The sequence below is a fragment of the Pogoniulus pusillus genome, chromosome 2 (assembly GCF_015220805.1).
Source record: "Pogoniulus pusillus isolate bPogPus1 chromosome 2, bPogPus1.pri, whole genome shotgun sequence".
NCBI lineage: Eukaryota > Metazoa > Chordata > Aves > Piciformes > Lybiidae > Pogoniulus > Pogoniulus pusillus.
The window spans coordinates 49,870,585-50,156,582 of record NC_087265.1 but is presented as its reverse complement, the minus strand read 5'-3'; the positions used below and the strand labels follow the sequence as shown (position 1 = coordinate 50,156,582).

General features: G+C 46.5%; 5 protein-coding genes and 1 long non-coding RNA gene across 8 annotated transcripts in view; 3 read left to right on the top strand and 3 right to left on the bottom strand.

Annotated features, from left to right (window-relative positions):
- The window catches only part of PECR (peroxisomal trans-2-enoyl-CoA reductase), a 25,883-nt gene extending 18,869 nt beyond the window's left edge, over nucleotides 1-7,014 (bottom strand). The window contains exon 1 of the mRNA XM_064165686.1: nucleotides 6,894-7,014. Within this exon, the coding sequence (XP_064021756.1) occupies nucleotides 6,894-7,008 (115 nt within the window). The 5' untranslated portion in view covers nucleotides 7,009-7,014. The remainder of the gene's footprint in view (nucleotides 1-6,893) is intronic.
- A 53-nt stretch (nucleotides 7,015-7,067) lies between these two features.
- On the top strand, nucleotides 7,068-26,914 carry TMEM169 (transmembrane protein 169). The gene is made up of 3 exons (XM_064165641.1): nucleotides 7,068-7,189; nucleotides 21,198-21,631; nucleotides 23,031-26,914. The coding sequence occupies exons 2-3, from the start codon at nucleotides 21,328-21,330 to the stop codon at nucleotides 23,651-23,653; spliced, it is 927 nt and encodes a 308-aa protein (XP_064021711.1). The 5' UTR covers nucleotides 7,068-7,189; nucleotides 21,198-21,327; the 3' UTR covers nucleotides 23,654-26,914.
- A 12,075-nt stretch (nucleotides 26,915-38,989) lies between these two features.
- On the top strand, nucleotides 38,990-89,803 carry XRCC5 (X-ray repair cross complementing 5). Its single transcript, XM_064166187.1, is given in 23 exon segments — nucleotides 38,990-39,092; nucleotides 43,446-43,559; nucleotides 44,105-44,288; nucleotides 45,369-45,417; nucleotides 47,532-47,654; nucleotides 50,445-50,627; nucleotides 53,396-53,510; nucleotides 54,899-55,037; nucleotides 56,607-56,719; nucleotides 59,291-59,353; nucleotides 59,973-60,110; nucleotides 61,457-61,547; nucleotides 62,665-62,798; nucleotides 64,652-64,727; nucleotides 67,491-67,686; nucleotides 72,422-72,515; nucleotides 73,763-73,832; nucleotides 81,165-81,176; nucleotides 81,179-81,273; nucleotides 81,751-81,847; nucleotides 84,059-84,126; nucleotides 87,466-87,537; nucleotides 88,295-89,803. Coding segments are annotated over 23 exon segments (2,253 nt in total). The 5' UTR covers nucleotides 38,990-39,080; the 3' UTR covers nucleotides 88,310-89,803.
- Nucleotides 89,804-120,788: 30,985 nt separating this feature from the next.
- Nucleotides 120,789-226,127, bottom strand: MARCHF4 (membrane associated ring-CH-type finger 4). Of its 2 annotated transcripts, none has more exons than XM_064165593.1 (5): nucleotides 225,229-226,127; nucleotides 223,831-225,105; nucleotides 151,251-151,412; nucleotides 142,264-142,456; nucleotides 120,789-124,267 (listed from the first exon to the last, which is right to left on the bottom strand). In XM_064165593.1, the coding sequence occupies exons 2-5, from the start codon at nucleotides 224,299-224,301 to the stop codon at nucleotides 123,906-123,908; spliced, it is 1,188 nt and encodes a 395-aa protein (XP_064021663.1). In that variant the 5' UTR covers nucleotides 224,302-225,105; nucleotides 225,229-226,127; the 3' UTR covers nucleotides 120,789-123,905. The 2 variants fall into 2 exon arrangements, with proteins under 2 accessions (XP_064021663.1, XP_064021672.1); XM_064165602.1 differs by having other exon boundaries at nucleotides 151,257-151,412.
- Nucleotides 226,128-241,841: 15,714 nt separating this feature from the next.
- On the bottom strand, nucleotides 241,842-246,125 carry LOC135187152 (uncharacterized). Its single transcript, XR_010307213.1, has 3 exons — nucleotides 245,775-246,125; nucleotides 245,232-245,341; nucleotides 241,842-242,438 (listed from the first exon to the last, which is right to left on the bottom strand). It is a non-coding gene; the product is annotated as an uncharacterized LOC135187152 (long non-coding RNA).
- SMARCAL1 (SWI/SNF related, matrix associated, actin dependent regulator of chromatin, subfamily a like 1) lies at nucleotides 246,121-282,622 on the top strand. 2 transcript variants are annotated; one of them, XM_064165578.1, is made up of 17 exons: nucleotides 246,121-246,170; nucleotides 246,957-247,914; nucleotides 248,585-248,635; nucleotides 251,297-251,557; nucleotides 252,731-252,781; nucleotides 255,978-256,158; nucleotides 256,991-257,141; nucleotides 259,894-260,052; nucleotides 261,780-261,845; nucleotides 269,652-269,792; nucleotides 274,949-275,167; nucleotides 275,938-276,008; nucleotides 278,265-278,367; nucleotides 279,462-279,644; nucleotides 280,147-280,247; nucleotides 281,792-281,888; nucleotides 282,294-282,622. In XM_064165578.1, exons 2-17 carry the CDS (start codon nucleotides 247,047-247,049, stop codon nucleotides 282,501-282,503), a joined length of 2,913 nt encoding a protein of 970 aa, XP_064021648.1. In that variant the 5' UTR covers nucleotides 246,121-246,170; nucleotides 246,957-247,046; the 3' UTR covers nucleotides 282,504-282,622. The 2 variants fall into 2 exon arrangements, with proteins under 2 accessions (XP_064021648.1, XP_064021650.1); XM_064165580.1 differs by lacking the exon at nucleotides 269,652-269,792.
- The last annotated feature ends 3,376 nt before the right edge of the window (nucleotides 282,623-285,998 follow it).

The window sequence follows — 285,998 nt, the reverse complement described above, 5'->3', positions numbered from 1 at the left end:
CCCAGAAAGGAAATCAGGCACATAAGGCAGGAGTATGCAAGGGCAAACGGACAGTCCCTTTTAGCCTGGCTTTTGAAATGCTGGGATGCAGGAGCAGAAACAGTGGACCTAGATCACAGGGAGGCGAAACAGCTGGGATCCTTGTCGAGGGATGGAGGTGTGGATAAGGAGCTGGGAAGGCTCGATGGTACCCACTCACTTTGGGCCAGGCTTCTGATAGCTGTGAGGTACAGGTACCCGACTAAGGATGACATGATTTTCCATCCCCTTAGATGGACAGATATGGAACAGGGGATCTCATACCTGAGGCAAATGGCGGTTCAAGAGATAATTTATGGAGCCGACCAGAGGCCCTCGGACCCTGATGATGTCCGCATGAAGCCAGCCCTCTTAAAGAAACTGACTCAGTGTGCCCCTTCCACATATGCCCCCACATTGGGAGCACTGCTGCTGGGCAGAGACCCCAACAACCTTCCCACAATCAGGGAGTTTGTGAATGACCTGAGACAGTTTGAAGACAGTTTGTCGAGGAAAACCTTAATTGCCACTGTAGAGACCCTCACCCAAGAAATGAACGAGCTGAAAGCCTCTTTCTCTGAAATGCAGAAGGCAGAGGATGACTGCTCTTCACCTTCAGAATGGGTGCAAGTCTCAGCTATAAGGAACACACGCCGCCGTGCTCCTCCTCCTCCCCGCAGGAGATCAGCCCAGAGCAGACAGGGTACACACAGGGGGTCACTCTGGAGAACACTGTGTGACCATGGGGAAAACATGGATAGATGGCATGGCCAGCCCACCTCAGCTCTATGGGCCAGGGTAAGGGAACTGCAGGGGACAAACACAGGGAATAACTCCTCCAGAAGAGGGGTTGCCCCAGTGTCCCGCAGGCAGCGCTCTCGCTCAAGGGGTGGTGAAGCCAGTAACTCAGGTCCATGTGCCTCATGCAGTCACACTGCTCAGAATTAGAGGTGCCCTGTCTCCAGCCAGGCGGAGGCCAGGGATAACAGAGTATATTGGGACGTGTTTGTGAAATGGCCTGGCACTTCTGAAGCCGAGAAGTACAGAGCGTTGGTAGACACCGGTGCCCAATGCACTCTGATCCCCTCCAGCCACAGGGGGACAGATACTGTTACAATTGCAGGAGTCACAGGGGGGTCTCAGGAGTTGACTGTGCTGCAGGCTGAGATAAGCCTCACCGGGAATGTGTGGGAGAAGCACTCCATAGTAACTGGCCCTGATGCACCTTGCATCCTGGGGATTGACTTTCTCCGGGAAGGGTACTTTAAAGATCCGAAGGGGAACAAGTGGGCTTTTGGCATAGCAGCTGTAGAGACTGCAGACAAAGAGCAGCTGTCTATCATGCCTGGCTTGTCAGATGACCCTTCCGTGGTTGGTACCCACAAGGTGGAAGATGTCAAGTTACCTATTGCTTCTCGTGTAGTTCATCGCAGGCAATACCGCACCAACAGAGACTCCCTGCTACCCATACAGCAGCTGATTCGCCGCCTGGAGCAGCAGCTTGTCATCAGCAAGAGCCACTCGCCCTTCAACAGCCCGATATGGCCAGTGCGAAAGGAGACGGGGGAGTGGAGACTCACGGTGGATTTCCGAGGCCTGAATGAAGTGACTCCTCCAATCAGCGCAGCCGTGCCTGACATGTTGGAGCTGCAGTATGAACTGGAAACAAAGGAGGCCAAATGGTATGCCACAATTGACATTGCTAATGCTTTCTTCTCCATCCCCATTGCAGAAGAATGTAGGCCGCAGTTTGCCTTCACCTGGAGAGGAGTCCAGTACCACTGGAACAGACTGCCTCAAGGGTGGAAGCACAGCCCTACAATCTGCCACAGCATCATCCAGACTGCACTGGAGAAGGGTGGAGCTCCGGAACATCTGCAGTACATCGATGACATCATTGTATGGGGTGAGACAGCAGAGGAGGTCTTCCAGAAGGGTGAGAAGATCATTAATATCCTGTTGGATGCTGGTTTTGCCATTAAGAGAAGCAAAGTGAAAGGGCCTGCCAGAGAGATCCAGTTCCTGGGAGTTCGATGGCAGGATGGCCGACGCCACATCCCTATGGATGTGGTGAATAAAGTGGCCACTATGGTGGAACCCACTAACCGGAAGGAGACACAATCCTTCCTGGGGTTTGTGGGCTTTTGGAAGATGCACATTCCCGGGTACAGTCAAATTGTGAAACCCCTTTTTGACGTTACAAGAAAGAGGAATAACTTTGGGTGGGGACCTGAGCAGCAGGTGGCATTTGACCAGATCAAACGAGAGGTGGTCCATGCCATGGCCTTGGGACCAGTCCGAACCGGCCCAGAGATTAAGAACATTCTCTACACAGCAGCCGGTGAGAATGGTCCTAGCTGGAGCCTATGGCAGAAAGCTCCTGATGAGACAAGAGGCCGCCCACTCGGGTTCTGGAGCAAGGCGTACAAAGGCTCAGAGACCAAGTATACCCCCACAGAGAAAGAAATCCTAGCTGCCTATGAGGGAGTCAGAGCTGCCTCTGAGGTGATTGGGACGGAGTCACCACTCCTTTTAGCTCCAAGGCTTCCAGTCCTGACTTGGATGTTTAAAGGGAAGGGTTCGACTCCGCACCATGCCACAGATGCCACTTGGAGTAAGTGGATGGCTCTGATAACTCAGAGGGCTAGGATGGGGACTCTCGAACGTCCAGGCATTGTGGAGGTCATCACCAACTGGCCAGAGGGCACTGACTTTGGAAAGCCAGCAGAAGAGAAGGCAGTGACCCGTGCCGAGGAAGCCCCCCCATACAGTGACCTTCCTGAGGAGGAAAAGGCATATGCTCTCTTCACAGATGGATCCTGCCGCCTGGTAGGCAGCAAGCGGAGATGGAAGGCTGCCGTCTGGAACCCTACACGCAGGGTTGCAGAGGCAAGAGATGGAGAAGGCGAATCCAGCCAGTATGCTGAGGTGAAAGCCATCCAGCTGGCCCTGGACATTGCAGAACGAGAGCAGTGGCCAATGCTATACATCTACACCGACTCATGGATGGTAGCAAATGCCTTATGGGGGTGGCTGAAGGAGTGGAAGAGAAATGATTGGCAGAGAAAAGGGAAGCCTATTTGGGCTGCTGATCTCTGGCAAGACATTTCTGCACGCCTGGACAAACTGCCAGTTAAAATCCGACACATCAGTGCTCACATCCCAAAGAGTAGAGCCACTGAAGAACAGCAGCATAACCACCAAGCTGACCAGGCTGCCCACATCTGCCAGATTGACCTGGACTGGAAGCACAAAGGTGAACTGTTCTTAGCTCGGTGGGCACATGACTCTTCTGGTCACCAAGGAAGAGATGCCACATACCAATGGGCCCGAGACAGGTCCGTGGACATATCCATGGAGGCCATAACTCAGGTTATCCATGAATGTGACATCTGTGCCACCATAAAGCAAGCCAAGCGCATGAAGCCTTTGTGGTACGGGGGAAGGTGGTCAAAGTACAGGTATGGGGAGGCCTGGCAGATTGATTACATCACTCTGCCTCGGTCTCGTAGTGGCAAGCAGTATGTGTTAACCATGGTGGAGGGAAGCACGGGGTGGCTGGAAACCTACCCAGTACCTCATGCTACTGCCCGTAACACCATTCTGGGCCTGCAGAGCCACATCCTGTGGAGACACGGAACCCCAGAGAGAATTGAGTCAGACAATGGGACCCATTTCAAGAACCACCTTGTGAGCCACTGGGCAAAAGAGCATGGGATAGAATGGGTTTATCACATCCCATACTACCCACAGGCTGCAGGAAAGATTGAGCGACACAATGGTCTGCTGAAAACCACCCTGAAGGCTATGGGAGGTGGAACTCTCAGAAACTGGGAGAAGCACCTTGCAGAAGCCACTTGGCTGGTGAACAGCAGGGGATCAGTTAACAGAGCTGGTCCTGCTCAGTCTGCCCTACTGCCCATAGTTGAGGGAGATGGAGTTCCTGTAGTCTGTGAAAGGAATCTACTGGGAAAGACTGTGTGGGTTGCTCCTGCCTCTGGTGGGGGAAAACCTATCAAAGGGGTGGTATCTGCAGAGGGTCCTGGTCACACATACTGGGTGATGATGGAAACTGGTGTTATCGAGTGTGTCCCTCAGAGAAACCTCTCTTTAGCTGAAAAGGTTTTGAAATCTCAGAGTTGATTCCATGTGTTCCAGATACTTTCAGGTTATCTTGTATTATAGTTGTATCATAGTTGTGCAATACTTGTATCATAGTTGTGCAATACTTGTATTATAGTTCATAAGGGGTTACAAGTTGTTTTTGTAGTTATACCCTCACCACTACACGGCGTCCAACAGAACCTACATCACAGCAGCAGCTATCCAGAGTCCTACAGCATCGCATCACACCACGGCGTCCAACCAGAACCCTGCATCTGATTCGTCACTGATGCCCTGCAGTGAGAGACTGTTCCTGATTTCCCTCCAGAGGATGTCTACAGCCAGCTCATCTACACCTGTTCCCCTGATGCCAGACACCAAGAGAGACTGTTCCTGATGTTTTTTTTCTTCACAGAGGAAAAAGACTTTCCTGAGTTCCAACAAGAACTGTTCCTGTTTCACTGACTTTTCTTCCGTTCCTGCCCTGCTCACATCTCAGCAACCTGCACCGGGCCAGAGGAGCACATCGCCTTGAGATACAGCCGGGGACCAAGAAGGACTTCACGAACTCTTAACCCATGGACACTTTTCCCATCTTTGGAGAAGAAGACTGTTCTTAGGAAGGTGGAAGTGGTCTAACCAAGGGGTGGAATGTATAGGGTTAACACTCCTGGGGGAGTGACCCTGAACCTGACCCTAGGGGTCTCGGCCCCTCCTCAGGGGTGGGCCACACTCCAGGTGATGGTTAGCCCACTCCCCCCACTTCCTGTGGTATAAAAGACAGGAGTTCTCCTGTCTCTTCCTCTTTTCGCCCTCTTGCTCACTACCTGCGTTCATGACCGCACACACACACTGATACTGTATACCAGCCACGAGGCAGAGACACCATCACACTACTCGGGTTGTATCCATCCCTGTTTTGTATTTTGCTGTTTTCCCTTCCTTATCCTTTGTAAACTCCCCTACCTCCAATCCCTTTTTTCTAAGTTATTGTTAAACTTTTCCTTTTTAACTTCCAAATCGAGTGAGATTGATTTATTGGGGTGTCCCTACCTTTTATCTCTCTCCCTGTCTTTTGGGGAAAGGAGGGGGAGGAGGGGAGGGCACTCTATAAACTCTATAAATTCTATAAATTGTCATTGGGTCTACCAAATTTATAAGAGTCTCTGGGAACTTGCATTTGAACCCAAGACAAGTGCTCATTAGTACAAGAGTGAAACTGAAAAAGGTCTGGTAAAAGACCACTCTTCTGCTAAACACACTGACTGGGGGATGGGGGGGGGGTTTCTAACTCCGTGAGGAACACTTGGTACCTACTGTACAAACTAACACTACTTCAGTTATTTTTCTTCACAAAGAATGACCACATAATTTCCTGACAAGGTCAGGGTGAAAGGGGTACAAGTTGCCAGATGAAAGATTTTTTAACTGCCCAGAAGGCTCCAAAGAGGGCTTGTTACAAAAACCACGTACACTGTGAAAGCCATCATGTCACTGCTGCTACAGGCATTCTCTGGCACGCCAGCCCCCTCCAGAAAAAAACAGAGCCGCAAGTGAAAGTTACACATGGGAACGGTTCCAGGCATTTTGTCAGGAGTGGCAAGGAAGTCTGCAGGTAAAGGTTACTCAGACTTGTAACGGCTCCTCAGTTTTCTCACGCGTGCCTAGAAGCGATCTGCAGCGCTGGGTTCAGCTCGTTCTATTGGTTAGGATGTCAGGCACATGTACTTTCGTTACTTACGGGTTTACTGGAAAAATAACAAGGATCAAATTAAGTACAATTTTAAGGCAACCAAGTAACATCAACCAACGTGATGATGCTTACAAGGCACACCTTTAAGGCAGCACGTAAGCACACCTTTACAAAACGCTCAGTTTCCCAGTAATACAAAGGCAGCACAACTAGCCCTCGCCTCAGCTGCACGGAGTAAGTGAAAAGCTGGGGCAACGAAGACCAGACAGGCAGAACGTCTCCCAGCAGTCTTAACAAAGAGAGCTTCTCGGCAGGCAGTGAACCGCTGTGGTGCACATTCCAGTGCGAACCACAGGGAGCGCGTAACCGCCAGAGCTAAAGCCAGTGCTGGTCTTCCCAGGTCAACGAAGGCAATCGGCCTCATAGGCGTTACCCGAAACCGGCCTGACACCGACAATCCCCGTGTTGAGACCTGCAGAAAATGCGTTGCAACACAGGTGACCCAGACGACCCCTTCGCTCCAGGTCACACTGCTTCTGTGTAGTCAGCGTGGAAAGCGACCCCCCAAAGCACAGGCTCTCAGTTCAGGACGCTTCTGTCACCAGCACTGCGAGAGAAGCACCGCTTCTCTACGGCTTACTGTGTCTGCAGCGCTTCAGCGCCATACTGCCCTGTAAGACCCACTTCAACAACCAGGTAAAACCTGCACTTAGACAAGATTAAAAGTCCCTTAGAAGGGAGTACGGAGGAAAAGGTTTGGGTTTAGTACAACCTCACTTTGACGCCTGTAGTTAAAATAGCGCATCTTCTAAGCGCTAACGGGTCAAAAGGCGCCTCACACCCACCTCACTCCGCTCTCCTCGGTATTCAGACTGAATACTCAAAACGTCCTAGCCAGGCACCCCTCACACCCGACACCTCCAGCCCTGCCTACCCCCAAAAACGCACCATAAACCCCCGAGCGCTCCCTGCGTCGCCGCCTCAAAGTCCATTCCTCGCCTCGGGCCGGGCCCTGCTCCACCGCCCCCTACCCTGCCCCATTATCCCACTGAGGTTCCTTGCAGAGCTCCACGCCCACCTAGGGCCAGCAGGTCGGCGGTGATGGCCCTGCCGATGCCGGTGCCGCCGCCGGTGACGATGGCCACCCGCCCGCGGAACAGCCCCGCCACCAACAGCCCACGCGTCGCCGCCATCTTCCCCCGCCCCACGCAGCGGCGGCGGCCACGTGACGCGAGCCCCGCCCACCCGAGCGCCGGCGAGCGGGTGGCGGCGGAGCGCTGCTGGCGGTGCCGGCCGTGCCCGGCAGCGCTGGGTCGCTTCTGCGTCCTGCGGCACGGCACAGCGCGACAGCGGGGCCCCGCGGGCGGCAGGCAGGTAAGCGGGGTGGTTATCCACGGCTCGGTAATACCCGGGCCAGTCCCTGCGGTGGAGGGACTGTTGGCCGCATAGGAGGGATCGATTCCTCAGGTCGTCTCTGCCTGCTGCAGCCTCGCAGCAACCCACCTAGCCCACATCCGTGGTCTCATCTGCTATAAAGGGAAGGGTTTTCCTATTTTCCTGTACCATCTCGGGTCACCTTCCACAGCGGCGCGGAGAGATGCCCTCGGGAGCTCGGGGCGTGGAGCCCCAGTCAGCAGAAGTCACTGTAGTGGTCTAAAGGTGCCGTAAATAGCAGAAAAAGCTGCTGGTGGTCTCCCGCCAGCGACCCGCGGATGGAGGAGCCTCTCCCTAGGCATGGACTTTGTCGGGAAGAGATCGTGAAAGCCGTGGTGATACCATTTACCGTGTCCTTGTGGTGCAGTTTTTTTCCACTTAAAATTGCCCTCAGTAAGGTCGGTATTGGCACAGGACAGCCAGAGCTATTTTCCTTTCTAGCACACAGTGAAGTCACAGAAGATCGTTGTCCATTGCAGGTGATTTTAGCCAGTGCTGATGTGCCAAGAGCCTGTGTGTGCATGTTCAGCATCTTTTCGGGCATCTCTTCTGTCTTTTTCAGTAGAAGAGATATTTGGAAGTGTATCTCAATTTAGTCCTATTAGTTTTGCCTTAGGGAAGGTGGCTAATGTGAGAAGTGAGAGAAAGACGTCTTTGAAAGACACATGCAAGCAACGTGGGAGAAACGTTGAGTCTGGTTTGGTTTTCTCATTTGTTAAATGGGTTGATTTTCTTTTCCCAAAGCATGTTCTGAGGTTTGAGACTTTAAATCAGAGACCATGGTAAGATAGCATCTTTACTCTGAAGCCGTATGTCTCAAAGGAAGTGGTATAACCATCTTGTAAGTGGAGAGAAGGAAAGCCATGGAGAAGTTAATGGTATGTCCAGACTCGTTCAGCAAAGGGTGACAGTACAGGAACGGACTTCTGCATGGTGACTTAGGCCGGTGAGGCAACCCTTAGACAAAGCTGCCTGCCAGCTGGGTAATTGTACTGCTCTCTGGAGGGAAAATGTGAAGCACGGTGGGTGACAATGAAAGAACTTCTGCAGCCCCCTTTAATTAGCTTCCACATCCACAGACTCCACAGATCCCCATCAACTGCCTTTGGCTACCCGACATATCCTAGGCAGGCCATACCAGAGTAATCATTAATTAATGCCAGGGAGAAGCACTCATCTGTGCTAATGAACTGGATCTTCCTATTCCAGCCTGCTTGCTGTCCTGACTGGGCCTGCAGACACCAAGGAAAAGCCTCTCTGTTCCTGGGACATGCTTTGTTTCAGTGTTCTTCCTACAGAGCACTGTCAAATTATTTTTCTTCCCTATCAGGATAAATTGCCTGGGTGGATTTTTTGGTGTGGTTTTGTTGTTGGGGTTCTGGAGGTTTTTTGGGGGGTGGTTTGGTTGTGTGACTTGTAAAAATGTCTTAACAGCCATAGAAAGGCCATAAATACAGGGCTAAGCACGTGAGTTAAGGTTCTGTGAGTGATGTGTGGGAGGAGAAAGGCATAAAGCTTACAAAGTAAGGAGGCAAGGAAAGGAGACATCCATTCCTTGGCATTCAGTGGGTGGCAGCCCCTACCGGCACATAATCAGTCCACAAAGAGCAGGGCTGCAGCGGCTCATGCTCGCAGATGCTTTCAGCAAGGCAATGCCTCTATTCACTGTTGTCTGTGTTGCCTTTAGAACCAAGGATTCCAAGTGTATCTCTGTGAATCAGTTTTACTCCAGTGGTTGAAATTAAATATTATTTACACTGAAAAGAAGAAAATACTGTTAACTAAAACCAGGTTTAATCTTCTCCTACGCTTGTATTTTCTTACTCACAAAGGAGTGCTCATTTTGTTCTATTGGTAGCATTAAAACATGTTGGTCTGTCACTACATGCGACCCTACTGGTAAATTCAGTGAGCAGAAGGCTCTTACATATTTACGTTATTTTGTAAGCTTAATATTCAGATTCTTAATTTGTATGTGTTAGAAAATAGTACCTGCTTAGACAGCTGATTTTGCTTTTCAGTATGTGTAAGCTTGTATTTGGAAAAAATAAATCTGTATTTAAACCCTTGGAGTCTGCATTTTCATTTCTTTTTGGAGTTAAAAGCCATCCAGTTTATTTTTTCCCCTGGTATATCTATCGCTTAAAGCATTATACATTCAAAAATCAGAATGGCACATGTAGGAAAAGGAATTCATTTATAATTGGAGTTTTGGTTGTTTTTTTTTCCTTAGTTGTCATCTCCTTCAGAGTTATGGTATTAGCATGCATCATTCTTCAACATCTACTTTTTTGTTTACAGACTGAAGAGGAGACTCTAGCTTTGCTGGTTTTGCAGCTCCCAGGATTTGTCTTGGCTTTGAACGAGCTAGTTCAGCCTGGAGAAAGCAATAGGAAACTCTGTGCTTTCAAAGGGCTGCTGATTTAGTGCTTTGCCAGCCTGTGGCTCAGCTATTCAGCTGATGACTCCTGCCAGTCCAGTCTTCTGCCATGCTTGAAAAATCCTGCCTTAACAATTCCTTATGGCCTGCTGTCCTCCAGGGGCCTCTGCCCTCCCCGAGCTTGTAATCCGTGTTGGCAAGGGGGAAAGTCTCCGGAGCTGTTAAATACCAACCTGATGTGAGAAAACAGATGGCTGCAAACAGAAACTTATGGGAGGTCCAGCCTCTGGGAGAGATAGCTCTGGGGGCAGCAGGCTCACAAGGAGCTGAGAGCAGAGGAGATTTAATGAAAAGCATCTCAGTATCAGAAATAAAACGTTACGGTCAAAGGTGATTTTTGACAGCTTTTGGCAGCTAACCTTCAGAACAACGTAGGCTTGCACTCCAGCAGTCCCTGCTTTTGCTGTCTCAGAACAGCCCCAGCCATAGATGCTCCAGCTTCCCGTCTTTCTTCTCTTGGAATACCAAATTGTATGAAGTGTAACAACAATCATTCCCTCCTCACCCTGGGTACAAGAGGTGCCTCAACTGACCCAAACCCAAATGAAAACTGGCATTGAGTTTCTCTCTCACTTCCTCTCTAGACCTTTCTGTGGTCACAAAAGGCTTCTTTGGAAATCCATTCTACTTTCACCTCCTGTCTGTGCATTCTCTCCTGTGCTGTTTCTTTATCACCATCTCCCAATGGCAAGTGAAAGTCTTTATGTTCTGTGGCTTCTGGTTTCCATGTCAGACCAGTTCCTGGTCAGTCCCAGGTGCTGGTTAGGCTCTAGGTGATTCATCTTTTTAGGGACTTGCCCTCTGTAAAAGTACTTTACTCTCAGTGGAACCTCTAAGGATTTCAGTCTTACTAGGAGATGATCAGGATTTTACTACCTTGCACCATTATCCCTAGGAATTGCATTCCAGTGATTAAAATAAATGCAGGACATACTGAAGAGAGACACCCACTCAAAGTTTGCAGTTGTGCAGGCTGTAGAATATCAGCATCCAACAGTTTCAACCTGGCACACAGGCAGATTTTCTAAATAATCACACATCCTGCTAATACACTGCTAATGATACTAGACCATTAACTTGTCTGCAATTGGGAGTGCTGCATTTTTAATATGCTGGCATCATGGATCTGCATCTGCACTTCCATCCAATCAGCAATCCCCTGAGCCAACTAATTCCTGCTGCTGGAGATCCTGTCTAAATATCTTAGGTAATGTTTACTGTGCAATGTATTAAGCAGTCCTGAATCACTCCCAGGGGAATCTTCCAGTTCTGGCTGTGCAGTTTGCCTCTTCAGCTCCTGGGCTGCAGTTGAGTGTAACTCAGAGAAAGCTCTGCTCTGAAGCCCCCACATATCTTGCCTAAGTAAGAACCACGGGATGTAATTTGGTGATTGTGTTTTTCAGATTAACCCTTTCCAGACTAAATTTACAAGTTACTGTGTTTTCCATTGGGCTGCATGCATGCAACTTTCTGCTCCCTAACTGTGGATATGTCTATGTGGTCTCTCTCATTTTGTCTGAGTAAAGCATTGGGGTGCTTGATCTTGTCAGCACAGAGCAGGGTAGGGAAGGAGAGGAGACAGATCTTCTGAGTAGGAAGAGAAGGAAAAAGAGCTTGAGATGCCAATACATGGTCCTAGTCTTCAGCTACTGTAAAGGTCAGGCTGGAGTTCAGCACGCAATAAAGCATCATGGTGAGAATGCTGCATGATTTCCAAAGGAAAGGAAATTAAGGTCTTGTAGTCCTTCACCAAAATAAGCAGCTGCCAGCTAGGTCTCTAGCTAACTAGGACTGGGCTATCTTGTGTTAGTACAGGCGCTTCACACACACCACTTCATGGCTCTGCAGCCTTTAGACAGCACTCCCAGTGATTGCTACTTGTGTGTGGGTACACAGTGGGCAATGGTTTTCCATGTCCTCTGGAAAGAGAGGTGAGTGGGCTCAAAACTTTCCATGTACTACATGATTGCCCAGTTGTTGCTGTCTCCTAGGTATCTGCTTGAATGCCTAGAGCAGGTATAACACCAGCTGGATGAGTGAAGCAAGCTCCTAGTGCGTCCTCCAATCCCATTTAAAATCAAGCATCCAAACTAAGGATTAAGGAACTACTATACCAATAAAAATAGATACTACATCTGATTCCAGCCTAAGGGCATGGCTTTGGAGGCACGTTGCTGGGCTCAAGTTGTTCAGACTGATTTTGTCTGGCTATTTGTATGGTAGAGTGTAATCCATCAGTGACATGGAGGGTAGGATAGGAATTTCCATGGCTACCTGCTGTTTCAAGGTACAAGGTGCCTTGCTTTGGCAAAAGTAGAATAGAGAGATAGAGTGGGTGGGGGGGAGCATCTCTCTATCAGGGGCATTTTTCTTCCTACAAGATTGAGGGACTGACTTAGCTTTGAAGTTTCAAAGCAGCCTGCATTGCCAAGTCATTCTTCTTTTAAAGCCTTAGTTCTCTGTAAAGGTTAGTGTGCACATGCCCTTCACTGACATTCTCACTGTAGTGTAATAAACACACAGAAGCAGATCTAATCCCTGTGGAGGCAGTGCGCAGCTTTCGAGTCCCTCGTCCGAATTCTTTCTTTTAGCAGTCTGGACAAAGAAGTTCACAGACAAGGGAGAAGCAGCACTTCAGGCTCTTGTTCTAAAAAACTGTGGACCTGTACAGTTTGAGGCATTTGGAAAGGCTGATATGCCAGGAAATTGATTAGGCACTTCATTTAATACACACTAAACATGGGCAGCTTTTCTTCTGTGCTGTTTCCCAACTTTCACTCATGCTGATCTACACAGCAGTTACTACTCTATGGCATTTGGAAACCTTATGTAACTGATTAATAAAATGGAGACTGTGTAAAATGTCCTTGCATTTTAAAAAATCCTTGGAAAATGTCATCCAGAAACAATTCAGTGATACTTAGAGGCACTTCTCTCCACTAATTGTTGTGTTGACTTGGCTGTATTTGCAGAAGACTGTCAGCAAGCATTTGGGTGTCTCAGTGAAGGACGGCAGCAAGAGCAAGGGGCCTGAGCCAGTCAGCATGGCACTGTGAGCCAGTGTACCCTAAACCCACACCTGACCAAGTCTGAACTTGCTTCAGCTGCAGCCTGGGTTACTTGCCCACTCCTCTCGTTGCTTTTAGCACCCTCTGCTCTGGAGGGCATAGGGCAGGGGAGCTCCATTAGCAAACACCCATTATGTTTTTGGTGTCACAAAGCATCTCACTGTGTTAGCTCAGGTGCTCAACGCCGTCCTGTGCTTTTGGCAGTCCAGCCTTAGGTCTGCTCAAATGCACACCTAGATCATGGTCATTTTTCTTGACTCATTCTTGAAGAAATGGAAGTGCTTAGAAGCTTGTGGATTAAGCAGAGAGAAAAAGACAGGATCTATGAGCTTTGCTGTTTGCTTTGTCCTGCCTTGCTGGGGTGGCACGGGCAGACGTTTCCCTTTGTGCCTCTTGCCATTGTCATACAGACATTTAATGCAGCCTTGCAATGGGCCACTGCCATGAGACGTAGCCTTTCCTTTTCTTAGCCTTTCCTCTAGGAGCAGCTGCCTGGTGAGCCCAATGAGGGATTCCATCTAGATGAAAAGAACATCTCATATTCTTTTAAAATGCAAAAGGGTTATTTTCAGTGAGGTAATTCTCCCTGTCAAGCTCACTGCAATCTGCACAGCCACAAGTACTGATAGGGAGGGGCTGTCCGTGCCTTTCCTTCCCTTCTAACATGTCATTTATCTAGCACAGCCTCGAGTATTTGCTAGATTCAAGTAACTGTGCAATCTCCTTCGAGCTATTTCACCATGACATAGGGACAGATGTTTCACCCTGTTTCAGCAGGGTATGGTGACGATGCCTATGTGAAAGATCGTGAGGAGTCATTTAGGTAACTAAAAGAGATGCAAAGCTGTTGAGGGAGCCCTGCTCTTCAGCCCTCTCTCAGCATAATGTCTAAAGCAAGTGTGCTTTCTTACCTCGGCCGTGCTGCATGTTTTTTAGAGTCTGAGGTCACATGTCCTGCGTCAGACCAGTGCATTGTGTCATAACATGACTGACTGGTGACTGGCTGAGTCCCTCTGACATAATCTATTTTCACATGTACAGCCTGCCAGCAGATAACCCCTTTAAAAATACTAGGGATTGGAAATAATCCTTAGGGCAGTGTACATCCTCAGAAACATGCACAAAATCTGAGGCAGGGTTGGGTGGAGAAGGGATTAGGAGTGGGGAGGCTATGGAGCAAAAGGAGCAGGCAAAGGAGAATCCATGAATGGGAAGCCCTCTTTCAAGGTGTGTCACTGGGGTGAATTTCAGCCTTATCTCTTCCCCGTGCTGGCTAACTCACAGTGCTTCTAAAGCACAGGTTGTTTTTTGTTTCTGCAGATATGACATGGATGAGGACAGTGCCAGTTCTTCTTATGTGTTGCACATTTTATGTGACCATGAAAATAAAAACCGATGTTTCTCACTGCTTAGTGTCTACATTTTGTCCTCTCTCGTCTGCTCTGCGCAGCCATAAGAATGCTACTTGTGCAGGGATGTAAGATCAAGGATTGTATTAGCTTGTGGGAAGGCTCTTCCTTCCTGTCTGCAATCAAATCAGATAATTTCTCTTCTGTTAACAGCAGAATCAAGCCCTGAAAACCAATGCAAAAAACTTCCTTTGACCTAAATGGTGCAAAGTCAAGCTCTTAGGCTCCTGTGCTGTGTGCCCAGGACTAATGCTGCCATGGGAGGTGTAAGCAGCTGTAGCTTTCCTGCACAGTAACAGAGGACTGTGCTTCTAAAAATTCCTCAACAGCGTGTTTCCACAGAGCTGCCTCCCCAGGCTCCATCTGTTTGCACACAGAGATTAACACAAAATTGTTTGGCTAATAAACTGTCCCCTGCCATCTCTGAGGTGTGGCCATTTCTTCGCTTTCCCTCCCATGGACACAGCCTCTGTGCTCCCACGTTGGAGACATCACTAATATGAGATGAGCAGCAGTTGCCATGTTTCAGCTCCACAGCAAGGTGCTGAAGGGATGAAGACGGTGCCGTATGGCTGAGAGTTGGTGCTATCGACAGGCTGGGTAATGCTGGGGAACAGCTGCCTTGACCTTACAGGACATAAAGAAAGGGGAAAATGGAAAACCAAGCATTGTTACACTTCTGTGCTTTTTGCAAGAGCCCACTTTTTTGTTCACAACCACAGAGGAAACATTCCCAGGAAAAAGGGGACTGGAGTGTGAACTTGTTTGATTCACCAGCATCCCTGCAGGATAAGAGGCTGATGGTGGTGGTTTGAGGTGCTTTCTACAGAAGGTCTGGACCAGGTGGCAGAAGGGTATCCCAGATGCTCAGCAGAAATAGACAAGAAAAGAATAAATATTTACGGTGAAAGCAGGCTCAAGACTTGAGGGATCTTTCTGATCTTTTGGTCTGACTGTTGCCCAGTCTAGAGAGCCTACCTACATTTATAACTCTGCTGGTCAAGTACTGGTGACCGAACCGCTGTCAAGATACCCAGTCCAGATTTGGAGGCTTCCAGTGATAGGGCAGCCCTCTGTGATGTCTATATGAAGTGATACCTACCCACTTTCTTAGAACACCTACCTAATGTCTACTCTAATGTCTGTCTCTCAGCTTTTTATCCTACTGCCGCTGCTGGATCACAGCTATCTCCTTCACCATGCTTTTGTTTCTGAGCTAGACAGATTCACATCAGATTTTACCTCCTTGTGCCTTAAACACAATTACCTGGGCTCTTCCACTTCCTTGTCCACAACAAAGGTGGCATGTCCCCAGCTGGCTATTTCCCCCCACACACTTCTTAGCTCAGGAGCAAGAAAAACAAGAAACTGAGTTGCCACCCCTTGATAACCCTGTGTTTTTGTCTAGTTCTGGTGATAGTTCACAGTGGCAGTAGCTGCTCTGCTGGAGTGGGAACAAATAACTTGGGGTTCATAGGCATCTTCTAGTCATTAGTCAGCATGCACTAGTGAGCACGAGAACTGGACACAGGTTACCAGTGACAGATTCCAAAGTGATGTCACCTTGTGCCTCCTAACACAGTCAGCTTTGGCATGGTGATTTGGGCTTTGACAGCACACCGAGGACTGGCATGAGCTTACTAGCTACCGTGACTTTCACCAAGGTTAACAAGGATAACCTTTAAAAAAGCAAAAAAAAAGGTCTAACCACAGACCTCTGCCTGAAGCCATTCCCTTTTCAGGGCAGTAGAGACTGGGCATGGAACAGTGAGGAACTTGGGGAATCCAATCCCAGATCATCTTCCACATCTCTGGACTTTTAGTACATCATCCCAGCAGTAATGTTTTTGGCTCCTCTGGAGCTTCAGGGGAATTTCACAGCTGTCTCGAGCTCATTAAGCTCAATTAGGTTATTTTAGGCCTTCACAGACGCCAAACATAAAGTTTTATTGATGATTCTCAGTGAAAAACATTAGAGAGTATTGTACCTCCTGAATGAATTTCCTACGGAAAGTAAATTTATTATTCCATGGAGTAAATTAATTCTATTTCACTGTAAATGCATCCCTAAAACACACTGAGTGCTATCTTACATGAATTCCAGTGGATGTGGAGAGACCTCAGAGCCCTGACAATGTTAACACATTAAGAGCTAGAGCTTGCTGTCTCTGAGGTCAGTGAGTGGTTGGCTTTGGGGTTAAAAGGAGCAAGTGGAAAGCAGTGTGCTGCCTTTCACTGTGAATGCTCTTGCATATCTCATTCGTCTTTTGTGGCATGCTGTTTCCAAGCACATATAAAGACCATGTTCCTCAGGCAGAAGTACAAATACATTGAGGAACTGTTTCTCATTAGCTCGTTTATGAGGCCTGTTTTGGGGGTGGAGGTGATGAGATGCTTTCCTGCATTCCCTGTTGATGTTGGGCTTTGGAATGGGAGGATACTACACAAGCTTGAACAACCTCTGCAGTTGCTTGGTACATCACACTGGAGTATATTCATCTTTACCGCCCTTTTTCATTCTTCTTTTCCCTGATCAACAGTGGAATATATAAATGAATTTGCTTCTAGATAGTTCTAAAGTGTTAAAACTTGGCACTGCAGTGATGGGAGAGTATTTGCTGTAAATACACTATTTTATAGAGCTGTTTCCCAGTATGTCTGCAATTTAGGCATAGCTTTTTGCAAGGCAGGTGTAAACTGAGATGGCAGTCTAAACAGTCTGTTCCCAGCCATGCTGCAGGACTAGCCAAGATATTCCCTGCCCAGTGGTTTAGAAGTGGTCCAGCCTCTGTGGTATGCCAAATCTCAATGGTTTAAATTCCAATTTATGTGTCTTCCCATCACCAGGGAAGATTTGTTCTCTGTGATGCAAAACATAACCTGAATTGCCGAGTTCTTCAAAACACATAGAGTCGACTGGCCACAGAGCTAGGTGTAAAGCTGATACAGTTAACAGGGAAGGGGGAGTGCGTGTGAATGCGTGAGGCAGAAGTAGCTGATGTGTGTGTGTGTGAATGCGTGAGGCAGAAGTAGCTGATGTGTGTGTGTGCGTGTGAATGCGTGAGGCAGAAGTAGCTGATGTGTGTGTGTGTGTGTGAATGCATGAGGCAGAAGTAGCTGATGTGGGTGTGTGTGTGTGAATGCGTGAGGCAGAAGTAGCTGATGTGTGTGTGTGTGAATGCGTGAGGCAGAAGTAGCTGATGTGTGTGTGTGCGTGTGAATGCGTGAGGCAGAAGTAGCTGATGTGTGTGTGTGCGTGTGAATGCGTGAGGCAGAAGTAGCTGATGTGTGTGAGTGCGTGTGAATGCGTGAGGCAGAAGTAGCTGATGTGTGTGTGCGTGTGAATGCGTGAGGCAGAAGTAGCTGATGTGTGTGTGTGTGTGTGTGAATGCGTGAGGCAGAAGTAGCTGATGTGTGTGTGTGTGTGTGAATGCGTGAGGCAGAAGTAGCTGATGTGTGTGTGTGTGTGTGTGAATGCGTGAGGCAGAAGTAGCTGATGTGTGTGTGTGTGTGAATGCGTGAGGCAGAAGTAGCTGATGTGTGTGTGTGTGTGTGTGTGTGAATGCGTGAGGCAGAAGTAGCTGATACATGTGTGTGTGTGTGTGAATGCGTGAGGCAGAAGTAGCTGATGTGTGTGTGTGTGTGAATGCGTGAGGCAGAAGTAGCTGATACATGTGTGTGTGTGTGAATGCGTGAGGCAGAAGTAGCTGATACATGTGTGTGTGTGTGTGTGTGAATGCGTGAGGCAGAAGTAGCTGATGTGTGTGTGTGTGTGTGAATGCGTGAGGCAGAAGTAGCTGATGTGTGTGTGTGTGTGTGTGAATGCGTGAGGCAGAAGTAGCTGATGTGTGTGTGTGTGTGTGTGAATGCGTGAGGCAGAAGTAGCTGATGTGTGTGTGTGTGTGAATGCGTGAGGCAGAAGTAGCTGATACATGTGTGTGTGTGTGTGTGTGAATGCGTGAGGCAGAAGTAGCTGATACATGTGTGTGTGTGTGTGAATGCGTGAGGCAGAAGTAGCTGATGTGTGTGTGTGTGTGAATGCGTGAGGCAGAAGTAGCTGATACATGTGTGTGTGTGTGAATGCGTGAGGCAGAAGTAGCTGATACATGTGTGTGTGTGTGTGTGTGAATGCGTGAGGCAGAAGTAGCTGATGTGTGTGTGTGTGTGTGAATGCGTGAGGCAGAAGTAGCTGATGTGTGTGTGTGAATGCGTGAGGCAGAAGTAGCTGATGTGTGTGTGTGCGTGTGAATGCGTGAGGCAGAAGTAGCTGATGTGTGTGTGTGAATGCGTGAGGCAGAAGTAGCTGATGTGTGTGTGTGTGTGTGAATGCGTGAGGCAGAAGTAGCTGATGTGTGTGTGTGCGTGTGTATGCGTGAGGCAGAAGTAGCTGATGTGTGTGTGTGCGTGTGTATGCGTGAGGCAGAAGTAGCTGATGTGTGTGTGTGTGTGTGAATGCGTGAGGCAGAAGTAGCTGATGTGTGTGTGTGTGTGTGTGTGTGAATGCGTGAGGCAGAAGTAGCTGATGTGTGTGTGTGTGTGTGAATGCGTGAGGCAGAAGTAGCTGATGTGTGTGTGTGAATGCGTGAGGCAGAAGTAGCTGATGTGTGTGTGTGCGTGTGAATGCGTGAGGCAGAAGTAGCTGATGTGTGTGTGTGAATGCGTGAGGCAGAAGTAGCTGATGTGTGTGTGTGTGTGTGAATGCGTGAGGCAGAAGTAGCTGATGTGTGTGTGTGCGTGTGTATGCGTGAGGCAGAAGTAGCTGATGTGTGTGTGCGTGTGAATGCGTGAGGCAGAAGTAGCTGATGTGTGTGTGTGTGTGTGTGAATGCGTGAGGCAGAAGTAGCTGATGTGTGTGTGTGTGTGTGAATGCGTGAGGCAGAAGTAGCTGATGTGTGTGTGTGTGTGTGTGTGTGAATGCGTGAGGCAGAAGTAGCTGATGTGTGTGTGTGTGTGTGTGAATGCGTGAGGCAGAAGTAGCTGATGTGTGTGTGTGTGTGTGAATGCGTGAGGCAGAAGTAGCTGATGTGTGTGTGTGTGTGTGTGTGAATGCGTGAGGCAGAAGTAGCTGATGTGTGTGTGTGTGTGTGAATGCGTGAGGCAGAAGTAGCTGATGTGTGTGTGTGTGTGTGTGAATGCGTGAGGCAGAAGTAGCTGATGTGTGTGTGTGTGTGCGTGTGAATGCGTGAGGCAGAAGTAGATGATGTGTGTGTGTGTGTGAATGCGTGAGGCAGAAGTAGCTGATGTGTGTGTGTGTGTGTGTGAATGCGTGAGGCAGAAGTAGCTGATGTGTGTGTGTGTGTGTGAATGCGTGAGGCAGAAGTAGCTGATGTGTGTGTGTGTGTGTGAATGCGTGAGGCAGAAGTAGCTGATGTGTGTGTGTGTGTGTGTGTGTGAATGCGTGAGGCAGAAGTAGCTGATGTGTGTGTGTGCGTGTGTATGTGTGAGGCAGAAGTAGCTGATGTGTGTGTGTGTGTGAATGCGTGAGGCAGAAGTAGCTGATGTGTGTGTGTGTGTGTGTGAATGCGTGAGGCAGAAGTAGCTGATGTGTGTGTGTGTGTGTGAATGCGTGAGGCAGAAGTAGCTGATGTGTGTGTGTGTGCGTGTGAATGCGTGAGGCAGAAGTAGCTGATGTGTGTGTGTGTGTGAATGCGTGAGGCAGAAGTAGCTGATGTGTGTGTGTGTGTGTGAATGCGTGAGGCAGAAGTAGCTGATGTGTGTGTGTGTTTGTGTGTGAATGTATGAGGTATAAATGAGGTGTGTGGGGGGGGCATAAATAGTCAGGGGTGTGAATGTATGAGGCATAAATAGTTGCCGTAAAGCTCTGGAAAAAAATTCAAAACAAACTAGCAAGATTTTACATCTGTGGGAGGGCCAGGAACATGCTGCCAAATCTCAAAATGCTCAACCCTTTCCCAGCATCTGTTCAAGCGAAACAACTGCCCCAGTGTTGTGGGGGCTATAAACTACCATAACTGTGTTCCTGAGTCTCCTGTTAAAGAGATGACACAGATACTAGGTAGAAGATTAATTACTGGCCACGTACATACTTATAAATGTTAATGCAAATGTTCAGCAGAGCTCTTTGGAGCTGCTAAAACATTCAGTGTATTCATATCAGTACCTGAACGCTTCATGAGCACTTGGCACAGTCAGTTTCTCAAATGTTGTGAAAACTGAGAGCCATTAATCCTGTGTCTTCTGTGTTCATGGAGCAGCATTCGTCTGCCTTTCTGCATGCTTAATTGTATGTTCTTTTTCACTCAGGCAGCCTTCCCACAGCTAACAGTGTGACTTGATATTGCTGGGTTTGGTTTTGGGTTTTTTTGGTGAAGAGTAAAAAAATGAGCCCTTTACAGCTGTTAAAAAGGTTTGTGAAGATTTGCGTTGTTTTCCCTGCACAATCAGAAGATTTTGCTGTGGTTTCCAGTTCCCTGCTGAAGTCATCATAATTGTAATCAAGCTGGATTTTTAAGGTTTGATGGCACTACGTAATGCATGAAACATCATTCATTCTGCCATAGTTTGATTGGTTTTTTGTAATACCCTTGCAGTGGGCATTCAACATGAGAAAGGCTGGCACAAACCTAAGTGTTGTAATGTCCTGCTGCAGTTATCTCTAACCTGAGCCAGCCCCTTAAATCAGTCAACTCCTTTTTTGCCTGTGGTTCCACTTCTGCATTCCTGTGCATGTGAGTCAAAACTATTGTCCTTTGTTTGCTTTCAGCATTGCGAAGGAATGTTCAATTCTCCCAGTAAGCTGCAGTTGTTTAATCTCTTCTTATAAATGTTAATACTCTTTTCCTTTTCCAGGAGCTTTGGTTTGTTACATTTAAAAGTAGAACCTGAGAACCAGGATTAGCTGACATTACAAAACATGTATCCATGTAATAAAATTGATGTTGGTGACAGTAATAAGGATCTTCAGATGACATTTAAACCAGGTGGAAGTAACACTTCACAGGAAAACTCTGGGAATATTTTTCTGCTTGGCAAAAAAAAAGAGAATTTTTCATCTTTGTCTCTCATTTTAGGCTGGGAATGGAGTGCATAGTTTGGATGTCAGCAGTGGGACATCTTACCAAACAAAGCATCCATGGGACCATTGTCTAATCATTGACTTCTAAGTGCAGGATCTGTTAGACTGGAAACAAGTGTTGCAAGATGCCAAGTGAAGTGCTTGAAAGCAGTAGTGAGCTAGAGGAGACAGTACAGAAGGAGAGCAAATCTGGAAGCCAGAGCCCTCACCGTGGCTCCATGAGAAGAGCTGTGGGAACCACTGTCACCTTTGACGGGGAAGCCACTGTGGACCGGAGGAAAAAGAAGAAGAAAGAGTCTCGTCCCGAGTCAATAATCGTGTATCGGTCGGAGAATGAGAATAAGGTGGAAGAGGAACAGGCAGATGAAGAAGGAGGGGAGAAGAGCTCTGAGGAAGGCTCCAAGTTCCTGGGTCAGTCCATGGCAGATGGTATGTATTCCTGGGAACATCCATTTTCTATAAACTTTATTTGATGCCAGTATACACTAAGGTCAAATGGAAGTGACTGTGGACTCGATCCTCTCCAAAGCTGTAGGAATTAAGAGCTTGAGTCCATATATGAATTCATTGCAGGCCAATTTCAAGTGTCCTCTGTAGTTCTTTGCATAGAGAGATAGGTTGTTGCCACCTTCTTAGTTTTAAATGTGTGTGATGGTTGGGGTTGATCCAGAATCTGAAGCCAGTGCTGCTGTGAGCAAGCCCCTGCCCATGCCTAGAACACTGCTTAAGTGAAAGGATAGAAGCAGATTGATTTAATAGCTGTACCTGTGAAGGGGAGTTTTACTCATTATCTAGGATTTGCTCTTGCCTTCTGTTGGCATATTCTCAGCACAGCTTCCTCTTTAACAGGGATTATTGGTCAAGTTCATCGTGGGGCATCTCGGAGCCACTTTCCCTTCTAATGTTTGTCCTGGATACCCTTACCGGGAGGAAGCGTGAGAGGCAAGACCTGAGCTCATCCTCTTGTGAGTCTGCAGTGCAGACTGAGAGGTGCTTAAACGTGAATGCGTGCTCCTGGTCCGTTAGCCACACTAGATTCCCCCCTGGTTCTAACCCCTATCCTCACACTTCATCTGCTGCCTTTGTATTTTTGTGGGCTACTCCAAACTTCTCAGCCCCCTTTTAAGAGTTTCAGAAGACCTCCTTCCAAGCTAGTTAGAAGTAAGACCAGGAATAAGCATATTTCATCCCCACAGAAGAATGTACGGCCACTGATGCAGCAACCATGCTAAACCACTTGGACACTAAGGCAGTCTGTTCATGGCTCTGATACACAACCCAATACTTTCCTGTTTGGTGCCTTTGTTGATCCCTCATTCTATGAGAGTTTGTAAGTGTTTTTCTAGACTGTGAAGATGAGTTTGGACTGAGATGCAGTGCAGGTGCAAAGTGAAGTACTAGCAGTTCAGGTGCAACTCCATGTGTGGTCATGCCTGTTCCAGAACAAGAGTCTTAGTCAGATTTGTCTAAATCAGGAGCAAGTCTGTGAGGCTGCCAGAGAAAACAGGCATCCCACGCTTGATTCCCTTGCTCTGTCTCACCTCTTCCTCGTTCGCTCCTGCAGCACTTTCCCTTCACATGCTGCCCCTAGCGCAGATGCTGTTTTCATCTCTTTTCTGACTTTTGTCTCCCAGAATTCCTGTCTTCAGCTTCATTGGCTCTTCCATTTTCCCCTGTGGTCATTCTTAATACTGCATGGCTTCTTGCAGTCCCCCCTTTATAATTCAGTATCGCTCCATATGCACTGTCTGATTGTCTGTGGGGAGTCACCCAAAATCCTCCACACAGAAAAGAAATCTAACGTGGGCGAGTTTGTTTGTGCTTGTAGGTGTCTGGAACACACCTTCAGACAGCCGATACGTCACCTTGACTGGAACAATCACCAGGGGAAAGAAGAAGGGTCAGATGGTGGATATCCATGTCACACTAACGGACAAAGAGCTGCAAGAACTGGCTAAGTCAAAGGAGCCTCCTAAAGAGGACGTACCTGAGAAGAAGAAGAAATGTAATATTGGGCTGGACAGAGGACCCCATATTGTCCTCTGGACCATCATCTGCCTCCCCATCATTTTTGTAGTGTCCTTTGTGGTTTCATTCTACTATGGAACCATTACATGGTACAACATCTTCTTGGTGTACAATGAAGAGAGGACCTTCTGGCACAAAATCACCTTTTGTCCTTTTTTGATCATCTTCTACCCATTTATAATTGTGGTGGTGTCTTTTTCCCTAGGCCTGTACTCAGCTGTGGTCCAGGTGGCGTGGTCTTTTGGGTACTGGTGGCATGCTGTCAGGGATATGGAGAAAGGCTTCTGTGGTTGGCTTTGCAGCAAGCTGGGTTTGGAAGATTGTTCTCCATACAGTATTGTTGAGCTGCTGGATTCTGACAATATCTCAGGTAGTCTCTCTGGCAAGGGCTCTGCACAGGGCATGGAGACCTCAGCAGTCTGAGCCTTCGTCCTGGCTGTTTTGGTCATATGTGAGTGGTTTTCACCTAGAAAGTAACATGCTGATTTTTTTAAATCTACATAAATATATATTTAAACACAAACTTAATGAATAAAATATTGGGCTGGGAGTGCTCTTTCAATGTCACAGAATGCAAGTGTGCTAGCTTCATGTGGTCTGGGTAGGGAGGTGCATGGCTCTCCAAAGTTTTGTCATCTGTTTTACCTAATCATAACTTCTGGGAATGGTGAGAAAATGCAAGTCTGGGGTCTCAGCCTGTTTGTGGAGTGGCAGAGACACATGCTGAAAAGTCCCCTTCTGTAACTTTGTTAGACTTTGCTTTTCAGGAGTAAGGCACAGCAGTAACCCACTGACCCAGTGAAAAGAAGTCTCTGCTCAGGGAATGCACATCAGGAGGCAGGGACCCGTTCAGAGATGAAGGCTAAATTCCAGTATGTCTGATGTTCCTTCAGTTTCCCCAGAAAGGGTCCATTTCCAAGTCTGTCTACAGTCTAAGCACTTAGACACTGTCAGAGTTTGACAGACAAGTGGAAGAGTTGTGCCCAGCCTTTCACTGGGAGAGGGCAGCATAGCCTCCAACAAAGGCAGACGAGCTCTGCGCTGAACTGAAATGCTTCTATATCACATGATAGAAGACTTAAGCCTTGCTCTGTAATGTGCTGCATGGGGACCTGACAGGCCTGTGACCAAGCACCCTCAGGTGACTGTAGGTGCACAGATAGGTGCTAGGGACAGACTTGCATAGGAAGGAACAGGCTATGGGAATTGTACCCAGTGTGAAGTGCAAACAGTTGCATTATAGGGAAGAAACACATGCTCTGAGGAAGGATGATCCTTTTGCATGTCACTGCAATGCAGGTGTAGACCAGCAGCTCTTGTATTTAGGGACATGGAGCTGAAGATGCTTGGGGTGGAAAGTCTCTTTCTGGTTTTCAAGTTGCACTCACAGAAGGGCTGCTGAACCTTCCCTTTGAGAACAGGGGCATCCCTGGCCCCGTCTGTTAGTGCCACTGCAAACTGCATTAGTGCCTCAGCTCTGGAAATCTGCATCCCACACACACTTCCTGGTTAATTATATGAAAGAGCAATGGATTATACATCCTCCTCCCCTCATGTCTCATTTTCATAATTGGTTTCCCTCCTTTTGGGATGTTGTATGGCATCTTAGTGGGCTCCCAGACCAGGCTGAGGTGGCCACCATAGGCTGGAGAGATTTTAATTGTCTCTTTTAAAACATTACTAGCAGAAAAGTTCTTTCCTGGGTTGACTGTTGGGGCTTTGGCCTAAGGAGGACATAAGGAAAATAAAAGAGAGGTATAATGAGCTCTAATGGGGGCTGAGTTATACATCTGAAACATGATGAGTTTTCTGAGTGCCCCACAATTTCAGCTGATGCTGCTAGAAAGTCTGGCTCAGCCCCAACCCGGAGGAGTCCCTTATCTGCATGCTGTGGGTAGGTAATTGGTAGCGTGCAGCCAGTTGGGCTGCGCAGTCACATGTGTCTGTAGGAGCATTGCACCTCCCCAGTCTCCCTACTGCAGGGGGAGCTGCTCTATTTTTAGGGTAGATAAGAGAAGATTTCAGAAGCTGGATTTCACAGGAACTACTGCTTTGTGCTGCATTTCAAGGATGAAATCAAGACTACCTGTTTAGGGCATCAGTTAACCAGGGACAAACAAATCCATCCTATCCTCTAGGCCTGACGATGAAAAATAAGTGAAGTCCCTACAGCATCCTTAGTCTGTCTCCTTCTTGGATGTCCAGCAAAGGCAGCCTCTGAGTGCTGACGTGAGAATTAGCAGTTTGGGTAGTGTACAAGTCAAATACCAAGAGCAGGCATGGCCTCAGACTTCACTGACAAAGCAGAGGTGTTCCCTGGGCACAGGTGCAGCCAGGCTGTGCTGTTTCCTGGTGCTCAGCTTTCAGTTTTTGCTGGCTAAAACTTTAAAGATAACAACAAGCTTCCAGGAAAACAAGCAAACAAACCCAGTAAAATACATCCCAACCGGTGAGGCAGTGGCAGGTAACAGACTGGAGTTCAAAGAGCCTGACGTACACCAGGGGCCAGTATAAGCAGTGCAATGCCTTTCGCAGGGCCGTTTCAATCAGAGCTTGATATGCTTCTGGATTCATGGGGAAGCTGAGGAAGTCAGGCCAGTGCTGGCAGTCTGTAGCTACCCAGCACAGCCGTTCTGCTGAATGCTCCTCTGCATGGAAGCTGGAGGGCAGGAAGAAGTGATGCTTAAGAAGCATTAACGGGAAAGCAGCCCTGCTGGCAAACGTGCTCACGCTTTGCCCGGAGGGACACTGCTGGCACGAAAGCAGTGCATTGTGTATCTCGGCCCCAGCACGCAGCAAACCCGTGGCTTCGGGGGAAGGATGGCTGGCCAGTGTGCACTGCTGCAGAGGGAGAAAACCCAATTCAGCAGTCACTGCTGTGCAGCAGCTGTTAAAGCTGATCGTCTGATAGGCTGGGGTCAGCCACACAATGAGCCTTCAGCTTGCAGAGGGCTCGAATGATAAATACGAGCTCCTTACAGAATACAACTGTGTGAAATGTCTGCTGAGCTGCAGGACTTGCTTTCAGGACTGCAAACAGCCTGCTAGAGTAGAGACAAAACTCAATCTGCCTCTTAGTGCTACAGAGACAGAAAGGAGCATCAGAAAAGTCAAAGTATCCTCCCCCTGCCATGGCAGCTTTGCTTCTGGGTTTGGAGGCCATCTTTTGAGGGATTTATGGGAACAATCCAATCCGTGGTTTTTACTTCTTTATATTTAACCAGGCTTGCCTCTGCTCCTACTGTCAGGCTGTTCTGCCTTGATTTTGGTGGGGGCTGGTTTAAGCTTGGGGTTAGTTCTGGTGCTACTTGTAAAAGTTCTATTCAAACTTTTCACAGAAAATTCTGGATAGTTTTCTCTCTTGTCTGTTATCCCTTGGAGCAGTTTACTGGCTGCAAAAATATGTAATCATTATCAACTGTCATAAGAGAAATAAAGCACAATGTTTTGTCTTGTTACACCCTTGCTTTCAGACACTCAAAAGTACTTTCTGCTTATGTGCCATTGTCAACCTGAGGGAACTCCAGTTATTCTGTTGAATGTGGCTTTGGCTGCTCTAGTCTGGATGTGGTTTTACTTTAAAGTAAAGACAGCATGTCTTTGGAGATTGTTATTTTGAATTGCATTCCCTTTTTCCACCCTTGCTGGCCTGTATGGAGAATAAAGATGTACATGGCTTTTGAAGAGTGTTCCTCTCAATGCTTCTGCTTGACTTTGTGTTAAAAACAGTGCTGTGAGATGGGCACAGCCATTCTACACTGCTCCTTGAGTACAAGTAATTGTTTTTAATAGCCACTTTATATGGACCTTTATGTGCCTACCCAGAGCTGTCAGATATCTGGGATTTGGGTTCTTTGGTTTTACTTTGTATTGCACAAATGAAAGCTTTTGATTTAATTCACTTACTATCTGCCTGGCCTTGGCTCTGAGGATGTGTATGGAGGGACACTCCTCCACACCAAAACAGGATGCATATTTAACTACAAAATATGGTCTGTGCGTCTGTGACATGCAGATGCTGTTTACAGCTGTGCTGGGAAGACTTCTTACAACGCCTAAGTGCTCCAGACATGTTCCTGGTAAGTCAAAGGAGAATACACCAATATCCTTTTCTGAGGTGTCTACACAGTAAATGACACCCTTGGTGTTCTCCCACACAATCTTACTGCTGTCTTAAGCTCCTGCTAGCACAGGGCAAACAGTTAATTGGCATTTTCTTTCTTCTACAATGGCAACGTGCACCTTTGGAAAACTCTTAGTCAGGGTCTAGGACTGCTTCAGTGTTACAGCTCTCTGAGTCAAAAGGCTACCTGGAGGTGACTACCTCAAAGTGGCAGTGTCATGTCCACCACAACAGCTGGAAATACCATGAAGGTACTTCTGTTGTGGTGCCTGCTGCAAAGGTTGCCACAGAACAGCATTCCCTGCATGGTGGATATATGCTGGGGATTGAAAGCACTCGGCTTCCTGCTGTGACAAGCTGAGATGAAAGTAATAGGCCCAGAAAATTAGCTCACAGGGCTTTGCAGTTCTCATCTCTGAAGTACAGGGTAATCATTTTACAAGATAGTGGTCAGCAGTGGGAGAGAGCTGTTGAAGTCTACTGCATTAGGCAAAACACACCTGTATGGCTGCACCATGTATTTCACCAGGGCAAGAGAAGGTACTAATTCTGCCTGCCATCCCCTTCGGCTTCTTTGAGAACTGAAACACTCACAGCAAGAACTGTGCTTTTAACCACAATTAGTCTCTAGAGTTGGCCCTTATAATCCCTTGGGCCAGTGCTTTGAATCCCGAGTCTGGGATCCTGCAAATTCTTCACTTTGAGACTATCAGCAAAGGCTCCTTCATGGATCCATGTGGACAACCCCACGGATAACTTTATGAAGCCGCAGCCACTAGCTATGAAAAGCCACTCCAGTCTTCTCCTGTGCCCTGAAGCAAGCAATTGCACTAGTATTAGAAAGAGACAGTAAGGATGCACAGCCATTTCCCTGCACTGACGGACACAAAACTTACTACGAGCCCTTTTTTGTTCTAGTCAGTGAATTGAGAAAAGTTCTTTCTGCTTGTTTACAAAGACTTGTAAATGTGTGTGCAGTTAGATTAACATGGACTAATTTCTGAGCAGATTAGTCCATCCAAATTCATTCCCTGCATTGAGATGTAAACTCACAAAGAAAGAGAAGGTTGAAGCAAATCTGGGGGGCTAATCCACCCGGAAACACAAGTTTTCAATTAATTTGGTGAATTAGAAGGGACATCATGTTTGCTTAACTACTAAAACATGATTTCTCTTTCAACAGGCAGCTATGATTTCTCTTCCAACAGCCAGGCTTATGATTGGGTGTTTGATCAGGGAGTTCAGAAAGCCCCCTAAGCATCCTTTCACATGAAAAGGTGAAGTGTGACTGTATGTGAACATGCAGCCCAGGGAAATGAGGCTTGTGGGACTCTCCTGGATCCCCCTTGGTCACCCAGTTCCATTAACTTTCCATTTTTCCAATTTCTTGCCACTACACAGTAAGTGAAGTCTGTCAGAACCCATTAAAATAAAGAGAATATCTGAGTGAGGCCAACTGTGTCTTTGTCCCTGTGTTTGAAAGATGCCCTTGCTTGTAGCATGCTAAAGTATAAAACCTTCCCCTACAAATGTGATTTGCATCCATTGAAAGTACTTAAACCATGGATGAATTTGTCCTGGAACCCTCTGAGATACAGTTTCTGCCCAAACATGATCTCTCTATCTTAGGGCTCCATTTCTTCCATCTGGAAATTTAACTTTACAAGATACAAAAAAGGTAACTACCCAATTTGACAGTATGCTCTGCCTGGTAAATGGGATAAAAACAACACCTCCCAGGCAACACATTACCTCAGGGCTTGGCTTATTACAAGTTCCTCTGTCAGTAATGTATGGCAAGGCCGATATATTTCAAGGCACTTTTGACTGTCTTCATATGTACACCACATTTTTTCTGCTTCTGCAGTGGTAAGTGGATCAATTGTTTCTATCACAACATAACAGCAAACTGCCTCATTGTGGTACAAGACAAACAGAGCTTAATTCACTGGTTATCTGAATCACTTGGTAGTTGCTGTCCTAACAGCCCCAAATATTAGAAGTAAAAGGAATGTCTTTTGCAGTGTCAGTGCAGGGCATGAACCCAACAGCTCCTGGGGTAGGTGGACTAAGGAGATCACAGAATCACAGAATGTCAGGGGCTGGAAGGGACCTTGAAAGATCATCCATTCAACCGCCCCACCAGAGCAGTGCCGTGGAGGCAAGGAATGAACGTGGCCGAGTCAGGAATTACAACAATAGAATTATGTTATTTCCCTGACCCCCCGCACACTGGATACAAAACCAGCTTAGGTGTATTTACAGGCTATAATTTAATTGGGAAAAGTCTTCACAGGATGCCAGGGGCAAATTCAGAGTGTCAGGCAGTCAGGCAATGGAAAAGGCTAGGCTACAAACACAGCTTTACCCCTCTGTCAACCAGGCTGAGCAGAGAATCTAAGTGAAGAGCAGGCTTTGCTCATGGAGGTGAGATGGGTATTCCACGCGGGATTTCTCTGTGTCTTGGCTGCCTTCTGACACAGTAAGCAGGTGGCAAAGCTGCCAAACTCAGACATGCCTCTGGATATGGCTGCCACAAGATGGATTCGTGGAAGCAAAGCTGCCTCAACAGCGCAGGGAGAGCCACACTGCTGGGGGTCCCCAGGTGAGAAAGCAGCCAGGAAATCAAGGCCATGGTATGGTCCGAGGGTAGCCGGGGCTGGGTGCCACCAGCAGCTCTCTCCAATAGACCCCAGGACTTGCCAAGCTTGCAAATTTGCACCGAATGGTGCAGAAGTGGAGGACCATCCAAAGCAGGGATGGTGCAAAACTGAGAGCTGTTCAAAAAGGTGGGAGCCATCCAAAAGTGAGGATGGCCCAAATGGGAATTCTGTCCTGCCAGGAACTCTCTCAAGGTGGGAACTCTTTCAAGGCAGGAACACTGCACCTTCTCCCTTGCTCTATTTATCCTTTTCTAGACAAAGTGTCCGCTTGCCATTTTAGACTGGGCACGAAGAACCCAGCCAAGCACCAGCCTGGAGGGCCAGCACACGTCTGGAAAAGGCGCTTTTACTGTTCCCCCTTCAAGGCCGAAGGGGTGGGGGGAAAGCAGTGTTCTCCCCACCTTCTCCTCCCCACTCAAACCTTCAGCGGGGGAGGGAGAAGGAAGGAGTTTGGAGTGCCCTACAAGAAGCAGGATCACACAGGAATGTGTCCAGGTGGGTTTTGACTATCTCCAGAAAAGGAGACTCCACAGCCCCCCTGGGCAGCCTGCTCCAGTGTTCACCTTCACAGGGAAAAAAATCCTCCTCATTTTTAAAACGTTCTGTGCCTCGGCCTCCACTCATTGCCCCTTGTCCTGTCATCGGGCACCACCCAGCAGAGCCTGGCTCCAGCCTCCTGGCACTCACCCTTTGTGTATTTATAAACATTGATGGGGTCCTCTCTGAGTCAGACTGCTGCAAGCTGCAGAGCTCCAGCTCCCTCAGTCTCTCCTCATCAGAGAGATGTTCCTTTCCCTTAGTCATTTTTGTGACTCTGTGCTGGACTCTCTCAAGCAGTTTTATGTCCCTCTTGAACTGGAGGCCCAGAACTGAATGCAGTACTCCAGATGGGGCCTGACCAGGTCAGAGTAGAGCAGCAGGAGAACTTCTCTTGACCTACTAACCACAGCCCTTCTAATACACCCCAGAATGGCACTGCCTTTCCTGGTGACAAGTATCAGCTGGGACCCCCAAGTCTTTTTCCCCTTTGCTGCCTTCCAAGAGGTCAGTCCCCAGCCTATGCTGATACCTGGGGTTGCTCTTTCCCAGGTGCAAGATGCCTGCATTTAGCCCATACATGGGGCTAGACTATAGCAGCTGCTTCATCACCCAATGACCCTTCCTGACCAGCGAAGCGTGATTAGGAAAATGCAAAGACCCAAAGGTTGAAATGAAAGCAGATTCAATGAAACAAGAAAACTGATGCCCAAAATAAAGTATATAAAGTTGTACTCAGCCCAGTGAAGGCACAACAGTCACACTAAACAGGAAAGCAGACCTCAAGAGCAATAGGAAGAGGAGAAGGGTCAAGAGGAACCCAAAAAGAAGGCTCTCAGCAGGAAGCTCCCCTCTCCTCATCACACTTTCCCCTTTACACTGACTGTGACATTTGTGGTGTGGGACACACCTGCAGCCAAATCGGGGCAATTGTCCTGGACGACTCAAAGATGACCAATGGCCTGAAGCTCATATTTGTCCCAACAAAACCAGGAGAGGAGAGCATGACTTTTATTCAGCCTTTCTAAAATATACTACTTGCCCTAAACTGTGCTGATGCTTTTAATGTATTTTCCTGTGATGTACTGAAATATATTTATAGCAATGGCAGGCAATTACTAAAATATCCTTCCACTGTACTGGAGATTTTCCTTATTACTTTAACCATGTAAAAGTTGCATGCAGAATTAACAAGCACAAGCAATTTTAGCCTTCATTAATTTACTGAAATGAACTACTCTGTCTCTTAAGAAATTAATAGAAACAATTCCCTAGTATCTGCATACAGTTTGAAAAAGAAAAAAGTGAACTATTTTATATAGTAAGCAGTGTCATACCAGGGCACAGTAGTGCCACTGCTAAATGACATCTCAGTTCTGACCGAATACGTGGTGGCAGAGCTACCTTTAGCGACTCAAAGTGGACAGCATTACTGATTCCTCTACAACACACACCACCGAGGCAGTGAGCTCTAACACTGAAACAGAATCTAAGGCAAAAATCATCTGGTGGTGCTGACTTTTGCCATCCCCACAGTTACAGCAGGATTGCTCTGAGGCTCTCATTCCACCCTAAAATTCAAGTGTATTGTGACAGATAAATCTGCCAACTATTTCAATACAAAGCTCTGAAAGTTTGAATGTCTGCCTTGGTTAGTGCAGAAATCCTTGAGAAATCAGTGCCTGTCGTTTTGATGACTCTCTTCCCTTGAAGGAATTCTTGCAAAACATAAGTGACTAGGAAAACTTGGAATTATCCTTCCCCTGCTTCTACGTCAGACATGCCCCATGCCCCTTATCTGCTAGTGCCATGGGCTAGCGTCAGTGTGCAGAAATAACCCCCAAACTTCATCCCTTCTTCTTGCCTCTCACAGCAGCTGTCTCACCCACAGTGCTGCGCTGTTTCCCTAACATGTACAAACTGTCAGCTCACAAAACCTGATGCTCTAAAGCATGATGCCCCATCCTCCATGTTGCAGTGCTCCATTTTTAACGTGCACTGAGGCTGATATTTCTCTAAAAAAATTTCCACCCTTTCAGTCTGATTTCAGTCTGCTACCAGGCGTAGACAAACAAATGGGGATTTAAAATGAGATGCTCTCTTCCATCTCAGAAGCAGCCCTGCCCAGGCAGCTGAACACTCTTCCTGTGGCATTCCGGAGCCGATTGGCTGGATAAGGAACAAATCCTGCGCTGCGGAGGTGAAACCGGAACATGGGGCGGTGTATGCGCGCATACTTGCATGACGCTGGGGGGAGGATGAAACAGAGAGGATACTAAAGACTTAGCCGTGTGCATCCACAAAGCAAATCCTTCGCACACTGACTTATCCCAGCTAGCTTGCCCGCAACAATCCCGCCGCTCCAAAGCGCTTCACATAGATGCTGAAAACACAGCTCGGTCGTTAATGGCTGCAAACACTTACTGCAGACAGAGAGGTGTGAAAAAGAGAAAGACTGTGAAACAAAGCATGCGAGGAACAAGACAGATGAGATTTTGCTTCTGTGATAACCCAATCTGAAATAGTAACAGCCAACATAAGACTTCTGGGCAGAATGTTGTCGTTTTGCTATACCCTGTAACACAGCCTGCATCTTCCCCCAGTTTCTAAATGCCGTTACGTTTCATTGCCATCTGCTTTGTATTTATTGACCTTTCCTAAAAACAAAACAAAACAAAACAAAAAAAAACCCCAAAAACACTGAATTATTTTATTCCCCAAACACTGTTCGATGGTTCTATTGCTGGGCTGGTGTTTCCCCCAAAGTAAGTGTATCAGATACGGACTCTCCAGTCTTCTCCAGCTGCTCTGGAGTTCAACCGAGACAAACTATTTCTATTACTTTTAAAGGCAACCAGACTCAACACCACTGATAGTCCTCTAAAATACAATATACGAATCATCTGTATGCAATGGATTTAACAGCAAACCCAGACACGTCTGCCAAAGTTATTTCGAGTGGACTCGTGTCAGTTTTCAGCTATTCAGCCGTAGGAAGGATGTCACCTCTCACGGTGCCAGCCCGAGTGGCCCTCGCATCACCTCCTTCAGGAACTCTTTGCCCAATCCACAGATCCAGAAAGCGCGAAAACATCATCCTAAGCAGGAACCCAGATGAACTGATTTTGGGTGCAAGATGGCATTTAAAAATCTACCTTCCAGAAGAGAGCAGTGTAAAAGTGTGTGCACAAACCCTCTGATTTCCCCCACGCCGTTACGCAGAAACGCCTCCGCTTGCTGGCTGCGCGGCCCGGCTCCGCGGGTGGTAGCGCTGCCGCCGCCTGGCTGACTGGGGCCGTGTTGCCCTCTAGCGGCTGAATTGAGACGCGGGGGGAGAGCCCGCCGCACTTTCTGCTTTAGAACGCTTCCAAAGAAGCCTACACGGCGTGGAAGTGTAGCGGAAAAAAGACATTACATCGTGCCGATTTGTAATGTATTAATATAAAATTAATCCCTTCTTCCCTGTTCTCTATTGCTAAGCAACATGAAGTAATTTGCCAGCACAGAACTTCATGCTCTTTTTTATTCCCTGTTGTGCCAGGTTTATATAGTGGGGCATGTGGAAGCATTTAAGGAGAAGTCAATCTAGCATTTTGTTTTGCCCTTATGTTTCAAATGTGGCCGAGATCCATTTGCACAGATTGTGCGGAGCAATCAATAGCACATCACTGTAATATGTGAGTACTTCACATACTTTCAGTTTTGCAGTAGCATGGGACATAAATGCTGACAAACTTAACCTGTGGCAATAAAGGCACCAGGACTAAAAAAGCAGGTTATGCCCATTAAGTCTCACAGCCCTTCCGAGGTGCCTTGCAGGTGACATTTAAAGAACATTTACCATAATAAGACATTTTCTGTGTTGAAGGTGAAGCTTGTTTCATGATCACTGAAGACTGGATGAGGCACTTAGAGCCATCATCTAGTTGACTGGATAGGGCTGGGTGCTAGGTCGGACTGGATGATTTTCGAGGTCTCTTCCAACTTGGTTGATTCTATGATTCTATGATCACCTGTGAGTGCTCAGCACTTACACAGATCAGGCTATATCTCAAACTAAGCCCTAAGAAAAATGTGAGTTATATAATCAGTGCCTACTGGTGAGAGACTTGAGTTCACAAGACTCTTAACTCAGAACATAGGCAACCTGATGAACAAACCCAGAGAATCTAATTCTTAAAGTGTCATTCAGTAATTGTAAGAATTTTCTCCTTCACTCTTCTCCCAATTTTTGTAACAAATGAGACAAGAGCCTTATCAGTCCTTTAGTGCATAGCCCTTAATTTATCCCAGTATGTACTGAAAGAGACAACGGCACTGCAGGACAAAAATAGCACTGACTCCTGTAGTGGAACCTGTACTGTAACACGCAGGCACAAAGTCCTTTGTTAAGGCTGCATGAGAAAATTTAATCCAATTTCCTCACATTTTGGAACTGTACTTTCGCGACTTTAACACCCTCTTCACTTCTTAAAGAAAGATATATTAAAAAATGAAATGACATTATATAGACTCTTCCTGACAGCTACATGGGTTTCAGCCCAGTTGAAACCTTTGGACCCACAGCATTTACTTCTGCCTTTTGAGCTAATTAAATAATTGACAATTGAGGAACACTGTCCATTTACAAAGGTCACCTGCCACCAGGCAGCAATACAATTAACATCAGCAGCAAAAAGTGATTTGAGATAAACCAGGAAAGATCAGTGTGTTTACACAATGCAGATGTTTTCACATCAGCCAAGCCAGGTAACCTTCTCCAAGGAAAACACAAAACTGGCTAAAGTAATCCCAGGACCACTAATGATTTTTCTTGAAAATATGGACAAGATTACAAACACAGCATCTACCTTTAATATATCCTTGCAACTCATTACCTCTCCTGACTATGGTAAGGAAGATACACTGTACTGGATGATATGGTATAATCCTTCCTATTTAGCCTTCTAATTTTTCTAGCACAGTCATTTCCTTACGTTTCCCAGCAGACTCATTTTCTTTCATTGCACAAACTAAACTGAAAATGGACAGACCAGGTAGACCAACAGATGGGAACTGTTAAATCCCCAGAAGAATCTTTTCTAAATGACTTTTCAGCTTACCAAAGGCATGGTGTTTAATGTGCCAAGTGTCCTTGGCCATCTCTGACTGCTGAGCAAGCCCTGTGGACTCGCAGCTGATCCTCAGAGTCGCAGACCACTATTGTTCTAAAGAGCAATACCAATGTTTGAGATCTTTTCCCTGCAGGTGTATTCCACAGAAGCAACTAAGCAAAGATGGTGTGTTTGGCTTGCATCTCTTGTGAAGAACCATCAGCAGTCACAAAGCAGACACACTAAAAACTGGTGTTGGTCTGCACTGCGGTTTTGGCAGGCACTTGCAAGCAGGTGTTTGGAAGCACCTCTTGGGAGAAGACAACTGTGCACACCTCATGAAGCCCAATGCAGGAAGATGCTAACAGATGTGTTTCTAAGCTCCAATTTGCTTTGGGTGCCAATTTCCTGTCTACTTCGTCTTTCAGCTTACTGCCAAGCTTCTACTGGTAGAAATACAAAGCTGATTGGTGTCACAGTGTCCTTGTCCTCCTTTGTCTATCTCTGTAGGAAATTCAGTTCAGAGTTCCTCAGTTTGCAGTTACTGCTCATTTGTATGGATGAATCTAGGCAAAGAACAGGCACTGACTGCAAAGTTACTTCTTCTGTGGGATGTTCTGCTCCATGGATCTAATATAACAGATGGCTATGGTTTTCTTCTTTCCACTATGTCTTTATCCAGTGTCTGAGGGCAACTGCTTCAAGGAAGAAAGGCCAAGTCCCTTTTCTATTTTCACATTGAAGATATTAATATTTACTCATCAGCAGCTGGGTTCTAGCTGCAACTCTCTGGATGATATACTCCTTCTTGCAACAGAACAGGGAAGCGATTTTCCTTGCTGCCGTGTAAAGGTGTTGAGGGAAGTCAAACACAAGGCTATATTTCCCAGGAGCATGCTTATTTAATCCGGTCTTGGTTTTGTTGAAGGGAAGAAGAGTAACCAAAAAAGCAGTATGCAGAGCAATGAGAACTGCGTTGAAACTGAAGTCTGACTCACTTTGCTGCAAATGAGATTACAGCTGATTGCCCTGGATACCGAGTCCTCTAAGATGTCAAATATTTATTATTTATACCCAGAAACTGACATTCTGTAAAATGGAAATGGCCAATTAATCACAAGCATCCTCTGGCAAGTGTTTACAAACAGATATTCAAGTCTTAATTGAGGCTAACAAAACCCCAGTGCCCCCAGATGGACTTGATTAGTCAGATATGATGACTACCTATGAGGGAGCTTTGTGCAGACTTGCAAAGGAAACAAAAGTGGGGATGAGTTTGTTTCAGAAACAACAACCCAGTTTTCCTTTGAACAGTAGAAATACCTTCTGAGGAAACTGGGTAGCACAAAGGTGCAAAAGGGGAATATTGGGGGTTATTGTTTATAAATGTTGTCAAGAGTATTATGAAACCCCATTTGTGCTAGACTGAGAGTTAATGTATAGGGAGATCACAGGGGTCCTTAGTTCTACTGTCTACAACCTGGGTTGGGCACACCAAACTTCCTGCAAAGCAGAGGTTCCTAATTAATACCAAAATTAGTTTTGACTCATTGGTGTTTATAATTACTGCTTTAGCTATGAGAGTTTTGACAGAAGCCTAGGATTCAGCTTTTATGTCAAATCTAGGACTCAGAGAGAACTATGAAAGTTTTTTTGTCAATATTCTGTGTCAGCAGTCAGGGATGGGGTTGTACTTCCTAACCCTGTCATAACACAAGGGAAACAAGCTCTTTGATTCTGATGCCTGGCAAAATGCCTTTCTGCTGGTGAGCGAAAAGCCTTTGCTGATGAAGTTGATCAATTCTTGTTTCTCTGCTGTTCTCATTTGTGTGTGTGCATGTGTGCACATCCCTTGTCATATGCCTATTCTGCAAGCTATGTTGGAAATCAGTCAGGATGGGAGGACTGTCTGATTGCTGTCCCGGGAGGGTTTATTTGGTCTGTGCCAAACAGTGATAGGGACTAAGATAACACCAGGAATAGTAACAGCAAGCAGATCTGATTGCCTTGGCTGGTTAATCTGAACTCTCCCTGGAGGCATTCAGGAAGATAATGCACAGCTTTCTCTTGCAGTTGATGGCTTTTTTTTTTTTTTAATCTACATGTTTCCCATAAAATATTTGTTACGTTACCAAGCTGCTCTGGTCCTTTGACATGCAAAGTGCTCTGAAGACAGAATTCCTCAATAACCAACATTCCCAAAGCGTGGTGCTGTAGGGGGAGCGGAAGGGGGTCTTTGTCTTCAGGCATCAGTCAGTATTGGAAGGGACTATTTGCGTTTGCAGGGGCAGTCTTCTAGTGCAAGGTTCTTTAAGTGTTCGTGTAAGACTTACTCTTTTGTAGCTATATTAATATCACCACTTTGCTCCCTGGGGGCAATTGCAAATAATAACGTGTGGTTTTAGGTACAGGGAGAACAGAAAGAGCACGGGCAATGACATTCTCAGAAGGCACCACCGAACATGAAGCACTCAATATATGTGATCAAACATTTAAGAGATACATCTCTGCTCATGCCAGGTTGTACACAACATAGCTTCTATTATTCTTGGACTCTGTAAAATCAGCAAGTTTCACTTTTGTCCAACAGCTTGGATGTAATTAGATTCAGAATTTCTCTCTGTTGTTAAACCTGTGAGAACACTAACGTTAACGTGATTAAGTAATCCTGTCCCTTTGCTGATCCGCGGGCAGAATGCCACTTACCGGTTGCGTCCATCCAGCCCAAAGCCCTGTCCTGGTGGCAGAGGGGAATGAATGTCTGCTCCCTTAGCACAGTCTCCTGCGGGGCTTCCAGCCGCCCTAAGGTAGAGGCTGGAGAGCCCTAAGTGGCCAAGACTTGTGGGGAGCGATACAGATGCGATGAGTCAGTTGGTGCTCAGAGGCATGAGAGGGCAGGAGGGCTTGTTGGCCCCGGAGACTTGCCACTGCCTAGCGCCAGGTATCCTCAGTCCACTCAAATCAGGCTTGTCCTAGGCTATGCACTGCTCATTCTATTGCCACAAACGCTTGCCAGAAGTGACACTTCGAAGAGGCTGGGGGCGTATGTGTGTGTGGGTGAGTGAAAGATGCGGGCGGTACCTCACACTTCTCTTCCCTCTCACCCGGACCTGGCCCGGACACTCCACGTGGAGTTCCCCGCACCAGTTTCAGTTCAACTCCGGGCTACAGCTGAGACCAGGTCACCTCACCCCAGCGCCGCAGAGGCGGCCTGGGGGCACACGCCCTCCGCAGCGCCGAAGCCTGGGGACACTGCAGCACCGGAACAGGCGCCTCCCCTCGCCTCCCTCCTTGTTCTTTGTCTCGATCCTGCCCGGGCGCCTGCCCGCCGCTGGGCGGCGCTGCCCCTGCCGCGGAACGCGAGGTGAGGCTGCTGGTTCCCGGCGGCGAATGACGCGGCGGACGCCGGCGCATCGCGCTGCGGAAACGGCGAGATGGCGCGCAAGGTGAGCGGGAAAGGAGGGCTCCGGTGTCCTGACAGCCTTTAGGCGCCCCTCGCACCTCATCCGCGGGAAGGTGCCTCAGGAATGGGGCTCCACTGAGGGTATGCTGCCTGCTTGGGCCTGCCCGCGGCTAGGCGCTTGAGCAGGGGTCCGTGCCCGTGGGTCACGACTGCGGGCCGGAGCCGCCGGTGGCCGTTTGTAACGCGAGCGCTGTCAGCTCCGGCCCGGGGCAGGCGCTGCGGTTTGCGCGGCCCCGTGCTGGCGGTGGGGAGCGTCTGGCGCTGCCTCGGGGCTCTTCCGGCAGCGCCGTCTGCTGGCCACGTGTGGCCGGTTCGCTTGGGGCATTGGCTTCGCTGCTCTCCGGCCGCTGGCCTCTACCGCGGACAGCGCAGGGCGGAACCCGCCCGCGCCCTCTTAAGAGGGCTGACTTCGGCGTGAGCAGCAACTGGCGCCACAGCCACGGCTGCTCCGATACTGAGTCACTTCTCCCTGGGACGCCCTTCGAACTGTTGCGAATTCAAAGTGTTGCTCCCTCGGGGGCCGATACCTCACGGTGCAGATACTTCACTAGTACTTGCCATTGTCTTTGATAAAGTACGGATAGAAACGGTTCTGCCATTTTAGAAATACAGTTTGTCTGCCTGGTGTGTGTAAGGAATCCTGGTGGTGAAAGCTGCCTTAAGGTCTGTCCTAGTAGAGGGCAGTTCGGCTGATCCCTTGGCCATCCTGTAGGTGCTGTGTGATGGCACTCAGGATGACCTGTTCTACGCCCTGGCCTGGCACTGAGGTCAGTCTGACAGCTCTGTAGTTTTCTGGCTCCTCCTTTCCACCCTTCTTGTGGATGGGATCCCATTGGCAGCTTCCAGTCTTCAGGGACATCTCCAGTGAGCCAGGACTGTTGACAGATGATGGAGAGTGGCTTGGCCAGCTCAGCTGCCAGCTCTCTCAGCACCCTAGGATGGATCCCATCCGGCCCCAAGGACTTGTGAGGATCCAAGTGGCCCAGCAGGTCCCTTACTTCTTCCTCCTGGATTACAGGGGGACTATACTGGTCCCTGACTCCATCTGCCAGCTCAGGAGTCCAGCTGTCCTGGAGACAGCCTGTCCCACTGTTGAAGACTGAGGCAAAGAAGGCGTTCAGCACACAGTATCACAGTATCACAGTATTATTAGGATTGGAAGAGACCTCACAGATCATCAAGTCCAACCCTTTACCACAGAGCTCAAGGCCAGACCATGGCACCAAGTGCCACGTCCAATCCTGCCTTGAACAGCTCCAGGGACGGCGACTCCACCACCTCCCCGGGCAGCCCATTCCAGTGTCCAATGACTCTCAGTGAAGAACTTTCTCCTCACCTCCAGCCTAAATCTCCCCTGGCGCAGCCTGAGGCTGTGTCCTCTTGTTCTGGTGCTGGCCACCTGAGAGAAGAGAGCAACCTCCTCCTGGCCACAACCACCCCTCAGGTAGTTGTAGAAGGCAATGAGCTCTCCCCTGAGCCTCCTCTTCTCCAGGCTAACCAATCCCAGCTCCCTCAGCCTCTTCTCGTAGCGCTGTGCTCAAGGCCTCTCCCCAGCCTCGTCGCCCTTCTCTGGACACGCTCAAGCATTTCGAGGTCCCTCCTAAACTGGGGGGCCCAGAACTGAACACAGTACTCAAGGTGTGGTCTAATCAGTTCAGAGTACAGGGGCAGAATGACCTCCCTGCTCCTGCTGACCACACCATTCCTGATGCAGGCCAGGATGCCACTGGCTCTCTTGGCCACCTGGGCACACTGCTGGCTCATGTTCAGGCGGGTATCAATCAGCACCCCCAGATCCCTCTCTGTTTGGCTGCTCTCCAGCCACTCCGACCCCAGCCTGTATCTCTGCATGGGGTTGTTGTAGCCAAAGTGCAGCACCCTGCACTTGGAGCTATTGAAGCCATCCCATTGGACTCTGCCCATCTGTCCAGGCGGTCAAGGTCCTGCTGCAGAGCCCTTCTGCCCTCCAACCCAGTCACATCTGCCCCCAGCTTGGTGTCATCTGCAAACTTGCTGATGACTGACTCCGTGTCCTCATCCAGATCATCTATGAAGATGTTAAAGAGGATGGGGCCCAGCACTGATCCCTGAGGGACACCACTAGTGACAGCCGCCAGCTGGATGTGGCACCATTCACCACCACTCTCTGGGTCCGGCCCTCCAGCCAGTTCCTAACCCAGCACAGACTGTTGCCATCCAAGCCATGTGCTGACAGCCTTTTCCTCATCCCTTGTTACTGTATTCCCCTCTGCATCCAATAAGGACTGGAGGTTGTCCCTGCCCCTTCTCTTGCCATTAATATACTTAGAGAAACATGTTTTATTCTCCTTACCAGCAGTGGCAGCCTAAGCTCCAAATGGGCTTTTGCCTCTCTAATTTTATTTTTGCTACCAGACCTAGCAACATCCTCGAACTCTTCCTGGGACACCTCCCCTCTTTTCCAAAGGTGATGCACTCTCTTTTTTATCTTTAATCCCTTCAGCAGCTCCCTGCCCATCCAGTCTGGCTGCCTCCCTCCTCGGCTCCTCTGCCGGCACAGTGGCACAGCTGCTGCTGCGCCTGCAGGAGTTCTCTCTTGAAGCAGCTCCAACCTTCCTGGACCCCTTTGTTTCTAAGGGCTCTTTCCCAGGAAACTTTCTGAGTTAGTTCCTTAAATAGGCTGAAGTCTGCCCTTGGGCAGTCCATTGTGGAGGTTCTGTGGGTGCCTCTCCTGGTTTCTCCATCTATTGAAAACTCTGTAATTTCATGGTCACTGGACCCCAGGCAGCCTCCAACCTCCACATCCCCCACCAGCCCCTCTCTGTTTGTGAGCAGCAGGTCAGGCAGGGCTGCACCCCTGGTAGGCTCACGTAACAGCTGAGGTAAGAAGTTGTCCTCCACACACTCTAGGAACCTTCTAGATTGCCTCTTCTCTGCAGTATTAAAGTCCCAGCAGATGTCTGGCAAGTTAAAGTCACCCACAAGAACAGTGGCAGGTAATTATGTGAGGAATAGCTGAGGGAACTAGGATTGTTTCGTCTGGAGAAGAGGAGGCTGAGGGGAGACTTCACTGCTCTCTACAACTACCTGAAAGGAGGTTGTAGTGAGGTGGGGGTAGATCTCTTCTCTCTGGTATCAAGTGATAGGAGGAAACAGCCTGAAATTGGATATTGGGAAAAAATTCTTTATGGACAGAGTGGTCAGGCATTGGAATAGGTTGCCCAGGGAGGTGATGGAGTCACCATCCCTGAAGGTGTTCAAGAAATGTGTGGACATGGCAGTTTGGGCTGTGGTTTCATGGCTGTGCTGATGTTAGGTTGATGGCTGGAGTCAGTGATCTCAGAGGTCTTCTCCAACCAAAACAGTTCTATGATTCTATTCTATGAAAAGAGATCTGCCCTCTTCCTGAAGGAGAGTTTGGCATACTTGAAAAGGCACCAGGCTTCAGTTTGCAGGCTACCAAAAGAGCCTGTTAGGACTTGACATGTTCGTTTTTTTCTTAAGCAAAACAGCAGATCTTCACTCATATACTTACTTGGTTTCTTTGCTGTCATCTTGCCAGCTGTGAAAAGCATTTTGCCTGTTTTGGACAGTAGGATTTATTCAGCTGTCAGCCATTGTGTGTCCTGAGGCAAGACAGCAATAAGCCAAGGATCTACACTTGCTGATCTTGGTAGAGCAATTCCTCAGGTGAGCAGGTGAGCAGTAACAAGGCTGTTGTGAGAATCTAGTACAGCCTTAGTTGCTGCTTCTATTCCACTCTAAGCTTCTGCAGATGTAGTTGGCTCAGGAACATTAATTCCTGAGTCTCAGGCAAGCAAACAGTGAAAGCCATGAGGAATAGAGTGCTGAAACTGAGTATAACTTGCTGGATGTCTTGTGGAGCTTTGTTGCTCAGCCTTCTTTCTTCTTGTCTTGGGAGGATGCTGGGAGTCAATTCAGTTCTTGTGAAAGTGATAGAGGATGTGCACAATATGTTCAGGGAAAAAGAGGAGGACGAGAAAATTGAGAGATGCTAATACAGACCATTAGACTGCTATGCTGGGCAAGTTATTCTTTTAAAATGGGTATTAAGGATTTTCTATTTGGGTGGCAAAAAAGAGTCAGATTCTTTTGGCTGATATTAAAAAAGGTACTTGGAATTATTTGCACAGCTGTATGCAGAAGAGCTTAGACCAGCATCTTCTCTTCCTGTTCATCCCCTTTGCTTTGCAAAAGCAGACTCTGCATCTCATGTCACTTGACAGTCCTCTGATTTATTGCCCATGTCCTTCTGGCAGCTTCACTTCTAAGAGAACTGGATGTATTTTGTGACAGGCTTTTTTCATTCTTGGTCAGTATTATCTTCCCTTTCTAGGTGGCTGTAGTGCTGTGCCTGGATGTAGGCTGCACAATGAGCAGTTCTGCTCCTGGTGAGGAATCTTCACTTGAACAAGCCAAGAAGATTATGACAAAGTTTGTGCAGCGACAGGTATGTGTTACTGTTAAAACTGTTAACACAGGTATGTGTTAAACTGTTAAAAGGGGAGAGGAAGCAATAACATCTGTGAAATATTTTTCTCATTTACTAGCAGCTGAAATAAATGAGGAGTGAGAGCTAGGATGTTTTCATGCAGGAGTAGCAGTACTCTGTGTTTCACCTGTACTTCTGGATGAGATGTTGGATTGGTCACTCCTCAGGGCATCGAAACTTTTAGGGAAAACAAATACTCTTCGCTTTCTCTAAACTGTTTCAGCATTCTTCAGATTTGTCACACAGAAGACTCATTTCCTGGACCGAGTCAGCTGGTTTTGTTTTATCCCAGATATCCTCATGTCTGTCTGTTACTGTAACTATATCTAAATTGGTGAAGTCTGCAAGATTACTTTTTGGTAGGGTAGTGCTGCACAAATGGGTTTACTATACCCGATGCAGCAGAGTTGGTTGCCCTTGCTAGACTCTGCCTGACGTGGTGGGTGTGAATTTTACACCTGTCCTGTATTCTTACACCTGTCCTGTATTTTTTCTATTTCCAGGTTTTTGCTGAGAGTAAAGATGAGGTTGCTGTGGTTTTGTTTGGTACTGATGGTACTAGGAATGACCTTGCCAGTGGAAATCAATACCAAAACATTACTGTACATAGATCACTAATGCTACCAGGTTTTGATTTGCTGGAAGACATTCAAGATGTGATTAAACCAGGCTCTGAAGAAGCAGACTGTATCCTTCTGTCGTAGAGCGCTTCTTCATCTGATTCAGTTGAATGCTAACAAGGAGTTAGCATTGTGAAATGGGCTCAGATTTGCTTCCAGAGTTGTAAATACTGTCAGAGTTGAGCTAATTCGTGGTGGGAAGTTTGTTCAAAAGTGTATTAGCTGCTTTTTGACATTGGTTTAGGCCAGCGGGTGGAATCTTGGACATGGGGAGTCATTGCTTTCGTGAAGTGTTCTGTTAAGTAAAGAAAACAAAGAGCAGTAATACAAGTTTAGGCCTCAAATAAGGTGTGTGCTTTTAAAAATAGTGTTCCAGGATTTGGTTTATGCTTTTTCATCGAATTGAAGTAGTTCCAAAATATGTCAGCAGAAGTACTGGAAGTCAGATAAAGCAGAACAGAGGTTTTTCAGATTGATTTCTCTATAAAAGTATTTCTAACATTGTCAGATGTCACTTTCTGTTTGAGTGCTATTCATGTTTGAATGTGTTCTCATAGCTGCATAATGTGAAGAGATTTAAACGTGGCAATCTATCTAGTCTCCCCTTGTGTGTTTCATTTATATAGCATTCAACTTGCTGTGTTGTCTTCCCTTTTTTTGGCCATAAAATGGTGAGCTCTATTCAGACTGTCAAGAGCTCCTTCAGAGAAGTGTGCAGCCAGTCAGCTGCATCTCAGCAGAAGCAGTCACATTCCTACTTTGTAAGAGATTGGCAAATGCAGACATTTTGAAAGGAAATTTTAATTGGAAAAAATCTATCTGGTTTTGAAAATACAAGTAAGTTTTATTTGTGGGTTCAAAGTAATGTTGTAAACACTAAGACTGCTCTTTCATTGGGTTTGAAACTCCTTGTTGATAGTTAAAAGATAGGACCCTGAAGCTGTCTTTTTACTGTTCCATCAGATAAATGAGGAAGGGGAAAGATCACAAACCAGACAAGTTATGTAGGAGCCTCTTGCATAGTAGATACTTGAAGATTACTTGTCTCAGAAATCTGTTTGCTTGTTAACTACAGCGGAGAATATTGTTTCATAGGAAAGAGACAAGATTTGCTTTCTAAATGAGATTTTTTCTTAAATGTGCTTAGTTCTGGATGCAATTATTGTGTGTATGGACTTGCTTCAGAAGGAAACAATGTAAGTATATAACCCAAAGCCTTTTACAGACTTCTGATCTTGCATTTTGGAGCTGATGTGATTTCTTCTCAGTATTGCATTTCCAGAATTGTATAAATATAGATTTAAACAACAACAACAAAAGAAACAAAACAACAAACCAAATCCCCAACAAAACCCTGACAAACCAAACAGAAACAAGCATTGAGAACAAATGCACTGCTGCAGTTTGTCCCTGTGAAGGAGGCACCTAGCTTCTTCAGACAATCTCAGAGCTTTCTGATGCAACTTGAACTTTGCAGTAGATTCCTGGGTATATTGATGACATTATACAAGGCACAAAGACTTCACTTAGTGTTGTGTTTCTTGTGATCCATTTTCAAAAGATACGAGCTTGGGTGCTCATGTTGTGTTTTAACCCCAGACAGCAATTAAGCACCAGACAGCTACCTCCGTGCTCCCAGTGGGATGGGGAGGAGAATTGAAAAACAACTGCAAACACTAAGTAGCTCAGGAGCTGAGGTAACAGTTTGATAACTAAAATAAAGCAGAGTAACAGTAGTAACAAAAGATATTGTAGCAGTAATTGTAGTGAAAAGGAATGCAATAAAAAGAGAGAGAAGTAAAACTTGACGAAAGATCAAGTGATGCCCAATGCATATGCTCACCACCTAGACCTGAGCAGCAAGCTGCCCTTCCTAGCCAGCTCTCCCCATGACATCCAAGCGCATGGAACATCCACTTGGCTAGTTCAGGTCAGCCACCCTCTTCGTGCTTCTACTCTAGTCTCTTGTGCTCCTGCACGGTAGCAAAACATGGAAAGCTGGAAAGTCCTTGGCTCACCAGCACCAACTGAAAACATCAGTATATTATCAGCTTTCTTGTACCGAGTCCAAAACATTGTAGTATTCTAACACTAAGAAACAAGCTACTGGGAAGAAAGTTAGCTCTGTCCCAGCTGAAACCAAGACAGTTAAAATGCACGGAAAAGAGCTACCCAATTTATAAGGGATAATGTTATGTCTTACAAATTGAAAAGAAAACAGAACAGGAAAGGTGAGTTTGTTCAGCCTAGCAAATGAAAGGCTGTTGGAGGTGAGCCGACTGTAAATACACAGGCTGTGAGAGATAAACATGCAGTAGAGGAAAAAATGTGTTTAAGCTGAAAGAAAGTGTTGGCACAACTGTTAGGAGGGTGTTGATGAATCTACTTAGACTGGAAGTGTGACCGTTTGTAACTCTTAGGGACCCAGAGGGAGATAACTTTTCCTGCAAAACAGAGATTGAACATGTTGCTAAAAGGGTGATGTGATCTAATTGTGAATGCAGAAGACGAGACTTAGTGATGCAGTTTGTGGTTTTGTGAGTAAAGGCTAATCGACAAGGAAAGCTGTATCAATTGGACAGTTAAAACCTGAGTTTTCAGCTAAAATCACAGTATCTATGGCCATGTAACCTTGAATACCTTTAGAGCAACTGCTGTTGTTATCTTGTTGGGCAAGTTGCTTGTATTTATCAAATCCTTTGATGCAGATTTTGTCTTCAGTGAAAAAACAACTCAAATAACAATCCAAGAAAATCTCCCTTATGTTTGAATATCCAGATTAAAACAAAGCCAGTTTAACTGAACTTTGTTTTGTAGCTGGCAATGCTTTCCGTTGTTCATTTTCACTACTTCTTAGTGGTTTAGGTAGGCTTTAAAGTCTATTTTGTGCAGCGAATCACCTGATTTAGCATACTCAAGTCCACCAGCAACAGCAGTTTGAAATCCATTTTCACAAGGACAGACTTAGAGCTGCAAAGAAAATAACCAGTGTGACATAGTTTATTAGCATTTTCTTTGCGTTGGTGAAAATTGGCAGAATTCTTTCCTTTAGATGTAGTTTTATGCAGTCACAGGGCTAAAGTCCTCAGTTTCAGGGGGTAAGATTGAGTAGAAGGAATATGTAAAGATAAAAATGTGTCATGAGTAATATGAGCAGTGACAGAACAGTTTCAACTAAGAAGGTCTGTTTGCCTTTTTATTTTTTTCACATACTTTGTTAAAGCCTCAATTTTGTGAGGAAAGAATTTTCTTTGTATCTCTTTATAGGAAATACTTCCTGTATATGTACATGTTCTTTTTGTGTTTTAAGAGGAAAGAAATATGAGAAGAGACACATTGAACTGTTTACAGACCTTAAGAGTCCTGCCAGTGAGGATCAGCTGGAAATTATTATTGCTAACTTGAAGAAAACAGGAATTTCACTTCAGGTCTTGTAAGTATGGAAGTGGTTGTTATACACTATGTCAGTTTTAACAGAGGGAAATTACTGGTTTTTTTCTTAATAATAATCCTGAAGGAGCTGATGAATGTTTCTGTAGAGGTGTACCAATATGTAGTGTGATTGCTGTAAGTGCTTCTGTCAAATATACGTGCCATGAATTCCAGATAGGAGCCAAGTTTCTTTGATTGAGTAATATGAAATACACGTTAAGATGATGGCTTCTCCAGTTGAGTTTATCGCTTAGAGCCAGAGTCTAAAATGGGAGATGAGGTCTGTGTAAGCAGAGAATTGGGAAACAATGAGCCAGAAATAGCCTCAGAAACAGTGGTCTTGTCACAGCAGCAGCCTAGATCCTTTTAGGTATGGTAGTCACTGGGAAGAAGTAATGAGGTAGTGCTGCAGATGTGTGCAGCCTGACTCTGGTGTCAGTAGGAAAGCAAATCTGAAGAGAAGGGTTCTTTTCACAGTGACGAGGTTGGTTAATGGAAGCAGAAGGTGGAAGCATGCCTTAAGCATTGTGACAGGAGTCCATTCATCGTCGCAGTGCAGGTGTCGACATTGATCTGAAGGATCAGTCTGTGTTCGTTGTTGCACATGATGGTAACACAGGAATCTGTAGGCCTTCTAGTAGCTTTTTTAAAAGCAGAACTTTGGGTAAAAGGTAGTTTGCTGTTTATACCAAATAATTTCCCAGGAGAAAGTTACAGGTGCAGCTAGCTGTGCTTCTGGCCCCTTTTATTTTTCCTTTCACTTTTATGTAGATACAACATTGTGTAAGAAAGAACATGGTGAACTTGATTAAAAGCCGTTTGTGGACACAGCTGCAAGGTAACAGAGGGGTGAGGTAGGAGGGCATGCCTGAAAGACATGAAGTGATCCTCCAGGAGAAAAACTCCTTTTTATGTCTGTGCTTGAGAGGCTAAAGGTAGAAATGCCAAGACTGTCTCAGGCTGCGCTTGCACAGGCATGCTTCCGGCGTGCCTCGACGTGCCCCTTCTAGCTTAGTTCAGCTGTTGTTGGTGCTGGAGGCAGCGGAGATACAGCACCATCAGCCCAACTATGTGCTGCCAGCCAGCGTATTTCTTTCAGAGACCTGCTATTTACCCCTGCTACCTTGTCTGCATACCTGTAGTTTGCTCTGCCACCAGCACAAGTTAACATTGCAGCTTTGTTCTGTGAGATTTCTGACACGTCTTTACAATTTCTTCTGCGAGGTGGCAAAGGAAAAGAGCCATGGCTAATAGCAGCACTAGGGCAATGCTGCTGTTTCTCACTGTCTCCCAGTCACATGAGCAGAAGTGATACTTTGAGAAATACATGTACAGATGTAAAACACTCAGAATATGCCATTAAAAATAATTTCTTGCTAAACCTTCTCCTTGCATCCATCTTGTATGCCCTGTTTATTGATGAGGTTGTAACCTTTGGCAGATAGTTGGTTTCCCTCGCTGTTACTGAGTCCCAGGCACATGCTGAGCACTGTGTGGCTTTGGGTATTACACAGTTCTCACCACAGGCGTTTCTAAGCCCTGTATAATGAAAGTAATCTTTCATTTATCAGAGGTTTGAAGCTGGTTTTTACTCTGGCAGTAATTGCACTCTAAAGCTGCTGTATTTGTCAGTGGATGCTGCTTCCTAGAAATCTGAAGTATGATCTTTAATTCTGCTGTATGTGAGGTTGTTGTGCATATTGTTAACTCTGCTTGTGTTGCTGCACAGATAAGTTTAGTGAGGCGTAATGAGGTGCAAGTAAGGTGGAAATCTGTAGGCTGCTTTTTGAAAACATAGTAAGTGCTGAAGCTCTTTTTCTTTGTGGAAATGTGGTAAAAGGTGTCCTGTGGTTCATTCAGAATTGTATCAGATGAAAGAACTGTGAAATGTGCAGGCATTGTCGGGGGCATGGAGTAGAGAATCTTAACACATCTCTCTTTTCTGTAGTTATGTGTAGTTAACTGTTCTATTTTTGAGAAGCAGCAAATCAGTTTATCTCTAACCCCTGGGTAACTTCTTAAATCTAGCTCTTGAAGTGCAGGAAAATGTGTCATTTTCAGTCAGAAATTCACCTAGTGTAGTAAGCTGTTAAAATCTGAAGAGTAGCATTTATTCCAGAAATACCTAACAGCCCCACTGCAGAGGAAGTTCAGTTTGCTGGTGTGTGGAGCCAAGGCAGAGTCATGGGCCTGAAATGGCCTTCAGTGAGTCATCTCGAGCAGTCCTCTGCTTCAGAGTGGGCTGGTTGTATGTCATTGTGGAGCAGTGCTTGTCTAATCTTCCTATAAAGATTGCCAGTGATGGAAAGTCTTCCGTCTCCTCAGGCAGTTGGTTTTAGAGGTTATGGCTTAAAATGCCTTTATCAGCTTTTCAGGTGTCTGACCTGACTGCACAATGTGATTTGAGTGCAGGATGAGTGCAAAGAACTGGTTCTTTCCTTCTTCTCCGAAACAGCCTTTTGCATTTAAGACTGTCTTGGTTCTGACTCCATTCTCGACAGGCTTTAATTTGTTCAAACTTCTTTTGATACATTCCAGTTTTCCCATGGGTGTTGTGTTTACTCCTTCGTCCCTTCTTGTATGTGGACACATTCTTTTATTGACATGGTACTCGACTCTGATCAAGGTGTTGCCAATGCCAAGCAGGTACAAGATAATGCTTCATATGTTTCACAAGGCATTTGGGTCTCCATACATCTGACTGCAGCTAAAGAGAATATTCATTTTGGTTTTGGTTGGCTATTTCAATAAGGAAGAAGGTAAAATTAACTGCTTCTGCTTGTGTGTTTAGTCTGCCGTTTCCAGTGGAAGTTGGTGATGGAGATACAAGTGCCAGCAGGCATTCTCATATGCACAGGAACTCTTTTCCGAGAAAGGGTTTAACTAAGGAACAGATGGCAGGCATTGGCGTGGTGAGGAAACTGATGCATGCTTTGGATGAAGAAGGAGGGCTGGAAGAAATTTATACTTTCAGGTAAACTTGGCTAATCCTCTCTGTCATACTGTATATTTACTGTCTAATTTCTTTCCCAAAAGATGAAGTGAATTCAGTAACCAGTTGCTTAGCTTCTGTTTTGCTGAAATCGGTGAACTTTTTGACTTACTGAACACTCAGTGCCTTTCAAACAACTTCTTCAGTGGCTTTAGAGTAGGTAGAAAAATCTTACATTTTTCAGTAGAAATTTGATTTTTAAATTTGCGTTAAAGAAAAAAACCATTTTCTTTATCCTTAGTAGATCTTGGGGGGAATGTTTCTAAGAATAAGATTTCAAAAGCATGTTTGGAGAAGAGAAGAGTTTGGTATAGTGCAGGTAGAGCACATTTAGTGGTAGCCTTTTTCCTTGGTCCCAGATCTCTTTCAGTTTGCTTGTTTATCAACGTTTATTTATTGAATCCTGCCCCTTAAGTGCAGACTACTGTGCTATTATGCCAAACCATAAAGATTTTTTTAGTAGTATTCCTTCCTTAATCATCTTTGTTTATCCAAGACTTTTCCACATAGGTGGTGTCTCAATTGGGAAACAAGCAAAATGCATCTATGTGCCTTACAGAATTCTGATTTTTATTTTCCTAGTAGGTGCCTTCTACACTTACAAAGTGTGATCTTTTTGACAAGGTGTCTTTCAGGAAGCTTAGTAGACCATAGCTGTAATGTAATTATCAAGTGTAATTTTTGGATGAGGGTACTTGTAGATTTCCACGCTGTTATTCCTAATTTTATTTGTGAGGTTTCTTTCCCTCATCCTCTCATCTCATATGCCCAACTCATCTGCGTTGTACCTCAGCAGCCAATAAAACTACTCCTTGAGCATTATTGTGGACTGGTGAAGCAGCATGAACCTCTGTGTATGTATTCCATAGGAGTCACCAGAGCAATCTGTGTCTCTAGAAAAAAGGCAGCCTTTGTCGTTCCATCAAAAGAGTGCACAGAAAAAGCAGTGTCTTTCTGGGCCCATTTTGCCTTTAGCATAATCTGCATTCATGAAGCTAAAGAAGGGGCCAAGCCGCATGGTATAGAACTTCTTTTTTTTGTAGGCTCTTAGTACTGTCTAAGCTGCCTGTGCCATGCTTCCAGGGGAAATCCAAAAATCTTTGGATAAATAGGCATTTGGCTAATAGCTTCAAGCTTCGAAGTTATTTAAGAAGATGTGAGGTTTTATACACAGTTAAGTTGCTTATCTCGCTTTAAGAAAAGCCTTGCAAATCTGTCATGATAATTTACCAACGCAGATGCTCTCTCGGCTTTGTTATATTCAGTATCCTTGATGGCAAAAATATTTCAGCTCTGGTGAAGATTAATTATTCATGCCAGAAAAGTGAGAAGATTTTGTTGGGTGTTTTTTTTGGAGTCTCATAGGCTGACTATCAGACAAAGGTATTTCTGCTGCCTCTGGATTTTGGGGAAAGGGTTTAGAGAGCAGAGGTGAAGAGAGATATTTTTGAAACACGAGTCGAAATGTGCATTTACTGGAGTTTCATTGACTGAGTCTGCTCAGATAACAGGAGGCATATTTCTTCTGCAAATAATGTGCAATTAAAGGGCAGAGTTGATAAAAGAAGTTGAAATGTGATTTTTAGGCATTTGATGCTTAGGTATTTGATTTTTCATCTTCATCCTTGAATGGATGAGTTGCAGTACTTTTAATGATGTAATAAGCAGCAATTTTTAAAAATCCTGCATTGATGTTCCTATTGCCAGAAAAAAAAAGTTTTTTCTCCCATCTTTTCCCCAAGGAAGGAAAAAAGAAATGTAGACTTTCTCAAAAACTCCAGTGCGTTTCAGTAGACTGCTGGTAGATTTGTTTTCTTTTTAACTCTTACTCACCCTAAGAAACTTGAGAAGTTGAATACCAAGTAGACTTCTGTACTGAGGTGTATAGGAGTTGATCTCAGTTTTTGCCAGGGAAGTGCTTGAATTGAGAGAAGTAGATATGGGGGTTTATCATCACGTGAGAAAGGTGAGGTCAACACTGGCTTATTTTTACTTCATCACACAAGAAAAAGAGTCTGAATGCTTTCCCAGCATTGGAGCTTTACAGGAAGATAGGCATACAGATGGCATGGCTGCTGTATGCTGCAAGCCTATTATACATTATTTCTACTGTAAATGTGTGAGTTTCAGACTCCATTCCTTGAAGTCGTGCAATCAACATTTTTTTAGTGTAAACTCAGTACAGTTCTTCTGTGCTTCATGAACTTGTGTGTATGCTGTTTTGGCTGCAAATATTCAAGGTAACTTGCTTCAGTCTAACAGAGTGCCCCAAAATGTCTTTGAAAAGTGTCAGAAGTTAATTGCCACTCAAACAAACCCCTGTTAATTGAAACCAAATCCTTCGTTTCTTCACCTCCGCTGCAGAAAACATTTTGCCACTTGGAGAGCCTCTTCTAATTCAGGTTGTGCAACTAACTACACACTTTAATTGGATGAGCATAGATAAATGTAAACTGCTTAGTAAGCAGTCGTGTAGTTTCATAAGAAGACCTAACAAACTGTCTCTGAGCTCTAATGTTACCCCATCGTCAGGGCCTGAGGTGGGACGGACTTACTGTGCTGCCTCTTTTTCTTTCATACTCTTCATTTCAATCTGATGAGATTATTCATACAGTTTATTTTATAGTTCTTTGTATAGCCTAAGCTGAAACAGTTGGACTCTTGCTTCTCTTTGAAGAGGGTGTATTGTCTGTAATATTGTATTACAGTTCACTGGAGCTCATTTCTGTTTTCCCAATTTCTTCATTTAGAGAGAGCCTAGAGCGTCTTTCAGTGTTCAAGAAAATAGAAAGAAGACCTATGCCTTGGCCCTGCCAGCTCACTATTGGTTCTAATTTGTCTATAAGGATTGTGGCCTACAAATCAGTGAGTATTTTGGCAGCAAGCTAGGTGCAGCTGCATGTTTTTCCCTTAAAGCTGAGAAAATAAGATATAATAATTTTGGATGTTGGTTTTGTAGAGATTTTTGTGTGCACAGAAGCCAGTACATCTGAAACTGCAGTTCCCACAGCAACTCTGTCTTCACCGTACTGTACACATATGTGGAAGAACTAAAATTCACAGTGTACAAAAATAGAAATAATTGCTATCTACCCTGTGACACTTAATGATATTGAAGTTGACAAATCTGATTAAGAGTGCTGTAGTTGTGCAAAGCTTTCCATCTGCAGCTCAGTGAAACTTAATATATACTTCTTAAGCTCCAAGTGTGAGAAGAATTATGGAAATGTGTATGTAAAATGGGTGTGTTTTACCAGCTATGGTTTTGAAATGCATCTGTTGTTATTTCAGATGTGGGAAAAGGTTGTATTTTTTCAGCTTGTTTGCTTTATAATGTTTGTAGAGTGCAGTTTGTTTCCCATACAGTTTATATGGGTCCTTTACACAGTGGTAGGAAGGAGTCATTGTATTTAAAACACAGAAAATGTGCAGAATTCCAGTTGTTGAACTGATCTAGCATGGCAGCATTGATGGATCTGATGAAACACAGGCCAATTACTTTATTTGAATCCAAGACTGAGAGTCTGGCTGGCATTCTAAGGTTTCAGTAAGATGTGTTAGGAAGTTGAAGTACGTCTGATTTGTGAAAAGTAGGCATAGTAGCCTTCTCTGCTGCCAGCATTCTGTAAATGTGTGTATATATATGTTTTGGTTTGTTTGTTTTTAATTAGGATGTTGTGCCAGTCCTGTACAAATATGCAGTAACAGTCCCTTTGCAAAAGTGCTTGCACACAAAATAAATTAAGCTTGGGAGAGTAAGCAGCATGAACCTAGTGACTGGCCCTAGGTCATACAGCAGTTAGATCAGAGTTAGGAATAGATTTGTGGTATCTGATGAAGTCATCTGTTGTGCCATTTCTATTTCCTGTCTGGCTCTCCCTTGTAATTCTGATTCACCAAGCATACCATCAGTTTTACTCAGAGAGAAAAGAAAGCACTTTTCTTTGCCCGTAGCTGGGAAACGTTCAGTCACTTTTTTCCTTCTTGCCCCTTCCAGTCCCATGAGTTAGCCCATGATATTAATGAAGACCCAAGACAAGTATGCAGCCAATGTGATGTACTTTTAGGGGCTAGGTCTCGTGCAGGTGAAACAATGTGTTGAAAGCACTGTGGCAGCAAAGGTGCGTATTTGGGGCTGTCATTATTAAGTGTTTTGTTGGCAAAATGATGCAGGAATTTTTGCATGTTCTGGTAAGCACTCAGGATCCTGCTGAAATATTGAATGCTCCTTTGCTTTGAATTCTGATATCAAGGTCACAGAAGAGAAGTTGAAAAAGATTTGGACAGTTGTGGATGCTAAAACCCACAGAAAAGATGATGTGCAAAAAGAAACTGTTTACTGCTTGAACGATGATGATGAGACAGAGGTTCAGAAAGATGATACTATTCAAGGTATGACTTTTTTTGTGCACCCTGAAGACAAGCCAAAGCCTAGTGCTTGTACTGTTGAAATCACCTAAAGGCCTTCTAGTTTTATACTTTGAAGCCTAGCTGTGATCTTAGAACATAAGCCCTTTAAGCTGGTGGAACATAGAAACTCTTAAGTGAGACTTCTTGTCTGCACTTATTTTAAATATTCTTGCTTTTGGCAGTAATACTCCTACTAATAATACCACCAGGTGGAACTTAGGAGTCACTGCAGCTTCCTAAACTGTGTTTTGTGGAAGACTTCACCTCAGTTCTGTAGTTAATAGTGCTGCTATCTCCATTCTGATTTCAACTTCTCACCTGTTCTGGTAACATGAATACTTTCACAACACTGCTTTTTTTCTGGATGGTGTTCTAGACATTCTGCAGCTGCAAAGATGAAACAGTCCCAATGACAGTGTGATTTATTTTTTTGTTGTTTTTTTCTTGAAGCAAAACTGAGAGCTAAAAGCTAGTAGTCTGGTTATGTTTTGTAACTTCAAAACTTTCAGTTAAAAATCAGCTTTTAATAGTAAATATATTTTAAGACATTTATGCCCATTCTTATTGGATATCCTAACTGCCTAAGTACCTGAGTGGATGTGAAATACTTAAAAAAAAGAAGCGCTGAACTGTTCAGTGTGAACAAAAAATTCTCCATCAGCGATGTGGTATTTCTGACTGCTAAATAGGTGCTGGTGCCTCGTGGACTTCTGTAGACCTTAAGAGAAGTGTTGTAAGTAGACAACATTTTGCATTCGAAGCACCTCTGTTTAGTTTCTTCCATTCTGCCTGTTTCCAGGAAAATTTGTCTGCAGGCAGTAGGTTTTTTCGTACAGAGATCTACCTCTGTTCTTTCATCTTGCTTTGCACCTGAAGATATCACCCATAGTCTGTGACAGTATAATAAAGTGGTGATGTTGCAGAGAGAATATTAGACTTTGAAGTGGGAGAATAAGCAGTTGGAACAGATAAGTCTGAGAAGGAAGCAGCTTCCTGTTTTGTTGAGATATCCCTGTAGTGTCAGGCACAGGAAGTAAAAGCACAAATATATGGAAAGACCACTTCTGCATACAAGAGTGTTTTGGTTTCACATAGTGTCTGAGGGGGTATCTTGCTTCCAGTGGTAACAGACTTTTGTTCTCTGGATCTCTTCTGGTGTCATTTCCCTGATTTGTGATATATTTGGGGTTTTTAAATTATATTTGCAGGGAGTGTTGCAATTTATTTGCTGAGATTTAGTATGATATGCTTAAATCTGTTCTATGAGGATAACTTTCTTGGGCAAGATGTTTGGTTCCTTTATTTTCTTTTCTGCTGTCTACAAGACTATCTGTGTTACAAAAATCAGTATACGAGGAGTGCAGCTGCTGTTCCTGAAGTACAAAGTGTGCCTATGAAGTATGGGATTTTTGTTAACAGGGAAAGAATTTGATGAACGTGTGGAGTGTAGCTGTGGGGCATGCAGGGATTGTTAAAATATTCAGAGAGCTAATTTCAGTGTCAGAATTGTAGGCCCGTATGCTTACCAGATGCTCTTCTCTTGTTCTTCAGGGTTTCGCTATGGGAGTGATATAGTTCCTTTTTCCAAGGAAGATGAAGAGCAAATGAAATACAAAACAGAAGCCAAATGTTTTTCTGTTTTGGGATTCAGCAGATCCTCTCAGGTAGTTACGAAACCTTTTGCCGTTTGTCTTTCTGTTTTCATGACAATTGAGCTAATCTGGAATTCACTAGAGCTGTGGTGGTGTACTAGGTGCCAGTACTGGGAGGGGGGCATCTGTTGTCAGGTAATCAGGACAAATTACTGATTCTAGTACATACAAGCAGTACGTTGGCCTATTTAAGGAACTAACTTGGATAGTTCTTGGGAATCAGCCCTTAAAAACAAAGGAGTCCAGGAAGGCAGGACATGCTCCAAGAAAACTCTTGAAGGCGCAGGAGCAGCTGTCCCAATGTGCTGGAAGATGAGCCGAGGAGGGAGGCAGCCAGACTGGATGGGCAAGGAACCCCTACAGGAACCAAGGGCAAAAAGGAGGGTGTATCACCTTTGGAAAAAACACCAGGCAAGCAGCAACAGAACAAAGGGACAGAGTCTCAAGTTGTGCCAGGGGAGGCCTAGGCTGGATGTTAGGAGGAAGTTCTTCACAGAGAACCACTGGAATGGCTGCCACTGGAATGGGCTGCCCAGGGAGGTGGTGGAGTCACTGTCCCTGGAGGTGTTCAAGATTAAGACTAAATGAGGCACTTAGTGCCATGGTCTATTTGGTTGGATAGGGCTGGGTGAGAGGTTGGACTGGATGAGCTTGGAGGTCTCTTCCAACCTGGTTGATTCTGTGATTGACTTTTACTTTATAGTAAAGGTGGCACAGAGCCTCTTTCATGTTGCTAGATATGCCCTTAGACTAGTGCAGTGCAGTGGTCCAAAACATCTTATTAACTGAGAAGCCAGGAAGTTATGTTGATTTATTGAAATGAGAAGCCAGTCTAAATGGGAACTGTAACCTGGTTGCTCCTTGAGGACATTCGGACCTTAAAGTTGTTAAATAGCACAGGAGCTTGTGCGCTGAAAGTGATTGATTGAGGAAATACTGTGCTTGAGGTTGTAGCACTGATTGGCTAGGGCAGGGTAGTACCTTCAGATACACAGTTAATGATTGTAGAAATATAATGACTTGTATGAATATTTTTGATTCACATAAATATGCCTCAAAGAATTAACAAATTGGGTTTATATTTTTTTCAATACACAAAACATTTATTGCTTTTGATAGTTTTTGTCAGGTGTCCCTGTCTGAATTTCTTAACAGATAGGAATTATATCTTAAAGTATGTTCTGATCCTGTAATCAGGAGTGTGAGTAATTATGCTCAATAGTAGTTGCGTAGACCTCAGAGGAATAAAATTACTCAGGTGTGATTGCAAGATTTAAATGCCACTGCACAGATCATGACATCGCAGTCTTCACCTGCGACTAGAATGTTCGAGACCCACACTTCCCTTATTCCTGTCTTCTGAATTTCATTGTTTAGAATCATAATACTGACATTATTCAAATGTATGTTTTATAGTAAATTGCTTCTTTCTAGAACTCTGGAGAAAAGATAATTTATTATTAACTAGAGAAACTGGATCAGCTCCAAATACATAATTAAGGAAGGAACAGAACCACCTTCTATTATTTTTCTGAGTTATTCACATCCCTCAGGAAAGAAGATCAGAGGCCGCTTAAACTTTGATTTTTAATTTATAAGCAATGCCATGTAAATCAAGAAATAATACTTGAAAATACTGCAAAAGGACTTTTTTTTTCTCCAAACAAAAAAAGGTGTAGTGATACATGTCTAGTTATTTAAGCTGTACTGGAGATAAAATTTCCTGAGCCTTTCAAGACAGGATGTCAAAGAATCCCTGTCGGCAGAGTAATCTGAGTTGTCGAATTGTGCTAGAATACATTAAACAGATCTGCTCTGGTGGAAGCTGTCACTGACTTGAATCTGATGTCATGATGACACTGACATCATGGTGATTTGCTAAATAATGAACCTCCAGGTTAGTTTGGAGGCACTGTAATTTGAAGAGATTTTTTTTTCTTGACCAAAGAAAGGTAGTTTTAAGCAGTGTCCATGGTAGTGTGCAGCCTTTGTGACCGATTTTCCTCTACTGCAGTGTTTCTCAGGGTGTGTCTTGCAGCCTCTCTATCTCCAGTTGTTCTGGCACTGCCCTTTTGTGGTGTTTTTTTAAGCTCATCCATGTTCATAAAGAGCAGATTTTCTAATGGAAGTGCTTCTTCGCCGGCACATCTGCATATGCTCTGGGCTGCTACTGAGTTAGTTAAGAATGTGACTTTTTTCAGCTCTATTTTGCTGTGTCTGCTAGGAAAATTTAATGGCATAGATGTGATGTCAGTTAAGTTGAGGTCTTGTGTTAACTACTGTGGTTTTCCACACTGACTTTTGAATTAGTACAGCATTATTCAGACTAATAACAGCCGCAAGTCTTTTAGTTTCTGCACATGACTAGGAAGGTTTGAGAATGTCCTGCTGAATGTCTGAACATCCATACTGAGTGATAAATGGAGATAAAAGACATATGCAGGACTTTAACTCCTACGCACAGTAATAAGTTTTTGTGGCTTCTCACTTGAGCGAGTTATTTGTTTCATAATTTAGTTGGTCCAGTTGCATTAGTGATATTTTCTTCAGATCAGGCTAACTCTTGACTGTTTGTCTCTGTAGATACAGAGACACTACTACATGGGCAACCAGGTTCTGAAGGTCTTTGCAGCGAAAGATGATGAGGTAATGTAAACTGAGGTTTAATGCTGAAAGTCTTCTGCTGCGGGAATAGAAAATAATAGTAGGGTGTTAGAGATTGTCCTGTCTTTCTGTGTCAATAAAACAAGTATTTTTAATGGGGCTTACTGCATTGCCCATTAGGATGAAAAGAAGTTGGATTTGTGATCTCATGAATAAATGAGAGACTGTTAAATACTGGGTTTGTGCAAGGACAGGGGGAGTTGATGCTTTAGTCCATTCTCATGCAGAGCAGCAGTGTCCCCTGCCACTGTGTTACTTAGAACAGACCTCAACGGTTAAAAAAAAATCTAGAGAGTTTCTTTAAGGGTCTGACTTCCCTCCCTCTTTCTGCTGTAGTACTTCTGAGAGCTCCTCACACCTAGTTGAAAAGGTGGGACGTGCTAGACTTCAAGTTTGCTCGGCTTTCAGTGGATACACTGTCATGATGAGATTTGACCTTTCTGCTGTTTCATTTATTGAACATGAAAAGTGCTCATGTAGAAGTTATAGCTGAAGTGGGAACTAGTCTTGACTGAGTCAGTGCTGTTGAATTCAGTGTGAAAGATGTATTTCAGCAGGCTAATAAGAACTTGCATGACTCTGTAGACTTCTTCTTTTTCAGAATGCAGCAGTTGCTTTTTCTGCCCTTGTTCATGCGTTGGATGAGTTGAATATGGTAGCTATAGTGCGTTACGCTTATGATAGAAGATGCAACCCGCAAGTTGGAGTCGCTTTTCCATATATTAAGGATGCATACGAGGTAAAATTTGTGCTTCTGCCTTTCTGCAGAGAGCCTCCATATTCCCTCAATTAGTAATTAACAAATTGTATTTGAACCATAAAAATTTTCAGTATTGTGTGGCACCAAAAGAAACCAATGTGACTTTTCAGAGTGCTCTTGGGAAATAGTAGCAGGTCTTGGGACATGACAGTAATAAATAGTTTAAAGAAAATTCCCTAAATAATGCCATATGTTTCTATTAGTATTACAGATTGAAATAGTACTGATTTTTATTCCAATAACATAGAAGTAACATTTTGTTATCTTGGAAATCACTGTGTTTCTGGTGGCTATAAACAGTGTATTCCCATAGACTGACCACTGCTTCCTTGCCGTGTAACTACCTGTGTCTCTGCAAACCACCCAAAGCTGCTCTAGGCTCTTTCACCTTTTGAAAGAGGAGACTTACCTGCAGGTAGCCTGGCAACACAAAGTCTGAATTTGATTGTTGGCTTGGCATTTCAAGCATGTCCAGCTATACCGTGGCCATTGGGTTTCCAGATCAGCTGGAACTGAGGGGAGGACCTTGGAGCATTTAAAGCTGCTGTTCAAATTCAGATGGTTATTTACTTGAAAAGGTTATTTTAAAGAATAGGAGAAGAAAATGAAGTCTCTTTCTGTGATGGGGGGAGGGGGGGACGGAAATCCAAGAAAAGAGGAAGTTCTGTACACAGCCAGAATCATATTTGAGTAACTTCTTTAAAAATTCTGAGACCCCGAAGCGACAGAGTTGGACTTTTTGCAGTATATGTTTGCCTTGATCTTACTTAGGAGAGACTATTGAAATAGCTAAATATTGTGTAGCATGACAAAGCAGTGACAAAGGTGAAGGGGGACGTAACAATCTTCAGACTTCTGCAGGACATAAACATGAAGGATTGGGAGGAATTATTTGTGTTGGTATAGACTGGAGGAGATATTTGAATAAGGAAAATACTTGGGCTGGAACGTTGGAAAAACAAACACAGACTTTGACTTTGGAACAAAGCAGGCTATGATAAAGCTTACCAAAGCACCAACGTTTGGATTATTTAAAGCTTCTCTGGTTGGAACTCTACACAGCAAAAAGGCATCTTGTGACCTGGGAGATCTTTCTTCCACCCACATGAAAATGGGAGTGTCTCCATCACTGTATCATATAATGGTGCTGTGTTTTATCCTGCTTAAAACTGTGTGCTCTGTAAATACTTCATCAGAGTGTTTCGATACACACAGATGTTCCAAATTTGGCTTTTTCTTACATTTATATTGCCCCAGTAGGACACTCTGGGGTGCTTCAGATTTTTTTATTCAGTCTCAGCTGTTTCTTCCTTCATTTTGCTCAGTGTCTCATCTACGTGCAACTACCCTACATGGAAGACTTAAGGCAGTATATATTTTCATCCTTGAAAAACAGTAAAAAGTACGTTCCTACAGGTAAGATAGTCTTTTGCTGGGCAACTGGACAAAGTAATGCACCTGTCTGCCTTTTAGACACTCAGAGTTAACCTGTTTTCATTGGAAGTCAAACATTCTGTTATTTTGGTTTAGGGAGAAAACCCCAGCCCTCTGGGATTACGTTATGGTGATGTCATCTTAAAGTGTGAAGCCTTTATTGAAACTTGCCAGTTTAGCAGCCCTGAAGTTTACATGTAGCCTTTTTAAACTGTCCTGTTAAATGCCATCTGCCTTGGGTTGTGCCATTAATAGTCTCACAGGATCTGTGTGATAGAGATCTGAGATTTACACAGATCTACAGGTCCTGTAGCCTGTTGCAGTACAGCCTGTTAATAGGATGTACAAATGCAAAGACTGTTCTTTTTGGTGTGTTGTTTTTTTTGAAGCATGCTCTTACTGGTATCAGGATTCAGATGGAGAGCATCTTTGGAGAGCTGTAAAACATGCAGCCATACAAAGCTTGACTCGCTGTCCTGAGAATCTTGCAGAGCAGTAAGAGCAACCAGATGTAGTTCAAAATCCGCTCCCACATCTTTAATTTGTTGTGCGATCCATTGAATGGGCCTCCACATGGCAGGGTATGTAAAGATAGTGGGTTGTTCCTATTTTCTTGTCTGTACCAGCAGATTGAGAACAAATCTAAACCCTGTCTTACCAAAGCAACAGCTGACTATTGTGCACTGTTGCTCATTTGCAGTTCTAACTTAAAAAATTTATATTATGCCATTTAGTTTTTCAAGCTAACTGTTCTTCTTATTTTCTAAGTGGCCAATAAACAGTCTGTTGCACATAAAAACATCTGGAAAAAGAAGAAAAATGGAAGCAGAAAGGCAGCAGTAGTTGAGGTCTTGGGGAAGAAAGGAAAAAGGCTTTGTATTTACACTCTAGTCCTTAAATAAAGCAGGGGGTTTTACTGCTGTGTCCATTATCCATGCTCGTTATTGGCATGTCTATGTCTGCAGTGTGTTCTGTGGCATGTAATGACTCGGTCAGAAGTCTTGCAGTGTGAAGTGGCTCTTTGTTTACAAACTGTTCTGAGAAATACAGCCATCTGCAAGCAGATTTCATTCCTCTTGGTGTGTGCTTGCTGCCTTAGCTGATCAGCTGTCTGCCGTGGACTCTTTGATCGATTCTATGAATTTGGTTTGTGAAGATGAGGATGGAGGAACTTACGAGGACCTATTTAAGCCCAGCAAAATCCCAAACCCCCATTTTCAGAGGTTGTATCAGGTGAGGTGAACTATATGGCATTTTCACAACCTTCTGTTATGAAGACTATTCACCTTTTTGTCTCTCCCAGATTCACGTTGGAATGATCTACATAGTGAAGATGGGAATACAAACTCTTTTACATGTATGCAGTGATGTCTATCTATGTTGTGTCTGACAGATTTAAATGTGCAGTTTCCAGGAATCAAGGGAAATTACACCTGTGCTGAAATGCCTGCACCAGCACCGGTGGTATTTATAGGCACCTAGCCTAGACAAGTTAAGACTTGCTTGGGAATCTCAACGCTGTATTGCAGCGGTCATGGGACATAAATGCAGCCTTCAGTTTCTGGGTGAAGAGAGAAATTGACTGAAAAATAAGGGTCCCTTCAGCCTCTTGCTCCGTGGCCCTTTGAATCTGGAGCAGAGTCATATTTCTGTGCATCATTGCATCTTGCAGTGGTTCCACAACAGATCAGTCTGAGGTGAACTTCATCAGTAATAAATGCTGACATTTAGAATATTCCATTTGGGTATCTGAGCTGATGTATTTTATGGGCGAGCAGAGCAGTTCACACTTCCTGCAGTTATTGTCTCAAGCTGTCTACGTTTTGATTTACATTCCTTTTATATCATGAAGATTTTCATTGCAACTGTGAGGATGAGGGATTTAATTATATATTGGAATTCAGATGTTAAAAAATGGCATGGCAAATTCAAAAATAAGGAAAATCACGTCTCAGTATGTGCAGCTGTGTAAATTATGTTTGCTGTATACAGAACCATGGAGATAAATTGAGTGCATGACTCCCCTCTGAAATTGACAGAAAAATGGTATTATAGCAACCGTGCTCATCCTATCTCAGCAATTCCAAGGTAATTTCAGATTACAAGTCAGAATAAGATGGGGTTTTTTAATTAAGAAAACTTAGCCCAGCTTGCAAAAGCCGTGCTACCTCGGTGCTGTCTAAAGAGCCACAGGACCTGAGGGTTATATGTATGTTTCAGGGATACATGTAAGCCCTCTGTCTCCAAATCCTGCTCTCACTGATACCCAGAGAACTCAACGTTCCCTTCAAATTCTGCCAGTCATATTGACTAGACAGTGTGTAACTCAGTGCAAAATTTGGTCAGTAGAGGCTTATTTCTGGATAAGAACTTGAAGTGATTGACGGCTGCATTGCTGTATTTTAGGAAGGATTGTAAAGCTTGAGTATTACAAATATGGCTTTGCTTGTAAACACCAGGGGATAGAATTTCCTCTGTTATATTGTGGGACACCAGTTTGCACTCTTGGTTCAGCCTATCAATGAAAGATGTTTTTTAGGTGTGCCATTTGTCTTTTGAAACAGTATGATGGTGTTATCCCAGCAATTCACTCAAGTGCTGCTAGAAGAGAGTAACTTTGTAGTTCACCAATTTCCTTAGAGAACAATAAGGGTGAACACAACTAGTGGAAAAAGTGTTTATCGAGTGTTTCAATGTGGTAGGCAGTTTGCTGTTCCTGTCCACAGTGCTTGTGGCTTTATAAGCCCTAAATTACCTTTTAGTGCTTTCTTTTGGCCATGCACAGCTTTTTGTTTGCTTTTTTTAACCTCTCCGTGCTGGTTTCAATACAGCAATTAATCTGTGTAAGATGAAGAAAGATCATTCTCTCCTTTGCTGCCAGCATGTTCCAGATTCTTAATATTTTACTCTCAAACCAGATGCCGTTGGTAGTCCCTTAAGAACTACAAAGATAAATTATGCTTTATCTTTTGAATGTAGTAAGCAAATTGATTGGGCTGAACAGGACGTGTAAAATGGTTTGAAGAAATAACTCTGAAGGAAGGATGAACTCCTCCGTCAGTTCCTTGCTCTGTTGCCTCATGAAGATATTTGGAATGATAAGTGACAAGAGCCAGAATTTAAACAGAAACATCAAGCTAAATTATATCTCTGGAAGTAGTGGTAGGCATCAGGAAATGACAGAGTGGGTGGAAAGGAATTGCTAATGCTTGCTGGAGTGGAAGATGAGGAATGTCCTTTATCTAAAGTTTGAACTTTTATATCTAGCTTCCAGAAAAGCCAGTGAACTTCCATAGGTTTTGTGGTAGCAAACTTCCAGTGCCATTGCTTTTAAGTTGTTCTTAAATGCAGAGATTTGAAGCACATAAGACATTTGGGGAATGCAGTGCATTTTATTTCACAGCCTGATAGAGAACTGGTTTAACAATTGCTCTGTACTGAGGCAGACCTGAGAGGAAGGTTCCTGGGGGTGGTGACCTGTGGCATTGCACAGTTCGTGGGATCCAGCAACAGAGTCTGTGTGTGAATATGTTGTAATGGTTCTTCTTAGACCATTTGTAAGCAACCTTAGAACTGAGATCATTTATAAGTGGTTGGACTGCCTAATTATGTTCTTTCAAAAAGCATAATAGAGTGGGACAGGTCACTCACAGGTGTGTGTGAGAGCTTTCAGCAACAAATCATCCATCTTCTCTTTCATTGAATGTAAGGGATCTGTTGGAAGGTCATTTTGAAGTTATCAAAGACTAGGTGTAAAGTCAGCTCACATGATCCTTGTGTTGGCTTTCAGTTCACAAAGATTTTACCACCCTAAAGCTTGCTAACTCCTGCAGATTGAGTTGTCCGAGTCTGGTCTGTAATCCACGAAATAAAAACCTTGGGAAAGTAGTTCGTCCTTTTGTGGTTTGGAGACCATAAGGACATGACAGTTGTGGCTGTGCAGAGTGAGTAGGTGACTGGCATAGACTAGATGCTTATCTTTTAGATAGCTGTATTTGTCTCCCATGGTCGAAGCCTTCAAATGCTATCACATTTCTTGGAGGATATATACGTTTGCTAAAATATGTCCTCACGAAAGTGTGTGCCGAGATACTTTGTGGAAGGGAAGAAGGCAAGATGCTTTCTTGGCACATTTTTCTGTCCATTCATGTATTTATGCCATTGCTTGTGGAATTAATAACGTGAAAAGCCACCTAATTACATCCATTGGACCAGTATCTTAGCATGACCTCTGTTCTGGGGAAAGCTGGCTACATCTCTAGGCCTAGTTTCGTTACGTTTCTGATAACATGCAAGAACAGAATGGGGAGTCTGGAAGCCACTGGCCACGTAGGCTGTGTTCTAGCCATGAAGGTAGGAGTAGTTTCTTGGTGGGGCACAGAAGAAGGAGATGAAGCAAGTCTAAAAGGGGGCTATTTGGGATTAAAAACTCCAGGTTAAAGCTGCTTAGCAGTGGAGTTTTGGTGGTACCTGCCATCTCGGGTTTCAGACATATTGATATCTGCTCTGAAAACAGGGACAAGTGCAGTATGTGGCTGTTTGGTCTGCTCAGCTCTTGGAGCTTGAACACATAGAGAATTGAGATGCAAAAGCCTGAAAAGCACATTTAGAACAGGGGACATAGTTTTTTTTCACTTTGGGAGTTTTAATTCAGTTCCCTAATGTTGTTATAACATTGCTTGGGATTTTTTTTTTTGGTCACACAAGAGCCATTACTGCAGCTTCCAGCTACATTTTTATTCTCTTTCAAAATAATTATGCCATAATCATTACAAGTGTTTCCCAAAACCATAGCCTTGTATGGCTGCCTCCTTTTGAAAGTATTCTCTAGTATGGATTGGAATTAATGGCAGCATGAAAGCACATCCGGATTGATGTGTAGGCACTGGTCTGCATTTTCACTATTGACGTCTTCTGGAGGCGAACAGAGGGCTGTGTTGCCTTCATTTTGGCCTGCTTTGTTTTGTCAACTGATGTTATGTCTGACAGCTAACGAGGGGGCAAATCTCTGCTGTATTCCTAGTTTACCGAAGTAGTTACCTTGGTACTCATGTCTGGTTGGTGCAGTACCGTGGAGATGGGTACATGTACTGGTACCTATGTGTATGTATGCACATATGTGTATCTTCACTACTGTCTCTCACTTCACCGCATTTAAAGAAATACTTACCTTGTCAAAATTCCAATGAAATTTCCATAGCCTGCCTCATTAACCTCATCTCTCACCCTCTCCTTGGCTCCCTGACTGTGTGAGCTGTCTTTACACTTTGGGAAAGAGCTTTTTCCTCTATCTTCTGCCATCTGTTCCAGCTTTGCTGTACGTATGTCAGGGCTCTTCATTCCCCTCACTCTTTTCAAAACTAATTTGCAGACACACCTGTATTCGTGCCTCACTTGTACACATTCAACTTCTCTTTTTCCCAATTGCTCTTAAACCTGGGTAAAAAAGTATTTTGTGTGCATACTGAGTTTTATTGCTCAAGAAGAAAATATTCTCCTTAGAGGGAATTAACTGGAATACATGGGCATACACAGTATGTGTCTCATTACCTCATACTGGAATGTGTAGAAATCCATCCCGTGTGAGTTCATTGGTAAAGGTAAAGTGAAGTTAAAAGGCTGACTATGTGCAGATGACTGTTTCATTCCTGTGGTTTTCCTGATGGAGCTCGCTCCCAGTGACCTGTGGGAACACTCATCTGCATGAGTATTCTTCCTTAGTGTAGTTGTTTATCTCCTTAAACAGCTGATCATATGCATATGATCGTACCCACTTGTGAGCAGGACTATTTGTCAGCAATACAAAGGGCAGTTTCTTTAATGTGGAAGATGCAGTGACAATGTACCTATGGTGTCAGAGATGCAGACATTATATTGAAAGCATGTGAACTCAAAGTTTTGCTTTGCTGGAATTGCTTCTTGCAGTGTTGCAGCATAAGGCTTTTCACCCCAATGAGCCGCTGCCACCAGTGGACCAGCGGCTTTTAGAGATGCTGGAGATGCCCTGTGTGGTAAAAGAAAGGTGTCAGGCTCCTCTTGAAAAAAATAAAAGCACTTATCCCCTAAAGAAGTTGCAAGGAAAAAAGAAGGAAGAAGACTGCTCAAGACATCTTCAAGACAAGTAAGTTGTGCTGCATTATGAATTATTTCTGAAAACTTTTTTTTACACTTTAAAATTGTTTTTGCTGGGCTAAGCAGGCTGAGTCTTCTGAACATAAGATCAGTGAGTTACATAGTGGAAAATAATGCTGGTGGGTGGAGAGTATTGTGGTCCTACAGTATGTGTGGAGTATTGTGAATAGTGGTGATCTTGCTGGTTGTGTGGTTATTGACGTATGAGGAACTAGTCTTCCTCATGTCTATCTGTTGCCACAGAATATCATAATCCATCAGGTTGGAATGGATCCGAGGAGGATTTTTGTTCTATTTGCTGCTCAAAGCAGGGACATGTATGAGATCTGAACAGGTAGCTCAGGGCTTCATCCAGAGGTGGAGACTGCACGTCCTCTCTGGGCAACTTGTAGCATTGCTCACTGTCTCCTGGTTTAACAAACTGTCCTACAGGTAGTTAAAAAATAGCTGAGGTAAGAATAGCAGGGGATCTAATTGAGCTTAGAATAAATGCTGCAGAGCTTTAAGTTATCTGTGAATATGAGTCTTCCTTCTCAGCAAGCTTGATTCTGTAGCTTTTATTTTCAGTACCAAATAAAAGCAAAGCAGCTTCATTATTATCTGCTGTGCAATAAATTTGGATGTCTTGTAAAATCAAACTGTTCTGAACTCTTCCAAGAATATCTATTGTCTGAAGAAATTATAAGACTGTTTTGTGTTGCTTTGCTCTTGCATATGCTGTTTGCTTTATTTGTGCTGCAGATAAGAAAAACAAATGCTTAACTGCTACTGCATTGGTACTGTCACCCCAGCCAAATCAATTCGCTCAAACAAAACCTGCTTCTGGGAGCTTAACTTATGGAATGTCTATAATAAAACTGGTGGCCCCCTGGGATGTTGAAGAGTTCTCGGTTAGCTCCTTCTAGCCCTCCTTTCTTTTTCTGTTGTTTTTTTTTAGCAAGACCTTTCAGTGCTAGGAATGAGACTTCTGAGCCATTTGGAGGCTTTGCTTAGCTGAGCTGTCATGTATCCTTTACTTTTGGTTGTCTAGAGTGTCTTCAACGTTTCACCTTCGGGATGACACGACAAAGGACTTGTGAAAGTGAAAGTATTCTTTGCTTCTTTGTACGGACTGGAAAACACCTTCCTTTTCATTCTGTCCATTGTTGTGCCTGCCTAGCTTGCCTTGGTGTGTCTGTGCATTCATCCTAAATTCTCTTGTCCTTGCTCTGTGCCCCAGTTCCTTTGTCTCTGTGTGTATAACACACATTTTTATGTGCATTTCTAAAAGTGCTAGAACCAGTTTAAATAAAAAGGGAAAAATTTGGTTCCGACAAGCTAGAGGGCAAGAATTTAAACAAACCCAGTGACCCATTACTGGTAGTTGCTTAAAAACCTAACCAGCCCAATGGCATCAGTTTGAAAAGCCAGAAGGAGAGATGCTTTGTTTAAAAACCAGCTTCTTTTAAAGGAGCCATGAAAGCAGCTATAAAAATAATTGTGATAGAAATTGATGTAGGGCAGTAAAGTGACATAAAAAAATCAGTCTGTAAGGGAAGATGAAGGATGCAGACAACTATGCAGAGAAGAGGGGGAATGGTAACAGGATTTTTAAAAATGGTAAAAAACATTATAAATGGTATTGCTGTAATAAAGAATGGGAACAATAATATTGTCATTGCCACAATAGAAGTGTTAACTACGGTTTTGTTCTGTGCTGGGGGAAGAGCTGCATGCCACAGTTAAATCACTTCATCAAATGCCCTAAAGCTGGCTGGAGGCTCTCTTGACCATTATTTCTGTTCTCTAAAACTGATTTGTGTCTCTTATCATTATATTGACCAGATTAATCTGTGCTTAACTTTTAAGGTCTAATGGGATTAAGGGACCATAAATGTAGGCATAATATCTTCATACAGATTTCAATATGCAGCCTTCATTTGTTTCACTTTTGCTAAGCTCTCTGCAGTTTAAGAAAGTCTGGTAATGTAGAACGCGCTTAGCTTTTTCCTCCTTCGGCGCAGCTTTGCAGCACCAGAGAGGCCTCTATATAAATGCAGAAGTGGGTGTTTTAAATTAATCCTGTATTTTATTAATTCTTCTCAAACAGTAGTTGCATGTTTCACAGTTCAGAAGTACTGCTAATCAGTGCCTTACCAGTAACAGATTCTAAATGTCAGATATTGGGCTGGCGTAAATGGGTGTGGATTCATTAGTTTCTGCTGTACCGCACTGGTTAATGACAGCTATAGATTTGATGCCAGGCAGTTAAATGCAGCAGCATCATTCATGTTCTCCTCCATCCTCCAATCTCAAAGCATTTTCAATCAGTAGAAACAATGCAGGAGGAGGAAGATGACAAGACATTGCAGTTGATTGCAAAACACCCTTGGAAAAAAAAACTCAGAGGATTGTCATTGTACCTTTCATCAAACGATGTCAGCGTGCAAGAAGTTGGCTTAAGTAGAAGTTCTGAACTGACTGGTGGTAGCTAGCAATCAGTTTCTGCATTTTACAGACAGGCATATTGGTTGTCCAAAACAATCAAGCAGCATGTTCAGGGTCAGCCAGAAAATCAACAAAAGCTGAAAATGAAGCAAGGTATCCTGCCTTGTCCTGAGGCATAACCAGAGTCATGATTTCTTTTAGAGTGATCAGTAAGGTTATGTTGGATGACAGGAGCTGCTGAGGAGAAGAGAGTTCATTTTAATAGTGTCAAAATTAAGTAAAGGACAGAGACGACTCCTGAAACAAAGTGGGATAGACACTTGATTGTACAGTGGGGTGAGACTGTGCTATACAAAGTCTGTGCAGTTCTTTTCTAGTAGTTAATTGCTTTAGTATGGTGAAATGCAAGTTTCAAAATCAATTCTAACCTAGTAGAATGCAAAGTGGCAGCTATTCTAGGATCTTTGGAAGGTTGCAGATGACAGCAAGCTAGGATCAGGTGTGGATCTGCTGAAGGGTAGGAGAGCCCTGCAGAGGGACCTTGCCAGGCTGGGTGGGAGGGCAGAGGCCAAGGGGATGAGATTGAACAAGGCTAAGGCAGGATTCTACACTTTGGTCACAACAGCCCCAAGCAGCACTACAGGCTGGGGACAGAGTGGCTGGAGAACATCCAGGCAGAGAGGGAGCTGGGGGTGCTGGGAGAGAGGAGCTGAAAATGAGGCAGCAGTGTGCCCAGGTGGGCAGCAGAGCCAATGGCATCCTGGGCTGGCTCAGGAATAGCGTGGCTAGTAGAAGGAGGGAGGTTATTCTTCCCATGTGCTCAGCACTGCTCAGGCCACATCTTGAGTGCTGTGTCCAGTTCTGGGCCTCTCAATTCAAGAGAGATGTTGAGGTGCTGGAAGGTGTCCATAGAAGGGCAATGAAGCTGGTGAGGGGCCTGGAACACAAACCCTATGAGGAGAGGCTGAGGGAGCTGGGGGTGTGCAGCCTGGAGAAGAGGAGGCTCAGGGCAGAGCTCATTGCTCTCTACAACTACCTGAAGGGAGGTTGTAGCCAGGTAGGGTTGGGCTCTGCTGCCAGGCACCCAGCAACAGAACAAGGGGACACAGTCTCCAGTTGTGCCAGGGAATGTCTAGGCTGGATGTTAGGAGGAAGTTCTTCACAGAGAGAGTGATTGGCATTGGAATGGGCTGCCCAGGGAGGTGGTGGAGTCACTGTCCCTGGAGGTGTTCAAGAAAAGCCTGGCTGGGGCACTTAGTGCCATGGTCTGGTTGATTGGCCAGGGCTGGGTGCTAGGTTGAGCTGTATGATCTTGGAGGTCTCTTCCAACCTGGTTAATTCTGTGATTCTTCCTTTCACTGCAGTAGTAAAGAAAAGTAGAAAAACTGAGCTCATGTTGGGATTCCTTGAACACAAATACTGCCATTTAGATCACTGAGCAGCTTTCAGTCATTCTTAAACTGAAATCAATTCTTCAGTGTCAACAGCCTGCCACATTTAGTGACGCAGAACACTGCATCTGATTTTCTCCTGTTTTCGTGGTTACCTGCATTTTCTTCTGTTGCCAAGATGTGCATTAAAGCTGGCACATTAAAGGCTCCTACTTTGAGTGTCCACCTTGGTATGTGTTATGTGTGAGAACAAAGCAGCAAAGTAGCCTAAAATCACAATTAGCATTTTAGAAATAACAAATAGGCTTCTCCTAAGAGAGTTCTTTCCTGCTTAGCTGGGGTTTGCCTAGCAGGTTTTGAAGCTCTTGTATGCTGCTGGGAAATGTAGGTCATTAGACTCAAAAGCCAATGTGTAAACAGGCTTGTAGTAGCTATGAGTTCTGAGAGAGGAGCTAGTAGGTTATTGTTGAAGAGTAAATGAATTTCTTACCTAACAGTTAAGTTCTGATTGCCTTCTCATCTTCAGAACAAATTTGGTGAGAATACCAAATGTTATGTGATACATTGTGAGTTGTATACTGTAAATTGTCATGGTTAACTCAGTATACAGGTTCCAAATAAAATGACTGGAGATACTCTGTACTGAGAAGGGTAGAAAAAATCACACCTGAAATAAGCATGAATAATCGTCTGTGGTCACTGAGTGATGCCTTTACTTTGTACTAAGATAAAGTTTGATCTCTGTGTCTGCTGTCTGCTGTGGGCAGCTTTGGTTTAGTGGTGATTTTGGAACAGTTACATACTGAATTTTTGTTGAGCGTACAGTTCATTAATTTACTGACTCCCTGCTTCGTAGGCAGGGCAGTTTAATGTGTTTACATCCATTTTTGTCCTTCTTATTTGCAGCAGTGAAGATGAACCTAACCCCAAGAAACCAAAAATTGACGATGAGGATGGTAGCTTTAGTATCATAAAACTTGCTGAAGGCAACGTCACCTCTGTAAGCATGTGTTTACAAATCTGGTTATTAAGGGAGAATATTCCTTTCTTTTAAGTGTAGTATAGTGGACATTCAGAATTCCTGATTAAAGGACAGTTTCTAGCTAGAACATGGCTGCAACGCTTTTTGCTTGTAGATGTGAGACTCTGAGATAGTAAAGACGCCTCTCTCTGCCCTGAGGCCTGCGTTAGCATGAGTTTCCATCAGCCTTGTAAGTCTCAGCACAAAATTCTCCACTGCTGTCTAGAACTTTGAAGGGCAAGTCTGAGGATCCAAGGAAAACAGAATCTCAGACTTGGGGTTCAGTGGTTGAATTTTTATTCTTGCCTGCCTACATGTCATCTGCTATGTCCCTCTGTATTGACAGTACTGCTCTAAGTTTAGAGGTGTTCTCTGCGTTGATCCTAAATCACAGATTTGGCTAACTTCATTCCAGGTGCTGTGAACGTGGGTAGATGAAACCTTTCTCGTAACTCTGCACTTTCCTTGATTTGATTTTCCATGTTACAGAAAAAAACAGTTTTCAAATGTGCTGTGCTTTAGGGCTGATTTTTAAAATCCTGTTGGAAGATCTATGAATTACTTTGGCAACAAAACATACAAAAATCAAATTAGGAGGAAATCCAACCTGGTTGATTGTACGATTCTGTGATTAAGCAATGTAACTTTTTTTTCTGAAGTTGTTCCATATATTTTTAACTAAGTATTTATATCTGGGTTTGATTTCTTTGTAAGTTTTCTGCACTTGTGTGCCAATTTAGAGCTTAGGATTTAAGATGTCAAACTGGCACAGAAAGGGTAGAATGAATTGAGTGAAAACTTTTAATTCTGAGCTTCCTATTTGAGGTACAAACCAATGATTCTGTACCCACATGCCTGGGTGCTCCCATTCCTTATTAAGCGTTCACCAAGATTAGTGAGAGGTCTGTGCTACAGACAGTCTCAAAGCTGAACTAGCAGATGACCTGAATTACTGTGCTTCTGACCTCTGCACCCCAGAGAACGTGATTGCCTTAACAGTGCAGCGTGGTAACTGTATGTCTGTCTTGCTCTTCTCATGAGTAACCTTTACTAGGAGTACTGCATGTTAGCATGTGTGCTAAGGCTTGCATGTTATTAGGCTGCAGGCAAAGAAGTGTAGAGCTTCTATTTCTGTATTAAACAGAATTGGAAGGATTCTTGTTGCCTTGCAAAAAGGAGGAGATGGATATTGGCAGAGATTTGTATCATTTCTGGCCCTTTTGTAGGTTGGCAGTGTTAACCCAGCAGAAGATTTCCGAATTCTGGTGAGGCAGAAAAACGCTGACTTCAAAGATGGTAAATTACTTTTATCTTTATTATTTATCTTTATTAGCACCTTCAGCATTCAATACACACAATCCATTTCTGTAAGCAAAAGTTTCTAATGCTATCTGACGTGCTCTGGCATTCACTTCTTGGTGTCAAGTGTCACTTGGCAAAGAAAGGTGTCACTCGTTGTTCCCAGGTCAATACTTGCCTTTGCCATTGGAAAGTTCCAGTTACCCATGTTTGTATAGGAAGGCACTAGGCAGCTATATTGAGGCATCAAAACAACTCAGGTGTTTCTGACAAGATCCCTTGGTACTTAACTTTGACTGAGACAGCCTTTCCACTTCTTGGATTCCTGGCATCTTTCTGGCTTGGAGTGGAGGGATGTGGGTCACGCATGTAAAGATGATTTCCTACTGCCTGTTGTGAGCAAAAGAATGTGCAGGTGAGTTTAGGAGTGTGTTGAACAGGTAACATGCAACCTAAAGATGAGAGCAGCTTCTGTATGTGTTTGCATATATGCACTGAATATATTATCAGGGTACATCGAGACAGGGTTTGGATGCAGAAATGACAAAACACAAAGCACAGATCCACCACTGTCTCGCATTCCCTGTCTGAAAATGCAGTGGAGTTATCATTGTGTTTGAATGGTATTTCCCTACTGGAATAGCTGCACAGAGATATATGTAATCCAAAGGTATATTAAAAAGACTGCACAAGATGGATGGGGTCCTTTCCTTCTTTTAAGGGGTGATTTAAGGTTGCTGACTAGCCACTAATGTAGCATTTCTTTCTAGAGAAAAAGATTTGCAGAGGTGCTGAAGTGAGCGGCTAGATGTTTCAACAAAGCCTATGGTCCTTTTGGACATAGCTTGAGCAGTATATTGATTTGTCATGCAGGCTGTTAAATCCTACAGAGCTAATTCTCTCAAGAATTTCCAGATTTATAAAGCATCCAGCCAGCTTTTTACATGGATTTTCCATTAGTTCCAGAAGAGAATTGTTCCTTGAAAAAGTATTTCTAATTGTGTTCTCAAATCTCAGATATATGAAGATGCAGTTTAAAAAAGGCATTGTACAATATCTTAGAATCAGAAACTGAAACAGTTGACTGCTTTGTTGCAGCAATTAATTTTATCATGCAGAAAAGCTTTAAGGCACAAATAAGTGCAGCGATTACCCTTGTGTGGTGGAGGGTGGTTTAGCTAAAGAGCAATTAAGTATGTCCACTGGTTAGCTGTGCTGGAGATAACTGCAGTGCATGTTTGGATGGCTTGTGACATTTTGAGCACTCTGCCTTTGTTTTGTGTGCGACCTGCTCTGTAATTGTAAGATGTAAAGGAGAGACAGAAGCCACTATAAATAAAAATACATTCTGCTTTATGTTTCTTTTGGTCCTTCTGCATAGTCCTTTTTCTGCTTTGGAGTCTTTTAAGTAGCTTAATGTATAAAACATGACAGGCATGTTTTTAATGGTTTGCTTACTGCATTGCATTCTGGCTATGTAAATAGTAAGTTCTACCTTAAAACTATGCAGTGGTTCTAAGGGCATCTTTGTTGGCATAATTTTATATCCTGTTTAATGCTGAAACTTCTTACTTTCTCTCTGCTGGAACACATGAAATGTGAAATCCCTTAGCAAGAAAGGATAATCTGTGACATTCAAACAGTGTATTGGGGGAAAAAAATAAACACAAACATTTTGTGCATCAGGATGCAGACAGGAGAACTACTAGGTTGTGTCATGCTTTGCTTCCTTTTTGCATACAAAGAGTATCCAGTGTCCTAAATGAGACCTGCGTTCTCAGTTGAAAAAAAACAGCCACAAAGTCCTTCCACAGGAGGAGAAAGCCTTTCAACTGTTAGGTTTGGGCTCTTTCAGCAGTTGCAGCAGAAGTCGCACTTCACGCGCTGGCAGTAGGTTGGTGTTTTAAGGGAGCTACAGGGCAGCGGCACACACGTTCCTCACTCTGCAGCCAGGCTCTCGCCCAAACGATGAGGTTATCAGAACCCAAACAGGGCAGGGGCAGTCTTTGAGTTCTAAAGTACCCATGGTATAGTTATCGTTGACATTTAGTACCAGTGCATCTCTTGCAGTGGCCTGACTGGGTTCTGATGATCAGGGCTTCTGCCATTCATGGAAATCTAAGTGCAACTTAGCCTGCGTCTGATGCTGCGTCCCACAGAAGGTCAGAGCAGAAGAAATGCTGCTGGCGAGAACTGAGTCACTAATGCGTAACTGCATCTTTTTAGTAAAGCTAAGAGTTTCAAGTTGCTGAGAGTCATAGGGATAGTTTTTCTGGGACTGGCAGCTCGCCTCCAAAAACATTAATTAACTTTGCTTTTAATTGACATCAGCATAGTTTATTACAGTAGGGACCCATTTATGGTTTATATGCTGAGTTGTGTGTGATGGTGTCAGCTTACTGGTTAATGTTAATTGCTCAAGTAACTAGTGGTGTGCTACCACCCTTCAGCTAACTTTACTTTCTTATTTGCATTCCTGCCCCAGGAGGTGTCATTTTATGCAAGTCTTATTTTGAGGAGGTTGCAAGTGCACAGTCATCACAAAGAGCAATCTTCTGATAACAGCTACTGACACTTTTGTCAATGAATGCAAATAACATAGATTAGTTTGCCTGAGCAGAATCTAATCGTTACTCCCAAGGGTGTACAATGAGTTTCTTCATTTCTGTGGCTGCAGAGAAGAATCCCAAATGCAGCAAGTGCTTGCTGTCATTGTGTCAAAGGAGTAGCCACATGACTACCAGTTTATCCTGTTGGACTGTTAACAGGTTTACATCTACATCTGCATTTCTGGAGAGCAGACAGTGTCTAATATGTTGTGTTGTATTTTCACAGCCTTCTGTAATTGATAAGATGTCGTAGTGGGTGGCCCAAAAAACCCCAGACCAATGTTGACCCATGCATAGGGTTGTGGGTTTTTGTTTTTTGTTTTGGTGAGGTTTTCTTTGTTTATACACGTTCTGGTTTGTTGCATTGCACAGCACTTCTGTCTGAGAACATGACTCGAGTCCTGCAGTCAATGGTGCTTTTTTTCACTGGTTGTCAGTGAAGAGAGAGATCTATAGTGGCAGTTGTACAGTTTATGGACTTCAGAAAAAAATACACAGAGACAAATTGTACCAAACTCTCTTTTTAATATTTAAAGCAAGTTTGTTTATATTTTTATTCCTTGGCATTTCTAGGAAAATAAAGTTAGAAGCCAGTGTTTACAGGTGTAGATTTCAGCCAATGTTCTGCTGTGCCTGAGGCGTCACCCTTTTGCCATGGCTTGTAGATAGCTTCTTCAGTAGAGTGTAAAACACAGGGTTTGCACTGGATGCTTTGTATGCATAAAAGAGTTGTCATAAAAGAGTTGTCTAAGAGATTTTTGGTGGAAATGTATTAAATCAGTGCAACAAAGATGATATTTTATCACAGGTTTTGTTGGCATATGTCTTTGAACTTCATCGGCATTTTTATCTTACTAGAAGTTTTTATGCATTTCAGACACTATTCATGCTCTACTGCTAGGTAGGCCAAATGCAGTGACTGATTTGATGAAAATTATTCAATCGTTAGAAGAGTATTTGCAAACCAAATACTTGAGTATATAAAATCACTTTGAAGTTTTCTGTATGTCTGCTTCACAGAGAAGATGAATCCAGTTTCATCTTTGAAGGGCGTAGCAGTCAGGTGAGATGCAAAGCTCTGAGTTGCAGCAAACAGAATTTGAATTAGGTATTATGAGTATAACAATAATAGAAATCACAATGAGGGTAGTCAAGCACAGAAAGAGAAGGCCAGAGCACTTGGAGGCTCTCCAGCTTTGGAGCTCCTCAAAACTCAAGTCTGCGAAGCACTGAGAAACCTGATCAACAGAAACCTTGACTTAAGCCAGGCTCTGGGCCCTGTGTCCTTCACACATAATGATCCATGTGCACAGACCACTTAGAGACATGGTTCCAGTTCTGAACAACACCTCACAGGGCACTGGAGTAGTTCAATGGCTCTTGATCTTAAAATTCGTGTTTCTTGGCGTAAGGAAAGTCTTTTAAAAATGAGGACAGTTTTCAGTTTGGAATCTCTTCAGTTACAGAAAGAGGGTACTTACAAAGCAGTAGTTTAAAATTCATTATCAGGTGGTTTAACTGATTGGATAGTGACTCTTACCTCAAGCAAATCCTTACCACCACCAGTGGATAAATCAAATGATTGGCAGTAACAGGAGTCTTTGGTCTACAGAAAGACCTGGGCTTTTTAACCTGACTGGTATTTTTAGGGAGGGAAAACATCCCCAAGGAACTGAACTTACTGACTGTAATACAGCCTTATCTGCTACTGTTCTGCAGTGTGGTAGGCATAGTAATCAAGACCAAGGACTGAAGTGAGCAAACGTGGAAATGTAACTACACTGTGGTACTGTAACTATTCAGACGTAACAAGTGAATATAATTGTTCATGGCATACTTCACATGAAATTACAGTGAGTGTATTTTTGAGTAGGGAATGTGTCCGAATGCTAGCAGGGAAGGAATTAAATTCTGTGTGAATGGAAAAGGTCTTCTGTTCAAAGATCTGTTTGTTTGTAGATCTTCTGCCTTTAATCAGTGTATTTTCTATCTAACCAATCAGATACGGTGTAAGGAGAAGCAGAGGATTGAAATTTCTTGGGGTGTTCTGTAGGTCATGTTGGCCATGACTGCTGAAATTCCAGTTTATGCATAATGCAGAAGTTCAGTAGTTTACTTCCATAAATGCACATATGAGGGAATCTGGGAGAGAAGAAATAGAAGTTATTGCACAGTAGTGGCCTGAACAGGCTGTCAGTTTGCAACAAGGACCTGCTCTTCAAAACCCCAGTGCATGAGATTTGTCTGGAGCACATCAAAGTTGACACTAATACAGCCTTAGTTTAAAAAGACAGCTTTATGCAGAACATGCCTTTCTCAAATAAAAAGATCTGTCTATTTTCTGCAGCACCCAAACCCAAAGATTCACACTAATTAAAAGGCAGATAATAGGCTGCAGGAAATCAAGAAAGTTTTGGACCTAGATGTGTAAAGGAACAGAGTCCACTTCCAAGAACTTCTGCTTATAGCCCTTATTTTTCATGTCTGTTATTAACTTCAGTCCTCTGAAAGAGTTTGGTTGTCTAATCAGAATAATTTTATCTATTTTTAGATTGATCATTCATTGGCCTGTCATTTAAGGGAGACCCAGTGGAAAGACTCCACTTTAGCCAAGCTGTTTGAAGATACTAGAAGAATTTGACTTACACCAGTATTGTCCTGTAACCTGTTTCCTGTGTATATTGTGGTCTTTCGTTGCTCAGTCAGGGTTGGGTTTTTCTGTTCCTAACAACAGACTTAAGAAGGAGGCAGCTCACAGTCAGTCTTTTCTTCTGATTCCAGCTAGTGCAGTCAAATGGAAAGGAACTTTAAACAAATCAAATGCAAAAGAAGTACTAGGGTCCTATAATTTCACACAATATGCCGAAACTGTTCTAACAGTAAAGACTTCTGTTGCACCCTCATAATGCCTGGGGTTTTAATTTAACACATCAATGCAAAGGCAGCTTTTTGAAAAGCCACCACCACCGCTGAAAGCACCAACAGGGCTTGCTTTTATTAGTGCAGTTTGTAAGAAATTAGAACATTTAATGAGAAAATTGTTAGCCCTGAAACAAAATGGACTGACTTAATTTGGGGAGCTTAAGTAGTAAGACTCGAGTTTAGTTTATCAGCTACTGGTAAAATAGGCTGAACTGATCACCTGGGGAAGTATTCACTTTAGCACACTGTTGGATGTTACCTTTATCTGCCTCCTTTTCTAGAAACTCTGTGGAGTCAAAAACCAGTGGGAGAATACCAAACATGTCTGGTTTCATTCTTCCCAAAGATACTTTCCTCCAGATTCAGCTTGCTTAGGCATTTCATAGAATATAAAAACGTAACAGTCAGCACTGTGTATGCTTACAGTGAGCAGAATACAGTATTTAAACAATCTCTGCTTCTCACTGTCTTTACTTATTCTTGTCTCTTCCATCAGTAGCAGATTATTTTCTTAGTTGGTGTTTCCATGACTGAAACACTTCCATTGATGTGTGTGTGAATAATACCTGAACATAAGAAGGGCTATAGGTTAGGCTAAAGGTCCTGTAATTCACTAACCTGTCTTTAACAGTACAAAACCAGATACTCTGACTTGTCCAGAATGCTTTCCTGCATTCTTTTTCAACATCAGCATCATCCTGATAGAGTTCCTCAATGTCAGCATTCCCTTGATAGAGTTCCTCTTTACATGTTTTAAATTTGTTCAAGCTTCTTTATTTTAAAGGTGTTAAAACCTCTACCATCTCACAGCAGCCTATGTTAAAACCTCTACCATCTTACAGCAGCCTGTGTTAGAGAGGTTAACTGGTTTTGTTTGAAGAGGTGCCTTCACTTGTTCTTAACCCAACTCTTTGATCTTATTTTGAGAGAGGCAGTGACTTGTCACTCCCTATTCATACTTCTCACAGCACTTCTGAGTTTATAGATCACTGTTCCACACTTCTCACACTTGTCTTTTCCCAGGCTGAGATGTCTGCCAGAGGGTAAAATTGCACAGTTTTTCACCTGTAGTTAAAGAAAAGAAGACCTAAAATCCAGCAGAATGTAGTTAGGCTTGCAGAGCTCTAACCCTCTCTCTTGTCACCTTTGCAGTGTTTTACAGCTACCTACTTTTAGGAGCTCAACAGTGAAGATGAAACCTATGTTTGTCTTTTTATTGATGCAGGTCTCATTGTTTGCCTCTGTTATAATGCTTTTGTCCATGACCATAAACAGCACTGCCCCAAATAAAACTCCTCAAACTACCTGCAAAGATAACACAAGTTCTAGTGTCAGTGACAAGAAGGTAGGCTCTTAGCTGCAGTCACCCTGCAGAGGTAGTTTTGACATTATTACACCTTCGTTGTGAATTTAAAACTTTAATTGAAGTATGCATGTTTCAGAGAACGTTTAGGGGATGTGCCTGCATTGTAAAGCATAATGTCCCTCAACTCGAAGATCTCGAGTTTTCTCATTTTACTTTCTATCAAGCAGGCTGTACCAGTGCTTTTTTCCCCTTGTCTTTCATGGGAAAAAGTTTTTTGCCTTGGCCATGGTTGCGTTTCTTGCTAGTATGTCTGGTTTCTCCAGAGAGCCTGCAGTAATTGCCAGTAGCCTGGATATCAGTTATAAACTTGAGTAGTTTGAGGTGGTATGGATGTGATTAACTCTTTAGATGCCTGTGGAATGGTAAGAGAGAGGGAAAGTGTCTTTTGCCTCAAAAGTGACATTCTTTGCCTCGTTTCTGCTTGCCTTTCAGTGAGTCAGCAGCTAAAAACCGCATTGATCAGTTCCTAGAAAATAAAGGTTCACAATACTACATGAAAGCTATCAACTGTATCAGAGTTTTCAGAGAGGAGACTATGAAGGTAACAGTAATATGTGAAAACTCATCTCTTCCAGACTAGAGATATGATGGCCCTGTTAGCTGTACTAGAAACTTTATAATTAGTTGCTACAGGAAAAAATGGATTAACATATGAAAACCTCTTCTGCTATTTGTGTAGAAGCACATTTGCATTTTTTATTTCTTTATCCCTAGTGGGATAGAAATTAGCTGCTTCTGTATTGCTCAACTCTGGGTTTTTTAAAACATGAAAACAGAGGGTCTATGAAAGAAATGTAAGCAATCCTAAATATTTCTTCAATAAATCTAGTTACAAAAAGGTCTTTCAAAGGCAGGGTTTATAGCTCACCTCTCTTTAGAAATCCTGGGTTTAGCAGGGATAAACCCTAAAATCTGTAGTGACTTGTCCATATTAGATGACTTAGTGAAGAATTAAGTTTGCAGAGGCTTTTAGTATTTGTAATATTTGTTTTTTTATCATTGATGTTATTTTTTTCAGCTCTCCAAGGTGCAGTGCTTTAATGATTTTCTGCAGGCCCTGAAATCCAAGGTGGAAGATAAAGCCTTAGCTGATTTCTGGGAGATCATGGTACAAGGTAGGATGGCATTAAAAACAAAACAAAAACTATGAAAAATTCTAATTGTATTATGTTAGCGAGAACTTTGTTAGTAATGGGATGCTTCAAGTAACCCCAGACAAGCATATGGATAGTTCATTCCTTCTGCCTGTTGACAAACATCTTTCAGATTGCAGCTTCTGTTTTTGCACTAATAGCTACATATCACCAATATTTAATAATGCATTGCCAAGTCGTACTGAAATGGTAAACTAATTGTGGAGGAAGAGAGACAAATGAAATGTTAGCGAGTAAGGAGAAAAACAGGATTTCAGCTGAATTTCAGAGTAAGTGGAAAAACTTCATGCAGTAAAGATATGAAAAGTTTATTCCAAATGAAGCTGAGAAAAAGGTGTGGATAGCATTGAAAGATCTCAGTGGTCATTTTGTATTTAAGCAAGCTGAAAGACAGAGTATGTGGTGATGTGGCACCGCAGATTAAACTGGGAGGTACAAGGCAGTGCAGCTCTAAAAGGCGTTTGGAGGCTGTGCAAGTGCTAAAGGAACATAGCCACAAATACAAGACATGGGGGATAAGAGCAGCCTCTGATGTCATAGTCTTGCCTTCAGCTGGAAGCAGTGCTACGAAAATCTGTTAAATGCCCAGCTGTTTCTCTTAAAGGTGCATACTGAGTAGTGCAATCATAAGCTCTTGTGTAGTCCCTTTCAAAGTGATGAACTGTGTCCCACTTCTACAAAAGACAAGATGGGAATTGTATTAGCAACTCCAAACGCAACAGCACAAGGCAACGTGGCAAACATATTCTATCCAACACTGTTGTAGGGTATCTTCTCTGAAGGCATATGAGAAAAGAAGCCAGCAACCTGAAATTTGCAAAGCTGTGCTGCAGTACTTTACAGTTGATACAAACCAGAGTTTTTGACAAACTGGAGCATATTATTGAGGGGGGAAAAAGCATGAGTACAGGGGTGATATTTTCATACAAACCAGATGATCTTGTTGGGAGAAGATGATAAAACTGTGGTGGTGTATGTGCAATCTAGCTGCTTGCACTAGATAGCTGGAACGGCTTTTTGCCTCTTGCTACCAAACCCAGAGCCTCTGTTTTCTCTGCTTCATGCCACATGACCCATCTCCGCTTTTCCATCAACTGTGGCATGCACTGGACATGGACAAGTTCACTTTTCTCATGGAACTCTGATGTGCAGCTCTATGGGCACATTGAGGTGGTGTTGCAACTACCTGTTAGCTGCCGCGGGAGACGTGGTCAAGGCCCTGACAGATCAGTGTGTTCAAGAGCAATGCCACATGGAGTCCAGACCAATTCAATGTGAATTATGCCAGAGACTCTTTATTGATTGTTCTGATTCTCATTATATAGTCTTTGAGCATAGAGCACACACCTGCACATTATCATAATTAGGCAAGGACAACCCAGTCCTCTGCATAAGCTCTGCCTTGTTTTCCTCATTAACGAGATGTCCACTGTCCTTTCTGAGATAAGGTGGCCAGCAGCTGCTGGCAGCCAAGGTCAGCATCCACTGTCGTTATCCTTCTTCACTTTGCATTCCCACAAGGTGGCATCACACTTGTGCAGCTGCTTTATGAATCTGCTTTCTTTGCTCTTACCCACAGCTTCTTTCTCCAGGCCCAAGTGTGTGTGTAGCCAAGTGATGAGTTAGACTGCAAAAACTATTAAGGTAGAAAGAAACAGTTTTGGGTTTTTTTTACAATCCTTTTGAAGGGGTCGTTGCACAGGGTGGTAGTACTAGCACAACCAAGCAGCAGGTAGTAGCACGGTGGCAGTCAGACTGGAAGTAATCACAGTATAAATGTTTGTCTGTTAGGAGTTAATGTTTCTAAGGACCTAAGAGCATGCTGCAAATGGCTAAAAGTGCAATTTCTGATAGATTTTCAGCATTTCATCTGTGAGCTATGATTTCAATGTCTCATTAGTTTGATTGTTACAATATTAGCAGTTTCCTAAATGGATACTTCCACAATGTTATGAATATGCTCATTAATTTATTTTTGTACCATAGTTTGTACCATAGTTGACTCATTTCTGCAAGGCACATTTTGCCTTTGAGCTATATCTTTTTGTTTGGTTTTGCTGTTGATGATGACACATTCAAAAGTTGGAATTTGGAAGACTTTTCATCTGTAACATTAAATGCAGTTTTGGGAAGCCTTCTAGTGATATTTTTATGTCTGTGGGTTTTTTTTAGACAGAATTTCTTTGATCACTAAAGATGAAGCAGAGGAAAGTTTGGTGACTAGTCAAGAGGCTGCTAAGGTATGATTTTTTTAATGAGCATCTATTTGTGTAGAACCCTTGCTGTGGAACAGGAGATTCTTTCTAACGTGGATAAATCCTCAGGTGAATGAAATCAGGATCCATTTGAAGAAGAGTGCCCCGTTTCAGAGCAGAAACAATTCTCCAGCATTTTGCTTTAATAACTTTGTAGAGTAGTTATGTGTCCACATCATCAGAAAATATCCTCTCCGAAGAATAGGAACCTCATCTGTCGCTCTTCCACTACGTTATTTGCAAGATCATAGTTTGAGCTTCACAGAAAGAGCTGTGATCTCACTGTTAGCACAGGAGTTAAATATCAGAGTACCTTTTTCCCTCAAGTTGTGAACTCTAGCAGTGTGAAGTTACCATGTCAAGTTTTCACCATACATTCAGCAAAATCAGTTTTCCATTTGATGCAGCTCTTGTGGATTGATGGACATCAGAGATGCTATTGGTGTTATTGGTAAACCTATTACACCACTTTGCAAAACAAACGTTTTGAGGTATTTGGCAAGTATTATTTCTCCAGGAATACAGTGCTTTGGCAAGAGCATTGATGAATGGAGGATGTCACATTTCCAGAGGAGCACATTCTAACAGGCAGAAGAGTGTCTTCTCTTTGAAAGACATCAGAGTTCAGAGGAGCTGTCAACAATTTTTTTATGTGGCGAGGGTAAAACAAGCATTCATGTGTCAGGCTGCTAGCCGCCATTTAAAGTAGTTTAGGAGAAAGAAGGTCATTGTATTGCAGGCCACGCCCTTGCCTGGCACTGAGGTCAGGCTGACAGCTCTGTAGTTTTCTGGCTCCTTCTTCCCACCCTTGTGGATGGGATCCCACTGGCCATTAAGGGACCATCTGCCAACGTGCTCCTGAGTCTGACACAAAAGCCTCTTCTCTTACGTGCAGGTTGCTAGCTGGTAGCAGTTTTCAGCACTGTGTGGGAAGACTTCACTTTCATAGGGTTGTTTTTGGAAGAAGAGAGGACAACTTACAAGGCCACTTAGTAGAAAGCTAACACAGAAAAATTATTTCATTTTTATTGAGCTAGGTTATGCATTCTCTGTCTCTGAGAAAAATGGTTTTCAGCAGAGTTTTTCCTGTGATAGTGGCAATGCTCTTTTTAGAGCACGAGGCAGACAGGTTAAAAGCAGAAATGTCAGGTGCTTCTCTGGGGGCTTTTGGGAAGACAGTGGGTTTCAGCACAACTATTAAATGCCATTTTCTTTTGCATAAATGTAAAACAGATTTTGGAGAACAACAGAGCACCTTTGGATGTTCAGCATTTGATGGAAACTTAAGGTTTCAATTTGTTACAAATCTTCTTCATTCATTTCTTTGACTTTTAGCTTTCTTAATTTAGTGTGGGAAAGATAATGTTGAAAACTGAAAAATGTGCTTCTCTCAGACAGGCCTTTTGACTCTTAATTAACTGTGTCAGATGAAATTTGATCTGACACAAAAAGCTCTCAGAGCTGACGTTGCCGCTAGCTTTAGTTTCAGACTATGTTGTTTGTATTACTACTAGACTGGGAAATCTTTCCAGTAATACAGATAGAGAGATACTGACATCCTGAAATTTAAATTCCTTCTGGTCCTGTCTCCCCACTCCTCCCTTTTTCTTTTTTTGTTCTTTTTCTTTCTCCTTTTTTTGATGTGTACAATAAGTTGAACTCAGCATGTTAAAAGGTTCTTATTGTCTGTGGAGTAAGCTGTCTGTGTTCACTTGCATGTTGCTGTTCAGGAAGCAAGAAATGTTCAACCTTTAGATAGTGAGATGAGTAGGTAGAGGTGGTGTACATCTGCTGTCCTTGGTGTTAACCAAAAGCTGATACTTGCTTTTCCTCTTAAAGGATTTGGTAGCTGGCACCTTCCCACTAATGAGATCCAGCAACTAACTTCCCAGTGCCTTACCCCTTGTCTAAAGCTGTCATCATTGCTCTAGAGAAGGGTCAGAACATTTTGTTTATGCAAAATAATATTTAAGCTTTTTATTACAGTACAGATATATTGTCTCAGAGGCTGGTAGTGCTCTGGTAATGGTTCCATGACCTTGTACACAGCCTCGTTGGCTGCTAGAGTTTTAGTCCTCAGTTAAAGAGTAGGAGCCAGCTGTTGGCACAAAAGTGACATAAACTCTGAGCAGGTATTTATAGCCTGCTTAATGTGGTTATCTTCTAAGCAGTTGTTCTCTTCATTGTCTGGAGTTGCAGCAGAGTTGTTTCTGAGTTAAGGATGCATCTCAGTCATGGAATGTGGCTTTTCTCTCAGCTTCTCACAGCCCTCTGGAGCAAGGTTGTTCCTGGCTCTCTGTTACTTGTCTGGTGCATTCTAGTAAGAAAAAGAAAATTTTCAGTAAAGATATTGGTAAAGAGACAGTAACAAAAACTTTTATATGACTGGAGAATTTTTAAGCTAGTCAAGTGTTTATATTCTTCATTTTCTTTTCTCAGAATGTTAGACTGAGAGTGAAATAATTCAGAGGCAGTTGTACTCCCGTGTATTTGATTTCAGCTGTTGTAGTAGCCGAGGAACTTACCTGTATCTTCTGTTTACGGATGCATGCTTAAGTGGAGGGCATGTGGGTGAGGTTGTATCAGCAGCTGCAACAACAGGTTTTGCATATTGGATTTTCTCTTTTTTAAGATGTCACTGTAATCACATTGCACATTTAGTGCTTTCTGAATTCACATCTTCATTCATTTGTTAAATATTCCATGAAATTAAGTGGGGAACTTCTAAGTTCCACACAGAACTAGAATGTCATCTGCCTAAGCAAGCATTGATCATCTGCCAGTGGGGGGGGGGGTGGTGTGGTGGTTGCTGTCATTCAGCGTGTTGTAACTACAAAAAAACTACTTTAAAGTTCTCCCTCTTACTGTCATGGACAGCATTTTCGTCTAGCCCAGAATCCATGTTTGGTGGCGGACTACAGCAGATGGGGTAGGGAAAAGTGCCTGGGCTACAGCCACTAATGTCTGAAGTACTTCCTGTGCACTAGGTTGTTTCTAGAGACTTAGTAATTTTATAAGCTTCCTCTTCTATGAACCATCTCCTCGTGAGACTAGGGAACTGATACTTGCAGGATCCTTCTTGGCAGGATCTTCCACAGCTTAGCCATGTCTTCTCTCCAGAGAATCCTCTCCTTTTATCTGCTTGTCAATGCGGTTCACCATAAAGTCCTATGAAAGCAAGTGCTAGAGCATAGCCTGTCATTTAGGGTGCTGTTTGAATGTGGAAACCAGAAGAGACTCCCATCACAGCTTTTAATTATAGCTGGACTTGTTTCTGTTAATTTGAGTTGTGTCAGGATTACATAAATGCATTTGTATTTTCAGTTCTTGGCTCCAAAAGAAAAGAAAGATGAAACCCTTCCTCCCCCAGACGAAGGTGGTGATGTTGATGATTTGGTGAGTGCTGCGCAGGAGTGACGCGGCTGTAGAACTGGGCTCTAAGGGGAAGGTGCAGAGAGGGAGCGCGGGTGCTTGGTGAAGCACGGCTCTGGGCCAGAGCAGAGCCACAGGAGTGACTGGTTTGCTCTTGTGAAGCCTGAGCTGGTGAGCTGCCTCATGATGGTAGATACACTGTTGCATGGTAGCACGGTGTTTGCAGAGGTTAAATGTGTCCTCCGGCGTGTTCCAGAAGCCCGCTGGGGCTGCTCCCTGGGTAGCAAATGTTAGAGTTTGCACCAGTAGCATTTAACAAAGCTTGCAGATGTAGAACAGCTCTTTGTATGGGTTTGGAACAGAAAACGATTTGAAAGAGGTGTCTCAGTCTTCCTCACCTTCCTCGTACAGGCTTGCTGAAACTCAAGGATTTAAAGAGGTGTTTTAATAACTATTTTAGCCACTTCTTCTGGGATGATTCATTGCAAGTGTGTCTCCAAGGCTTAAGCTGATGGCATAGGCAGTTTTAGAGATGCTTCAGTTGCTGGCAGATTTCTGCTTTTGAACTGCACTTTTAAAATCTATAAATTGCACACGTGGTGGTATGAAGCTGAGATTTTAGGCTTGGTTTTGTACTTGAGAGCAGCTTAGTATGAAGTTCCAAGTATCTGCACTACATGATAAGGATTTCTGAATTTAGTTTTTATCTAAGCAACATGTAAGAAATAACAAATACATGTAAGAAATAACTTGAACTCAATGCTGTTTCTTCTGTTTGCAGCTGGACATGATGTGACCAGGCAATATATGGTGTCTGTACAAGCAAAGGTCTGGAGGAGACCTCCCTGTGAGATGTGGCGCAAAACAGAAGACTAATGAGAAGACAGTGTATCCATCTTTATTCTCTCAAGTGAGAAATCCAAGAGACATTTCCAGTTGGTTTAAATCTCATCTGGCTTTTCAAACTGGAATAACTTGAAGTATTTGTGGAATAATGGTACCTTTAAGGCATTTCTCTGGCTTTTGTTTTTCTTTTGTTCCCCTTTTTTTTCCTTTAGCACACTGAATCTAGCTTATCCTTGGTATTGCTTTCAGCTAAACACTACCAAGTTTAATGAGAATCTGTGCTGGCACCTAAAATTCTTCTTGCATCACTTGGGAAGGAAGACAGAATTGTCAAGTTGAGGTTACCAGGTGGTGCTGAATCTTTAGTGAAGGTAGCTCCATAGCATTACTCTTATAGAAGGGAACAGGTCTCTATTTTCAAAGATTTGCCCTATTAAAAACAAACAACCAAATGACAACCCTCACAAAAAAAAACAAACCCAAAAATGAGTCACAAAGCAATACCTTGAACTCCACAACAGCAAAGCCAAGTCTGCTGGTTTTGTCACCAAAATGGCTGCTTTTGTCACCAAATCCATAATTATGGTAGTTTCTGTACTACAGGGTCTCTGTCCTTTTAGCTCAGTAGCAGCTCAGTAGGCTCTATCCCTTTCTGTTGCACATTTTCCTGTTTCATATGCTGAGATTTCCAACTTCTTTAGACTTTTAACTCCAGTGTGGTTACTGTAGGTGCTGCTCGTGCTAAAAGTACAGATGACTCGGTTACGTCTGCGTGTACATTGCTATGTTAGCAGTCTGTCTGCAGAGGAATCCAGGAGAGCCATATGCTGACACCTGTGATAGATAACTAGCAGTAGTTAGTGTTGGTAACCAAAATGGAGTACTATCAGCACAGAGCTATCCAAAGTAGTCAAATACCGCTTAGAAAGAGATACTCCAAATACAGATCTGGAGAGACATTAATGACACCTTCACAGGTACTTTTTTGTGACAAGGATTAATTCCTTTAGAGGCTCTTGCTTCATTACTGCAAATGTATAATGTGCAAAGTGGCATTAAGATCATCAAAGAGAAAAAAATCATGAGCTGTGTCAAATAATGCTTTGAAATATCTGTATTTTATACTCAACAACAGTGTGGGGGTTTTGCCCCTACCTGCCTACACAGTGGCTTGCTCCTTCCTCTCATGATTTGTGCTGACTGACTTCATGCAGACTTTGATCTGGTGTCTCAGATGCCTATGGCAGGTAGTAGGTGACCTTTCCAGACCTTCAGAGCATTCATGTCTCAGGAAGATGTTTTTCTGAACAGTTCGTAAGAAATACTTGGTCAGTCCATTGTTTTGTATGCCTCTTAAGGCAAATTTACAGAGTGAGCACTGACTGGGTTGGAGTTCTCTACATGTTATTAATGTGTCTCACTAATAAAATGTTCTTTAAGATTTGCTTTTGTGTCTGCAGAAATATATTTGCCAAAATCAGACGATTAACTCCCTGTGTGGTAGCAGAGAGAGACTATGAGAAGCCCCTTTCTGGGCATACATATGAAAACACTGACCATCAAAATCCCTCCACAGAAACTGCCTTACTGTTTGCTCTGTTCTGTACAAACTCTGAACTCACAACAATAAAGTAACTTCTACCATGTTGCAGAGGTGAGAATCTTGGCCATGACCAGACAGGATATAAAATTACCTTGCAAAAAGATAAGGATTAGGGCTTTCTGTTCCTTTTGAACCAGCTGGCCACATCTGTATTGTTCCTGTGAAGCAATAAACATGTACTTCATGGAGTATTATTTCATAGATCTTATCAAGGTCTTGTAATGACAGGATGAGGGTTCATGGGTTTAAACTGGCAGAGGAGAGGTTCAGGCTAGATGTTAGGAAAGGGTTCTTTGCAGTGAGGGTGGTGAGCCAATGGCACAGGTTGCCCCAGGGAGGTTGTGGATGCTCCCTCCCTGGAGGTGTTCAAGGCCAGGTTGGATGAGTCCTTGAGTGACCTGTTTCCAGTGGGAGGCGTCCCTGTCTATGGCAGGAGGTTGGAACTGGATGAGCTTTGAGGTCCTTCCACCTAAACCCTTCTGTGATTACCTATGCAGCACATTTAGGCTCAGTACTGTAACTGCTGCATGGTGCTGAAGAGGGGGATGTGTTACAGAAGCACTAGAGCAGTTAAGTTGTCCACTTCAAAAGCAGACCATGCAGGAAATGCCATGCACATTATGTTTTCTTGCAAGCAGCAGAACATCTCTTGTCCTGTGCTTCATTGCCAGAGAGATTACTGAAGTGTCTAGAAAAAGAACAGATAATGTCTGTGATTTTGTTACATCATTATTATTAATATTAACATTATTGCTACTGTTTCTGGAAGAATTGTCTCTCTGGAAAGCTCTTTAGATGCAATAAGTATGGGACAGTAACATTGGTTCACCCTGTGTTGGGGTTTGAGCAGAACTGAATAGTCTGAGAAAATAAGGAGAGTAAGCAGGATTGAGTAACTGACACTGATGAGGAGCACAGCTGCAGAAAAGTGGCCCTGGGAGGGCTGGCAGAGAAGCTGAGGGAGTTCTGAGCTGTGCGAGAAGGTAGGCTGCTCAGCCCTGTTGTGGCCAAGTTCTTGCAAAGTGGGTGGTTGGTCAGGTCTGCCTCTGTGCCTGCGGACAGCCCCCTCTGCTGAGCCCCACCATGTAGGTCCAGGCTGTGGTGCAGTGAACTGACCATTAGGCATCACATTGGTGTAAGTCTGCGGCTCTCCCCTCTCGCAGCGGCCCAGGAGAGAGGCCAACTCAACAAGCCTTTTTTGCTGGGAGATCAAAGCTTGTGCTCCTGTCTGCATCTTTCTGCTGGCACCACTCATCAGGTGGTATCAGCCAGCTTTGATGGAGGGGCAGTGCTTCAGTATCCTGTTTTAAAGCTTTTTATAAAGTTAATGCTGGAAGGAAGTGAAAGGAAAGAGCTCAGCACTTTTTCCCTCTTTGGCTGGCCTGGCGAGCTGAGAGTACCAACCAGCAGGCTCACCGTGTCACATCAGCAGTATCACACACAGCATCACTGAATGCATTGGGTTGGCTAAGGACCTCAAATGTCTTATTATCCAACATCACTGCAGCCAGCAGGGTCAGCTCCCAATAGATCAGGTTGCTCAGGTCACATGAGGTTTGACTTAAAATGTCTCTGGGGTGAAGCCTCAACCACATCTCTGGGCAAGCTGTTTCCAGTCTTTCACCACATCTCATTGCAAAGAACTTTTTTTCTACCCTGCTCTGGTTTATCATGTGTTACCTAGTCATGTAGGTCCTTGTTCTTCTTTCCTTCAGAAGATGCATGTAGACTAGAAAAGATGTTTTGCAGACATGGGTTTTGGGAGGTGGAAAGTATCCAGAGGTATTATACCAGGAAACATAATTAATATGGGAGGAAGCTGGGGCTGTGGCCATGAAGCTGCAAGTACTGCACAGAAAGGACAAAGGCTGGTTTATGGAACCAGGAGGAAGAGTGAGGGCCCTTCCAGTAACAGTGTGCTAGGAGTCTGTAAGTAACCAGGACTGTATCAGTGCAGGTAATGAAGTTGGTTTACTCCTGTCGTGGAGCAGTGGGTTCTGCCAACTCTACTACAGTTCTTGATCTTGTCTCATTTTTCTATCAGAAACCCAGGTTGTGCTCTCAGTTGTGAAAATGTCACAGAAGTAGTGGAAGTTAACTTCCAAAATGTTCACCCTAGTTAAAGACTTGTCACCTCTGTGGTGCTAGATTGCCTTCTATCAGAACAGAGACCTGATGTGAAAGTACGACACACCGCACCAAACCAGCGCAAGAGCTGCTCTGCTGCACTGCGGTCTCCTAGTTGCCAGGGTAGATTATTGGTTTCTTCTTGCTGTGTTCCTGATCCTGTGGTGTTTCACAGAATTTTCTCCTTGATGTTGGGCTACGGTCTTAGGAATTATAAGATGACAAAGGAAATTCACAGCCACCTGTGGAAGACTGGAGAAGTTATGCAGGCTACAAATTCTGCAGACTGGCCCATCTTTGTATTCTGTATTTGCATGTTGCTTAACAGAAGCAGATCCTGCTCTTAGAGTTAAGTTGCTGGCCCACTGCCACAAGGCAGATGATACAGGAAAGTGAGCAGTTCTCCTCTGATCTCCAGTTGGGTTGAGGTAGTCTGTGAAGAGGAAAGTTTTGGCTTTGCATTTACTAGCTGGCAAATACTCCTTGTGCTTATAAGAATAGTGTTGGTTTTGTTTGTTTCACACCCCCTTCTCCACCCCCCAGTGAAATAAGCAGTTAGGTTGAACTGTTGCTTTATGACAGCAACAACTTATTGCCACAAACTTTCAGCTTTTCCCTTCTGTCTTCGTTCCTCTGGTACTAGAGATGCATAATGGAGCACAGTGTGTGGCAGCATTACAAGATCAGATGTGGAAAACCTCTAAGTTTTCTTATCCCTCTTTGGAGGTGCAGGTTACAAAGGTTATTTAACATAAAGTTCCCCAGCACTAGCAGGAGACTGGAAGCCCAACCCAGGCCTCTGCTTCTGAATTCCTCAAACAGCTGCTGAACAGAGGAGAACAGCACTGACATTCTGCAAGAGGTTGTTATTTCTACAGGTGCTGGAGTTTATGTATATAACACTTTAGTGCACTGATTTAGGGCAGCTTTGGGAGAAGCTCTGCACCAACTTGGACTTTTCTTTTCTTGCATTACTGGGCCTGAAAACTTTAAAGGAATAAACTAGCACACACTAAGGGAAATAAAGGAAACCAGAATAGGTGAAGTTTCCTTTTGTAATACTATCATGGTCTGATATTGAAGAACTAAAATAGAATTTTACCACTATCTTACTCTTTTCCAAAGGAAGAAAAACGCATTGAACTCTGCATCAAGATTTGGGCACAGAGGCAGAGATATTACTTTACTGTGCAGGAAAATCACCCTGAAAAACATTTGAACATAGCTTAGCTTAACTTAAAGTTTGAGCATATTTTTCCCACTGCAGAAGGTTGTGGTAAATGAGGTATTAGTGTGCCTCTCTAATGTGCACCCTCCTCTTTTACTGTTTTGGATAGTATTTATGAAAAGCTCTAAACAAAGAACAAGTCTCTTCCTCTAGTTCTAACAGACCCAGGCATAACTTTAGTGCATCTTGGGAGATGAGTGCCTTAAATTAGGCCCTTCACTCATCTGGCTTTCTCTCTGCACATACTTAGTATACCTTCAGTGATTTGAGCTGGACAGAAGTTAATCTGCCTGCACTCTTCCTGATAACTTTGTCAAGCCAGCATGACCAAGATAGTGAATGTATCCCTGTTCCCTCTTATGCCTTCACCATTACAGCCTCTTCTCTTTGGTAGCAAGTGAAGGGACTAGAGGAAATGGTTAGAAGCTGCACTAGGGGAGATTTAGACTGGATATTAGGGAATGTGTTCACTGAGAGGGTTATCAAACATTGGAATGGTCTGCCCAGGGCAGTGGTGGCGTTGCCATTCCTGGAGGTATCACAGTATCACAGTATTATCAGGATTGGAAGAGACCTCACAGATCATCAAGTCCAACCTGTTCAAACAGTTGTTGACCTGGCACTTCACTGAGGTGAAGGTCAGGCTAGATGATCTTGAAGGTCTCTTCCAACCAAATGTAAGATGTGATTCTTAGCTACTGACCATCAGAAGCACCTCTTTTACCATCGGCCTGGAAGTACTCACAGTACTCTTTGCTGTCACCAAATAATTAATTCTTTCTTAGCACTCTGAGTTACTTCAGTTGGATAGGGACATCCAGGTACTGGTGTACTGATTCCCTGCTGGGTGTGCCTATGCTAGGTCAGCTTTTCGGACTCCCATCGCAGGCTTTAAATCATGGAACGGGTAGGTTGACTGCAGAAGAATGTGCTTAGCGTTGTTTCCAATGTATCAAAGCAAAGGATTGTTCTTCCTCGTTTTTACTGAGTTCCAACCCTGTCTCATCCTTTCTTCCTATTTTGATGTGCAATAATAGGCAGTAATAACTGTAATTTCCTTCTCCTCCAGAAGGGACTGAGTCTTGCAGCTTTCAAGATATTAGCAGAAAACAGAAATACCTCCAATGTAGAGTACAGCTGCAAACATTTTCTCTCTGCTGTCTGAGACAATGCATATAGGGAGCACAAACCTCTGAGGAGACCAACTGCAGGCGCAGATATTTTTGCCTGAAGCACCTGGATCAGACATAAGGACAGGCAGAGTAGGGTAAAGTAGCTGGAGTACCTGACTGTTGGGGTTTTGTACGGCTTGGCTACACCAGGATTCCGTCTCCAGCCTGCTAATGCGAGCAGTCAAACGACACGTGTGAAGAAATTCTCTGCAGCCCCTGTGCCACACTGACTTTTCACAAGACTTAGAGCAGCTACAATGGAATGCTTAGGGACTCATTACTTGCTAAAAGAGAGGAGGACATTTTCCTTTGCTTTGGTCCAGTACAGGCCAGCATGGAAAGCTCCAATCCGAATGGGGGAGAAAGCTGATGAACAGCTTTTCCCTGTGGTCCCCTAGCACTGAATCCCACGTGAACTTCATTTTCTAGCCCTCAGCCTTCCTGCATGTTGAAGGAGTGTCACTTTTCAGCCTACAGAGGACAAAAAGTGCCTCAGCAAAGGTGTGATAAGTAATGGCTGTCATTTAGCAGCTTGTAATGTAGGTTTGTGACCCTTACTCCTTGGAAACTCTCAGCAGTTACCAGCCATGCTACCTCCATAGCTTGGACTCGATGATCTGAGCTTGGACTGGATGATCTCGGAGGTCTCTTCCAACCAGATATATTCTCAGATTCTGTGGTTGTCTCAGTTTGGCCCTGAGGTTTGGAAAGTTGTAAACTCTCCAGGAAGAGCACAGTGTAACTGGTATCAATCTACCTTTCCACAAACCTCAGCTGAGTATTAGCCCCCTTTGACTAACGTTCTGGACGTCTAGAAGCTAAGCTTGTGGATTCATTCCCTTCTCTTCTGGGGGAATTTATCAAAGATAACATCAGCCAGCAGCTATATTCTTTTTCTTCTCTGATGAAGAAAGAGACAAAGGGGCTTGGGCTGGAAAGCAGCTCTGGTGATGTGGAAATTGTGTATGTTTAATGAACTTCAGCCATGTGCCTACCACTTGAATCGCCAGAACTCTCAGTGTGTTCCATAGCTTATTAAGCCATTGTTCATCTGGTAGTGGTTGTGCTTTGTGGACAGCAGCATTACCTTCAGAGGCTTGCGCTGACTGCAGAGGTGTCTGGAAGGGACGGAGCTAGGAAAGCGAGCTATGCCATGCTAGCTTCACCGAGGATTTTTCCTTGTCTCACTTCACTAGAAAGTAAGAGAACTCATCGTCTGGCTTAGCTTGTGGACGGCAGCAACTGTGGGGCTCTATTCCTAGCTCTGCTGAAGACTCACTCGGGGCCACTCATGCAGCCCTCTGCCTCTTGGTTATCCTCCCTTTGCAACTAGGAAAAGCTGTTTACCTCGTGATGTCTCGCAGAGGAAGGCAATTGGAAGACTTTTTGAGGGACTCTGGATGGACAAGAGTTTTTACAGAGAGGGTATATAAATGCAGAAGTTTTATGACAAAAGATTTGGGGGGGAGGGCAGTAAATGAAGACAAAAAGCAAGTTATTGTGATGCTGTCTGGGATGCAGGGAGAACGTGATCGTTAGTCTTGAGGAGGAGTGGAGCAGTGGCGTGCCATTAAGTGCCTCACAGGCGGCAGGAATATGTGAGAGACAGACATTAAACAGACAAAAGACCAAGGCATTCTGGAGAAATGGACAATCCGTTGTTCCACTTAATGCCTTTGAAAATCAAAGAGATGAAGCATGAGCTTTGAAAGCTTATTATTGGAAAGAACAGCCTTTCTTATCTCTTTCGCAATCCAGGGTGGGAAAAAAGCTGCTTTCCATAATGAGCAGTTACTTAGTGTTCTCCCAGACGCACACACACCGACCTGTTTAAAAACACAAATGGTTACGAAGTTCCCTTCGGGCGGCAGTGACAAAAGCGGTGCAGAAGCAATAGGGTTAGTCCAGCAAGACAATATGTATTTGGGTAGTAGCATGTCCGGGAGAGATTCCTCTGCAGCCCTCAGGAGACAGAAGCAACAGAGGCATTTGAGTGACTCAGAGCTCCAGGTTTACACATGAGATTCTGTATAATCCCCATTAACGCAAAGCTGATGATGACTCAGATGTAGGAGCTGCAGTGAGACAGAGGACGTGAAAAAGAACAAACATGAAGCCAGAAAAACATGCAGAAATGACCTTTTCCTACACCAGGACACCAACTTGAAACACAACAAGAGCAATACCAGGGGACCACTGGAAATCAAAGGAACCAAATCGTCGTGTATGTGTTGTAGAGTGAGAATGTACCGTAAGGATTCACCCTCTGGCCAGCTGTGCACTCTCCAAGAGAAGACTGCTGTGCAGAGTAGGAGCTGCAGCAGCTTTCAGTGATTTGCTGTAGGTGAGAGAGGACTGAAAGGCAGGTCATGGAGAAGTGTGTGTTGAGTACCCTAGGCAAGCTGTCTCCTTTGCTCAGGTTTAACTGCTGACATTTTTAGGCAGGAATTTCCATACGATGGGATTCGGACTAGAGGTTGCTAGTATCTGGTCTTGAAATTTGCTGCAGGCCAGGCTGCAAATGGTTTGAGACTGGTACAGGAACTTAGCATGAGTGAAGCTGAAGAAAAGAAGCTCCTATGATTTCCCCTGATGGCTGCAAACTGACCGGAACTGCTGGGGTGCAATTCTGTGTTTAGTTTGGCCTTAAAGACTCAACTCCACGTTCCAAATCTCAGAAAAGCAAACACATCTGAAGCTAATTTACCCATGTCTGTAGTCTTCCTTGAACAAAGAGTTCCTGAAGTCTCTGAAGACTGTGTTCTTTCAGAGATGGTCTGACACAGGCGGCTGGGGTAGCAGCTGATGTCTTTAGGGCACCAGGGTTACCTTGGTCAGCATCAGTTTTATTCTGGTGAGTGATGACTTGCACAGAATTACCAGGTATGCCCGGAGTTGGCAGCCCAGTTGCTCAGGTTCAAAGTCATCTGGCAGTAGGGCAAAGGGAAGGTTGTGTGACAGCAGGGAATGCTATCCCTCTACACTCATTTAGGGATTTTAGGATACTTCACAAGTCAGCTGTGTCTGTGGGGCACAAATTGCTCCCTGCATGAACTAAAAGCATCAAGGGAACTGAGAGAGGAGGAGAAGGGGAAAAGTAGCTCAAAACAGGTACACATAGTTTGGGATCAGAGATTAGCTGAAAAAATACTGCTTCAAGACAAGGAGGGAGGAAATTGAAGAGACTGGGGCAAAATATTTGCTATGAGAAGTGGACATTCCCTTAGGGCACATTTAAGTGGACACACAGGCCCGAAGGAGCACAGTACTGTAGAAAAGAAATAGGCTCTTCCTCAGGCTTTGCATGGCTTGCAGTATTTAGCTGTGTCATCAGCTCAAGCTGCTGCTTGGCAGTAGTGAGTTCTTGTAGCTGCTATGCACTGAGCTTGTCGGTGTTTGTCATGTATAAACTAGCCTGTGTTGCTGCACCTCAGCTGCTTGATGACACCCATGTGTCCTAGAGCTGCAGCCCCTGAATGGGATGCTTTAAACAATGGTTACCCAGGCTTGCAGCACCTACTGAGAGCCTTCTGCCAAATAAGCAAGTCACAACACAGAGCTAGCCAGTGTCTCTGGTACAGCAGGCCTGCAGGAGAAGCCATGCTTTCCGACCAGACCCTCTTGCACTTAGCTAATTGAAGGCAAGTTTATCACCTCTGCTCACGTTGCTACAGGACCCAGAAAAGGTGCACCTGGCCTGCCTGTGTCAGGGCTGCAGGTGTGAGGATCCATGATGGGGCACTGGGGCTAAGGAGCCCTGCAGCTCGGTGCACGGTGTTGATGGCCACTAGCGTGGCTGGCCCTCCTGCTTGCCCACCTTTGCAGTCATCCTGGGAAGCTGCACCTACTGCAGAACCCCTTCACATGCTGAAAAAGGAGGATCAGAATGCTGATACAAACAGCCTTCTCTCCCTCTCAGGTTGAGTTTTTTCCTCGTTCAGTAGGGAGGGAACCTTCTGGTGATTCAGAGTCAGATTCTCAGTTCTGCCATTTCCTTAGGGAAAGGTTGTCTTTGTGGTGGTTAAGGTCTGTGGACATGTGAAAGCATGTGGTAGATGTTCCCATACAAGCACATGGTCCCTTAGCAGCACAGAACAGAAACAATGATGTCCCCAAAATGAATTCTAAAGCCACGCAGTATCTGGGTTGTACCCTTCTCCCTGTCTTTGCAGGTTCTCTGCACAAGAAGGACATGGACCTGGTGGAGCAAGTCTAGAGGAGTGCCTCAAAAATGATCAGGGGGCCGGAACACCTCTCCTGTGAGGACAGGCCAAGTGAGCTGGGGTTGTTCCACCTGGAGAAGAGAAGGCTCCAGGGAGACCTAATAGCAGCATTCCAGTACCTGAAGTGGCCTACAAGAAGGCTGGGGGGGACTGTTTACAAAGGTCTGCAGTGACAGGACAAGGGGCAGGGGTTTCAAACTAGAGAAAAGCAGATTTAGATTGATTGTTAGGAGCAGGTAGTGCAACACTAGAACAGGTTGCCCAGGGAGGCAGCTAATGCCCCATCCCTGGAGATACTCAATGTCAGGCTCACCAAGGCTCTGGGCAACCTGATGTCCCTGCTCACTGCAGGGGGCTTGGACTAGACAACCTTTGGAGGTCCCTTCCAACCCAAACCATTCTATGATGGAAGCAATGAGTTCATGGGGTGCCATAGGCTGGGTGGATGATCCTTTCTTCACTGGAGCCCTGGCACTGCTATCAGGCTCCTTTGCTGACCAGCTGACTGTCAGTTCTGTGGGAGGACATGCATCCTTTGTGTTTGCTCTGCGGGCTGGGCCATACAGCCTCGCTTACCTCAAGCCCTCTGGGCACAAAGGGTGCTCACTTCTTTGCACTTGTGCACGTAAGAGACAAACCAGCAACCCCTTCGACTGCGAGGTCTTCCTCTGTGAGGTTTTGAAGGAGACAGTCTGGAGTAAGAGTGGCTTTGCCAGCTCGTGTTTAAGCAGCTCCAGGCTGTAGTGCTGTCGTGTGAAAAGACAAGGAAATGCCATCCCACGTTTGGAAGAGACGTGGCCTGGCTCTGTCTGTTGAGTTTCTAATGTCTTCCTCCTCTCTTGCCATTGCCCTGGGTCTGCAGTGTCGTGGTCAGCACCTTGTACAACTTGCTCTCACACAGCTTTTCCATGTGTGTTTGGCAGTGCAGACATCCACTGGCTGTAATCTGGGAGAGGAAGCCATGGCTGGTTTATGAACTGCTGTAGCTGAGACTCACACTGTTACTATCACCCCCTTGCTGGTTGGCAGGAGGCAAAGATGATGGTTTCTGGGGAGGCACCCCCACATCCATGGGCTGTAATGTGTTCTATCTCTTTCTGTGAACTGTGCCCTCTAAGCGTGTGCCCTGCCTCCTTCTCGTGCAATGTACACTGCCTTCAAAGCATTCTGAGCTTGGCTACCGGGCTTGGGGGTGTCTCCAGCTTTGCTCATTTGCCTCTATTGCTGTTTGATTTCAATCGTATGACTGCTCCCTCCAGTCTATTCTGCGGCTGTGCTTCATCCTCAGCTCCTACCTTCAGTGCTGCCTGCCACACTTTCAGATTTGGGAGACAAAACCATTGGCTGCAGGAATTTGCCATTCAATTCCAGCTCCTGGGGACTCAAACCCTTCAGACAATGGCAAAATCCAGCTCTCCAGAAGGGCACTGAGTGGCTTCAAACTACCATTCTTTGGAGTGGTACCTATTTGTCCAGTGCTGTAGGTAGACCTCTTGCCATTTTGGCTCCTTTAGTGCCAAGGTGCACCATTACAGTTTTTAGTCCTGCTCCTGCTGTACAACTAATCTCTGCTTTCCATGGCCAGTATCAAACTGGTGACCTGTAATTGTGTGTCTCTGAATTGTCATGGGACCACAAGGTCCAGAGCATCCTTCTGGCCAGGAATGTCAGAACTTGCATTTTGGTGCTGCTGGGTGAGCAGTGCTGGTGTTAAGCACATGTGTTTCATTTCCAGAAATTTCTATGGAAGATGAGGGAAGGATCCAGTTTTTCCTCTGCTGCTGAATTTCTAACATGTGCAGATTTATTTTTTTCAGTAAGAATCTGCTGAAAAGATTTCAGGACTCCAGGAGTTTATTAATAACTCAGTGGCACAGAAAGTGCTGTAATAGCTTGCTTTCATCCTGAGATTTTCAAAAGAACATTAAGTGTTGCTCCTGTTTTCCAGGTGAGTGAATTACAGCATAGAGAGGCAATATCCACACAGATGGGGCAGTGCTGGTAGAATATAGATGTTGACAAGGTAAGATCCTTTCTCTGGAGGATTCTGAAGATGTCCGCTTCGGACTGGGACACAGCAGCAAAGGCTGTGCCCTGCCTGCACGTTCTCTGTGTCCCTTCAAAAGTCCCAGGGCTGCCTTGCTTTCCTTGAAGAATTAACAAAGAAAGTGTTTTTCACTCACAGGCCTGAGGGCAGGTGTCCTCAGATGATGTCTGCAAAAATAGACCTGAAAAAAACCTAGTGGAGACAGGTTGGTAGTGCTGTTCCCTTATTGTCTGTCCTACGCGAGAGGCTAAAGTGTTTTCTAGCAATATTGGAGTCTTAAATTCAAGTCCTTCCTCTACACAGTTCCTTATGGCTGTTCATCTTGAATCTCAGTCTTTACTGCTGAAGATGTGCTCTTTTGTTGAAGAGTAACATTTACTGAGCGACCACCTTGAAGCCACCTCTGGCAGGCAACTACGAAGCACAACCTAGAGCTGCATTTTCAGGGATATGCTCAGCCTCCTCTGCAGACAGCGTCCCCCTAGGTGGTGGAGTCACCACCTAGAAAGATGCTTTTCTCTGAGTGTCTGTCTGTCTGTCTGCATTATAACTAAACAGACAAACCCTGCATTTTGCATTTCAGGAGGGGTATGTAGCAGGAAGGTGAACTAAAAGGGTATAATGTCACAGTACAGAAGAGCTGAATGCTGTTCTGGGTTCTGCCACAGGTGCTCTGCACTTTACAGTTGGTGCACTCCTCTTTTCTCTCCCATGCCTGACTGCAGAGTGTCCTTTCAGAGGGTGACTCCTGTAGAGCAGAAGTGATTGTCCTTCCAGAAGTCAGCTGAGGTTGCTGAAGTTCGGTGGTATAAAGAGTGTAGGAGGTGCAACCGCGCTCAGTGCTTTGCAAAGCCAGCTCAGCCAGTTCAGTCACCACTGCTGACTGTCTTTGAAGGATGCTTACATTCCTGTCCCACCAGCTCAAGGAAAGGTAGGCAGCAGCGTCCCAGGCAGGGGGTTGAATAGTGCCCACATACTGGCTGACCTGGGGCCTTTCGCAGAAAGCTAACCGGGGCTTGGAGTGCAGCACCCTTAGCTCCATCTCGAGTGGTGGTGGAAGCGCTGCGTTTACTTGGTGACAGCTCCTCTTCAGCTGTCTTTGGAGCTGAACTCTGCTCCCTGGACCAAAGTGAGTCACCCAGCTTTGCACTTTTCACCATACAGTTTGTGTGACAAAGGAGTGTTTTTTATAGCTCAAAGATGATCAAGCATAGATGATCTTCTAATGAAGTGATATTTGTGCCTAATTGTATAAACATCAAAGGGAGACAAATGTATCTGAGCCACAATGAGCCCCCTGCAGCTGTAATTAGATGAATAAAGAGGTTCATATTGATCTGTAGATCAGCAGGAGGAAGCAAAGAGCATCACTCATCTCAATCCTAAAGCAAAAAGTCTCCACCCATCTCATCCGATGCTGGCTCTACCTAATCTACAAAAGAGACAGTGCTGAGCTGAGCCCATGGCACCGAGGCTTTGGGGGTCACTGCACTGCCTGGAAGCAGCTGGGTCCAGATTTGTGTCGTGCAGCTCAGAGAGCACCTGCGCTTGGGTGACCAAGCAATGACAGAGGTGGTGGCCTGGTATCCTAAGAAAACATTAGTTGGGTTGTGCATAGCTCAGTGGTACATGCAACAGCTAGGGATCTAGAAATTCAGGTCTGGACACCAGCAGTGACACGCTCTGCAACTGTTACTCAGCTGTGCCTATTAGGGGAAGGAAGGTGCAGCCTTCAGGTAGGGCCCTTAAGCTAGCAAAGAGAAGTCACATCCCAGCTGCAGACCTTTGTGGACTGGCTCTGCGCGCTGAGCTGGGTGAGTCAAAGCCAGTGAGGAAATAACATTGGTGGCACCTTCCTGTAAGCCACTAGTACAGTGTCATGCCTGGCCTAACATGGAATGTGGTAACAGAAGCCAACATATGGGTGGCCCTTTTATGCCAGGAAAGATGCAGCAACTAAGAAGCAAGAGTTACAGGAAGCCCATACTGCTTTCTGCTCAGGGCATTTAGCTCAGCAGCTGCTCCCTGATGACTGCTGTAGCCCAGTGTGTAGGGGTCTGCTGTCTCTCGCAGCTGCCTGTGCTCCGTGCTCCAAAGGATACAAACTGAACTCCCTTTCAGCTAGGACTGTGTGCCCTTGGTTGCTTTTTACAGATCTAAAATAGCATTTCCAAAGCAATCAAAATAATCTGATCATCTGTTTATGCCTAGTTCTGTGGCAGCTTGAAAGAGACATCAGTACTTCGATCTAAGAGGCTGTTCTGTGCTCTGCTGTCTTCTGCAGCTTAGCTGCATAATGGAGGCAATGTGTCTCTGGAGCTGGGATCTGCCTATCAAGTCAGAGCAGAGTGGGGATCTGTGTGCTAGCAGCTGTATTTTATGTGAAGGTAGTTAATTGTTGGTATTTGCGATTAGGGCTTCTAGGATCTGTTTTGCTGCAAGGTCTCCCTCAGCCTCCAAGAGAAGTGTCTCAGGTATATTGTCTGAGCAGAGCTTTGAGCAGAGCTTTGAGCAGGTCTTTAACTGCAGTTTTCAGCCCTGCTCAGCATGGGAGCTATTCTCTTGTTGAGGAGTCACCCTTCACTGCTCAGTTTTTGTGCAAGGGGCCCGTTGAGTCTACGCAGTTTCCCCCCTCCTTTCAGGGCTCCTCTGTTTGAGGACAGCTTCCCGGTTAGTTCTGGAGCCCTGTGATACATTCAGCGTATCTTTTATGCTTTCCTGAACAGCCATCCTTCCCCTTTCTGTGCCTCAGAGGGGGTATTTGGCTCAGAGGTGGAAGAGCTGTGAAAACGCAGTGTTAAGTAGGTGAGATGGAGAGGCATGAGAAAAGTGTAATAACTCTGTTGGAGAGAAGGGTATTAAAAGATGTGCCATATAGATGGGTGAGGAGAAAGTCAGCTCAAGTCAGAGCTGAGCCCCATCAAACATACTGGCTCTCAGTCCTTCAAACCTAGGTGGTGGTTTTGTCTTTTAAAGTGAGTTCTCAAGAACCAGCTGTGCTGGACCGAGCTGAATGCTCAAATCCAGATGCATGACTACTTTGAACCACCATCTGTGCATCAAACCTGTGGGAGTGGTGTGCTGCATTTTGACTTCAGTGTTGCTGGTCTGCATACTGCACAGCTTCATTTTCTTCAGCAGAGAGGAGTTCGTTCAGCGTATTTTTGCGGCTAAAGCCAGCTCATGTCGATGTCCACACGCACTGGCCTGCGCAGTAGCCAGGCAGCTGCACTCGATGACTCCAGAAGATCAGGGAAGAGCTGGTTTTGCTTTCGCACGGCTTCTAAAGGTACCAAGAGGAGATTGTCCTGACTTTGGGAACTGAGAACGTGCCAGCCTTGCTAATGCTTCACTTGCTTGCCCATGACAGTAATGCCATGTAAGTGGAAGTATTAGTTGTTTTGTAAAGCAGGAGTTAAAAAGTGCTATGGGGTATTTTTGGATTCCACTTCTACTACATGCCTGTTTGTGGTGGAACAGGGCAGAAGTGTGGCAGAGAACTGCTAATTCAACGTGACACTTGTTTTGCAGTGTGGCAGGTTACATCAAGCACTTCTCTGGCACCTGATCCATACAGTGGACAAATATAACGTTGAAGCTTGCCTTGAACTGAGAGTGTTAAGAAAGAAATTTGAAGCTGAAGTAATGTCCACATCCCTGCCTTGCCTTGCAATGACCAAATACTGCAAGGAACTCTTGCTGCAGTACACTGCAAGGTTTTAATGATGTGTTAAAAAGTTGTTTCTTCCAACCTGATCTTTTGGAGGGAGCTACGGCTTTAAAAGTGAATACGTGAAATGGGTTTAAACCTGAAACTGGGACAAAAGCCTGTGCCTTTGGAGAGTGGAGTCTTTGGGGCTGGGCAGCAGGAAGAGGACTTTAGGAGAGTAAGGTGAGTTGTGTGATACTTGGAAAGGACAGAAAGGAAAAACATGAAAAAAACCTAACCCCCCACCCTCGTCCCCCTGTTTGAGTTGCCTTTAGTTGAGCTGCAGGTGGAGTCAGAAAATCTGACCCAAATCTTAGGTTGAGTGATGGCTTCACTCCACAGTGGATGCACATGTCTGCACATATCTGTCACATCAACTGATCTGCAGAGACGTTCTGCACTGTCTGCTTCCTGAAGATGGCTTAAAATGCACTGGGAGAACATTAGCTTCCTCTTGGCCTTTGGGCTTGGGGAAGCACAGCGCTCTGAAGAGGTACTTGCATGACTCTGACCTAACTGGCTGGTTTTGAGACGCCGTGGGCACATCTGCATGCTTCTGTACTGTGTGATGTAGGTACACCTCGAGGCAGCTGGAGCTCACCTGAGCAGTAACAGCTCCTGGTGTGTTTCCCTTACTCTTCAAACATTTAAATTCTGGAACATCTGGTCTGTCCTAATTTCTCCTCTGTTCTTATCCTGGGAAATCTAGGTATGTGCGTGGCATCTGTCTCTCACCCTCCTTTGTTTAGATGGAGACAAAGAGTTCTTGACGTTTCCAAATGGGCACATCATTTGCTGGAAAAGTGCCTTCTTTTTACCATCTCTCTTTCAGGTCCATTTCCTTCCTTGTTTCCTCTTTTGTAACTGCAAAGAGGTCTATTGTTTTATTATGCTTGCCTGGGGAGAGTTCCCTTTACAACGCTTGTAGAGCTAGCCCCTGTAATTTGAAGCAGATGCCCTTTAAGTAAACACTTTTGTCCTCTACCTCCTTACTCCTGCCTAACCCTTTCGTTCACGGTCCCTTTTCAATTGAACTAAAGTCCCAGCACCAAGCAAGAGCCACGCACCCAGGAAAGAAGTGGCTCCCCTCTCTAGTGTGATTATAGAGCAGTGATCTCAGTACTGACATCGCCTTGCCTAAATTCGCTGTTTCCTTCCCCATTCCAGCATGGGAAGCTGCAGCCTGCGTCACACGCAGCCGAAGCTGCCACTGCAAAGAGGATTCTCCTCTTACCCTCAAGATCCTGGCAGTGTTTAATGAGAGCAGCTGTCATGCTTCAAGGCACTGATGCCTGCAACTGACTGGCAGGCAGTGGGACTGCTGCATTATGGTCGTATTAACTAATCACCGCTGATAATTGTTATTAATCATTGTCTTGGATCTGTAGTGTGAAGAAGCTTTAGTTCCTCCATTGTAACTGTTCAAGGTGAAATGCAAGAGCTGCTTAACAATGCATAGATAGGATAAAAATGGAAGGAAAGGCTTTTTTTTACCCCCAGCTCTCTGAAAAAGCAGCACACTGTTGCGCAAGGTCTCCAGACTCTGTGTGTGAGCTGTACTGGCTTTGAAGATGGTCTGGTGTCCTCTAGTGCTGTTTTCTGCAGAAGAGAGTGGTCTTTTCATGATGTTCCCTCAAAATCCCATGGTGTCTCTGCCGGGCTTAGTTTGCAAGCCTGATGGTCAATGCAGACAGAGGGCAGAAGGTGAGATTCCTCCCATCTCTGCTGGCGGTGGCCGTTTCTCCCTGCACTACACTGACAAGTTCTTTTGCTCTTACATGGTCTTGCACTAGGATTTCCCCCTTTTGCTTACCTTGCTTCTGGCCCTCATGGTCTCATGTTTCTCAGTCTTTCCTTGAACTACCCATAGCAGGGAAAGCCCTGGAAAAGTTCAGCTTCCCATTGCTTTTTCTGAAATCTCATTTTGTCAAGTCTAGTTATGAGTGGTCCAAAGAGAAAAGACATTCAAGAACAAATAAATTAACCCATTTGTTACAGGTCAGAGAGTTTGGACAAAGGACAAAAAGGGACAATCTCCTCAGCAATTTGTATTCTTTCCTCAGACTGTCCCTTCCTCTGGGCAGTGGAAACAAAGGGGAGATGGAAGGAGGTTAAACGAGCAGTTAAATTTGCTAGGTCCCAGCTCCCAGTGTGATATCAAAAGATGAATGCATCGTGTTGGGGGTGCTTCAAACTCTGGGGCTGTTTGAAGTGGTCTCTTTTGCCAGCTGAGTCAGCGATGCTGCTAAGTTTATTGAGGACTTTGGCAATTAATTGCTTCCAGACCTGAGAAGGGCCTTCTTGTTGTCCATCAGGGTTTTAACTAATCAAAGCAGCAGATGGGTACCATCCGCCTCAAGTGCTGGTGTAATTAACTCATTCATTATCAGGTTCTCTTGGTCTGTGGTGGTTTATAAAGGACGTATTTAATCTAGCTACCCTCATGCTGTGCCCAAAGCAGGAGTTAAATGATTTTCATCAGCCTTTGCCATAATTACCCTGTGTCCAGGATCCCATTAGGGAAAGTGTTGCTGGTTTTTTTTCCAGTAAATATGAATGCCCTCCTGGGCTTTAGACAGGTGAGTAGAGTTTGACCTCCAAGGATGAGCAGGGCTGGTGAGACTAAAGTTTCCTTTGAAGGTCTTTGGAATTTCCTTGTTACCGATCCGGTGCCTCCAGAAGCATTCTGTCCCGAACTGTCTGGTCTCCCAGCTCCTGAGTCAAGACAGAAATGTGATCGACTGTCACACGTTTCACAGACCAAAGCAGTCTTCTCATCTTGGGAGAATAAAGAGAACCACACTTTATGGGGCTCTCAAAACTGGATGTGCAAATTGCTGCGGGAGGCTTTTGCTTGCAGCTGACCAAGTACTCGCTGGTAAATAGCGCCACTTTGTTGGGCGTTTCATGTGTCCTTCTGGATATGCCCTACCAAAGTGGCCGGAGGCAGTGTCCTCCATCAGCAACGGCTGCCCAGGAGACACTCTTGCAGGTACTGCAGTTGTCTTGGCAATTTGTTAACATAGCTTTTGACATGTTTTTGGCCCAGGCTGTCTGCATGAGAGTACCCAGAATGGTTCAGGAGTTTGCACAGGTCAGAAGCAATAATTTGGACGTGGCCACCCTTTAGCCTTTTTTTGCCTTGAGTAACAGGAGTTTGAACTGGGCAGTCTGTACTGGTCAGAATCATCACCACAGAGGTCCTGAGCACACTGAGCATACTAGGATAGGTGTTGCCATAGATATTTAATCATGCATGAAGTGAGGGGTTTGAAGTAGAACCAGAAGCAAAAGAAGAACTTAGATCCCATGTCTCTGAAATAAACCCAATACTCTTTCCAAATCTTGATGTGGTGCCTAGGAGGACTCAATGGCTGCCCTGTCACAGCAGATTCTTCAGGAACTTTGGAGTGTCCTGTGCAAGTGTTCATATCCAAATGGCTGCTGGCAGCCTAATGTGAGAGCTGGCAAGTTGCCTTTGCTGCCAAATGATACTTTCTGCATCACCGAAAGGGATACGGAGGTAAAAGCTTTGGTCTTCCGAGGAAACCGTTTGTCTTGGTTGCTTTTCTTGAGCAGGGGAGGAGGACACCAGGCTTACTTCACTTGCAGGCTCTTTACATGAAGATGTAGGCTGTGGTACTGTCCCTCCAAGCCATGAAGCCAGTGCTTCTCCCCAGCACAGAAGCCACCCTAAACGATGAGATCAGTCACCTTTTATGTGGAGTGAAGAAGGCAAAGAGAAGAGTTTGCAGCTCTGACTTTTGCTTGAAGACTACTACTGCCTGCATGGCTGCTTTCAAAACACCTGATGGGAACACGAAATGCATTAAAATTTAAACCAAAACCCTCAGCCAGACTGTGATAAATATATAGAATCATATGTTTGATCCGATCAATTCGTGGCAAGAGGTCACAGACAAGGAGGAAGGGGGGGGGGGTTGAATGGAACTGCATTCCTGCTTGCACCACCATCTCAATAAGCTTAAAGATAAGAGTAATTAGATTGACAAAGGAGGGAGGCATGTGGAAGAGAGAGTCTTTTGCATATTTAAATGGAAATGCATTCCTCCTGGTGCCACCTTTCCTGTATGAGCAAATAGAAGAACCAGGACTTTGAAGTTCATGAGGAAGACACTTAAGCAAGACCCCTTACTTCATCAAACATTACCGGAGGGACCACCGGATAAAAGGAGGCCTGTGTGGAAGAGACATCTCACATTCCTAAGAACTGATAAAGAAAACCCAACCTTTTCTTAGAACTTAGTAAATATGTAATAGAATAGGGTATAAAAAGAGAAAGCTGAAGGCAAAGGGTGTGCGTTGGGGTAGATCAGAGTCTCTCCTCGCACCCAGGCCTGTACATTGCTTGATTCCTGCAACTTTATTAGAGCCTTAACTTGCATGAACACCAGTTTGTGCCTGTTATTTATGACAAGACCAATACTGGAGCTTTATTAATCAGGTCTGGGGAAAGAACAGCCTGGCTTTTCTTAATTAAGATTGTCTTTTCCTAGCAGATTCATTACCCAGAATTGGCTGTAAATCTCTGGCTCCATGGATGTTATTGATCCAGTCAGGTTGGGAGTTCATGCTTGCAGGGATCTGTCTGTGATCCTCCTTCTGTGGGAATTTGGGGAGGGAGGGAAGGAGGGAGCTGACTGCCAGATATTAATAGAATTTGGAACATTTTCCCCTAGCTGATTAAATCAAAATGCTAGACAGCTGCATAATCTCATGCATCTCAGTAACAGCAGAAAATGCCATCATGACCATAGGCCCAGAGAAAGGCGTGGAAGAAGTGTGGAGACAGCTGCCAAACGCAGCAGTGTTGTGTTTTCTCTGGAGAGCCAAAGTAATGGGACTCTAACACATGTTCAGAACCAGTGTGCTGGCAGATGTGCTGTGGATGTTTCAAATGCTTCCTGGGCTATAGTTTTGGTGTGATATGATTCACTCAAACCAAGCCCAGGACAAGGAGCAAGGTGATGGCCTCTGCCATCATCTTTGGTGACGTCCACATGAAGTATAGGTGTGATCCCACCAGACCTACCAGCGCTTGTGACCTCAGGCCCAGTGGCCCTCTTGCTGGTGGGGATGGAGTGTTGGTAGGAAGCCGGTGAAATGTTCCTCTTCTCTGCAGAAGAGGAGCAAGTCTTGGCTTTCCAGAAGGGAAGACTGAGACCAGCTGCAAGTTAAGTGCTAGGACTGGCATGTCTGTTGGGTAGATGAGAAAGGCAGTCCAGGTTGTATCTCCTGTAAAACATCAGTTGCTTGTTTTGTGAGGTCATGCATGATTCCTAGATCTGCTACTTTGGAAAATACGAGGGGCACTGACAGCCTTGGCTCCTGTAGTGCCTGACCCCGTTCAGCCTTGCAGAGGGGGCTTTAAAGCCTCAGTACACTCCTGCGTGCTGCTGCTGCTTTGCTTTGCCTTAGTTAAGCATTTTGGGGGATGATTTCTAATCCAGGGGCTGTCCTTTAGCATAGGGCTGTGCTTTCCAGCTGGCCTGCTTGCTGGCTGTGGTAGCTGTACTGCATCTTGCCTGCTACTCAGCCACTCTCTGCCTTCCCTTTTCTGTTTTCTCAGGTTTTTTTTGCTGCTCCTGCAGTCTTTACAAGAAAACAAACAAGTCCCCAAAGCTCTGAAAGATGCTTCTGATGAAAGATGTGCTGTGCTGATGAGAGCTCTCTGCAGTATCACGAGTCACAAATGGTGACAGTCACAGGACTAGCTGCCTTGCCATTTCAGAAGCAGCTTTGGCAGGCTTCACTGCAAGTCCCGCAGAGTTTGCTGATCAAAAATGCTGGGCTTGCCCTTAGACTTTAGAAATTCCAGCTTGACTTCTCAAGAGGTAGCAGTAGTTTGGAGGGCCCTAAGTTTGCCTAGAAAGCTGTTTTTGTGGGTTTTGGGTGCGTGTCCCCCCTTTAAGAGAAGTTTAGCAGTAGTCTTTTGTACTTCCACTTGGCTAAAAAAAAGGAATCTGCTGAGCTGAGCACCCTGAACGGCTTCCCCTGCCGGCCAGCCCAGGGCAAAACTGACAACAGGAGGCAGGGGTGCTAGTTCGAGAGTTCCCCTAAGGAAACTGCAGCGACCAAGACCTGTCCCCAGGGACAGAGCTGAGTGTCCCGGGCTGTTGTGGTGTAGTTATTCCAGCGCAGTGTTCAGTCCCACAGCTTGTTACGGCAGCGCCTGGCCCACAGCGCTCTCTGTGCGGGAAGAGTGAGCGGTGCTGGCGCTTGGCATGGGCCAGATGGCTTCTGGCTGGCAGGCAATTCTGAGCTGTGTCATGCCTCCTGCTGAGACCTCATAGGCCTAAGATTGGGGTGTGGGGACACTTCTGGCCTACTCTCAGGCCTGCCGAGGGTGGAACGAGTGGAGGATTCTGGATGGGTTTAGTCCGATAGACTTGGCTTAGCTTGTGGATGTGTCCATTCTACCCGATTGCCTTTTGCTTGTGTGCAGCCAGAATCTCTCTTTGAGCTTCCAAGCAGCATGCAGTGTTTTCATCCTTACTCTCTAAAAGGAGTAAGAGTCACTCCTGTCATCCAGGCCTGAGGAGCTCCTGGCCTCAAACTACAGCAGGGCATAATCAACAGGGGCAACAAGCTGTAGACCATTAGGACAATTAACTGCAGGGTTAATATGTTTGGTGATTGGAGTCTCATTCTGACTGTGGATGGTAGGAGAACCTCACAAGTCCCTTAGATTCCTTCTCCCTTGTCCAGTGAGATGAGTGAAGAAGCCAGCATTTCAGAACCACCCCTTGTGTTTCGCCTGGGCAGCCTGACCTCCTCTGATTAATAGGGCCAGATTTGACTGCTGGCCACCCAGTCTGTGCAGAAGAGCAGGGGATGCTTTTCTCTAGCTTTAGAAATGGGTGTCAGTTTAAAACTGAGACACTGGAGGCCAGTTAAGCGTTTCAAATCATACTAGACAACTGCGTAGGCAGTTTGGTGCTGAATACAATTGGGATGAATAATTCCGAGGAGGTACCTATTTTTCTCTGATGATTACTAAGGCAGCTTAGAATTTGACAAGTGGCCTTTGAATGTATGAAGCTGGGTGAGCTGTAGATGCCTGCATTAAATGCATACAAAGGCAGACTGAAATATATGTCCTTAAGAGTTGCTTAACTCATAGAGGTTGTTACTGGAGATGGAGGAGAGATGTAGCTTCCAGGGTCATTCCATGTGCTGTGATCAGAAACAACTCCAGATCTGCCATCTTTCACCACCAGGAAACCTTATCTGAATGAAAAGAATCATAGAATCAGCCAGATTGGAAGAGACCTCCAAGCTCATTCAGGCCAACCTAGCACTCAGCCCTGTCCAATCAAGCAGACCATGGCACTAAGTGCCCCATCCAGGCTTTGCTTGAACACATCAGGGATGGCAACTCCACCACCTCCCTGGGCAGCCCATTCCAATGCCAGTCACTCTCTCTGTGAAGAACTTCCACATGGCATGTAAGTGAAAGTGGGAATCTAGTGAAATGGTTTAGCCTCTCTACTCTGCTTATAGCTTGAATGTGATCCCTTATGCTTCTGACCGGATACAGTGCCAAAATTCAATCAGGCTTTAGTGACATCATAAACTTCACAGCATTCACCAACTAGAGAAGGCTGCAGGCATTGAAAAACTATATAAACCCAGGGAATTTATGGTTGTCTGTTGCTGTTTAGTGCAATAAATAGCTGGGCACGCTGCATTAAGCAGTCGGCGCTTGCTGCTCCTAGCTACGTTCAGAATGAGCGGGAGGGGACACTATTACTTGGAAGATGCGCGGTTCTGACTATGCCTCGTGAGGCTGTTGGCTGGTTTGGGGGATGTTAGGCCTTGTTTACAGAGATGTAACTTACCTTGGTGATGAACCTGTTTCAGCTACTCTGCCATAACCACCTGTGAACGGGCTCTTTTTGCCTGCTGATGCAAGGTAGCCAACTACGTTTCCCCTTTGGCTGATGGCAGGCTGTTGGGCAGCAAGACTGCATGCCAGGAGTCATCACAGCAGAGCTGCTGCACACCCCTGGGCTTGCCTTGCACTAACTTTGTGTGTGCCTTAGCAGCTTGAGTGCTGTCTTACACTGTTGTACAATTACACTCGTAAGCATGACGGGACATAGGTCTGCAGATTGCCACAAACTTTGTTCCAGAGATTTAAGCTTGAAGGTCCAGCTTTAAGAATAATGGCTGTGAATTCACTGGGTGAAGTTTTCTTAGTGATGAATGGTAAAAACGGTAATTTTTGGAAATCCTGTCGTAAGACTGACTCTGTTGGCCTTGCAGAGATGATCCACTCACTGCAGTCATGTGCTTTTGCTTCTGGATTGTAAAAGCAGGAGGTGTGAGTACTGAGCAACTGGCAGCATGGAACGCCCCAAAGAGCACAGTCCTGATCACAGGATCACAGAATATTAGGGCTGGAAGGGACATCAAAAGTTCACCCAGTCCAACCGCCCCTGCCAGAGCAGGACCCCCTTTAGCAGATTGCACTGGATCACATCCAGACGTGTCTCAAATATCTCCATAGAGGCTCCACAGCACCCCCAGCAGCCTGTTCCAGTGCTCTGTCATCCTCACAGTGCAGAATATTTTCCTCACATTAACATGGGTAACTTCCTATATCTTAACTTCCATCCATTGCTGCTTGTCCTGTCATTGGGCATCACCAAGAAGAGCCTGGCTCAATCCTCTTGGCACTCACTCAGGCTCCTCCTCTCCAGACTAAAGAGCCCCAGTTCCCTCAGCCTTTCCTCATCTCTGCATCCCCTTGAGCCTGAGGAAAAGCCTTGCTGAAAAGTGCTAAGTCAGATTTACCTCAGGTTTTTATGTGGCCCCATTCAAAGTTCATGAACTGGTTGTCTGCTAGTCTGACACTGCGTCAGGAGTTGTGTCACTGGAGTGGAGACAGCTGTTAGCCATCCTCTTCAGGGACAGCTGCTGTGCTGCTTCTGGAAATGCCTGGTACTTCTAGGTGGGAGACACTTGTTCTCTGCTGGAAATTCTCAAACCAGTTTTTGGGGTTTTTTGGGTTGGTTTGTTTGTTTTTAATATTTAAAATAAAAGTAAATATCCTCCCCATGCAGATACATTTATTGTAGGTTAGGTTTTGAAATTCTCAGCCATTTCTAAATCAGAATCATTTCCTATTCCCAGTGCTTAAAACTTCCTGCCTCCACCTTGCCTGAAAGGCTTTTTTAGTCTCAAGACTGTGATTTTTTTTGCAATTCTGCTGTGAATTTTGCAGCTTGAGCTCAAATCCCAGCCTTTTGACAACACTCTTGTCTGTGCGTGAGGGAATCCAGGGTGCACTGTCACTCAAACCTGCTTGTTTTACAGGCAAACACCTTTCCTTCCAGGGCAATCCAGCATTTCAGCACCCTCGTTCTCCTGGAATCCACTGAGCTGGCAAAAGCCGCACTGTATTAAAGCTGCTGCAGCTCAGCGGTGCCCTGGCTGGCTGGTGTAGGAAATTACTTTGTCTGTGCAGGTGCAGGGCACGTTTTGCTTTTTAGCAATGTAACTGAGTGCACAGACTCAATCAAGCCCTGGGAGGCTGCCTCGAATTAGGAGTAATGTGTTTTGGCAAGAGTAATTGAGTTACAAGATGATGTGTGCAGTCGTTTGTATTCACCTTGACTGGATGATGCAGCTTTTTATCAGTTGAGGGACATTAGCTAACAAAAGGGCTGTTTGCCAGGCTGTGGTCCCTGAAAGACCCACTTCTGGTCCTGGACTCTGAAGTCCATTTGCCAGCGCTTCATGATTCCTTCATCCTTCCTGTCAGCATTCTCTAGGGCTTGTATTGCCCTCTCTTCTCCAAACTATCGATGTTGTCACAGCAGCAATCCATAGTTGCCACTAGTCTCTTGCACATCACACCTCCCTTTCCTCTCTGCCAGGCCTGTCCCTGCTGCCTGTCTCTTTCCCCCAACCCTTGCTTCCACTGTAGTATCCATCCCCTTGTTTCTTTGTTCTCCATTTCTGATTACTACAGTACCTTCTTGTCCTGCCCATTTCTTTTTCCCTTTGTCCTCTTCTTCCTTTCTGTCTCTCTGTGCAGAAAGAGACTTATTGGAATGGACCTAGACTAAAAAAGAGAGAGAGAATAAAAGGACTTCTCTGGTTTCCAGGGGAAGGACGAAGAACAGATTCTTTCCATCTCTTCAGGGCAGGATCTTCATATGTTGAAGTATGGAGATATGGGAAGGCTCTGTGAGCCTTTGGCAGAAGAACAGTTTCCAGAGCTCCTTGTGATAATCTTGGATGGACACTGTTTGGTTGGTGAGACACTGCCCCTGCTTTGCTCCCGGACAGGAAGGCTGTGCAGCTGGTTAAACTGGACTTACAGGCACCTTCAAAAGTGATACCCTGTGCATTCAGTGGGCACTACAGAAACAGGAGGCAGCCTCAAAAGATGTCCTGGAATACAGCTTGCTGTCATGTGCATAGCATTCAGGAGAGGAGCTGTGGATCTAGCCTAGCTCTTTACCAACCCCTTCCTACCACGGCACTGGTGATTGCTTCCAGCATCCTCACTTTGTGCATGCTTGCTCTGACCCTTCCGTGTCTTGAATTTCACCCGGTGATTTGTAGAAGATAAAGCACTGGACTGAGGCCTGACTTCAGTACTGCTTGAATGGAAGCTGCCCATAGCCAAAGTCTGTGCTGTGCATTTTCTGGGCAAGGCCTGGCACACTAGAGTGGGTAGTATGAGACTAGCAGCATATTTCAGTATCTGCCTGTGCTTGCCGTGGTTTCCTGTTCTTGCAGACAGGGAAGGCAGTACCCATGAACTTTACAGTGGTGTTGGGTACATGATTTCTGCTGTTTAATGCCATAAACAAATGACAAGTCAAAGTGCTAAGGCATTGTGCTGTGCATACTAAGCCATGGCATTTGTTCAAATCCCTTGTGTGTAGTCTTGATCTCTGATGTGTAGGCAGAAGAAGAAAGCTTTGTGTGGACTGCGACCAAAAAGATTTTATTAACTGGGAATGGCAGTCAGCAAAGAAGGAAGGAGGTAAGTTTCAGTGTGGGGTGTGTGTGCTACAGGTTGAAGAGAGGAAAAGATTAACAAGAGTCATTCATTTTCTTTTTTTATTATGTATATTTTCATTAGAAAACAACCTTGAACACCCAGGAATAGTTTTCTAATAAAAGTAAGCTCATGAAGAGCACTTGGAAGTTTCCATTCTGGGTTCAGGAGAATGATGGGACAGTAACACAGTTGACATGGTCATTCCTTTTACTCAACCCCTCCCTTGTGGCTGCTTTTTACATTACAGCCTTCCCTTCCCTGTGCTTCCTGACCTGAACAAACCCAACCTCCTCCCAGCCCCACAGGCGTCTCTGTAGAAGTTCCAAAGAGAGTATTTCTGCATGGACACATCATTGACCCACCACATCCCTCAGTGAATGGTGAATTCTTCCAGGCCGAACTTGGGACCCTACCGACAGACCTTGGGGATCCATGCAGAAACACAGCTTGCTGTCCTGGCCACACCTTGCAGTAGCAAAGGATCAGACCATACTCCTTGTTTGTGATTTCAAAGGGTACTTGCGTTAGGAGATGCAGAATTAGCCTGCTGGGTGCTCTGCCTGCTGGGGATGAAGATCCGGGGAGGTGTTCTTGCCATCCCCACTAGCTGCCTCCCTTCTTACTTGCAGCCTCTCTAGGGCAAAGTCCTGAAGGGGTTGATGCATAGCTATGGGCTGGTTGTGCTTCTGCAATGAGGAAGATTTCCTCCCCAAGCCTGGGCCTGCATTGCCTACAGAGGGTTTGTTTATAACGGAGAGGTGATGTGCATGAGCTAAACACACAGAGGGTAAGGCCATTTCGCTTCCCTGCTGTATAAATCTGACAATGATTCTTGCTCCTCTGTCATCCAGGCAGACCTTACTCAGTTTGCCACCATCTGAAACGCACATGCTTTGTCCTCGCTGTGGTTTTGGCTTAGGTACATCATCCTCTCTATTTACCCTGAGGCCAAGGGAAAAAAAGATCCCCCATGCCATTATCCCACAGCTTGACAGCAGTGAAGGAGATGCTTGAAAGCATTTGCTCTGCTGGATCAAGAAGCTAAACTCCATGAAAAAGGGCTCTGCTGGCTGCACCAGTCTAGAGGGATGGGCGGAAGGTTTGTGTGCCAGTTAGCAAAGAGCAGAAGGGCTGCCCATGCTCCCATCTCAGGAGATGCTCTACCATTTAGTAGCAATGAATAACCTCTTTCCAAAGGAAAGCAAAGGTTACGGAGTAGTGAGTGAAAGGGGAGGGGGAATATGAGACTGTTCTCTTGTGAGATTATGCTCACAAGAACATAGGTACTGAGATCAGCTCTTCTGAGAACATCAATTTTTATCTCTCTAGCTGGGACAGCTCAAGTGGGTTAGATATTGATCCTTCTAAGAAAAAGGAATATAATGAACTGCTATAATGTGCAGTGGAAGTGTGGCAGGGTGGACACTGGAATGGGCTGCCCGGGGAGGTGGTGGAGTCGCCGTCCCTGGGGCTGTTCAAGGCAGGATTGGATGTGGCACTTGGTGCCATGGTCTGGCCTTGAGCTCTGTGGTAAAGGGTTGGACTTGATAATCTGTGAGGTCTCTTCCAATCCTAATAATACTGTGATACTGTGATACTTTAAAGCAAAGCTGTCTTGTAGTGAAGAACCAAGACCAGAGTAGCTCTGTCACAAACTTGAACTGCAAAAGAATAAGGCAGTCACTTATGGAGGCACACTGCACATGTGTTATTCTTGTGATCGCTGATATAAAGAATGATAGAAACCTACAGATGCTCCTGCTGCCCAATAGTGACATGCTAACAGCTTCTGAACACCAAGTTGTCATCCTGCCATAAAGAGGTGTAAATAGAGGTAAAATAGCTCTGCCTGATGCTGGCTATCCCAAGCAGGGGCAAGCTGTGTTCCTCTGTAGAAGGCTCCTTGGTTATAGAATCATAGAATGGTTTGGGTCAGAAGGGACCTCCAAAGGTCATCTGGTCCAAACCCCCTGCAGTTAGCAGGGGCATCCTCAACCTTGAGCGAGCAGGGAATTGAATGTGATGTCCTAATTGTGTTTGGTAAAACACACCTTGATGCATAACATATAAAGTACCATCTTCCCTTAGTATCTCTTCTCTGCTGTTACTTAATTGTTTAAGTCTGGGGTATCACAAACCTTATTTTATTTTGAGTTTTGGGCTTTTTTGGTTGCTTTGTTTGCTCCCTAAGGTGCTTGGGAAATAAAAGGGTTAACAATTAGAAGTACAGAAACTGAGGAAAATAGTGTCAATGTGTCTTGGACAAGAATTTCTCTGAGTCATTGTCCCTGTTCAGAAATCCACCTCCTCTCAAACAGCTGTGATGGCAGGTGTTTGTGCTTTTGCATCCTTGTGCTTGTTTGGGTATCACTCAGGTAAATTTAAGGGGTCTTCAGTCTGCTTCCCACTGCTGGAGCTGAGCACCTCTTCTCCACATATTTCTGCATTAATTCAACACTACACAACAATGAGCATAAGCCAGAGACAGGCCAGAGGTCACAAAGAAGTGCTTTCCAGTTCTGTCCTCTCTTTGCCTGAAGTTGTACTTGCCACACAGCATCTCCTTAGCTGCTGTGAAGACCTATTCAACACAGTTAATATTCTTTCAGGTTTATTTAAGGGGTTGGGGGGTCTTTGTTTTTATTTTTTCCTTTATGTTTTCAGGATAACATTTAAAAATGTGTGTGTGTGTGTCTACATGTAGTTTATCTCACAACTCCAGTTCTGCATAAGAAAGCATCATTCTTTCATCAAAGAAGAAATTTACCCAGTGACCTGGAGGTAATGTGAATAATGTACTAAGATAGTTTTTGATGTTTGTGTAAACAGCACGGAAGTGTCAGGTTCTGTTCTCCCTGTAACCAACGTGATAGATGTAGGATCAAAGCCTGTCCTCAGTAACTGCACCATGTCAGACATCCATTACTCAGGGAATTATTTTAGAGCCATCAGCTTAGTGCTGTTGTATGGAAACCAGTTGATGTTTTCACTCTGTCTCCTTCAACAAGGAAGAAGGCAGCGAAGGGCAATGCAATAAGCTCCTACACTTGTTTCTTCTCTCAGGATTCAAATATGTCATTGTCTATCAATGAGATTAATTTGCCTGTCTGGATACATGAAAGATGTAGAAGACTCTAAAACTACTTTGTGAGAGACTCTGTGTCTATCTGCTCAGAATATTTTCAGGGCTGGACTCTAGCAACATCTGTTACCTCAGGGTGAAGTAGTCACAGGTAAGGTGATAGTGGAGGGGATGTTAGGATACTCAGGCAGCAGTCACTAAGGCAATTGGACTGTTACTTATTTCCCTTTAAGTGCTTGATTTGACATGTAATAGTAAGAGGAAGGACTAAATCTCTGGCCATTCGTTCTTAGAGGACATGTGCAAGAATGCTGGTGGACGACACAGTTTGGAAGTGCTAATGGTGCAGCAGGCCCCTATGCCGAAGAGTGGCAGTACTTTGTTTAGTCAAAGTAGTCTTTTTTTCTCTTGAGGAAAACAAAGAGAGGATACTTGAATGATTGACCACCACACTTGGGCAGGGGATGGTCTTCAGTATCGGAAAATCTTCAGACCTGTCCTCTGTCTGCAGGCACTAGCTTAGATGTTTTACTGTTGCCAGATATAATGGCTTTGAGAAAAAGTCTGGAACCAGGCAGACATGAGTGGTATTTTCCTGTCCCCCCAGCTAAAACCACAGTGGACACCCATCACCTCTCCTAACTCCAGCCTATGCTGCTGACTTGCTCTTCCCTTGGGTTGTCCATCACGGTCAGGTAAGACATGGACCTCTTCAGCTTCTCGCTTGGGAAACCAGAAGAGGAAACACAACTGATTTACTTGAAGAGTGGTCCATCACTTGTGACATTTGAAATCGGAAACTAAGTGCTTGACGGTGCATGGGTTTTGCTAGCATCAGGGGGAGCCATGGCAACCAGCTAGCTGCAGGCACTGAGACTGGCAAAGTGTGTACATATCAAAGAGGACTGACTGATAGGTGTGGAGTCCAACTACTGGTAGTCTCTTAATGGTTCCTGTGTTCTCTGATGACCCTTGGATTAGTGCATGTGCTTGGGCCACTGCAGACACAGAGGAAGAGGATCTGAACTTGGCAGTGGGTATTTACCAAGAGACTGGATGGCAAGAATGGAAGAGCTGTGGAAGCTGGAGGCCAGCACTGATATTTCAGTAGGCAACAACAGCATTGGCAACTGATACAGAACAAAAGGTGTCTGAAAAGCATAACCAGAAGAGCATCACCAGAAAGACCTGTCAAACTGGACAGAAAATCAGAGGACTGGCAGGAATCACAAGAATGAGCAGGAACACGCAGACACGGTTCCTAATGGCTGACCGCGGTCCTCCACGCTGACCACCCTCAAATGGCGTTGGGGGACCATAAAGCCCAAGAACTCAGGAATCTCCACAGTGACAGGACCTGTAATTTTCTCCAGGGGAGAAAGAGCTGCCAAACTCTGCAAGGTTTCTTCATCACTGGAAGCTGATCTGACGGCTTTGTGAAAAACCACAGAGAATGTCTCTCCAGGAACCCAGCAGACAAGACCAGAGAAGAGACGGGAAGAAGAGATGCATTCTCTAGCATGGCTCTGCCCCATCTTTTCTGTTTGCTAGAACCTTCCAGTACACAACGTATTTTACATGTCTCCAGAGCACACTGACTCCATTCATACCTATTAAAGTCCTGCATAGTAGCACAAAGGGGATGGCACGAGAGAGATGAGAGAACTATGCTGTGGAAGCAAGAGACCTTCATCACTATTTGTGCCATTGATACTCTGGGGAGGAAAGAAAAAGAGAATCTAAAACTCCACTCTCCACACAAAATTTGCACTTGTTCTCTCAGGCTGGCAGCCTAGAAGTTCATCAACTCAGAAGTACCTTGTCCTGGAGTAAACTGTTCTGAAAACAGTTTCCAGTGGCTTCCCCGAGTTTGCTTTGCTGGTGGCAGCCCTTCGGCTCCATGCTGGCACACAGATTAAGCTCTTCGAACAAGTTTTGTCCTTCCTTTAATCCCTCTTCCCATCAAGCCAGCCAATGACATGCTTTGTATTGCACAGAACACATACAATTGACAAGTTCATAGTGTTGTTTAAATATTAAACAGTCTAGACAGGCTGTGGAGCCTAACGCCGCTGCGGGAAGGCTCAGACCGTGCCCATCTCTGAGACGGGGCTGCGGGATCGTTTGCACAGTAAGACAGACAGTAAGACTCATATACATTGCCATGCAACAGAAGAGACCCCGAACCGCCAGCCCTAAGTGGAAAGTTTATTTCTAAGCACAATATATGGAAAAACCAAACCAACAAACCCCACAGATATAGAAAACATTGTAGCAAATCCCTGGTCAAGTAGGACTTCAGGTCTGTCACTACCCTGCACCTCACAGCCGCTTAAAATGTCATGCAACGGAGGAGAGGGCACTTGGATGACAGCCTCTGCTTCAGATCAAGGAGGATCTCCAAGCAGGAGTGGGCTGACAGGACTCCCGCTGAGTGGTTCAGACTGTAGCCAGCAAAAGGCCAGCGCTGCTCACCCCCACCACACGCTTCGGGACTACCGATGGCAGACTTAGCACTTCAACAAGCTTTACCAACGTGGATTCTCACAACACCCCTGTGAGGTAGGTACGTATTGTTATTTCCCCCTTTGCGTGGAGGGGGCACTGAGCCGAACAGCCCAAGGCTACAGAGTCGGTGGCAGAGCTGGAGTGAGAGTATGCAGAGTCCTGTGTGCTCAGAGTACTAGATCACACCACTCTTTCAGTTGTGCTTCTGACCCCATAAACTTTCAGCTGCTAGCCAAACTAAAGGAATTTGACTTCTTCATACGAAATAAGCAGAGGGCAGAGAGGGAAACAACACCATGTCTGACAGCGGTCCCTTCATCTGTGTATGCTTTCTCCCTCCCCAAACCACCACACTTCCTCATCTCTTGGAATGAGGACTGCTTCTAGGACAGGCATGGGGCTGAGAGGCTCCTGTATTTGTTTGTTTTGGCCTGGCTGCTTCCTACTGTGGATCAGAAGCAGCTCTTCCAAGACCATTCATTGCAACACCTTCATGCTGGGGCAGCTGCTTTTAGAGATGACCAGAATTGCCACATCCCTCTCCCCCCACCCACCAATATCCCTTCTCTCCCTTCTGCCAAAAGCACTCTTTGGTAAGTAAGACTGGTCAGACAAAGGTACAGTGGCCTCAGACACACCATGCTGTTTCACATCAGCTTTTTTGGCTGGTATTTCACCTCTCTTGTTCTCTGCCAGAGAATTACCTGTTCTGTTGCATTCTGATATTCAAAGGGACACTGTCAAGTAATTGAGGTGGAAAATACAACCTGTCTTAAGATGCTAGCCTCTGTCTCCAACACTGCAGAATAGCTGGTGTGTTCAAACCCAGGGGCTGAAGTTTCACACCTTCTCCTGTCCAGAAACACCTGACCTGTGATAACCTAGCTGCCAAGGGAGCTCTTTGCCATGTCTCCAGCAGAAGCTGCAAAAAGTGCTGGTAGGAGGATGGAGGGCAGCTGGACACAGCCACTGTGCACTGTTGCTCAGCACTGCTCCTAGATGGATGCAGTTTGGCTGAAGTCCTTATCTTAATTTTGGTGGGGAATGGGGTTCAGCCTTGATCACTTACAGGCTCACTGGTTTGGGATTTCTGAGCAGTTCCTCCTCAGTTAGCTAATCCCCATATTTTTAGGATTCCTGCTCTTAACCCTTCCTTGATGCAGTTGTACTGGCAAAATAGCTCAACCCTGCAGAGCTGGGACTACCCTCCATAGGGTAGTTAGCAGGAAATCAGTAACATGGATTTCCTCCTGTCACTGAAGAAAGATGGGGAGCAGAAGGATGAGGAGAGGACAGTGAAAAGATTGGGGTAAGTGGAGAGAACGATAGGTGCCCAAATGGAAAAGGACAAAATTGGTAGGGAAAGAAATTTTATTTTCAAGCTTGTAAGAGAATATTACAAACAATGGAGAGTAAAAAAAGCCCAAACCCTAAAAACTATTTAAAAAGTACTTGACAGTGTCCCTTTAATATCCACAAATGATTCAGCCATTGTGCACTGAAAGAGAATAATGTTCCTGAAGAGCAACCGGTACCTTCGAGGATGTATCCCAGAGAAGGAGGCTTATTACAAGTGTCACATATTCGGTCAGCAACTGTGCTCCCTCTTCAGACTAACTCCCTCTTGAATGATTGAATGGAATAGTCTCTGTAATAAACTAACAGACTGGATGTGAAAGGCTCAGCCTACCGACTGAGAGAGACTGTTGTGAATTGAGCAGCAGGGATACAGACACTGAAAAATAAAGGACGTACACCTCCCAGTGCATGAGTGCCTGAATCATCAAGGCAGCGGAAACCCACCACTATGGGTCAGCTCCTTGTGATGAGAGTTAAATGGAGCGAAATTCACCTGGAATGTCTGCATGGAAAACGGTGTGTGTGAGTGGTGAGATCTGGGTTTGGAGTCATGAAGGTACAAACCACACCAATACTTGTGCTTCAAATACCTGCGGGGCACTTGTACAAAGTTTGCCAAAACTGCCTATACGTCAAACAAAGGTCATGGAGCACCCTCCCCCCACCCAGTTCCACCCTCACAAACCCCTCGTCGAGAACGTCATGAAACAGCCCAGGATTTCTGGTGCCATCTGGGTATGCCTGGATTTTGTTAGCTTTCCTTAGTGGGATGAATCCATCTCTCTTTCTGTAAACCGGTACTGAAAGAGCCTCAGCCATTTCACTTCAGGTGGCCTACAGTAAATGGAACAAGGCTGCAGAGTGACTCGTGAAACCAAACAACTCCTAGCCCTGGTTAACCACAGTCTGGAAAACAAAATACCCCCAGAACTTCATTCCATTCCTTGCTTTCATACATCTCACACTGCGCGTGTGTTTGTGTGCGTGTGTGTACAGGGGTGTGTACAGAGCGCTACCTGTTCCAGGTAACCGGATTTGTAAGCCGTGCTAAACCCTCTGTTCCTCTGCTTCCCCAGAGCTCTGCCTACTCAGTTTGTAGTCTGTATTGCACTTGTTTTGTTGGTAGTTTTGTGATTTGTGTTGTTGGTTTTTTATAATTTTTCTTCTTTTTTTTTTTCCTTTTTCTCCTTTTTTTTTAAACTGGCTGGAAAACATTAACCTCTTTAGCATGAGTGTGCAGCTCTCCCTCCACCTGCTTTTCTCCTCAGCTGGCCAGGTGCCGCCTCTTATATCTTGTGCAGTTACCGAAAAGGAAAAGGAGAGGAGGGGGAAAAACAATGAAAAAATGAAAAGGAAAGAGAAAGAAAAAGGCACACCATGCTCCTCTGCTTTATGAGTTCTTTGTCTCCTCTTCTTTGTGTTAAGGCCTCCTGAATTCCTCGGCTCAGACCGTGGTGACCCTCATGACGAGCTCTCTGTTACTACTAGACTGACTCCTCTGTTCGTGAGGCCTCAGGTGGCTGAGTATATGCAGGATGGTATAAGCACAGTGGTGGTCAGAGAGGGTGCCTGCGGCATGGCCAGCAGCCCGTGCTCCGCTGTCGGCTGGAGCGGAGTTAGTGGCTGTACCACCAGTGGAGGATGAATGTGTGGTTTGGGAGGATGGGCGCTGATTTGTCCTGGTCCCTGTTTTTTGTTCCTCCATGTCCTTTGTTTTGTCATAGTTCAGCACTTTCCACTGCTGATTGACTGCCTGCCACCGTTTAAAAATCCGGTAAACCGAAGGCCCTTCATGTATTATTAGACCTGCAGGGAAGGGGGAAAGAAAGAAACATAAAACAGAAGCAAAACTTCAGAAAGAACCATAAAGCTACCCCAGCATCCCGCCCCCAGCGTGCTGGTTAGCCTAACGATACACGGTGCATGCCAGTTACCGAGCGGCGGAGCAGCGGTGCCCCTGCTCCGACGGATCCTTCTCCCCCGAACTAAAAGCAGTACAGCTCTATCTCGGCGACAGATACACGCATCACAAATGCAGCAGGATGAGTGATGCTCTTACAGCTAACCGCCACCTGCTTACCAAGAACCGCCCGAGGTTTACCTGCGGCTGGACTGGTTCTCCGTGCTGCTCAGGCACGGTTCACCCCGCTAACGGCATGCCTTTGCGGCGGCTCTAACCGGAGCTGACACCTGCGCCATGTGTGTGCGCAGCCCGAGCCTCTCCCCGCACACGCAGCGGCGGAGCAGACACACGCGTGGAGCCAGAGGTCACGACTGAGGGAAATAAGGGCCTGCCTACACCCGTAAATGGTTTGTCAGCCCAGGCAAAGTTATGCTCATCTGCAGAGCTGGTACCTCACAGTACCTCAGTGCTGCCTTCCAAGTGGGAAAACAGCATGCTTGAAAGAGAGGGCAGATGGGCTTGCACTGTGCATGTGTGGAGCACGCAGTAGTGCACATGTCCTGCTATGCATCTGCACATACCACAGCTGATGTCTAGGGGATGGGCTGTAGGGCACCTGACTTGTAATGGTTTCTACATTTCAAAGAGATGGAGGAGCTCAGGCCCATCCACCCAGCTGTTAGCTCACCTCCCAGTGGTCTCTCTCATCCTCCCCACACTTGCAAGAGGATTGAAGGGTTACATAATGTTAAGAGTTATATAGGTGATGGCAATGCCTGAGTATTAAGCTCTGTTATTATTCAAGCTGCCAAGCTGGGTGAGGCTCTTTGACTGCACTAGGTCCAGCAGTGGCTGCAACACTGAATTACTGTTCTCCACTGAGGCTGGAAGACTCGGCAACATCTCATGTAGACTGCCTTAGCTAACACGCTGCAATATAACCAAAAAGCTTTGCTAGGGACTGGGACTTATGCAGAGTGAGTGGGCTCTGAGCCTTCTTGTTTTGCAGCAGTCTGTCTGTTAGGGAAGTGCCTTTATGATCCACGTAACTGATGCCAGACCAGCAGGTAGGACTGAGTGAGTTAGCACTGTTCTTAGCCAGGATAAAGACTATCAGAAACATTTCTAGGAACAGCCACTCTCTTGCCTGCATGTTACAAGCACATAGATATAAGAACAAAGAACTAAGAAGCAGTTTTTATGCCTAGATGAGGAGATCACCTCAAACAGCAATGTGTGGACAGCTGATAGTCACCATAGAATAAAGTGATGTATGGCTGTCCCTGATTAATCCAATGCTATAGCTTTACTCTCCACCCACCTTTTCCAGACTGTTCTAGTTTCTGATGGCAGATAATTACTGGAGTTAAACCTGTGCTATATTAAACCCCTAAATATCTCAAGGTCATCCTACCCACACACAGGGTTGATCTCCCCATTACTCACTGAAGGGACGCAGCCACCTAGACTCTTAGAATGTGCATCTGATATTACAGAGTTTAAGCCCTTAGCTTCAGTACAGACTGAGTTTCTGTCCTCTCTGGTTGTAAGCATAGATAAAGCCCTGCTGACTTGATTAGCTTTGAGGGGACTCTCATATTCACTGCAGTGGGGTGCTGAGCCTGCTTACTGGCTCAGCAGAAGTAATGATACTGGATAGTTCATGGATGCAGAAATGGCTGCTGTCAGAACAGGCTGCCCAGGGGGGTTGTGGAGGCTCCCTCTCTGGAGATATTCAAGATCCACCTTGGTGTGCTCCTGTGTGATCTGGTAGAGGTGATCCTGCTCTGGCAGAGGGAGGTGGACTGGATGATCTTCCAAGGTCCCTTCCAGCACCTGACATGCTGTGATTGTGTGAACGGTACTGGGCATTACAGATCTGGCTCTCAGGGACATGGTTTACTGTTAACCCTTCAATGCTGGGTCAAGAGTTGGAGTGGATGATCTCTGAGGTCTCTTCAACCAGGTGCATTCTGTGATTCTCTCATTCCCTTAGACCACTATGCACAGCTGTGATTCTGCAGTGCTGCCAGCTTTTCATAACCAAACACTGTCATTCAAAGTAGAAAAATGGGTTTTTTTCTCCCTGCTCTGGGACACAATTGAGAATTCTGACATCTTCTGATCGAAGAATCAAGCACAAAAAACAGGACTTAGGGAAACCCTACAGATACAGCCTAGGATGCAGAGCTTTGAAGCAGGCCTGAAGTGGATCAGTCCATGACAAGGGACATTAGACATATATTTAAATGAGCTCTGTGGTCTGTAATGAATGAAATTCTGCTCTGATCAGTGACAGAGCCAATGTTTCTCTGAGACCACTTTAAGCCTCAGATAAAGGAGCTGAAATCAAATGTTTTCTCTTTGGCTGAGAAACATTCTCCACAGTATCAAATCTATTCTCCAAAGTATTAAACACTAAGCCAGGCTTGTAAATCTATTCTTAATTACCTTATCACAAATATTTAATGTGCAGCCTGATTCAAGAGGGCTGTTTACGAAATTCTTGTTTGTTTGCCTTCTAATTATAAATGTTTATGATCTTATGCAATTAACTGTGATGCTGATGGATGGGTTGCTGAGTCGACTGAGCACCTGTTTTCTTAGATAATTTTGGTTTCCAAATATTTATAAAAGTACAAAATAGCTTGTTTCCATCTGTATTTACTGGGCTCCAAATTACTTATCGATTTCCCAGCATCAGGCTCAGGAAGCTGTAAAATTAAAAGGGAACCAAGTAGAGGGGTGGGCAGGGAGGCAGAAGTAACAGTGATTCATTTGCAAGAGTAAATGCCAAGAGTAAGCAAGAGTCCATCAGTTTACATCAAGCAGTAGGATGCTTAATGCTCCCATCGAAACAAATTTTGTCTGCCTGAGATAAATTAGGATTGGAATTCCTACATCCAGCTCTGTGTATCCCCTTCCAGAAACACCTCTCCCCTGAGGATCATTCTTGTTTACAGAGGTGAAACTTCCCAATTAAAGGCCAGACTTCAGTGGAAAATCCTTCAAGGAGAGCTGTATTCAACTAGAAATGTCCAGCACTTATTCCATGAACCAAATGGTGTGCACGTGGTGAAGACAGCAGGTTGGTGTGAACTCCTTCCAACACAGAAATACCTGTATCAGAGTTTTAGATGGATTCTGGTAGCAGCCTGGTCCTTTGCCATCCTCCCAAGTTTAGCTCACCCTCTTCTGCTTCACAAAATCTATTCTCAAGAGTTCCTCTGTGAAAGCCATCCTCTTCAGAATGAAAATCTCTGTGAGCATCACACAGAACATGTGGGTCCAGACTATTGCCTGGTCCATGAAATCCCTTGTTTGTGTTGTTGGTGAAATGGAACTCCTGTGGAATGTGGGCTGTTCTCATTCCCATTTTTTCAGTAATCACAAAAAAACCTCCTTGACCTGAAAGTTGTTGAAAGCTGGAAGAAGTGTTCAGGGCAGTGACAATATAAATTTGTCTTGCTCATATTTCAGTCTTACGCTTGTTTGTGGCCACTGAGGGAAGCAGTGCAGCTGTCTAGATGGAGCTTTGGCCACCCTTACGTTCTTGCACACTTCTGCTGTAAGAATGTTGTTCACTCTCTCCACGTATTTGCCTTTTTTGCTCTTTCTCTTGTGGCTTTTTCATTGAATCCATGCAGAGAGTCAGGTCACAGTCAGCCCTGTGGAGCTCTTTAGAGTCCAGGCAGAAAGGACCAGAGACTATCCTGGGTGCAGGGATTACTTCCCAGAGCTGAGAAGCTACTTTGTGTTTCACAGCACATGCAAACATAGCAGTGCCTTGGCAATAGTTTATACCAAAGCTGTACCCATTGCTTATGCTGGTTTCTTATGCTTCCTTTAATTTATGGTACATGAGAGAGTACCCAGCACCTAACCACTGCTCTTGAGCAAAACTATCACAGTAAATGACCCGGCCCAAAAGAGCACAGAATCTGGATCTAGACTGGATCTAAAGCAACAGATGAGAAACATCAACACAGGTTAGCTATTACAAGAGTTGTGTTAGCGTAGCTGTCTACCAGCACATGCCCACAGCATCTCGGAAAGCAAGATGAGAACTGTTGACTTAGCTCTTCCCTTTACCCCCACCCTCACTCTCACTTTCATCCCAGAGCAAGAACTGGCTTGTTTCTTTTCTAGATGATGGAGATGCAGTCTGCAGCAGAGATAGTGCTGCTGAAAACAGTTCCGTTTCCATCTCCTACTGATTGCAATAGCTAGTCCTGGCCTTTGGGACTCTCAAAATGCAAGAACTAGACTGCAAAGCATGACCAAGGCTGAGTACCATGGTCTAGAGGTAAGGGTCATGTCCTTGTGGTATTCCTCTGAGCCTTGGAATACCTGCCCACATCACATCACAATCCATGTTGGCAGTCTCTGTGCAAGGCAATGTCCCTGGTGCCTCTCTGTCTCCTGGGATTAGCTGGGACAGAAGTGCATGGCCAAGAGCGGCCTCAGGCAAGACTGGTAAGTAGAGTGATTCTCAGGGGAATGGCTAGACTGGCTTTTGGAAGAACATGAACCAGCCCCAGGTGTAACACGGGCTTTTCATCAGGACTCTCAGCGACTGATTAACTTCCTTCTAATTCCAACATTCCATGAATTTTCTCGAAAGAGACAGGTAAATTTGGGGGGAAGGAACTGTTTCTCTTGCCTGCCGGTAAGGAAGCCACCACAGCAAGGCTTCTGCTGACAGCAAGCGGTGTATCACCTTTGCGCTGACACTAACAGCATCTACAGGAGATAAAAATCGCAGCCCATTCCAAACATTTACTCTGTCCTGCTTCTCATAAAGCCCTGCCTGTCCTGCCATCTGACCTGCATGCTTTGTTTCCAGCTTCAGCAGCAGTTTCCCACTTTGGTTTCCTTTCCAAATGCATTTTCACCTCAGCCAGCCAGCTGCCATGCCTTAGCCTGTTTCTGCTGCTTTCATTGCTGGGTGTCAGGGGAAGGTTATGGCAGCTGTGATCAAAGTTTAATGTTTGCATGTACAGCAGAGGTGGCTCAGGCCAAGGTAAACCGATCCTCCTGGGAGCTAACTCTTTCACTGCTGGGCTTTCTACCTGCTGACATCACTGCACACACAAACCTTAACTCCCTTTCTGTGAATGCTTTAATTTTTTTTTTTGATGTGTGTGTCAATCTCAATTTCCCTCACTTGTGTTTCTAAAGCTCCTGCAGCTCAGCCTTCACTTATCTCTTTGCCTTAATCCCATCCTATACACTCCATCCTCAGCTGCCTTTTATCTCAACCTGAGAGCAGAAAAGTGGTTCAGACAAGGGGCCTGTCTCTTTTAACATCTGTCTGTAGCAGTGGCCAACACGACGAGGAAGAGTACACAAAGCCAGGAGAGTGAGGTTTCCCTGATGAGCTCTGCACACTGCAGGAGCGGTACGGAGCCACAGATGGTCCCTTCTGGCTCATTTACGTTCCCTAGCCATAGGTCTCTCGTGTAACACAGCAGAATGCACTGACCCTTGCTCTGCATTCTGCATTCACTCACTAGGCTGCCTTGCCACTGCCCAAATTCTCACAGTCCTCCTGAGATCATTCTGTTCCAAAAAGCAGTTTAGAGATAAGCATGGATCTCTGCCTCACACCAGCTTTGCATGGATCTCACAGTACACGGGAGATGAGTCACTGAGCTCCCTCTGAACCCTGCCAACCCATACTGCTTCTCACTGCAGCTGCTGTACTTTCTACCTCATCCATGACACAATATAGTCCCTGATGATAAACTGGGGAAAGAGACCCAGAGGGACATCTCCCCACAAATGCAGTCTTTTCCTGCAGGCAATGGGGAAGAGATTGAACCAGGAAGTGGGGAGAGGTAGATTCACAATTGAAAGTTGTGCTGTGGCACCACTGGGACTCTGCACTTCGGCTCATTTGGGGAAAGAGACTTGAACCCTGGAGTTGACCAAGTGGGGCACCAGGTAATGCTCTCCCTCTCCTCACTCCCATCCATTATCTCCAGAGCATCTTCATTTCATCCCCCGTTTTCCACCCAGGAGAGTGCAGTCTCCAGAGCAAAGAGGTGCAGAATCAGCACTGTACACCTCACTTTGCTTTTGATACCCTGATGAAATAAACCAGTATGTCACAGAATTGCTGACTTCAAAGGTGTGACTGCCTGCTCTAGTTTGTGTTTTGAGATTTTGATTTCTTCTTCCAAAGGGCAGCACTCTGCGCTTCACTTTATTCGATTCCACCTTGTTGATTGCCCCAATTTGCCAAGATCATTGCAAATGAGAACAGATCCTCCAGAGTGTTTGCAGCCTTTCCAAGCCTGGTGTCATCTGTGAATTTTATAACAGCACTTCCTGTGTCATTAGCTAAGCCATTAATGAAAATATTGAAGACAGCAGAGCCCCAAACAGTCCTACTTGAAATGTGTTTCCAGATTACTGAGATAGCAGTTTCTCAGGTGTACCCCTGAGTTACAGCTGTTGAATTCAGACCACGTTTGTCTGGCTTGTTAGGAGAATCTTAAGGCAAAGCATCAAAAGCACTGCCCAAGTCATGGCATATCCAAGTGACTGCTTTCTCCTTAGCCTCTAGGACAATTATCCTCCCCACTTAGATATGGTTATATTCTCCTGCTCATCACCTGGTTAAACAAAAAGTCTAATATCTTTCCATGAATGACTTAAGCTGATCTGCCCCTCATTTTCTCAGTCCTGAGTTCCTACCTTCTTTAATGACAGAGATATTAAAAGCTAGGCAATCTGCTTATATTTCCCCAGCTGCCTGGCACCTCCTGCATCCTCCCCAAGCTGCTGCTGATGAAATGTTCGCGGGTCAGAGACTGCTCCTGCAGCTTCCTCTGAAGTTCATTAGGACATGCTGACAAGGACAGAGATAACTCGTTTGAGTCTGTTCTTTTCTGATTCTGCCCTGGGCTTCTTCCTCCTCATTAAAATTATTTCAGTTAAGTTTTGAGGACTGAAATGAAGGCAACATTTAATTCTTTGGCCCTTTTTGTATCAGATGTTATTTGAGCTCTTAGACATGCCTTGTTCTTCTTACTTTAAATATGTTTTTGGACCCATTTCTTGTGGCCTTTTTTTATCTCTGTGTGGTCATGCTGGAGTTCAGCTCTGACAGCTCCCCAAGCCTATGTGATTTCTAGAGAATTTTCATTATTTGCAGGCTCTTCTTTCTGCCTCTTCTGTGATTGCAGCTTCTGATTTTGGATCCTCAAAAAGCTCCCCATACAGACTCAGTGTTCTCTTCCCACGCTTCTGAGTCTTCCCCTGCACAGGCACAGTTTGCTGTTGTGCCTTTAGTATCATCCCTTTTGGCAGCCGGGAGCTGTTCACAGCTCTTTTATCCTTCAGATTCCCTTCCCAAGAGACACCCCCTGCTCTGGTCCCCCGAGGCTGCTGCTGCAGCAGCATTTCGGGAGTCCATTATCCTCACATCACACTCTTCTTCAACTCGGGAACGCTTTCATTGCGCAGTCACTTCTCATACGAACCACTGCTACGTACAGATTCCCAGGGACCCTTTGCCTTCAGATGGAATGAAGCAGGAAGCACAGCCTCCCTCCTAATCGCTACCTCTGCTTTTCAAAGCGTACACTTTGTCCCCAAAAGGTTTCAAGAGCCTGAGGGACAGTCTCTCCCGCACACACAAGTCCTGGTAATGGATAAGCTGAGACCTCTGCTACTGTCTTTTAGACATTTCTAGTAGCTGCAAGACACTGGACCAGTGAGCAGGATGTTTCCAGTCCACAAGACATGCAGCAAAGGTCTCTTCTGAATACGCTGGAGGTTGTGCAGCGAATGACAATGCAGCACAGATCCACCGGCAATCACTAGAGCTCCGGTGAATGGCCAGCAGATGGAGGTATAATTAGCTGCTTATCATCAGGCATCTTCTTATAAATTGCTCTCCATGCCTTTTTCTTTCTTTGCCCAAAGAACTGATCCAGTAGGTAAAAGTCTGGGCAGTGCTTTGGCTCGGCAGAACTGGCTCGGCTGCGTGGCTGAACCCTGTTGTGCGCTGTCGGTCACTGGATGATATATGCCGTCGTGAAGCCCGTGGGTCTGGGGAACACAAAGGACTCCTTCTGCCCAGCACCCTGTAAGTGCATCTGCTTTAACGAGGCTCCACTGGCAGGCAGCTCTCGCAGCTACGTATGTGCCATGCTCAGACCTCCTCAGGTCACAGCGGCTGTGAGACTGTGATGCAGCAAAACTGAAAGTGAGTTCCTCAGAGGGTGAGACCCCCATGGCCTGGGCAGACCCCTCACCAGCATACACAGAAAAGCTGCTGTCTTGGGAGGTATTATATGGAGATACAGACTCTTCCACTTTGGGTCATTAACAGCTCAAACAGGCTGGCCCCCAAGCCTTCAAATGCTGGCTAACCAGTAAACTTTGTGTTTATAGGGCTTGCCTTCTCTTGTGCAAGCTGGGGTTCAAGGACAGCTCTGCCTTCAAGCTTCCTCAGCCTCAGGTGGGCCAGGACTCTCCACAAAGGCAATGAGAGCCCTTCTACTTTCCTGCCTCCTCTGCTCCATCTAGCAGAGCAACAGGAACAGGAGGTCCCACCTGGATGGCTGGTTAAGATACACCCCAAGCTCTCTGCAGCCATTAACACCCTCCCCCAGATTCAGCAAGAGCTCTGCTGGGTGGGAGATAGATCCAGTGCAACAGCATCTTAGAGGGTCCTCATAGCTCCTATTCCACTAGGTGAGTGATCACAGCAGATCTCACTTGCTGCTAGGCTGAGGCTGAGCGTGGGGAGCCAGGCAAAAAAGGCAGCTCCTTTATTACTGTTGGGAGGGCTTGACATGACAGCTGGCAGTGTCTCCTCCAGGCAGCACTCTGATTCTACAGGGTGCTGCTGAGCTACATGGTGAGAGCCTATTTTCAGGTTGTGACACTGCAGCACGTCACAGGCTCATGTAACACAAGTAAGTCACAGTGACTCCTTTGTGCACAGGATGCTATGGACTCCTGCAGAAGCCTCCTGGAGCAGGCCACTCCACACACATGGTGTCTACAGCTGAGGAATTAATAGCACTTTATCCAGCGGGGTGAACTGAGAGGACAGGCAGAACTTCTGCTGCTAGGTTTGGAGAGCTGGCAGGGATCTTGGGGCACCATGTTGTAGGAGCACTGAGGGAGCTTTTATGGTTGCCAGGAAGATGCCAGCTTCTCTGCAAGGTGCTACCTTCACCTCAGGCCAGCCATCCTCGTTCATGTTCCTCTGCCCACTCTCATGTTCCTCTATAACATGGACTGGGCCCCACAGGCTAAGCTAATAAAGGAGCTGATTGGAGGTGTCCAAGAGAGAGGAAATTCCATGTCACCCAGCACTCTGACGTGGCTTGTTTGCAATGGGAAATCACATCAGCTGTCTGTAGGGCGCCACCTGTGATACAATAGATGAGCAGACCCTGGGAGCCACACACAGCCACACCATTGCTCTGGAAATGCCACAGCTGTAAGCACAGGAGCTACCAACCACTACAGCTTTAACCTGCCCTGCTCTTTAATGCTCTGTCTCAAAACCAGGGCAAAAAAAAAAACCAAACAACAAAACAAACCAAGAAATTACAGCAAAACCAGGTAAAATAAACCCCAGAGAAACTCTCACCCAGGAAACAGATAACCATGAACAACCCCCCTCCTGTAAAACTCAGCTGGCTTTGGACAGCTACAGCAGAATGGATGTCATGCCCTTAAGGGCTCTTGTACTCCTGTGGTATTTAATTCACAGTGCATGATAAAGCAGAGGATTAAAGGGCAGTCTCTAGCCACGCAGGCAGCAATAAATGAGACCCTGGAAAATGCAAATAAACAAAGGCTGGAGCTCCAGCAGCAGAACAGCCTGCCTCTGAATCATGCATCTCCAGCACCATTCCCCACCTGTCAGTCTACCCATCACTGTGACACGATGGGCAGAGCAGGGCTTGAAGGCATTAACCATGTACCCCCTTGCTGTCTTCAAGTTTCAACTCCTTGGTTTGTGGCTAGGCCTGTACTCATACTTCCTCTCCCAGTTTAAAACAGACCTAAGAACAGCACCTCTTATCCTGAAAGAACTCTGGGCATGAGAGATCAAAGTCACTCAGAGTGTGTGTGGCAGATGCTCCTCGGTTTTTAAAAGAGGGAGAAGAAAATAACTTCAGACTAGCTCGGACAGAGCACTGGACAAGTGCACACCCTGGTCTCTGGGCCCCTGTTTCCAGACGGTCCCCGACAGAAGCCCACAGAAGTGGATGCTCGTGGCAAGGAGCAAAGACACATGGCTTCCATTTCACTGCACTGGCACCACGGCAGGCAGCCCTCCAGCCCGGCTCCTGAGGCTTTCTATCCTATAGCTAATGATACTTTGGGCAAAGCATCCTCAGCCACTCCTGGGCCTTCTTTAAAGGCAAAGCCAGGCACCAACTCTGCTCACGCAGGGCTTGGGTATCTGGAGCGAGACTTGAAAAAGTCACACTCCCCGAGACTGGGAGAGGACACCCTTCAGACAGGTGAGAATGCTCCACTTGGACTGGGAGTTTGGAAAACCTTGTGCCAGCTCTGACACTGAATTTTAAACACTCAGCGTGAGCAGTCATCTCCAAATGCTAAACCAAAGTGCTTTGTTGAGTAACGATCAAAACATGAGACCTGCTCATTGAAGGCAGAGCTAGTGCCTCCCCCTCTGCTTTTATTAGCAAATGAAATGCTGTAAGAAAAAAGGGAACAGTTCTTGGTTTTTCATTTTCTGGGGGATGCAGATCCTGTCTGAGCCTGATCCCTCCAGACTGCTTCAGGCCCTTCCACAAGGAAAAATGGGTACCAATTAGGAGAGATACAGAGGTGAGTACAGACTGCCCTAAGCAGTGTCTTCCACTGTTGGGCACACAGGCTAAATTCGTGTGCCTGGGAGTGTCTCTGAGCTTGCAAGTCAGTGTGTGACTGCTTTTGCTTCCTGGTTGGCACATGAAGTGGGCATCTTTCCCCTCTGCCATATAGGAGGGCATCCCATGGTTGTGATGCAGAAAGTGCTCATGCTGATCTCTGGTCAGCCTTTTGTCAGGACAACTGTGTCCCTGGGACACACCATGGTGCAGCCTGTGTTTGACTGCCTTGTCCTCCACAGCCGTGGACAGAACTTTCACTGCAGACCCCAGGATTTCTGTGAGATTCCCAGGAGCATTCCATCTCAGGTGCTGCAGCCTCTGCTCTGCTCCACCCCACCTTCATCTCTGCAAAGGTCCTTCCCTCTCACACAGAGGCTCTATTTGAGTTTAAAGAAGGCAGGTGGAGCCAAGTGGACAAGCATCCACCATTCCTCACCTGTTACTAGCTAGGATCTCTGGGAGGTAAAAAACTTTTGTCTTCCTGCTCTGGCTATGCCATTTTCTTCCACCAGAGCTGAAGACCTTTAGGGATTGTGAAACCCATCTGAAGAAATACTGACACAAGCTGAAAGGGACAGTAACAGTTCATACATACCTATGGGATCCATCATTGCTGAACTGGCAAGAACAAAAGCAGTGAAAGGAAATGAGAGTGGCTAGGCCTGTAGCAAAGGTCTGGAGAAAAGGTCTGCAGGACACTGAGTGGTCTATCATGTGGCCATGGCCGAACAGAGTGATGTGTCCCACTTGGCACAGTAAATGCCTGCACCGTTGGCTTTTAGGCTCTCTCTGCATCTAGCAGAGGACAATGACTGCATCTAGCAGGTTGCAATGACCACACTCTCCACGCTGTCAGTGCTGTGAAAGTCACTGCTGTGGGTTTATTTGCTGTCTGGACCTCTTCTGAGAAGGTCAAGTGTTGGCTGGACTACTTGGCACAGGATTCCTGGGTGTTATTTAATCCTACTGAACAACTTCTGCTAAACACTGTGTGCTTGTGTGGGTATTATGGAAACGGCTGTGCCATGAGGCAGAGGAAGTCACGCTGTGATTGCTATCAGTGGGTCTTGGTTCAGGAAGAAAAGTGCTGCCCTGGGAAGTAATTTCCAAGCAGAATAAGTAACTTCAGTTCAGCAACGTAGCCCATGGGCCTGCTTGCAGCACTCTTGCTTACAGACTCTTGCATCTGAGGCTGAAGATGGCTCTGTTGGTAGGTATCCATCCTTCCAGCAGAAGAACTGAGCGGGCACTACTTTAAGAAGCTGTCCCAGAGCTGGATTCATGTTAATCATAGAATGGCTAAGGTTGGGAGGGACCTTATAGATCATCTACTCCAACCACCCTGCTGCCTCTCTTCTCACTGCTGTTCTGTCTGGGAACACAGTGAAAGCAGCCCCATCCACTCTGCATGGGGATTGACACCCTGCAGCCTGTCTTTGACTAGGAAGTTGACTTCTCTTGCTACAGTCACAGCAACATGCCACAGACCACAACCTCTCACCTCCAGGAGTAATGCCTCTGCAAGGATGGAGCCTGTAGTGGGAGGAGTGATAGCACATAAGTCAGTTGGAAAAACACAGCCTGGCACAGAACTGAGGACTTTTCCCATCCTTTACTAGATAGCACAATTTGTGCAGCTGGTGCGGGAGATCCTACCAGCTGCCTGCAAGGGAATCTCCTGCCATAGTGTGGAAGCATTGACAGGTAGGTGAGTGCTTCTGCCTCTGCACATGGCTGAGAACTTAATCTAGGGACACCAGGCACTGACTGCAACATGAGGTTTAGTGACAGGGAAGCATCAGCCTGAAAATAATGTATCACCCTCAAAATCTCAAGATGCAGTTCACAAGGCAAAAGGATTTCTTCTCTCCCCCCGACAATGTTAATCACGCTGCCCTCATTAAATGCTGAGCACATTGATCCACCGGAGCAGAGCGCTCCATATGCTGATTCCTGACAAAACACATCGCCGGAGCACTGCTGCAACGGCAGAGATGGATGTGGTGTTGAAAGGACACGTGTGAAAGGCTGGGTGCTGCTCTGACTGCTGGAAGCCAAGCTGCCTCCCTGCAGAAAGGGTGGAGGTTCAGAGCCAGTTCCAGACCCCGTGGCTCTTTGCTCAGCAGTGATGTACTTGTTCTGCGGAGAGCTGCCAGAGCCGCACTGGAGTTCAGTAGGTGCACGTTGAGCCTCTGCAGAAGCGCCTGCTGGTGAAAGCAGCACGCGTGCACACGCAGCCACTGGCCCACTCTGCTCTCTTATTGAATAATCAATGCAGCAGCAGACAAAAATAGGCCCTGTCTTTCAGGAATGGAGAGGTGGCATGTCTTGGCTCTGCCAAGCATCCGCTGTTCCTGGATAGTGGCCAAGGACTTAGTCGGCAGATCAGCTGTGCAGTGTCGCTTCTTGTGCTGCTGGACCAGCTGCAGGGCCCTCGGTGACTGCTCTCAGGGATGGTCCCTGCCCAGATGGATGAGGAGCTCCATGAAATTCCCTGTGGGGAAGGTTCCTGTCTCCACATCTCTCTTTACAGATGATGAATCAATTATTTGCTCAGGGATCTTTCAAGCATGCACACCGTGGCTGAACATATGCAAACCAGGATTCAACGTGCAAAAAAGTGAACTGCCTGACTTTATCCCAGCTGCCTGCTCTGATGATAGGGCCTGGATCTATTCACTTCTCCTGGGTAGCTCCAGTTTTCAGGCAAACTGGGCAAGAAGTGCATGAACAGCATGGCAAGGACTGCATTAAGCTGAAGAGCATGGAAGACTTCTGCATACTCTAATGGGTCTCTTCCACATATGTTAAAGCCATGCTTGGCTTCCATCTGAGCTGGTCTTGGGCCTCTCCTCTGATAACATCTGCTGAACTTCTTTGCCTTGTGCTCTGCTTTTAGGATGTAATCCAGCCAAGGCATGGGTTTGGTGCTTCCTCAGAATTGATTCCCTACTGCTGTAGCAATTCTTCCTGCTTTGTACCTTTGTAGAATGGAAACATCTGCTTTCCTTTTGAGGATCAGATCGATACTGAAGAATACCCTGAAGACACTTCATTTCTCAGTTTCTCTTGATTGTACTGGGACTCCTAAAGCCTTTGAATGCTGAGGACCCAAATGACCTGGCTAGAAAACACCCTGAGACTACCTCAGCCTGGCATTTCCTCTAGGAAGCAAAGCTCTCTTAAAACAAAACCACATTAGTCTTGGCAGGAAGTTTGAATTGCGACTGTCTCGAGGAAGCTCCATTAATTACTGCTCCCACTGCACTATGAAAGATCAAATGCTGTGGATTAGTTTTAATTGGCTATTGATTTCTTAGGGTATTACCTACGGTTATGCTGAGATGCCATCAGACATACTGGATGCTTTTGACTACTCTTGCTGGCAGCTGGGATTAAAACCAGTGGGCACACGCTTCCTGATCTGTAACGGACTGCCACTGTTGGCAGGATGAATGGTCCTGCTTTGCCTGTCTCTTGTGCTATTGTGCTGCAGTGCAGCTACTGTTTCGAAGGCAAATACCCTCCAGGACTGGCTGCCAAGGAAAGCTTCAAAGATCATGAGGATTTAGTGCTTGTGAAAGAGTGTGGTTGTTCAGCACCAAGGCAGCGTGAGTCAGAGAGCAACGACTGTGTGGGCATGAACAAAGCAACAGTCCCCACCAGACACTGGTCCCACAGGACAGGAGAGGTACTTTGGATTGCCTTTGCATTACTGAGAATAACTCCCCCAGCATGCCAATCCCAGGGATGCTGCTGTGTGAGCAGAAGCAGAACAGCACACACAAACCATAACAGTGACAGCCCTGCACACACAGCCTGCTAATGGCATTCCTGAGATGTGCTTTCCCCTTGGAGCTGATCTGGTGATGCCTGAGCCTAGAATGTGACGTGCTCTCATTATCTGGCAGGATTTCTCCTTGTTTAACAGGACATGGTTTCCTGTCCTCCTGACCCCGAGTGACTCCTTGATCTACAAACACTGACTTTGCCTAATTGCACCTTGACAGAGAGAGAGGCAAACCTCTCCCTCCCCCTCTGAGGACTGTCACTTAATTAACAGGCAGGGATCTCTCAGGATTTACAGCCCAGTTCTAAGCTGCTACTCTCCCTGCTCAGTAACTCAGGCCTATGAAAGCTTGCTCCATTTATCTCTGTAGCTCGATATCCACAGTTCTGCTAATCCCTCTCTATGCCAGCTTTCTGGATTTACCTCTCACTGACCCACAGAGAGAGCAGTTCATCAAATGAACAATCCCCATCTCACTTCTCTTCCTAGTTGCTGATCTCAAGTGTCTTTGTTGCAGATGGCTTCACAGCAGAGCAATACCTATGCTGGCACCATTACCAGTTCCTAGTTTAATTCAACTCTTGTATCTCTCCTACAGACATGACCAGAGACAGCACACATGAAAGAGGGAGAGATCAGAATCAGAGTCGTTGAGGCTGGCTGGATATCAAGAAGCACTTAGTCTGTTCCTCCTTCACGAACTGGGATCATCTCTGCAACCTGTTCTTGACATATGTTTTCTACAAGGTTCTTTTGAAAAGTCCCAGTATTGGAGACTCCCACAAATTCCAAGCAACCCTTTTCAGTGCTTCCTGCTCTCCTGTTAGATGTCTGAGAGCAAGGGGGAAAACAATGTGGAGGGACCATCTTGCACATCTTTCCCAGATGGACATAGCTTCTGGCACTTGGGGCCATACCATCTGTCCTACTGGGCGGCAAGAGCAGACTCATTTCACTTGGTTATGGGTTTGGTTCCACAGTGGGCGAAGGGGCAGCAAATAGTGTCTGTTGGGTTTTTTTGTGGGTGGAGCAGGCTAGGATATAGCCAAGTCCAAAGAAAACCAGTGAGTGAATGTGAGTGTGAATGAGTGTCTGAATGTACATGGCTGAAGGTCAAACCCAAGACCTCTGGATTTCGATGGTCTCTGGATTAACAGCTGCATTTCGAGAGCTCAGCTTGAAGGTGATTTCACTATTTCAGCTCAAATACAGCTCAAGTGAAGATAACAGCAACCAAATGATTTGTGCTTAGGGAGCTATATGTGCAAGTGAGCACTCACGCCCTCACCTCTGACTCCAAACTGAAAAGACCAGTGCTGCCACGGGGTTGCCCATGAAAATTGTCTTGGTCAATTGATACCTAAATCCCGTAGTGACTTAATGAGAGGAGACCACACGAAACACCTGGGCAACAGCCTGACTAGGTGTGTACTCCCTGTTTGACAGCAGTCAGGACCTCTGCAGATCTGGTGTCTTCTTCAGCTTTGAGACTCTACAGTGCTTGCCCAGTGACAAGTTGTGTAAACTGGCCTCCTGGACAAACGGCTGCTCAATGAATTTGAGACATCCATGGACAACCAAATAGGAGCTGAAAGAAACCACAGAGGAGCTCTGTTTCAGCACCTCTGCTTTTGAGTTTATACCTTGTCTTTCAAACGTCTGCTCCTCTGCCAGGAAAGGCAAAACCTGGGGTCAAACTGGGAAAAGGAACAACTGGAATCATACAATTAGTGCAGCACCTACAGCTAAGGCTGCCCAAAAAGAACACAAGAAAAAGCAGACAATCTGTGTGTGACATTAGCTGCAAAGAACAAGTGTACTAGAACTAGGTGCACTTAATGCCCTGCTCTTTCCCCATCTCTGAGCCTAAATCTTTTCTACCCACCTACAGGCTGCAAAGCAAAAGGGACTGCAGATGACCAAAATGCACAGATAGGCCCCTGGTATTTCCAGAACTGTTGTCACTGTAGTTATCCATGAGAGGTTTTATTCTGGACTTAGAGAAGTGGAATTAAAGCCCAGGGGGGAGTCGCAAGAACTTTGGGCCATGCTGTCAGTCAGAAGCAGAACGAATTCGCTGTGAGTCTTCTATGCAGCTGGCATCACTGCATCCATCACAGCAGAACAAAGCTACAGTGCTAAAACCAGTTGCACAGTTCCCTTTGATCAGCCCCTGCTGCTGGTCTGAACTGACCTGATCTCTCCACAGGCCAGATGAGCCTTTTGGCTAGCAACAGTGCAGCCCCCTGAAATGAGCTGTGCTGGAGAGAGGTCACTTAGAGGAGAGACCTGAGTGCACAGACAGACAGGGAGTCACAGACCTTGTTTGTCACTTGGTTCTACCCAGGCAGAGGATGAAGAGGAGGAGGCTGGGAGGAGAGTGAATAGCACATAGCAATTAGCACTGGTGAGAGTTTTTCCCTCCACAGCAGACAGGGAAGGAGCAGCAGCTGGGATTGCAGAGGGTACTGATGCACAACACAAGCAAGCTTCACACTGGAGTGTGGCTGGCTGCAGGCACATATGAGCTTTTCTAGGCAAGTGTACACTAAAGCTCATGTGGCCCAGAACATCATCTCTCCTGGTTGGGCATGGGTGGGCTGCCTGGTAGCACAAGCAGACACGCTCCACACAGCACGAGTGGAGCCATCTCCAAGCAGTCTCAGGTGCTGGGCTGGAGAAGCACACACGACATGTTCATTGCCTGCACCTGTAATGCCTGCACCTACTTCTGAATGTGGGGGAAAGCAGCAGGCCTGGCCCCCGGACTGCCAGCTCTGCAGGGAGGGCCAGGAGAGGCAAAGAAAGGGCAGCCACCCCTGCCCAGCAGAGTCACCAGGACAGAGAGCCAAGGAGTTGCATGTGGAGAGACTCTGCCACACCCCATCACAGGCAGTGCCTAAATTAGCCACATCAGAAAGGATGGACTCTCTCAAAAGCCTCACGCCCCAGCATCTCCCAGCCCTCCCCACCCCTCTTGCTCTGAAGAAAGATTTGTCTCTTGCTTGGGCTGCTGCAGGTTCTCCTGCCAGCCCAGCTGAGGAAACACTCTGTGGCTGCCCAAATGAGCACAGGCCTATGACAAAGGAGGCAAAAAGCAAAGAGGAGGGAAAGGCAGGGAGGTTCTCTGTGAGCTGAGCTATACCAGCCAGCTCCCCGTGCTGACTCCCACTCCTCTCCACAGGTGAGGGTGCAAGTGCCCTCTGCAGAGCCATAAGATACAATCACCCACCTATACAGACTATGTCCATGAAGCCATACATTCCATAGCAGATCTGGAAGAGCAGGTCCTGGCGCTGCCATTTGGCTGAAGGACTGAAGGTCGACCAGATGAGCCACGAGATACTGGCGATGAGGAAGAGGGAACCCAGGATTGCTGCTGCTATCTGAACCTTCTCAATGACTGTCAGAGAGATGGCCTGCCACTGCAAGGGGAGGCAACGACGAGAGGAGAGGGGACAAGGGAGAGGGAGGAAGCAAGAAGAGAGAGATTAGTTACTTGGGGCACATTGCTATCTTACATCATTGTGGTGGTTTTGGAGACTCAAAGAGCACCTGTGAGCATAGGTGCTCTTACCTGGTCGACACCTGAGGTGCAGCACGACAGTTGTTCAACAGGGCAGAGCCCCATGTTTCCTGGAGAGGCAATGGAGGGGAATCCTGCATCTCACCAGGAAAGTACAAAGACCTCAGAGAGGCAGGACTGGGGGCGAGACACCAGAAGTAACATCCTCATGGCAGCAGATCTGTGATAGCCATCACAAACCAGGACACTCAGTTGCTACTTCCAGTAGAAGCTAGGTAGCATCCTCAGCCAGGGCACCCTACTACCATGAGACAAAGTGTCTCGGAGCCAAGCTTTCCTTTGGAGGCCTCCCATTAGCTGGCTCTGTGCCACTTTTTGAGGTCTGACAGGACCACAGCACTTGGTAGGATCTCTCAGTGATGATGTACATCCCACAAAACTTGTTACAAACAACACAAGTTGCTGTGGTCAGGACATCCTGCTTTTAGCCGGTGACACACTCGGGCTGTGTTCCAAGGCAAACGTCAATGCTGCTTCCTCAGAAGGAAAAAATAGAAGTAACTCCCCCAAATCCATTCACTGTGTCAAACAGCTTTGTATAAGCTACGGTATAAATATCCCCAACTCGGGCTCCTTTCTGTCACCCAGCATCAAACCTCCTCGCTCCGATCTACACTGCGAGAGCTGCTCCATAAAAACCAAGAACAGAAGCTGCCATCTTTAACAGCACCTGGGGACAGCAGCCGCAGCCCTTCCTGCAAGCAGAAATCAGACAGGAGAAACCAGACTGGGAAGAGACATTGTCTCCTGGCATCCAAGTATCTAGGCCACCTTTAGCTGTGAGATACATGCCCCTGAAATCTCAGTGGGAATGGCAGAAGAATAAATAAAGGTGGAGTTCCACCTCCTGCAGGTAGAGAGGATTCAGAGGAGGTGAAAATATTTAGCTTGGATTCATCCCAGCTCAGTGTCCCTGTGACATATCATCTCTGGTGAGCCCTCAGCAGCCTGCCCTGGAACAGCAGGGTCATCCCTCCAGCGCTGTCTCATCCTTCTGCACGACAAGAAGGCACTTCAGGTTCTGCACACTTGTTTGATACCCAGAGCAGCCAGAAGTTACCAGTTTCTGAGAGCTAGAGAGGACTGTGAGCCCCGGCCAAAGGGCAAGAATGGTACAGGTGACTCAAGCTGGTACAGGCGTGCGTGGCATTAGTACCAGCCCAGTAATCAAACCCTGACTGATCCCTGCCGAGGGCTGACTTTGGAGAGCAACAGACAAGAGCTTCAGCCTGAGGCTGAGGTCTGTGGATTGCAGCTGGAAGGAGATTGCTTGGCTGAGCTCAGAGGTGAGTTGAAGTGCCTGCCTCTGCCATCTCTGCTTCTTAGCTTACACCCTGCAAGGGCAGAGAGCCCTCAAATTATATGTAAGGAATGTGCAGCATGGGTGAGGTAAGTAGTGCCAGTTCATTTCATGGTTGGGCACAGAGCAGAGAGCCATAAAGCTGCTGAGCAGAGAGAAGTATGTTGCCTGCTGGAGATGGACTGAGGTCAGCTAACCCGAGTCTTCTCCCTGGGCTCAGCCTACCTAGACTCCTTCCCACCATCCACTCCAGCAGCTGTCCCACCCAAAGGCAAACACTGGGCACTAGGGACCCGCAGTGACCTCTTCAACAGCCTGTTCCCACTCTGCCATAGCCCAACCTGCTCCATGCCTCCACCAAACTGGGTGGCAGAGATGGTCTCTGTGCCATGCAGAAGCTGAGGTAGTGACCAGGCCTCCTCTCAGGTTTGAAGGCTTGGTGGTGGCAGTCGCAATGTGGCAAGGCTGATGCAGGGGTGGTAGAGTCCACAGGAGATGCACAGCTGTGCAAATCCCCTTGTGATGTAAGACAAAGCAAAGGCTACCCAGCACCTATTGAACCCAGATTCTGAGAGTGAGATCAGCAGCTATGCTGTCCTCTTGTCAGCTCTTCAGCTTCATTCTCAACAGCACCAGAAGCAGATGCAGGACAAATTACCAGCTGGTACCATCAGCTCAGTGCTCCAAGACTAGAGGCATGTGGTAGGGAGGGGTTTGGGTACGTGCATGGGGTTGCACTCTCACCCTTGCAGCTTTGCCCAGACCTTATCTGCCCTTCCAGTGACTGTCAAACCCCGAGGGGAGGCTGAGTGCAGGGAGCCCAGCGCACAGCCTGCTGCTGCACACGAAGGTTTCACTGCAGGTCCCTCGCTCTGACCCGCCTGTGCCAGCCAAACCATTCGGCACCATTTCTTCCTCCAGACGAGGTAAGGGGCTGGCTCCTCACCATCTGCCTGGCACGCTGCAAGGCCTGTGATGGCAACAGGTTGTTCCAAGGTGGCAACTAGAGACACCAAATGGAGACGGGGCTGTTTTCTACAACTAGCCGCCACGTAGCACCAGCACCACCGCGCTGCAGAGACAGGGGGGCCTAGGCGCAGCACTGAAGAGACTGTCAAAGGAGACAGGGCTCGGGGCGCAGCCAAGGTACACCTGGGTGCAAACTTCAGCTGGGAACAGAGAGGCAACACGGGCAGGGACGCTGTGGCTGCCAGGAATGTCACTGCAGTGATAATGAAGAGGCAGGAGTCTGTCGGCTGTGCTAGGGGGTAGGAGACTCTCCCCTGGCATCTGCCACTAAGTGACAGTGACACACGCAGCAGCAGTCGGGACTGCGTTCAGGAGGTGGCACTGGGGTGTGCTTACCCTCTGGCAAGGAGGTAAGTGGGTCAGAGCTGAACGCTGGGGAAAACAACCAGCTTGCAGAAAAATGTAATATTTGTCAGGAAAAAAGCAGCCAGTAATAAATGCTGCATTTCCTCTCTGGCAACCCCGAGAGCTGCAATTTAGCATCCCATGTGCAGCCTGAGCCACCAATAATTGGAACCATTATTTTTCATCTTTTAATTTCATTTTGCTACTTGGGGTATGAGGTTTGCACAGAGCAGAAAAGAGGTGAGACAGAGGATAGAGTGTGCCATCCAGTGAGAGCACAGGCAGAAGGGCCCAGGAGCTGTTCAGAGGTGGACACGCTGATGGATTTCAGCTGCAAGAGCTGGGCCTGATGCATGCCTGCACTGCAGCCCACCTCAGTCACAGCAGTGTGCCTCACAGATTTCATAACAGCCCTCAGAAAATCACTCATTTCCTATCCCCTCTCCACCACCATTATGACCAGCAGACCAGGGGTTTGGTGTGTGACCCTATCGTCCTCGGGTCACCACTGGAGTTGCAAAGAAAGGTCTCAGCAGTGCTGCAGAGTCCCTTTACCAGCATGTCTAAAACACCCGAGGCTCCTGGTGTGAAGACCTGGCTGCAGATGCTGCCCTCCTCCTCTGTATCTCCCCCTCAAACGTTCAAGCTCTAGCAAGGTCATGGTGTCAAGCAACCCCACTTTGAAGGGGGAAGACCTAAAGCTGAGCCCTTTTTTTCTCACCTGATAATGACTGTAGAGTTGCAGATAACTGCTGAGCTGTACTGTACTTCAACAGCCACCACCTCACCCGGGTTGTCCAGCCAGGAATGTGACCTTTAAGCAACTAGAAAGCTCTACAGATATTCTGCCAGCGCTGAACAGGGCAGAACTAAGGCCCTGGCAGTACCAGAAAGCTTTAAAGGCTCCTTTTGTGTGCTCCAGGCTTACAGTGGCTTCAGATGGTGTGTAAGCAGCTCTCTGTGATGGCTTTTCACTTGTGCTGGAGTGAAATATGCTCTGGCCCTCCAGACGGTTCCAAAGGAACGTCCCCCTTCACTCAGGAGCTGTCTGCTCTCTGCTACCATGCCTCTAGGCTGAGCTCTTTGGCACACCACCCAGATGCTCTCTTGGAGTGACTTTTCTCCAAGTGTCCCTGTTTTCCCCAGATAGCAAAGCTCTGCAGCCCAGATGCCTCAGACAGAGATTCTTTGGAGCTGAAACCTGACATTTGTAATGACCTTAGCCAGGGACCAAGCTGGGACCAGTGCCTGCCAGTCATGTCACTCTTATTGTCTTGCACTGTTTCACTGTGAGCTGTACTTGGCATAAACCCGTGTCCATGTCTGCTTCAGTGCCTCTGCTCAGAGGCTGGTTGGTGAGAGCTCCTGCTGCTAATGCAGCACAACGAGTAACCTCATTACTACAGTATTTAAGGCCTGATCTGCATCTCCCTTTCTTTGACACCAGCAGTCTCCAAAGGTTCCCAAGCACCAGCAATGAGCAGATCCAAGGCAGATATTTGCCTGCAAGAGAGATCTATGCTTTAGTGCAGCAGCTGGCAAAGAAGACTGGCTTGCTGTTAAAGCCTTCCTACACTCCTGAGAGCTCTGTCACACCTGCCTCAGACAGCTCAGTTTGTTTTTCTTGCTGTATCTGACATGTGCCCTTAGCAGGCACCATGAACATCCTCAGCCTTGCTAGTCAGCAATTTCATTTTCAGACCCAGCATCATAAGCAACCAGAGCTTCCTTCTAGAAGGCTGGAGTGGACCATTCCCAGCATGGCCTAAGCCTGGCTCTTCCTGCACTGTTACCCCCAGGCCCTGGGCATCCTCCACAATCACCCTGTGCAGGGTGGCTTTTCTTTCTGTGGATTTTACCACCGCTGGGACAGCTTCCCTGCAGCATCTGCAGATGCTGTGGCTTATTCGGATACTGCAAAGGCATCAGGTAGGAAGAATGGTCCACCAGGGCCATGTAATGGGACTAGGCAGTGGTGAAATCTCCTCGCCTCCACGTGCCAGAGCATCTGGAAGTTTCAGACCACAGTATGGGTATCCTGGAAAGTCCCCACGATAAGGCAGAGGCCATGAAGTTTCTCTTGCTGTGACTATAGCCATTGCTTGCAGGTTTCAGGCTGCAGCTGGAGCTCAGCAGGGATCAGAAATGCTCATACTCAACATAAGTGATTCAGTAAGTTGGGTCTGGGAGACACCAGTGAACCTCCCTCGAGGTTTTTAGCTCAGGAACTGACCCTGGGACCTTGCCCACTTTTCTTGCAGATGTGGGTGTCCTGAGGATGAGGCTATGTAAACAAACATTCATCAGCTCTCAATAATACATCACAGTAAAATAGAGCCAGAGGAGAATGAGGACCAGATCCAGACTCTAGCACTGGATAACTGAGGCTATTTGGAACTGAAACAACCCACGGACACAGAACCACTGAGGCTGGAAAAGACCTCTGAGATCATCAAGTCCAAGTAATACAGGAGGAGTCAAGAATAACAACTGTAAAGCAGAGCTGAACTCCCTCAGACTGCACACAGTTGTTGGTCTGGGAAAGCTGGTTCAAACAGATTTCTATTAGCTAAAACCAGAGCATCAGAGTGGATGTGGATGGCTCAGGAGCAGCTACAAAGGAGCTCTAGAGATGAAATTCAGTGCAGAGTCCCACCACGACAGATACCTACTCCACTCAGTTCCAGCACCAGGGTGCCTGCAGCACTATCATACTTCTAAAACCCTGTGTCTTCATGACTTCTTTAAAAACCATGGGCTCTGCACAAACACTGCAAGGCAGAGGGTCACCTAGAGCCTCGTGCCCATGACTCTTGTCTCAGTGACCAGCAGGCTGGAGAGCAGCAGGATGGGTAGATGGGTGGACGGACAGACAGGCAAAAACTCTTGCTCTTCTGCTGCCTGCCTGTGGCTTGGCAAGATGCTTGCCATGTTGTGCAACAACTGTAATCTCCCAGCCTGTGGGTCTGCAGTGCTGCTGCTTTAAGACCTTTGCTCTGAAATGTCTGCAGCCCAGGGACAAGTGGGTTAACTGATGGAGATTCATTCTGCCAGGATACCAGACTGAAGGTCTCTCTCTGCTATGAGACAGCATAACAGCCTGGAGGCTGGAAGGAGTCTGTGTTAACTATGCATGAACCATGTTCCCCTGGCTATAACTTCTCTGCCCATGCCACAAGTCTCCACACACAGCTGGCCCATGCCATTGCTCCTAGGCACTCCAAAAAGCATGCATCAGATGTTGAAATGGGCAGAGATATGGAGGCCTAGGGAATATGTGGGTGTTGGAGGGGCTGCTCTGTCTCTGGACATATTTCAGGGAGCCCAAAACCTGTCAGATGCCTGGAGTTAGCTTTCCAGTGGTCTGTCACATGAGAGGATGAAGAGGATAGGTAGGCCACATTGCTGGCTAAATTGTAGCCAGGTCCAGCGCATCACTCAAACAAGTTTCATTTGGCAAGCAGATGAGGCTTGTGTGGTCCTTGCCTGTACTACAGTTGATCTGAAACAGAGGACCATGACTTTCTACAGCATTTGCTCTTCAAAACCTATGCTTGAGAAATTCAGAGCTTTCTAGTAAAAGCCATGGTGGGCAGAAGCTCCAGCAGACCCTGAGAAGAAAGGCTAGGGATTATTGCATTACTTGAAGTTCTATTTGTATGTCCAGGTGGCCCCTGTTAACTGCATGTAGGGAGAAAAGCAAGCACAAAGGACACTCCTCCCATCTGCGCCAGCTGTGAGATGTGGTTATGGGATATAGTGTCAGGGTACTGCAGCTCCTGCCTCCCTTTCCCAGCTCCAGAAGGTGGTGAGAGCCACTGAGGAGCAAGGCACACTTGGTGATGGGTTACACAAGCCCAAGCCCTTAGTCCTCATGGGAATTTCAGGCCTGATACCTCAGACACTTCCCATGGGATTTCAGATACTAGAGGTAGTGTTGGGTCTGATTCCCAGAAATGTCTTTGTGGTGCCTGGGCACACAGCTCTAACTCCACACATGCTGCATTTATTCCAGACCAAAAGGCTTTTAACTCCAGTTGCTTCTTCCTCCCCTCCAACTCTCCCAGTGATTCTGTGAGAATCTAAGCTGTGACACCTAAGCCAGCAATGTGAAGCCCCTGAGCCCAGCATCTGCATGGTCCACTGGGACCCTCACTCCCAGAGCTGAGCTCTGTAACTGAACTGCTGCTGCCACTCAGTTTTTGTGCTCATGATACAGGCCACTGTGTAACGAGGGAGCCCAGAAAGATCAATGCTTTGCAAAGGCTTCTGAGACATAAGTATGAGAGGGAAGCTGTTTGGGAGCAGCTCCAACAAGTTTTAGCTCAGTGAGAGGCAGAAGGAGAGTCACTGATCCATTGTCCTGAGCCACCTGAAGGTATAGACCATTTGGATGTCACTCATTAAAGGCTACAAACAAGCTCCTAAACCTGCACCCACAAACCTTCAGTGCTGTGCAGCATCACACACCTGATCTAAGACACATTAGGGCACTCATGGACCATCTTTCCAGAAATAAACAAGTGCTGCTCTGTCCACATCTCCCCTCCTGTGCTCCAGTCTGTTCTGAGTTACTACAGCCAAGAAATTAGAAAACCTTGGGTCTCATACTTAGGATGAAACTACAGATCTCTCCAGCCCGTGGCACATGGGAAACTGCAGAAAGCAGGCAATCTTCTTCTGTCCCTAGTGCCCCTTGTCAAAATTGCCCCATAATGTCCCACTAATTTAATTACTTAAGTCTGGAATCCTAAAGAGCTGTCCCTGATTCCCTCACTGTGGTTAGTGACATCAGGCCTGGACAAAGACACAGACTGAAGTTTAGAGGAGAGAGAAGTTTGCATTTCTCACCACCACCGCAGAACTGGGCACCATCACTTGCCAAGCCCTTGCCTCCTATTAGAGAGCAGAACAATTAGCAGAGAGCCAAATCCCTCCACCGGGTGCTGAACAAGCCAACATCCTTACAGACACCACCCCAGCCTCTAAAAGACAGCATACTGCTCTACTATCTCCCCGCTCCAGATGATGCCAATTAAGCAGTAGTGCCTAGGTGTAATGTGCTCCCTTACAGGCAAAGCCCTAATGATGCTCAGCAAAGGTAAGCAGCGATTAGCCCACCTTCAGGTGTTACCCCCACAATAAACCAATACCTATTAAGAATAATTGATCCCATTTTAAACAGTCATGCAGTTTTCCCCATTCTGAATCTATTTGAAATTACCAGCCTGCAGTGGAGCTTATTAAATCACAGTGCTTTGGAATGCAGAGAAGAAAGATGGGTCCTCCGATGCCTTTCACAGCCACTTACATCAGGATGTGCTTAACCTGTAGCGTGCACATCTGCAAATGTCCACCACGAGTCAGGCTTGGTGAAGCTAGAGCATCAGAGCCAACACCCTTGTGCTGTTCCAGCCTGTACCTGATCATCGGGAAGCAGTCAAGCAAGAAGCATCATCAAGAAAGGAGAGCTGCAAGAGCCCTCCATTCGCCTTGTTCATGCCAACAGAGGACACTCAGCAGGAGGAACTCAACATGAATGGCACAAGTACAGGCATTACAGCCACAAGACACAGCTCTGTTGTAGCAAACGCCATGGCTGCTCTGTGGCTGTCTGCCCCAGGGACAGTGGCATACCTGTGGTCTCGAGCAGATGAATGCATTTGAAGGGTTGAGAGCTGTTACAGAACTACTGTGGCCCAGCAGACATTTTTAACAGAAGGCAAGTGAACGTGGGAACTGCCAAAGGACAGGAAGAGCAGACTCCCAAAAGGGATGTCCCTGGTACCACCGAGCAGAACACAGGTCTGCTTTGGACCACTCCCACCAACTGCTTTCAAGTGTCTCAGATATGCAGATCGCTGTGCACAGGGAAGGAAACCCACACAGGTAAAATTCGCTTGACCCCAGAAACAAAAACTGAAAGAAGAATAAATAGGCTTTGAAATGTCTCTAGTACCTTTACCTGCAGAGGGTTCTTTGTGCTTATGGCAATGACGTGGTACTTGTAGTAACACAGCTCACAGCTCCAGCAGCCTCTCTCGCTAATCCATTTGATCAGACATGGCTGGTGTGTGCACTTCACCGACCCATCGCATCGGCACGGGCTCAGCAACTCCCCCTGAAAGAGAGAGACAGCATCAGTAGCCTCCTAGCCTCCTCTTCTGTTCCTTGCTTGCTGCTTCAGCTTAGGCATCCGTGCTGCCTCCATCTCCCCCTCCAATAATTCATGCCTGATGTGAGCAGAGCTTGACTGGGATGTAGCAGTCTCAAATACTCAGGTCCTACATCTGTAGAAGGAGACAAATGAGTAAGTACAAGGTGCCCAACTTCACCGCTGAGCTCTTACTAGAGGACCCACACTAGACCATATTCAGTGAACACAGCTCTGTCAGCAACCAGATGCCACTGTTCTGCCTATTTCAGAAAGCAAGGCTGGTGGCAGAGGTACCTTCAAGACAGCCCCCACTGCAGGCTGATGTCCTGCTCGGGGCAGAGTGGCTCCCTCCAGGCCAGCAAGGCAGGAAGGGGAGCGCAGATGTGGTGACCCTTGAATTCTCTGCACACACTAACTCATGCCAGCCATGGAGGTGCTGCTCCTCACTGGGAGCTGGACTGAGCCTAGAACCATGCAGTGCCAGCAGACAGTGGGCATCTGCAGCGCTGGACACAGATCTCTCCTTCCTAGTGCTCCTGGACTGGGAAGGATGACTCTGACCCGGCCACAGGCATGTGCATTGGGTCTCTGGGTACTCATAGCCCAGCAGGGGAAAGGGCCTCAAATGTCACACACATACAGCTTCCCCTGGAGCTGTGCTGAAAGTGAGTCATACTGGTGCATAACCTCTGCAGCTGGCTATCTCCACTCCAGGAGCAGGCAAGATGGAGAATAGACTGTGTCCTGGCTTGTGGCACAGAGGCATTTATGAGTGGTGGCCAGGGCACTGAACCTTCTGGATCACCCCCTCCTTTTCCAGTGTAGTTTCAAGCAGGGTATACAGGAATATTTAGTATTATTCTGATCTGTCTGCTGTCACCCTGTTCACCATGAGAATAAATTCCTCTCTGCAGACACAAGCTCAGGAGCTCATTTTACAGTTATTTACTATCATTTAGGAAGAACAGAGCTATTACATTTTACTCCCCACCTCTTGGTGTTTAAAAACCATAGTATAGACCCCAATAGTGTATTTAGCTGTGTTCTAAGATTTAAAAGCTTTTAAAGGCAGAATGAGAATATCTGCAGGATGGAGAAAGCTGGCATCACACTTCCAGTGTTGGGGAGAGGTTATTTCCTCTTACATCCCTAGATCGGCCTCACCCTTACCAGTGATGGAGCACCAGGATAACAGACCCTGGTGTCTGAGGCTGCTGGATACAGCAAGAGCTGTCCATGCCAGCTGACTTTGTGCAGAAAGCCAGATCTTGCTTTTGCTAATCTTAGTGGGAAGCTGCCTGAGCTTTCAGGGTACCACATCAGGTCTTGGTGCCTGAGGAAGTGAGCATCATGCTGGGCAAGAGGGATACTTCTTGTCACAAAACCTAACCATTTCATTTGCTTCAGCCAGGTGACCTAAAAGCATCATTGTCCACGAACTCTTAGCAGAGCTGCAAGTAAGTGTTTATGTTACAAAACCAGGCTTGGCTCTGCATGGCACTGGTTTGCATGGCACACTGGTGCAGATGCAAAGGGAGAGGGGGAGCAAGGACACCTGTAGGATCCACAAGCCTTTTTCACCACAAAAGGTGCAACAGGACAAGCCAGAAGGAGGGAAGCAGCAGAGGAAGGGGTGTGTGGGAAAGAGCACAGACATTTGGCATTCAAGCTGCCCAGGTGAGGTGCACTTTGAAGCGCTCAGAGCTGTGCACGTTCATGCCCTTGCTAGGACCAGGGTGGGAAAATGCAAGTGCAATAAAGAATTTGCATGAGGATGTACTGCCAACCAGGATGCAAAATGAAAGGGATAAGGGCTGAGCACACCTCCTCTGCTCTCTGGCTTGCTGAATCTCTTCCCCAGTAACAGCTAACTTGGTACAAGGACCACTGTTCTGTGCTTCTGCCTCTGGTCTAGCCTCCTCATCTCAGTCCCTGGTACTTTCTCAACAGCCTGACTTCCCAGTGCCAAACAGGTAACAGAAACCTCCCAGCTCTACAGCACCCTGCTTTTCCACCTGACTGCATACCAGTGTCTTCTGCAGGGTTCAAAATGGTGAATGAGGTTCCTAGGTTTCGTCTGATGAGCAGCTGAAGGCACCCATGCTGAGGGATCAGGAGAGAGGGAGAACTAAGAATGACAACCTCTAGGCAAAGGCAAGAGGAGAAAAGCTGAGGCTGCAGCCTGGATTCACACTGGCTTCTTGGGCTTTGTAATCAACTAGTCTGCAAAACCTAAGCTGGTCTCTTCAGAGCCTAGAGATGTTGGCAGGCATCCTACGCTGCCATGGGGACGCAGTCTCCGTTTCCTAATGGGAGCTCCTCCAACCCTGTCTAGTCCTGCCAGCTCCTGCAAAAGCCCAGGACTCAACTGTGCAGGTGAACCCCCAAACTTCCTGATGTTTGCCAATCTAGCATCACATTTCCTCCAGCCATGTGAGATACTCTGTGCGTGTGCTGCACTGCTGGCTCTGCATACTGCAAAGCCCAATTTTGTCCTCAGCAGGCATCTGTAAAACACTGCCACATGCACACAGGCACACACGTGCTCCTGCACCAGCAGAAAACCAAACACACTAAAGGAGTAAATCCTTTGTACATCAGTGGGAAGGAGCCTCACTGCTGACTGTACAGTGAGCTCAGGAGCAGTCTACCAGGCTGATGTATACATGAAGCATTTGCTGTGCAGAGGTCTCTGCTGAAAGCTACACGCACACAAAAATGCACCAAAATGAGGTGTGGATCCCAGCAATCACAGACAGAAATTAAACTCCCACACCTATATCTGTAGGCTTATAGAAGATGGCTTTGCACAACATATCCTCCATTCCTTCAAGCAACAGTGTTCCCACCAATTCCTGCCAGGGACCACTCTCCAAAGACCTTGCAAAGGGTTTACTTCCCAGCACTTCTTTTTGCAGCTTTCCTTTGTAGAGTTACCACCCCGCTGCTCGGATCAGCCTGAGCAGCACTGCTGCTTTGTCAGTAGCTAGTGGAGAAATGCTCTCTGGCTGCAAGCTTCATCCTTAGGTTGCTTAGGATCATCTTGTTCCCCTGAAGCAACCAAGCGTGCTTTGAACCCAGGGCACCTGCCCCTCCTTCAATTGTTATCCAAGTCTAAGTTAGGGTTCACATCAAAGGTAGAAAACCACACAAAAAAGGCTGAGAGGGTGCTTCAGCCACAACTCTCTCCACATACGGGTGAAGTATTCTCCCCTGTATATTGCTCTTTCCTACTTTTGGGAAGACTAATATATATTAGGCAGGTATATATATTATTCCTCCTTATTTCTGGCTGTGATGGGAGTTTGTCTCTAGATGCAACAAGGACAAGGCCAGGCTGATTGGCTTTACCCTGAGGATGCTGCTACAGCTGGAGACAAACTGGGAGTGTGGGTCTGTTCCAGCTCTGTCCCCTCCTTGTGATTCCCATTCTGTGCCTGCTGCAATATGTCAAAGTAGTTAATGATTATCTGGGCCCTGCTATTTCAAGCCTGCTGGGAGGAGTTCTGAGAAAGGATGGGAAAAAAATGATTGCTTCTGATGCTGAGTATATCTAGGGAGAAAATAAGGACGTCAGGAGCAGCGTCACCCCCGTAGTGAGTTGGTGTCAGTGTTTCGCCTGGCTGTTTGATCTGTCACTTATCAACGCTCAGAGCCCATCCACACACTGCTGCCAGAGCTGCAGCTGCTCACCCACCAGCAGGCAGTCACAGGAAGTGTTTCTCAGGCCTGTTCTTATAGCTATAAACGAAGTACAGCAAACATGCCCACCCAGTCTCCTCTGAACACAGCAGGGCTGGGGATGATGGTGTTATTGGGCTGGGACATGGTCCTCTGGGCTCTCCAAGCTCCAGCTGTGCTGACCTTTATTGGCTGCCTAGTCTGCTCCAGAGCACCAGGTCAGCTGGAAAGAGCCATAGTAACAACATCCTGCTACCACAGCTACTAAAGCAGTCTGAAAAGCAGTGCAAGCTGTACAGCAAGCAGGGGTGGCTGCTGGTGGTACTAACACCTGCACTTTTGTTCTCATGTCTGTTCTCCCTGCTCAGGACTACAAGGCAGCTTCAGTCATCAGCATTATAGATATGAACAGGGCTCTGGACCAGAGCAGGGCAGTGAGGAGTACAAAAAGCTGTGCACATCACAAGGGCTATCCTCTCCCTGGGCATGCACATGCAGCTGCCACCACTCACAGGAGTGGCTGCATGCATGAATCTGACTGCTAGCATTTATCTGAGTTTGTCTTGTTTGGAAAAGGAAAGCAGGAATATTTAATTTCAGGGCTTCAACTGAGTCTCCTAAATGCACTTAAATCTTCACATTGAATTTAAATGCAGCAGGAAGCTTTATTATGGCAAATAAATGCCAAATTATTTCTAGTTTAGGAACATAATTACAGAGGATGGCGAAAAGAACCCCATTGTTACAGAGCTGCCACAGAACTTCAATAAATGTGCACTGGTGATCACTCTGCCTTCACAGACACTCAGAAGAACTGCCCCTCCACCCTTTTAAACTGAACACACATTACTGTCAGCATCCCAGCTACTTCCCATGAGTGCCCTCCTTCACAGAAGCACTGTGCCAGCAAGCAACAGACAACGAGGGCCAGGAAATAAGTATCTGAGAACAAATGTATATGCACTGTATATGAAATGACAGAGCATTGTGGGAGATTGATTCAGAGTGTGGACCCAGAGGAGTGGGCCTGCATTTCCTGTGGTGCTGGGACAGCACAGGACATGGTTATGTACAGGGGTCTGTGCTGGGTTGCCATCTCCTTCCGGTGTGCTGGCAGTGCTGGGTGCTGACTTGCATCTCTGTCTCAGCAGCAATGTGCTAAGAGACTTGGCTTGGGAGGGGGAGGGAATCCTCTCATTAGTCAGCTCCCCAGAACCTGGGGAACTTAGAGGATAAGCTCCGCAAGTGATCAATAGCCAATACCACCCAGACTCCTTGCGGCTCCCTTCGGGCTCCCAGGTGCCACCACTGCTGCCGCATCACCTCTGTGATCAGGACTGGCTCATCCCACAACTCCTGCAAGACCTGGCATCCCTGTGGCAGGCAGAGCCAGTGTTGCCCCATATTAGGGTGCTTCAGAAGGCTCAGCTACGCTGGAGGCAGACAGCAGGTAAAACCCCTGTGGCCCCCATGTCCAACAATTGTGCAGGCATTTAAGGGACAGGCATGTGACCAGTCCCCATCCCATCACTATGCCCTAGTGAGCAGAGCACAGGAGAGCCCCAAAAGGGCCCTGAAGTGCACTGCAGCATCTTTACAAAATTGCCCTGCTCCTCCTCTGCCACCTCTGAGGCCCCACAGGGCTGCCCCCGTGTCCCTGTGGGATCGCCACTGTCCGTTAACAGGGATGGGTGCCATGCTGAAAACCCCGGAGGCAGCCTCTGTGCTCTGCAGCATACACAACGCCCTCAGCCGGGAGCAGCCGCAGGCTTCCTCTGCACACAGAGCAGCTCTTGGTCCCACCAGGCAGCAGAAGAAAGGGTGTGGGGTTTTCCCCCTTTAATTGCTAAACCCCTAAATATCTCTGCAGGGCAGGAGCATGGTCTAGGAACAAGTGAAGGTAGGCAATAAGAGCTCTGGAAGAAAAGAAAGAAGGGGGAAGAGGCTGGAGAGGTCCTCGGTGCAGAAATCCCAGCACATTAGCAAGTGATGCTCTGCTTCCCCCAGACAGCAACCCTCGCTGCAGTGACTCATCCTTACAGCAGTCCGGAGTGGTAGCTCAGGGGCATGGCTCTGCCCCCGTTCCCTCACTGACCTCCAGGGAAAGGTGATGGAAAGCAGTTCTGCTGCCAGGGAGCTGGGGCACGTTCAGAAACAGAAAAGGAGGGAAGCTGTGGAGTTTAATGTAAAATATTTGGATGTGGCCCTATCCTTCCCTACTAAACCAAAAGGGCTCAGTGGAGGCTAGGGATGTTTCACTATCTAGCTGGCAGTAGCCTGCACACAGGCAGCCACAATTCACCACCTCTGTGAGTATCCCAGCCAAGGCAGAGTGGTGAAGGCCAAAGGGTGCTGGTACATTTAGGACCAAGTGTCCAGTGGCTCAGCATCAGTTGCCTTCAAGAGCAAGAACTGTAAAGTACTTTGAAGAAGCAGAAAGCACACATTTCTGGAGGAAAGAATCACAAAGGAGTTTTGTGCACTGGGCCATGGAGGACCTGGTTTCAGGCAGGTGAGAGGTGAAGGCCAGGGAGCTCTCAGCTATCAAGGGGGGACAGCATGGGAAGGGATGCTGGGGGCTGGTTCTCACACGCGTCAACCACTGCTGGGGACGTGAGAGGGAAGGACAGTCCCTAAGGGTCCCTTTAACTGAAAGTTGAGCTCCATCTCTATATGCAGGTCTTACCAGGAGATTGGTCCTTCTGGGATGAGGTTCCTCTGAACAGAAATCCTGAGTTGTCCTCAGATCAAATAACACAAGGAGAGGAGTCTGCAGGTACTTCTGTCATGGTGTTGCTGCCACTGAACCCAAAAAGACACTGGGACTGATCCTGCCCTGCGCCCAGCAAGCTGGCCCGTTCTGTACAGCAGGAGGGCTCTACTGACTTCAGGTAGCAGAAAATACATGCCCTGACTGTCTGCAGATGACTTTCTCCTGACGTGTTCCAGCCGTTTGTGCCAGTGGCATCTCTGCTTTGCTCCTCACCTAAATGGAAGCCCTGTTAGCTGAGAATGGGCAGTTAGGTTTGCCTTGCAGACACCAAGCTGTCCTGGCTGTGTGCCAGTGTGTCCAGAGCCTAGCTACAGCTCAGCTGCACTGCTGTGTGCTCTTCATCTAGCAACTACCAGAGGTAGTCTCACCTACACCACCAAAGCATGTGTAGAAAATGTTCATGGAAACCTACTCCAACAGAACCAATTGAACCTTGCCTGAAACATGGAATAACAAAGGATTTTCAGGAATTACTTATCAAGAGCAGAGAACTTACATAGAATGCACTGGGAGTTATTTCTCTTCTCTCTACAGGAGGATTTCCACATGAAAAATAACTTTACTGATGCGTTCTAGAGTCCTCTTCATCCTAATGTCACTGAAAACGTTTTTGATTAGCTGATTTGAGTAATTCTTACTAAAGGTTGCTCAGTTGCAAGGAATCAAAAAGCATCTCAGGTGCCACCTGCTGTGCCTCATCAGGTGTGATAATAGTAACAATTAAATGAAAAGCCTTGGGTGCATAGAAATCAAGATCCCTGAACACCCCTGAGCACGTGGGTGTTAGATCCAGTTTGGCTCCAGACTTGTCCTGAATACACAGCAGAGCTGGCCCAGTATCCCAGAAAAGAAGTGTCCCAGCCTGTAACTCCTGGGCTTTCACCCCAAGTACTGAGGCTTTAAACCTCTGGAGATTTAGTGTGGACCACCTAGAGAGCTAGAACAATCTGGTCTCTCTGAAAGAGACACTCACTCTGGTTCCTCTTAATTAAAAGCTGAAAGTATTTCTGAGAATACTTAGATTCATTCTGTGTGAGATACAAAACTGAGCTCAGTTCTGCTCCCTAAGATGCTGTGGTAAGTATGATGTGACTCCATGAAGCCTAAAAAGCTCTTCAGTGCAAATCAAGTGCCCTTAAGTTATGGCTTCTTGTAGTAAGTTTTCAACCAATTAGAGAGGTTCTCCTTTTTCTGTTGTTTGCTTGGCACAAACAGCTCTGTGTCGTGAGAAAGCCTCAGCCATGCAGAATTCTAAATACACCACTCCTTTTTCATGGAGAAAAAAACCCACAGCAATTATTTGCTATTATCTCTAACCTTTGGGGACTTTCACCTTTCCACTTCTTCAGTCCTCATCAGATCCATCAATAGGTATTTTAGAAGTTCAGTCTAAAGCTAATGCTTTCAGCATGCAACTACCATGTAATGCAATTCTTATCAGGGATGAGCTCCTAATTCAGCAAATTGAACTTTGCAGCTACTTCCCTGGGAAGCTCTTCATAAAGATCCTCTGCTAATGGCCATCTCAGAAAACATTATGCCAGCAGCTGCTGAGGAGCAGCCACAGAAAATGCACACAAGTGGATACTGGCTTGACTGTCCAGATGATAGATCCCCAAACAAAGCAACACACTTCTCTTTTGCCTTTGTCTTCCCCTCACTGATGAAAGCTGAAAAATCCTTTGACATAATACCAAGAAAATCTTTATTTTGTAGTATTTGCCTCACACTCTCTTTTCTTTCATGAATGAGGAAATGGCCAGGTGTTGTTGGCAGCCTTACAGCAGTGAGGTGTTCCTTCCAGAAGTGCAGCAACTGCTCAGGAGCTGCTTTGTGCAGGCACACACAGCTCATTGATGGAGAGGAGTGAAAAATGATGGCACTGCAGGACGTGGGGGTTCCCATTTTTCACCTCAAGTGACCTTCAGCCAGGACTGAGGGCAGCAGGGTGTGGACCTGGGGAAGCTGTGCTCACATTCAGTAAGTGAAAGCCAATACTAAGCTGCAGAGAGCAGTGCAGAGCACGTCTCCAGTACTCAAAGGCAGTATTTCCCAGCTGGGAGTAAAGATGGGGCTCTGGCAAGAGAGGCAGCCCCAACATGTTTGGATGGGGATGGTTATATAGGAGCTCTTCCTGCTCCATCTTGGCGGTGGCTCAGGGCTGGCAGCTCCAGAATGGAAAACCTCCAAAGCTATGTCTGTGTCTCCTGCTGTGTGGGGCTGTGCTGAGACTGGAGCAGATATTGGCCGCAGGTGCACCAGGGGTGAAGGCTGCCACTGGGGCCAAGAGCAGGCTGGTGTTGGGTTGAAAGCAGAAGCAGCAGAGGGATAGTGAAGAGGGAAAGAGCACATCACACACAGGGCTACTGCAGCAGTCAGGGAGCTGCAACATAAAATAATGAGCGCAATTTGTTTACTTTTAGCCTCAGAAGCACTGCAGGACTGAGCTGTTTCATTAAGACGTGGCCTGATCCGCTCCTCCTTTCTGCCTCCCGGACTCAAGGAGAAGAATATGCAATTACAAAGTTCACTCATGTAGAGCACTTCAATTACTGGGTAACTCTGTCACATTAGTACACGACATCTGAAGCAATTCATTTTTCATCTGCCGATTAGCAGAAATTAAAATGGTTCTCAGAACATCCCAATTTGTGTGAGATCAGGTTCCTTACTACTACAGGCTGTCTTGGTGGGGAAGGCATTTTGTTTTAACAGGGAACCCTGTGAGCAGAGATGCTGAACAAAAATGTATGAAGGAGGCCAGAGAGGGGAGAACAAAGGCCCTCGGAGACTGCGGATAGCAGAGCTCCAGAGCCTTGCTTTCCAATCCTTCCATAAGGTCACTTAAATGTTTAGCAGAAAGTCAAAATGCTGGCTGGCACAAACGTGTGCTTGAGGCAGAGGCACCTCCTTTGGAAATGATGCAGTCCCAGAGTGAGGCTGAACCGCCTTCACTGGCAGAGAGCTGAGAACCAGCCATAAATATCAAGTGTTTCTTCAGCACATATTTGCTGAGCCTGCGGGTGGAGTGGAGCAGTGCAGAGCAGCTGCCTGTAGGATGCACTTGCGCAGCCACTCCAGAGCCCCAACAGGCCAAAGCTGCTACTCCTGATAATACCTCTCTAATGGGATCCAGGGAAAAACCAAGGGGCCTGGCAGCTCAGGGTCATGCCTCGGGGAGTCAGGGGGCTGCATATCAGATGTGAGACCAGCAGCAGTGCAGAGCAGCCAGAGCAACTGATGGGATAATGCAGGGATAAAAACAGGGAGTTGTGAATCACTTGGTCACGTCAAGAGCTGTCACGTTGCCCCTTCACTTGCTCTCTACTTTAAAGGCATTCTGGGTGCTGGAAAAGTAGGTGAAATTCCCTGGGGAAAGGCTGGGATTAGGAGGCAGGGAGGCATGCTCTTGCTGACTCTCAGCACCATCCTCTGCCCCCACTGCAGGAGTGTGGTCCAGAGCTCATAAACCCACAGGCCCACTTAGTTGAAGTGCAGCAAAAATAAACCATGGGAAAGGAGAACAGGCAGATTAATCCCCAAATCCCTTTGCCTTGCGTGACAGCTTTCCAGACAAGAGCAGCTCAAGAGGATAGAGCTGAAGGTACCGACGGTGCTGGCTGCACTGTCCCCCGGGGAAGCTGCACAACAATGATTCTGATGTTTTCAATGCTGCCCTGGCCAAAGGGCTCCTGTGTAAGGAACTGTGTGAATCCATGTGCTGCAGCCTTTGCCTGCACATACCTCCTGGTGGAAAGCCTTGTTGTGTCTTCCTACTCCATCTGGAGAACTCAGCTTTCCCTTTCACAGGCAGAATATAAAACAGAGAGGGGGAAAGGTAGAAATAGATGTAAGAAGAGCCATACAGAGGCCATTTTCTATTACCTCTGCCAGCCTTCCTTGTGCAGAAGAGGATCAGGTGTAGCCGGTGCATGCGAGTGAAACACACACCCAGCTGTGCACACACGAACAGGGCCGGGGAGCTTCCGGCGCTGCTCGCGTGCGGGTACCAACACTGCACGTGGCGCACTCCTTATCGACCCTGCAACAGCATCTGAAGATACGCTGAGGGGCAATCTGCAAAGCAACAAACACATCAACACAGAAGCAACGCCAAGCCTTATGCACAGCCACGCTCCAATCCAGAGGCAGCTGCATCCCAAAGAGGCCAAATAATTTGTATCTTTCAGCACGAAAGGGAACTGCTGAGATGCTTCTTGGAGAGGTGCAGTGCTGCAACAGTAGGTAGGTTCTGCTGCTGCATGCTCCTTGTGGAGGATGTCTGAGCTGCAGGAGCCTTAGGTTCTCACGGGCAGATGCTAGGAAGTTGGGCTCCTGGAGATGTTTTCTTAAGCCAGGATGCATTTAGTTGATCTCTTCTCTCTAGTATCAGGTGATAGAATGAGGAAAAAATGGCCTGAAGTTGTGCCATTTAGGTTGGACAGGAGAAACAATTCCTTTGCTGCAAAAGTGGTCAGGCATTGGAATGGGCTGCCCAGGGAGGTGGTGGAGTCCAACCCACAACACTACTCCCTCATGACCTGATCTTGGAGGTCTCTTCCAACCTGCTTGATTCAATGACAAGCTTACTGTAAGTGAGCAGCAAGCAGCAGCTAAACAGAGAGGAGCTCAGTCTAGGTAAGGCCAGCCAGCACCCGTGAGTGATAGTAGCAGCAGTAGCAGTAGCATCATCATCATCATCATGTAGTCCCTAGCCTAGCGAGCCGGGGGGCCAACCAGGCCCCCCGGCCTTTCGATCCCCTCCACCAGTCACCCAGTGGGCACCACAAGCACTCACCAGTGACGATCCGAGGAGGATCTTCTGCCCAAATGGGCAAGCTTGGGGCTTGCTTCTCCTGGCTCTCATTAAATAGGGGAGTGGGCAGGGAGGGCAAAGTGGTCACACCTGGGGTGGGAGGAGACTCCAACAGAACCCAGGTGCTGTGGGTTTGGGGGATTAAAGAGGGAAAATGCAGTGTGGGCTGGGAAAGGGGCAGAGGTGGTGGGAAAAGGGAGGTGGTGCTGAAAGGAGGGAGATGGAGATCAAAAGAGGAAGATAGGGGAAAAGAGATGGAGAGGAAAGGAGGAAGATGGGGGAAAAGGAAAGAGATGGAGAGGAAAGGAGGGAGATGGGGAAGCTGTGGGGCAAAGAAAAAAATTAGTGCTGCTCTGGCAAGGGGCTTGGACTGGATGATCTCTTGAGGTCCCTTCCAGCCCCGGACACTCTGTGTTTCAACATGAATGCTTGAAAAGAAAGGCTGTGCTCAACTGTGCCGTGTTCCAGGGCACCTGGGATTTTCCCTCCCCTGCCCAGGAGGCCGGTGGAAGCTTTCCTGTGTGTGACAGTCTCCATGTGTGAGTGTGGGTGTGCAGAGAGCCTGGGTACACTAGCACCAGTGACAGGCAGTGTCCCTGCTAGGGCCTGTGTCTGTCCCCAGCTGCTGCCCCTCATCCTTCGCAGCTCAGCCTGCTCTCGCGCACTGTTCCGAAGCAAAGGCTGGCATGTGCTGGCCACCACCTTTGGCCACTCGAGCTGCACAGGGACAGCTCCTCATCATCTGCAGCCCCATTTTGGGATGGGATTGTCCTTTACATCCACCCAGATGCTCGAGTGCATTTGTTGGTGCATCGAACACGGAAATGTGATGCTTGGCCAGCCCACTTCCCCCATCGCCCCCTGCTGTCACCCTGGGGGAGTAATTGCTCCCTCACCATTGTACGTGCTGCAAGCAGCTGGAGTGCAAGAGAGTCATCAGCTGGTCCACCAGAGGCAGAAGAGGAAAGGGGGATGTTATTCTCACTGTATGTATTGTTTCCCTATAAAGCAGTTAATGTAAGCAGAGAACGAGCTGGTCAGGAGTGACCTGGCTGCCCTGCTCTCTGCTTGTGCCCCAGCCAGCCCTGAAACAGGGCAGTGCAGCACAGCCTGCCCCAAGACTGCCTTCTCTGTGCTCAGAGCTCTTCAATGGTGTTACCAGGCAGACTCTCATCCTGGACATCTCCCAAGAAATTAAAGAATATAAATCACATTACAAATTCAAAACCTGTGGCTCTCCTTCCAGCAGCAGGAAAGAAAAACTGCTGAAGATCCTGAGCAGGGAAGCACAGGATGCAGGTCCCACATAGAGCTGCTTCCTCAGCTGCTTGCTGGCAGAGCCCAGGGCTGGTGGCCAAACACAAGGAGGGGAGCTGAAGGATGCAGAAGGAGCATTTCCACCTGCCAGGTCCTGGGGCTGTCAGAAACCCTCCAGCCTCTCAGGATGATTGCAAGTGCCCTTGCCAGCAGGCACTACTAGTTTCATTTCCCACTTGCTGCCCCTCAGAAACAATTTCTGAGTGATTTTATTGCCTGTGGAAATGTGTGGCTATGAGAGTTGAAGGCAGATGTGGCTTGGGCTGAAGCCATGGATTCAGGCATGCTACCCTGACCATGCTCTGCTGTCCCTGGAGCCAGGGGCCTCTCTGAACACCAGCACTTCACAGGAACTGGAGGTCCTCATTTTGGAAATGACATTAAAAATATCATTCCCATTGCCCATTCCTTTCAGCAAGGACACAGAAGTCAGGCTGAGGATTTGTGGACATAATAAGAGGTGGATCATTTCTTTTCCTTCAGAGGCTCAGGTTGCTTTCACATAATGCTGGCTCTGAGGGCACCTTCCACATAAACATCCCTGCAGGTGGACAGGGCTGTGGCAGGGATGGGACCTTCCTTCAGAGCAGACATGGGCTGCCCCAATACACAAGCCTGGCACATGGTCTGACTACAAGAGTGACCATCGGCACCCACGCAGGCTGGTGACCAGCCGTGTTTAACCATGTGCTCTTCAACAGCCTTGTTCACTCAAGGTCTTAAAACCCTTGACAAATGGAGACCAATCAAGTCTCTGGTTGGCCATCTGCAGTGGACAGGGGTCATTACCCTGGCACACAGAGCAGGGATGCTGATATGGAGGTTGCCCCACACCCTGCAGCATGTCATCAGTAGAGCTGCAGGAGGGAGTGCCAGGGATGGGGCCCACTCTACTGATGCTGATCTTGGATTGCTGAGCTTCCCAGTTCCCTGCAGCCTGTAAGGAGCATCCACAGCTCCTGCAGTATTTCTCATTCCTGGAGCATTTCAATGAAGGCAGATGCCTGGGTAATGAGTTTCTTTAGTCTTGCTTGAGTGCTCTCAGCTCTGCAGACACAACTTGTCAGTGTTCAGCAGCAAAGATCAGATGAGTAGCTGATTACACAGTACCCTGCCCTGAACACAACTCCTGACAATTAATGGGACTTCTTCCAGGTAATACACAGTGATCATTTCTGTGCTCATCTCTCTACCAAGCCCTGTTCTGCAAAAGGCAAGAGGAAAACACAGGAACTTTCAAAAACCTCTTAAAATCTTCCCGAGGTTTCAAAACCCAGGAGTGCTGCAGTAAAAGATCTCAGCTCTTGGGACTTCTAGTCCTGGATGCTTTGCAGGCATGGTGTCCATGGCAAAGCAGTGAGAATAACATCCCCCTTTCCTCTTCTGCCTCTGGTGGACCAGCTGATGACTCTCTTGCACTCCAGCTGCTTGCAGCACGTACAATGGTGAGGGAGCAATTACTCCCCCAGGGTGACAGCAGGGGGTGATGGGGGAAGTGGGCTGGCCAAGCATCACATTTCCGTGTTCGATGCACCAACAAATGCACTCGAGCATCTGGGTGGATGTAAAGGACAATCCCATCCCAAAATGGGGCTGCAGATGATGAGGAGCTGTCCCTGTGCAGCTCGAGTGGCCAAAGGTGGTGGCCAGCACATGCCAGCCTTTGCTTCGGAACAGTGCGCGAGAGCAGGCTGAGCTGCGAAGGATGAGGGGCAGCAGCTGGGGACAGACACAGGCCCTAGCAGGGACACTGCCTGTCACTGGTGCTAGTGTACCCAGGCTCTCTGCACACCCACACTCACACATGGAGACTGTCACACACAGGAAAGCTTCCACCGGCCTCCTGGGCAGGGGAGGGAAAATCCCAGGTGCCCTGGAACACGGCACAGTTGAGCACAGCCTTTCTTTTCAAGCATTCATGTTGAAACACAGAGTGTCCGGGGCTGGAAGGGACCTCAAGAGATCATCCAGTCCAAGCCCCTTGCCAGAGCAGCACTAATTTTTTTCTTTGCCCCACAGCTTCCCCATCTCCCTCCTTTCCTCTCCATCTCTTTCCTTTTCCCCCATCTTCCTCCTTTCCTCTCCATCTCTTTTCCCCTATCTTCCTCTTTTGATCTCCATCTCCCTCCTTTCAGCACCACCTCCCTTTTCCCACCACCTCTGCCCCTTTCCCAGCCCACACTGCATTTTCCCTCTTTAATCCCCCAAACCCACAGCACCTGGGTTCTGTTGGAGTCTCCTCCCACCCCAGGTGTGACCACTTTGCCCTCCCTGCCCACTCCCCTATTTAATGAGAGCCAGGAGAAGCAAGCCCCAAGCTTGCCCATTTGGGCAGAAGATCCTCCTCGGATCGTCACTGGTGAGTGCTTGTGGTGCCCACTGGGTGACTGGTGGAGGGGATCGAAAGGCCGGGGGGCCTGGTTGGCCCCCCGGCTCGCTAGGCTAGGGACTACATGATGATGATGATGATGCTACTGCTACTGCTGCTACTATCACTCACGGGTGCTGGCTGGCCTTACCTAGACTGAGCTCCTCTCTGTTTAGCTGCTGCTTGCTGCTCACTTACAGTAAGCTTGTCATTGAATCAAGCAGGTTGGAAGAGACCTCCAAGATCAGGTCATGAGGGAGTAGTGTTGTGGGTTGGACTCCACCACCTCCCTGGGCAGCCCATTCCAATGCCTGACCACTTTTGCAGCAAAGGAATTGTTTCTCCTGTCCAACCTAAATGGCACAACTTCAGGCCATTTTTTCCTCATTCTATCACCTGATACTAGAGAGAAGAGATCAACTAAATGCATCCTGGCTTAAGAAAACATCTCCAGGAGCCCAACTTCCTAGCATCTGCCCGTGAGAACCTAAGGCTCCTGCAGCTCAGACATCCTCCACAAGGAGCATGCAGCAGCAGAACCTACCTACTGTTGCAGCACTGCACCTCTCCAAGAAGCATCTCAGCAGTTCCCTTGCCCAAGTCTTTTCTTTAACTTGTTTTTCAGAGCCATGGGGCTCATCATCATAATCCTGTCCCTCACTTTCAGACACACTTGAGCACCCCACATACACCCCTTAAGAGTGGAAAGCAAGGCTGGTTTAAGGTTTGGATGAGGCCATGGAGTCTTCTCTTGGGGTGTCTCAGGCTACCTGCCCAGGCATAACCCCTGCACCTCCCGTAGCACAGCCTCCAGAGCTGTAATGCTTCTCTGAGGAGACACTTTTAATAAGCAGAGAGGTTGCTGGTTATGGGGTTGCCATGGTCGTACAGACATTGGGAAGTCCGTGCTGACTCTGATGCTCCTGCTGGCACTCCAGTGCCTGTGTGCCTGTCTGACATCCAACATGGGAAAAAAATGAAGTCTGTGGTGTGCTAGGAAGGAGAGAGAGTGGCAGGGAGGTAGCTGGCTAGGTAGAATGACAAGGTTAACCAGCATCTTCCTCGAGGACTGTCCTGCCAGTCTTGAGGTCACACGGAGAGCAGGTACTATTGATTTCTCTCAGCCTCCCCTTCCCCGGTCTCCTCTGCCTGTCTCTGAGAGGACATGCAGTGCCTGCATGTGCTCTGTGACCTCAACCCTGCCACGTAGTTAGAGTGCTTAATAACACAACAGGAATTACTTTATTCCTGAATCACAGCTATTGTCACAGGGAAATAAAAAGTCACCCAGTAGTCTGCAGTGACTAGCAGAGACCTGCCCCCGTTCTCAAGAAGGAATCGGTCTCTTCATCACTGCAGGCTGGGCAGTCCCAGGGGTCACTTTAGAACCCTTGGAGACAGATTGGTAAGTCCTGGTTAACAACACAGGCAGATGTAAATGAAAACATGAGCTCTGATCTGGCTGAGATTCCTCCTGCATCCACCTGTACTCTGCAGGCTTCTCAGGTACAAAATGTCTCAAGAGCAGGTTAGTGGCTGGATATGAATAGAGGGCTGGCATCAGATTTCTAACCTGAAGCTAAGCACATTTCATCTTTAAGCTTCTGTCATTCAGAAGCTCCTTACACTCTTCCAGTCCCTAGAGGAAACTGCATAATGCAGGACCAGCAAACTGGACTGCCACAGACAGAAAGCATGGTATTGCATGCCTAACCTACCTCACCCTTGATGGGTTTTGGGCTCCAGACTGGTCCCATGAGCATGAATGGGACCTGATCAACAGGAAGGCACTATCTGTCATTAGACCTAGTTCACAGGATGTCAGGGGTTGGGAGGGACTCAAAAGAGATGGAGTTCAGTCCCCCTGCCAGAGCAGGACCACACAGTCTAGCTCAGGGCACACAGGAACACATCCAGACAGGCCTTTAAAGGCTCCAGAGAAGGAGACTGCAACCTCTCTGGGCAGCCTGTGCCAGTGCTCTGGGACCCTTACAGTAAAGAAGTTCCCCCTTGTGCTGAGCTGGAACCTCCTGTGCTGCAGCTTACACCCATTGCTGCTTGTCCTGTCCCAGGGAGCAGTGAGCAGAGCCTGTCCCTCCCCACCTCCTGCCCTCAGATATTGATAAACATTGATTAAATCCTCTCTTAGTCTTCCCCAAACTCAACAGCCCCAGGTCCCCCAGCCTCTCCTCACCAGGCAGTGCTGCAGTCCCCTCATCAGCCTTTTAGCCCTCTGTTGGACCCCCTCCAGCAGATCCCTGTCCCTCTGCAACTGGGGAGCCCAAAACTGAATACAGTACTCAAGATGAGTTCAGCTCTGATTTTATCTTTCCCGCTGATTCTCGAGAGTTTGAGAAAATCTTGGTGCTACAAATAGTTTTCTGTCCATGAAGCACTGTTTCTCTCAAGGTTAAGGCCCCCAAGCTCACCCCTGGTTTTGGTTGGTGCTCAGCATCCTTCCATTCTCCATTTATCATTTCCTGAGGCTACTGATCCTCACCTCTTTCTGTACAACCCCGTTAAATCCAGAGCCTCTGTATCTGGCCCGTACTTGAGATGGGTTTTTCTGTGGCTCAGGCTATTTTTCAGCCCCTATCAGCCATTACTGCTCTCTGCAAACCTAGCTGGAAGCGATGGCACTGCTGGAGGAGCATGTCCCGTCCCTACCTACAGGCACTGCAAGCCAGCAGCCCTTTGGGTAGGCGTTCGCTTGTCTGTGATTTTGCTGTAACGCTGTGCATTTGTGAGTTGGTTGCAACACTGAAGCTGCTGCCTGCACGACTGCGAACCTGCGATGAGCTATCGCTCAACAATCCACCTTTAGTGGTATCTTTTGCATGCGTGACAGGATAAGATGTTGTGAAAGACCAAGATCGCTGGAAACAATTACAACAGCTCTACTCCAGAGACCATCACTGCCTCCACTTAGTTACGTGTTTCCCTTTACACTTGAAAGCTATCTTAGCCTGATTATCTGAGAGACAAGCACTGGCAGCAGCAGGCTGGAGATGCCTTTGAGTTCTCTGGGATGCTTTTCCTCCGGGCAAATACTTTTCTCTTTTTTTTCCCCTCAGTTCCCCTGAATGGCTCATTAGATCCCGTTTGGGTGGAAGCAGTACTTATTTCACGTGGGAGATACTCGGATCTGTCTGCTGGGCAACTGAGATCTACCTGGAACTCTTCTGAAGGATGCTCCTCTGCAGTTCAAGAGCCACTGTAACGAGCTCACCGGATCGATCAGCGAACAGGAGCTCTGCCGAGCGCGAATACCAAATGAGCAGGAAGCTCTTCACCGGTGTGGATCCGCTCCTTCCCCCACCACGTTTGGAGCTGGTTCCTTTCAATGGTCATAGCTGGTTTGAGGATTGCTTGTTCCGATTCAGAGTGGGAAAACCTAGAGGAGGTTTGGCACAGGAAAATGGCCCTGCTGGAAGTCAGCGAAAAGGCTGGAGCGGGACAGGGAGCCACAGTATGCATATGGTCTGCTGAAAGCTGCGAGATTAGGGAGGGAGGCTGTGCTCAGCAAGGCTCCAGGAAAGGTGAGGGAAGAGAAAGTTCTCCCACCTGGGCTTCCCCTTGTACTGACTCTGCAGCCCTCATGTGTCATGAGATACATTTCCACCATTCTGTGGATGCCTCTTCCCGATGGCTTCTGTATTAGCAGTACACCCTCATGCCTGTAGCCAGAGAATAAAAAGGCATGAAAGCACTCAAGAGGGGCTCTTCCAACAAGAGTAGAATGACTTTGACTTCAGAGGAAGATGTTTCTTTGGTGTAGAAGTTTTTGTTGCCTTTTGCTGTAGCTTGATGGTATCTCCTTAGACCAAGAACTGTGAGCCTCCAGCCCAGCCCCAGAAAAGACCATGGTGGGAAGCAGGTCTGAGCTACAGGCAGAGGCCCAGGGGCCATTGGCCAGCCACACTTCTTCCCTTGTGAACTGAGGTAAATGCCTTTACATTAAGAAATAGGAGCCTGCTTTGAATGAACAGATAGAAGATTGGAGACAGCTTCAGCAGCCAGCCCCAGCCTCCTGATATTGCACATCATGCATATTTGCTCCAGATGTGCTCTCTTCATTATAAAATCAGTTCATTTTAAAGCTCAAACACCTTCTGGAAAGCTTCTCCAAAACCACTCTCCTTGACCACTTAAACTTGCTTATGGTTTTCACCTTAAATTCATTCCAGCTCTACGTATAACAAATATTCCTGCTGTAACGTAATTTTGGGTGTTTGAACAGCTTTCATTCCCCTGAGTTCCCTCTCTTGTGTGTTTACAGGGATAAACCATGTCCCCTGTCAGCTGTTTCCTCTTCCTGGACTCTGGAGCTTCTGCTCATGAGATGACCTCGCTGTGGTGACGTCTGTAGCCTGTTCCCACCGTTTCTGAGTTGAAAGCCTTTAAGCATAGGCAATCTGCTCCTCACACAATCCTAACCCAGCCCTTCCTGCAGACAGGCACAGAGGTGTCAATACTGCATGACAGCTGGCAGGGAGACTGTTGTCTTTTTCAGCCCGGAAGCATCTTGGTCATTCACAATCACCTTACGTTCAAGATCAACACCGAGCTCCTTCTCTGCATGACCAATGCATGGTGCCAGCCTTCCTCACTGACCTCAGGTACCTTCTCTCTGTTGCTCATAGTTTTTTTCCTAGGGGTGAACACATCAGATGCAAGGAAACCTACATCCTCCTGCTTGTGACGTGTGCAGGACCTTTCAGCCTCAAGTGTTCTCAGAAACATTACTTGTATGAGACGGAGTGCACAGGAGCACTGTGAGAGCAGCCTACTAGAGGTGGAAGCCTCACAAGTTTATCAGAATTCTAATAATGTGCATTAGAGACTGAGACATGTCACGAGAGAATGCCACCCCTCCTGGCATTGCTCCAGACCTGCCCGAGCCTTGCCTGAGAGTAAGCCCTGCACTGCTCCTTCACATCCTGTCTGCTTCCACCAAGGAGTCTTTAAATGACAGAAGCCCCTGGCAGCAAAAGAACAGGAAGGAAAAACCTGAAGAGGCAGAGCAAAAAAAGCCCAGGTGAGCTGAAGACTTCCTCCAGCAAAGCAGAAGCCCTCTGTGTTACTCTTGTCTGTGCTTCCCTCTGAGACCCAGAGTACAGCAAGCACTTTCACACAGTGGTGCTGTCAATGGAGCAAAGCTGGAGGTGGGGAGATTCAGACTGCTGGACGTGAGGAGGAAGTTCTTCAGCGTGAGAGTGGTGAGAGGCTGGAATGGGTTGCCCAGGGAGGTGGTTGAGGCTCCGTGCCTGGAGGTACTGTTTAAGGCCAGGCTGGCTGAGGCTGTGTGCAGCCTGCTCTAGGGTAGGGTGTCCCTGGGCATGGCAGGGGGGTTGGGACTGTCTGATCCTTGTGTTCCCTTCCAAGCCTGACTGATTCTGTGATTCTAAGCTATGAAGCAAGGAGGAGGATTGTCCATCACTGGAACGATTTCCACCTCTCTTTAATGACAGAATTCCTTTGTTTCCAGCTCATCGGTTTCAGTGTCACCTTGTCCAAATAATCAACAGAAAAAGGGAATTAAACAAACAGCTCCTTTCATCTTCCATAATAACTGGTTTCTTCCTGGGAAAACTTTTTTGCTGCCCTGTAATTTAGCAGGTATAAGACAAGTGTACTGATTAACTGCTTCTAGATTGGCATGGTGCAACAACAGGGAGCTCAACCTTGCAATGATGGAATTTGAATGACAGGTACTTCTGAAAGGCACACCAGAATATAAAGCCTTACTTGGTCATCCTGGAGAAATCTGCTGCCCTGCTGCTCTATGCCTCTCCTACTGCCTCTGTGGGGCAGAGTAATGAACTGGAGGCAGCGGCTCAGACCTTGGTGCCGTTCAGTACAGGGCAGTCCCTCTCTCAGGTGTGCTCAGGCTGGCTGTGGCAATAGCAATGCAGTACCACAACTCCAGGTGCACAAGAAAGTCTTGCATGCATTTTCTCCTGTGATCTTCTGAAAGCTATGATTATCTTCAGACCTCATCCTGGGAAGCCACTGGAAGTTAGCAGGAGTGCTTTCTGACTGCATCACTCTGTATGAGCAGTGGTGCGCTGATACTGATGCTGTAAAAGCAACAAGGTGGTGAAAGGGTTCTCTGGCACTTGCTCTCTTTTCACAGAGCAAGGGCACAATTCCCAAGCCTATGTTTGAAGCCTCCCAGGGCATGGGTGAATTTGGCCTTTGGGTTTCAGTGCAGCACACGTGTCCCAGCCCATCAGTGTGGCAAGGGCAAAGGAAAAGCCTGAGTCAGCTGTGGTGCCTGGATTGTATGAATCACTTGGTCAGCTTCACACATTCATAAGGTGGAGAGGGCAAAATCCAACAAGCTGATACCAAAAATAGTTCATTCAAGCCTGCAGCCAATATCTCAGACATCTTCCCAGATGTGTGTCAGAAAGTGGGGGAAGGAAAAAAAAACCCACACCAAAACCTAGCTCTTTAACAGTTAATTCAAGGCATTTAAATGCTTTTTCTTATCCATGTTGCTATGGCTTGTGAGAGTATGAAAACACTCTGTGGATGCAGGTGAAGACTCAAGATGTAATCCCTTCAATTCCAGACATTGTGAAAATCTGAATGCACTGTAAGCGTAGCTGCTCTGTGAGGTCTACAAGACGTTGGCAGTATGTGAAAGGGAAGGTCAGAAAGGACAAAAGGAAGCCTCAATCCAGCTCTCCAGCAAAATCAACAGCGAAATTCCTATTGAGTCTGCTGAAATTGGGACTGTGAAGAAAGTGTCTCCTGCTGGAACACTCTGAGGATATTTTAAAACCAGATTAATAAATAATTGGGCCATCTGCATCAGAGTCCATAAGCGCAGTGACACATGGAGGGCGTCTGCAAAGGGAATAGCTGCAAATAGGCCGAGCAAAATACACAGTGGAATGGATTTTTTTCCCACAATAGACATAATTATTGCCAGTTTTGGTCTCTATTGCAAGTACTAAGAGAGGCACTGCCTGGGAGATGGGCTGATTTCTCTTAGGAACTCAACAGGCACACAGTGAAAGATTCCTTCTGCCCTACAGGGGCAAGCACCAAGACAGAGCAGGGTCAGGAGCAATACCAAGGAAATGGTTTGCCGGAGGCCATGCAGCAGATCAGCTTCTCACTTCCTAGAGTCCAGCTGGGCTCCTTTGCTCTTCTGACAGAAGATGAAACTGCCTCTAAAGCAACGGATCTCTGTTGGATTTCTGCCCATCACCACCGGGCACTGTCTGTCGCGTACTGGACAGCTGTGTGCTAATCAGTACTCCTCTTGGGTTCGCAGCAGTGGTCAGGGGTCATGTTTCACACCAGCAGCCTCCATGGCAGCATCAGACTATGAGCTCACTGGAAGAGGGCACTTCCAGACCACTCTATTTTATAACTCTAAATGCCCTTTTCAGGGGTTCCGTTCTTCCTGCAACTCTCCAAGTCCCTCAGCTGCCCAGCTGATGCTTTGTGTAGGAGCACCTTCCTTTTGCTGCCTTTTGACCCATGGTGTGATAGCTGGGTGCCCTTTGGGTCCTGGATTGGAAGCAGCAGCCAATAATTCATTGTTCCCTCCTATTGTCTTCCACTCATTCTGCGTGTTATAGACTTCTACTCTCTAATCCCCACCATCATGTCTCTGCCAAGCCAAGGTGAGCTAGCTATTTCACTTCTTCCTCCTTAGAAACATGCCAAAGGTGGTGTATTCTGGGGGGAAACCAGATTGATTTGCATAAGCTACAGACAGCAGCAGCCTTCTGTAACGCCTAGAGAGGAGCACTTGAGAAAGGCACTGACTGCAAGAGAAATGCTTGGCCTGACAGACTCTGGAGGGTGGGACTCGTCACAGTGCTCCTGTGCTGCCATGTCCATCTGAGGCTGTCTCGCTGGTCTCCTGGCCTAGGGCCCGGGAGAGAGGGCAGGGCTGGATGAGAGATGCCTGTCACGCAGCCTGCTGTCTCTAATGCAGGCCAAAGCAAAGCAGTGTGGACACTGCTTTTTGCTGTGGTAGCATCAGCTGGATAAGTAAGACTCCCATGCTGGGAGCCACAGCAGTAACCACTGACCAGCCACAAACAGTGAGCTCGTCTTGACACTCCTTGTTGTACCACCCACTCTTAACCCATGGGGATGGGGCTTGGTTTCTAGATGTTTCTGCAAGTACATGGGATGCAGTATGTTTACTTACCCCTGTGCACCTGCAAGTTTTCCTTCTCTGATGTCAATGGCAAAAACTGTCTCACGGAATCTGAGATGTGGTATTTTTAGGCTTTCCCCTGCACAATCAGGCTGACTGGAATTTAGGTTTTCTTATAAATGCAAGAATATTGTTGAGGAGTTGACATCTCATTTACAGTAATTGCCTTTGAATATAATTAACCTTAGTAAGGATAATGTTCCTCGCTGCTGGGCTATAGCTGAAGTTACGTTCTGTGTGTAGAGAGAGGGAGCCAGACTTTCTTGACTTAAAATGTATCTTCAGAGTGAATAATGCCTTTACATTTTGAGGAGAACAAAGGAAATCATCTAAATCTCTGTTCAGTTCTTCTTTTCGTGCTCTCTTGAGCCGAAGAAACAGCATTAACATGAGCCTTGCTAAACATACCAGATACAAGCCAAAGACTCAGAATAGGGTCCTCACTCGCAGCAGCAGTGGGATCTATCTCCAGTGATAAACACACAAGGGAATAGTTTCCCCTTGAAAAAAGGGATGGTCCCACCTAGATGGTAGAACAGATACAGCTTCCAGGCAGGTATAGATGTTGGGAATCAAAAAACGTGGGAGAAGATGAAGTGACAATAGCAGGCTGCCATGTGGACCACATCACCTCACTTCCCTCTGCTTTCCCTAACGTGGTTGTGAGTGTCTGAGGCAGTCTAGGGCCAGTCCCTGCTCTGTGGGTGCTCGACCACTCAGCCCTGCCAGTCCTCACCACGAACGAGGACAAGAGGACCCTCCTGTTGTAACCTGCACCCAGACCACTCTGATGTGATGGCAAAGCAGCCTTTGTGGATGTCCACTGACCAGGATGCAGACCAGTGAGCTAGTAAGGAAAAACACTTCTGATTCCAGACTGCTGAGCTCACAGATGCTGTGAATGCTCTGGGTTTTCAGAGCAGAAACAGCACCTGCTTGGTCTGGGGTTAATCTCCTGGAGAAGTCAGGCAGCACTTAATTTTCAGATCTGAAGAAAGGGAAGGGACACAACATAAATCTAGATCTTAGAAAAACCTAGTCAAGAGCCTCAGAAAAGGCCTTCTTCCCTATGATTCAGCACCAAACCCCCTCACAACTTCTAAATGCACTGAAATATGGAGAGAGAAGTGTCCTGGGCAGTGTCATTAGAAAAAGTAGAAAATTTGCCAGCTGGAACAGAAGTGGCCCAAAAGCAGCTGAGTTCAGGTCTGATTCCCTTCCAGGAGGGCTGCCCACATGAAATCTGACTGCTGGGCTTCAGCCTCTTTTAGGAACAGGAGCTGAAAGCAAAGGTCTGACCCACAGAAAACCCTCCCAGCAGTTGCTGTGGGAGGGTTGACTGAAGAGGGATGTTGCAAGCAGATGCAGGTATCCCATGCCCGCTGCCTGTCAGCTCAGTCACCGCTGCCTGTGGAGGTTGGCCCTGCACTGCTCTATGAGGAAAGTGTGAGGACACTTCATGGCTGGGGACAGGGAGAGAGAGGGGGATGCTCCCACTGCTGGATGGGACTATCTTTGGGAGTACAATCTGGTTATCCACAAGCTGCTTCAGAGAGACCACCTCATGTTTCCACAATGAGTCACTGCTTTCAAACCACCCCCATAACAGTGCTGATTCAACACTGAGGCGCCCTAAGCATCCAATCTCTGGGTACTGAGGTGCACACCTCTTGGCACTGCCTCTGGAGCTGAAGGACTCAGGAGAGCAGGCCACCCATGCTGTTCCTCTTTCCCCCCAAATCTGCATGCTGTAGTGATGGTTTCAGCTTGACTCTGAGTAATTCATCAAGATCCCACAGGAGGTCTGTGACAAGATTTGTTCTCCACTCCCATTTCCTCTTTAAATGAGAACCCTGAATGACTTCTTATTTCTCCTGAGAAACACAGATTTTGCTACAGGCAAAGCAATAGATTTTTCAGACAATTTCAGAGAAGAATAAATGTTACCATAAGACAAGCACCTCCAAAACTGACCACTGCAGAGCTCGGAGCAAGGAAAATAAGTTTAAATCAATTTCTTTGCATGCTACAAACTGGATTCAGTCTGTGATAACTGAACTAGGACGCAGAGCATGCAAATGAAATCATTAGTCCCCACATGAAGCAGGGGTTGTACAACGTTCTGGACACTGCAGTTGAGATATTGCAGACTTCTGGTCAGGGGATGGCTTTCTATCTTGGCAGGTTCTCACTGGCCCCAGTGCCACCTGGCAAGACTCACAGTAGCATCCTTCAAGTCACAAAATGGCTCACAAAGGGCCCAGGTGCAAGTGCCTTGGCCTGCAGCATCTCCTCAGTCAAATGGTGAAAAGACAACATCCACTTGATGGAAAACATGATCATAGAATCAGGCAGGTTGGAAGAGAGCTCCAAGCTCAGCCAGCCCAACCTAGCACCCAGCCCTGCCCAATCAACCAGACCATGGCACTAAGTGCCCCAGCCAGGCTTGGCTTCAACACCTCCAGGGATGGCGACTCCACCACCTCCCTGGGCAGCCCATTCCAGTGCCGAAGACTCTCTCTGGCAAGAACTCAATGAACTCCACATGGTGCACTGTGGCTGTAAACACTGTGTGAATTATTAAATTGTCGTTCACTAATTTCAGTATTTTTCTATACAGTTATTCTCTACAGCTAGAGCAAGGCACAGCTCTGACTTTTAAATAATACACAAATTATTTTCTGCCCATAGTTGCAAGAAGAACTTTTTGCACTTTTTTCCCCCCTCGAATAGATTTTGAATTATTTGTCACATATTTTATTAAAGCATCTGTTCAGTAATTGAGGGGGGTATGTAATTACATATAAGGCTACCAAAGTATCTGTATTGTGGTATTCATCAACAGTGTACTGAAAATGGAACCACTCTCAGGTGAGTTGTTTCTCAGGAGTGCATCAGAGCAGTTTATAGGTCTCCAGTTTACTGCTGGGGAAACTGAGGTACGGGAGCGGCAGAGGACTAACTGTGCAATAAAGAGCCAAACCCAAGAGTCAGGAGCAAGTGCAGAGCTGCAGCCACCAAACACTGCAGTCTCCTGGCACATTTAAAGATCTTTTCCCAGGACATTAGGAAGAAGCTCCATAAATACTTAGTATGAGGGTGACGAGACACTGCAGCAGGTCATGCAGGGAAGCTGCGGATGCCTCATCTCTGGAAGTGTTTAAGCCCAGGTTCGATGAGGCTTTGGGCACCTAGGAGTCGTTCCTGCCCAGGACAGGGCAGCCGGAACTAGACGATCTTTCAGTCCCTTACAACTCAAGCCGTTCTATGGTTTTACAATCCCCTGCAGTACTCCCAATGACACAGGAGTTCTGTGAACAAAGCAGTAATCTCCCTGGCAAAAGGAGAGTGGGCAACTAAAATGTGTATTGCTCTTGATGGCATTCAGTATGCAGTTACTGACCTCGGCATGCAAGAAGACAGGTTGTACGTCCTCTGCACAGATGCCATTGGAGCACCAATGGCCTTAAAACTGATCTGGGAAAAGTCACTGACTCAGGAAAAGGTGTTTCATGTTAAGTTGAATCCACTTGCACACACTGTGATCACAGAATCACAGAACTTCAGAGGCTGGAAGGGACTTCAGGGATCATCGAGTCCACTGCCCCTGCCACAGCAGGATCCCCTAGAGTAGTTCAGTCAGGAACGCATCCAGGCAGGTTTGAACAGCTCCAGAGAAGGAGACTCCACAACCTCTCTGGGCAGCCTGCTCCAAGGCTCTGTCACCCTCCCTGTAAAGAAGTTTCTCCTCATGTTGAGGTGTAGCCTTCTATGTTCCAGTTTGTAGCTGTTGGTCCTTGTCTTATTGCTGCTGACCGCCGAGAGCAGATTGGCCCCAGGCACTTGACCCCCACCCCTCAGATACTTGTACGCATTGCTCAGATCTCCTCTCAGTCTTCTCTTCTCCAGACTAAACACCCCAGGGTTCTCAGTCTCTCTTTGTAGGGGAGATGCTCAGGTCCCCCAGTCATCCTCATGACTCTGCTGGACTCTCTCCAGCAGGTCCCTGTCTCTCTTGAACTGGGGAGCCCCAAACTGGACACAGTATTGCAGCTGTGGTCTCAGCAGGGCAGAGCAGACAGGGAGAAGAACCTCCCTAGCCCTGCCGGCCACACTTCTCCTGATGCACCCCAGGAGGCCATCAGCTCTCTTGGCCACAAGGGCACGTTGCTGGCCCATGCAGGACTTGCTGCTCACCAGCACTCCAAGGTCTTTCTCTACAGAGCTGCTTTCCAGCAGGGCAGCCCCAGCCTGTACTGGTGCCTGTTGTTATTTTTCCCCAGATGGAGGCCCCTGCACTTGTCCTTATTGATCTTCATGCGGTTAGCACTCAGCCTGTGCAGATCTGGTTGAGTGGCAGCACAGCCTGAGGGGTGTCAGGCCCTCCCAGTTTTGTATCATCAGCAAACCTGCTGATGATGCACTCAGTGCCCTCATCCAGGTCATTGATAAAGATACTGAACAAAACCAGACCCAGCAGTGATCCTTGGGGAGCACCACTGGCCACAGGTCCCCAACTTGATTCTGTGCCACTGATGACAACCCTCTGAACTCTGTTGTGGAGCCAGTTTTCAATCCACCTCACAGACCAGCCACCTATGCTGCATCTCCTGAGCTTATCTCTGAGGATGTTGTGGCAGACAGTGCCAAAAGCCTCACTGAAGTCAAGGCTGATGGCATCCACAACCCGCCCTTCATCTGCCCGTTTGGTCATGGTATCATAGAAGGCTGCCAGGTTAGTCAAGCAAGATCTTCCCTTGGTAAATCCATGCTGGCTACTCCTGGTCACCTCTTTTCTTCCATGTGGCTAGAGATGGCCTCCAGAATGAGCTGCTCCGCTACTCTCCCAGAGATGGAGGTGAGGCTGACCACTCTGCAGCTGCCTGGGTCTTCCTTCTTGCCTTTCTCAAACATAACTTATTGTTCATAATACACAAGTCCTCTAAGGCCTGGCAGGCTGTGAAATATTTAAAGCAGCCAGAGGGTGACTTTGAATGCTGCTACTGAAACATGGAGGAAAAGCCCCAAGCAAAAGGGACAGGGAGTTTGGGGTTGTTCTGCTCCTTGCCAGCCATCAGAAAACTAGCCCAAAAGGGACTTTGTGCTTAAAGGCAGAAATCACAGCCCAGCTTCTCACTTACTTATTAATTACTTGCATCAGTAACCCCAGGCGTGGAGTAGGGCTGGACAGGAGTATCAATCTAGCTGGCATTAAAAAGCCAAATTAACATCTGATCTCATCTGAGGCAGCTTTTGCTCATGACTCCTGCTCTTCTTTACATGCAGACCCAGCTCCTCAGCCAAGAACAACGAAGTTAGGCTCTCTCAGCGCTTTGCAAACATGACATAAGTAGTCCAGGTCAAAATGGTGCAAGAGCAACAACTGCACAGGGCTAGGAGGAACCTTGGCTGTGAGCAGAGATTTTACAGACTGGCATGGCAAGAAGATGGGCACATCACAAGCTGCAGGAGGTCTGTTTCCAGCTTTCCTTGGTGACAGGGAATTAACCTCCACACTTGAGCTGCCTTTTTTTTTTTGGTACCATGAGGCCTTCATGTTGCATGAGCTTTGTTCTGTCCTTGCTATGAATTTCAAAGTCAACACAGATAAAAATGCCTTCTGAACTGGACTTGAGTAAACCTAGCCCACCTCCCGCCCTTGGCGTCCCCCAGACACTGCAGTCCCTTTGTGCAGCTCTCTCGATAGAGGCCCTGGAGCGTGACGAGTAGCGCCAGGTGCTGGGGGTCCTCCACAGAAACTATGGATACTGTGCCATCTACCCTGCTAATGGCACTTCTCTCCCTTCAGTAGCAATCTCATCTTTCTTCCTGGTGGCAGCCTAGCCTTGTGGATTATCTCATGGATTATCCACTTCCAGAGCTCTGCTGGGCCGATTCCATAGCCCTATTTCTAGCAATGTACCTTCAAGGTGTTTGTAACACCAGTAGCTAAGAGGAGCCCTAGACAGGGACCTACTGATCCAGAGGTCACAGCTCTGGTGTACCGGACAATGTAGAGATTGTCTTAACCCTATTTTCAAATGGAGATCTGGTGAGATCAAGGCCAACCTAATCCTGGCTTCTCTCCTGGAAAAGTGAGACTTTCCTGGACCATACTTATGTGGTAGCAAGGGAACCACTTATGAGAAGCTTCATTGTTTTGTGGCAAAGAAAAGTGGCAGATCCTACCTCAACGTGCTTGCTTCCACAAAGCCGACACTGGAGGTGGTTTAAATCACTGTGATGCTGCAGAGAAGAGGCTTGGCTCAGTCAGCCCAACTGAATCTGAACCTGCCACCACACAGCAGCACCACAAAACCAGCCCCAGCCCCAGGACTGCAAACTCACAGGTAGAATTCAGATTCTCTTGTTAATGGTGTGAGATTGTGTTTGTAGGCAGAGTGGTCAGACCATCTCTCAGGCTTCTTAGTTTGTCTGCTGGCTCTTCCCACATCAGCCAGGCTGAGGACAAAGCACTATTGCTCAGGATGTGTCACTGACCCAGGTAATGGTGCAGAGCTGGGGAGCAGCTGAGCCCATGGCCATGGGAGTGCAGAAGAACCAGTTCTGGGTGCAGGGGCCCAAGAAAAGTTTATGCTGAAGCCAGCTTCAGAGAGAGCCCCAACACAGAAACCATTAAAAAGGCCAGCCTTGCCTGGCACTAGCCTCTCTGTGCTGGGAAGCCCCAGATTTACGTGCTGCAGAAGGAGCGAAGTAGCAAAGTCCAATTACTGACACCTCTCGGCTCACAACTGTGCTGTTACTAATTACTCACCCCGGGCACACCCCCAAGTCCTTTCCTTTGAGACGTGGACCATGAAGCCACCATGCCTTGCAGGCAGGAGAGTGACAGAGGCAGGTAGATATCTGGAGCAGTGGCCCCAACCCTGCCCAAGGAGCCCTTTCAATTGATCACAGGGCCTCTGTGTAGAGATCCCTGTACATCATTCAGTCACATTCAACCAGATGCTCAAACCTAAGGTCATCACTGTAGAGAAACCAGCAGAGCATATACCTCTGCTGAGTCACAATGATCAAAATGTGGTTTCCCACCTCCTCTCTGATCCCTCCCTCCCTTCTTCTCAGCAAGAAGCTCAGGAAAGCCATGGTTATCACTGCTTGGGTTACCAGGACATAACTTGGAGCCCTGCAGCCCTGCTAGTGATGATGATGCTTGGTTTGAATGTGGTTTCCATTCGCCTCTTGGGACTACTCAGGTTTCCTCTGGAGACTGTATTTCAAGTCCTCCCCTAAAGCGATGCCATTCCCAAGCACTGCTGCCCAGCCCTTCCCCAGGCCACAGAGCCGCTGTGGTGTGCTGGGCAAGGCGCTCTGGCGCACCAAGCTGTGCCTTCCCTGTCAGCTGGGAGAACTTACAATTACAAGTGCCATTATTGTCAGCTGTGTACACAGTGCTGTAAAACATGACACTTTAATCCTATTAATTGCTGTGTTTCTAATTCTTGCCAGCAATTTACTCTCCCTTCCCCCACCCCCAGACACCCAACATCCAAGACCAAAATTATTCAGTCAAACCTGTGGTGTGACACCACAGCTATGAGAGAGCCCAGGATGTTGCAGCAAGGTTTGGGGCTCTCAAAGCTGCCCCAAAGAGCAGTTCACATGGGGTTGTAGGGTCCTTCTCCCAGCTGCCAGCAAGGTCTGCTCTTTACAAGGGATTAGGACCACCAAGGCTCTGGCAAAACCCAGTCTCAGAGACGCCAGCTGCTTCTCCCTCTCCTCAGTCCTGCTCACCCTGAGCTTAAACCCCGTGCAGCTCCCCAGTGGTCAGCTCTGTATTGTGGCTGACTCTCACGCTGGTCCCCACAGGCTGCCAAGGAGTGCACCAGCTTGTCAGGAAAATGGGGGTTCAGCATCCCCAGAATGATGCCCCAAGTGACCTAGAGCCTCTCTGCGTGGCCTCTGCAGGCATGTGTGGGATAGCCCCTATCTCCTGGCCAAATCTCAGCGTTCTTCCTCGGAAGAAGCCCCTGTCCTTCAGCTCACTTGTTTCCCAAGCACTTCTGGTGTTGGGCACTGTATGAGTTGAGTTTTTCCATCATCGGTGAGAGTCACCTTCTCCTCTCCCTTCACAAGTTCTGTCAGCAGTAGGAACTCAAGTCTGGCCCTTGCAAACAACTCTGGAGCCCTTTAAGCAGATGCAAAAGATCTGTATGTAGTACAGACTCGGTGGGATTTAAATCCTGATCACTCTTCTGTCTGGGGCATATGCGAGGACCCCAAAGGGTTCTGTAAACAATGCTGAGGTTCTGATCATGTCATGACATGGGAAGACAAAGAAAACAGTGTCCAGTCAGAAAAGGATGCAGAGGTCCTCTGCCTTTGGTTTCTCCCATACTTGATATATCTCACTGGGTTCACAGGGGAGGAAAATGAGTACCAGGGCCTCAGACTCACTTTTAAATGAGTCATTCTCCACCTGGACAGGAAAGAGAAGAATGGAGCACACAAAAACACCATGTGGAGCTCTTCCCCAGAGCCAGGCACTAGCACAAGAGCTCCAAGAGCTGCTTCTGACTCTTTTCTAATCCCTCACCACGTGGACTTTCATCACACTCATAATTAGGGATAATAATTTAAAGAGATAGTTGAATATCCAAATCTGCTAATCCTTTCGTGAAGTCTCTTTCCTTTAATCTCTCTCTGGTTCACTAATACATAAAAATGTAGCCAGTCACTCACTGCCTTCATTAGAGGGAAACTTCACCCTTCTCCTCTCAGATTCAGAGGCAAGCTGTGGATGAAGACAGGGCACAAAGGCAGCCTCTGACCGTTTGAGACATGCAGGAACTTTGAAAATCATCAGCCTGGGCTTGTTTTGAGACCAATGTCAGAATGGAGGCCAGTTGTCATGGCAACAGGCTAACAGCTACCCAAAAACATCCAGCAAAAAGATATCACAAGGAGAGATTGCTCCTGGGACAGCAGGAGGAAGGACAGACAGAAGTAAAGGGAGTGCCAAAGGATGCCTTTGTCCCTGCATAAGGGGAAAGGCAGAGGGAGACCTGTCCTCCATGTAGAAGAGGCTGAGAAAATCCACCACTCTCTCTCAGTTCTCGTGCAGGTTCTTTTTGTGCACAGGAGAGGGGGGATGCAGGTGTGCAGGCTCTCAGTTTGCCCCATCATGGAGGTCAGGCAAGCAGGTTCCTATAGTGCCTTTTCCTTGGCAAGGCTAGAAAACTTCATGGGGAAGGAAAAACAACCAATGACAGAGGAGATGTAAGGCAACGAAGAGCTTTAAGTCCTCCTGTCCAAATAGTGCTGAGACCTCCATCTGGAGGGGGATCAAAGCCTGCAGCCTAGTGGTCTGGATCTGGGACTATGTGGAGGATGAAGGCACTGGGGCTGTCAGGAAGATGATGACACTGCAGAGCAGTAACTCTGACTTCACCAAGCCTCCTGTTCCATCTGACCAGATGAAGATGCCCCACTCTAGTGCAATTTCTGCTGGCACAAGGAGCCACCCTTCTGATGGCAAAGGCTGGTGTGCCGGCGGTGCGGTGGTTTTGCACGTATCCTCCGGTCGTGCTGTCAGCGCCCTGCCCACCATGCTCCTGCAGTGGGCAGGGAGGAGTCCCACTGTCGGGACCAGCCACGCCAATGCCAGCTCTGCCAGGCAAGAGCTGATGCACTTGCTGGGCTAGAAGCAGTTGCAAGTGGGGAGCCATTCTTAATTAATCAGATACGCAGTGTAATAGCATTAATCACAATCAATACATCAGATAGGGATGATGAAGACGCTGCAGTCTCTGTCAGATAGCAAACACACCCACCCAGCCCAGCGCAGCCACACGCAGTCCGGGGGACGCCCATGCTCTCGGCCTCAGCCTCCCAGGGGCAACAGCACTGAGCACTGCGCTTTGCCCCTGCTTCTCAGATCCTGCCGCTCTCTTCCCCCCGCATGCTTCTGGGTCCATCCTTCCAGCTTGCCTCCCTCCCTCTTCCCTCCGCCCTGCCTGCATTCCCTGTTTTTCTCCAGTGATGTAATCTGGAGAGCTGCTCTGAGCAGCACCCATCTCATCCACACACGCCTCCAGCTCCAGGGATGGTGAAGGCTTCAGGAAAGGCTGGGACTGAGACCTCGATGTGCTGTTGTGTAGGTGGCCAGCAAGGGCTGTGCTGCTCCTCTTGGAGGCTCTCTGCTCCACCAGAACAGCATGTTAGCCTTCACCAGAGCCAAGCAATACCAGAGACTGCTTAAAAATGCAGCACACTCACACCATTCGATTGCTTTTCCCGTGTTTTCCTGAGAAGCAAACTCCACCTTATCTTCCCCTGGTGTCCCTAATCCCAGGAGCAAGAGTTGTGTGCTGGAAAGGCATCTGCACACGGGTAAAGGGTCCGTCCAGAGAAAACACCCCTTCCTTCCTTCCTTCCTTCCTTCCTTCCTGCCTTCCGTCCTTCCTTCCTTCCTTTCCTTCCTTTCCTTCCTTTCCTTCCTTTCCTTCCTTTCCTTCCTTTCCTTCCTTTCCTTCCTTTCCTTCCTTTCCTTCCTTTCCTTCCTTCCTTCCCACACACGCAGCCACAGCCTCCTTGCATAAGCTGAAAGGCTAACAGGTTTTCTCTGGCAGCTGCCACTGCAGAAGTAAGAGGCATCTTTGAGATAAAAAGACTTCATTTCCAACAGGACTGGGTTTTATGGCAGGCATGATGGGAAAATGCAGGATGTCCACACCTGCTTCAAGTCCTGGCCTCCCTCACCACACACGGGAAAGGATCCCCAGACATGACAAAACTTTGACAGAGATAATGACCAGCCCAGGTTTAATGCCTTAATCTTGGCTTAAAAAAAGGCAAATGCATTCCATTAAAAGAGGACCTGAGAAATGGGTATGGAGGGCAGATAACAATAATTTTGGTGTTCAAATCACAATAAACTGGCAGAGAAGCCTGGTGAGTCATTCAGTGCTCTCCAGGCAGCCGGCAGGACCTAGTAATTCATGCCTTTCCACAGCACGGTCTCAGGGCAGGTTGCTCAGGGAGGGTTTGTTCAAACCCACCACATTTTTAGCGGTAAAGAGCTAAAGGCACTTTCCCAGGCCCACCCGGGCTGGAGGGGGCTGTCTCTGCCTGCCTGGGGCCATGACAAAGCAGTTTGGGAACTGGTTTTTGATAGCAAACAAAACAGCCTGTGCAGCAGCTCTGCCATGCACCACCATGGCAGTGCCAGCAGTGCAGAGCCAAGACTGGGGACCCCCCAGAGGAAGCTGGGAGACTTATGAGCAGGGGTACGTAGGACCAGGGTAAAAGGTATTACAGAAGAACACTGAGTGAGGGGAGTTTGAAGAGTCTCTGTGATCTCCTATCATGTGTGAAGGCTGAATGAATAAATGCATACAGAGTTTGCTTTGGGGCTGATGAAGGCCAGCAACCTCCTCTGAGTGAAGGAGAACTGCAAAGTGGTCATTCTAGCATGCACCAGCAAGCATGTCCAGAATCATCCTTGTTCAGATGCCCTCCTGCCACTGTTTCTGGATCTTGATTTGTAAGGCTGATGGTCCTACTCAGAGATGCCTGTCACGTTGTGTGGGGCAGCAGAAGACTGCTTCCCACAGAGAGCAGCCACCCCAACCAATGACCGTCTCAGCTTGTCCCTCCCACATCTCCATGCGACCTCAGGGCAGCTGAAGCTATGTGCTGAAAGTGGAACCCGCAGTTTTTTCAGTTCAGAGAAGTCCTCTGAAAACAGCTGGAGAGCACCTGCTGTCCCTCGGCCGGGCGAGGAAGGCAGCTGGATTCTCAACTGCATTTCCTGGCAGTGTTTGCGTTTCCCCTAGCAGAGACCATTAGGTATGGTGATAACGTCAGGTGCTGGAGGCACTGCACTGCCGTGCACAAACGGCTGCGGTACAATGGGACTGTCACCAGAGGCTACCTCTGGTGATTAGCTACAGCTAATGCCAAATCGAGTTGCCTGCTGATCGTTTGAGGTTGTCCTCAGATAACATCTGAGCACCAGCTGAACAATGAGTGGAATTTAAATACTGACCCGGATGATTGGCATCTTACCTCTCTTCTCCCTACAAAGCCATGACAGCCAAGATTAATGCAAGGCAAGGTCTTGGTGGCAGTGCTTGCCATGCCCTTGTTTATGAGTAGGAGCTGGACTAAGGCAAATTTCCTTTCTGTGCCTCCTGAGAGCAAAGCTGCCTACTTAGGTGGGATGAGGAGTGTGTGTGGACCTTTCCAAACTTCATATTCTGTGTTCCAAGGAGGCTTTAATCTCACTAAGACCTAGGATAACATTTCTTTAACTAGATGTAGATTGCAAATATGAACTGCCTCATTTATAGTTCTACTTTCTGATTGTGAGGAATAAACAGAAATGATGAAATAGTCATAAGTCTGAAGATGTTTTTATTTCTGCTAGAGGATGAGTCTCAAATGACTAAAACAAACAAATCCAGCTGGGATTAACGAGCTGTACAGATGGAATTGTATAACTCAAATCTTCATCTCTCAGCTAAACTTCATACCACCTTCTTCTTATCTCTACCTGCCTTATTATTTTGGGCCAGTGGGTGCTGAGCGTGTGAAGATCAGAACAAAAGAACAAGGGGACACAGTCTCAAGTTGTGCCAGGAGAGGTCTAGACTGGATGTTAGGAGGAAGTTGTTGGCAGAGAGAGTGATTGGCATTGGAATGGGCTGTCCAGGCAGGTGGTGGAGTCACTGTCCCTGGAGGTGTTCAAGCAAAGCCTGGATGGGGCACTTGGTGCCATGGTCTGGTTGATTGGATAGGGCTGGGTGCTAGGTTGGACTGGGTGAGCTTGGAGGTCTCCTCCAACCTGGTTGATTCTGTGCTTCTACAATTCTATGAAGAACAGCAAGGCTACAGATTCTGGGACATAAAATGCAGGGTGACTGAGTCAGACTGTTCTGAACAACAGCTTGTTGTAGGGTTCACCTCAAACCTGGGTAGATGAGGTTCCATGACTCCAAGGCAAGTCTCAATGCCAAACAAGGGACTCAGGTTCCTTGTACAAGACCTTTCACTGCTGCTGTATTAACAGGACAGAAAGGGAGCCGGGTCCCTGCCATGCACACAGTGTTTGCATGATCCACCATCAACGAGCACTTGTATCTGCTAAGCTTCAAATCCCACACCACTTCTCCAGCACATGGCATGCCACACCAGAGGCATTTCCTGGGCTGTCACCCAGCTGTCACCCCATCACCTTCTGGGAAAGCTGATTCTTCCTGTGGAAAAGACTTAGTTGCTCTGGAAGTCCTGAGTATCACCTGAAGGCATCACATTAACTGCCCAGTGTCCTCAACACGTGGAAAGGAGGTGTACATACACCGCTGGGTAAGGGGCAGTGGGGCAGATAGGGCCCAAAGGGGGGAGGCAGCAGACTGCCACCAAAAGTACTACAGCAAAATGTTTACCACACAGAATCTACCTTCTTTGACTAGTGCTGGAAGACCTATCACAATTTCACAGCTGTAGTGAGAGGTGCAGGCAGACTTCAGGAGCAGCGATCTCTGTTAGTCTCACTGCACCTTCCTGTGTGTGCTCACACCGCCCCGAAGGCAATTTCTATCCTGGGCTGCACCAAGGGGAGTGTGGCCAGCAGGTCAAGAGAGGTGATTCTGCCCCTTTACTCCACTCTTGTGAGGCTCGACTTTGAATGCTGTGTCCAGTTCTGGTGTCTCCACCACAAGAAGGGCACAGAGCTGTTGGAGTGAGTCCAGAGGAGGCCTGCAAAGATGATCCAAGGGCTGGAACACCTCTGCTAGGAGGAGAGGCTGAGGGAGCTGGGGTGGTTCAGCCTAGAAAAGAGAAGTCTCCAGGGTGACCTTAGAGCTGCTTCCTGAAGGGATCCTACAGGAAGGCTGCAGAGGACTTTTCATCAGGGTGTCTAATGACAGGACAAGGTGGAGTGGTTTTAATATGAGGGAGAGTATGTTTAGGCTGGATTTTAGGAAGAAGTTCTTCAGTACAAGGGTGGTGAGATTCTGGAATAGGCTGCTCAGGGAGGTTGTGGATACCTCCTCTCTGAGGCTGCTCAAGGGCAGGCTCAATGAGGTCTTGAGTAGCCCAGTCTAGTCAAGAGGCATCCCTGCCCAGAGTGGGGAGTTTGGATTAGATGACCTCTGAGCTCCCTTCCAAGCTGGGCCATTCTGTGATTCTATGACTTCTGTGACTGAGGACACTTCAGCCCTCAGCTAGACATCCCTTTCCTGACTTGCACAGGCTAGACAGAAGAGGATGGGAAAGGCTTGGAGCACAAAAAGATCTGAATGCATTAAACCAAGCCAGCTAGTAAGAGATTAAAGTTTCACAGACAGCATCACAAACACTTTCAAACCCTAGACCAGAGGCCCATTCCACCCACTTCTCCCAAGTGGCAGCAAAGACAGCATGTTCTGTTTCTTCAAGTTGGGTACTAGGAAAAATTCCCTCACAGAAAGAGTGGTCATGCCTTGGAACAGGTTGCCCAGGCAGGTGATGAACTCACTGTCCCTGGGGGTACTCAAGAAACACGTGGACATGGCACTGTGGGACGTGGTGTAACAGCCATGGTGGTGTTAGGCTGACAGTTGGACCTGATGATCTTAGAGGTCTTTCCAACCAGAAGAATTCCATGATTCTACAGAAGCTGTGCATTTACTCTGAGGGAGGAAGATGTGACTGAGGAGTGTGGCTTGGCCAGAATTCCCAAAGCAGCTATCTTCTTAAAGACCTGGCACACCTAGGCAGGCTGGGCACGTCCTGGCCTGAGTGCAGCTCCCTGGCCCCTCTGCTAGTGAGGCAGCAGCTCATGAAAGCAGCTGTGGGAACAGCTCTATGAAGCTGCTCGCACTCACAAACTTCCAGTAAGCTTCAGGCTGAGCTATGGATCAATTCTTATTCCTTCCAGATTGCTTCATTCTTCCCTCCTGGGTACTCTTGATCAAATCATGAAAATGCTGAGCAGATTCTACAACACAGTTTCTAATAAGCCCGCTAGGAAAGAAGAGTTGACAGCACCTCACAGTTCTTCCTCCTCTCTTACAGCTAGCTCCACAGCCTCTGCCAAACACCAGGATGCCAAGCATGACCAGGCTGTGGATGGCACCTTCACCTGTGCCCTCTGTCCTCTTCAGGACAGACAAGCAGACACGACACAGGAGCCCACCATCAGCAAAGTGCATATGGGAAACAAACAGGAGATGTCTGCAAACCAGCAAACTCCCACATGCAAGATCTACCAGAGGCTGCCAGATGCAGAGAGAAACCACTATGAAGTGGGAAAGTGAAGAAACATTCTTTCACCTCCAATTCCTCTAAATACATCTTGGAAGAAGATACAGTGGACAAGAAAGGTCACCAAGGCCATACTTCATTGTACTTCATCACCATGAACCACAGTCTGACAAATCAGCATCTCAGACAGAGTGTGGTTAGCCTCTCAAACACAGCCTGCACCTTATCCACGTATCTTGAGGTCAGTCTGGTAATTCAGACCATCTGGAGTGTACCCTCACTCCCCATAATCCTCACAGGATTCCAGAGGTGAAAAGTAGAACTGTGAAGCCATGTCTGGGAAACCTGCCTCTGGTGAGCGGAGAGAGAAGCTTAATCTGCTTAGCTTAATGAGGAGAAGATGAGACATGACCTGCCTGCAGCCTGTGAAGTACTACCGTTGGGAGAAGGCCTGTAAGCATGGAGGGCTTTTAATCTGGCAGGCATGCAGAGTGAGATCCAGCGGGTGGAGGGCAAGGGCAGGCAGAGCCAGTCCAGAAACAAAGCGCACGTGGGGCAAACAATTAGCCATTTCAGATCCTGCATGCACTAGGGCCCCTAGCTCCTGAAGTCTTGAACAAAACTTGTTGGCATCTGACATAGGTGTCACTGGCTCTGAAATGAGGGCTATCCCCTAGAATTTTACCCCACAGAGAAACCAGGACAGCTGGTTTAAAACAGGCTCACCTAAAACAATCCACAAACTTACCTCTTCTTCCTAAAGGCTTCTGAATGCCTGCTCAACAGCTATTGCCTTCCAGCTGTGAGCTGTGCATCATACAGTCACACATACTCTCCACGGGAGAATGTGAATCAGGTTATTCATCACCTGCACATAGTTCTCTTCTCCTGCCTCAGTTTTCAAGGGCCCTATGGTAACTTTACCCCTAGATCTGTCCTGATGCTGCAAAGGAGTCTCAGTCCAGTCCGAACATCTGGCTCCCAGTTTGGAATGCATTTCTGCCTGTGTTCATGCTTGCTGAGGCATAAGGAAGATCTCTGTGCTGCTCAGGCTCATACCGAGCCTCAGATGACTCTCCAGCTCTCACCTGGAAGTAGCTGCTCGGGCCAAGCTGTTGCACACTGAGTGACTGAGAAAGTTCCCACAAACATCCATCTGCTGCCCAAAGGACCATTTGGGTGTTGGAGAGAATCAAAGACTTTCCGAGTTACCACAGTCATTGCACAGACAATGGCCCATTCCCACCGGCACACTGAGCACCTGTCAGTGACCTTCTTGCTCAAAGCCTTTGAGAGCTTTGGCAGTCCAGCCCTGAAGCTGCTGGGCAGGGCACAGCGCACTTGTGCACTAATGCGGGCAGAAACGTGTGCGCCAGCTCCTGCCCTGCCCCGGTTTCCCCAGCAACCACCAGTCTGACCAGTCTGACACCTGAACCACCAACCTGTGGCCAGAACTGCAGTCTTTTCATAGAGTGGTTCACCTTGGGAGGGACCTCCACAGGTCATCTCGTCCAAACCCCCTGCAGCAAGCTGGGGCACTCTCCACTACAACAGGTTGCCCAGAGCCTTGTCAAGTCTGACCTTGAGAATTTCCATGGATGGGGCCTCAACTACCTTCCTGGGTAACCCCTTCCAGCGTTCCACCACCCTCATAGCAAAGGACTTGTTCCTAACACCCAGTCTAAATCTGCTCTTCTCTGTCCTTGTTTCGTTACTGCAGGCCTTTAGAAAGAGTCTCTCTCCTTCTTGTAGACCCCTTTCAGGTATTGGAAGTCTGTCATTAAGTCTCCTTAGAGCCTTCTGTTTTCCAGGCTGAACAACCCCAGCTCCCTCAGCCTGTCCTCACAGGAGGGGTGCTCCAGCTCCCTGACCATTTTTGTGGCACTCCTCTGGACGCGCTCCCCCAGGTCCATGCCCTTCCTGAGCTAAGGGCTCCAGAGCTGGACTCAGTACTCCAGGTGAGGTCTTACCAGACCTGTGTGGGTTTTCCCAGCACATACTTTGGACAACTTACTTTAGACACATCACAGAATCATGGGAGCATTTGGGTTGAAAAGACCCTTCAGACCTCCAAGCCAAATCACTAAGGCTATACTACTATGTTACCACTAAACCATAGCCCTAAGCACCACACCTATGAACCTTTTAAATACTTCCAGGAATGGTGATCCCATCATTTCCCTGGGCATCCTGTTTCAGTGCTTCACAACCCCTCCTGTGAAGAAATTGTTCTTGATACCAAACGTCAGCCTCTCCTGGTGCAACTTGAAGCTGCTTCCTCTTGTCCTGTCACTTGCTGCTGGGGAGAAGAGACTGACCTTCACCTCACTGCAACTTCCTTTCAGCTAGCCGTAGAGAGCAAAAGGTCTCCTTTCAGACTCCTTTTCTCCAGGCTAAACAAGCCCAATTCCCTTAACTGCTCCTCATGAAACTTGCTTCGTTGCCCTGATTTGGGCCCACTCCAGCACCCTAATGTACTTCTTGGATTGAGTGTCCCAAAGATAAACACATTCCATCATTCTGGGAGCACTGCTGGATTTGATTCTTTGGCCTCTCCTGCAGTCAGGGCTCTGTCATCACTGCCATCTCTATAGTGTTGTGCCTCCCTCCGTCGTGACTTTGCTCGTCTCATCAGGTATCACAGAGCCCCACCAGATTTTGCTCTTCCCCTTTTGAGCATGGTTTATAAGGAGAGTGGGACTGAGGAGACCACACTGCTGGTCACACGTGGGTGTGGGTCTGTGCGTGCCACCAGTGAATCATTTTTAAGTCACTGGCCACGTCCAATCAGATTCGGCAAGGACTGGAGGACTCTGAGATAGTTTGCTCATGTCTCCTGAAAATATGGGAATGCCTAGAGAGAAACCTTATTAAAAATGCCAGTGTAGAAGAATTCAAGGACACAGTTATACTCCTTATTAGACTCTGGAGTGGAGTATCTAAACAAGATGGAGAGAACACAAAAGGTGTCAGATATGCCCTGGTATCCTGAAAATTGATTCAGTTTGCATAGTTAAGCACAAGAAAATCTGACTGCAAGGCACAGAGGAAAGCTGTCTTGATCAGCCTTTTCTTCAAGACCTCCACTGAATACTCATGGTCTTTTCACCCACAGAGCCAGAACCAGCGTGCCAGCACTGGGGACTGTTTTCTGTGGCTTCTGGTGGAGGCTCCTCTCATCTTGTTGACATCTAACAGGCAAGAAGGGCACACTCTCCAGGCTCCTTGGCAAAGCGACTATGTCACCCCAGGTGACTGGATGCTGTGCTGAGGAGCAGAGAAAGCAGAGACTTCACCAAAAACAGCAGCTGTGAGTTTTCACCCCACAGGGATCCTGTAGGTGTTTGGAAGTTTCACCACACGAGGAAAGCCCATCTGCCAAGAGCAGAATGAAATCCAGGGACCGGGCATTCCTGCCTTGAGCAGAGCTGCAGCAGCGGGACAGCGCTTGAGGGGCAGAGCTGGGGAGCTGATCAATGGGCCCAGCAAGACCTGCTAAAACCACTGGGACTAACAAGTCATCACAATGTGGGGCATTGCTCTGACTTGTGACTGTACCATGTCTCAGCCTGAGCAGGATGCAGGGAGCACAGTGACATGCACCTCCCACTGCATGCAAACATGCTTTGCTCGCCTTGGACAGCCCCCGGGGTCCTGTTCCCGCATAAGGACCTGGCAGTTCATGTGGCTGTGACACGGCTTCTGGCCACGCACTAGCTCCCCTTGAAGCCTACTCCTGGACGACTCCTTGGGCTTATCTGGATACCAAATAATTCCCTTTCCTTGGCTGCTTCGGGGGTGATGCTCCCTGTACTGCCTCAGGCGTTTTCAGCCACACCTGGGTTTAATTTGTGCAAAGCCAGGGTATGGCACACAGAAATGCAGACACAAAGACTCAGAAGGTGACATCTTTGGGAGAGGAAACTAAACAGGTGAGAGAGTGAGAAAATACAAGCACTGACCATTACTACACAAACCTCATTTCTCCTGCCTCCTACCTTCAGCACAGCAGTCCATCCCTGGGCTCCAGTACCAATACTGCACTTGAGTAGCCTGCTTCTGGATACTGCAATGCTGTCTTGTCCCTATCTTTCACGTGAGCTCTCCCTAGGGACCACAAAATCCGCTTGTGCTGACACTGGCATCTATGAAGAGCATAGCTAGGGACCTGATGGGACACAAATACAGCAGAGAGTGCATCAGCAGCTGAGTGGCTGTGCAGGAGAGGCTGGGGCATGGCCTGCATCAATGGGCATTTTGCTGCTCTGATCATGTAGAGAGAAGCTGAGCTCTGAATCTGCTGTGTGGGCCAGAAACCACCCAGCTGCCATTAGCTGTGCTGAAAACCTATATCCCCTGCTATTGAAGACTGCCACTATCTCCAGGTACAGCCAGCGCCTTTATCTCAGCTTGCAAGGGCGGCACCTAAACCTGAGAGAGGTAATGGTGCACAACTGCACAAGGAACCACCAGAAAGACACTCAGAGCCACTGCAGCATCAAGAAAGCAGCACTGATCCCCAGGGCCTTTGAACTCCATTGGCAGTCTCTGCTTTGCACCCTCCTGCTTGAAGAAAGAGCATCAAAAGGTGGCAATTGGTAGGTAGGCAAAGGAGGAGGGACGGCTGGCAAGCAGGGAGCGCTGAGCTCGCAGCAGCGGCGGGAGGAACGGGAGATAAACAGGAATGACCTGCAAAGGGAAACCAGCAGGGTACCGTGCATGATGTTCAGCTCTTGCTACATGCCCAGGCTCCCTGCTCACTCAGTGGCACTGCAGCCTCTTGGGGGCACATTTCTGTGCCGAGAGCTGACAACCTTTCATGTATTCCGGGGCCACCACTGCTGCAGTAGAGACAGTGGGAAGGAAAGCCACAAGCGTGCTCAGTGGCCCAGGCAGGAGCAGGGACAGGGGAGAGGGAGCTCTCGTTTAGCTCTCCTAATGCAACTCCACGTGGCCTTACTTCTCATTACACCATTATTCTGGAATGCCAAACTGCACACACAAAACTGCTACTGTGGCTTTACTCCTCCAGAAGAGGCTGCTACATAAGTCCATTTATTTAATGAGAAAACAAGTGGTATGGAAGGAGTAGTTCTGAAACACAGGGAGATACAGAGCTTGAGAAGGCAGGAGGATGAATGACTTGATCGAGTGTTAGCCATCCCCAGTTGCCACCGGGTTTAGGACCCAAATGCTGGGCTATGCCTGCTTTTTCAGACCAGGAGCAGGGTCTTTAGAGTGGGATGGTCCACCTTGGCCCCAGCTACTGTTCCTTTGGACACAACAGAGTGACCAGCAGCAAAAGAAACCGGTGCCATCAATACTCAAGCACGAACGAACTTGCGGGCACCTGTGCTTAATTCGAATAGCACAATGAAAAGTCACTTACCGACAAAGAGATTATGATCTATTGGGCAATGAGGCTCATTAAAGGGAAGGGCTGGCAAGTTACAGCGAGTGAAAAACTGCATTTCTTGAAGCTGAACTTGCCGAAGGCAGCACATTCTTCTTTGACAGCCCTTACAGGCCGCGGTGTAAATCAGGGGACAGGAGCAAGTCATTGTAATCCTGTTTTCCGCCTAGCAGAGAAGGAAACTGAGGCACAGGCAGCCAGTTAACTGGAGATCAGAAGTGCATTTCTGAGAGCTAAGGTAGAGGCACCCAAACTTCTCTTCCGGGACATAAGCATCTGTAGTTAATGACAAAATGTTAATTATTGACAATCAGCTACAGAGGGTAAAAGCTGAACTAACTCTCTGCTGCCTGAAATGCTACTCTAGATCATGTTTTGCTCATCAGCTGAACTGCTATTTAAAAAGAGGATGAAAAGGAGGGAAAAAAAGGCATTTTGGCACATCACTCTGCCTCCCCTACCAGACCAGATTAGTGAGGGAGGGTGGATGGGGGGGTGTGTGTGTGAAATTCTCTGGTGCAGAGAAACCCTGGCTCATTTTCCTGTGCCAGGCAGTGAATCCAGTGAGCCAAATAAGGGCCTCAGGTGCACTGCTGTCCCGTCGTGCCTCCTGCGTCTGAGATCACCTCACATGGCTTTATGCAGAGGTGGAAATCCTGGTTCTTACTTGTGCTCAGGAAAGACCATGAGCAACTCTGCTCTCCATAGAGGGACAGGTTGCTCAGACCCACGCAGCTACAGCATGGGGCAGGTCTAAAGCACCCCCTGGCTGCATTCTGCAGCGGCAGCTGGAGATGACAGCGAGCAGTAAGCCAGCTCGTACTGCTGATGTGCATGAGTAACCAGCAGCCATTCCGGAGGAGGCTGTGCTACCGCTGGGCACAGTGATTCATCGCTATGTCACCGACGTGGTGGCAATAGCCCTGCAGCAGCAGCAGGCAGAGCCAGGGGGTAATTTGTCATTATGGTGACTATCAGCCTCGGAGCCATGCAATAAAATGCATGCAATAAAACCTCTCCGTGGCACCGAGATGGAGTCACTAAGGATCTGGCCCTAGTGGAGACCTTGAATCCATACATTGCACAAAGTGGTTGAGGGGTTATGGAGATCTTTAATAGTCTCCCACGGTGAACTAGGGGGTGGGAGCTCAGCTCTCAGTGCTGTCTGTGGCACTGTGCTTTTACCCTGTCCAGGCAGAGTGGGTTCACAGTAGCTCCATGCTCCGGGACAACAAACACCAGGCTGGAAATCATGCCGGGCAGGGGCAGCTAAACGTCCCTTTTCCTCTGGCTGCATTGTCAGCTGCAGCTATGGTTCCTGCAAACTGCTGCCTCCACAGCTCACTCCTGTCTGGTACTTCAGCTCAACCTCCGGTTCTCACACACAGCTCATACATATCCCAGGGATTTTTCTGTGCATCCTCTCCTATGGTCACACCAAACAAGGCTTCTCATGTAGCACATCCCAGATGCTCTCCCTCCTTAATCCTACACCCCAAGCCCTCTGCACCCTCAAAGAGCTCAGGCTGGCACCCAAGCAGCTGCTATGCCTCCCCCAACCCAAATCCAAGCCAGTGCATGCCTCCAGGTACTAATATCAAGAGAGGTGTTTTCTGACCAGCTACCAGTGGAAGGAAAACCCCTCCTGACTAAGCTGATTCCCAGATTGTGGATAAAGCTCACCTCTTTAAAAAGCCTGGATGAGGCACTTAGTGCCATGGTCTAGTTGACTGGACAGGGCTGGATGATAGGTTGGACTGGATGAGCTTGGAGGTCTCTTCCAACCTGGTTGATTCTATGGTTCTGGTGCTGGTGCAATTAATTCCACCTCCCTTTGCAGCCCCAGTTCACCACGTGCAGGGAAAGCTGCCACATTTCATGCCCAAAGAGCTTAACACCCCTCTGCACACACACATCCCTGCACTCACAGAGTGGCCAAGAAGTTGTTTGGAACGAGGCTGGAGGAATGGGAAATAGCAGGTTTCCATTCTACATCACATTTAGGGTGTGAGAGGACAAGACAAACAGGAGCTGCTCCTGTGCAGAGCAGCACACACTTGCTGTAACACACATAAACCTCTTACCCAGGTCAGGGCTGCATGCACCCCCCAGCTCCTGGGGGTGAGTGTTACCTGAGATCTGCGTTTTCTGACTCAGGCCATTTGTAGCCTGTTTTCCATGCCAACAGCCACAGCAGCATTCTGTTCTCCTTCCCCAACTAAAATACACTTGCCCCCCTGGTGGCTGTGGGAGTCATGAAGCAGAGGACAGCAAATGTGTTTAGTGTTTTACTCTGTGGGAAAGCATCCCTTGCCCTACGGACCCTTGAGGGTCTGTCTGTCTCTGCTGAGCCAGGGTGCAAGGGATATGTCCCACCATGTAGCATTTCCAGGGATGGCTGAGCCAGCCACACAAGCAGGGCAAAAGGAGTGGCTGGAAACTGCAGAAATGGTAATGTTCCAGGGATCCTGGCTCTTCAGCAGCCAAACCTGCCCTACTGATCAACTCCAGAAGCTGACAAATGCCCCTTTCCAAGGAGTCTCCATGTAGCTACAGGCGTTTTAAAAGTACTTAAAGTGAGAACTGACTTAAGTGAGAACACAGGGAGCAAGAGCAGAAAAGCAGGACCAGGGCTGGCCACCGTGTGTTGGGGCCACGCATGGGATGGAGGGCAGAGAATGGGGGGACAGAGTATCCCACTCCTGTCTCCACTCACAGACAAGCTGCGTGCTGAAGAGGGAGAGCCCTCAAGAAGCATGCAGCTAGGAAGGAAGGGGGAAAATAATGTTTGATAGGAAGAAAGTAATCACTTTGTGTCACAGCAGGGATGGCTATCCCACAGGTGGAAATCACAAGTGTTTTCTTACATCCCATGAATATGCACAAAGCTCACCAAGAGAGCGGGCAATGGGTTTTACTGTACTGGGTACTGTACTGGGTACTGTACTGTACCCAGTAGTCTCCTCAGGGAGGCCTCAAAGGGGCAGACCTGTTCACTATAGAGCCTGGGAGCTAGCCCTGCCCTGACACTAAATCCCTATTCCGCTCCATCTTCTGCAGGAGTCCTCCAGTCATCTCCAAAGCTCCCCAGGTTCAGCATATTTCACAGCAAGGTCACCACGCTCTTGGCTGACACAGGGAAACATTTCTGGACTGGCTGGGGCACTCAGTGCCATGGTCTGGTTGACTGGATAGAGCTGGGCGCTAGGTTGGACTGCATGAGCTTGGAGGTTTCTTCCAACCTGTCTGATTCTGTGATTCTGTTGCTGGCAACAACTCCCCAGGTGGCTGTAGTGGGCAAATCCTTCCTGTCATTTTACTCTGTGGTATTCAATCTACATTTTACAAACATGCTCTCTCCAGTTCAGGCCAGGGAGAGCAAACAAGCTGCATGACTGGCATGCAGGGCTGCCGCACCTTTCGCTTCTCCTGCACTAGCACAACATGGCTGGTGTGATTGACACTGCAAGATCGAGTCGATAACTACTACTGTTATTACCTTTATCAATCAATAATAATATCCTTATTTCCTCTTGTGGGGCTTCCCAGCACATCCTTTCATATTTATCCTCTGTCTTATTTACGTCCTGAGCTTGCAATTAGACCTGGGCGAGTGTCTGCCAGCACTGCTCCAGCTGCCCGAACCCAGCTGCACTCCTGCAGACAAGTCCCTTTCAGGGCAAGAATGATTCGACCCACTTCGATCAGCCTGCCCACAAGCAGTGAGCCTTGCAGAGCTGGGGCCAATGCTGTCAGCTCCTCTAGGCAGCTCTGTCTGAGCTGAAAGGGCTGTAAGTACCTAACATCCCACCAGGGAGACAAGAAGACATCTGCAGCAGCTGTAAAAACATAGAGGGAGGAAAGGGTAATAGCAGCTATCTTGGGCATGTGCCTGTGGGGCTCCTTTCTTCATACTGCCTGAGGGCTATGTAACCGTCCCTGCCTTTACCCTGCTGGGTACCCCAAAGTGTCCCCAGTGCCCAATGGGAGCTGGTGTGTGGGCAAGAGACTTTCTGGAGACAGATGGGAGATCTCTGGTGGAGCAAGGATTTGTACTATGAGCTTCCAAGTGTCACACAACAGATTTCCTCTTGGCGCCATCTTTTCTTCCTTTAATCAACCTGTATGTCCCTCCCTGGCTCTGTACTCATCCTCTTTCTAATGAAACCTGCTGGTGCCACCTTCCCTCTCAACACCCCTTCAAAAACCACAGCAAATTCCTGAGCTAAGCCACGTTCTAGCAGTGAGAAGCAACCTCTCTGCACAACAGCTCTTGCGCTTGAAGTGAACGAAACTCCTTCAGCCTAATTGCTCCTGGCAGCGCGCTCTGCCACAGCGAAGGTGGGAGCACAGTGGCAGGGGAAGGCAGTGCTACTCCTTTGCAGTGAGCTCAGAATCCATTCTTTTGTGCTAAAAGCACAATGCGAGGCTGGTTTGCTTGTCAAGTCACTTGTGCTGAGGAGAGCAGTGCCTGCTTTGAGCCACAATCTACTTGGCATACATGCCCAGCTCGGAGTGCTGGGAGGAGGCTTGGATCACTTCATGTTTTACGCTATGAAAAGCCTAAAATCACGAGTGAGGATTTACCTTGTGGAAAGGCCTTCACATGGACTCCTTGGACTCTTTGTTTCATGTGCCTAGTGGGCTTTACAAAGTTAATTTTGCTTGCCAGCTCCCATGGGAGATGGAGGGATGGAGGGATGGAGGGAGGTGTTACTATTTGCGGTTTGCCAAAGACAGCTGCGAAGTGGATGGCTGAGAAACAAAGTCTGTAGCCTGACTGCTTCTCAAAAGCATTAACAGACTTTCTTCCTTTTCACCCGCCAGCAGAGTGACATTTCACACTTCTGCTTGGCTCTGGCTCTCTGGAGACCTTGTAGCCATTCCCTAATGCCTCTCATTTCCCAGCAGCTTGAGCAAGAGTCCACAACTGGGAAAACAGCTCTCCTGCAAAGCAGTGGGCTGGGAACAAACCCACTTGGAGGATGGGAAAGCTGCCCCTGCCCAGGGCCATAGGCTGGCAGTGGCACCTAACAGACAGTGCAGGAGAATTTGAGGTAAAATTCAAAAGAGGAAATGAGTAGCAATTTAAAGGAACAGAGATGAACTACTTTGCACTTTCAGAGGCTGGAGGCTTGACTTTAGTTACATAAAGGATGCAAAACGAATGGAGTCTCAGGTACCCTGGACTCGCAGGCAGCCTGAAAATCAGTCAAGATCTCCTGATCATCCCTAGCACAGGTATGCTCGGGGCCTGTCTCCTGCAAAAGCAGCAGGAAGGAAAGTCCCCATCTGCTGATGTTGGATACGCTCAGAAGACATGGCTGGACCCTTCCCAGTGAGCCCACTCTGCCCTTCCAGACCTGTCCTCTTCACTATGCCATTGGGGCCTGCTGCAACTTGGCACCACTCTCTCCCTTTGCAGAACAGAATCAGCTTGAAGACCTCTCCCCTGCTCCCTCGAGGGAGAAAATAAGCAGTACTCAAAGCATGCTTCAGGTGACCACACTGGAGTCTCCTGGTAGCAGAAATGAGCATCCACAAGCAAGCAGAGAAGGCAGCTTAAGGTGCTGCAGCGAGGCAGGGATCTAGCTCCTTGTTTCTCTCTTTGAACGTCACAAATGAACTCCATTAAGCAGTGACTGAGCAGACGGCACTGAAAACAAACACCAAATTAAGCACACCCACTCTACAGGGAGAGGTTTTTCCTGCCTTTTCCTCCCACACTCCTGCCGGGGAGGAAGGTGAAGATGAAAGGAGGGCAAATGGAAGGACCATTGCTGGAAGCTGAGTTTCGAGAGCTACTAGAAGAGGGGCAGGGATGTGCACTGTGGGTATATGCCAGAGAGGAAAGAGTGCTGTGCTGAGGACAGTCACAAGTGTGATGATCTGGCAATACTGAGCTTGGAAGGGCTCTGGGAAATGGGGCTGTAAGAGGGATGTTGATAAGTGTGGCTCTGAGGTGACGGTCGCTGGGGATGGAGTACTGGGATGCTCTAACAAAATGGGCTGAGGAATAATACTGACAGAGCTTGATGACCTGGGGAGCAAGGGTCTGATGTGACCTAGAGTGTCTTCAGTAAACCAGGATGGTCAAATAAGTGCTTTCTTGCTCCTGACTACTTTACTTTCCTTGCTCACTGAAGCAGAAAGAGCATCAGCAGTGCTGGCACAAGCATGAGCACACAGTTTGTCCATGTACCTCAGAGTCTCACAAGTCAGACAGGCTTGGAAACTATTTCCATCTCTGCTGGGAGGCACAAGACTTGAAAACAGGCACCGAACCCAGCCTCATCCTCATCAGAAGGTGGTCTCACCATGGAAGCTAAGTGGACTTCAGCATGAGGCTCCATCATCAGTCCCACTCTGCTGCCATCCCCAAGGAGGACAGAAGGGACCTGCTGTCAAAGTGCCAACTCCAAGGGAGAGAGGAGGGAAAAGGCAAGAGAGCTGTGCTTGGAAACAAGAGAAAAGTGAGTGGTGTGGAATCAGCTTTGGGGCATAGTATGTGGAAAAGCAGGATGATGTGGGAAAGTGAGGGTTATGCAGGAGATAGGACAGGAGCCATGTTACAGGTAGAGGTAAGGCAGGTGGTGGGCATACAGCAGGTCTATCCAGCCCTTTCCAGCTCCAGTTTTCACTGGTTCTACATTAATTTGATCTTGAAAGTGCAGCAGGCAAAAGATAGCAGTAGCAACCCTTCCAACATGAGTGGGAAGCTGGGCACAGGCACCTTTGGTGCACCAGTGGTGCACCGACTGCTGCCACCGGTTCAACAGGCCATGGCTTTGGAGTGCTCATTAGGGCAGGTTCTCATGCTGGGCCAGCTCAGCTGTCTCCTGGGTGAGTACGACAGAAGCTGGGACACCACTGAGGTGGCTGCAGGCACATTGGTGTCTGAAGGCATGCACTGGGTGGGTGCACATCTCTACATATGTAAAACCTTTTCCCTCTGCCTCTTCTCCAGACCAAAAAGTCTAAATCCTATGAACAGTGACACTTCATCTACTTCTCAATCCCCTTGGCCTGTGTTTTGCATAGGGACAAAGAATTTAGATTAGGAAAGGTGTCTGGATTTCTGTAGTACAACCTCCTGCTCAAATCAGGACTAGTTTCAGGGTTGCTCAGGGCTTTGCTAGCTGAACCACAAAGATCTCTAAGGACTGAGATCCTACAGTATCTCCAGGTCCTCATCTCAGCACTGCATCTCTCCCACTGCAACAGTTTGTTTCTGTATATCCCTTACTGCAATTTGTGCCACCGTACCTTGCACTTTCTGTGCCATTCTGGCTCTGTGGTTTCTATAATCTGACTTTAAGTGGCATAAGGCATCAGGTTTCCCCTTTTGTCTTTTTGTGGCCAGACTGAATGAGCCCAAGTCCCATTACTTCTCCTCACACGTGATGTTATTCTGCCCCTTCACCACTTCAGCACCTCCCACTGGACTAGCCTGCACTGTCAACCACACTTCTGTACTGGGAAATACTTGGGTACCAAGAAAGAAATCCCATACAGCCTTAATATAGCCCTTCTTGCCAGGTTGGCCAGAAGACATTGCCTCCCTGATCTCCAAAGGACTTCAGTATCACTGGGGACAAAAATGCAAAGCACATGAGAATGAAAATGGCATGGCTCTATGCCTAGCTCTTCTTCATCCTTTTAGAGAGCTAGAAAAGACTTCCTCCTGGGACAGATACCCAGATGTAAGGTCAGGCAAGAAGCTTGTTTTCTTAAAAAAGCTGAGCCCAAAGTATGCCTCATCTCACTGAGCTGAATTCAGAATAATCCCCTTGAAATTGATGCAGTATATCTTCAAATGCCTTATACTTCATTGCTGCTATAAAGGAGTTGCTGAACTGTTGGTTCAGCATCAGGATGCAATTCCAGGCACAGTTTATGCTTAAGTCTGTGCTGCCGTCTCCCCCTTACACTTGCCCTCCCAGGAGTGCTACCCTGCCCCTTCACCAGTGCTGTGTTGGTGACAAAGTGATCAGATGCATTTCCAAGCAACAAACTTGGCAGCTGTAGAAGTTAATATCCATATATAATGCTAATTCTTGTGGGAACAAGACCCTAGCTGCATGGTCACTGGTGCTAGAGCTCAAGAATGGAAATGCAGAGATGAGGCTGCTGCTCACTGCTGCTGCATGAGCTTAGAGTGGCTCAGCTTGCTCATGAATATACACAACCAAGAGACAGGAAAGTGATCCTTACACTGAGGAAAGGTCTGTAGATGAGCCTGTGCCTGCTTCAGTACTCCAGGAGAGACCCCACCTAGAGTACTGTGCCCAGCTCTGGAGCCCCCAACACAAGAAGGGCATGGATTTGTTGGAGAGGGTCAAGAGGAGGGCCACAAAGATCATCAGAGAGCTGGAGCACCTCTCCTGTGAGGACAGGCTGAGGGAATTAGGTCTGTTCAGCCTGCAGAAGAAAAGCCTCTGTGGAGACTTTAGAGCAGTCTTCCAGCACCTGAAGGCAGGGGGGCTACAGGAAAGCTGGAGAAGGATTTCTTCTAAGGGCATGTGGCGACAGGACAAGGGGCAGTGGCTTTAAACTAGAGCAGAGTAGCTTTAGATGAGACATTAGGAAGAAGATCTTTACTGCGAGGGTGGTGAGACTGAAACAGATTGGCCAGAGACACTGTGGACGCCTTGTGCCTGGAAGCGTTTAAGAGCAGGCTGGATGAGGCTTTGAGCTACCTGGTCTAGTGGGAGGTGTTCCTGCCCACGGCAGGGGATTGGAACCAGATGAACTTTATGGTCCATTCCACCTCAAGCCTTTCTACAGTTCTTTCAATAGCACTCATGTCCTTGCCCTCAACTTCAGTGACACCTTTGGTTTTCTGCCCCCTTGGCAATGTCCCTGCTGCTCCTGGCTCAGCTGCTGAGCAGGGAGATACTCTGATGGGAAGACACAGCTTCTGAATTCACTTTAGCCTGACTTTTACTCACCACAGATGTTCTGCCTTCCAGCATAGCATGTTGTGTTCCACGTAGCCTTTCTTTGCCCAGGGTAACTCACTTGTGCCAGCCCCACTCCTCATCCAGCCTAGCCCTGTCACCTTCTCAAAGCCCCTAGCACAGTGTCAGTCTTCATTAGCAGAAGTGCAGGCTGCAAGTATCATTTCCCAAGCAGTCTGTCTGAATGCACAGTGCTAGTGGAACAAAGGCACTCTAGGACTTCCCTCAGCACTGTGTGCTGGGGGTCTCGTGCGGGCATCCTTGACTTGGGCTGGGTGAGGGCTCACACAGGCCTGTCCTCCCAAGGGTCTTCTCAGGACCAAAGCACAGAGATGTCTATCCCCATAATACAACCTGGCCCATCTCTCTCTCTGAAGAGGATCTCTGACCTAGAAGTTTCAAGGTCTAACTCTTCTTTATTATAAATATCCAGACATGTCAGCGTCAGAGGGAGATGCATCCCTCTTAATCCTCCCCAGCAGTATTAACTACACAAATCAGGAAGAAATTAATTACCAAAAGAAAAACTAGGCTGGATGCTAAGGAACATGTCTTGACACCAAAGTGCTTCTTATAGTCTCTTAGGGACTTAGAGGAGGCTGTGGTATTCCTGGCATTTGAAAACACGAGTGGAAAAGCCACAGAGAAGGCAATGAGAGCAATGTGCTGGAAGGTAAGAACTAGAAAGGAAACAAGAAGCCTTCGATGTCTGTGCCTCTGCTGGAAGAAGGATAAATTCAGTCAGCTCAGAGTTTGAGAAATCCCAATAATGTAAATTCCTTCAGTAGAAGCCAGGCCTATGAATAAGATAAATCTCTTAGTCACTTTGCCAGCGATATCCTTCTAATCTCATCCTTCTTCAACGATGCTGCTCAGAGAGCAAAACATTTTGCATAAATGGGTTTGCTGCTCAGAGCTATCACTCATGCCTCCCACTCTGAGCCTAGGATTAAAGAGGTCCCCTGGATTAAGGCTGTTACTATTTTGAGGCCAGGGTGAACCAGCTAAGCAAGGGCTCAAGGGAACTTTAAAGTAATTGAAAAGAGGTGAGAGAAAAAGGGAACGGGGGTGAACAGGAGGCCACCACCATCTTAGGGAAGAGCATGTCCCACACCAGTGTTGAGCTGTACTTGAAGTGCTTTGCAAACAGAAATAGGCAAAGAATGTGGAATTTTCAGCACACCTGTGGGAAGTTAACAGTAACATAAAGGGCAACGAAGCCAACTTTTCCTCAAAAAATACATGTGTTGTTTCCAGAGACGCTGACTACCTTCTTCCCGCAGAAATCTCCATCTGCTGAGTACGTGCAGCAGCTCAAAATTCAGAGCCAAGGCCTGGGGAGCTCTCCCTCCCAAAACAGACACTGGAAACGACCTGATTAAGATTGGTGACTGAGCTGGTAGCCAGACTTCCCCCCACCTTTGATGCCCAAGAAGCCTGGTGGAACCGTTTTCACCCAAATGATGAGAGCGAGAGCGTCAACACCAGCTCAGATTTCAGACACACTTCAGAGAGGTCACTGAAGTCCCTGACAAAAAGAAGACAATTACCCAAATTACCCCTAAGGCCAGCAACAACCATTTGCCTTTTGCTTACTGTTCCCTTGTGGCACGCACAGAGAAGGAGAACTGCTCTCAGTACACTGTACTGAAGTGTGTAACCCCTCCGAGCACAAGGGCTTTCCTTACAACTCACACCACCTAAACCCCAACAAACACTTCAGACATTCTTACGACACCAACAGTTGTAATATCTCTGACAGGTATCAGGAGTTCTCAGCAGTGCCTGTCACGTATTGGCTAGATCAGTCCCCAGGAATTGCTCACTTTCACTGTTTCTGTGTGGAGTGCTCTCTGCCAGTGTTCTCCTCTCCCAACAGGAGTGTTTCCACCACTGCAAATTCCAGCTGGATACTGGAAAAGGAGAAACAGTGACTCCTCTGAAGCTGGAGGAGTCTTGCTGCTAGCAGCATCAACTGGACATTCAGTGTTTTGCCAGGAGAGCCACGTTTTGGTGCAGTTTCTGCCTGGGCTTTCAGAACAGCTTTATGCTGCCTCCCTGGAGGTGTTCAGGACCAGGCTGGATGAGGCCTTAAGTGACCTGTTTCCGTGGGAGGTGTCTCTGCCTATGGTGGGGGTTTGGAACCGGCTGAGCTTTGAGGTCCCTTCCAACCTAAACCGTTCTGTGACTCTGGGCTTCAGTTAATTAAAACAGAGTTTGGCTTTTGGACAACTTTTGAACTCAGTTTCTGTAAAAGACATGCAAGACTCCAGGCTGCCCAGCACATGCTGCGTGTCCCCTGTGCCAAGACTGTAGCCTTCTATCTGGCTGTAGATCATCCATTTTAATTAGAGGTACGACAGTCATTATTTGATTTTAGTTAATCATTTTTCTCTCAGTAACGAGCAGTTGTCAGTTCAGCTCAGCCCAGTGCCGGTGCAACCCAGTGACTTTAAGGGTATGTTTAAAATCTCTTCTCCCACACCTCGGCTCATCATAAGCAGTCCCTCTTTTCCTGCCTCGTCCACTGGAGCTGCGCTGCACCATGGCTACCCTGCGATCTGCCAGCCAGGCCAGCAAGGAGCAGCACCTGCTGCCTGCGCACGGCCGGGACTGCCCGACAGAAGGAGGCCTCTGCCAAGGAAAGGCACCTCGGCCCCCGGCCCCACCTCGCCTCTGTCTGCACCAAATCCCGCTGGCGTCTGTCTCGCTAGGGCAATGTCAGACTGCCTCCAGCACTCGCCTGTGCTCCGCGCTTCGGCGTGGCCTCGCTTGGCAGCCTCTGCCATCTGTTCACTACTCCTCGGTGCGGTGCGCGCACTTCCGAACGGCTGCAAGCGCTCAGCGTGTGCACAGCGCCCGGCTCGGAAGAGGTTTAGGTGCTCTGCAGCCAAGCAAGGATGCCTTACGACTTCCCTAGGAGGAAGCAGAGGTTTCCAGTCCTGCTTTAGAGCGGCAGGAAAAGGCCGCTCACGTCACCGCAGGTGAATCCAGGCCGAGACAGCCTACGCCCAGGAGCAGCGGCTGCATGAGCTCTGGCTACCTGTGCTCCAGCGTAATCGATGGAGGTCTAGGCAATGCTGACGGCAGAGCCCCCAGAGTGAGTCAGCTGAGCAAATGTAGGTGTCTAGCTCTCCAGCTTCACTGGCTGTATTGACTGGGGGCACGATTACCTACCTTGAGATGTTTTCCACTAAGAAATCATTGTGTGGGCATGAGTCAGGCTCTTGCTTTTCACTGCCTAGACACCCAGTCCACATGCAGACACCTACATCGCAACGCTCACATCGAGGCGTCTGCGACCCGGAGCTGCCTGCCACCTCAGCGATGCGCCCCCAGTCGCAGCCTGCTTACAAAGCTCTGGAGGGAGGCTGAGATCCTTGGATTGCTGCTGATCCTCCGGCATCCACTTGGACTGGAAGAGGAAACTCCTCTAGTCAAGCTGTCACCATCGGGATCTACTCCAAATACTCTTAGAGCCAGTAAGTAGCCCTCCCAGCCAGGGTCAGGATTTGTTACTCAGTGACTGAGCTGCCACCTTGACTCTAAAATGTAGGGTTTATAACACTGATCCATAGGGTAGCTCTCATCTGAGAGGCCTCTTTGTTGCTCAGTTCCCCACAGCCTTCAGTCTATTTCCTTTCCTCTGGCAGAAAGGCAAACCCTGGCTCTGCAGAAAGGAGAGGTGTCCTGGGAGGTTGTGGATGCCTCCTTCCTCAGGAGTGTTCAAGGCCAGGCTGGATGAGGCCTTGAGCAGCCAAGTCTAGTTGAGAGGTGTCCCTGGCCATGGCAGGGAGGTTGCCGTAGATGATCTTTAAGGTACCTTCCAACCTAATCCATCCTATGATTCTGTGATCCTTTCAGGTCAGGCTGCTTTCATGACCCAGTGTACCTCATAGCTGCCCACCCCACAGTGGGCAGACGCAGAGGTCTCAGCCCCGCCGTGAAGCACTGCGCATCAGGAGGCTGTGCTGCACATGCCATGCACACCCAACAGGAGGAACAGCCAAAGTGCTGATCTTTGAGTGCAGATGTACCAGCAACAGTAAAGAGCAGGCCAGTGTCCACACGGGAACATCCCAGGCCGGGGGAGCTCTTGGTTAGTGCGCTCTGTCTCCAACCCTGCTGTACAGCTCAGCAGAGGTCTCCAGGAAAGTGCCTTGCAGCCGCCTGAAACTTTGCTGCATCTGCCTAGCAGCCCAGATGTGCACCACGGCACCAAGCTGCCCTCTGCAGGAGACGCTGACCCACAAGTGACCATTTAATCTCCTTTATCCAATTTGGCTCAGGCACAAGGCATCTGCCTTCCCCCGCGCACAGCCAGCTCCTGCCGAGCGGCGAGCGCCGGGATGGGTGCGCGCTGCGGCGGCGCGGGGTGCTGGCTGCTGGCGAAGCATGCTGATCCTCCAAAGGCAGAGCGGCCAGGCGCGGAGCCAGCGAGAAGCCAGGGCTCTCGCCTCCGTGGTCCTCCAACCACTTCATGAAAGCCCCAGAGGGTGTGCATGCCAGAGTGGAGCACTTCACTGGAAATGCTGCTGTGCACGTTTCGAGAGGGAAGAAACGCGGCTCAGGGCAACGTAGAAGGAAACAGACTAAAGACAGACACATGAGTGCATCTCTGCCCCAGCAGTTATGCCATACACATTTACAGGTAGAGAAATACATGGCAAAAATCCCTTCCTCCCCTCTGACAGGCTATAAATCATGGCAAGGGCTACTACTCACCCTGCAGTCCACTCATTACACCCAAAACTCTGTCAGGACTCAGGGGGTGCATATCTGTCCCAGGCATGGTTAAGGCAGGCCGAATAGCAGAGATCTGGATGCTTTCCCAATATCCACGTGCTTGTACACCCTCACTTTGACTCATCAGGGTCTCCAGCATGCAAATAGCCTAAGTGCCTTAGGGGCATTTACCTAGGCCGGAGACCTCGGCCAGCACCAAGGGCTGGTAAGTCAATGAAAATGCAAAGCAGCTGTCAGTGGAAGTGAGTTTTGGACTCCAGGTTGTTTCACTTCCAGCTGAGCAAATTTTCCCTTATTTTTCAGGACACAGAGAGAACATACTCTCTGGTGCCTAAGCACCACTGCTTGCCCCTGCAATACAACAGATCAAACAGCCTCGTCAGGCCAACACGCAAAGAATGCTGAAAACCTGGGAACGCTCAGGAGGTAGCTAGAGAACACGAAAATCTCCCCTGCAGCCTGGGGGCCTGGTAGCTTTGCTCCAGTCGAAGTGCTTAGGGGCAGATGATTATGCCCCGTGGGAGAGACATCACCTGGAGAGGGAGGAAATTATAAAACCTGTGGAAGGAGACACACAAGCGGAGAAAGGCAGAAGCAAGGAGCAAGTGAACGCTACTGGGCTCTTTCTTTATGGCAGTGGGATCACCTGCAGCAATGAAGAAGCAAGGCTCCATTAGGTGCAACACAACCCAGTGCTGATCAGGGAAGCAGAGCACGTGTTTTACAGCTTCTTCTCTCCCAAGATCATCCCCCAGCACTTTCTATTTCATCAGAGAAACCCGATCTCAGTGGCCTCCTCACATCCATTACACAGAAAAATAACTGGATCCAACCCAAACAGAAAATGGAGCCATGCTATGGTAGCAAACCTGCTGCCAGCTTCAGAGGAGACTGCAGGATTTGTGCTGTAGGTTTCTGACCCTCCCAGACACACAGAGGACAGCTCAGTTACATGCACACAATCGTTTGTACACTTGGTGTTTGCAAATGATTTCTGCTGTAGAGCCTCTCAGACTACTCGGGCAAATCCACAAGCTTGTAGCCTTCCCTGCACCCCTCTTGGCTTACCACAACAATAACAACTCCTGAAGTTTCCCAGCAGCTTAGTTTGCTTTGGCACTGACAGACACATGGCAGAGACGTGCTTCAGCTCCTCCTCTTACTAAGTTGTGCAGAATTACTGCTGAGTTCGTGCTCACTTAACCAGTCTACAGTCACAGGGTCTGCACTCCAGCTGGTCTGCCGTTACAGCAACCGAGTGACACATGGAGTAGTGACACTACCGAATGAACACTCCATGAACCTCCTCCATGCCTCTGCTGCCTGAAGGGCAAACACCATCATTTGGCTAGGTGTGACTTAGCTGTTTCCAAGTGACCTTGAAAGAAGCCCATTGAAATAACAGCTCCGGGACTGGAATCAGCAGAGAAGACTCTAAAACTTTTGCAATGCTGAAAAAGTCTAATGCTGCATTCCATCTTGCTAGGCTCAGCTTCTGCTGGCAGACGGATCTTTTTCTTGTCCCCCCTTATTTTTTTCCTTACAGAAGGGAGAAGAAACACAACAGCAAAACCTTAAGTTCTCAGAGCCAAGCAAAGTGTAGGTTCCTCCCCAAATATACCTGGGAGTAAGGTGGCTTTTTTGATGTCTGGTGGGGTGGACCTCTTATGTCAGTTTCCATCCAGGGCATCATAAAAGCTTAAGAATTATGAAGTCTTTATTTATCAAAGATGGTTGAATTTGGCAATGAAGTTTAAATGTCAGAGTGTATCTTGTGGACTATAAACAGCTTACCTGGATAATTACTGATGTCCAGGCAAGCAGGCTAGAAAGAAGAGTATCCTTCATTTTTATTAAACTACATCTTGGGACAGGTTTTGAACAGCTTTCCAGATAAATTAATTGAAGGTAGAAAGCAAAAATAGCCTGCAGAAGGGAGAGTAATTGTGAGGTTCCAGAAAGCTTTTGTTTGTTATAAAGAGATTAATTACTGTTTTTGTAGTCAGTACACAACCCATAATAAATTTCTGCTATATTGCTTATTTTTAGAGATCCCTACTTTCTCACAGTATGTTTTTGCATAGTTGGGCACCTTGGTTACAGATCTCTTTTTGCTTATCCTCCTGTTCTTTTAGCAGAAACAATCATGCATTTCTACAACCCAGATCCAAAACAGTATCACCTCCTGGAGGTTTTGTGATTACTGGATGGAGAAATGCCTTGGAGATGACAAACAGAAATACCTGAGCCTTTGCTATTATCAGAGATGTTTATTCTCATTCTTCAGTCTATGTCTGGGCAGCTACTTTCCCTTAGTGTTTAACAAACTGCCATTAGGAAATCTCAGCCCGGGGAGCCAGAGCAGACAATTCTATCCTAGCTTTTCCACAGCTCCACCTAAAACCACTGCAAAGGCTAAGGGCAGACCTTACTGCTGTCTTCAGCCACCTCATGGAAAGGTACAGCAAAGAGAGCCAGACTCTTCTCAAAGGTGAGTGGTCCTAAGATTCTAAGACAAGAGGCAGTCTGGCACAGAAGAAACTCTGATTGGAAATCAGGAAAAAATGCACATTTTTACCACGAGGAGGTCAAATATTGGACCAAGGGTCCAGAAAAGTAAGTGGAATAACTGTCCTGGGTGACATCCAGCTCTCAGCTGACCTAGCTGGATCTGCTCGAGGCAGCAGCTGGATAAAACAACCTCCGGTGCTCCCTGCATCCTAGATTAGTCTGTGATTGTGTGGTTTGCTTGGTGTGAACTCAAACACTCAGTACTGGCACCTCACCTGGCACTGGCACCACACGCCTGAGCACGCCGCCAAAGAGACGCTGCTCTCGTCTGGCCGCACCAAGAAAAAGGTGCGAGGAGAATCTCTTGAGTAGCTGCAGGATGGTAAGGCCAGGGTTGCTCCTGCAGATTTCTGCATGTCAGCAAGGAGGGCAAGAAATACACAAGGACTGGGAAAGAGAATAATGGTGGCAGCTAGGCCAGGTCATGGCAGCTTAGCAAACTGGGTTGTACATAGGAGTCCTCTCTGCAGGCTGTGGGAGCTGCAGAAATGTTTCCCTCAGAAATGATGTAGCTATCCTGCCTACAAAGAAAAGCTTCCAAACATGGGTCAAATGTAGCTGACAGCACTTCTACTCTCACACGTCAGAGGAGGCCACCAGCTGGTTTTTCCCATCTAGCTGAATCCCACAGGTGTTTTCCCAGGCAGAGTTTCTTTCCTTTAATCTGATGCGGAATAAAACCGCCTTCCACCACAGAACTTTTTACATGCGGGCTGTCTTCTCAGCCAGCCAGCCCAAGGGCTTCTGAAGCTGGTTTCTAAGGACATGCACAGCACACAGTCCTTTCTGTGACAGAAAAGACAAAAGTTAGTATGCAAAGACAGCTTCAGTTTTCTGTTTCCCCAGATTTTCTCCTTGGGCACTGCAATAATTTCCCATTGTTGGAGAGTTTAAAATCAAGATGGGCTATTTCTCCTCCAGTCCCTGCATAGCTATTAACTTTCAAGTGAGAATTTCATTGAGGAAACTCATTTCTGCTATTACAGAGAAGTTCAGAGTAGACTAGCCCAATAACCCCCTCTGGCCTTAAATGTCTTAAGAGCTCACCTTTCTGCAGTGTTAAGGAAATGCTGCCTTTTTTATGTCCTAAAATGTGAACTCTCGGGGGCAAGAGATGCATTTGCTTCTCTTCTTTGTGAATACTTGACATACTGACATCCTCTAAAGGTTACCACAGTATTAAAATTAATGGTCTGGAGGCCAGAAGCACCCATAACTTTACCTCTGCCTCTTGTGCAAACCCTCTCTTTAATTGCTTAACTGCTATTTCTTTCTGATATAATATTTCATTATTACCTACTTTTCTTGAATGCTCATCTGATTCACCTTAATGTTCCTTTAATATCACCTGGGATGGGATCATCATCTGCTTGTGCTTCTCCAGCACCTTTAATCCTGAAAGGTCCAAGTGTGCTTAACAAGGAGAAGAGGAAAGGGAAAGCAATTCATTCATCAGACAGAGCAAAGCCATGCAAGGTATCAGGCAGGCTGAGAAGATTACCTGACACAACTGAAAGTGCTGAGATGTGTGAAGGGACAGGCTTCGCCCATGGTCCTGTGCTTACAGAAGTGCGAACCGTCCCTTGAGCCTGCGTGAAACTGCCAGAGTAGGTGCTGATGTGATGTGGGGGAAGTGTCAGCAGCACTCCTGAATGCCACTGCTGCAGGTTTTATCTTTATCAGACTCATCCGCAGGGCTTCTTGGCTTTCCAAGAGACTGTGAGTTGGAGTGAAAAACTATACAAGGTATATCTATCTAAGGACAGGGAACACTGATGAGGCAAGTTTATCTGGAAGTCCTCAGGGAAACCACTTCCTTCAAAAGCCAAAGAAGTGATCTCCACATCTTGGTTTTGACTCAAGTGAAGCAGGGCAATGCCTGTGCTGGGAAGGTGGAGACCAAGAGATCACAGAAATGAAAGCAAGAAATGAGCATGTGAGTGAGTGTCTGTGCAACCCAAAAGAAAGTAAATGAAGATCTGAGCACAGCCGGGGAGCAAGAGGAAAGAAGCTCAAGCTGAGGGTAGAGTTAATAGCCCAAGTGTCAGTGCTAGCACGAGAGGAGGGCAGACAAAAGACATTGAGGGAAATACTGGATAGCAGAAAGCATCTAAGCAGATGCTAGAGCACTCAGCAACAGATGTCCAGGAGACAGAGGAGACCTGGGGCTGGGCTGAAGCAAATCCAGCCTGCAGAGCCAGACTTAAGGGCCGACTGACACAACGGAGGAAGTGTTTGGGCGGGAAGGACAAGGGCAAAGGAGCCTGGTGGGATCCTGTTAGGGATTCAGGAGGAAACGGGAGCCACCCCATCAACGTGACTGGAGAACCAGGAGAGAAGTGGTCAATGGGGCAAACAGTTCAGACAGGACCAGTAAGAGGCATGCATCTGTCAGGAGAAGGTCATATTCAGCCTTGCTGAGAGTGGCTTTAACTGGGGGTAGAGAGCAGACACGTGAAGTAACCGGGATCAATTCTCCTCCACATAAGTGAGCAGTGACAGGAGCAGCCCCAGCTGCAAGTCTCACCTCTGGCAGCCAAGGGATCCCTAAAGAGCAGCACAGTTGGTACTCCAGCCTCTTCCTCCCACTCTCCTCAGGAGTCAGGGCAAAAGTGCTCAAGTCATTAATCACAAGGTTCAAAAAAGTTAATGCTTACAGCATCCACAGGCCCACCTGAAAGGGGCTGCTACTGCAGAGGAGAGGACTGCGGAAAAAGGGATGCAATTCCATAGAATCACAGAATGGTTTAGGCTGGGAGGGACCTCAAAGACCATCCAGTTCCAAGCCCCTGCCATAGGCAGGGACACCTCTCACTGGAACAGGTTGCTCAGGGCCTCATCCAGCCTGGCCTTGACCATCTCCAGGGAGGGAGCAGACACAGCCTCCCTGGGCAACCTGTGCCAGTGTCCAACCACCCTCAATGGAAAGAACTTCCTCCTAACATCCAGTTTCAATCTCCCCTCTGCCAGTTCAAACCCATTCCTACTCATCCTGTCATTACAAGACCTTGTCAGTAGTCCCTCCTCAGCCTTCCTGTAGGTCCCCCTCAGATACTGGAAAGTCTCCTCAAAGCCTTCTCTTCTCCAGGCTGAAGAGCCCCAACTCTTGTAGCCTGTCCTCACAGCAGAGGTGCTCCAGCCCTCTGAGCATCTTCATGGCCTCCTCTGGACTTGCTCCAACTGTACCAAGTACAGCTCCTCCACCAAGGCTGCAATGCCAACTGCACAGAGCCAGGATGGAGGAGGATTGGCTAGGAAGCCATTCTGAAGGACATGGAGATTATGTGGGATCATGAGTTGAGTACCAATCAATACTGCTCGGCTGTTTCATAAATAAATGAATGAATAAATAAATAAAGAGGGCAAACATCACCCTGGAATGGATGGGATATGTTATCTGTGAAAGGGGATTCAAACCATTTCTGCACCACTCAGCACAGACAGCGACTCTGCTGGAGAGCTATTTCCAACTTCAAACAGTACACTTAAGGCAAACTATGGACTGTTTGGTGAGAGCCCAGAAGGCAACATCAAGGACGATTAGAGGTGGAGAAAACAGGCCATAAGAGCAGAGGGAGAATTGGGACTGTCTGGCCTAAAGAAGCACAGGGAGCATCATGGCTTTAGTTGTCACTTGAACTTTTGAAGCCCTCAAAGCAGGAACCTGCACTCTATTTGCATGCAGCTACTGGATAATACCTTAAATTACTTACTGCTTGGGAAAAACGACACAGTGAAAGTACTCTGCTGTCCTCCCTACGGGCAGGGCAAGAAGAAATAGGCTGCAGTAAGAAAGATGATCACCCTTAATTACTGGTTAGATCAGTCTCTGTCACAATTCTGGGTGGGTGGACTAATTGACTGCTTGTGACCTGATGCCCAGGTGCACAAATTAAGCAGAAGAAGCTAAGCTCACTGGGTATCAGAAGTACCCAGGTGGGGGGTGGCCTCTTCTCCCAGGCAACCAGCAATAGAACAAGGGGACACAGTCTCAAGTTGTGCCAGGGTAGGTATAGGCTGGATATTAGGAAGAAGTTCTTCACAGAGAGAGTGATTGGCATTGGAATGGGCTGCCCAGGGAGGTGGTGGAGGCACCGTCCCTGGGGGTCTTCAAGAAAAGACTGGATGAGGCACTTAGTGCCATGGTCCAGTTGATTGGTTAGGGCTGGGTGCTAGGTTGGACTGGATGATCTTGGAGGTCTCTTCCAACCTGGTTGATTCTATGATTCTATGATTCTAAGTTACAGTGGTAGTCACAGGGAATGACTTCAGAGAGGCTGCAGCAGTGAGGGTAAACACCTCCAAGCGCTCAGTGCACTACAAACTTTCAAGGTGCTTCTTACAGGGATTTCTTAGCTCATGACACATACTTTTTGCATGGGGAAGGTGACCTCATGTCCTTATCTTATGTGCAAACACACTGACAATCAGGCAATCACTTCTGCTAAGAGTGACAGGACACAATGGCACATTGCAAAGACAGTAGGAGTCTTTGGCCTTCAAACTGGTAGAATATCGAGTTCATTTTCTCTCTCCTGTTCTGCAAAGTTCTGTGTGGACCTGCTGGTCTAAAATCTCTGTGCCTCCACAGTAAAAAGTATGGCTGAAAGCCCTGTTCTCCAACCACAGTGGAAGCTCCTGACAAAGCTCTTCTGCAGGAGACAGAACTTTCTCAGGAATCTGCTCAAGGCTCATCTACTCCATCCTCCAGGGAGCTTACACAGCTTTCCCCAAGCACAGCCTCATTTTCTCCAACAAACACAAGGCATCAGGTGCAGGAGACAACACAGAAAGCGTATTTTCTCTCAACACTATCCCACTCTGTACCACTGCTTCCCTCCCTCTCATCTAGGGAAGCAGGTTAAACTCGCTGGCTGTTGTGAGTGATGACACCGGTGTCCAAGCTGCAAGCAGTGCATGCTTGGGTAAGATGGAACATAGGCCATGGGAGAAGATGTAGTGCAGAGACAGATAGGATGGGTGGCACCAAGCTCTGAGGTGTCAGTTGTTTTTTGGCCAAGAAGAGATGGAAGAGGAGGTGAAAGAAAACCACCAGAGAGAGTAAAGAAAAAGACATGTTAGGACAGAAGAAAAGATGGATGAGAGTTTCAGGATCCAGGCCCTGTAACTGGAGCCAGTCTGCCCACCAACATTTTACCTTAGCTTATCACTCTCTAGAGGCGGGCACAAGGACAGCCATTTATTATCCATGTAAATTTCCAGCTCTGGCTGGACTTTTTCTCACCAGAAGAAAGTCATCACTCCTCACTCTACTGCCAACAACATAATCTGTTCTACTGTAACCAGGGATACATCTGAAAAGGATAAAAGGTCAGGTGTGAAAGTATGGGGGAAGCTAAGAAAGTCTTCATCAGCAAGCAATCCATTCTAGCCAAGTAACATTGATTAACATAGGAAAAGAAGGAAGATAAAGGTAAGGAGGTATTTTGTGAGTATTATTTTGAGTCTGGTCCTCCCTCCCCACACCTTTTTTTCCCCAATGGGATACACTTTCAAGATCTGCCCTGCACAGACTCCACCTACAGTGTAGAGCTGAGCTAGGGCTATTGTCTCTCCCACAACACCTCTAAGTTTCTAGGACATTTTTAGGTTTCCTCTTCTTCATCCAGCTAGCTCTCATGAAACTTGTAGGAACATAATGCCTTCCAGACTTCCACTCTGCCAAATCTGGCTGAAATCAGCCAATAGGTTTAGAGAAAGGCTGATGAACACAAGCTCTAACAATACTGCATGGCTTTATTCCTTTAGCAATCAGCTAATAAAAGGGATGCACTGGCTACAGACATGGACCAATGGGGATTATTGTCTGTCTTATTATCTTACTCCAGTCCTAGGAGAGATGAGAACATGTGCAGCAGAAACATAGGACACACAGCACTGCAGATTTTTGGCACAACCATATTTCTCACTTCTGGCCTGGGCCAGTGTTGAGTGGAAAAACACCAGTGTGAGCAAAAAGACTGCTGCAGAGGAGGCCCTTGCTGTGAAAGAATTTTTGCTTGAAAGACAACCTGAATGCAATTCAATTTTGTATGAACAGAGCCCTTCCAGGAGCAAGTGTTGCCTTTGGAAATAACAGTGACTCTACAGATGCAAACAATGGAGCTACAGGCGTTTGCATTGCTTGTTCTGTCACCAACTGACACCAGCCACTGCTAATCATGGCCTGAAATGTGCATTTAAGAAACGGTGACACAAACACAGATAAGTTTCTTCATCAAGCCTTTTATAAGGAGAAGTGAAAGCAAAGAAAAACTTCTCCTCGGGCTCGCTAGTGGCACTGAAATAAATGGGTCAGGCATCAGAACTTCAGCAGGCACAAAAGGTGAAAACTCTGTCTCCTGAAGCAATTAAAAGTCAATGGGATTAGTGTCCTTCACTATTATTTATGGAAACCCTGCTGTGTGCACAACATTACTGCAATACAGGGGTCAAGTGCCTGCTACTGGATGCCTACCCTTCTGCTGCTCAAGTTAATGGGAGCTCTGCCAATCAACTCTGTGGCCACAGAATCCAAATCTAAAATAGATGACATCCTGGGCTCCGCTCAGTTGATGCCTCAAGCAGAGCTTTTCCCAAAGCCAAAAACGTTCTGCCTGCACAGTTCAGATTTGATTCTGGGATGGGGAGGTGGTCTGAATGCCACAGGAATCATCTTGCCTTCCTTTCTGTCATGAATCACAGTATACAGACTGAAATCTTAGAGGCGGCAGCCTGGCATCCCTTAGTCTTCAGTTTTAGCAGGAATGGATGTTTTTCAATGACTGATTTTCCTTCTAACACTAAGTAAATTAATCCTGTGGGCACACATCTGTGAAAAGGACACAGACAGGAAGCCTGCTCCATGGTCACACGATTCACAGTTGGAAAACAGTGTCCTGATGATGTAGCTGGTTTGGACAGACCCCACCAAACACCACCATTTCCCTGTCTGAGTCTCCTTGGCTTCAGACGTGCTTCTGATGCTAGATGCCCAGCTGTGCCTTCTTCCCTCACTCATTATCACCCTCGAGCCCTGAATTCTCTCACAAGTCTCCTCTTCCCCTCTTTTTCTCACTCCAGAAAAGAAACACCCAATCCTCCTCATTCTTACAACATTGTCAGTCAGAAATCAAGCATCTCAGAGACTTCCTCCAGTCACCTGTGCTACAAAGAGTGGCAGCATTTCCTGGATTAGTGCACAGACTCTCTGCAGACACTACCAGGCAGGAGGCTTTTGCCTGTGCCTATATGTGTAACAGGGATGAGCCTGAGATTCTCACTAGTTACTTCAAGCAACGCATGCTAACAGCCAGACATCCAATGGTACTAACCATTCACTGATCCTGCAGAGAGCTCTTAAGAATGGCATGTTAATCCAGACTGAATAAATCACCCTAGCTTTGGAGAGGTCCTGAGCATGGTAGGTGCGGACATGGTGAAGATACTATGTTGCATGTGCTTCAAAACCAGATGCGCAGCTGCCGGGAGGCGGACGTCACTGGCCGTGTACAGAGAGCAAGCGAGCTGTGAGGCTACACACTAGCCCCCGGACTCTGCTCTATCACAGTCCTATCCTGAGGCTAGAGACTAGCCCCAGGACTCTGCTCCACGACAGTCCTATCCTGAGGCTAGAGACTAGCCCCAGGACTCTGCTCCACCACAGTCTTATCCTGATGTCTAGACTGGCTTTGGACCTGAAGCATGAATTGCACTTCCAGAAGTGTTATCATTAATTGCACCAGCAACCACAAGACTTTACAGTCCTTCGTTCCACTTAGTCACATTCTTTGTTCTACTAACACCCCGAAGCAAGAGGCTCCGCAATCTGACCGCCTCATGCATCGAAATGCACGTCATGGAATCAGAGTCGGTCAGGGTTGGAAGGGACCACAAGGACCATCTCGTTCCAACCCCAGCCTACCCCACATCAGGCTGCCCACAGCCTCAGCCAGCCTGGCCTCAAACACCTCCAGCCATGGGGCCTCAACCACCTCCCTGGGCAACCCATTCCAGCCTCTCACCACTCTCCTGCTCAACAACTTCCTCCTCAAGGCCAGGCTGACTCTCCCCACCTCCAGCTTTGCTCCACTCCCCCCAGTCCTGTCACTCCCTGACAGCCTAAGAAGTCCCTCCCCAGCTTTTTTGGAGGCCCCCTTCAGATCCTGGAAGGCCACCAGAAGGTCACCTGGGAGCCTCTTCTTCTCCAAACTGAACAGCCCCAACTCTTTCAGTCTGTGCTCACAGCAGAGCTGCTGCAGCCCTCTGAGCATCCTCCTGGCCCTGCTCTGGACATGCTCCAGCATCTCCACAGCCCTCTTGTCCCAAGGGCTCCAGAACTGGATGCAGTACTCCAGGTGGGGTCTCATCAAAGAATCACCTCCCTTCCCCTGCTGGCCACACTTCTCCTGATGAATGTCCTAATGATGTCCTGATATCCATCATAAGTTATCTTCCTTTCCAATTTCCTTACAGGTCTTCATTGTCTCATATTCATGAGCTGAAGTCTGGAGGGCACTTGGATGGGAATCATAGCCTATTTTCAAACATGTCTACTCAATACCAAGCTAAGTCCAAGCTAGCAGCCCGAAGACAGAAGAGTCCACAGCCTTTCTGATCCTCCTTAGCCAAACAATCCTATCTGCACTGACTCTTCAAATCTCCATCTTCACAGCGTTTTTTCCCCAGAACAGAGACACAGAGAAGCACAGACAGGAACTGACAGGTTAGACAAGATGTATGCACACTCTGACAATCTAACAAACAATGCTTGAGACACAGGGATTTCCAAACCATCTCATTTAAGAACGCTTTCCTATTTATTTTCAGCACAGTTAGCACCACCTCTGAGATCCTAAGCTCTACAGCACTGCTAACTTCTTGTGACATGGGCACATAGTTTCTGTTGACGTGATAGAACTTTTCCCCCGCGTCTTTTCCTGCTACTCTGTCTGACTCGCCTTCAGCCTGGAACCACAGCAACTACTGCGAAGCATTTGCAAGAACAGAGCTCATCTTAGTTTCTTTCTCTTGCAGAACATTGTCAGAAACCAAATCAACCAGATGAAAATCTGTGAACACTGAGCATTAACCAGAACAGAAAAAATACTCCAGCATGTTTCTTTCTCACTTCCTGCCCAGGGCTTTGTTTTTCGTTCCAGGCAGGGTCTCAGCTGATACAGTGGTGCAGGTTTCAGTCAGTGAAACCCTTGAAAATGCCAAGCAAGTCCTTGAAAGGCAATGCTGTTAGCAAGCACGGAGTTCAGCCCATCAGCTTTCATGATGTTAAGCTCTCTTTTTCAACAAAGGCAACTGCCTCTCTCAAATGCCAGACATGAGCAGAGCTTGTTCTCTGTGCCCTCCGAATGGGAGCCCAGATGCTGTGATCACCTGGTCATCAAATCCACTCTCTGCCTGATCTCTGGTTTCTCCCGAGTAACATGCAACAATCAGAACAGTTCCACAATAATGAGCTTTGGCCTTTCCTACGGACCTCAGCACAGTTTTACATCAAAGAACCAGCTTACCCAGAGAGCCACAAACATGTGGAGCTTAAGATACAAGCAATTCAGTCACCTGACATATCATGAGCGTTGGGCAATCATAAATTGGAAGTGAAAATCCCTACCCATCTTCTTTTGCATTAGATATTTAATAAAGCCTAGCTGTGAAGCCAGATTAGTAAGAAGCCTTTTTGACTGTTGTGGTGGGTTTCTGCTTGGGTTTTTTTTTTAATCAAAACAGGACTAAAACATCTTTTGGAGACTCACTGTCATTTTATCTGGGCAAATAAGCTTATAGCGCCTAGCAGTCAATTTATCATGAAGGCTTTTGTTCTTGGTACTGTGATGGAGCCCTGTAAATCTGCCCACAGCTGCAGCAGTTTCAGATGTTTTTGATAGGTAAATAAACCACTGTTTATATCTGTCATTGTTATTAATCTTCAGAGTAAAGAACTAGTAATTGTATTTTGTTTCCAAGTGGATAAATGTTCCTGATGACCTTGGCAGGGGTGGTATGGGGTAATGTGCATTTATGACATTTACAGTTGCGAGAGTTCAAGCCATGAAGTATCTTTGCTCAGCTGTTGAGTTGGAAAATGAAGGGGAATTAAAGACTAAACCAATAATAATAACCATAATAAAAAAAGAACAAAGAATTTGGGATTTAGCCCTACTGAAGTTTTATTGCAGTAAGGGCCAAATAAGCCAAACTGCAGGACTTGACATCAGCTGCACTGATTCAGCTCTCAGTTATTCAGAATTGTACTTCTAGGAGGCTGTGTCAGGGTCTGGCTGTGCTTTGGAACCTCATGATTTGGGCTTCCATAATGACTTGCGCTTTGCTAGTTGCTGCAGGGCAAAGAGTTTCAGACACTGCTCAGACCGTGCTGGTGAAGAAAAAACTATTGGCAGAATTAGACACAGCTGAAGGACAAGTGGCAGAATCCAGCCCTAAGTGTCTTATTATATTGGTCAGAAACTGTGAGAAACAAAAAAAGAGAAATCCTGGTGAAACCATGTTAGATGCCAGCCACATCTACTCTGCTTCTCACTCAGGTGGGCTGGCAGATGGTCAGCAAATAGTCACTTTCACAATGCAACTTGCACAGGTTTTCAGTGTGAAAATTAGCATCCAATTATAATGTCCTCCAAGGGAGTGAGTTACCTCTATTTTAATACTGCTCAGGCTCTGCTTGCTCAGACTCGTAAGCCAGCCTTGCAGGTGCTACGTCACGTGTACAGGGGCAGAATAGCAAGCCAGGGAAGAGTACTAGAAATGTGGGATAATGTACATTCCCAGGGAGTATGCTGCATGGCTTCCAACTTTCAGAAGTGATGGGGAGGAGACAGTCAAGTGAGGATGGCATAGAGCATATCCAGAAACGAACGATTTTCACCACCCTCATCTAAAAGCCTATGGTGAAAATTGTGTCTCGCAGCTATCAGTCAACTGCATAAACCATTAGAGAAAGCTACAGTTCATTGAGCACCAATCTACAGGGCCCTTGGTATGGCACATCCAGCAAGGCTGTGGATATGTGGATATTCAGATGAGTTGGTGGCAGACCCTGCAATTCCCACAGGAGACTAGGAACCTACTTCCCAGCTCCCCACTCCCCAGCACCACCATCCTTGGACCGACACAAGGAAAGGCACAAGCACTGCCTTACAGATGTGGGCAGGCTTGGGACAGGCAGGATGCATGCCAGAGCTTGGCCACTCAGATAAGCACTGGCTTTCCTTAGGAGAGTACACAGGTCCAAGAAGAGGAAAGATGACATGAAATAAACCATTTTCCTCAAGATTTCACCATGTCACGTTCTGTGCCAAGATCTGTGCTTAAACTGGCAATGAGCATCAGCCAAATCCAACCCGTGACCCATTCCTGTGCAAGGCTCTCTTATCACAGGTAACAGGACTACCCTGAGTAAAAAAGGTTATCTGCTTGATCCCACAAGCTGAGGTCTGCAGCTTTCCTTGCTGCCTGCAGATGTGTCACGTTAGGTACAAACGTTGCTATGTACCAGTGCTCCATCACTGAATGGAAGTTGCCAGCCTGAAAACACTGCTTTTAATTGTCATCAAACAGAAAAATGCCCAAGAGTGGCACCTTACATTCTAGTAAGGTTGCATTTGTTTCGTTCTCCTGTGTGTTGCAGGGAAACTTCACTAGCCTAAACTCAGTCTGTATCAAGGACCACCTCGAGCCTGCAGCTTCAGCATGTACAGTCACAGCCAGCAGTTTTCCTCCTCCAACTAGTGCAACTGGGAGCATGGGAACAGCGGCAAACCTGCAGAGCTCCCGCTAGTTTTCCCCTGGGAAGTACTGATGAGGTGACGCTGACTGCTGCCATGTGTTTATACAGACTTAGGTTGCATATTTAAAAGCAAGTAGCATATTAAACACATCCTTTGCATTGCTCCTGGGATCATCACAACTGGGTACCCATGAGGTGACAAAAAGTCCCCGTCACTGAGACACTCCCTGCTCATCGGAGGAGCCCACGAGTCCCCCGCCACGCCACAGATGCATGGCTCCAAAGCTGAGCCCTTACCCGGGGTAAGGCTGTCGGGGTGCAGAGAGGGGCAGCGCAGGCCTCCACCCCGCATTTCCCCGGGAAACACCGCCGAGACGCAAAACCCCGGACCCCAGAGCCTGGGCAGAGGGCGAGCCCCGCTGGGTCTGAGGTCCTGCTCCGGGTATCGGGGAGCACCCCGCGACAGCAGCACCGGCCCCCGGAGGCTGGCGCACCGCCGCAAGCGGGCGACGCGGGCCCCCGCCGCGGCCTGTCGCTATCCCCCCCGCCCCGGCGTCCGGCGCCCTCCGCGGGCTCACCTGCTCGGGCCCCTGGAAGCAGATCCTGCAGAGCGGGGTGCGGATGCCGCTGTCGACGCTGCTGCCCAGCGAATAGCGGTCCTCAGCCTTGTTCTTGCCGAAGTCATCCGAGGAGGTGCTGCTGGGCAGGGAGGCGGGCGGCTCCCCAGCAGGGCTGCCCCACTCCTCGGCGCCCGGGCTGCCCGCTCCGCCGCCGCCCGCCGCCGCCCGCCAGCCGGGCCCGCGCCCCCCAGGCGGTGCGGGCCCCCCCTGGCCGCCCGCCGCCGCCTCAGCTCCACCGGGCATGGGGAGCGGCGGCGGCGGGGAGGGCGGCGGCGGGGCGGGGGGTCTCCGCAGCAGGAAGACCTTCAGGTCATTGAAGAGCATGCGGCAGCGGCACTTGAGGAGGCCTTGGTTTCGCAACATCTGTCTTGGACGGAGGAGCCCGCAGCAGCAGTAGCAGAAAATGCCCGCGCCGGGTGGTATTAACATGTGCCTTTCCTTGGCAGGCGGGGACGGGCCGGAAAGAAAAGGGCAGGAGCCGGGCGGCCGGCGGCCGGGGGGCTCCGCTGCCGCCTCAGTGCCTGGCGGCGGGGGAGGTGGGGGTTGCTGCGCTGGCTGGCGAGGAAAAGACAAAAGCAAAGCCGGGGAGCGAGGGGCTGAAATCCCCGACAGCCCGCTGGAATCCGGCGAGGATGACAACTGGAAAGAATCCAAACCCGAAACCTAAACCCCCCAAAGCCCCCGCCTCTGCGCTCCTGGGGGGCTCGTAACCCCCCTCCACGAGTTGCTTTAGAAATCAGCGGGAGGAGGAAATCAATTTCCCACGCCCGCGGGTCCGGGGGCGCGGGCGTCGGGCTCGGCTGAAAGCCCTGGTCGGCTCTCCCAACTCCTAAGCCTGTAAAAAAGAAGGGTCCGCGTCTCCGGTGGGTGTGGGGAGGAAGGAGAATATGGTTCTCTCGACAGTATTTGGCATCTCAAGTAATTTTCCTTTTTCGTCGATTTTTAATTTTTTTTGTTTCAATTAAAAAATAAAACCCGATCACACGAGACTCGGTGTGCACCCAGACAAAATAGCAGCCGGTCTGGTTATCAAAATGCAAAATTTGTAGCGTTTGTCATTACCAAAATTGCCTCTTTGACAAAAAAAAAAAAAAAAAAAAAAAAAAAAAACAAAACCAAAAAAAGACCTTCACATTGTTTGTGGGAAAACACCCTGTTTCCAGCGCTGTACTCCCAGGTGGCTTCAGATTTTCCCGTTGCCTTTTAAAGATTTCACTGTAAATATTAAAAGTCCTGAAAGAAATAATTAGCATTCAGTGAACTTAATCCCAGATGTACTGAGATAAATATATTTATATATATAATATATATAAGATATATTTTTATATATATTTATATATATTCATATATTCTGACCTTCTCTATTCCAACAGCTGTCTGGACCACACCAAAAAAAATCATCAAAGCGAAATCGGTGAGGGAAGGCGGCTGTGTTATTCCCTAAGCAGTTACCATCCTGGACCAAAAAAACCCCATCGAAATAGGATCTATTCTTCTCGTGTAATTGACCGGGGAAACGTGGATCTTACATGGTCACGTTTCCTTTCCTCCTTTCACAAAACAGGAACGTCATCAAACGCATTGGCAGCTTGTACAGACCATTGTGGATGGCGAGGCGGCCAGGGCTCTATCAGCAATTGCAGGGACCTCCTTTTGATGCATTGGACTAGGTTCCTTCTTTCTCTCCGCCACCGTCCCCACCTTCATTTTCCTCCCCTTCTGTCCTCCTCGTCTCACTGTTGTTCTCTCTCACAGGCATTGACATTCAACCATAGCAAGTCTGTCGCACTCTCACTGGTAGGAATGAAAAAAGAAACGGGAGCAGATAATTCTCTTCTTCCTCCTAAAAGGCTCGGATGGAGCACAATGCGCCAGACACACGGGGCAGCATGGCTTATTTTTCGTGCGGTTCCTGCCGCTTCGGCAACATCAAGCTGGTGGGTGCGTGTGTGCCTTTCTCCCTCAGCAGCAGGCTCCTCTCTGCTCTCCCATCCGGCTTGCCGTGATGATGTTGCTGTTGCTATCTCCCTTGGATGCAATGGGGAAGGCAGATCGTTTGCGGTGCAAGCGAGGATTTGCAGGAAGGGAGAGTGTAACGTGGCCGCGCTCTCCTCCCTCCCCCGCTTGCAAAAAAAACCCCACGCCAAAACCCAAGCGAAAAGCAAAAAGGCAGGGGGGGAAGGGGGAAAGGGGGAATCGAAGGGAGAAATGGGGCCCTCCCCAAGCTTTGATGCCCCGGGCTGCCGGTTGCCTGCAAGAGCCCACGCCGGGGAGGACGGGAGGAGGGGCGGGGGAAGGGGCTGGGCCGCCGCTGCGGCTTCAGCACCAGGAGCGGCGGACAGCTCCGGCAGGCGGGGCGCGGCGGCTCCGCGCTGTTCCACGCTGCGCTGCGTGCCCCCGCCAGCCGCCCTCCGCCACCCCCGGGAGCCCCACCGCCGGCCCTGTCGAGCGGGCCCCGCCGCCTCGCAGCAGCCGGAAGGCAGCAGCGAGGCTCCGCAAGCTGCCGAACGCGAGACTTCTGCGCTCCAGTGTGTTCTGGGGCCGACTCGCACCTGCCGCCGCCCGTCGCGGGGACCGATGGCATAGGGGAACTTCCTGGGGCAGGTGGCAGCGATCGAGTGCTCGGTGGTTACTGGGGCAATGGTGCCTCCTTCACAGGTTCCCAGCAGGAAGCCGAAAACTTTCCCCCTAGCAGATTAATTAGTTGCAGAGGATTTCATGCTTTAATAGCTATGATAATCAATCGTTTGCTCGCTGATAGGTTTGTTTTGTTTCATTAGCATATATTTCAGTAGAAGTACCGTGCCATGTAGCCCAGTGAAGGGAAAATATGACTGAACACTAATGCTTGATTAGAGACTTGCTGAAAATAACCAAGGGCAGCCAAAGTTGATAGTTCCTACTCTCCAACCTATCTGACAATTTTAAGTAGCAGCTGTTGGAGTCCATTAGCCTTTTTCTGCACACATCAGCAGAAGTGGCTTTCTCCACGTTGCTCTGCTCTCTGTGTCTATGCTGCCCCACTCAGCCTCCAAATACAAGGGGAAAATTATCTCTCCATTGGGCCCTTGTCCTTGCAGCTGACAAAGGTGCTAGGTTTGTTACAGACCAGAAGTATTAGTAATACAGATCCAAAGGCTTCCAGTCTATGCAATCTGGCTAATATCAGTGTAATGTCTCAGATCAGGGACCAGATGGCACTTGCCAGATAGGATGCACCTTGTGGTGGCATAGCGCTGGGCCTGGATCTGATTTCATGTCAGCTCCACTGAAATTTCAGGCTGATTATTTTGGTTTGTCCACAGAATTTCCTCAAACTGCTTCAGTAGGATATAGCATACACCAGTGGCCAGACTGGGTTGTCTAGCTGACCTTGTGCCTGGGGTCTTCATTGGCAGTGACTCCAGAGTTATGGCTGATAGGCAATCTAATGTCACTCCAAACTGTGTTTGGCCTTAGCGATTTGAAATTGTCTCCCATAGAACGAGACATGGCATGCGTTAGCCACTGTGCCAGGATCAGCAGAGGAATGTGTCTTGCTACCTAATTAAAAAGGGAGTAAAAGTGATTATTCACTACAGAAAAATGAAATCTGCAGATAAAATTAATTTCCCTCAAATAAATGACATGTTGGGACGTGTCTAAACCTAAACCGTTCATCTCTGCAGCCTGCCATTTCTCAGAAAAGCTGGGCAGATTTGCCATGTGGCTCTTTACAACCTGTGTAAGGCTTCTCAGAATTTCATGTGTCTAATGGAGTTATTAGAGACATAATAATGGAAAGAGCATTTTAGAGACTTCCTGAGCATGAGACAGGATGGCTAGAGGCTGAGTCTCTGTGCCCAGGCTCTAGGACAGCTTTCCACCTGCCCTGATTTTTATTGCCCTCATCTTCTTGTCTTGATGTAGCCAATATTTTTAGAATGGTTCCATCAATACCAGAATTGGGAGAAAAATATATTTTTGTCATCCGTTGCTTGTGTAAAGCATCTTTGATTCTTCACTCCTGCTCATGCCTGGTTTTACAGGAAGGATATGGGCAGGGTAGAGGAGATCTTTGTGTTATACTCTGGGTTTTAAGGTATGGGCTGTGCACCCAGATTGTTGAATGGCTGATAAATGTGACAAAATAACTAAAAGAAATAATAAATCAGAGCTGTTCCATATGCTTCCAAGAGGTAAGTAGGTACAATTATTCCTCTTTTGTCAAATGGGAGAGGGGCCAACGTTTTCACATTTGGATGCTGCATCTAGGTCTCTTGGTATGGATCAAAGTGCCTCGTTTAAAATTCTTGCACTGAAAGAAGGCTCAAAACACTTTGGTGAGATCCCCGTAAGAGCAAGGAGCCACCAGGAAGTCAATGCAGCTATCCTACTTTTGCTCCATTGTGCAGCAAATGATGGGCAACACTTTAGCCTTCTGCAGAAGGGTTCTCTGTGAAACTTGTGATGCTGTTTGTCTTGAGACCATGAATTGTCATGAAGTAAGCATATAGAGGAAACATATGGCAGGTATCAGCTGTGGCACACACTACCCCTGCACTCCAAAGGTACAGAAAGAGCAAGGAAAAAACATGGATCCATCATCTGAGAGTGGAGAACTGATTCCTCTTGACTGGTTATATGTGAGCTACTGACTGGGAAACTAGAAGAGGTGCCAGGGATCTCAGTGCAGAGCTGTGTGCCTGTTTGTTACAGATCTTGCATCAGGATGGATTCAGGCGTTAGGCTGCAGGTCTGTCTCATGACAGTTACTCCAAGTCTGGTTTTCCAGAGCACAGTGTGGGCCCATTGGCCCTTAGCTACCACCCTGACAAGGGCTAAGGAAGTATTGGTGTTTACATGACTCCTCTTCACCGTCTCTGTACAAGCTCAGTACAAAGCAGGGGGAGGAAGGAGATAGGTGGCTGCGCTGCAGCAATACCTGATCTTCGGCAGTCTGATAGAAAATATCAGAAGTCTGGGGTTTGGGACAGCAGGTGGTTTTGGGGGATTATTTGTTTGGGGTTTTGTTTTGTTGGGGGGAGGTGTTGTTTCTGTTTTGTAGTTTAATATTATTAGGTCAGAGTTGTAAAAAATGGCTGAGATGATGAGAGGGCAAGTGCAGCAGCACAGCTCTGCATGGACTGCAGCTGAACAGCTGGAACACAGCATCGGTCATTGTGCACGATTATATGAGAGACAGACAATACAAATGCTGATGTGGACAGGCAGGATCAGAGAGCCAGAAAGCTGCCAGTGAAACATCCCTTTGTGTTTTCCATCTCTCAGGAAGTAAACAGTTACCTAAACCCATTTTCATGCCCACCTACTCTGTCAATAGCTTTGCTTTGCCTCCTGCTCCACTTACAGCTTTTTAATGGTGCAGAAGAGCTTTGATTGCCATGACGTGGGCCACATCCCTCTGGCAAACCATTACTTAAATCCAATTCATTGAAGGTTCCTACTGATCTCTCAGTGATGGGGAGCTGTTCATCAGCTGAGTACCCTTTGATTGCTTGTCACAGCCAGACTTCCTGGTTCTTTTTCCCAGATGGAGATATTAAATAAATTTCAAGTGATGTAATTACCATAACGCAGTTGACAAAGCTTGTGGGCAGACACACTCAGAGGTTGGAGGGAGCTCTGTCACCTTTACTTTGGTCTTCTTTCCTGGTCAGTTGCAAATGTGCTGAACCAACGGATGCTGCTGCTGGGAAGCCAGGCTCAGCAGGTGGGGGCTATCCATCCTCTGAGAATCCAAAAGTAATCCATGTATTGCTTGGAATGATCTTCTCAAAGGAGATAAGAAATATTTCTGGAGCGCTGTGCATATCTGCTGCCTTAGGCTGCAGCAGAAAGCATGATATTCTGCACACAGGGAGTCTTACTGCTTTCTTCCCAAGCAGGGACTGAACTTCCACTCACTGTTTTCCTACAAGGATCGTGGTCTCCCTCTGAGTTGATACAGTGCAAATTCTTCTACTTCCATGGCAATTTGCTGTCTGCTAAGGAGGAGAAGGAATTACTCTTCTGAAAAATCAGGCACGTCCCACAAAGAGAGCCCAAGCAAAGATGTACAGCTGGGTTTAGGAAGCAATCCAGCTCTTTGTTTTATTGACCTTTCTCTGCTAGTGGTCTTGAGGCCAGTAAATGTGCAGGAGTACGTGAGAGAGATGATCCGACTGCTGACAAGGACAGCCCCCACCTTTCCTCCTTTAGGATCTGGATTTCAAATTCCAACGTGCAAAGCTGCAGCACCTCTCTTTAGGACTAGACAACCCCAAACATAGAGCCTTCCTGCTAACAAGTCCTACACTAACTCCTACAAAAGGAATTCCTTTTCCCCTTGGGTAACTAGTCAGAACTGAGACTGGAACAGAGCAGCTGCAATAGATGGTGCACCTCAGGGTATCTTCAGAAGGCATTTAGCCAAATGCTGAGTGGTTCTAACTTTCCAGGAGTGTAGTAATTGTCATGAAATCCCAGACTTAAAAGGACTTGGAATTTAGACATTAAAAGATAACCACAGGTCCCTTAGGTATCTCCACTGCTCTCCAGAGTCAAGTCACATTTGTTTCAGATCTCTAATTGCACTCTGGGATGTATGTTATTTTAGTGACAGGCAACAGTCCTAGGAGTAGCTCTCACTTGTCTGACGTGGCATTTAGAGAGAAAAACAAGCCCGTGAGGGGATGGCTCTCAGAGATACACTGTGCTCTCAAAGTGAAGGTGAGCTGAGAGGATCTAGCATGTCATCAGGCATTTCCTTAGCTACCAGGACTCATGATTAGACCTGTGCAACACTGTATGGGAAGTGATGTGTGGTGACACCATACCAGGATGCCCGGAAGATGAATCCTGTGAATTCTCTGCTGAGCTGAGATCCTTCTTGACCTACAACTCCTTTTCAGTATAATAAACATCTTGAACATTCAAGACTGTTTCCCTAAATTCTTACAAATTCCTGTCTCAGGGTTTAACACCTTAGGCTGCCCAGATAACTTCCCTGGTTACAGCAGCTTGTTTCCAGATCATCAGGCAATCATACACACCCTGAATAAACACAATGCACACAGTGAAAGTCACTTACAAGTCAGATAATCATCTTAGTTTTGACAGTTGCAGATGAGTTTTCATGTTGGCAGAGACCAAAGTCCTGATAGAAAGAGAAGACCATTTTATGTTTCTCCTACATGTTGCTTAACTAAGTTGTTCTGTCTCTAAGACCCATGTCAGACAAGTGAGGCTAGTTCTAGGACTGTGGCATGTCACTAAAATAACATTTCATCCTAAATTTTCTCTTGTCCTGCTGGGGGATTTCAGCCCTCCTGACATCTGCTGGAAAAGTAACATGACAAGCGGCAGGCAACCCAAGAGCCTCCTGGAGTGCCTCCATGATAACTTCTTAGGGCAGAAAATAGACAGCCCTGCCCAAAGAGATGCAGTGCTGGATTTGATGGTCACCAACACAGCTGAGCTTAGCAGCAATGTCAAGACTGGAGACAGCCTGACCTGCAGTGATCACATGCTGGTGGAGTTCAGTTCCTAAGGCATACATGTCAGACAAGGAGCATTGCCAGGGCCTGAATGTCAGAAAAGCATACCTCCAGCTCTTCAGGGAGTTAGTCAAAAGGACCCCCTGGGCAATGGTCTTCAGGGACAAGGGAGCAAAACATAGCTGGCAGATCTTTAAGGATACTTTCCACAGAGCATAAGAGCTCTCAATCTGCAGATATAGAAAATCAGACACATAACAGAAGAGATCAGCATGGATGAGTCAAGAACTGCTGGTCAGACTAAAAGGTAAGAAGGAACTGCACAAGGTAAGAAGGAACTGCACAGGTGGTTCAAGCAAGGACAGGCATCTCAAAAGAGTATAGGAATGCTGCCTGGTTGTGTAGGGATGAGGTCAGGAAGGCCAATGCACGGCGCAGCTGAACTTGGCAAGGGATGCAAAGAACAACGAGAAGGGCTTCTACAGGTATGGCAAAGAGAAGAGCAGATTTACACAAAGTGTGCCCCCTTGAAGAGCAAAAATAGTGAGTTAGTAGCAACAGATGAGGAGAAAGAGGAGGTCGTCAACATTTTTTTTTCCTTGATCTTCACTGGCAACTTCTCTCCTCACACCTCCTGAGTTGAAGGACCACAAGACAGGGACCAGGGGTCCAGTACCTCTCACTCTAAGAGAAGACAAGGTTTATGACCACCTGAGGAACCTGAACATGCATAAGTCCATGTGACCTGATGAGATGATCCCAGTGTCCTGAGGGAATTGGCTGATGCAGTTGCCAAGCCACTGTCATGATATCTGAAAACTCTTGGCAGTCAGATGAAGTCCCTGGAGACTGGAAGAAGGGAAACATTGCAGCCATTTAAAGAAAGGGTAGAAAGGAGGACCCTGGGAACTACTGACCTGTCAGCCTCAACTCTGTGCATGGGGAGATTATGGAATAGATGCTAGAAGCTCTGATATGGCACATGGAGGACAGGGACATGGCTCTGAGCAACCTGAGCTAGTTGGTGATGTCCCTGCTTACTTGAAGGGATTTGGACTAGATGACCTCTAGAGGTCTCTTCCAAACCAGTGCATTCTATGTTTCTGTGATTCCATGATTCTGCAAGTGACCCTCATTGCATGTAGTGGGTCTTGAGAAGGGAGGGGACATTGGAGATCAGAGAAAGACACATAGTGAAGAACACTGTAGGAAGGTATCCCAGTTTCTACCTGTGATGAAGAAGCACCCATCACACACACCAGCTCCACATCACTTTCACAGCAGGAGCAGTCAGCAGTTTTCCAGATCTTCCTGGAAACATCAGGCTAACCTTCAGCTTGTTAAGATCCCATGTTGCCTCCCTCTCTTGCCCTGAATATGCTCCAATGCACATCAGAAATACAAGAAAGCTCACAACTGTTGCTTAATGAGTGCACAAAGACTTCACTGGCAGCTGTCACAGTTCTTGTTGACTTCTTCCTGCACCTTTACACAAAGGACAAGTGCAGTGTCTGCTGATGAAAGAACTGAGGGCTCCACCAGGAAGAGGTAAGACAGAGATAAGAGGATAACTGTAGATTTAAAGGCAGGGCTGTTGGAGATGGAGTGCTGCCAGCAATGAAAGCAGAGAGAAGCGGAAGAGCAGTGAGTAGGAAATATTAATGGATCTGCACTAGTGGAAAGAGGAGCTGATTTTTGACCATTGCACTTCTAAAGAGAGTCTTCCAATAGCACATCAGAATGGAAGTCTGGTTCTGAAAGGGAGGTCTTGGACTGGCACGTGGCCCAGACAGCATTTGAAAGGAACACATCCCCGGGGCCTCAGGAGCTCGTGAAGTGAGAGTGTTACGTCCAAGCATGGCCTAGATCTATTGCTTCCTCACAGACTTTATGCCAATTAAAGGGAGATTTCAAAGCCATATACATTTTCTTGCCAAGAGAATTACTTGATTTAAAAGTTTATGTAGCTAAAGGTCTTTGCAATTACACTTTAGGGGGGTGGGAGGATTTGGGGGGATGGATACTGAGAGGTGCTGAACACCTCCACGAAGAAGCTGAGCACCAGCGCTTCCCCGGAGGCTGCACCCTCAATGCTGTTGAGCTGTAAATCGCCTCTGGTCCTCGCGGTAATGCAGCTGTTAATGGCCTGGTCCCACTAAAGTATTCGGTCTCACAGCCCTTAAAAGGAAACCCTCAAAAGCACTTGCTTCTGGGGCAGTATATGCATGCACACAGCACTTCTCTGCTTTTAAAGGGGCAGTTCCTTCCTAATGGACTTGAGTTCTCTCTGGTACTGGCTTTTTAACCCTCAGGTCAAATGCAGGTGACTGTGGTGACAGACTGGGGCTAATACCTGGCCTTTCCAACTTAAGACTAATGTGGTTTCTCTGGATTTTCCTCCCAGACAAAGACTTGATCTCATTGATGAAGAAGAAAAGATGTTAATCCCAGGAAACTCTTCCCTCTCTGTGTCACCCCCAAAACCACATCATTGCCTTTCTGATCTGCTCTCAAAGGTCGAGTAAACCCCTGGCCCTGAAAGCACTTCAGCTAGGTAAGGAGAGCTACAAGCCCTTTGATTTTCATAGGGAAACTAAGGCACAGGCAGGAGAATTCCCTCATTCAAGTTAGCAGTGAAGCACTACATGGGACCTGTTTTATCTCTTAGAGAGACTCTCTTCTGAGAGCAACTTGCACATCCTCGTGTGATGTGCAAATAAGCACACACACAATATGTATCTGTTTTTCTTCCCTCTCTTTATGACTGAATAATCACACAATCTTTGTTCCATGAAGTTTGACTGCTGCTGTTTATTGCCCCCAGGAAGCGGGATGACAACAGCCCACAGCTCCTCCACAGCAACTCACAAAGGTCTCCCAAACAGAGAATGATGCCCGTTGGAAGCAATAAAGAGCAGGAATGGTAGAGTGACTAAGCACCAAAGATCCTGCGTTTGTGTAGAAACTAGCAATGAGAAGGAGGAAAGGATGCCCTGGAGTATAGAGAGTGCCTTAGGAAAAAGGCTTCCAATGTGTTCTAAAAAAAATGAAGGCTTCTATGCATGACACAAGCAAAATTTGAAGCTCACCCAACACCTGAATCTGCCTGTGGTCCTCAGTAAGGACTCCGTGCCAGGTATGGAGGCCAGGAGAGCTGGCAGCATGGTGCCCCAGCTTCTCTCCATCTACCCCTGGAGGAGTAGGGATGGGCATTCAAATTTGCCATGGCCCCACTGGAGGAGCTGGTTGCCTTTGTTTCCCCTGGTCCCAACCACCACTCTACTCCTGCACAGTGGCCACGTTGCAGGTCTCTGCCTCTGTGCAGAAGGTAGATGGGGTGAGGCTGGCTTAGCGCAGTGCCAGACCAGCTTTTGCCACCTGCAGGGCATGTTACTGTGGCACCCATGTAACTCTGGGAAGAGACCCGGGTCATCTGATTTCTCAGGGGAAGATCAGGAGCTGGCAGGACTGCAGGAATGACTGTGCTTACGTACATTATGACAATGAGAATCTACTGGTGTTCCCCAAGGATCAGTGCTGGGCCCAGTCCTGTTCAATATCTTTATTGATGATCTGGACGAGGGGATTGAGTCCAGCATCAGTAAGTTTGCAGAGGACAGCAAGCTAGGAGGAGGTGTTGATCTGTTGGAAGGTAGGAGAGCCCTGCAGAGGGACCTGGCCAGGCTGGATAGGTGGGCAGAGGCCAATGGGATGACATTTAACAAGGCCAAGTGCAGGGTTCTGCATTTTGGCCACAATAACCCCAAGCAGCACTACAGGCTGGGGACTGAGTGGCTGGAAAGCAGCCAAGAGGAAAGGGACCTGGGGGTACTGATAGACAGTAGGCTGGAGATGAGCCAGCAGTGTGCCCAGATGGCCAAGAGAGCCAATGGCATCCTGGGCTGTCTCAGGAACAGTGTGGCCAGTAGGACAAGGGAGGTTATTCTTCCCCTGTACTCAGCACTGGTCAGGCCACACCTTGAGTACTGTGTCCAGTTCTGGGCCCCTCAATTCAAGAGAGATGTTGAGGTGCTGGAAGGTGTCCAGAGAAGGGCGACAAAGCTGATGAGGAGCCTGGAACATAAACCCTATGAGGAGAGGCTGAGGGAGCTGGGGGTGTTTAGCCTGGAGAAGAGGAGGCTCAGGGGTGACCTCATTGCTCTCTACAACTACCTGAAGGGAGGTTGTAGCCAGGTGGGGGTAGATCTCTTCTCCCAGGCAACCAGCAATAGAACAAGGGGACAGAGTCTCAAGTTGTGCCAGGGGAAGTATAGGCTGGATGTTAGGAAGTTCTTCCCAGAGAGAGTGATTGGCATTGGAATGGGCTGCCCAGGGAGGTGGTGGAGGCACCGTCCCTGGACATGTTCAAGAAAAGCCTGGATGAGGCACTTAGTGCCATGGTGTAGTTGACTGGATAGGGCTGGGTGATAGGTTGGACTATCTTGGAGGTATCTTCCAGCCTGGTTGATTCTATGATTCTATGATTCTATACTGCTGACATACAGTAAAGCCCATGTCTGGAGTAGTGGTCACCCAGGCAAAAGGCAGAGTGGGCAAAACAAGGGAGATCTGCCATCCAGCCTCTTTCCTCTGAGGCAGAGCTGCTCTTGTGGTGGCACTGGCAAGATGTCCTTCTGCAGAAGTGCTGTCCCATCTAAATCCTGATGCACACAGGAAAATAATGAATCTCCTTTCATTCTCTTCCCTGACCACCCTCTTTCTGCATCTTTCTTTTTCATTCATTTTTATGTTCAGTAATACAAATTTTCCAGGTCAGTGCTAAGCCTGTGGGTTGCGTGATCTTTACATACCAGCAGACATCTGCAGTGAGATGAGTAGAGGCCAAGTGCAAACCAATCCATCCTACTGACATTTTTATTTATCTGTCTTCCTTCCCCATCTACCAATGCTCAACTGCCTTTGTGTGTATGAAAGAAGTATGGGGAAAGGTGACAGGATGCTGGTTGCAGGCACAGCTCTTCCCTTTCCTTCCTACTACTCGACTATCTGTCCCTCCTCTGGTCATCCCACACTGCCTCCAACCCACACACACACACTTAACATCTTGTGGTGCTGACGTCCAGCAACCACACTGAGAGGAGAGACCAGAGTTTGTTCTTCCAGATTTAACCATGCTCTTCCTCGTGAACGTGCTAGCCAAGGTTAATCACAGCACACAGTAGAGTTCTTTGTTCACTCGGCCCAGGTCACCACCCTGATTTTTAAACTTAGTTTGTATCTGCTCTGATCCAAGATACATCAACCAAGCAAAACAAAGTCCTATGGCTGCTAAGTCTCTCTCCTACTAAATAATTTAGATAATCTCTATCTAGAGTATTTAATTTTCCCCAACAATTCTGTTTTCTATTCTAAAACCTGAGCCTCAAGACCTCCTGACCCAGCAGGTATTTGCTAAACAGCACACATTCAAAAGGCACTTTTTCAGAGAAGTGGTGTTTCCACATAGTGAGCTTTGCTCAGGAGTTGTCAATACTTTAATCTGATTCATACAAGCTGTGTGCTCTCTCTCCCCTCCATCCCTGGAACAGAGACTAATAAATTCTCAACCTGGACAAATCCCAGGGAGTGGGATCAGTACCTGGCAATATATCAGCTTTTTTGCTGAAACTGGGGATGAAGCAGGGGCAACTGAAAATGTTGGGTTTAACTCTGCTTGCAAATAGTTTGGTGTCTGTCTGAAGTATGTCTGCCCTATAGGAATACACTTTGTTTCATATATCACTGTGCACCAATTAAGTAATTACTTAATGTCTGGAAAATCTATAAAAAAAAAAAAAATCAATAACAACAACCAAATTGGTTGCATCCATGGGGGAACATTAATACTGCAAGGTGTCATGACCATGAATAAAACTTGACAGCATGTGCAAATTCAGAGAGACCTACCTGTTCTGCTGTTGGGAGATGAAGTTCGAGCACTGCATCAAATGATTTTTGAGACCTGGTCTTTAACTTGTCTGTGGACTGGAAAGTATTTGCAGGGCACATAGGGGTTAGTCTCTGCCCTCAGGACTCAGTTGTCACTTTACAAACATATGATGTATTAGACATAGCTAGCCAGGCATGTCACTGCTTTTAGCCCCAAGTTCTGTTCAGCATGATAGTCTGCCGTGATGCAGTCACACTCAGCATCTTGAACTGGTTTGTGCATTGCTTCACAGTTCGCTCCAGAAGGGATCAGGACCCAGTTCTGCAAACAGCTCTGCAAGTGAGAAAAGTCATCCCCACCACCACTTACAGTCCTGAGCCCTTCACACCCAGCGTGCGGTGTTCTCAGAGCATGGGGCAGCACCACTCATCCTGGAAAACTGTAAGGAAATGGTGCCCATTTCCTAGTTTTACCTGATCTTAGAGGCAATGTTTGATTTCACTGTGTTACAGTGAATCCAGATGGACAACAGAGAAAGAAACAAGGGACTTGCTGAAAGCCCAGCTGCTGCTTCTGAGCTTGGATTTTCCAGGTCAATACATTTAATTTTTTTTCCACCAACAGAAGGAAGAGAAAAACCTCACTCTTCTGCACACAGCTTTAAATCTGCCTCCTGCAAGGTAATTTTAAAAGGCATTGTTGCCTGATAAGGGAGGAGACCCACTCCCAGCCCATACTTCTGCACTGTCTTTTGATCCAAGGCTATGTCATAGAAATGAGCATCACCACTGCTCTAGATGGTGTTAGTGAGAATCTAAATAGCAAAGGACAGTTTTGTAGCATAGACATCTGTTTTCTAGGACCTGGATCAAGAATCATAACCTCATTTCACATACACCACTGAACAGCTGTCAGAGAGCAACAGTCTTTAGCCCTCATCAACCTGAACTAAATGCAGGCCAAGAAGTTACTGACAGAAGACTCCCAATTCATGGAAGACTTGTGAAGCACTTCTGTCCTCAGCAACAGAGGTACAACTTCAGATGAATACATTAAATCATCAATCTGGAGAATGTCAAACAAAGCACCAGCAGCAGCTGTTGTTACAATGTATGATCAGCAAGTGGAATATACTGCCTTGAGATATCACCCCAGATCAAACTGTGCATTTTAGGGTGGACAGCTATGTGATAATTCCATGATCTATAATCTAAACCATCAATCGGTCTGCTCCTTAGAACAGATAAAAGACAGGATTGAGTGGACAACCTTGTTTGTATAATGAAGCTGCATCCCTTGAGGTGCTCAAGAGCTATGTGGACCTGGCATTTAGGGACATGGTTTAGCATTGACCCTTCAGTGCTGGCTTGAGGGTTGGACTGGATGACCTTCGAGGTCTCTTCCAGCTGGGTGTAGGCTGTGGTTCTATGAAATCTCACAGTCTTGTATTGCTCTAACTCTCATGTTTTGTAGATCTTTTTACTGGACAGGAACATTTCAAACGATACTAGTTACTCCCACCCCACAAGTTAAAACTGAGTTTAGGCAAACTTTCGCAGCCCTTAAACCATGCCACAAGCAAACCTTCTGTGGGTCCTTCCTGAATCTCTCGCAGGGTGAGGCAGGACCTGTCTTTACGATGTTATACAAAACCGACTTCTCAGATCAGCTGTGACTTTGTAACTGAATTTGTACATATTCAGCTAGATGATGAACACTAAACCCACCCCTTGTAGTACAAAGTGTAATGTCTATGTTCAGCTGTAGCCCAACTGGGCAGCGCACAACTCTTCTTATTCACCTGTCAAGAACCCTGCACACCCATGTCACCACAGGAATAAAACACTACTAATGGCACTCCCAGTCCACTGAGCTATTCATGTCACTTCCTTCTCCCCTCCCTCCCCCCATATTAAACCTTTTAAAGCTGAAATCAGCTGTAAATCTTGCTAAATGCCAGAGACCACTTTGCTAAAACATTATCCATCTGAACGTCATGTCAGATTTCTGAATGAGAATGACTTTGCTGGGAGCAGGCCTGTAACTTACAGTGCTTCTCATTTCCTGAAGCACTGGAATTACGTTGCTCCCTAATGTTATTTTATTAAGATGTGATTTGTCATCATATTGCTGAAAACAAGATAAAATGCAGGCTAATTAAATTCCTTATTTAACTTGATGAGCATCTGTTTTCTGTAGACACATTCTTTTAACTGGAACCTTTGTAGCTGTCTCTTAGGAGCTGGCTATCATGACTTTTACTGTGATCAAAACGGGGAAGTCCCTGCCCTAAATAAAGGCACCTGCATTCCCACTGCCCCTGACCCTTGTTATTTCTGAGAGACACAGAGCACTGCTCAGGCAGACCGCAGCAGTGTCTTGTAAGTTCCCTGCCCTGGCACTTCAAGGGAGCACTCCCTGTCGTGGAATAACTGTTATCCCAAGGAGCCCAGTGGAAGTCACTGAGACAAGCTGGTAGCAAAATACTGCAGCTGACAGCAAGGCTTTTCTAGATCAGGCTGCTACACAAAACATAATAAAGAAATCATCTCGATACTCACTACTTCTGTAGCAGATGAGACTCCCGACATAAAGGAAAATCATCCCTGTTGGCAGGAGGAGGCTTAACAAGCTTAAGCACACACTTCAAGTTAGGCACATGCTTAAGTGTGCAGTTTGCCAAGGCCACATTCTGGCTCACTTTCCATCTGCTGCAGTCACTGAGGTTTCTAAGAATGACAGCAATTTTCCTCATCACTGGTTAAGACAAGACTGTGGCAGAATAGAGTCCTGTGCTGAGACCACATTCCTAATTAAAGCAGTGGTCTTACGCTGCTCCTGTCTAAGTCGCAGCAGAGGATGGTAATCAGCTGTACAGAGTTGCTCCATCAGTCCTCTTGCTCTGCAGTATGCTTTGAGATCCTTCAAGGAGAGATGCTGCTCATATGCAAAGACCATTACATTGATGGTTAATTATTTAACATCAGTGACCTCTGATGCTTAAAGTATCTCTCTGTATCTCGGGGTCTGTTATGCAGCTGGAAAAGACAGAGAACTGTGGCTAGCTTAAGCAAACAGGATCTCAAAAGTTGGCTTTACATCAATACCAAAACCATAGGATTAGCTGCTTGTTCTGAGCTTGAAAACCAGGCCAATAATTTAAGTTCCAGAATAGAACTGGGAATGTGTTGTGGTTTAACCCCTGCTAGCAACTAAGCACCACACAGGGACTTTTGTTAGTTTAACCTGATCTCCTAAGGAATGCAGTTAAATTCTCTTCTTAGCTTTGGGCCCTTCTGCCAGTTCAACCATATTTCACCAAGACAAAGTCCTGTTCAGCAACAGGACACGAATTTGAGTTGTGTGGAACAGAGGGTTGTGCTCTGCCCTGATTGGAAGTGTAATACAAGACATTATAAAGTCTGCATTGCTAGTGCCCTCATCCCAGCTGGATTACAGTTGCATTAAATGCTGTCAAATAGGAAGTTCTGGAAACACTACATCTCAGTGTAGCACGTGTGGGGCTTTTTTTACTTTCAAATCTTTGTTCTGCGTACCAATGCCTGTCCCCCCACACCTGGGCTGCTGGATTGTTCCCCTCACCCTGAAAGATGAAGAGTCAGCTCAGCTTTGCAGCAGCCCTGTGAGCGTGGCAGCAGTCTGGCAGTGAAGTGGAGGCCATGTGCTGTGCAGACCATCGCTCTGGACTGAAGCTGTGGAGAGGAATCCAGCCAGAAAGGACAGAAGGCAGAAAAGAGACCCTGCAATCTGTTGGAGAGGTTGTACTATAAACAAGAGCAGGAAGGCTTCAGCGTGCCAGGAAAGGACAAGCTGTGTAGATAAAAGAGACTGCTTCAAGAGTGGAGGATGACTGATTTTTCTTGAACCAGGGAGCCAATGAACAGGGAGAAAGAAGTGGTCTTCACTGAGCTGGCAGCCAGAGGAGGGGAGCAATCTTCTCAAACTAGAAAAGCTCACAGGAAAGCCTCTGCAGGTTCTCTTTCATCAGTTTCAAAGGCAGCTGGATTCAGCAAATTCCAATTTTTTTTTATCTGGTACTACAAAAAAGCTTGGGGAAAGGGTCAGGTTGATTCAGAGTCAATTTATGGTAGTATCTGGGCTATCAAATGAGACCAGATAGCCATGGTCCTAGAGATGCCTTAATGCTAGAGAGAAAATAGAGAGAATTTATAGCTGTCTAAGAAAAGAAGTCCACGGAAAAATGGTATGAGGAGGGATACAGGGTCAGCATCCCTCTAAACCGAGGCAGCCCCTGGTCTTCAGGGCTCTGTTTCCCCATTAGGAAGCTCAGACTTCACTGAGGACCCTAGACTACAGCAAAGGAAACATGACCCTGCAGGTCACAGAGGACAGGTGCTGTGAATTATTCAAGTCAGACCCTAGCAACCCACAGGCCAGACCCTAGCCCACAAAAAAGGGTTTCTCCAACCAAAAGAGGCTCTGCCAGTCCAGTGGCCTATTTTTGACTCTTCTGCCCATGAGACATTCTCTGGAGATATAACCTGCATGCCCTCAGTCCAGCCACTTGGCTGGTTTTATCTGGGAAGGTGTAATGAATTACTCAATTCATTAATGCAAGATTAGATTTTTCCAGAATTAATATTGTTTATTAGTTTTGATCTTCAGAACTCTTGCCACCCCCACTACTAATTTGAATAATAATGAGTTCTTCACACGGTCATGGAAACATACAGAGCAATAACCAGATCTAGAAATAACTAGCAAGAAATATAAACCTTCACTGAAGTGGAAAGAAGGCTCCTGTGGTCAATACACTGCTTGCCCACTAGATGGACTCAAGGAGCAAATTCCTGCTTATGGCAGAAGGCAATGGTGAATTACAAGAGACTTTAAGTATTTACTCACAAAATTATCTCACAACTCATGGGGCTGGCTACAGCTTTAGACAGTACCCAAATGCTTTCAGGGAATTCTGTTACTGTCTTGTCAGCTGCAGAGGCTTCTGATTCTTCCCAGGTTTCACAGTGCTGGGGAAAGGATGCAGCCAATCTCTGACTTGGTCCTCTGGATGATCTGTGTATCTCCAGGACTTCTTCTCTTGGCAGGAGACTTTCAGGTGTAGACAGGATGTCCTGTGATGTGCAGTCTTAGCACAATGTCACACTGGCTATACAGGCAGACCGTGTGGAGGCATTTAGAACCTCCTCCTGGTAAACCTGAGGCAGGCAGTTTTCCAGGCAGTCCAGGATGCACTAAGGCAGTAGCAATGGCAGCAGCAGGCAACAGGCATAAATACAATGGCAGAGCACGTTGCATTTACCTGTGTATCTCTTTTTACCAATGCAGCCTGAGACTAATGGGCCTTTGGACACAGAATAGCCAGTCAGAATGGCAGTTAGCCAAGCTTGACCATATTAGGTGAAATCATAGGCTTGCCTTGCCCAAATTTGGGAAAAGCACAAGGCAGGCACAAGCTAAGCGTGTGTACCTTGTTTACAAAGCAAGGAGTAAAACACATCTGGGCAGGCCAAAGTCTCTAGACTCAGTGGCTCCAGGTTCTTTGTCCTCTTTCCCATGATTGCCTCCCCTCACAGCAGAAGGAGGGAGAGCAGAAAAACATGTCTGGGCAAGCCAGCACATGCATAAGCCTATTTTGGCCTATCAGGCCTACCACGACAGAAGCAACATATGAGGCTGATAAGCATGGGATTTAATGATTTCAGAAGGCGCGACTACAAGTTTGCCACAGCTGGTCAAAACCTGGCACATTCGAGCACTTGTAGTGCTGTCTCTGAGCTCAGTGCTGGCTATCAAAACCCTCCAACAAGCAAGGGCATCTGAGGGCTCTTAGCCTGGGCTGATGTCCAGTTGTCTGCTGGATGGCTTTGTTACACAGAGCAGTGCTGCACGCAGCTCAGCCCCAGCAGAGAGTTTTGGCTGGACACGCATTCAGGAAAAAAGGTGGCCGGCTTTGTCCATGTGGAGAAACACTGAAGTGTGTTGACAAGATGGCAAAGTGTGGTGAATACATCCAACATGACAGCAGTACACCCTCTTAAAAGTCACTTAAAAGACCTCGAGGACAACCCACGAGATTCCAAAATAGCTTTGGGGTTTTGGATCACTCGCACTTTAGAAATTAGCTGCTGGTCGTGCAAGATGTACAACACAGACAGTTCCATCCTCATTTGGGAGCCAGCAGTCAGGACCAGCCAGCTCAGGCCATGAGGGGATGTTTAGAGCGGGATGGCAAGATTCTAGTAAGAACAGCATTGAGAACCCCATTTCCTTACACAGAAATGGGTGAACCATTTCGTTTGCAGCAGAGCTGGGGTGTGCTAACTCTTCTGGTCCTCCCAGGATTTCATACTGCATCTCTGCTCCTGACCTAGTATGTGGAGGGTGAGTGTCCAAGCCACTGCTGGACGCATGTTCTGACTGAAAGGACACCTGAAGTGCTACCAGCAAACTGCTCACAAATGGCCTCTCATTTTGTAGGTCTGTTCTCTGCATGGCTGGGCTGTTCCTTGTGCCTTGCTGAAGTTGTGCCATATGGAGCAAATGCTTCTACGTCTGTCTGTGTGTCTGCCTGACCGTGCAACCCAAAAGCTTCCTGCAAACAATGCTCTGCAATCATCATTTTCATGAATTGGTGCTAGTCTCCAATATGGGCTTTTCTCCACTCTTCCCAGGTTGTGTGCTTTTCCCCCTCATCTCTCAAAGCATAAGGAGCCATCACCAGGAACTTGGAACTGGATAACTGCTGCTGGGCAGAAGGTGGTTGGAAACAATTGCAGGGTTATGCTCTGCATGTTCTGTCTCTCCCATATGTGACACTGGGGATCCTGGGCAGTTAAAAGTGTGACAAGAAGGGAAAAAAAGATCTGTCTTTCTCTGCTTTGTAGCCAGCTAGAGTTTGCTGGCTTGCAGGGAAAGAAAGGGCAATAGCACAGGATCTGAACAGAGAACCTGGGGTTGAGCACCCTCTCCTAGCAAATCTACTCTGCAATGAGGGGACCTGGAATCTGTAAAAAGGTTTAACCTTTACTCTTCTTCTTAAGGGAAGCTGGGATGAAATCCTGAACCTGAATCTCAACTCAGCCCTGTGGGATTTCTTAAAAGCAGCACGTTTGTGAGAGCCTGCATGCAGGTGGTGTGCTCATGTCTGCGTGAGCAATTCCCAGGGGAGCAGCAGCACTCCCGGGGTTGTGCCAGTCGCACCTTCTTCTTGCTGCTTGCCTTGTTTTTCTCGGGCTGACAAGCTCCTGACTAATGACAGTCACTGCTGCTTAATCAGGAAGCAATTTAAGGATAACCTTTGCTAATTAACCAGCAGAGAGAATAACGAATAAACTGTGAAATAGCTAACTGGCTTCAGTGTCCCCAGCCAAAGGGTCTATCAGCTGTGAGAAAATGACATCTGGAATAAGGATTGTGGCTCCAGACTGGCCCCGGGACAGAGCAGTGGAAAGTCAGAGATGAGAAGTTATGGTGCTCCTCAAGATCTTTTCCCTGCCTTGTCCCCAGATGCCATTCTGGTCACACAGGTGGGATCACAGCTGCCCGGGAAGGATAGCTTGATTATAATCAAGCCCCATGCATAATTAAAACCTTGGGAGACCTTTTTATTCAGAACTTCAATGGAAATATGAGTAACTAACTTAAAGTGTTTTACAGAATCACAGAACAGCCCAGGCTGGAAGGCACCTCAAAAGATGGTCTGGTATAATGTGTTGTAGGAAAGGGGGCCCAGGTGTGGTCATCTAATACCATGCCTGGAAATCGGGACCCCACCGTGTCCGTGGGGGGGTGCTCAGTGATTGATTATCTTCAATGTGAAAAATTCCTTTCTTATATTAAGATAAAACCTATTCCAGCATAACTTGCTGAGCAGCATGAGGCCCAGTATCGATCCCTGAGGGACTCCAACTGTTACAGGCTGCCAGCCTGAACAAAATGCATTGATCGTGGCCTTCTGCATGTGGCCTGTGAGGCGATTTCCTGCTCACCTCATGGACTACCACTCCGGTCTGTATCTGGCCAGCTTGTCCAGAACGAGGCTGTGGACAACAGGGGCAAATGGCTTTGCTGAAGTGCAGGTAAATAGCCACTGCTCTTCCTGCATAGAGAAGGGAAAAGAAGTTACTTTTGCCATAGAAGGTTATCGGGTTAGTCTTGGATTGTTTGCCTTTAGTAAACCCATGCTGGCTTTTCCCAGTCAGCTGCTTAATTTGGTTTGTGAGAGTTTCTAAGAGGACTCATTCTACTACTTTCTCAGGGACTGGGCTGGAACTGTTGGTCCTGCGCCTCCTGCCTCCTCTTTTGGGCCCTTCTTGTAAATAGCTCAACTATTCACCACCTTCCACTCCTCAGGGACATGCCTTCACCTCCAGCCCTCCTCAAAGGCAGCAGTTTTACACCGCTGCCAGCCACTGCTCCTAACGTCCCTCCTCACTGCTTTACAGCAGTGCTTTCATCCTTTCTTGTGCCCTGTCTCGGCATTTTTATTCCCTCTAAGGGGATAAAAGTAAAGGATTAAAAAGTGAGGAGACCTTTAAGGGTGATGTAGTGACCCTCCTGCAGTGAGCAGGGACCTCTTCAGGCAGCTGAGCTCCATCAGGCCGCCTGCCCCAAGCGGGCAGCCTTCACCCCGCGGGTGCTACGCGCGTCCGCGCAGCGGGGAGCGCGGCTGAGATGGCGCCGCGGTACGGACTCCATTTCCCGGCGTGCCGCCACAGCCTCCCGGCGCCGCTCGGCGCGGCCGGGCGCTCGGCCCGGCTCTGCTGGGATTTGTAGTCTGCGCGGCTCGGCGCCTCGGGGCGCCGGCCCTGGTTTCCGCCAGCCGGTGGGTGTGCGGGCCTGGGCGGGGGACAGAGGCAGCTGGGCTGCGGCTGAGCCCGGGCGGGCTGCGGCTGAGCCCGGGCGGACTGTAGCGAAGGCGCCGAGCGGTGAGGAGGGGCCGCGGCTTGCGGTGTAGGCCCTGGGGCCCAGTGCCGTGCGGTGGTGCTGGGCCTCTGTGAGGCGGCGGGTGGCCCTTGAGGGCGGTGGGAAAGACGCAGCCTGCGAGGTGGGGACCAGGACCTCAGTGGAGTTTGGGACTGGGGAGCCTGCTGCGTGAGAGAGGAGCAGCACAAGAGATGTGCCTCACCTCTTGCAGGGTGATGAGGGAACTAGGTGTGAGTGCTGGGTGAGGCCGGCAGCCCCTGAGGCAGGGAGCAGGTGGGTGGAGGCCAGCGTCGGGGAGATGCGCTGAGTGCCAGCTCCCTGCGTTCTCAGAAGGGCCTTGGCCCGAGAGTGCACCGTCCGCAGGGCAGGCGCTGGCGCTGCCTGTCGCGCTTCAGCATGCATCCGCAGCATCCCGTGAGAGGAACTGGAGGGTGATCAGGAAAGGCGAGACGACGATTTCCTAAGTTCTGGCGGGATTTGCAGAGAGGAGTACTGAAAACTGTGGCAGAATAGAAGTCTCCTTTCTGGTATGTTTGATCTGTGTGGGAGTGGCGTGCAAGGCCCCAGCAGTAGCTGTCAGCATATGCTTGCTGATAATGGCCCAGCAGTGGTCTGACAGCTTTGCTGCACTACCAGTTTTTGTGTAGGATCAGTTACAGTAATACCCAGACACTAATAGTAGTGAGTTATTAATATGATAGGAATTTAGAGGGGTAACAGAATTTAAACCTCTTGTCTCTTTTTGCTGTTTGTTTTGTTCTGATGTTTTGTGGGTGTTTATTTTTCAGATTAGCCTCTATTCCTGGAAAGCAGCAGGTGCCCCTGTGATTAATTCTCAATGCGGTTTTGATTCGGATTTATGAGTTGAATTGCTGAAGATGTCTTCAGGCCTTACAGAGGAACAAAAGAAAAGAATCGAGGAGAACCGACAGAAGGCTTTGGCTAGGAGAGCAGAAAGGGTAGCAGCTCAGAGAGGTGGGCAGGCGGGGATTGGTGGACTTCAGGTGAAGGAAGAGAGTTCAGGCAGGCGGGGAAACTTGAAGGAAGAAAACGATCATGTCCAGTTCATTAGACAGCATCAACAGAATCCAAACAGTCTGGTGGAGCAGAAGAGCTATCTTCAGAAGGATCATAATCATTGCACTGCAAACCAGCAGATGGCTGGCTCACGTGGAGAGCAGCAGCAGAATTGTTCAGAGGTCTCGGAACAAGCAAGTGGCGTTAAGCAGTTCCCTACAAACATCTCAAATTCTCTGAGCTATTCCCATAAACACTACTTGGATGATGGTGGTCAGGAACATGGACAAGCTTTAATTAATCTTGCTACATTCCAGCAGCCCAGATGCTACCCGGCTGTGCAAAACCCTACACAGCCATCTTATCCTAGATTAATTGATAACGGGCACCCCGATGGTAGTAAAGATTTGCAAAGTCAGAACAAATCTGCTATAAAATATGTTTTGCCACCAAGCAGCACTACCCCAAGCAATTTGAAAACGCTGATAAATACAAGCAGGCCAAATGAAAGTGAGGGGGGAGGTGGTGCCTCTCAGGCCAGTGGTAGGATGCAGAAGCTGCTAAGCAATGCTGGTTCAGGCTCTGCCTTTGAAGCTGCCTCTTGCAAGCAAGCGAGTAGTGTTACAAAAGGAAAATGTGTGAAGTATGGAGAAGACCGATTCCAGGTTGAAGTAGGGTATAATGCTGAACTCCTTGCTGTGTTTAAGACGATACCAAGCAAAAACTATGGTAAGAATTAATTGTTTGCTCATATCTCTTTTATGTTTGATCAAAGTTTCAGCATCTACTGCAACTGCTCTTAGAAGTGCAGCTATTGCTGGAGCAGAATATGTGGTATTAATAAGGGATTGGAAAAGTAAAGACAGCTGAAATTGGAAAGAAATTCTGGTCATGAAGAGCATGAACTTGGATTTAGCCAAGGAATCATAAGCCCTGCTTTATGAACAGTGATTTGAGAAGTTTAGTGATGGCAGCTGTCAGTGTCTTTGGGGCATGAAGGAAGAGAAGTTATTCATAAATTGGTGTGGTAAAATGTGTCACTTCAGCTGTAGTTCAGAATTGATGAGCTGATTCTGTTAACTGAGTTACTGAGAGCAGTGGAGTCTCTGTCTTTCAGCTTGTTTCTGATCTTTTCTCTCTGCCTTTATTTGTGATGTTCTACTTTTCTTTCCCCTCCACGAGTTGCTGCTCTCTATGAATGGCTGCTGCATTATTCTTCTTGTAGTGTTCATGTGCTCTGTGTTTTTTTTGGTGTCAACGTAACTGTGAACTTGGGCATGTTATTTTTTGGATGCATGTCGGTTTGCATGAGTAGATTGAATTCTCTTCTACCTTGTATGAGCGTTTCACAACAGCACTTGTTTCTACCTCAAATGGTTCATATTCTGCCCTGTTTCAGATCCTGCTCTGAAAAAATGGAATTTCAGCCTGGAAGACTACAGCTGTTTCAGTAAGTAAATGGATTGTTGGATGATGAAATAGAATCCAAATTTTTACCCCCCTTCCCCTGCTTTCCATGATTATTACTTAGCTTTGTTATTGACTACAGCAATAAAAATAGTGCTACTCAGACATTACACCCATCTTTTTTGTAACTAGCTCATAACACTTTGAATTAATTAGCTAATTATAAATAACTTCATTTTTCATGTGATCTAAATGCCAAGCATTGGTTTAACTTTCTTCTGCTGTTGCTGAAATTTTCAGCAACCAACAAGCCTGATCATAGGAAAAATATCTGCTCTGCAGGTAATTCACATAAATCTGAGCTGGGAACAGAGTGTGTTCCACTGGCTGATGTTTAATTTCTGCATCTGATCATGCATTTTCTTGTGTAAACTTTTTTTTATAATTTGGTGAGAAAGGGAAAAAGAGTAATTCTCTAAGACTTTGAATAAGACTGAAATTGGATCTGCCTTTATTTACTTCTCCTTTTTTGGCGTAACAAGGATGATTTTTACCTTTTTTTTCCTTTCCTGTCATTTTATTCTGGAAAGATTGAGAGAGGATAGAAGCAAATGTTTCAGGTAAGCTTTCCCAAAGCATGTTGTGTTGAAGCAAGTGATAAATCACTATTGATTTCAGTGGGAACAGAATTAGGCCTGTGTTGAGCACTTTGAAAAACCCACAGTTGAGTGCTGGTATTTTAGCTTCCCATGTGGGTTGCCATACATCTATAATTTAAATGTTGCTGGTTTGCTTGAAGTGAATCAGGTACAGATAAGAGCAGAGTCTCTGCACCAAGGAGCTTGCAAATGGACAGGATAATTTTTAGAAATCAGACTCTTTTTTTTTCCTTAAAACTATCAAATATATGAGTTCTCTGTGGAAAATTCCTGTTGACAAGCGAAGATAGTAGAACAACATGGTACAATAGTGTCGCAGGAAGAAGTACCCTCAGAAGAGGGAACCAGCCTCAAAGTGTCTTAGTTTGAAGTCTTGTAAGTGTAAAATAATTATTTTAAAGCTTCCCACTGTTAATTTTGATCTTCAGAACAATCTTGTCCTGTGTAACATTCTTTCCCTGTACTATAAATTCAATATGCAGTCAAGCCTAGAAATAGATACTGAAATAAAATAGTAACAGATTTGGCTTTTTCCAGAGTCTCTCGTGGAGGTGCGATGTAACTGGGCAGTGCTAAACCAGTAGCATCTGAAGACCCTCCGCTTGGTGCCTAGATTTTGTAGTCTTCTGCTTTAAAAGTGACTTTCACTTAATGCTTTTAAGATTTTTCTTTGAAATAGAAATCTCAGATGCATGGGTTTATTCTGGAAGTCACTTGTTTTACAATAAAGATGGATGAAACCTAAATGGCTTATTTATTAACTACTTAGGAAGAAAGTGCCTGATTTTTTTCCTCCCTTTTCTTGCCTTTTTAAATCTTACCCACTGACCTTGCATTGTGTGTGGGTTTTATTTTGCATAACAGTAAATTAGACTACTTAAAAAAAAGCAGAGGGTCATGACGTGCAACTTGGTGCTCAAAGGACTGGATTCACTTGAATTTAGTCTGAACAGCTACTGGATAGGGGAGGTTGTCTCTCTCTCCAAATACATGGAGGCAGAATATGCTTAGTGTTTCCCTGCTCTTGAGTCCGATGGATTCTGAAGATGTTTATGAATCTTTGTGTTCCTGTACCTGTGAGTTGGAGCCTTGGGGAAGATAGTCAGCACTATTTTAGTACTCAAAAAAACACAAGAAGAAATGGTTCTTGTTCCTTAACCCTCAGAGTTCAGCTGTAATAAAGAAAACATTCGGATGTAGATTGGCAGAGGGACACAGGGGAGAGTGGCACGTTGTAAGTGTGGATAGCTGTGGTCTCAGGCTAACAGCTATAAAACACTGTCCCTTTCCTCCCCATGCTGTGGCATCATGGCAAAAGTGGTTGCTAGCGATTAGTAAGACAGGAGTTCAGATGGCTGGGGGAAGTATAAATCTGACTGTAACACACAGCAGAATTAAGGGTAATGGATTTAGATTGTAACACAGGGAATTCAGGATTTTGGACAAGATTCCTTCTTGATATCATTCTTACAGTACTGTGAATACATAGCACTCCTCCTAGGTGAGATTGCATATTGGACATTGACGTGAGGCACAGGGCAGGTATTTTTAGATCCTTCTCTCTTACTGTTTGCAGAAGCACCTTCCTATCTTTACAGGCATGTGCTACTGATCACCATGCCTCTGTCCCTCTGACTTTGTGAGTGACAATGCTGTATGACTGAGTGTACTTTACTGCTGCATGTGGGTTCTACAAATTGGTTCCCCTTGTGTTGTAAGCCATATTTTGGAATTGCTGACAGGGAGCCTAGTGCAATGGCAGTGCTGGACAGGCCCTTGGTCACCTACTGTCACATGTTCCCGCTGCCTCTGCTGTATTTCTTGTGGAAAATCCCACCACCCTGCTCCTCCAGGCCGTCAGTCTCTCTATTATTTGTCCCTGTGAGTGAAAGTGGGGAATCATCTTTTCTTTTTAAACTTTAGGGTGCACGAGTTGCTTGTTACTCTCTTGTCCTTTCTCTTCCCAAGGCATCACGTGCATCTTTAGATTATCTGTATTCTTTGTGTTTAATTCTTTTCTCTGTATCTCATGCTTTTCTCCCTAGTGGAAGCAGCAAATCGACTTTCCTCAGTAATTCTGGCACCACTGGAAGGGGAAAATGCAGTTGGCTTGGCATCAGCCTCTCTTTTTCTTGGCAGAAGGGCTGATGTAAAATCCCTCTTGAAGATGTGTAAGAACTGGAAGAAACCCTCAGCCCTCGTCAAAGGGAAGTGTGTGCTGATCTCTCGCTTGCGGTTTGAGGTTGATATTGGGTATTCTGCTGAAGTGATTGGAGTGTTCAAACAGATGACTTCCAGAATTTATGGTGAGTCTCTTATTGTTTCTGCTTTATTCTAATGATGTTGAGGCTGCTCTCAGAGTACCCTGAACGCTTCAGAGGAGAGAAATTGTAAGGCTACATCCTACTGAAAAAGCATGACAGGATGTGTTTTGGAGGAGATACTGAGAGCTATGCTCTTGGTACAGTGTTGTATCTGTGTCTTGCACTTTATTTTGTGCCAGAACATGTATTCTTCTGGGCTCTGTTAGCCAAGGTGATATTTCAGGTCTCAGCTTGATTACATTTACTGTTGAGGTGGGATGCTGATAGTTTTCCAGCAGCATGGAGAACGTGTATAAGCTCTGTATCATCAAATACAGCTGGATGTTCTCATATTTCTTCTGCTTTATTGTGGTGTATGATGGCTGCAGCTGTCTGAGTAGATTGAGTTTACTAGCAGTTCTAGTGATTTTTGAGGCAAGTGGGACTAGAGAACACTTCCTAAGTTGGCGTTAAGACTTCAGTGGTAAATATCATGTTTTCTCACTCATAATGAGGCACAGAGGTGATGAGGTGACATGTACATTGTCACAGCAGGCCAGTGGCTGCATGGGGAATAAATCCTGGAGCTCTTGTTCTTTGGGCAGGATTCCACCTGGCTCATTGTGTCTTCAGCTGACTCTGAATTCACTCTGCTTTCCCTGGACATTGTAGACAGATGCTACCCAGGAGGAAACTTGACAGACAAGTCTGGTATTCGTGTTGTATTTTGGGTTTTGAGGAATTTCTTCTGTACCTTCCTGAGCATGATACCTGTAGGGTATAGACAGACAACTGAAAGCTGTTGTGCTACTGACTGAGGTCAGAGTTTGTTGGTTAACAGATAGGAACCTTCAGGCATATTCTTCATCTCTTCTTGGAGTGAAGAGAAGGTGATTGCCAAAATCCTGGCACAAGTGATTTCGTTATAATGGGTCATTAGGGGAGCTGGCCTTGTCTTGCTCTGGTGATCTCACAGCTTCTATTATGTGTGCTCATACTTTTAAGTCTTCTTCCTACTATTTGCTTAACATGAAGGTAAACAGGAAAACAGAAGAAGATAAGAATTCTGAAGTACTTCTGAAATGCAGAGGATATGACTGATTTGCCATATTCCAAAAGACAGACTTCAGTCTTACAATGAACAGTCATAAGTGGTTATTTTTTTAACTATTTCAGATGTGAACACCAGAAAATGGAATTTCCTGCTGGAGGACTATCCCAAACTGAGTGAGTAGCTGTGTTTTCCTGTTTTCTAGGAGGCAAATGAATTCTGTTTTCATTTCTTGGGCTAAGCCTTTTCATTCTGGGCAGATAAGTTGCTAATGAACCATGAAGCAGGTGTCTTCCTCTTGTCAGACATTTACACTGTTTGCCCAGACTCAGAACTTTATATATGTGTGCTACTCATGGCAGTTTTTTAAGGGCTTATCAGGAGAGTGATTCTATTTTGTCAGGTTCTGCACTGAGTTTCTGTGCCATTTTTTAGAGCATATGTGTGTGTTTACTATCACAAGGTTCTGTTTATTGCTTGTAATGTCCAGCAGTGCAACTCGAACTAAGGAATTATGTTCCTACTTGCTGAATTTGAAGAGTTTGGCATAGTGGCTGCCAGACCTTCCTGTCTTTACAGAAAAATTGTCTTACTAACTCTCTTGTGGTGGACTCCCTTCTCCTCAGTGTCCCCTTGCCCCCTTTTTTGTCTATATCAATTCATAAATAATCACTTCTTGTTTAGAAAACAAACACATACCAGGCTGTTTGGCTTCCAGTATCGAAAGTAGTGTGCACAGTGTTGTGCTGGTTTTTTTCGCATCCAGCGAACTTTGGTTTTCAAGCCAGAACACTAGTTGTTCAGGTCAGCTGATGACTTTTATAGCAACCAGCTCAGCCACAATAACAGTATGTGTGCTGTCTAGATGATTTTTATCACTCATATGTTAGTGCTGGTAGTAATGACTTTGCAGGCAGCATGTAACCCCATCCCTGGAGATACTCAAAGTGAGACTGCACCGGGCTCTGGGCACCCTGATATAGTTGAGGATGCCCTGGCTGACTGCAAAGGGGGTTGGACTAGATGACCTTTGGAGGTCCCTTCCAAATCAGACCATTCTATGATTCTGTGTAACTGCTAAGTTTGTAATTCAGACTGCCTCCATAGCTGGGTTGATTTTGAAACGAACAAGAGGTGCTTGTTTCTCTTGTAGAAGTTTGTAAATCTGCTTGGAGCAGAGGCATTCATACTTCACTAAAACACTTTGGTGCTGGCTGATGGATGCTTTAAAGAAAGCTGAGCAAAAAATCTTCAGAAGATGGCATCAGATTTTTGCTTGCAAGAGGAATCTAAACACAGTGTTGCTACAACGTTGATTTCTTTGTAGAAGTTGACCAACAGAGTTCTGTCTTGATGCATCAGTAATGCTGTTGAAACTGACTCACTGAACTGAAATGTGGAACTGTGGGTTGTTCTGGGTTTTGTTATAAGGTGGATGCCCCTTTGCAGAATAGTCTAGTCTCAGCAGCACACTCCTAGCACGGCTACTTCTTAGCTTTTTATGTTAAGTTTATAGAGTGCTTTGAGATGAATATCACTATGCAAGTCCTAAATATTATAATAATTATTTATCATACCACTTGGCCTGCTGTGTTTGTCTTGTACTGATGTGAGAGTGTGTAGCTGTGGGGTTTGATTGGAGTAAGCTTTAGAAAGGTAACAAGCAAGGTGCTCTACACGTGTCTACACTGTTAGAGAGCTGAAATGCTGTTGCATTTTCTCCAGCATGGACTCCTGCTTCCACGGGTCACCAAAGCACATGTAATAGTGTATATCCTATGTTACATGTCTTAATGACATTGCAATGGTTGTAGGGCTCAAAGCCATGTTGCCTTGTCGAAATGCCAGCTCTTGAAAACAAGTGAGTGTGTCTTGGTGGAGACTATTATGAAACTCTGGGGTTTGAATGTTGACAGGTCCTGATTTTGTGGTTGATCCCTCACAACTTGCTGGAAGGCCATTTCATATGTGCAAAGGGCCAGATCCTGTAGCAAGGGCTAGGCAGTCTGCACAAACACGATTTATGTCGGTCTCTTGGCAGTTGTATACATCACATGAAGTATCAAGAGGATGATAGATTGAAGGGAAGCAAAAAAAATTTCCATAGATCTTCTTTCAGAGTGTAATTTATGAGGGCATTTGAGGCTGATAGCATGTGCCTTTTTGAAGAGGACCATTTTTTTTGTGCCTGTTCATCTACCTACGTCAGAATAAAAAAAAAAGAATTTTAAAAGGCTGCTTGCCATTTCCAGCAGAGCTACCTGTTAGCTGGGAACTGTTTGGAGAGGTTAATATCTCTTTGCCTAGCTGCTCAGTCATCTTTATAGAAAGGTCACTTCAGCAAAAGATGTCTGTTGGATGAATCATGCTGGTGGCAGATATATCTTAATCAACTCTTCTGGCTCATGTAAAGAACAATAGCAACAGAATTATCAGTGAGCAAATTGTAGCAATTATACCAACACATAGCTCAGTCTGTGATTGTAATAACAAGCTTGTGCCATACTTTGGGTGGAGAGGGTTCCTGTGATTGAAGAAGGATAAATTAAACTGAAGGGTTTTTAAAAAGTTTGGTCATTACCCAACCACAAATGGAAATCTTTTCATATGCATATTTCTTGAAATGGCTTTCCCCCTTCATATGGCAGGGCTCCATCCTGCTGCTTTCCTCTTGGAGATAACAGGAATAAAAATACCTAACTGAATTCTGCAGATGGGTTTACTGCTGATAGTGTGAATTCTTACTTCAATTATTTTGCAAACAGTGTTGTTTTGTATCTTCCTGACCTCATAAACAGACCAACCACTAAATGTAAAAAAAAAACCCTAAAAGCTGCTTCCTGCACTAAGGATCTGCGCACAAGCGTTTGTGTTCCTAGTGCAGACCTATCTTTTGGGCTTGGTGATTAAACATGGTTTTCTCATCCCAGCTTGCTGTACATTCTGTACTGGTGTTTGTTTTCATAGAAATGCACAGCTGGATTAAAAAGAAATACTTTTGTCTTTTTTGGGATGGGATAGAGATGCTGTTGGAAGGAACTGAAAAGGGATTGTTCAGGAGGAGAGTTGCTCTGATGCTTTGTGGTTTGTGATGCACTAGTAGCAATAACCTCTGAGTGATGGCATCAGGCTTTTGAGCTTGTATAACCAAGTCTGAATATGAGGGGAGGAGTTGTGATTCATCATGTGGTTCTGAAACAGACTTCAGGAAAAAGGCCAGGCCAACTCTTGTGCATGATGCAGTGGTTTCTTGAGCTGTTTTGGTGTAGGAAATAATATTGTTGGTGAGGTTGAGGGTTAGGCCCTGACACCCATCATGTAAGTTGTGCGTATGTTGCCCCTTCTGATAATAAACTACTCTGTTCTTTGCAGTGGAAACATTACAAAGCTTTGTGTCAGTAGAAGTGGAGCCACTGCCTGAGGCAGTAATACAAACCTTTGCTGCTCAAATAGAGAGATCTACATCACAGACAGACACTCCTGATGCTGACCTTTCACTAGTGGACTCCAAAATCGTGTCAAGTCTCATGCCTTTTCAGCGGGAAGGTGTGAAGTATGTCCTTTTTGCATGCTGTTATGAGTTAGCTAGCTTTCTTGACCAGAATCGTGTACGTTATGTTGTTGCCCAGGCTGCATTCCTTTGGGGGTGGGAGGGTGTTTTTCTTTGAGTGACACATCTGTTTCCAGCTAGCATTCCTCATCATGAGTCAGGAGGAAAGTAGCATTTTGCTGGTCTCATAAAACTGTTCAAATGATGCATATCTGATCTCCCTCTTGTAATTCAGTGTGTGCCAAATTGTCATACGATTTATTTTGTAAGGTCACGTTCTTTTCCCCCCTCAGTACATCTGCTTTGTTTTTCTTTGAGGTTTTTTGAATGTTAGCCACACATGGGAAAGTGCCAGGAAATGGCATCTATGTCCTAAAAGATTTAAAAATTGTTAGTGGTACATAAACCTGTAGTGGCCCTGACCCCTTCATACGTGGTCATTAGTTGCTGACTTAAAGGTGCAATTCAGGAAGGTATGTCTGTACTTACTGGTGTTAAAGTGGTATTGTTAGTAATATTTTCTCAGCTCAAGCAAGATGAATCCTGGTACAGCATGTAATCGCGGAAAGAATGTGCTATAATTAATCACCTCATCTTGAGACTAGTCATATAAAGTCAGCCACTAAGGACTGGGCTGAACCACTCTGTTCGGGAGGCTTCAGGCATTAAGAGATTTGGGAGTTAAGCTCACTTGTGTTAAGTCTAAGGGGGACATTCAAGGTTTACTGAAGACTCCGTATTGCTTCCAAGTTTCGTGATGCGTTGTGCTCGTGTTAGCTGTCAGAACAGATAGTAACCCATTTCTTGACTCTTATTTCATTCTCTTTTCCTCCAGTTTTGCAATTTCAAGAAATGGACGTTTACTTCTTGCGGATGACATGGGTTTGGGCAAGACCATCCAGGCCATCTGCATTGCTGCCTATTACCAGAAGGAATGGCCCTTGCTGGTGGTGACTCCTTCTTCTGTGAGGTTCACATGGGCAGAGGTACTGTGACCTGGAGTGTGTGCAGGTGGCCACTAGAGCATATGTGTGGTGGTTTCTCTGTGTTGCATTCTGCACCAGTTACAGTGCAGAAAGGATGTAAATTAAAGGGAAGAAATTACACTTTGTACTCATTTAGAAAGTTGATGTGAGGGAAGCTGCTTGGCAGCAGCTGCATGGCATATGCCTATTTTCTTTTATTGGCCAGTTTTCTTTTTGTGTTCCAGCTGATATGCTGTAAAGAGGGAGATCCAGATAAACTGTTTCCTCTGGCCCTCTGCTAACTTTGTTCCTGCAAGTCAGCTGCCTACCTGAGGTGTGTGTTACTTACCTGTCAACGACAGCAGTTCGTTGCATTCAGACAAATATCTTTTGTATTCAAGCCCTTCATGGCACTGTTTGCCAGTCCCTTGGCTGGAATAGAAGCTCGGATCCTGGGATTCCCCACTCTGTTCATTAAACATCTGTCATAATACATCTTCTGGCTTCTCCACTGTGTGCTGCCGACTCTTCCAAGTTCTTTATTGATGTTGCTCATAACACCAGGAAAGTTTGTATGGATGGGAAATGTGTCTTGAAATGAGTCACTGCCATGGCTTGAACAGAGGTTGTTTGCTATAGGCTAATGAAATATTCACTATGGAAGAAAACAGTGAGCCAGACACTTCAGGTCAATAATTTCATACCTGAGCAGGAAGGGGTGGGAGTTCAGCTTTCCCTGGAATGGTGCCTTGATGAGAAGTGTATTGATTGAGATTTGTTGACTTTGTGCAGTAACCAGTTTGCTAGAATGTCTTGTGTTTTGTCGTATCCCAGAGTGCAAAAAATGTTAGATGACAAGAAAGTTATTTACAGAACAAGAGGCTGATATTCACTGTGTTCGATATTTTAAAGGCCTGGAGACCTCTGGGTCAACACCTAACCTGAATCTGCAGTTTCTATGGGATAGCTTTTGGGAACAATTTGAAGCCTGGTTTTCTGAAGTACTGGGCTCCTGCAATTAAACTCCTACATCTTGCTTCAGGAGGTTTAAGCAATGTAAAGGGGTCTGGGTGTTTTTTGTTGGCTTTGGGTTTTTTGTTGTTGTTGATTGGTTTGGAGTATTTTTTATGGGTGTTTTTTTGTTTTGTTCTTGTTTCATTATTTTTTTTTAATCTGTGAGTGCTTAATTGCCTTTTCTTTCCTTTGCTCCCAACTCTTCAGGAGCTGTTGTGGGAGATGTTTTGTTAGGACATTTGCTTTAAGAATGATCCCTGTTGCTTTGGATATGTGAAGGTGCAGGTCTAAGAAAAATGTGCCACAGAAAGTGATACAAGGTGGGATTTATTGTGGCCTGTAATCTTCTCAGTTCACAGTTGCACAGATGTGTTTTACTGTAATGGTAGAAGCTTTTATAGTGTCTCTGGGGCTGAACTGACAGATACTGTCTTCATCTTAAAGCTGTCAGTGGTTTATTTTGTCTTTCTGGGCTCAGGCCAGTGACTGCCTTTGTATTCAAGATGCCATAGGAAGCTAGCAGGAAGATGTGAGGTACTCTTGGGTGAGAAGTACTGCAGCCATGTGCATTTGGAGCTTGGCATTGTAACTTGATGTGCAGAGCGGTTTCAAAGCGCTTCTTGTAGGCACAGTTCAGCATCCTGTGAGAGATACAGAATCACTTTCATAAAAGGAGAGAGCAGTACAGCCAGGAGTTTGCAGATACTTTCCTATTGCTGCTGCCTTTGACTTGGTGGGGATCTAACCTGGCTCACGCATTGGCCCATTTTGGTTGCGGTACTTACTGTAAGCGGTGAAGGATAGTTAACTGTTACTTCCTCACATTTAACTCCTGATGCTGCATGTGACTGCTGAACTGAGGAGAAGAGTGGCAACTGGGGGATTTCCACAAGTGAAGCAGCTAGGAGCAGAGATTCTATTTCTCACCACCCTTTGGGTATATTCCTGTAGGGGTCAGATCCTGACTGCTAAAGCCGCAGTCAGTTCTCTGCAGAGCAACATCAGCAGAGCTCAAATGCTGTGGAGAGGTTGATGTCATTGGGGATACAATTACAAGGGAAATAAACGGTGGGTGCTCAGTAGCTAACAGATGGGTTTGGGGGAGGATATCTTGCTCTGGTGTGTGGAGCATTTCAAGAGGTTGATTTGAATGACTATCACCACATGTATTTCAGCTGCTGTCATAGAGCAGCTGGTGTGTTGTCAACTTGATCTTTTCATTTTGTTTGTTTCAGATTCTTTTTAAAAATAGTTTAAGAAGAGGGGGCACTGGAAAGGTTTTTGTTGATCTGGATGAGTTGTACTTCACCCTCACAATGGAGTATACATTGCTGTAATGAGAGGTCTTTACTGCTTCTAAATTGGTGTTTCACAACCTGAAGTTTCACATTGAATAGGAAAACTAAATTTCCCTGTCAGTAGTGCTCACTGCATTCTCTGGCTCTGAGCATAGCAGGTAATGCTGTCAGGAGGTTATGCACACTTCTACTACAGGTGAGGTGGCTTTTTCAGTAAGAAGCAAGAATAGAGCATGTTTGAGCCTTCCTACCTGTAGAAGGTAATTTTGGCATTACAGCCTGAATTCGGTTCTTGATGTTCCATTACTTGGGTTGTTGCCTTAGGAAGGCTGTGCTCCCAGCTGATTTCTAATGGCAGGTGGGGTGGCTTTAATTCATGAGGATGCTCTGTGAAGTTCTTTGGGATCCCAACAGAGGACATAAGCACCAGAATGCAGTTAATTGCTTTCCTCTTCCTCCAGGCATTTCACAGATGGCTTCCATCCTTGAGTCCAGGTAGCACCAATGTCATAGTTACTGGCAAGGACAACCTAACAGCAAGCTTGATCAACATTGTCAGCTTTGATCTCCTCAGCAAGATGGACAAGCAACTTACGAGCACTTTCCAAGTAGTTATTATTGTAAGTGGTACACTAAAATGTTGAAGTGATTTGAAAGCTGAAAATGGGGTAACCTTAGTGTTTTACAGCAGAGAAGTGTGAAGTGGGCCTTATTTAGAACCAAAACTACCTTGCAGTTGTGGCTGTGGTTACAGCTGTCTTCTTGAGTAGACACAGGAGATTTCTCTGAAACCTAATAGTGTTTAATTCCTTTTTGATTCCTGAGACTGTGTTTTCTCTTTTACTGATTAAGGTGCTTCTGATTTCATTGTGGCTTGGCATGTCCTCTGCTGGAAAGAAAGGTGTTTAATGTGGTGTGTCAATGCAATGGTCTTCAAATTGTATATTTTTAAGGAGGGATTGACTTCAGGATAGTGTTACTCTTTATCCAATAAATCAGATAACCTCTCAACATAAATTATAAGGGTAAAGCACAACGAAATCTTCCTTTGCTTGTGTTCCACTGACAGTCTGTATTAGGCCTTCTTTGATAACTTGTTTATTTTTTTAATATCCTACTTCAAAATCCACTTTTAACCTTTTACACACCCATGGTAAAGGCATTTTTTCTGGATTTCAATTACTAAAAATTCAAAACATCTAATATTTCAAATTCAGCTTGGATCAGTAGAGGCCAAAGTGCCTATGTAACTGACTAAAACTGATGTCCTCAGTCTAGTTTTCAGAACACATATGCACTTGTCCCTAAGATCATGACAATTACAACATAATAATACTTTTGTTTCTCAGCATCAGATGGGAATGTGGGAATAGATGGAGTTCTTTAGAGACAGACTATTTTTTTCCCCTTCCCACTCTCTAACAAGACATTCTGTCGTGGTGGAAATGCATATTGTTGCTTTTGTGTGCTTGGAGTGAAGGCACTTAGGCTCTAAGGCTACTGACCTGGAACCTCTTACCATCCCTGAGCTAGCAAGTGGTCTCTTTGGGTGCTTTTATATTCAAATCTGGACCCTGTGGTTTTTTAGAGATGAGAGTAGTCCTACTGAGTGCTGAGCTTCCCTGCCTTTGCTTCCAATCTGTTGGTGGCCAGGAACACTAATGTAGCTTACTTGTTAATCAGGAGGGAAGAAGGCTGTACCCAAGAGGCTAAGCATTTATATTGTCTTTACATGCATAGCTGTTTGCTCATCCATGCATGGGAAGATGAGAATGTATCCTTGGGAGGAGCCAATTATTACCTGTGTTGAAGTTCTGCCTTGCTTCAGCAGTAGCAGTGACGCCTGTTTGGGGGTGATGTCTCGAGGAGGAAGTTATCGCCGTATCAGCAGAACAGCTGGATCCTAACTAGATCTCTTTTTCTCCCTGTAGTTTTTACTGGCCCCTTATTTAGGGAAGTACACTGTGTAGGCTTTCTGTGTTTGCTCTGGTTAAAGGACACGTAGGGGCAAATGAATACTGGCGATGGAAATTATGTTCCACTTTCTCCTTCCCTCTCCAGCCCCTTCTGCTCCCTTGTCTGTCAGCATTTGAGATTCATGGCTTTAAGGTTTGCTTTCTGTTCCATTTGCTTGCAGATGCAGGTTTGAATTTAGGAAGCCTGCCTGCTACTCTCCATGTTGTCTTTTCATTTAGAATTTGATGTGACTATCCTAGTGCTTGAATTATCCTCTGCAATGACAGGCCTGTAACATTAGATAGCTGAGAATGCTAAGAATTTATGCTGTAGCCTGCAGTTGGACTGCAGGATGAGAACTGTCTTCACTTTCATGCTTGTTTTGTTTCAGGATGAATCTCATTTCCTAAAGAACATAAAAACTGCACGATGCCGAGTTGCCATGCCACTGCTGAAGGTGCGTATGCTGGGTGCCAAAATCCTAGCAGCTAAGGTCAGGCTGCCACAGCAGAGTTGCTCCATTAACCAGGTTTAGGAGCTAGCAGCTTGAATATTGTAATGTTGTGCAAGAGGAAATACAGGTAACGTCAGAGATCCAAGAGCAAAATTTGTCTCTGGCTCAGCTATTTGTTTCCATACCAATGTTAGATGGTAAGAATGAAGCTCCCTTGATCTAACCGTGGCACTGCCACCAATGAGTTTTGTACTGATGGCAGAAAGAGAATGTCAGAACTTAGTGCATGTACACAGAGAGTACAAAGAATATAGCAGTGTTAATGTAGCTTGCTTATGGAAGTAGTCATTACCAGTTAGTACTTGGCACACAGATTGCTGCTGTGCATCAGAATGGCATTACCTAGATCCCTTCATGGGCTTGGATTTAGGGCTGTGCTCTGTTAGTGCAAGCTGTCAGTGTATTTGTATTGCTGGGGTTCAGCAACGCTCTCGCCGGTTAAACGTACAGAACTAGCAGGAAATGGCAGAATGTGAGGTTAGCAAGGCAGGTGGCCCACAGAAGGGAGGCAAATATTCTATTATGCAATAACAGAAGAAATGTAAATTTTAATGTCTGCCCCTTGTACTGTATCAAAGAATTAAACTCTCCCAGGTAGCCTCTAGCAGATTAAAGCTACGAGTAGTTTCTAGACACTGTGGAGTCTGTACATTAGAACAAGGTAAGTGCAGTTCCTCTTCAGCAATTACCAGCAAGTGTGTATAAAGGGAAGATGCAATCTGTGATGGATTTAACAGCCAACTTTTGTATGCAAGATCCTTAATGGCAAGCTGAAGGTGGTTGCCCTTGAATGACTTAATTGTTCTCTTTAAAGGCCTGCCTCTTGGCTTCTCTTGGCTTTCAAGTCACTTCAGTCCTTTGATGTTTAGAAACAAAGTAGGAGGTCTAATTTTATGAGCAGTTTGAAGTACAATTATTTGTCTGAAAATGATGGAAAAGAACATATTTAGCTCACCTCAAAATGCTCAAAAAGCAGCCTTATCCTTTCCTGTTTGTAGCTTTGTAAGGATCAGCTTCTCAGACATATTTGTAGGCCGCAAGATATGGAAGTGAAGGATGGTAGCTGTTGAAGCAGAGGTTAATTGCCTGTGTGGACTTTAGTGAGAATTTACAGTTTTATGCTGTCACATCAGTGGCCAGGGAGAGCTGAGAACTAGTGCTTCTGAAATTGAATTGCAGGCTTCTGAAAGCACTGAGAGTTTCACGTTCCTATCGTGTGTTACCTCACCTGCTGACAGCATACAGTACCAGATATTTTGTTAGATGTTCATGTAAATTTTATTCTCTTGCTTGCTGACTGTAACTTCTGAAGTGTATATTTACTGTAATAGCCATTCTTCTGCCCTCCTTGCTTTGCAACACAAGACATTCTGCTCTGAAAGTAGTCCCTTTGGCGCTTTGTCTTCAACTGCCAAGGAGTGCCACTGTGTTCACCACTGGTGCAGCACATCACAGCAATACTTTTGTATTTGAAAGAACTGCTATAATACAGGTTTTCAGCACTTGAATACTGGATTTAACAGCTATACTGTGTTACCATTTGTAGTAAATAGTAAGTGGGGTTAAAATGAGACTTCTGTCAGTATTTTACATAATACTTTCAGGTTATGCAGTAAGAAGCATTGATAAACATGCTGCTGAGGATAATATTCTTACTCTTGCCTTCTTTATGTCAAAAGGATTAGAGCAGTACTGGGGCTCTTACAAGAGACTAAGAACTGATGTGTTTATTGACAAGCCCCTTGACAGGCACCTCAGTCCCAGCCTCAAAGTCATAGTGTGAAGCTATGCCACTGCTGTAACTGGAGCCCTGGGAACCAACTCATGCTTTATCTGCCTTCTAAGTATTGCCACTTCTAACTATTGCTACCATTATACTACTTTAGACTCTGAAATTGACATAATTGCTTATATTTCCTGGGAGGTTCTCAACACCCTTAAGCATGAAAGCTTACTCTTGAACTACTTTGTGGGGACAGGAAATAGAGAAGAAAAAAAGAAACCAGAAAAACCTCCTGGAAAAACGACAACCGACCTAACCACAACCAAACCTCAGAAATCTGATTCATATTCCTCATATACTACAAAAATCTGAGTCCATCATGACACTAGACATGTCTGAGTTGGTGTGTTTCTACACCTGAAATGTTTATGTCACTTACATCCATACTTAATGGATTCTTTTAATCTGGATAGAATCTCTATCAGGTAGTGACAGGAATAGGGGGAATGGAGCAAAGCTGGAGGTGGGGAGAGTCAAGCTGGAGGTGAGGAGGAAGTTGTTGAGCATGAGAGTGGTGAGAGGCTGGCAGGGGTTGCCCAGGGAGGTGGTTGAGGCCCCCTGGCTGGAGGTGTTTGAGGCCAGGCTGGCTGAGGCTGTGTGCAGCCTGCTCTAGGGTAGGGTGTCCCTAGGCATGGCAGGGGGGTTGGAACTGGCTGATCCTTGGGGCCCCTTCCAACCCTGACTGATTCTGTGAATCTGTTCCCGTGATATTGCCTTTTGAATAATAGGTTTGTTTTTTTTAATGTTGCAAGTGTTTAGACAGAAATGCACAATAACCAGATAAAATCAATACATTCATAATAAACAAAACTTGCCTTGGACATTACTTTCAAATCTGTCTTGTAGACAGCCAAGTTGTATCTCCACCTCTGAAATGTTTCATCTGTAGTTACAGTATTTAAAGCCTCATTTAAGTTTTAGTATCTTCTCCTGCTCTCTTCTGTATATTGTGGAGCAAGTGTGGTATGGAATTGTCAGACAGAACCAGGTATTAAAAGTGGCCTAAGTTTGTCAGTTGGGAACTTGAAGATGTTTTGTTAACATTTCAAACACCCACTCAAACCATTCATTGTTTTGTGATGTACATAGCTGCTACTCTGACCGAGATGTAGGAGTTTTTGATTGGGACAAAAGGAAGTGTGAGCAGAAATACTTTTTAGTGCACTTTCTATAGTGGCTGGATGTATGCAGTGACTGTGCTCACTACCTGGCATCTTGCCTCAGGTTGTTGCTAGTTTAGAGTAAGTGTATAGACACATTGTGCCCAACTTACTGTTCCTGGACAAAAGTTCGAGGGGAACTTAGAATTACACAAACAGTAAGAGTGAGCTGAAATAGCAGCAGCAAAGTGTTTAGGCCCAGATTTCTTACTCCCTTGAATTCCCAGTGCAAAATTGTGGGTGTGCATGCAGACTTGTACATGGGGGAGAATACTTCGTCTGCCTACATGAAACCAGGTGGCAGAGTTTGTACACAGTCTGTGTGCAGCCCTGCAAAATTACAGAGGTGGATGGATTGCAAGCTGTAGTAGAAAAGGGTCCTTTGGTGTTTTGGCATGTGGCAAAAATCCTGCTTTCAAGCTTAGTCACTTTTCACACTGGCCAGTCTTTGCCAGCAGCTGCATGAGATCTGTCCCCAGCTTTAGCATCTCTAGTAGTACTCAAGGGCTAGAAGTTCTTGTGTTGAGTATAGTTCTTTTGTCTTGTTTCCACACACATCAAGGTGAGAATAGCCTCATACTGTTGGGCTTTGGTTGAGTTGCCAATAGGCCCGGTCAGGCCTGTCTTGTCTTTACCCCAGTCCAGAGCTGTGGCAATCAGTAATATGACCTACTTGTTACCTTGCTGTTTTCTTCAGTCTCGTGTTTGCAGCTAAGCTCTCCTGGGAGTACTGACAGTACTGGTTGTTCCCTCTGTCCTGCTTCTGCCTCCCTCAGCAGCAGAATGTATCGTGATGCTACACATTTTGTAAGCATTTTGTTTTTCCCTTCCCAGATTAGACTGGCCCAGAGATGTCAACATAGGAGAAGGGAATATGCATGCTATTAATATCCACAAACAGCAGAGTCCCAGGCATGTAGATGAAGAATTATGAATTAAAAAATGGAAGTTTTTTGGTGATCTGTGGTGAGATCTCTTGGGACCAGAGTGAGAAGGATTCTTCAACCAGTCAAAGTGCTGTGTGGTCTTTGTTCTTCTGTAATTGCATGGAGTACTGCAAGGCAACGAAAGCTGGCAGAGGTCCCAGTGGAACAGGGATGAGGTTTTTTGGAAATGCAACAGTGAGATTTCAGTGAAGATTCCAGAGGCATAAAATGGTCTTATTCCTGTGGTGTTGCCTGTGGGCTTTGTTCCACAGCACTTGGGTGATACTGCTAATGGGATTGTTCCTATTGAGCTTCTCCTCAGGTTAATAGCGTGATGCACATCCTGGTGTTTGCAGAGCCAAAGGTCTTTGCTGCTATTACGGAAGTCCTAATACACTGTGTGTCTGGAATCTAATACTCCTTGTGCCTGTTTTGATAAAGAGATGCTTTTAAATAATGGAAGGAAACAGGCCAGTGCTGAAGGTAGAAGGTGAGGATGGAACACAGAAATCTTCTTTTCCACTGGGAAATAAATAGCAGCTGTCTTTAGGCATTAAAAACCCACATAGGTTGAATAAACAAGCCTTTACTTGTTGCCACCTGCTGAGAGAAGTGACTTCATCTTGAAATTGGAGAAGCTGTGGGCCCTTAAGCCCACATCTTCACATCTGCTCTTACCTTGTAATTTCCCGTTCTTCTCAAATTAGGGAGGTAGTGTAATTTGATTTAGCTGACTGTTGCCTTTTGACACTGACTTTCTGTCCAGATGTCACTTAAGAATGGGGAGAGACACTGTTTATTTAAAAAACCAAACAGCAGAACAACAACAAATGTGGGATCATCTTATGAAATGTGAAGCCCTGTCTTACCCAAGTACAGAAGAAACTTCTCAAAACAGCTACAACTCTTCCCCTTTATCTGATCTTCTATTTTAACAGGCGATTATCTCTGTTGTATTATGACATGCTCAGATTTGTCATTTCACAGGATAAGGTAATCTATGATAAGCAGTTCAAAATGACAGAGTAAGCAAAAACTGGGAACACAAAAATAGTACAGCTAGAAGCAGCCACACTTACTTTAGGAAGTGTATCAGACTTAGCATATTGCAGAGCTCATGCTGTGAGATTCATTTAGCACAGAGACAGTCATTGTATGGCAATGAGGCTCTTTGCAGCTTCAGCTATTTCTTTGTGGCATAAACCTCGCCCCCCTCCCTTACTTACTCCCCTTCAAATCGGTTGGACGCTGGATTTTGACCTCTCAAGTGAGTTCTGCTGGGGGTTACTCTTTCATAAATTGTTCTTTGACTTTCAAAAATTACTTTTTTACTGTTGTTACAGCTGTGGGATTAATTCCTGCTGGTATGTTTTGTGTGTGAGTGTAATGCTACAAAGCCACACTTGTCTTATGTTAGTTAGTAAATGAGGCCTACAGATCAGGTCTGCACTAGTCAATCACCATCTTGAGTTCCCTTAAGCAGTCTTGCAAGAAAGTAGCTGTCAGAATAGTCCCAAAGAGGCACGAAAGAGAAGAGTGCTTTCTGGGGAAGATTAAGCTTCATGCCTAAATGCTAATGAGTAGCTAACTTTAGTTCTCCTATGTGGCATTGTGTACCAATTGATTACAGATGTGGCCTTGCTAGAAAATCGCTGCTGGTCCCTGCAATCTTATTTGCTGTATTGTTATTCCAATATTATAGACCTCAGAAGAAAGGGAGTAAGTTTTCTCTCTTGACAGCACAGAAGGTTCATCAGGAAACAACAATTAAACAGTGATCAAGAGAGACTTCTTTGCAGGAGCAAATCTTTACTGGCATCTACTCAAAGTGAGTTGCCACTAGAAAAAATGATAATCAAAGCCATTTATTTCATCCAGAATTATAAGTAAGCCTTCAGCACTCAGAAACTTGTTGTCTTAGTATTTTTTTCCTTTTTTTTTCCTTGGGCTCTTTCTCTTATTGATTTTAAAACAAGAAGAAGCCTGTGGGATAATGAGTTAAGACCACCTATATTCCACGCAATTTTCTTGAGTTAACTTCTCAAGTTCTTAACAGCACTTGTAGAGCTTTTTGAGCTTGGTTGGGATTTTTTGTTGTCATTCTTGTCACTGTTGGGTTTTAGTTCTTGATTTGTTCTAAATAGTTAATTGTAGAAGCTGTGCCAGTGGTTTCAGTGTTTAGATACCCTATCTGTTTAGAAGTTGTGAATTCAGATTAAGCTGTAACTGTTTTGAATGACCTTTTCCCTCTTCTGGCTTAATCCAGAGTTACTTGGAATGAGCTATATGAAATTGTATGACTTGTATGTCATCTTTTTTGCTAGCAGTGGCCTTCTGCTAGTCCAGGAGGAAAAGGTTTAATTTGGAGGCTTCTTGCACATATAGGGCTGACAGATTTCTCAGGGTGATGTCAGTTTATTCTACAAAGGATTCTGCAAGGCATCAGATGTTGTCTAGATTCTGCTCAGTCGATCTCCACTATTACCTTAATTTTAAAAGCTGACCTAATTTCTGCTTTTTCACTTTATTTCCTTGTGCGATCTGGTATCTTTGGTCTCTGACTCCTCTTTTTTGGAGTATCAAAAATCCTTGTGCAAACTAACTCTCACCTTCTGACATGTCCAAAGTTTTGACCTCTGCTCAATGAATAGTCTGCTTTTTTGGTGATACTTCCTTCTGATCTTCTGAATAGGGATGGAGGGAGAAGGCAAGCCCCACCTCGATTGCAACATACATACCTGCATCTGATAAAAAGTCCTGGAATTAATATCCGGTGCCTGACCTGTGACCTCTTTTCCCACCAGATGTGATCGGCAAGTGGGTGCATCAGCCCAATAGATTTGGGTGGCTGATAGACCTCAGTGAAATGCTGGAAGAATTTAATTTTCTTTTTCATTTAAATGTGAACGAGCTGTTGGTACAGATGTCACTCAGGAAGCTCTTTGTTATTTTAATGAGCTTGCATTAAGCCATGCAGGAAATTAAAAGGCATGTGTAATTTAACTGCTATAGGTGAATTTACAGCAGTAGGAATTCATAGCTCTTGTCAAATAATAGAATTACATAGTAATGGAGGTTTGAGGGTAGAAATGCATCTTAGAGGCTTTTATGGGGGCTTTGCCTCAATTTTGGGGACACCTGTTTTAGGTACAGGTTTCCTACCCCCTTTCCTGTCTCACCTACGACATGTTTAAAAACCTTTTTATGTGATTTGTATTTATTAGCTCATGTTGTAGCATCTAGCATCCAGCCAGCTGTGCCTAGACTCACCATGCTGTCAGATCAGCATCTTCTGATCCTGCTTCAAGCAGCTTCATCTTTCCCCTCTTGCTAGTAGAATTTAAAGAAAAAAGAAAAAAAAAAAAAAGAAAAAAGAGCAAAAAGTAAGGGGAAAAAAGTCCTGCTTCTCTGGATCTGCTCTGCTTTTGTGAGGAAGACAAGCTGTGTATGGCTTGCTGTGGCAGGTTTATTACATGAGAATTTTTTGAGAGTGAGGATGTGCCTGAGAGGGTGTGCCATTTTCCTGTGACCTCTCAAACCCAATGAAATGCTGAACCAGGCAGGAGATACTAACCTGCCTTGTGAGTAAATGCCAGTTCAGAAAGTACTGTTACCGAAAAATACATCCCCTTCCCTCACAGCACGTGGATGATGAATAAGAAGCAGTATGTTTGTCCTCTTCCCAAAAGCTCTAAGTATTACTTGTCAGTGTCTTCAGGCAGTGAAGACTGAAAGTATCTGTGGTAAGTGAAGTACGCTTCCAGTTAAGGTGCCTTGACAATGGCTCTGGGATATTCTTTCAGGACTAGGGATGACTTCTTAGAAGATTCTGCTTATCTGCTAAGCTGTATGGTAACAGTGCTCCATTTTGCTTTCCCAGGTTGCCAAGAGAGTGATCTTGCTTTCAGGAACCCCTGCCATGTCACGGCCTGCGGAGCTCTACACGCAGATCGTGGCTGTCCAGCCAACCTTCTTCCCACAGTTCCACTCCTTTGGGCTACGCTACTGTGATGCCAAAAAGGTACTTCAGTGGAGGAAGTGACAGATGTGACTCTGCAAATTGCATTTTATTTAATTTCTTTTCAAAATATAGAGGCTTTTTCTTACTTTCCATCTGTTTGATGTTGAGAGAGTAATGCTGCAGAGTAGCAGTTTGAAAGCTCTCAAAGTGAGAAGTGAGGGAAGCAAAAGGCCGTTATAAAACCAAAAAAGGTGGCCATAGCTAGGGAGTGTTTTAAATGGGCAGAGTTGGGTAGAGGCTTTTAAAGAGCTGCAGGTCTGAGCCGACTGAGTGAAAAAACTGCCCAAGCCAAAACTAGTTTCTAGCCTGCTTTAGTGACTGATTGTCAGCCTATCTTGAATAGAAGTTAACTTCTCTTACCGCTGCCAGCTGCTCAGCAGTGCTTTCAGCAGATTCATTAGATGCAACCTTTGCAAGATCTTGGCTTTGCAGGAAGCCAGCATTTGCAGCCATGATGGGTGTTGCTCTCAACATATGGGCAACTCATTTCTAGGACTGCTGTGTGTGCTGGAACACAAAATGGTAAGAGGGTAACTTTTGCGGCTGCCTCTTGTACAAGGAGGCTCTAGGATCTTCTGTGTTGGTTGCATAGACAGAAAAAAGGGAACTGATGTTCCCCTGAGGTATGTTTTAGAACAAGAGCCCTCTAACCCAGTGTGCCCTGCAGTTCCTCCAAGGCAAGCATGTGGCTTGGCAGCGTGAGCATGGACGTGTAGTGCCTGAACTTGCATGCTGTGCTTTGTTCTCAAGTAATCACTTCTTGTGCCTTATTTTCTGTAAGACTGGGCAATAGTTTTCACCAAATGACCATTTTCATGCTCCAGAATATTTACAGAACTACTGAACATCATCAGTGTGTGCCATAAAAACAGCTATTTGTAGGATGCTTTTGTGTCTGCTTTTCTTTTCTCTGCTTGGCATAGTTAACATGCCAAGCTTCTGTCAAGATGAACCACACTGCACTCTCAAAGTCCACAAGTCCCTTATTTTTGTAGATCTGAGTGCCCATTTCTACTTTCATAGCTAGTTTAGTGCTGTTCTACACATGTCCAAATGCTCAAGCTACATGAGTGGTTCTTTGGCTTTGGTACTCGTACACTGATGCCATTAATTTAAAATAAGGCCATTAGCACTCAGAATTCCAGATACAGACCTTGAGTTCTGGAAGATGGCAGCATTCCTGTGAGCAAAGCACTGCTTTCCTGGCAGAAGATAAACTTTCTCCATCCATAGTAGGAATTATAACGGGAGAGAGACATGCCTTCTGCTGAGCTTCATTATCTTTGTTGAAAGATTCCTGTATCAGTAGTGTCCAGAATGCTTCCCAGAAGGAAATGAAGGGATGTATTTTAATCTCATTGATTCTCATCAGTAAAGAGCAAAGTTGAATTGCAACATGTGAGTCTATATAGGTTTGAAATTTCATAAGCCCTTTGAGGGTAAAGGCTACAGTTCTGCACGACCAGCTGTTGCTTCAGTTATGAGGTATATGGACATCAGGTATGATCTTGAATTGAATAAAAGAAAGAAAATTGCTTTACAAGGGCCAGGTTCTAAGAGTATATTCAGAGTAAAATGAGTTTTCAACCCACAATGAAACTTAGCATGGAGGGCACAATCTATATCAGCTTCCTGTCAAAAACTCTGCAGGGTTTCTAGTACAAATTTGCTTCTATTTGACCTGCCTCTACTGGACAGTTGAACATTACTAGTCTTCTTAGTGCACACATGGGACATTTTGCTGCAACTAATGTCAGTAAATCATAAAGTGAACCTAGAACAAATTTAGTTATCTGGAGAAGAAATGGGGGTGCTGGAAATTAAGAGATATGGGGAAAAAAACGAGACTGCTGAATATGAATTTGCCACAGCTCCACTGCACAAGGAGTAAATTAAAAGGTGTTTTGACGATTGTAGTTGTTCCCTCAAGACTCTGGTATGGCCATCTTGTATCTTTTCGCAGCTCAAACCTGAGATTAGCAGTTGCATCCTCTCTTAGGACATGTTGTGGTACTTTTGCTGTCATCATTTAAACAGATTCTTCTTTCTGTCCTGAAAGTGGCAGCATTGTGAGTGGAGATGGAACTACACAGAACCAGAGGGGCTGCAAGGCTTTTGGAGATCATTCAGGATGAAAAGTGCTGTGTATTAATATTACATTATTTGTATTAATAATAAATATGATTGCATTAGAAGACTAAAAACAAAATTAAAACCTGAACCACTTAATTTAAAACTAAAACCTGACTAGTTTCAGTTGAATATTTTGTGACATAAGATTGCAAATATCTGCAGATGTGATTAGAAATTATATAAAAGTTTATCATTTTGTACTTCATCCTCCCAGCATCTGTACTCCTAACAAGTGCTAAAAGTGAAATGTCACCTGCTTATTACAAAATATCTCAAGTCTGGTTCCCAGAATACATGCTGTGAATTCATTTTTCAAATTGGCTGATGTTGGCAAATATTAAATGATTTCTATCTGAGCACATGCTCTGAATTTGTAAGAGTTTGGCAGCTTCTCTTGCACTGTAATAAGTTTACTGACTCATGTAAGATGCTGTAACACTTTGGTAAGAAAATCACAGTTGGAAGCATTTGTTCTGTAATGTGGATCAAAGCCAGATGTGTATTTTTGCAAAATGAATGTCTCTCTTCTTTCTTTTCTTTTCTTTCCACAATAGGGTATACTAAACTCTATTTTGATTCAAAAAATAACCATCTTTTTTTAATCACTTGCTAGATGCAGCAAAGAATTAGCATGTTCCCTTGTTTGCAAATTGTTCCAGAAGCAGCCACCATAAAGGAAATGCAGCAATCCTAACATGTTCTAGGGATTCTGCCTGCATGTGCTGTTTAAAATGACAGTAGATTCTGTACTGTTTGTGCCTACTTCTTTCAGTTATGGTGATGTTTCTCTTCTGAAATGAACTGTGCTATGGGGGCACAAAACATTCATTACTTGTTTTTTCACTCTCCATTTCCATAATAAACATGGGCTGCGTGGGTAGAGCTCGAGGAGAGCAGGTTTTGCTCAGCAGCCCAGCCACTGTTGATCCCTGCTACTTAGCTACCAGCACAGCAAGAGTGGTGTGAGCAGGGAGCTTATGAGGCTGGGTACAGGACCAGGTGGGTCCTTCTTGGTTCTGTACATCTGCTCTGCTGGGCCCACAAGCCCTGAAGATATCTGGCAAGAGAGCAGCACAAAGACAAACACTGGGGTACAGCACCATCAGCTTTCGTGCAGTGTTCCTAAAGCTAATAATGGCTGGGCTTGGGCCAGCCAGACCTGAGGGCTGTGTCTGCATTGCGCTTCTGGCTTCAGAGAAGCAGAGCAGTGATACCCATGCTGGAATTTTGAGGGCTTGGCTTAGATCCAGGTGGACTTAGTACCTCCAGCTGCATACTGCTGTGCTGTTGTCAGAGCCAAAGTTTTAGCTTTACAGGTTCTAAACTGGCCTTGTGTCTAGGGTTTGAACTGTTTCCTGCTTTACTGAACCCATTCTACATAATCAGGTGATACTGTAATATGTAGGGATAAAGTCAAATGAGCTTTAATGGTGCCACAGTGCTAGAATCTGAAGCCAGGTAACAGTTCACATCAGTGCAACATGGCAGTAGAATTGCAGATTGTCCTGTTAACGTCTCAACCTGCAGTAGGAATGCTCACTTCCAGATCTCAGAGATGCCTTCATTGCCTATAATCTGTTGGATTCCTCCTCTTTCTGTCTCATAACACGTGCCCATCCCTGTTCTGCCAAAGCACCATCTCGTAATACAGTCAGTAAAGTGACTAATCTCATGGCTGATATGATGTGTTGTGTCATACATCCCACGGGAGGATGGAGGGTACAGTGAATACTCTGGGACTTTTCCCTTCCATTTCTGTGTTGGAGCAGGCTTATTTTGGGGAAGGCAAGTAAAAGAGGTGGAGGATTTAAGGTTAAATTTATTTTAGCAGTTAATCTGGCACAATGAGAGTGGAGGGTTGGTTCTGAGGCTACTCACATCTCCCTTATATTAATTTCAGGAGGATGTATGTATGCATATGTAGAGGGACACTCTGGTTTGTTCCAAGACCAGTTTTTTGTTTGTTTTTTTTTTTTTGGTCATACTGTCAGTAATTAGAGCTGTGAGGACTATTTCCTCTCTGCCCTGCTTTGTTTTTCAGTATTACTGTAGCTGCATTTCATAATACTTATTTGTGAAACTTCAGCACAAAGTTACCTCTCTAACTTCAGCACAAAAACCTTATTTGTCTCCTGTCCAAAAGGAAGTTGTTTAAGGATATTTCTTAGGGGAGTGTACCAAATTTGATGCCAGTGTGTGTCAGCTTAGTTGTTCCTTCCTGGAGAACAAGTGATAGGCTGTGGAGTACTGGGCTAAGATTAATTGAACAGAGATAGGTTGTCTTCACACAGAATCTTGGAGGATAGGGCAGGTTCAGAGGCAAGTGCTTCAAGGAGTAAGTGAGGGGTTTGTTCAGAGGAGCTTTGAAGTATTGATGCTTTGAAGAAACAATGCTTGGACTAATGTCTTTTGGGACACAATTTAATTGTGGTTTGCTTGAATCTGAGCCAAACATGATAATGGCAGAAACAAAGTATGTTAGGAAGCAAGATCAAGAGACAGGTCACAGTGGGAAACAGGGAGTTTTGACCTAGCATTTACTAGGCATGTCAGACAAGTGCAACATCTCTGTGAAGGCATCTGGGTTAGGGATGTTTGTCCTAGTGCTGTTAGAGAAGGTTTTGGCCTCTCTGTGCTTAAATCTGAGGAGAATCAGTGCACACAGAACCGCAGTGAGTTCTGTCAGCCTGCTCAAAGCTTCAAGTGGAGAGCAGAAACACGTTACTGTGTGAAGATGAATGTCAAGGCACTCTGCTGTGGTAGGAATCCATATCTTTCTATGTAGTCCTCTTCCCTGCATGTCCCTGAGTACTCTAGGTAGAAAAAGGATAGGCTGTAAGTAACCTTCTTGTTGGGTGGATTAGTTTGTGCATTTGTATCTTACTGCAGGTTTTGTTAAGTATCTCCTTCTGCTGACCATTAGCAGCTTCTCCAGTTTCCCTGCAAGATTTTTCCACTCTTGGACTGCCTGCAGACCAGTTGCTTCTAAGTTTGACACTGCTAACTGCTTTGATCTTTCCTAGCTGCCGTGGGGTTGGGACTACTCTGGATCATCCAACTTAACTGAACTGAAACTTTTGCTGGAAGAGTCCGTCATGATCCGGCGCCTGAAGTCAGATGTGCTTTCCCAGCTTCCAGCAAAGCAGCGCAAAATGGTCGTGGTGGCTCCTGAAGGCATTAGTGCAAAGAACAAAGCTGTCTTGGTAGCTGAAGCAAAGAAGATGGCTCAAGGATATAAAAATGTAAGTCAGAAACTATATGAGGCATTGGTATTTCAGGTACCTTTATTTGAAGACATCAGTGGCAAACCAGTATTTTGGATTCCAGGGGAGGTCAGAGCCACACCATGTGTGGAGGTGCAGTGGATGCTGAAGGCACAGCTTTAAACGAATGTACAACACAGTCAAACCAGCTTATCTTTTGTTACTGTTTACTCAAGTGGCCTACTTTGTCCCCTTGTGCCAAATACCTTTCCCACTCCTGGTAGTCCTTTCTAAGTGTCTTTTGTACCTCCTGCCTCTACGTACTCTCCTGTCTTGCTGTGTAATCCCATTCACTCTACAAACACAGCCTTGTTGAAGCTGCATTATGAGAACAGCAGAGGACAAAAATGTGAAGTGTCCATTTTGGATTTGTTGTTTGTTTTGCTTATATGGGTGACAAATGCAGGTTCTAGGCACCTAAGCTGATGGTAAGCTCTGTAAGAGCTTGGAGTTTTTCATTGCCATTTTAGATGGGAAATGCTTTCTCAACTAAAGCTGTGATATGCTTGTCATCCAACTTGTAGGATTTGAGTAGGAGTTAAGAAGAGAGGTTTTAGAAATAGGAGCGAGTGTTTACCCTACCCAGTGGCGAGTAGATTTACCCCTCCAGTCCCCTCTTGCTGTGCATTTTTAGGCTGACTTTTTTCCAAGTAAAGTGTTTATTGGCAGCAGCAGACATCCCAGGTCTGTAAGCAGGAAGGAGAAAAGACACTTCTGAGACTCATATTTATTTATTTTTCTCTCTGCAGAAACAACAGGAGAAGGAAGCTCTTCTTGTCTTCTACAGCAAAACAGCAGAAGCTAAAATCCACTCAGTCGTGTAAGCTGCGTGTCATTGCTTCTTTCTTGCCCAGTAAAATGTGTTTTTCCACTGAGAAGAGGCAAACAGTGCCTTAGAGATAACAGTACAGGGACAGAGGAAGCACAGCTTTGAGCCAGCTTAGAAAAAAGTTATTTTAATTACAGTGCACTAGATGTTTTCTTCTCTCAGAGTGCCTAGGCTGAATATGTCTTCTGATTTCATTCCAGATATGGATCTAAACTGTCATTTGAACCATCAACCTGGTTGATTCTATGATTTTATGATTTGAACCATCTAAAATTACCTGGTGTTTGAGACTTGGATCAAGTGCCCTGGTCCTGGCCCTGTTTCAGTTTAGGCAGGGAGGGAGTGGGAGGCAGCAATGAAACTAAAGGTACAAACAGCATTTGAGATGAGAAAAGCAGCAATCCTGTTGCATCAGGAGCCCTATGAGCCAAAAAGCTTAGGAGATGGACTGAGCTTTACGTGGAGTGTAATTTAAGGATGTCATAGCCCCTGCTGAAATTCTTGGCTTTTCCATAGCATACATGTGGCACCTCAGCAGCAAAAACTTTCTATGATAAATGTGCTTTTTATTCTGTCTTCCCTTGGAATAATTTCCTTCCCTGACTTTCTGTGCCCTTTCATCCTTACCCTTTCTGCTGGGACTGCAAAGGAGTTGCTTTAGGTCTTACAGAATCACTTACTAACAAGTATCATGCTAGTAACATGGAACAGTTTGCTGTTCTGCAGCTTTCTGCATGTAAGTACCAGCTGATGTGCACTGTATGGTTTCACAGGCTCAGACTTTGCTGCAGAACTTGCCTGTTTGGCGCAGAACTGCACTTCATAGTCCCACTGCTTGTTTCTGTGGAAGAGTTTCTTCCTTTTATGTTAGTGAGCAGTTAGAAGACTTTTCCTTTTAATTCAGTTACAAGTGTGAACTGAATGTAAAATAACCAAGTGCCACTTAGTTGACTCTCTGGTAGGGACTAATATTTTTTTCCTGGGGTTTAGTAACATTTAAAATGCCACTTAGTCCATGCTGGTAAAGTACAGGACCATCTAGCCAATGTTGTGTGACCATCAGCACCTCCCACACCTTAGCCTTGCTGAGGCTCTTCCGTTGAAATGACTAGCCATGTGTTCCATGGAATGCGGGAATGAGACGTGAAATAGTCGTACTGCGGTGGCGTCTGCGTGCACACTGAATGTTTGCACTGATATCCAGCAATCCTTCTTCTCTCCCAGGTTTCTTAGGTGAATTATTTTGTCAGGCAGTTGACACCTGAATGTCACAAACCCTGGGAGCTGTCTGGAAAGCACCAATACATCTTAATACAGTGCTGGAAATACTGCTTAGTGTTTCTGACAGCTGCTGCTGACCTAAGTTGTGTTGTATTTAGCAAAGCACTTGGTCTTCCTGATCTTCACAACGACTTTGGCATAGCAAAGAAAAGATGACATCTGTATCATCCGTTCTGATAGCTCTTGCTATACTTAGTTACAAATTTCAGGCTTATAGGTGTCGTTCAGGCTCCAGTTGGCCTAGTTGTGACACAAGTTGGTACACAGAAATGGGTTCTGTAGCTCTGCCACTAGTCTGTGACAAAAGCCAGACTCTTCTGTTTAATTAACACTGTTCAGTAGGATATAAAAGAGTGAGTCTTGTTACCTGTCACTGGTCATTAGCCTGTATGCATGTGGGTAAGTCCTAGAAATAGCTGCTAGGTTTAAATTGTTAGGCTGTAGTGAATTGTCAGTGGGAACTCTTGCAAGAGAAACTACTGGGATACTCTGATCTGTGCTTTCAGAAACCTTTGCTTCTAAAATAAAAGCAAACCTAAGTGAACACAGGAGGGTTAGTTGTGTGCAGGTTATCTTTGTGTACTGTGATTGTGCAGAAGTCAGAAATACGTAACGGTGAATGAGATCATCAAATAAGCACAAATGGCTTGGAGGTGAGTGGTCTGGGGTGTCGTGTTTCAAGCAGGATATAACAGATTCTCAGTGATACCCAAGTATAAATGTAGGCAGCTGTCCAGCTGAAGAAAAGTGAATGGATTTTTCTGCCATGTCTTTCTGATCTGTATGAGACTTTACTTACTGCTTGCATTTCACTACAACCCTTTTTTGCCTGCCAGCCTATTTCCTAGTTTCTGTGTATAGATGAGTGGTAGCTTTAGAATTTGTTAGAAGTAAAGCCTGCATTCTCTCAGTACATACTTTTATATAATCTTGTGGGTTATAATTTTTTAAAACTTCTTCATCTAGAGAATACATTCTGGAGTTACTGGAAAGTGGGAACCATAAATTCCTGGTGTTCGCTCACCACAAGATTGTGCTGGATGCAATAGTTGCAGAGCTGGAGAAGAAAGTAAGTGCTTGACTGAATTGTCTTAACTTGATCAGTATTCCAGCTTCAGATCTGATTAAGAGCTCCCCAGAGTTATGGCTAGTGAGATTGCATATGAAAGTTAGTGGCAGAGATAATTTCTACTTGCTGTACTTCTGAATGTGCCCTTCACTGAGGGAGCTGAGCTGTCAGGGTGAATGCCTCACAGGATGCAGTTTGTACTAGCTGAATGGCTTTTGTGGAATTTGATGTTCTTTATTCTCCATCAGCTGCCCTGGAGCTTGTGAATTCTTGGAGGAGTGTTACCTTGTGTGGCCATCTCTGCTTTGTGCTCCAGGCTTTCCTCAGAGAAAGAATGTCACAACCCAAGTTCAGCTATGGCTGCCTTCATTTACCTGTGTGGCCTTCATTCACCTGTGTGCTGTGCTTACATTTTTGAACTGGGATGCTGTAGGGAGACTAGATAGACCTGCCAGTCATCTCTCTGACTTCAAAAGTGTTTGGCTAATTATACATATGAGACTTCCATGGATGCCTCTAAAGAATTCTGGGTTGTTTTAGTGCGGTGTGAAGGATGGTTTGAGCTAATATTCCAAACTGTAAAGAGTGGCAGTGGTGACTTGCCTCTTTGGTAGCATCTTCCAGTACAGAAAGGAGGTTGGACACTGAAGAGTTACTGCCTTGCATCACTGAGGTTTGTCCTGCCTTTCTTGAGCCTACCACAGAGCAGGATTCCATCTCCTTGTGTAACAAACCAGGGAAGCCTTAGGCAAGTTGTGCAGGTTGTAGCAGCTGTAACATCAACACAGTGTTCAGCTTTGTATTAAGCCAGTTGCCTTTCCCCTGTACTTGAGTCGCCAGCTTGTGGCTGTTGCTAAGGGCTGGTGGGAGGGCAGCAGATAGGAGGACAAGACATGCATTGTGAACAGAGGGGAGGTACATTATATGCTGAGCTGCAGTGCCTCTGCCTTAACGATGGGGAAATACCTTACAAATACAAATGCTACTTTTTTATTTTCCTGGTTCTCTTACGGGGAAGGGAACAGAATCCACAAATGTGTAAGGAGGACAGAGGGAAGGGAACTCGGGGCTCTCCATCTTCTGCCTTTTCACAGCATGTTGAATACATTCGCATTGATGGGTCCACACTGTCAGCTGAGCGGCAGTCCCTGTGCCAGAAGTTCCAGGCCTCAGAGAAGCAGATTGTGGCTGTCCTGTCTCTCACGGCTGCAAACATGGGCCTGACGTTGTCTGCTGCGGACCTGGTGGTGTTTGCAGAGCTCTTCTGGAATCCAGGGGTATGCTTTCTGGAGGGAACAGAGGTTGGATGCTCCCTGGGGAGCAGAAACATTGGCACTTAGGAGGTGTAACAGACAAGGGACTTTCTCTAGTGTTTTTCTTTCTGTTATGGCTGCTTGTCTCTGCACCCCTGGGAGCTTTGGCCTGAGCCAGTGAGTCTGGTCACACAGCTTGTTGGCTGGAGAAGATACAATGAGAGGGAAGTTTGCTTCCGTTTCATAATTTGACACCTCTCAAGCACTTGCCCAGTCAAGACCTGGAAGAGTCCATCATCAGTGCTGACCCTCTACTTTTGACAACTGCTCAATGCTTTTTGGGAACCTAGTGCTCCAGATTACTTCTTGGCTTAGTCTGTGTTTGTGGATGCAGGTGTTAATAGGATCCAGATGAGAAATAGTTGTGAAGTACAAGAAATGAGATCTGCTTGTTCTCTGGTGCCTACACTGTGCCTTAAGTATTGTAGTTCTCACTTAATGTTCTGCGTTGTGTTTTTACGTAAAGGTTTTGATCCAAGCAGAAGATCGGGCACATCGAATCGGACAGACCAGCTCTGTTAATGTTCACTACCTGGTGGCTAAAGGCACAGCAGATGACTACTTATGGTAGGAAGTGAGACACTTTGGTTCTCCTGCCACTTGTTTTCATTCTGTCACTTGTGATGTAAGGTGCTTAATGCTAGAACTGATTTCCATAGCCTGTGAGAGGAGGAGCAGTAAATGCTAATGAGGGCTGCTGTAAGCTGGTGACGTGGCCTGTCCACAGTGGGCATAACTATATGGATGATGAGCTGGAGGAATGAAAGTAGTTGTATGACAAAGGACTGTCTCTTGAGAGAAATTCTGGGAGAGCTGATGCATCTAAAACCTTCACAGCCTCTCCATAAGAAGAAATTGTCTTAGATACAGCCCAGAAAATGTGTATGCTGGGATAAAGTGCTGAGTACTTTTAAGCAAAGTCAGCAGACACTGAAGATGGCTGTTTATTTTGGATCAGGTCTGAGGAGCAGTGTGCTGAAGGCTTTGACAGGGAGCTGTGGAGGAGGACTGCACTGTTCCTCTTGCAGTGAGCCCTTCCAGATGGATTAGAAAAGTGCTACTAACCTACCTCTGGAGAGCTGAGGTCTGAGCCTTTTTGGCTACAGTGAGAGCTATCAGTGAGCACTGGTCTGTCATGCTGGGGAATTTTGACATTCTGGAGAAGGGAAGGATCTTGAGGAATCCTTAGTGCTGGAAGGGAACTGACCTGCAAATGGTGGAAAGAAATTACCCACTAGCTGGTTTATTTAGAGTCCAAAATTCTATCTTCATTACCGTGTTTAAAGGAATGAATGAACTAAGTGAATTTGTGCAGCTCCCAGAATATCACGATGGCAAATAATTATAACCCTCCGATGCAGGAGTCTGGAAACTTGATGCATCGCCCACATTTCATGGGAAGTTAATGACAGTAATTCTGCCTTTATTTGTGAAATGCTATCTGTGCAGTCACTAATGCTTAATGGGAGGGAAATGTGGCTCTCCAGAGAAGGACAGTGGCATCCTTTTTAAAGGCAAGAAAAAGAACAAGACAACAAGGCTATTTGGTAAATACATTCATTGTGCTGTGGCCTCTGCTGCTTTCACAGTGTGCAGTCTGCAGGTGTTTGGGACCTCTCATTTTCTTGGGCTGATGGTGGATTCTTTCTTCTGCAATACGTCAGGAGATACCCTAGAAATGCTGATATATCTGTTAATGACTAAATTAGAGTAGTGAGATTACTCTTGCTTACCTGGAAGCCTGAGCACACAGGCTGTTTGGACTCCCTTTATCTGCATCTTCTTGTTCTGATTTCATTGGTGTTGCCTTAGTCAAATAGTTTCATTATTGGATATATGTGTTCTCTAAATATCCTGAAATCCTCTTCTTGTTACTTATTTAAATTGGATTGATACTACTTTAAATTGGATTGATTGATTTGATTGATTGATTGCCCAAGACAGCACACAGTCATCATAAACAAGAGCAGGACAGGTTAAGGAACTAATCAGCTATGGTAGAAAAGCCATCCTTATACCCCAGTTAGATCTCTTTCCATCCACATACAGTAGATGACATGTCCTTACATTGTACTTTCTGCCTTGTGGTAATACCTGTTTATCTCTCCTAGGCCAATGATTCAGGAGAAAATCAAAGTGCTGGGGGAAGCTGGTCTTTCAGAAACTAATTTCTCTGAAACAGCCGAATCCACTAATTACTGCCCTAAGGTAATTGACCTTAAAGAGTACTGAAGGTTCCTGGGAGAGGCTGAATGGACTTTGGCTTGCATACATCTAGACTGCCAGGTGATGGGCAGGCTGACCTTAACAGCTGTTCTGCCTTTGATGTTACAGAGCAGATTCTTCAGTTCCTCCCAGCATCCATACCTTGACTTGGACTCTGTAAAGAGCTGTCTAGCGTGCTGCATGCAAGAACACATGATAGCCTCCATAGCATATATATGTCTCTGGAGTGTGTCTATAGGTCTCTCTCTTTCTTGCTATATATATATATATTTTTATATGATAAATAGATGTGTGTACACTGTCTCAGGGTGAGTGCCCTCTGATTGTTGGTCACTTTGTTTTTATGTCACAGCACGTATGCTGATTCTGTTTGTTCTAATTTCTCAGCCAGATCCAAAGCAGAAGACCATCTACAGTCTTTTCCAGAGGGCCTTCTCTGAGAGCAAAGATGACATTGATGAAGCTTTGCTTTTGGAGGCAGCTGATGCTTGCTGCAAATCTGACTCTAGCAGTGCTTTGCAAGATGCAGCAGGAGAGACAAGTTCAGTGAGTCCCCCCAAAAAGCGACGTATCGAGGAGTTTTTTAAAGTGTCATGATAACAGCAAAAGTCACAATGGTGGCAATTATTTTTTTATCATCATTAAAAAAGAGAAAACAAAACCAATCACCTATCATTTCTTGAGTTTCCAAAATAAAAGTGTGTAGGTTTTCTGTATCTCTAAGTGCATTTCATCCCAGAGGAAGAGAAGGCAGTCTGACAGTGTGACAGATGAGCAGCATACATCTGGCAGCCTGTGCATTTTGCAGTCCTGGTTTTGCCAGTGACCAAATGGCGTGTTGCTTTGTTTCAGTATGCCAGCTTTCAAGCAGATAGTGTTTTCTGTCCACAAGGCAGAACTACTGTGAAAACTAACTTCTCAGCAACAGAAGAGGACAATCAATCTTTGATCTCTAGGAATTTTAGTCTGTATTTATGGGAGTCAGTTGACTGGCAAAATTTGGCTCTTACTTGGGTTACCACAAACTGTCTCTCTGGTGTTTGGCTTAGCAGTGAGGAGAAAAGATCCAGACAGGCCTTTGTTTTGTGAAGGAGAGCCTCAGCCTCAGATTTTTGTCTTTGCAGAGCAGTCCCTGCCTGCCAGGAAGTGTGCACTGCCCGTTAGGCACATGGTCTGCCAGAGCATGCTGATCTCTGGCCTCAGCTGCTACAGTCTTAGGATCTGTGCCAGGGCATGTGCTGCTTGTGTCAGTGGAAGTGGAAGCTTCTGCTGGCTGCAGAGGATGAAGCCTAGCTGCTCAGGGATTGCCGTTACTTTCAGGAGTTTGTGGCACAATTGTTGTCTCTTCGACAACCATTTCACAGTTGTGATGCCTCTGCAGTAACTCTAGAGGCTACCTTTGCTGTGGTTTTGATGTAAAGCTAAATGGCTCTTTGTCACAACTGGTGTTCTCAAGCATCTCTGCATGGTTGTCTTTAATTTGTTTATGTGTTATCGCCAGCGTGATGTAATGTGGTGACAGATTAATGTCTTTCAACCTTCTGGTTTTAGCACTGAAAGATCCTTGGAAAATACCAGAACATACAATTTCACCCAGGTACCAGCAACTTATGTTTCATAACCATAATCTGTAGAGCAGGGTGAGGGAAAAGCAAGCTGAAGCTAAGGCTTGCATTTAGTTTCTGGAGGCCAGGAACTAACACGCTGTGCAGGTGCTATGCTTGGTGACGTGTAGATACCACAGACACCGGATAAAGACTCCTCTTTGACAGCCAGGAAGGTAAACATTTGTGCCAAAAGATGAACTTGCTAATACATGGGGTATTTTTTCCTGCATCAGAGGGTTCGATTATCCCATTTTGAGCAAGTACCGTCATGGAAATGCCCCGCAGGCTGTGTATGCAGTTGTGCTTTTCATTCCTGACTGCAGACGCTGCTGGGTGTGAATAAGTGAAGGGGGGGAGTGCGACTGAGGATCGTGTGACTGGCCAGCTAGAGGAAATACTTTATCTCTGGATTTGAGTCAGAGAGCTACTTGCTCCAACAACTGTCCAGGAGATAAATACAGGCTTTTCAACTTTTTTGTGATGTCTGTCTTCTTGAACATGGTGTATTTAATCTGTTCCTAGGATATGTCATCTTTCTACTCGCAGAGAGGGCTGTTGCGAGCAAGGGGTGAGCAATGTTGCTGTCTGCCTACTGAAAAAGACATAGAAGACATTATTTGTATACTCATTGTCATCTCCTGCAGGAGTAATTATCTTCTACTTGAAAAGAATATTCTTCTAACACCTGCAGAAAGTACCCTTGGAGAATTCTGCTTCTCAGACTCAATTTATCTTATCCATAGATTGATAAATCCCAGCCCTGCAGAGGAATGCAAGGTGCATTGTTTTTCCTTGTTAGGACCCATAAATTCTCAGCTGGTTTGCTGCAGTTACACAAAGGCTCTTCAAGTACACTTGAGGTTTGCTTTATCCTTGCTAGAGGTAAAAAGGGAGAAGACTCTTGCAGGAAAGTGCTTTTAGTCATTACATCAAGGGACTGGAAAGACTGTTCAGGCCTTAACCCAATTACGCCATTAGTCTATCACTGATACGGTGAGGAAGTGGCTGGGAAGCTACCAGCAGACTCAGCTCTCCAAGGCTTGCTGATAAGAATTTGTACAAGGTAGTGTGCAGGTTGGCAGTGAGACCCACAGGCAAGCTCAGGAGCACACAGTGTTCTTGCAGTAACATGGAGCAATTTGAAATGCATCTTCAAAGCATGAATCTGGCCAGCCTGGGGCATGCAGGAGAGTACAGGGAGATCTGGCTGTATCCATCCATCTTCTAGTCACTTGTGAACATGTTTATTTTGGTAGTGCTGGCAATGGCTATTGTCTGAGGGGGCTGGATTTGGTTGCTGGCAGAGCTTTCTGTTTGTAATGGTAGATGAAGGCTATGACCATGTGCTGTACGGAAGTTTTAACTCTGTAGGAGCAGTAGATGCTCTGCCCCAGATGTATTGTCTGACAATTTATTTTATGTTTTTAACCAAATAATCATAAAGCAGCCAAAGAAATTGTTTCCTTCCTTTTTCTGTTTGGATTGGGGTTGTGTTGGGTTTTTTTCCGGTCTGCTTGTCTGGTGGTGTTTTTTTGGTTTTGGTTTCGTTTGGTTGGTTTGTTTTGTGGTTTGTTTGTTGTTGTTTTTTTTTGGGGGGGAGAGGTGTTATTATTTTTGTTTAAATTTATTTTAATACAGTGGTATAAAAGATGTATCCTGTGAGTCATCATTGTGATAAGGATCTGAAAAGGGCAAATATGTTCCTAGGATATAGCAAATGAAACTGACTCAACAGAGGGAGATAAAAATACCTTTGCCTAAAGCCCTGCTAAGCCCTCATCTAGAACAAGGCTCTGGCCCACCGGCTCCTGGGAGGACCTGCTGGATGGGAGAGCTTGCAGGGCTGCTTGAGGAATGGGGTGCTTAGCACGACAGAGGGAATCGAAAATCTGAATGTTCAAAGCAGTGTGTGTCCCTGGGCATCTTCAAAAGCGTGGACCTCAGTCGGGGAACCGCTAACACAGTGGCAGAGTACACAGTAGTGCAATTTCCTATTAAAGAGGCTGCGAATGAAGAGGGCTGCCATGGATCAGGACAGCTGGGGTGGGTATGGGGCTGTAAAAGCACATGCAGAAAGTACCCAGGGATAGTTTCTCCAGGTGCGATGGGCAGCCCTGGCTCCTGCCTGTCGGGAAGGAACGAGCTGCAGCCTGCTCTGCGCGTTGAAGCCTCTCGCACTAACCGGATTACATTTCATAATGGAGGTTAATGGGTTGTTAATCCCATTGTGAGCGCTGCAGCTCCACACTGCTGGGACGTGTTTCACTCGCCCACACCGGCTCTGCGCAGAGTGGGAGCCCTCCTGGCTCTCAGTCCCCTGCTCTGGTGCTGGTGACAATAAACTCAGGTGCCTGGGCACCTGGGGACACCGTGTGGGTGCTAGTCCACCTCCGTGGTGGCACATGAAGGCTTTTTCTTGGCTGGTCGTCTCAACGGTGGACGACCCCAAGAAAACCACACAGATGTCATGGTTGGACCTCTCGTA

What these genes read in the sequence shown, in the direction of transcription:
- SMARCAL1 (XM_064165578.1), top strand. Translation starts at nt 247,047, where the DNA reads ATGTCTTCAGGCCTTACAGAGGAACAAAAGAAAAGAATCGAGGAGAAC. An exon ending in TGAGGTTCACATGGGCAGAG is followed by an intron (nt 257,142 to 259,893) that starts GTACTGTGACCT and finishes CTCTTCCTCCAG; the next exon opens with GCATTTCACAGATGGCTTCC. An exon ending in GCTAAAATCCACTCAGTCGT is followed by an intron (nt 276,009 to 278,264) that starts GTAAGCTGCGTG and finishes TTCTTCATCTAG; the next exon opens with AGAATACATTCTGGAGTTAC.
- MARCHF4 (XM_064165593.1), bottom strand. Translation starts at nt 224,301, where the DNA reads ATGTTAATACCACCCGGCGCGGGCATTTTCTGCTACTGCTGCTGCGGG. An exon ending in GCTTCCAGGGGCCCGAGCAG is followed by an intron (nt 151,413 to 223,830) that starts GTGAGCCCGCGG and finishes TCTCTCTTTCAG; the next exon opens with GGGGAGTTGCTGAGCCCGTG. An exon ending in AGAACCCTCTGCAGGTAAAG is followed by an intron (nt 142,457 to 151,250) that starts GTACTAGAGACA and finishes CTCCCCTTGCAG; the next exon opens with TGGCAGGCCATCTCTCTGAC.
- TMEM169 (XM_064165641.1), top strand. Translation starts at nt 21,328, where the DNA reads ATGCCAAGTGAAGTGCTTGAAAGCAGTAGTGAGCTAGAGGAGACAGTA. An exon ending in GGGTCAGTCCATGGCAGATG is followed by an intron (nt 21,632 to 23,030) that starts GTATGTATTCCT and finishes TTGTGCTTGTAG; the next exon opens with GTGTCTGGAACACACCTTCA.